This window comes from Marmota monax, unplaced genomic scaffold (assembly GCF_021218885.2).
Source record: "Marmota monax isolate L192 unplaced genomic scaffold, Marmota_monax_Labrador192_F-V1.1 WCK01_AAM20220418_F8-fsc00035, whole genome shotgun sequence".
In the NCBI taxonomy this organism is placed as follows: domain Eukaryota; kingdom Metazoa; phylum Chordata; class Mammalia; order Rodentia; family Sciuridae; genus Marmota; species Marmota monax.
The window spans coordinates 9,639,034-9,882,495 of NW_026691961.1; the positions used below are offsets into that span (position 1 = coordinate 9,639,034).

Here is a 243,462-nt window from a genome sequence, read left to right on the forward strand (position 1 = left end):
GGCGTTCCCAAAGCTGTGCGGCCATCCTGGCACCCTCTACCTCAGAACAGCTCCATCTCAGCAGGAGTCCCTGCCCTCCTTGATCATTCCTTCCGTGCCTGGTGGCCTGGGTCATTGCCCCTGGCAACCACCGCCTGCCCAAACCACCGCCTGCCCTCTGCCTGCATGGATTGCCTGCTCTGGACATTCCTTGCCAACGCAGCCACAGAGCGTGTGGCCTTTTGCATCTGCTTCTTGCACGGGCTGTCGTGTCTCCCAGGGTCGTCCCGTTTGCGTGTCCCTCAGTCCTGCATCCCTCTTTTTTTCCTTTCTTTTATTTATTTAAAAATATTTTTAGTTATCAATGGACTTTTATTTATTTATATGTGATGCTGAGGATCGAACCCATTGCCTCACACACGCTAAGCAAAGGCTCTATCACTGCACTACAACCCCAGGCCCCCCCCCCTCAATCTCTCTCTCTCTCTCTCTCTCTCCTTTTTTTTTTTTTTTTGATATCTAATTCACAGAACGTTAAGTTGGCTACTTAACATGTACAACTTGTATATTCTCTACCTGGGCAGCAGGGGTGGCATCTTTATTGTCTAATTAGGATATCAAATCTCAGGGTAGCTGCAACTGCCTGTCCTTCCGCCGGGTCCCCTCGGATCTTGATGACTGCCCTCAATGTGGAGTGGTCACCCTGGACCTCTCCACTGCTACAAGGTGTGGGCTGGGCACACACATCCTGCTCTGCTCTAGATGGCAGAGGAGAGGCTGAGTTTGCTTTCTGTCTCTGTCCTACCCCAGTACCTCTGCCACCCCCCTACCGCCTCCGGGAAGTGCAGGTCACCATCCTCAACAACAGCAGGTGCAGGGAGCTGTTCGCGTTGCCCTTTCAGCGCAGCTCCATCAGTTTTGACATGCTTTGTGCTGGTGCTGAGAATGGCAGCAGGGATGCCTGCCACGTGAGTGCCCACCCCATGAGGAAATCATACCCACCCTGCCCCAGGCCTGAGAGCAGGCTCCGAGCCCCCACCAGCCCACACCTGGAGTAAAGCAATGGCAGTCCTTACTCACCAGCCTACAAAACATACTGCTCATTCTCCACTGGTGGTGCCTCCTCCCACACCCGGTCAGCCCCTGGAGGTAGAGACTGAGGCCCCACTTTGCAGATGCAGAAACTGAGGCTCTTCTCTGCTGGGGAGCAGGGAATAGGACTCACACCCCTCCTGCCAGCTGCACTGCCACCCTGCTCCCCCAGCCTCTCTGCAGGCTCCACCCACCTGCCCTGGTTGGGCTCACCCAGGCTTCTCCCCAGGGTGACTCAGGAGGACCCTTAGTCTGTGACTTGGAAGGGCTGTGGTATCAGATTGGAATTGTGAGCTGGGGAGTGGGCTGTGGTCGACCCAACCGGCCTGGAGTCTACACCAACGTCAGTCTACACTTTGACTGGATCCGGATGCTGGTAGCCCGTAATGACATGCCCAGGCCTGACCCCTCCCCTGCACTGCTGTTCCTTACTCTGCCCTGGGCTCCCGGGCTCCTGGGGCCAGCCTGAGCATACCTGATCCCATGAAGGTACTGTGGGAACCATAGCTCTGCACCTTCCCCATCCCGTGGACACCCAGTATTGTGTGGTGACAGCTTCCCAGACCAGCCCCTTTCCCCTGCTGTCTTGTTTCCTAATAAACACTTATGCATACTCAAGTTGACAATCCAGAACATGATGGGCACCCTGTGCTTCCTGGACCATTGTCTGTATTACCCATGACCTGTGCAGCCCAGGACCTGTCCCTAACTCCTAATCTTGTCCAGCTGTTGGTCACAGACAGCTGAACCCTTTCCAGTCAGTTCACCCAGAAAGTTGATTTGTGGGAAGAGGGTCATAGCCCCAGGGTGTCTGGGAACTTGGAAGTCTGGGGAAGGGTGACAGGGAATAAATGTTCCTCATGGACAGCGCCCCCCGCCCCCAGTCTTGGTGTGCCCCACTACATGAGTCTCAGATGCTCCTGGTGTTACCAAGATCCTGTAATGGTAGTTTACTGGGGTCGTGAGCTAAGGAAGTACAGGCCAGGAGTGTGTTGGGTTTTCCCACAATAAAAAAGAAGCTGAACGGGAAGTGGACTTAGCCTGAGACCCTGCCTCAGTTTTTCAATATGGGACTGAGACAGGGGGTGGGTTTAGAGGCTCTTTCCTCCTTCCTAAAGTTCAGATGCACATTAATCAACCTGCTGCAGACTCCTCCCCTAAAAAGAGCCAGTTTCTCAGGAAGAACCCACACCGGCTGGGCTCTCTGGGTCCCCTCCATCCTCCGTCCCTGCCTTTCACCCCAATCACCGTTCCTAGCAACCTGCTGAACGGTGCCCAGCCCTACAGCCTACCCCCCTACCAAGGTCTGGCCCCACTCCCATTCAGCCCTCCAGCTTTCCAGCTGCTTCTGTCCCTGAACAACTGGCCCTATCTCCACCAGGCTGTCCACAGGTGGCCAATCCTGGGGAGGCCTGAAGAGGACGGGAGCTTACTGCTTTTATTCCTGTGGGCATTATGTTTGCCTTGTACCAAGCACTGATCCAGGCTCTGCCCATTCATCCAGTCACACTGGAGGAGAGAGCTATGGCCGCACAGAGCATGGGTGTTTTAGTTCTGGGGAATCAAACCCAGGTCTCATATACGCCAGGCAAGTGCTTTCCCAGCCCAGAGTGGTCTTGAGTGTGGGTCCAGGCTATGGGCAAGACTAGCCTTAAAACTTCCTGCCCCACCTCCACACCCAGAAGCTAGGTAGGTCCCCAGGGGGTTCCCTCATGCCCAGCCTCCTGCCACACTCAGCCCTGTTGACCCGCTCCCACATCCACAGTGCCTGCTCGGAATGGAGCGCTATTCTGCCCACTGGAGACTGTTGACTAAATGTTTGAGCCTCCAAAATTCCTATGTGGAAGCTCTATATCAGTCAGCTTCCTTTCACTACTATAAAAGTACCTGAGGCAAACTAACTTTATAGTGAAAAAAGGTTTATTTAGTTCAAAACTCACAGGCTCCAGGGCATAGCGCTGGCATGGCTCAGTTCTGGTGATGACCTTCTTGCTGGCAGAGCCCTGAGCTGTGGGGCGGGCGGGAACTCATTCGCCTGTATGGTCTCCCTCCCCCTTCTTACAAAGCCACAGGATCCCATCCTGGGGGCTCTATTTGAACAGCCTATTCTAATCTCATCACTTCCCAAAGGCTTCACCACAAAAAACATAGCAGTATCCAGTTCCCCTCCTCTTAATGCCATTAACATGAACCTTTGGAGATTAAAATGCTTCAAGACTTGAGGTTGGGGGCTGGGGATGTGGCTCAAGCGGTAGCGCGCTCGCCTGGCATGCGTGCGGCCTGGGTTCGATCCTCAGCACCACATACCAACAAAGATGTTGTGTCCGCCAAAAACTAAAATAAATAAATAAATAAATAAATATGAAAAATCACAATGTTTATGTTTAAAAAAAAAAAAAGACTTGAGGTTGGTGAGGGGGGGGCAACCATACTCAGACCATAATCCCCAGCGTGACTGTTTTTGCCTTTATGGAAGTAATTGAGATTACGTGAGGTCATAAGAATGGAGCTCTGATAAAATAAGATCAGTGTCCTTAGAAGAGAAGACAATCACTCTCTTCCCCTCTGCACCCAGAGGCCATGTCAGTACCCAGCAAGATGGAGGCCTCCTAGCAGGCCAAGGGGAGCAGTCTCAGAATGAGACCTGGTTGGTTTTGACCTTGTACCCCACCCCCACATCCCCCCTACCCCCACACCCTCAGAACCTTGAGAAGTACATTTCTTTTAAGCTGCCACACCTAGGATAACTGTCAGCAGCTTGGGTTGACTAGTTCAGGGCCATAAACCCAGACCCGGCCTCATGGAGAGGAGATGAACAATACAGATGAAACCTCCAGACCCATGTCAAAATCAGAATCTTGACATGGTGTGAGGGAGACATGGCTTCAGCAGTGAGGCCCCTGAGCAAGAGACAGAGGAGCAGAGGCTGAGGGGCCAGGAGTGCCGACAGAAAGGGAGAGGGGCTGCACAGCCTGTGGGTGAACCCAAGGGATGACTCACAGGTCTGGGCATTGTCCTGGATCCAGCCCTCCACTGGACCCCTTCCCTATCTCCTGGCCTCACCCTAGACCAACAGTCTTGCTATGTTCTGGCCACCCCAAGCCAGAGGGTGGACTGTTTCCTAAGGTCACACCTGCGTCTGGCTCTGATCAGCTATGCATTCCCACTCTGAGCTCAGGATCCAGGGGGTGTTGGCCTGGCTGGGGTCTCCATATGGAGTCAGCCAGCCAGGCCCAAGGTCTGGGGTCCAGAGTCTGCAGTTAGGGCCCCATGTGGGGCTGGCTGGCCCAGCCAAGCTGGGATTACTGGACAGAACAATAGAGCTCAGAAGCCCCAGTGACCATGCCCCACCAGGAGGCAGGATCAGGTTCAGAGATGAGCTGCCAAGGATTCTCTGGAGCTTCCCAGCCTGACCGCAAGCCCCAGGTCTCCGCACATGGTATCCTCTCCCTGCCACTTCCCAAGTGCTGCTCAAAGAATCTTTGTTTGAGGCTGGTCAGTGAAGCCACATCCCTGCCTGGGCCCTGGCCCAGCCTCCGCCCCTCTGCCCTTTAAGCCCCAGGCCCTCCCCTAGTCCCAGACAGTGGAGAGGGCACCAGGCTGTAAGGGTGAGAGCAGTGTCCAGGGCATGCCGGGGCAGGACAGTGCAGCTCCTGGGTAATGGGAGGGAAGGACGGTGTTGGTGATGAGGCTCTAGGACTCCTGTTGAGGTCCAGGAGACCCAGATCTGAAAGCTGGGGGGACTTCATACTGGGCTGGACTTCATACTGGGACTTCATACTGGACTTCAGGACCGGGGCTGAAGGAAGGGTATTAAGCCTGGGTGGAAGGGATAGCACAAACAGAAGGGCCACCGAGGGAGGGGCAGGTGGGGTTAGGGGTGTTCCTCTCTGCTCCCTGCCAGAGCCCAGCACTGGGCAGAGCTGCCTTACCCAGTCCAGTCCCGGAGACAGGATGATGGGGGCTTCCCAGCTCCAGATCCTGTGCCTGCTGGTATTCGGTGAGTGGAGCAAGGAGTAGGGGTGATAGCCACAAAGAACTTGGCTCCAGGTCATCCACGTCACCACCTCTGGGCCTGCTTCTGGCCCCCCCACCCCCCATGTCCTCATTTCCTGACCTTGGGCTCTCCAAGTCCCAACAGGTTACCTGTGTAAAGGGCCTGGGTCCCACCCCCACCCCAGTGTTCAGGAAGGTGACATCAGGTAACCAATCACATAGGAGCCTGGCACAAGCTCAGTGCCACACATATGCCCTGCCTCCCTCCTAATCTCTGACCACCCCCCAGTTATCTGACACCAAGTCCATAATCCAGCTCTCTCTCCACTTCCTCCTCCAGGAGCTACCGGGTCGTTGGCGTCCGCAGGTAAGAAGCCTCAGAGCTGCCCCTCCAGGCCCTAGGCCTTGTCTCTTCTACGCACACTTGTCTCCAGGCCCCAGTCCTCTGCCAACCCTGGCTGTCCCCTTGTTGTCTCACAGCCTGTGGGCAACCCCTCACGTCCAGCCGGATCGTGGGGGGCCGGGATGCTCGTGAGGGAGAGTGGCCCTGGCAGGCGAGCATCCAGCACCGGGGGACGCACGTATGCGGGGGGTCGCTCATCGCATCCCAGTGGGTGCTGACTGCAGCACACTGCATGGCCAGGTCAGTTCCCGGAGCCCCAGATGGATGCAGGTGGGGAGGAGGGCGTCTGAAGGTGTAGGCAGGGCCAGTTCCCCACGGGATGGTCTTCTGGGTGGGGTCTGCTTCAGTGATCCCCTTCCCTGTCGTGCAGACAGGCACTTCCATCTGAGTACCGTGTGTGCCTGGGGATGCTGCGCCTGGGCCCTGTGTCACCCCCGGCACTCTCCGTGCCAGTGTGGAGGGTACTGCTGCCTCCAGACCACTCTATGGATGCCACCCGCGGTGACCTGGCACTGCTGCAGCTACGCCACCCAGTACCAATGAGTGCCCACATCCAGCCCATCTGCCTGCCCATGCCTGGTAGTCACCCACCACCCAGCTCACCCTGCTGGGTCACCGGTTGGGGCACCCTCCGCCCAGGAGGTGAGGCATGGAAGGCTTGGCATGAGGTTATTGAGGGAACCCCCTTCTTTATCTAACTGGGCGTCCCAGACCCTCACAGTCCCAATTCAGGACGCAGAGCCACTTGTAAGAACCTGAAACTTCTCCCCAGAGCCAGATCCAGGGTGTCCCCTGCCTGACAAATCAGAATCTCGGGCTCCACTTCTTCCACGAGCCCTGCTCTACACTCTGCCCTCCTCTGGCTCTCAGAAGTCTCCCCTTTTCCCCAGTGCCACTTCCAGAGTGGCGTCCCCTGCAAGGAGTGAGGGTGCCACTGCTGAGCTCACGCGCCTGTGACCGCCTGTACCATGTGGGCACCAGCATCCCTGAGGCGGAGCGCATAGTGCTGCCGGGAAACCTCTGTGCTGGCTACCTCAGGGGCCACAAGGATGCCTGCCAGGTGTGTCCCCCACCTATAACCTCTGGAGTCCATGCCCCTGTGTCCAGCACCCTACCTCCCTAGAACTCAGGACCCAGCAGATCCCACCCCCAGGCTGCTTTCCAGCCCCCAATCCAGAGGTATCACCCCAGCGACCTGGGACAGCTGCCCTGAAGTCTTGGGAGGACTGGGACCTACAGTACCTTTCTGTTTGTTGCAGGGTGACTCCGGGGGACCTCTAAGCTGCTTGCAGTCTGGGCACTGGATCTTGGTGGGTGTGGTGAGCTGGGGCAAGGGCTGTGCCCTGCCCAATCGTCCTGGTGTCTATACCAGCGTGGCCAAGTATAGCCCCTGGATTCAGGCTCACCTCAGCCTCTAATGCTGGGTGGTTTTGGTGCTGCTGACCTGGAGCCTCAGCCTCGATCCATCCAGGACCTGCACACATCCTCCTCTCAGAGATCCTAATGGGCCATCCATGTACTCTCCATTCCCCTGCCTCTTCTCCTCCAGGGCACTCACTGAATGTGATTCCACAAGCCAGCAATCCAGGGACCTTCTGTGTGTCCTGGGGGCTCACTCTCCTCCTTCCCCTCCAGTCTCATCTTTACCCTCAGCTCTGGCCAGGGATGAGGGCAGGACAGCAGATATAGGCAAACCAGCTGCCCCTGTCTGGCCTGTGTCCCCCTTGTTTTCTTGAGGAAGATAGACATATGCAAAGCATAAGAGAGATTCAACACCAAGGAGCGTCTCCGTTGCTGGCTCTGAAGATGGAGGAGCCAGGAACTGAGAACATCCTACAGTGGCCTCTGGTTGACACCCAGCAGGGCACAAGAATCTGGGACCTCCAAATGCCAGTTCTGTGAGCCCCACCCTGATGACCCCTTGCCCTCAGCCTAGCGAGACCCTAAGCAGAGAACCCATCTGAGCCACTGGACTCTGACCTACAAAGTCATGATTAAATAAATTGGTGTTCTGTTAAGCTGCTACCTTTGTGGCAATTTGTTACACAGACATAACAACTAGTAAAGATTTTGCTCCACTGTCCTGGAGGTGTTCTAGGGGAAGATGGGCTGGTCCTCTGCACTTCAAGAGGCTCAGAAGCCTGTGTGCCTGGCTTGGAGAGTTTCTCGGCAGGGCTGCCCACAGTTGCTACTGCTCCTGAGGCTTCTGACCCTCACTCACTCCTCACACCCCTAATCTGGACACAGCCTCTCTCCAGTGTGGCTCTTTGCCCTCCCTCTGCTCCCCTTCCAGCCTGGGGCCTGATCTCTTCCTCTCAGACAGAGGTCAGTTTCTAGAGTAGCAGGGGAATAAGAAACAGAGCAAAATCTGGAAAATTCTTTCTTTTTAGAGGGGGGTGCTTACTGAGAATTGAACTCAGAGGCACTCAACCACTGAGCCACATCCCCAACCCTATTTTGCATTTTATTTAGAGACAGGGTCTCACTGAGTTGCTTAGCGCCTTCCTTTTGCTGAGGCTGGCTCTGAACTCGTGATCCTCCTGCGTCAGCCTCCCTAGCAGCTGGGATTACAGGTGTGCACCACAGCACCCAGATCAAAGCCTGTTCTTTGGAGCTAATCAACAGAGAAATGGGCAGAAAGGGGAGGGGGGTGCATCAAAGTCCCTGCAGGCCTACACAGGCCTGAGCCTCTCTCCCTACCAGTGGACTTACTTGATGGTCACTGCTGGGTCAGGCCAGGTTGATGGGGCAGTAGGCAGATGCCCAATTTTACTGCAGTCCATTCTGCAGTAAAATTGGGCTGCCTGTGATGGGGTCACTAGGGACTAGGGTGCTCAGGACAGGGTATGGCCAGCCTGCAGAAGTCCAGGGGCACATTTGCAATGAGACCCTGTTGGGTCATATCAGCTGCCCACTGCTTCAATCTGTGAGTGCACCTCATGCCTTTCTCCTCTCATCACTTCCCTGGCACAGGGCCAGCCAGAGATGGTCCCCAGGATGCTTCTCCAAAAGGGAGCACATGAGACATTGAGCAAGCCAAGGCCTGGGGCCTGCCTCTCCATCCAGAGAGCCTGTGTATCTGAGGAACACCCAGGCAGCCAAGGCTGAGGGAGGAGTGAGATGGACAGGGCCGGGGGTGGGGGGACCAGTTAGAAAAGATGACTGCTCCCAATGGTACCCTAACAACACCATGCAGGGACACAGTGGGGTACTGAATCTCATCAGTTACCTCAGACTCTGCTAGGTGGACTTTCCCATTTGTCAGGTGAGAAAACTGAGACAGAAAGTCCCAAAACTGGGGGCTGGGGATATAGCTCAGTTGGTAGAGGGCTTGCCTTGCAGGCACAAGGCTCTGAGTTCAATCCCAGCACCATACACACATAAATGAAATAAATAAAGTCACACAGCTGGCCAGTGATTTTTTTTTTTTTTTTTTTTTGGTACCAGGGACTGAATGAACCCAGGGGCACTTAACCACTGAGCCACATCCCCAGTCCCTTTTTATATTTTTTTTTAGGGACAGGGTCTCACTGAGTTACTCAGGTCCTCACTAGTTTACCACCATGCCTGGGCAGACTGGGATTCATACCCAGGCCCTCTGATCCAGGAACGGCAGAGGTGAGTTGGTATTTCCTTTGCTCTCTCCATCTTGCCCTAACAGCTGGTCTCCCCGGGCCTCCTCCACTCAGCCCATTCCTGAGGTGGCCGCCCATGGTGCTGGCAAGTTGAAGCACCTCTCAGTCCTTGCACAGCTGAGACCCGATGAGACCCAACTGCCAGGGTAGCTGAAAGCCTGGTCCTCATCCTCAACGCCAATCCAGTAACAAAGACAAAGTCTTGAGAAAAAGGAAAAGGAAGGTGTATTTCTTTGCTAGCAAAGGAGACACAGAGGACTCCTGTCCTAGAGGCTGTGATTCTGCCCATCAGCAGGAACAGGGGGGCTTTTATAGAGGTGATTCAGAGCAAATGAGATTAGGGAGGAGAGATCAGGGAGGAGAAGATCAGGGAGTTTAGGGAAAAGAATATCAGGAAAAAGGAAAAAAAAAAAAACAAGTAAGTTTCAAAGTATCAAGTGAATCCCTGTTACACCAGCACAAATGGCATGGGGGTGGGTGGTCCTGCCCGGCTGAAGCTGAGGCTCCTCAGACCACATCAGCTGTAGCCTGGACTGGATGGGGACTGTGCTGAGGCCCAGTGAGGGAAATCACAGCAGGGGAAGGGACTTTAGAAGGCTCCCAAAGAGCCAGAAGCTGCTGGTCAAAAGTAAGAATACCTAGTTGTGGCTAAGGAAGGAGCTACAGAGGCCTTCACATGATTTTCCTTTGGTCTTAAAGAGCAGAGAACAGAGCCTGAGGAGGTTGACTGCCAAAAGCTGCAGGGTCAGCAGCAAAGCCAGGATCAGAGCCAGAGCCCCCAAGGCAGCAGCACCTCCGTAGCTGAAGTGAGTCCGTCCCTTGGTGAATGCAAACAACTAGGCGACAAAGGAGTGAAGATTTATTAATCGCAGCAAAGAGAGTGCTGGGGATATTTCCCTAAGCAGAGACTCTCTGAACAAAGGGAACCGGGAATTTTACTGGGGAGACTCATGCATATTAATACCTGAGAGACTATCACATGTAGAAGGAATGTTCTTGCCCACACCCAGTTCAAGATCCAACTTCCCGGTACAGTGACTGCTTGAAAATGGTGGGTGGGACTGCCTCTGGGGTAGAGAATTTAGCTTTCCAATGAGATTATGAGCAAATCTCAATGACCTGGAAGAGTGTGATCTGGGTTGGATTACACAGGTCCCTGGTGGTCTTTTCTCAAGGGCCTTATCTAAAACCAAACAAAAACAAAAACCGGGAGGGGTTTGAAGAGGTGCGTGCTCGATCCCACCTCAAGCACTGTGCCTACCCCTACGACTTGCTCTCAGAGTTGACACTGTCACATGGCCCCTCCAGGACACTGAGACCAGAGCTCCAACAACTGCAGGGCTGCATGGTGTCCAGGACCACTGCCAGTGAGTCTCTGGGCTGGTGGCCTCATCTCTCACACTTGCCCAGCTTCACTGGCTGCCCAGGTAGCAGCTGTCCCCTCCTGGGGGCTGGCTGGGTTCCAGAGTAGCCTCCAAGGGTTGTTGGAGGCTCCACCAGCAGAGGAAATCAAGCTGCTGGAGGAGCCCAGACAGGGAGGAAGTGCTGCCACCAGGGCTGGAGCTGGAGCGGGGAGCTGTCCAGGAGGCCAACCAGAAGGGACAACCCTCCTACCCTGGACACCACGGGGCCACTGGGGCCTGGCCAGGGGATGCGAGGTGAAGGCCAAGGGCAGCCTAGCAAGGCCAGCTCAAGATACAGATGAAAAGGGTGGATGCAGCTGTGTGGTGCAGCTCCCCTGGGATCAAGCTCCAGAACCAACAAAATAAAAGTAAAAAAACCAAAAAGGCTGAATGGGTTACCGAAAGCTCAGTCCTGGCCCTCAAGGCCAAACTAGTAAGAAAGACATGGTTCCGAGGAAAAAGAAAATATTTCTTGCTTTGCTACAAAGGAGAAACACAGGGACTCCTGTCCCGGAGGCTGTGACTGCCCACGGGCAGGAACAGGGGCTTCTACAGAGGCAACTCCCAGGCACATGGCAACTAGCACCACTTGTCAATTTGAGGGTCAGTCATCCCAGAGACCTCCAGAGTCTCGGTTACTCGGTGCCCAGGGTGGGTGTGTGCTCAAGGACAGATAAATCCGCCTAAAACGGGAAAGAAAGGCAACCCTGTTTCCCCTGAGACTAGGGAGGGGACAGAGGAAGAGAAAATAGCTTGTCCTTTAAAAATAAGTCATAGTGGCCGAGTGGCAAGGAATGTCAGAGCATGAAGTGAACAAGGGCTACGGATGCGGCTCTGAGGTGATGCACCCGGGGTTCAATCCTCAGTGTCCACCTCCCCCCCCCAAAAAAAAAAAAAAGAGGCCAAGGTGTCCCTCAGTGGAGGGACGGGAGAGACGATCGTGCACTCAGGCTTGGTGCAGCCATAAAATGACATCGGGTCATCGGAGGGAAAATGCATGGAACTGGAGAACAGGAGGCTGAGCAGAATAAGCAGCCTCCGAAGGTCGGGGGTCGCAGTGTCCCCTCTCGCGCGGACGAGGTAGGGGAGGGTTCCCACGGAAATGAGGGAGAGCAACGGAAAGGGTCAGAGAGGGGTCCTGGGAGAGGCAGGGACACGCCGTGTCGTGTGCACTTGCGAATGTGTAACAGCGAATCCCTCCGCTGTGCACTGCTACTTCGCACCTAATAGAGACACGCGAAAATCGCCGAAAGCGGCGGCGCCTCCCTCCCGGCAGCGAGATGGCGGCCCGCGCAGAGCCTCTTCCGGCTCACTTAAAATGGCGGCGGGGGCGGGGCCGCGCGGGGCGGGGAGGGGCGGGGCCGCGCGGGGCACGCCGGGCCGCGCGCGGGCTGCCGGGAAGGGGCGGAGCGCGGCCGCGCCGGCGCGTCGAGCGAGAGGCAGCCGCCGCGATGGTGAGCGGGCGCGGGGGGAGGGGCGGCCGGGCCGGGCCGGGGGCGACGGGGGCGGCGGGCTCGCGGGGGCGGCGGCGGGGCGCTGACGCCGGCCCGCCGCCCGCAGGACGTGTTCCTCATGATCCGGCGCCACAAGACCACCATTTTCACGGACGCCAAGGAGTCGAGCACCGTGTTCGAGCTGAAGCGCATCGTCGAGGGCATCCTCAAGCGACCGCCCGACGAGCAGCGGCTCTACAAGGTGCGGCGGGCGGCGGTTGCGCGCGCGGGGTCCCGCGGCGTCTCCCTGCCGCCGGGCGGGCCGGGCTGGGGAGCGCGGACGGCGGCCCTATGCGCCCGACCGCCGACGGCTGGGTGGGGTCTTCGCCCGGCGCCCGGTGCAGGTCGCGGGCAGCGCGGTGCTCCTCCGCGCCGACGCGGGGCGAGCCGGAAACGGGCAGGGTCGGCGCCTCCGAGGCCTCCGCTCCCCTCCGCCGCGGGCGCTCCGGCTCAGGGACCCTGCGAGCGCCGCATGCAGGACTCCCCGCCCTCTTCCCTCTCCCGCTCGTCGAGCCCCGGCCGCCTGTGAGCCCGGAAAGCCGGGGGCCCCGAGTTATAGTTGAGGGCACTGGATGTAAGAAAGTTGAGCCCCTTGTTCAGGGGTCAGAGCTGTCAGTGATCTGCCTCGGCTTCCGTCCGCTGGCTCAGTGACTCCGAGGGCGATTCGCACGCAGGGTTTGGGAGAACCAGATTCCAGAGCCCTCCCCTGCAAAGTTCTTATTTGGACATCTTGGGGACGCGGCTCTGGAAGCTGTATCCAACGTGCTCTGTGGTAGTTATGGCCACACTTGATACTATCTCTTCCTCTGACTCCCAGTGTAGTTGCTGGCCAGAGATCTGTGGGTCTTGCCCCTTCTGGACCTCTCCCCAGACCCTTCTTCTCTCCTCAGGATGACCAGCTCCTCGATGACGGCAAAACTCTGGGAGAATGTGGCTTCACTAGCCAGACAGCACGGCCACAGGCCCCAGCCACAGTGGGGCTGGCCTTCAGGGCAGGTAAGGACTGGACTGGGTGGCAGCTGGGCAGGCTGGTAATGGCCACAGAAAAGGGTCTTCAAGGAGCTGAAGTTGATTTTATAAGCCTTTGCTTTCCAGTCCACAAAGGGTAGGAACTATCTGACAGTGTTTCTCCACTGTAAAACAAACAAGAGACACTTGTAGAAATAAAGCCCGTTTCACAAATGGTTTGAAGATCCCTCGTCCCAATACCCTCTCAGATTTGCAGAGGATTTATTGAGCACTTGGCTCTGCACTCTGAAAGTTACTTCCATTGTCCCATCTAATCCTCTCAGCCGGGAGATGCCAGCACTGCCATGCAAATAGGGATGACTAAATCTTGCCAACAGTCCCATGGGTAAGAGGCAGGCTTCTAGTGCCTTGCTAGAGTCAGATACCATACCAAGCTTGATTTGTGCTGCTTATCACCTGATTCCCCCAGTATCTCTGGTCAAGACTTGAATTTGCGTTAGTTTGAATGGTGGTTGTTTTGGTGCTGGGGATTGAACCCAGGGGCGAGCTACATTCCCAGCACTTTTTTTTTTTTTTTTTTTTTGAGACAGTGTCTTAGTAATTTGTCTACAGCCTCACTAAGTTGACAAGGCTAGCCTCAAACTCACAGTCGTCCTTCCTCAGGCTCATGGGTTGCTGGGATTATGGGCAAGCAAGCACCATGTGGATTGTGTTTTTTAAGGATGAGTAAATTGAGCTTGGGGAAATGGGGTTGTTTGCTGGGATGCCAACACCAGGCTTCAGATCCAGATCCTATATTCTTGTTAATCTTACCCCAAATCTCCCAGGATGTTGTACCATGAGGGGTGGGGAGAGTTTCACATTTCCTTCCATCTAAGAAAAGGGGAGGGCAGAATTTTTAGTTTTTACTCTTGGTCTCCTGGAATTTTAAACAGATCATAGAGCCATATTTTCGCAGATGTGGATCCAGGGGATGTGTGGGTAGAGGGAACATGGATAAAGGAATCATTTTCTGTTTTGTAAGAAAACAGCACAGGTTGAAAAAGAAGAGTATGGTCCTAGCTGTACTCTTTAGGTCCCATAAGGATAATGGGGTTAGGCTTCAGCTTCAGCAGATGTGTCCTCAGTCAGTACTTCTTCCCCTGCCCCACCCAGCACGGCAGCCTGAGTCTGGTCTGCTGTGAATGCTGCAGACATCATACAGGAGTGTCTTTCTGAGGGGGTAAGTGATGACTGAGTCACATCTGGTGGGCTTTCTGAGCAGAGGCAATAGAGCTGCATTCTCCCTGAAGTGATCCTTTTTCTACTTTTTGTTTTTGCTATACTGGAATTGAACCCAGGACCTTATATGCTAGGGAAGCACTATACCACTGAACTATACCCCTACCTCTTTTTATTGGTTTATTTTGAGACAGGGTCTCACTAAATTGCCTAGGCTGAACTTGAACTTGGGATCATCCTGCCTTAGCTTCTTGAGTAGCTGGGATTATAGGTATGTGGTAGCTTTTTTTTGTTTGTTTGAACAAAAGGCTTGAAGTGGCTTGGAAGACACTGATAGCATAAATGAGGGCGAAGAGACATGACTTGTTTTTGCCCACCATGGCATTGCACATTACCTTGAGGCAAGTAGTGTCTGTTGTGACAGGCACAGTGTGGGCTGGTTACTTTTTGTTTTCTCAGACTACTTGCAGAAAGACAACTCTTTGTGCAGCTGACCAATCAGTACTAGGTTCTTGGGCCTTGATTGGGTGCCACACACTCTGCCATTCAGTGTCCTTGCTAAAGGATGAGACAGATTTGTCTGCCAACCTCAAACTGCTCAATTAGGGAGATGACAGTGTCAGGTGTGAGACTGCACTGGCCAGATGAGTCACGGAATATGTGGGTAAAGGCAAGAATTGTCCCTGCAGGTTTGTGGCTTGGGTTTGTTACCTCAGCAGTATCGACACTTGGGGTGGATGATTCTGTGTGGGGCCATCCTATGTATTGCGAATGTATGGCAGCATCCCTGGCCTCTCCTGGCTGATAGAAGTGGTAACCCTTCACCTGCCCAGTTACAACAGCTCTTGAGACATGGCAGCTTTCCTTGGGGTGTGTGTTGGGGGACTTCCTCTGGAGAGCCTAATCAATTAAGAACTAAGTCAAGAGAACAGCCCCCTAGGTAGAGGAAAGCACAGGAGGAAAAGTATGAAGTGGAATACATGTGTTCCATGCTGGGATAACAGTAGAACTGGAGCCACTGTTCAAGTGGGAAAAGCAACCTATCAAATCTGACAATTTTTTCTGAGGTGACATCTGAGCCGAACTCTGCCCATAGCATGTCCCATGTGATAGGTGTTGGGACTGGCAAGTACAAAATCCTGAGGCAGGAAAGGGCTTGGTATGGGAGTGAGGCTGAGCATTGGAGACAGACAGTGTTGGTGAAACCAGATGGGAAACCATTGGAAAGTTCTAAGTGGGTCAGGACTGTACTTGGTTTCCCACCACTGGTTGGTTGATGGAAAAGGCAGAGAGCAAGGAGAATCTGGTGTGGTGGCAGGTGATGCTGGCTGTGGAGACAGAATTGTGGGGTGCCTGCAGGAAGTTACTGACAAATGTAGATTGGGAAAAGGCCTAGAATGGCCAGCAAAGAGGGATGGGTGGCTTGGGCCAATGGGGTCAGGAGTCATTCCAGTGCCACTAAGTGAAGCAGCTGGCAGTGGGTAGGTCAAAGCTGCAGGACAGTGACTTTAGGTGCCCCAGGGCTTCAGGTTATTGGGTGGAACAAGGCCCAGCTGGGGTATGAGTTGAGCACCTTTCCAGCTCTGTCTCCTCCCCTACAGATGATTCCTTTGAGGCCTTGCGCATCGAGCCCTTCTCTAGCCCACCCGAGCTTCCGGACGTGATGAAGCCTCAGGACTCCGGAGGCAGCGCCAATGAACAAGCTGTGCAGTGAGGGCCCCAGGCCCATCCCTGAGGCCCATTCCCCCCAATAAAAGATTTGGGTGTCTGCCTGGTTGCTGCCTCTTTCTCCACCCTCTCCCTCCCTATTCCAGGCATTGCCCTCCCTGGGATGGGTCTTGTTCCCCCACTTCTTTGGGCTCTTGACCAGCCTATCCTGGGCTGCCCTGAGAGCCAAATTACTCCCAGCTTTGGGGAGAAGAGGTCAGAATTCCTGAGCCCTAGGTCAGCCCAACGCAGGAGGGGCAAAAGAAATCCAGCCTTTAAGGTACACTTGCCACCCAATTTCCAGGTGTGTTTCCTTAGACTCTCTGAGGGGGACTCACTCAAGCTGTGGGCTGGAACCAGTGTTAAGAGTGGGTTCCTACTTCATCATTGCCCCCTCTCCCCAGGGCTTCAGGAGATCCAGGGCAAAGGCCTTGGGGACTTCCAGTCAGGGTCTAAGGTGAAGGTGGTTCTTCCATTTGCTCTCTCACCACTAATAAACAGTCTATAGACTCAATTCCTGCATTTCTCATTTTATTTGACAGAAAAAGTTGCTCTTGCTGTACAGATTTTTAAAAAACCAAAATGCCTTTTAAGAAACATGAAGAAAAATTGGGGGAGGGGGTCACAACCTCATGGGGGGCAGTAGGGGCCAGCTAATTTTTTAACTCCTGCCCCTTCCATCCAAGAACACCTCAACTTCTAAATTCTAAACCATCACCCCCAGGAACTTCAGACGGCTGCATCTCTCGGGGCCTCTGATTCTAGGCCTCAGTGTCTGAACTGTATCCTCTCCTCCCCCAACTCCCATCAGCATTCATTCCCTCCCACCCCCAAACCCCCCCAAACACATGAACCAGGAAAAACTCACAGAGATTAACATTTCACAGGAACAAAGAAAAAAAGGAGTGGGGGGAAGGGAGCCCTCCACCCAAGATGCTGCCAGGATTCAAAGGTGGGGGAAGACAAGGACCTCCCACAGCTCTGTTGGGGGACACTCCCTGTGGCTCCAGAGCATGGGGTGCGGTGATTTAAGGAGACCTGTAGCAGAAAAGACCAGAAATCAATGCCAAAAATCAAGTTCAGCTCCTGTCACCCACCAGAATGGGACACCCTTCAGAGGAGACACACCTGGAGGAGCGGTGTCGCATGGGACGGGGGCTAGGAGTTTCCCTCCTGCGCTTGTGGCCCGGAGAATGGCTGTCCCCACGCTGGCCTCTCCGGGAAACCCGCTCATTGCTGCTGCAACAAAAAAACACGTCAGACCACTGGGTGGCACCAGCCTCAGACATCCCTGAACCTTGAAACTGGCTTTTCCTTCAAGTCCTGTGCTGGTCATTCAAGACTGTGTTAACCTTTGGGGTGGGCCCTACCTCTGCTGGTCCCGTGGTGAGGGCTGAGGTGAGGGACGGCGTCGCTCCACAGGTGAGTAGCTGAGGGACCTCGAGTCCCGAAGGGAATCTATAGGCTTCCGGGGGCTGCGGGACCTGGGGAGCAGAGGAAGCTCCCATAGCACAACGCCCTTCCAAATCCACCAGCCAGCACTCAAAACCACCCACCCAGGTCCTGACCACCAAACCTCACACCACGCAGGGCCAGCCTCAGACCCACCTTTGTCCGCACTCACCCATCCGCCCGCACACCTTCCACTGAGTGCCCACAGTGGGCAGGGCACAGGGTGCAGCGGGGGATGCAAAGATAAAGACAGTCCCTGCCCTTGGAGGAGCTCAGTCTGGTAGTGAAGGAAGGCCAACAAGGGAGGCACGCAGGGCCCCATGTGTAGGAAGCAACCCCACAGGGATGGATGTGCATAGATCTGGGGACTTGGGGCAAGGATACATGGGCGGGGCAGGGGCGGGACAATCTTCTCGGAGGTGCTGTTTTGAGTGGAGTCTTGCAGAACGAGGAGTTCACCAGGCGGACAAGGAAATTCCAGGCAGAAGGAACAGCATGTCCAAAGGCATGGGCTCTCCTTGACTGCAAGGCGCTGGGTGTGGCTGGAGCACAGGGCATGTATGGGGGCGGGCAGGAGGAGCACAGGGTGGGCAAGGCCAGCTGGTGAAGAGCCTCACACGCCATTCCCGCAGAGGTGGGGCTTTATCCTGCAGGCCACAGGGCGTCCCGGAAGGATTTGTGGAGTGGAGGGAAGTAACCAGATGTGCGTTTTAGAAAGATCCCTCTGGCTACGTGTGGAAGAGAATGGCGTGGAGGCAGGGAGACAGGGAAGAGGCTGTGGACAGAGTCGGGAGAAGATGATGGTGGCCAGACCAGAGCCCTGTAGCAGCAATGGGGAGACTTAAAAGAGCTAGAATCCCTGGGACCAGGCTGCATGTTGGGGGAAAGAAAGAAACCTAGGACTTCCCAGTTCTGGCTTGAGAACCCACTTGGATGGTGCAGCCCTTTACCAGAACAGGGTGCAGAGAATAATGGGCAGAGGAGTGTGCCCGACTCCTCCCTTACAACCAGACACAGAAGTCCACAAGGGGCCCATTCTGGAGAAATCACCCTCCCCTCCACCTCGGGCAAGTCAGGACTCACCTCCGCTCGCCAGGGGGTGGCTTCTTGGGGCTTGCAGGTTTGGGCAAGGCCTGAGGGCCTGGCTTAGCAGGGGAAGGGGAAGAGGAAGAAGAGGAAGAGGAGGAGGAGGAAGAGGAGGAAGAGGAGGAAGAAGAGGAAGAGGAGGAGGAAGAGGAGGAAGAGGAGGAAGAGGAAGAGGAGGAGCTGGAACTAGAGCTGCTAGAGCGCCTCTTCCGTTTGGCTGGGGCTGGCTCCTGGGGACGTCCCTCTCGAACAGCCTCCTTTGGTGCTGGAGTGGGGCTGGGGACCCTGTGGGAGAAGAACAGTGTTACAAAGAGACAAGCTGCCCCAGCCCCAACCCTACCTTCCTTGGCCTGGAGGAATGGCAGTGGGGGAGGGGTGCCTGAGAAAGGCCCTGGGAGCTCTCGAAGCAACCTGAAGCGAGCCAGTGAGTGCTTCTCTGGAGATCATTGGCCCGAGCCGACCCAACCTCTGCTAACACAAGCAACAGGCTGGGGCCCGCAGCACAAGGGATCAAGGTTAAACCTCAAGAATGTCCCTGATGAAGGAATAAGGCCCCTGGGCTCAGATGTGGAAGCTGAAGCTGGGTGGTCTCCTTCCTCGGAGAGCCGCAGCTTGGGGAGGCCCCTGTGAGTGCAGGTTGGCTTGGGGAGGGGCCGTCCTGCCTGGAGGCAGGGAGAGGGATGGGATGACCTCTGAAGATCCTTCCAGCCCAGGGAGTTCCTCTTGAGGTCTAACTGCCATCCCTCCTGCTGTAAAATTAAGTCCATTTCCTCTAGTTCTGTCCTCTGTAGAGATGGAAAACTTATCATTATCCTCTAGAGAATTAATCTTCTGAGACTTTTTTCTGTCCCATCCCTCCCCACCCGTAGCCCCCACCCCAGCATTCTCTTCTACCCCCAGCTTGAGGGTCAAGGTTCCCCATACCTTCTCAAAGAACCAAGAACCTGAGATATGGTTGCTCCCACCCCACTCCCTCATCCATTCCCAATTCCTTTCCCCCTAGAAGATTCCTGAAAATAAAGTTCCCTCACCTCTTCAGTGCCACCTCAGGCTGAGCTGGAAGGCTAGAGCCTTCTGAGTCGCTAGAACTGGAGCCAGAGGAGGAAGATGATGAAGACGACGATGATGATGATGAAGAGGAGCTGGAGGAGCTGGAGGAGGAGGAGGAACTCCGCCGCTCCTTTGCTGGTTGCGGGGTGGCCAACGCAGAAGGCTGCTGGGCCCCAGTAGAGGCAGGTGGCTCCCCACCCTCCGGGTGAGGCACCCCAGGAGTAGGGCCAGAAAGCATGCCATTGTGGTCACCAGTGGAGGACATGGCCTTTGCCACCGTCCCAGAGGAAAGGGACTGAGACCCTGCTACAGAAGTGGTCTGGGCATTTGAACGGGATTGGTCTGAAAAAGCAGATGGCACAGGAGACCTAGGTCGATCCTGCGCTGGAGGGAGAAGAGACTGTGAAGGAGCCTGGATCACTCTGGAGGCAGGGGAGGGAGCCCGCTCAGAGGTCATTCTAGACTGGCTTGGGGCTGATGGTGGTGTTCTAGACCTGGCTCGGTCAAGAAGCGGGGGTGAAGCTCTGCCACTAACACGCTCATAAGCAGAAAGGGGCACCCTGGGGCTGGTAAGGTTTGCACCAGACAATGCTGGGGCCATCCTAGCACTGGTGAGACTTGCAGAGGCCAAGGCTGAAGGGGTTCTAGAACTGGCAATATTCACAGGAGCTGTGGCATGAGCAGATCGTGGACCCACGAGGTTTGCAGGGGCTGGAGCCTGGGGTGTTCTGGAACTAGAGGGATAATTTGCAGCAGTTGGAGGCGTGCCAGATCCTGAAAGACTCAAAGCTGCCAAGGCAGCAGGGGTTCTGGCTCCTGCTAGGTTCACAGCTGGAGCTGTGGGGGTCCGAGGGTCAGCAAGATTCACGGCTGAAGGTGCCACTGCAGTTCTGGGGCTGGCCAAGTTCATGGCTGCTGCTGCCGCTGGTGCTCGTGAGTCTGCCAGGTTCACTGCTGTTGGGATAGCAGGCGTCCGGGCACTGGCCAGGTTCATGGCTGCTGCAGAGGCTGCAGGAATCCTGCTAGCAAGATTGGCAGCTGGGGCCGTTCTGAGACTCATGAGAGGTACCGGAGCTGGCACCTGGGACATTCTTGCAGCAAGACCAGCAGCAGACATGGATGGAGGAGGCCGGGCAGTGCCAAGGCTGATAGCTGTCAAGGCAAGTGCAATTCTAGACTGAGCATGATTTTCTGGCACAGATGTTCTTGGATGATCAGGTATTCTGGGACCTGGGCCATCCATCATGGAGCCACCAGCTTGTTGCAGGACAGACATGGGTGTTCTAGCACTGCCAAGGGGTTCAAGCATTCCAGGTGATCTACATCGGTCAAGAGGAGTTGGTGACATGCTAGGACGACTGAAACAGCTCATTCTGGAGCTATTGAGTGCCACTGGAGGTGTTCGAGAACCAGAATGATTCCTTGTTGCTGGAGGAGTAGCAGAACGTGAACGATCAGAACTACTTCCAGATGCAGAACGCCTGCGAATAGCCGGAGGAGATCTTGTTAAAGACCGTTTACCCCGAGTTGCTCGGGGTGTACGGGACCTAGATCTGCGGCGAATAGCAAGTGGCGAGCGGCTTCGAGAACGTTTGCGTGGCAACAATGGTGTTCGAGACCTAGAGCGGCGTCGAATAGCTGGAGGCGTTCGGGACCTTGACCGGCGACGAGTGACTGGGGAGGTTCGAGATCGGGACCTCCTCCGAGTGACTGGAGATGTACGTGATCGAGATCGCCTTCGAGTGACTGGGGATGTTCTGGATCTTGACCTTCTGCGAGCAATAGGTGAAGTTCTGCTTCTAGATCGCCTCCTGGTTACTGGTGGGGTCCTAGACCTGGACCTTCTGCGAGTCACTGGTGGAGTTCTAGAACGGGAGCGCCGGCGTGTTGTTGGTGTTCTGGACCTTGAACGACGACGGGTTACAGGTGGTGTTCTGGACCTGGACCGTCTTCGACTCACTGGGGATGCCCTTGACCGAGATCTTCGTCGAGTCACTGATGTTCTGGACCTGGACCGTCTCCGACTCACAGGGGAGGTCCGAGACCTGGATCTACGTCGGCTGAGCAACGGTGTTCTAGACCTGGATCGCCGGTGAGTTGCTGGAGAGGCTCGAGATCTAGAACGTTTCCATGGGGCTGGTGATGTGCGTGAGCGAGAACGCTTGCGACTGGTTGGGGGTGTTCGAGAGCGGCCTCTTCGACGTCGAGAGGAAGTTCGGGAACTCTCCTGCCGGGCAGGTGATCTGGAATGGTAACCAGAGCCTCCCCTCCGCCTGCGAGTGACCCGAGACCTGGACCGGCTCCGCTGTCTTCTTCGCGAAGTTGACTGAGACGATCCAGACCTATCTCGACGTCGGGTTGTTCTGGTTTTCTCCCTACGTGAGCGGGAACGGGACCTCTGGAGTCCACGAGGCTTTGGTGAAGGGGAACGGCCTCTTCTTGAAGTTGCCTTAGTGCGTGGAGATGAAGCTGAACGCCGCCGACGTGAAGACCTTGACTTTTCAGCTGGCTCAGGGGAAGACACTGAGGGACTTCTTCTGCGTCTTGGAGGAGTTCTGGAACGAGTTTCTGGTGAAGAAGAGGCAGAGCGGCTCCTACGGGAGAGTCTGGCCTTCCTGGTTAGCTCAGGAGATGACCGAGAGCTGCGACGTCGAGGTGGTGTGCGAGACTTTGTCTTTGGCTCTGGTGAAGACCTGGAACCTCTTCGAGCAGTTCTGGACTTGGGTGGGTGTTCGGGTGAGGACTCAGAACTGCTGCTTCCTTCAGCAGAAGGTCCTCTGCCTTTGCTTGATGAGCCTGATCTGCTTCTTCTAGGAAGGACCCGAGGGGCAGGTACTTTGGGTTCAGGAGAAGAATCAGAACCACTCTGGGTCCGAGGTGCTGCTCTTGGCTTATCTTTCACTTCAGGAGATGAGCCAGACCTACTGCGCCGAGGAGAAGCTCGGGATTTGCTGTCAATCTCTGGAGAGGATCCAGAGTGACTCCTCTGCCTAAGTGGGGTTCGTGTCTTGGCTTTAGAATCTGGAGAAGAATCTGACTCACTTCTCTCCTGAGGAGATGCACTGGGTTTCCCGTCAAGCTCTTGAGAAGATCCAGATGGACTTCTCTGCCCAAGGGGGGTCCTAGCCACAGTTTTCTGCTCAACTGATGATTCTGATCCACTTCTTTCTCTCTGAGGGGTAAGACACTTGTTGTTGAGCTCTGGGGATGATGGAGAACGACTTCTTGGCCTAGGAGTCTGAGGCAATGCTTTTGGTTCTGGGGAAGAATCACATTCACTCCGCCCCCTAGATGGGGTTCTAGGTATATCTTTCATTCCAGGAGAGGACCCAGACAGGCTATGCCTAGAGGGAGTCCTGGAACCATCTCTAAGTCCTGGAGAAGACCCAGACCGACTTCTCCTTGATGGAGTTCTGGGTAAACCATCTTTCAGTTCAGGAGAAGATGCAGAACTACTTCTCTCTCTTGAGGGCGTTCTGGGTACAGCATCAAGTACAGGTGAAGATACACTCTGATTTGAAGACATTCCTGCCTTTTCCACCACATCTGGGGATAACTCAGAACTGCTACGTCTGGAGGATCTTGTTGACTGTTCTTTCATGTCTAGAGATGGGTCTGTCTCCAGCTGATTAAGGAAAGGTCCATTCAAATCTTCTTTAACCTCAGGAGAAAATCCAGTATTCATTTCTGTAGCAGTGCCTGAGTTTCTAAATTCTAAAGGTGATCCAAAGTTATTCTCCCTGGGAGGAGAGTGAGATAGTTCTTTATGCTCTGGAGAAAAACGTGGCACTCCCCAACAGGAGGCCACTGCAGAAACTTCTTCCAAAGCCATTTGTGACTGGCTTTGGTCAAGAGCTAGCCCTTCTTCTACTTCAGGAGATGATTCAAAATTACTTACAGCCATTTGTTTTTGTTCTGGAGACAAATGAGGCAGCACTTGGTTTGAAGGTTGTTCAAATTTCTCTATCACCTCCATTAATTCCTCATCTTGGTTTGACTTAGGTAATGTATTATTTTGGTCTTTTCTATCTGGAGATGATTCATTGACACTTCTTTCCCTTGATGGGGTTCTAGGTGCATCTTTTAGTACTGGTGAGGATTCAGTCCTATCCTGTACAGGTGTACTAAATTTGTCTCTTGGCCTAGGAGATAACGCAGCAACATCTTCCTGAAGGGGTAAGACCATTTTCTCTTTTGATTCAGAAGACTCCAATCTGCTCTGTCCCAGAAGAGATTTCGAGTCCAATGGAAGATATGGACAAGAGTCAGACTGGGGCCTGCTCTGCTCAGGAGACATTCCTGATTTCAGCCTAGGACTTGATAATTCACCTCCATCTTGTCTTGTTGGAGATGCCAGCTCAGTGACTGGAGATGAGGACCTGGACCCACCACTCTTTGGAAATGTTTGAGATTTGCTCTGCAGAGGTGAAGACTCCAAGTGACTCTGTCTCATTTCTGGACTTGAAGTATCAGATCTGGGGTCTGGTGAAGTTTGAGATTGTCCTTTATGTTGCAGAGATGAGGAGCCAAAGTAGCTTTCTCCGGGTGGTGTGTTAGACGGTACTCCTGGACAGAGTGAAAATGATCCAGAGCAACTCTGTGCTTGAATTTCTATAGACTTCTCTTGGGGACATGGTGATTTTGACCCAGACTGACTTTGCCCTGGTGGTGTTTGAGGCTTTACTTTAGGGTATGGTGACACAGACCCTGAGTGACTTTGTCTTGGTGGTGTTTCAGGTTTCACTTTGGTATCTGGTGAGGAGGATCTAGAATGGCTCTCTCTTGGCAACGATCTAGATTCCACCTTGGTGCAAGGAGACACTGATCTGCTTTGCCTTGGAGGTGTTCTAGAAGTCATCCTACTAGGACTTGGAGAAGAGGAGCCAGAATGGCTTCTTTGTCCTGGTGACATTGCCTTCACTTTGGGCTGTGGAGACAATGACCTAGATGGGGTCTGTCTTGGAGGTGTACTAGACTTCACTTGAGGAGGAGAGGACCTAGAACAGCTGTGCCTCGAAGGAGTCCTAGATTTTACCTCGGGATCAGGTGATGATTCAGAATGGCTCCGTCTTTGTGGTGTTGCAGATTGTTCGATGGTCTGGGGACTTGTGATGGAACCTTGTCTTGGTGGTGTTCCAGATTTCACTTTTGGGTGAGGAGATGAACTGGAATGGCTTTGTCTTGATGGTGTTTTAGATTTCTGTTTAGGTGGTGAAGAACCGGAACGACTCCGCCTTGGTGTTCTAGATTTTGCTTTAGGTTGTGATGATCCAGAGCGACTGCGCCTAGGTGGTGTCTGTGACTTTTGTTTAGGGCACGGAGAGGACCCAGAAAGACTGCGTCTCAAAGACAAGCGAGATTTTGCCTTAGATCTTGGTGAAGAGAGAGACCTGCTCCGCCTTGAGGAAATGTGAGATTTTTTCATTTCTGGACTTGAGTTAGACCTGCTCCTCCTCTGAGATGTTCTGGATTTGTTCTTCCGCTCTGATGACGAACCAGACCTGCCTCTTCTTTGTGGTGTCCTAGAGTGAGATCTTCCTCGCCTAACTATACTTCTACTGCGGGATCTTCGTCTTGCTGGGGTTCTAGACCGAGACCTCCCTCTCCTAGCTGGGGTTCTAGAGCGTGATCGGCCACTACGTCTAGCTGGGGTTCTAGAACGTGACCGGCCACTACGTCTAGCTGGGGTTCTAGAACGCGATCGGCCCCGTCTAGCTGGGGTTCTAGAACGTGACCGACCACTTCTCCTGGCTGGAGATCTACTGCGAGATCTCCTTCGTACTGGTGATCGGGTCCTAGACCTGCGTCTAGCAGGTGTTCTTGACCGAGACCTGCCCCTGCGGGCTGGTGTTCTTGACCTGGACCTGCGCCTGGCGGGTGTTCTAGATCGTGATCTCCGCCTGGCAGGTGTTCTAGAGCGGGACCTACCCCGCCGAGCTGGTGTTCTAGAACGTGATCTGCCCCTGGTGGCTGGGGATCTAGAGTGTGATCTGCCTCGCCTTGTTGACCTAGACCTGCCTCTTCGCTGAGTATTTCTGCTCCTGGACCAACCTGGTCGCTGAGGGGACCTAGAACGGCCACGCCGTTGGGGGCTTCTAGATCTTCCCCACCTCTGTGCAGACCGTGACCTACGCCACTGAGGGGACCGGGAACGAGAATGACCCCTTTTGGTAGGGGTTCGAGACCGTGATCTCCCCCTCTTAGCAGTGGCAGGGCTGCGTGATCTCCCCATCCTATGGGAAGGAGTATGAGAGTGTGATTTATCCCGCTTTGCTCGGCCATGTGACCGATTCTTGGATGTGGGGGAAGAAGAAATCTCTCGGCGGGCACCAGGAGCTGGTGTGGGTTTAGGACTTTCAGGGGAAGAGCTGGCATGCCGAGAAACTTTGGTAGGCTGTGGGGATGGTGGGCAGCTCTCTGAGGAAGAAGACTGAGGTGGTTTCTCAGGAGACTTAGGTGGTGAAGGGCCTCGGGTTGGGGAGGCCTCAGATGGGGGGTTCACTGGCTCCTGACTTAAGGAGGTTGTTGCAAGGGGCTGTGGGGAGCCGCCATGCTGCTCAGCAAGGAGCGGAGTGGGAACAGGTGGTTCAGGGCCTGTGCTGCTCCTTTCCGGAGAGGGGCTAGGTCGAACTGCAGGTTTCTGAGAGTGGAAGAGAAAGTAGGGATAGGGACACATAAGCACCCAAATTTCCCATCACCCGTAATCTCTCAACACCTTTTCAATTAAACTACTTTCACATGCCCCATCATACCCATTGGTCCTTTTCCTCACCACAGGCAGTCACATTCATTCAATAACAAAACTTCGTTAAACACAAAGCACAGTGTGAAAAATGTGAAGAAAAACCTGTAACTTGAAGTCTTAAAATCTAGAAAATTTGTAAATAACTACTGCATTGCAATTAACAATACTACTACAAAATAACAGAATGAGCAGTAGTTAGGGTGGGAAAATTTTTTTTTTTTTAATGGATGCTGAGAACTCAGAATGTTAAATACTCCCTGATCTCCAAAAGAGCAGTTTTAAATAGAGAAAGCAGTTTTCTCAAGCAGGTGGCACTTGACCTCACTGTCAAGAAACTTCGGTATTAAAAAAAATAGTAAAAACAAAAGCAAAGTACTGGGGCTGTAGCTCAGTGGTAAAGTGCTTGCCTCGCATGTGTAAGGCACTGGATTCAATCCTCAGCACCACATAAAAATAAAGATACTATATGTTCATCTACAACTAAAATAAATATTTTTTAAAAAAGCAAAGTACTGAGAATCCGATTTGTGTGAAGAAAAAAAGTGACAAGGGGCTAGGGATGTAGCTCAATGCAGAGTGTTTGCCTAGCAGGCATAAGGCCCAGGGTGGTGGTGAGGAGTGAAAAGCCTTTTAGATACCACTCAAATGTCATAGAAGAAAGATGATCACACTCATAATTTACAAAATTTGCTGAATGAGACATAAAATAGAGAAATTATATTACAATAATTGAAAAATGGGGGGAAAAAAAACCAAGAGAATACAAAACAACAGGAACTACAGGGACTACCATTCCTTTTAGTTTTCAACCTGCTGGCAAAACCTCAGTGGGTTGAAAATTTTCATGAAATAAAACATATTTTAGGGCTGGGGTTGTGGCTCAGTAGTAGAGCACGTGCTTAGCATGTGTGAGGCACTAGGTTCGATTCTCAGCACCACATATAAACAAATGAATAAAATAAAGGTTCATCAACAAAAAATATATATTTTTTTTTAAATAATAAATTTAAATGTGGCTTAAGGGGCTGGGGTTGTGGCTCAGTGGTAGAGCACTCACCCAGCACATGTGAAGCACTGGGTTCAATCCTCAGCACCACATAAAAATAAATAAAAAACAGAGGTATTGTGTCCATCTACTACTAAAAACAAATGAAATAAACGTGGCTTAAAGAGCTGAACGTAGTGGCACACGCTGGTATCCCAGCAGCTCGGCAGGCTATGGCAGGAGGATCTCAAGTTCAAAGCCAGCCTCAGCAAAAAGCAAGGTGCTAATAAGCAACTCAATGAAACCCTGTCTCTAAATAAACTACAAAATAGGGCTGGGATTCTGGCTCAGTGGTGCTGTACCCAAGTTTAATCCCCAGTTAAAAAAACAAACAAAAACAAAAACCAACAGAGGCTTAAAGAAACTTGTTAGAATTCTATCCACACACACACATAAACAGGACACTGCTACAAAATCCACTGCAAACATCCAGTGAATTTTGATTCTAAAGGCTTCAAGATTCAGTGCAGTGCATCACGACTATTAAAACAAGTGCAGATACACAAGAGAATATAAATAGAAGAACGCACACTGAAAAAAAAAAAAAAAAAAAACAACTAAATTCACTTCTCTTATTAAGTTATCATCGCTCCTGTTCACTCCACAGCCGTATCATAAAACTCATAACCTAGCAACCCAATGAACATCCACTACCCTCAGGGACATACCTCCTTCTTGTCTTTGTCCTCGTAAGGACTGCTAGGCTGCTTTGTAGAAGTCTCTGGGCTGCTAGGCCGTTGTATATTGGTGGTACCTGGTTCACTAGAAGGCGCATCTCCCTCCCCTCGACGCCCTGGAGCAGGGGAAGGACTTCGCCCAGTCAAAGCAGTTGTATGTATTTTAGCTGCAGCACTTCGAGACCTGTGGGAGTTAATGGAGGATGGGGGAGAGCAGGGAAATCAGCTCAAGGGAGAATAGAAAACCCCCTCCCAGCTCCCATCTACCTTTCCTAATTATACACAGCCCTCTTCCAAAAAGCCTTAGTCACATTTCAAATCATTCACAGAATGCAAATTCAGTCCACTTTGTTTCTTTGCTTCCCAACAAAATCCCAAAGAATGTTCTCCCTCTACCCCTTTATTCACCTCCCCCAAACATCCCCAAACCCTCCACCCAACCCATTCCCTACCCACTTCATTCAAAACTCACCTCTGAGCCCACCTCCTTCAGGAAGCCTTCCCCGATTAAGGAAGCCAGGGTAAGGATTCCTTCCTCCCCCAGACACCACGAACAAACCACCCCCCCTATTCTGGCAGTCCATATACATCATAACGAAACAAAAAAATAATAAAAAAAAAAAAAGAGAAGGGGAAATGTATATGTCTGTCCATCCTGTTGCTTTAGCCTGTCAGCTCCTAGAGGGCAGGGACCGTGTCTTCCGAATGGTCTGTGCAGCGCCTAGCACACCGTGGGCGCTCAATAAATATTAAATTGATTAACCCACCATTCCCTCTCCCTCCCTTCCTTCTGGACTACCCCTTACCGACTGCGAGAAGTGTCAGAGGAGGAAGCAGAATCAGCAGAGGTTGACCGATGGGCCCGGCGGCTCTTGGGAGCTGGTGTTGTACTACGAGACCTGAACGAATACCACCACATACAGCTCAGGAGGCTGTCATACCTACACTGGATTCTATTCACCCATACCTCAACCCTTAACCATTCAGGGACAAGATTAATTATGCCTTCTCCCCCTAAGGGAACCGAATCATCTACTTAGTAAGGAAATTCCCCTCAAATTCACCTACCGCTTCCGTTTCTTGTCTTTAGATTTACGTTTACTCTTTGGAGTGGGAGACCTGGGAAATTAAGTGAGAACGTTAAAAATGTATTTATTTATTTTGCGATATGAAGGATTAAAGAAAGGGCACTCTACTTCAGCTAGTTCCTGATAAACCACTCCCCCATCCCCCCACCGAGGCTAAGAGACCTGGTGTTGGATTTGTGATCCTCTCACCCAAGCCTCCCAAGCTTCTGGGATTACAGTATGCAAGGCCATACTTGATCCCTTAACCCTATTAAAATTTTGATACAGGGTCTTGCTAAATTGCTGAAGCTGGCTTTCAACTTGTCATTTTCCTGACTGAGCTTCCTGAGTTTCTAGGATTACAAGTATGTGCCACCATGCTTGGCAAAAAAAAAATACATAAATAAATAACTTTTTTGTGTCTGTGCACTGGGGATTGAATCCAGGGCCTTGTGCATGCAAGGCAAGCACTTTACCAACTGATCTATATTCCTCAGCCCAGAAATAACAAATTTTTAAGAAAGGAAAAAAAAAAAGCCTAAAAGTAAAATGGATGGTACTAGAAAACTTTATTAACAATTAGATCAAGGATTAAGTTTTACTCAGAGATAAAACCTCCCAAAGGCCAAAGAGAAAACAAAGCCATCAAGCAATGTCTCATAACTTCCATGTGCCACTGTGGGGAGCCACATTGAGTTACCAAGGCCATCAAGCAATAGCTCATAACTCCCATGTGCCACTAAGCCCCTATTTGCCAAAGGGCCCTTACCTGTGCTTTCGTTTCTTGGACTCAGATTCCGACCTGTTTTGGGGGGGGAGGGGGAGAAAAAAAAATCATACACCTATACTTAATGCCTGAACTCAATCAGTAATCCTTCTGCAATCACCCAATTACTTCAACTTCATACCTGTGCTTCTTCTTTTTTGAGCTCTTTTTTCTCTCCCGTCGAGGAGAGCTACTCTCTGACCTGCTGAAGATGAGATCAGAAGCAAGGTCATTTTGCTTGGCTTCTTTCCTGAATCTCCCACTTACAACACATTCTCATAAATGGTTTTCTAACACAACCAAATAACCCCATCAGCATCAACTCCCCAGACCTCAATCTAGGACTAATCTCTTTACTCTCCAAGAAATATAGGTAACTCCTTAAATCAACACATTCAAAAATGAAAACAGGGCTGGGGATGTGGCTCAAGCGGTAGCGCGCTCGCCTGGCATGCGTGCGGCCCGGGTTCGATCCTCAGCACCACATACAAAGATGTTGTGTCCGCCGAAAACTAAAAAAAACAAATATTAAAAAAAATTCTCTCTCTCTCTCTCTCTCTCACTCTATCTTTAAAAAAAAAAAAAAATGAAAACAATTCCAAAAATCCCAACTGACGCTGGCCAATTCTTAACTGTCAGGGCTACAGACTCAAAACTTCCCCACTAAGAAGCACTGTCAGCTAAGATCTGAAATGATAACTCCCTTCTCCTTGACTTTTTTGAAAACCACCTGCTGCTCCCAGAAAGCAGAATCCTTGACTTCTAGAGACAAAGTACACCACAGGATTGGCCCTCTGTATAACAGAATAACTTTCCAATCAACTTACCGTCCTCTGTCTTTCTTCTTTTTCTTCTTCTTTTGCTTTGGGGTCGGTGAACGAGAACTGCTGGACTCCCTAACAAGGCTAGTAAAAGATAAAAAAACACATCTTTAAGACGTTTCAACCTCAAGAATGAAACCTGAAGAGTTTGAGAAGAAGTTCACAAAAAAAAAATAGAACAGAGTGCTTAGAACCAGAAGGAAAAATTGATACTAGTTTCTTGGTCTTGAGTACCTGTAAGGTTTGGGAGGCTCGGGAGCTGGTTGTTTAGCTTCTCGAGCACGACGCTGAGGATCAAAAGAGCTGCCATCCACGTAGGAATCACTGATGCCAAAGGCAGCTCGGAGCCGCTCATTCTTCTTCTCATTCAATTCTGCCAACTGATGCGTCTCAGTTACCCTAGAGGAAAAAAGGTAGAAATGTAAAGGTTATAGGAAGCAAAGAACAGAGCTAAATTCAGAACAAAATTAAGCAGGAGACAAACAGCCATGGAATAAGGAACATGAAGGCAGAGAGAAGTTCCAAGTAAGGAGGGTGACAGCAGAGGCAGCAGCAGACAAAGTCCAGGAGGAACCAAGGGAACACTCACGCTGGCCTCTGCCCTGGGGTTTCCTCCTTGCCCCCAGGGTTCACATCCTTCTCCAGCAACATGAGTCGAAAGGTCGCCACTTTCTCTTGGATTTGCTGTTCCTCGTACCTGAAGGACAAATTCCTTCACGGTTAGAGCTTGACTGGACACTTCCCCAGTCCCAAATTCACATTTCCCTTATTCCCAATGGGGGTCCCACCTTCCCTCTCCATGCACACATAGAACTTTTCACTCACTGTCACCCTAAAATCCTTAAGTCCTGTTCTTTTCCTATCATCTTTCCTTCCTTAATTCCCTATGCCCTCTAGAACAGTGGATTTTAAACATACTACAATTCAGGAGCCAAGAGAGGAAAGTTAGCTGGCAGAGTTCCCAATGCGCCTCACCAACTTCAACAAGACCCAATCTCTTACTTCCTGGGCTTTCAAAATATAGTATATTGTATTAAAGAAAAATTGTGCCATTGATGAAGTTTGAAAACCACTGCTCTAAAAGGTGCCTTAATGTGCTCCTTCTTCAAAATTTCACTTTCCTACCCACCCATCACACTCTTAATACAGTATTCTACCAATCCTTATTACTCTGGCTTTGCTATTTTCCAAGGCCTCAATCCTTAAAATCCATTTACTTCCTCTTTCCTACCAATGACAACACCTGACAGCTTACCTAGCTCTCCTACCTAACTTCTGCTTTCCCGTCTCTCCCTTTCAGCACACTTTGTTCCTCAATCGTCCCCCTTCCCATGTGCATCCATCTAAATAAATAATTCAGACTCTCTGAGGCTCCCATTTAACACCAGACACAGTTTCCTCACCTCCCACTTTGCATTACCCCTTAACTCTTTTCAAATCTCTAGCTCATTTACCTCCTCCCCTACAACTCCACTCCAGAACTCTTTCAACCAGCCCTAAACTCCGTAAATCCCACCTAACACCCAGCTCTGCACTCACTCAGTGCTCGTCTCTCCCCCAGCCCTCCCCTCACCCCTGCTCTTCCATCATCTCCTCCAGCTCGAGGCATCGCAGCTCCACGCGCCGCTTGCGCTCGTGGTCCAGGATGTCAGGATTAGGCCGCTTCACCAGGGCAGCCTCCAGGCGCCGCAGTTCCTCCTCTCCCTTGTAGTCAGGCCGCTCACCCCGGCGGCCCCGCACCAGGGACAGGTTGCGCTGGACGTAGCCGTTGGTGCCGCTGCCCCGGGGCGTCGGCAGCCCGATCCCGTTGTACATGGCCCTGTGCCCGGGGGCACCACCGCTCCTGAAGGGGAGCGGGGGAGACACGGGTCAGGCCCCTGGCCCCAAACTATCCACTTTCCACCACCCACATCTCTGCTCTCCATCCTCACACTACATCTCCATGAGCTGCATGATACCACCTCATTCACTTAAACTAACAAGTCCCTTTCATCCTTTCAACCAAATTATAACCCAATGCTTACAGACTTTTTCTCCCAATATTCTTTCACATTAATCAAAATTGTTCCTCTTTGCACCTAGACTTCCTTCTTTTTCCACCCTAGGCCATCAAGGACTCTGCTTCTCTCAAATATCTCCATACTAGCATTTTATTCTTCGTTGGAGCCAATACACTTTAAGTAACATCCTCACCAACTACTCTTTAACATCTAACCTCTGGTAACCAACCATCCTCCAAAGTGGACATAATAAACAAAACACACACCTGTGCCTAAGGGCCTACAGTCCATATTGAAAGAAACTTCCCAAAATTTACCTAAGGACTTCAGACTATCCGTAAGAACATAAAATAAACTCAACAATCTCTAAGATATCTGAACAGGTAGGCTGCTGTTAACATAAATCAAGTGCCCTATAAAGACTCACATCTAGACTACAACCAGCATACACATCAGAACGCAAGAACCAGGATGTTACATTTCACCTCCAAAAGAAGAGCCATTTCTTTGACTCCAAATATTCACAACGCTTATCAACTATCCTAATTTTGCACTTTCAATTTCCTTCCCATCAGGATTCACGACTTGCACTCCTCCAAATCTCCGTTAATTATTACCCGTTTTCAATTCAATGTTCTAAACATATCAAATCAGCCTCCTGTTTCAACTGCTCCCATAATTTCTCTATGTTACCCTAAACTTATCTAGTAAACCTTCCTCATTTTCATCAATGTCCAGCTTTTGACTTTCCCTATCAATCCCTTGTTGCACACTTCCTGGGTTTTCTCTCTCAATCCTGCTTTATCCCTCTCACATGTTAACACTATGCCTCCTTTCAGATTCCATCCTCTTGTTTCAACCCAGCATGATTCTGAAAACCCCCAAACCCCAACTTTTCTGGCTAGACTTATTGGCTATTCACACCCTATTCCTTTCTCCTGCCATGTATGGTCCTATCTCTTCAAAATGAATCCTCTCCAAGATAGTTTCACAAAACACAAAGGTGAGGGGAAATTACCCCAGGAAAAAACCCCAAAACAGGCAAAACAGTTTAGTCAGAAAAGAGAATTGAACGAGGGGAAGACCCCATGTAGGAAATTCCAGAAAAGCCAAGTGCAATGGCATACACCTGTAATCCAAGGCACTCAAAAAGGCTCAAGCAGGAGTTGGGGGACGGCCTCAACAACTTAGCAAGTTGTTGTTAAAATTAAAAAAGAACTGGGTGATCCTATGTTCAATTCCCAGTCCCATAAATAAATAAGATCCCAGAATAAAAAAACATCATACAAATGCCAGGAAGTAAGATATCAAAATGTGTAAAAAGGAAAAAAATTAAAATATGTAGTGATGTTAATGGCAGGGAGCTGTCCAGTTTGTCTCTGTCCCATTCCCAAGCCTGACCAGTCCCTGCACGAACCCCACAGCAAAAGATTTGAAATAAAAGATAACTATCTCAGGGTAAAGGAATGACAGATAAGGCTAAATTTAGAAAAAGCAAATGGAAATTCAGGAGGAAATGAAAAACTTCTTTACAGCACAAGAAATCAGTTTCTCTACCTTCCAACTCAGTTTAGTTTTCTAAAACCAGTTCTTCCCCAATCTAATCCTAAACCTTGTATTGTCTCTCCATACCCCACATAATTTCTGCTTTGCAAAAAGCTTCTGACCTGCAATTAATTCTTCAGCCCAATCATTCACCCACACTTCCATACCACCGCACACAAAAATCCTCCCACTCCCTAAAAATGGAAAACCAGTAGCTGCTAAGGAAAGGGTATTAAGTTACAACATTTTGGAGAAATTTTATGGAATAACAAAAAAAAAAAAAAAAAGGAATTGGGGAGGGGGGGAACCACAGCATCGAAGGCGTTCACAAGGGAAATTACTTCAACACAAAACTACCAAACATTCTTAAAAACTGGAGTGCATAGACTGGATATGCTAAAGTCACTCCAAGAATCTGCATAAAGTAAAAGGAATCTCCAAAAACAAAACACTTTTTCCTGTTGGAAAGTTACCAGAATACCCTGAAATCCAACACTAGGACAATCAAGAAAGGAAATGGCACATAAAGGGGGAGAGGGTGTAGAGGACAAGGACCTAGGTAGTACAGTAAGCTCGGCGCTGGGGCACCGCGGGAGCCGAGCAGACATATGGAATCCAGAAAGCTAAAATATTAACTCAGGAATGAACCTAAGCCCACGTACTTAAGACGAAAGGCAACAGACTGCGTTTCTGGTTCAGAGACATCTTAGAGAACCTAAACGAGGTTCTCCGAGAGTTCCGAGCCAAATAACGCCTGACACAAGAGACCATAACCTTAAACTAAGTCGAGAATTTTCTTCCTGCTACGAAAACCTGCTACAGCCTCCCAAGCCCTAGCACAACTTTCGGGGAGGGTGGAAGAGGTGGGAGAGGGAGCGCGGGTCTACCTTACGTACACAGACCACACACGCTAACTCGGGGGCCCGGGGGCTTTTCTCCAAGGCCTGGCGGCCGACGCGCCGACCCCGCGCAGGCCAGGAGCCTCCCGCCCGCCGCGAGGCCTATTTTCGGCCCGAGGGTGGGGGAGGGGCGGAGCGGCGCCCCGCGGTCTAGAGGTTCGGGCGGCCCGCGGGCCCGGGAGCAGCGGGAAAGGCAGGGGCACGTGAACGCGGTCGGAGACAGGACCTTGCGGCCGGGCCCTCCCAGCCACTGAGAGGCCGACAAGGGCAGCAGCGGGGGCGAAGGCTGCCTCCGCCGCACGCGCCCGGCAAAAAGCCGAGCCTGGCGCGCTCCTCTCGCCGAGCACGCGCGCGAACCCGTGCGCAGGCGGCGGCGCGCGCCGTTGCCATGGGGGAGGGGCGGGAGTCGAAGACCGCGCGCGTCCGGGACCGCGGGGAGAAAGGGGGCGAGCGAGGGCGTCCGCGCGAGCTGAGGGCGGCGGGCGCGCGTGCGTGTGGCGGCAGGGCCGTTCTCCGCGCGCTGGGGCCCGGCGCCGGAGACGCCCCTCCCCCACCCGGCTCGCGCGCTCCCTCGCCCTCTCACCCGCCGCCGCCTCCGCCCGCCGCCTGTGAGGGGGAGAGGTCCTGCCGCTGCCGCTGCCGCTGCCCGGGCTCCCGAGTCACTCGGGGCCTGGAGCCGCCGCCTCGCCTCGCCGGTCCGCCCGCCTCAGCCGACGCCGACGCCTCCTCGCTTCCTCAGGGGCCGCAGCGGGTTCCGACTGCGCCACTCGCACCCCGCCTGGGCCACGCTGCACGTCAGCACGACTAAGTGCGTCAGCACGCAGTCCTTGCGCGCCGCAAGGCGCGCCGGGACTCGTAGTACGTCCCGTGACCTTGTGCGCAGGCGCGGGAGCCACACCGGGAAATAAAGTTCCTTAGGGTGCTGGGAGGTTCAACTCCTCAGCCGAAAAACTACGAGTCCCGTCAGCCTATGCAGGGATGAACAGCGGAGCGGGCCGAGACCACAGCGTCTGCAGGAGGCCTTTCGCTGGGGGAGGGGCTCAGGACCTAGCGCCACATTGAACGACCCCGAGCGCGTTTCAGACTCCTGCCTTCGACCCTGGGTATTCTGGGAATTGTAGTCCGGGCGCGGCGCGGAACCCGTATGTAGCCTTGGCGCGGGGCACGGCGGCCATTTTGTCTCCCCATGTTGGGCGGAGATGGCCCAATCTTGGGGACACTGCAGTTTCCCTGTGACCGTTGGCCCGCTTAGCACTCGATCTGTCGTACTGGGATGGAGTCGCCTGAGAACCCAATCCGCTCGCACTGCTGGCGGCGGGGAGCCCAGCCTCAAGCCCTGGGCCTGCAGGAAGGCCAGGCCCGCTGCCGGCCGGTACTGAGCGAGAGGAAGGCAGGCCCCGGCGAGTCGCGTCCTGTTGCCTTCAGGCGCAGGACTGCAAACGTGACTTCTTCGCAGAAGCAGCGCGCGCTGCAGGCGACGCCACCGATACTCGTGGAGGCCGCGCGGGCGCCCTAGCTGCTGGCGCCCTCGAGGCCCGCCAGCGGGCGACTGCAGGCCTTGTGCTGGGAAGCCTGCCTAGGGTGTTAGTAGATTGTTTATTTTTAACGTGCCCACAAAGGGCACTCAGGAGCCTGCGGTGGAGGCCCCCGGGCTGGTGTCAGCTTCTCCCTGAGCCTCTCCCTGCAGCGGAGCCAGGTGTCACAGACGTCCCTGAAACCAGACACCCCACACCCGTGACGTCTCCGTGTTGATGGGATATTTTGTGCTGAATTTTCTACCTGAATCATTCGTGCATTAAATGCTTATAACAACTCCATCACAAGAAATATCCACTTCCCATGATGTTAACAGTGAATTTCCTCCATGAATCCACAGTAATGATTTTTGAAATCAGCAGTGACATTGAAGCAATACCGCTTCCTCTTGCACGTGCTCCCACCATTGCCATAGGCCAGGAGGTGATGCAGTCAAAGGTAGGGGGCCCACAGCAGAGCCTGCACACTGGCTGGTCCAATTTTCAGCCTCCAAAGCTGCAACTAAGTAAACCCTCCTGTAACGAACATTACTATAAGTAAAATCACACGGGTGATTTTACTTATAGTAATGAAAAGCCAACTAATAGACCTTCTATAGTTGAAGTACCCAGTGGGAAATGTATCTTGAAGCCAAAAGCTGAATACTAGGTGAACTTACAGTTACTGGGGTATCATTATTTCTAGGCTTTCTTAAGGTGATGAAACAGAACTGAATGAAATACAGTCCTATATCCATGACACTGATGTCTAGTTGCACTTAATGCTACTGGGTTTGTTCTGTACTTCCCTTTTTGAATTTCCTTTTCCTCCTCTGAAAAAACTTGTCTTGCATTTCACCCCCACCACCTTTTGTTGTTATTGTTTTGTTTTGGTAGGGTCCAAACCAGGACCTCACACATGCTAGGCAAGCACTCTCCAATGTATTCACTAATGTGCTTCATCCTAAAATTGTAAAAAGTAGCTTCAAAATTGTTTGTACATACTTCCTGTAGGGACAAGGATGGTATACCTACAAATTAGAGCCCAATATTTGTTTGGAATTTGTTTTCTCTTTAGACTGAGGGCACACAATTAAAACACTGTATGCAAAAATTATTACAGCTGTACACACTTTTATTGTTTCACTTGAAATATTGAAATATCCACAGATCCCAAACCCGGAATGAACCACACGAGACACTGGCTGCAAAAAGCAGGAGGCGTTTATTCTCACACAGGCGCCTGCGGGTGCACAGCAAAACCTCAGCCGGAGCTTCGGTGAACTGGCACACCGGGCTTTGGGGTATAGATCTTTTATATGGAACAGGTGGGTTAGGTCTTAGCTTAGCACAGCAACAGCCTTCCTATTGGTCCCTCTGAATTCAGCAGTTGAGTCACCTAGGGGGGTAAACTTGTTTTCCCACTTTAGTTCTCAGAAAAACCATAAAATTGCATCCTGTCCTTTTAGTTCCTGTTTTTACCCTGTTTGCTCAAGTTTGGCCCTTCCGGGGTTATCTATATGGAACATCTTGCAGCTTCAGGGCACAGGGGTTAGTTTTCCTAATGTTGGGCCTGGGGCCTTGGGGTCCTTCATTCCCCCCTTTTTTTTATATCATGGATATAATCTTATATCCATTGACCCATCTGCTCGGATTCCAGCATTATTTCAGCTGACGGCTCAGCATACTGGTTGGGGGTTGGTATTTACTATTAATCTAATTTTGAATAGGACCCCAGGGTCATAGGCAGTTTTATGATATACTCTCAGGCCCCATTGTTTTTTTTTTTTTTTTTTTTTTTTTTTTTATCCAATCTTTTGATGCTTTGCCTGCCTGAGTAAAGGTAATGTTTAAGGGGTTGCAGGCAAATGCGGTACATGGCCCTGCCCCGTACCATTTTAGGCTCCTGCAAGAGTCGGCAGAAAGTGGGGGATCCTGTTTTGTTTTTTGTTTTTTTTTTAAATTATATTTCTTGTCCCCGATAATACTTGTCATGTCTGGCTCACAGATTGGTTGGGGTTAACTGATATGGGGAAGACACAGCACAAAGCAAGAAAAATCAACAGCGAGTGAGTCTTATCTTTAGCGGATTTTGGGTACGTTGCAACTTTCATTCTGGATCCGGAGAGGTGTCTGCGGACTCCTGTGGATGTGCAGTCTTCACGTGGGAAGCATGGATCTAAGCAGCGATGCCGTCCACTTTGAGTGCAGTAGGAGTGGTCAGCAGGATAGTGTAGGGTCCTTTCCACCGCGGTTCGAGGTTCCTGCTCTGGTGCCTGCGTACCCAGATGGTATCTCCGACCTTGAAGGGATGTGGCAGCAAGGGGGTTTTAAGTTCCTCTTTGTATGCTGCGGCTAGAGGCTTCCAGACCTCGTTCTGGACCAATTGCAAAGCATGCAAATGAGTCTGCATAGATGGGGTGAGGGAGGCATAGGTTTTAGTTTTATAAAAGTTAATAGCGGGAGGTGGGGCACCGTACAGGATTTTAAATGGGGTTAGTCCATGTGGGCCTGGGGTGTTTTGGGCCCCATACAAGGCTAAAGGTAGGAGTTGTACCCAGTCTCTAGTGCCAGTTTCAAGTGTCAATTTAGTTAAAGTCTCCTTAATGGTTCTATTTATCTTTTTTACCTGTCCTGAACTTTGGGGTCTATAACCATAATGTAATTTTTAATTAATTTTTAATGTATTGGCTACCGCCTGACTTACCTGGGAGACGAAGGCAGGCCCATTAAATGTTTTTTTTTTTGGTCCTCATTATCAGGATCAAAGGGAGTAAACCTCCGATAACCCTCTTTTAATTTTTCTAAGAAGGCTGTCGGAGTTTCCTCTGACCCCTGGATAGTCTGTCTTACCTGAGCCAAATTGGTGGGCCGTCGCCCTGCTCCATGGAGACCCCCCTGCTCCATGGAGACCCGCTATGAGTAACTGGCGATAGAGATGTAGGTGGTTCTCACCTGCTTTAGTCGCATAGTCCCAGTTTGGCCGGGTTAAAGGAAAAGCTTCGTTAATCAAATTTGTGAGTTGGGTGGGGCGCCCATCGTCCCCTGGCACATTTTTGCGAGCTTCCAAAAGAGCCTTTTGTTTCTCCTCTGTGTCTAATAGAGAAATCTTTAATTCTGCTACTTAGGGCTGGATAACCATATTAGCAAACATCAAGTCTACCTGTGTTGTCTAGAAATAAAAGCCTTAGACTAAAACTATTCTAGTAGTTCCTTTGACAGTTATCAGGCATTTCTGTCTAAGAATCTCTTTTGTAGCCTCCAGTCTATTTATTTATGGAAGTTACATTTAATTATTATTATTATTTAAGATGTCCAGGAACAGCTGTGCTTTGGCTTTGACTGTCTTTGCTAAGTGTTTAAGATGAAGCAAGTCAAACTGACTTTTGTTTCTACCTATTGTTTACAGTCAGCTGAGTTATCCTGGGAGTCCTCGGGAACTTCATAGCAGCTTTTCAGTTCTGCTAGTGCCATTTGCGCTAGGATGGGTCCAGGCCTTGTTTGACCATATGGCTTCCCTCAGAAGCATCAGGGATGTCTCCCTTTTTTAATGACCCTCCTCTTTACAGCAAATGCACCATTTGGCTTTCTGTCCTCCACTGGTCTCATTAATCTCCCTGCTCAGGAGGTTATGTGGCCTAGAGTTGCTGAGCCCTTTGGAGAAGTCCCCTATTCCCTGATTCAGACTGACTCAGAGGGCAAGAGCCAAATATTGGTTTTCTTGGCCCTTTTAATTTAACTAATTTTAAAAACTTGATCTTAAACATCCAGCAAATAAATTAACAGCCTTATATTAAGAGCACTGGGCTTTAATGTCTATCTCTCTACTCTGTAGGTGATAACTCTTTATCTTATGTTGACCCAGGTTGTGTTCTTAAAGCAATACCTCTTTAGAATATTAATAGGCAATCCTTAAACCATCTATAAGCAAACTACAAAACAAAACTAACTAGGGTAAAAACATATTTAGCTTATATAATAGCTACCTTGAATTCTGGCAGGGTTATACATCATAATTTCCTGTTTGAGATCCTAGTAATCTTGGCAAAAACCTACTTTTGGACACAACTTTAACTGTACTGAAATCTGGCTTACTTTTTTTATAGCCATTTTCACATGTAGTGAGATGGGACAGAGCCTTATCTCAAGTAAGGCAGGGCTCTTTATAAATCTCAAGTACTATAGTTCTGAAGCTGATCATTTTACAAAGTTTACATAAATTGTTGTTCAAGTTTACATGAACATTAGCTAACACAACATAATATCACACCTAAAATATGAATTAAAGGCTGAAAGCTTTTAACTTCTTGTAGAAAAGTAGTAATGTACTTTTGTGTTTTGCAATTAAATCTTCACACAGATTAGGCTCTTATTAACTTAAAAATACATAAATTGTATCTTAGAGTAGAAAGTAACATGGAACTGTACATATCTTATTGATAACAAGTTCAGTTATAGAACACAAATGATATAATCGAATTTTTAACATTTTTTTTTAAGCCTAAAATTACCATACAACTTTAGAACACCAGCTTGATATAATGTTTTTTTGAAGCTTTTACCTTACAGACTTGTATACCTGGAAGATATGAACACATTAATAACACCATAATTATATAAACTTCCTTTTGTTCACATTTTGAAACAATACTTGTAAACTTTTAAATTTAAGCAGAGTTAACATTTTATTAGGGTCTTTTTGAACACCTAGAGAAACTTATAAGCTTAATTTTGAGGACATCTTTACTTTTATCTGTTTACCCAATCTAAATTGAACCGTTTGAATCACGTGAATTAAAGATATTTGGATCTATTTTTAATTTTTTTTTTTTTCAGGCTACCCAGTTCAAAATTGAAACTTTTAAAATTTTTTATCCCAAGTATTTAAGTTTTCTAGCATGAACTATCTGAAATCAAACTAAACAATTGTTTAAACCCAACTTTTAACTGCAAGATAGTGCAATGCTTTAGAAACCCATTCAGATACCAGATTGTTACAATAAAAATTATTATTATTTATTTTTTAGACACATATTTAACCTAGATTATCCCTAAGAAACAATTAGACAACCAGATAAGAAAATATCTCTCCAGGTTTTGAACTTTCATTTAATTATGACTCTCATCAGTGGCACCATAGATTTTCCTATGAGTGGACCAGATGTTTTCACGTAGGGGCAACTATAGGTGTAAAATCAAGGGTCTCAGTGTGACTGGCTTTACTGCATTTAGTGTCCCTTTTTTTTAAGTAAACAGAGGTTAAGTAAACAGATCCTTAAGATGTAGATAAGGACCCAGGGAACTCCCCAGAGCTAAATGGCTCTGGCAGCTGCTGGGAGTCCCTTAATCCTATCTTTCACCCACAGGATCAGTTCCTCTAGTTTAGGTAATTTTTTTTTTTTTTTTAACTTGTTAGTAGCCAGCTCCCAAAAAGTCCATCCTCTGCTTGCAGTTGTTTCAAGTGCTAGGCTTCCCCAAGAAAGCAGAGTGGGAACTCCTTAAAAGTCCCCTTGAGAGTGTCAAAATTTGTGACTGAAAATTTGGTTCCCATCTCTAAAGTTAATTAACATTAATTTAATAATGAGGACAGGACTTTGAGAAAAGTCAAAGCGAGATGTCAAAGTTGTTAAATCCCCAGCAGGCATCTCTATTTGCACTCAAGCCGGTTATGGGGGGGAAGAAAACATTGCTTCCCTAGTCTCAGTATTCAGCCTTAGATAGAATTTATCATCCGCCTTGGGCTGCATTTCCAAGCAGCCCGACTCCAGGAAGACCCGTTCGCTTCCTGGGGTGGAGGGGCCGGGAGGAACAGGGACGGGACAGATCCGCCATACCGCCGGGTGGAATCCTCCCGGTGGACTGCGTGGATCCCACCCATGCAGGAGGGGATTCGCAGAGGTCCTGAAAGGTTAAAAGCCATGATCTGGATGGCCATGCGGCCCCGGCTGAAAGACAATCTCTGACTTTGCAAATTAGAGAGAGAGATGGAGGGACTCTCCTGGGGGCCATTTAACTTTGAGGGTGGGCCAATACTGGCCACTCCGTGGTACAGAGTGTTACCCATTTTTTCTTTTTGACTGCCACGGACAGGTTGTCTGCCCGATCTTGAACGTCTTGCCAATGATCTAGAGTTAGGCTCAAAGGGGTTGTTAGTGATTGTCCCCTGTTACTCTCAGAGAGGAAATAGAGAGACAGACACAATGACACAAAAACGAAACCAAACAGTGAGATCGCTGCGTGGCTTCGGTGGAAACCGAACAAATCAGATGGCCTGGGAGAAGTTTGTACTTCTTTGTCGCCTACAAAAATGGTGTAACCCTCGGAAACACCGGGGGCCCCAAAGAAATGGACCCTTCTGATCCCTGGGACGTCTCCCAGGGTGGCAGGGGAGAAGTCCGAGTTCGTCAACTCCTTCTCAAGCTGCCTCAGAATACTAAATGACAGAACTGCCTCAGAATACTCAGAATACTAAATGACTATGCCTAGGATCATATAGTCTTACAGACGCTGCGCGGAACAAAGAACAGATAACCAACAGGACAACAAGACAGTCAGTTTGAGCTGGCCAGCTTACCTCCCAGTGATGTCGGGTGTCCTCCGGATAGGGACCGGGATCGGAACCGGAACCGGGATCTTGGATCTCGCTGGGGCCTCCACAATGAAATATCCACAGATCCCAAACCCGGAATGAACCACACGAGACACTGGCTGCAAAAAGCAGGAGGCGTTTATTCTCACACAGGCGCCTGCGGGTGCACAGCAAAACCTCAGCCGGAGCTTCGGTGAACTGGCACACCGGGCTTTGGGGTATAGATCTTTTATATGGAACAGGTGGGTTAGGTCTTAGCTTAGCACAGCAACAGCCTTCCTATTGGTCCCTCTGAATTCAGCAGTTGAGTCACCTAGGGGGGTAAACTTGTTTTCCCACTTTAGTTCTCAGAAAAACCATAAAATTGCATCCTGTCCTTTTAGTTCCTGTTTTTACCCTGTTTGCTCAAGTTTGGCCCTTCCGGGGTTATCTATATGGAACATCTTGCAGCTTCAGGGCACAGGGGTTAGTTTTCCTAATGTTGGGCCTGGGGCCTTGGGGTCCTTCAATATAATTTGGTTCTGTTTGTATTAAATCTTAGGATTCCTCCCATCCTTATATATTTTACTTGGTTTACTGTTTTTCACATACTGTTATATGTGAAACAATAACATGGTTCTAAAAGTCAGGCATATACAAAAAGATACATTCAGAGAAGGGTCTTGTTTCTCATCCCTGTCCACTCCCTTTTGTTAAACAAGCTCAGTCATAATTTTACTTTGCTAGGTTTCTTTTTGCTCAAATGTCTGTTTTCTTACCACTACCATCACCACCACCCCCCCTTTTTTTTCCCCCTCAATACTGAGATCCAATCCAGAGCCTCACACATGCTAGGGAAGGGCTCTACCACTGAGCCACAAATTTAGGCCTTCCCTTTCTCACACAAAGAAAGGTAACATACTCTAGATATTCTTTCACACTTTGCTCTTTTCACTTAGCAACATATCCTGGCCATCATTCCATATCTCATAGAGATGTGTAGAGATACTGTTGTTTATTCAGCCACTATTTCATACCTGAACATCTAAGTTGTTTCCAGTATTTTCTAATTATAAACAGTGCTGCAATTGTTAACCAAGTGCACCTCATATTGTTGGAGGTGTAGCTTCTGAGAGAATTCCTAGGAATGAGAAAGCTAGAGCAAAAAGTAGAAATAAGCAATTTTGTTAGTGATTCCAAATTTCTCTTAAGTAAGGACTATTTGCATTCCCACTTGTGAATTGAGAGTGCCTGCATACCCACAATCTCGCCAATAGAGGGAGTTGCTACGCTTCTGAATTTTTGTAGTTCTGATAGGCAACAAAGTTGGTGTAGTTTTTCTGTGGTGAAATGTAGATAACAAAATTTATCATTTTTGCCTCTATTTTTTTTTTGTGTGTGTGTGTGTGTGTGCTGGGGATTAAACTCAGAGGGCTGGACCACTGAGCCACATTCCCAGCCCTATTTTATTTAAAGACAGGGTTTCACTGAGCTGCTTAGTGCCTTGCTAAATTGCTGAGGCTGGTTTTGAACTGGTAATCCTCCTGTCTCAGCCTCCCAAACCTCTGGGATTACAGGTGTGCACCGCTAGATCTGACAAATTTTGCCATTTTTAATTACACAACAGTGCCATTAAGTACCTTCACAATATTGTAACAGTGTTCACTTTATGCTTTCTTTTTTTTTTTTTTTTTTTTTTTGTGGTGCTGGGGATTGAACCCACTTTATGCTTTCAATATAGGCCTTTCTGCTCTGCCACTGCAACTTATTTTTTAAATGGACATGTTTCTTTTTCTTCCTCTCTCCCTGCTCCTCCCTAATCTCTCTCCATCCCAAATCTCTGGTGAAATGGGATTACCTTTCTCCTCATCCATCCTAGGCAGCTATCTCCCAAATTAACAAGTAGAGGGACTGGGGATGTGGCTCAAGCGGTAGCACGCTCGCCTGGCATGCGTGCGGCCCGGGTTCGATCCTCAGCACCACATACAAAGATGTTGTGTCTGCCGAGAACTTAAATAAATAAATATTTTTTAAAAAAATAAAAAAACAAGTAGATTACAACTCCAGACTTTTGAGTCACCTCTTTAAAAGCCCCTGTTCTGGCTGATCGGCAGAATTACACCCTCTAGAACAGGAGTCCCCTGTGTTTCTCCTTTGCTACCAAAGCAATAAACTCTCTTTTTTCCTTTTTCTCAAAACTGTGTTCTTATTTTTGGATTGGCATCAGGGACAAGGACTGAGCCAACAGCAAAAATATCATGCAAAGCTTCACCACCATCCACTTCTAGCACTTTTTAAGTATCTCAAATAAGAATTCTGTGCTCTTCTTCTTTTTTTTTTTTTCTTTGTGGTGCTGGGGATTGAACCCAGGGCCTTGTGCATTCGAGGCAAGAATTCTACCAACTAAACTATATCCCCAGCCCCAAGAAATCTGTGCTCTTAATTAAATAATTACCCATGTCTCCCCTATCCCCTACCTAGCCCTTATAAGTTCTCATTTACAGTCTGTCTCAATGAATTTGTCTGCTCTTGTGTTAGGTAGTAGCTAGCAATGAGCAGTGAAATGCAAGCAAGGTCACAAGTGTTCTTTAAATTTCTTTAGGGTTCTTCTTTAAATTACTTCCAAAGTAGATGAGAAAGCAAAGGGTGAAAGAAAGTAAAAAGTTTATGATGAACCCAGCCTAATTCCAACTTAAGATTGGGAGCCATCTTGTTACAAAATCATGAGAAGTTAATTTCTGTTTTACTATAAATTACTGCAATTTCTAAACTTGTTTGGAATTCCTGCCTGTGCCTTGAACTCACCCATGCCTGGCTTTCCCTGACCAGATAACAACCCTCTCTAAAACCTTAGTGATGCCTTATAAATTCTGATGTTGGGATCTAAATGTTTTCCCTACCTTGAAATGTTAAGCCATGTAGATCATTAACCTAGTATCTGCCTTTGTATTATGCTTGTCAAAATCCTGTTATCTGTAAGTTCTCAAGACACCCCCCTTTGCAACTTTTTGTGCTTTAAAACTATGTTCCTAGAGAGCTGGGGGGCTGGTCTCTAGCCCAAGGTTTTAGGAGAATCAGTCCTGGCCAGCTCCTGTGTACACAAATATAAGCTTACTTTAATTTTATTCAAATTGGAGTCCATGGTCTTTTCTTTGCATCATTGTAGTTTAACAGTTAATTTGTAAAAAGTAAAATAAGGGCTGGGGTTGTAGCTCAGCCTATGTTCGAGGCCCTGGGTTCGATCCTCAGCACCACATAAAAATAAGTAAATAAAATAAAGACATTGTGTCCAACTACACCTAAAACATAAATACTAAATAAATAAATAAAATAATCTAATTGGGAAGGATTAATGGGACTAACTCATGGATTCCCCTGATCAGGAGGTCATTGTAAAGCAGAAAAGGTGTGTGAGATCAGGAACCATAGAACAATAAGGCACCAAAAGAGGATTTATTGGGAGGTGCTCCCAGGCAAGATTCACTGGTCTGTGACAGGGTGAGGGCCAGTGAAGTCATGCAGAAAGGAGAGCACAATGCTTATAAGGAAAGTTGGAGGTAGGAGGGTTTAGGCCATCTAAACTGCCGCTACCAACAGCAGGTTGGCCAAGGTGAGTTTAAGGTTACGTCTGTCACTGGTTGGTCCAGGCTGAGGTGAGTTGACAGGGCAATTGCTTCAGCCAATTGGAACCCATGGTCTTTGGGGTCTGTTGCCGGGTCTCTTTAGCCTGGTGGAAAATCCCTACCACAGATGCCATGAGGAGGCGGTGGGGAGGCTGCTGACCCAATAGTCCATGTGGCCCAGAGTCTCAAAGCCTTTAGAGAAGTTCTCTGGGCTCAAGCTGACTCAGAAGTTAAGAGCCAAATATTGGCTTTTTCTTTCTTGGTGTTTTTACTTCCTTAACTTTAATCTCTAAGCTTTGGTCTTAAATATCCAGCAAGCCAGTTTCACCAGTATCACTGATGGGCAAAGGCGTGATTTCTGCAGTCGAGGGGAGGAATAAAGAATGTCCACATGCTATGCCCTTTTCAATGCTTTATTCACTCAAAATCACTAAAATCATTCAATACAATTTCACACTATAGGTTCTTTTTTTTTTTTTTTGGTGATACTGGGGATTGAACCCAGGGCCTTGTGCATGCAAGGCAAGCACTCTACCAACTGAGTTATATCCCCTGCTGTCACTCTATAGGTGAGTGATTATATTAAGATTATATTTCTTAATCAAGAAATAACAATTCTTAATGCTGGGCACTACAAACACTGCAAAAGACATAATTAATTCAAAGCAAACAAATTCTAAGTTAAATCTAAACACTGCAAACACATTTAATTAAGACAAACCTATTACAGACATTCCCTCTGCATGTTAGGCTTAAGTGCTAGATTTAAAGTCTTAAGTCTTAGGCCTCAAGTCCAGCAGATGCACACTCACTCAGACCACAGCGATTAGGTCAGGAACCAATGGAAGCTTCTCCTGGTGTGAAGATCTCCTGGTTGAGAAGACGGTCGTATGTGGATGTCACCATTCTCACCAGAGTCAAGAGGCTGCTGTAGAGTTTTACAGCAGTGAGGATGATGCAGAGAATCAGGCAGATGATGAGAAGAGTTGGGATGCCAGTACAGGTCCTCATCAGGCTCTCTAGCATGTGGGCATCAGTATCAGTATCACTGGTTTGAATATCTGTTCATTTGCTCCATTATTTATACTAAATTTGGGGGCTTCTGTGTACCGTTTTGGTCCTATCAACTGTTAGCAGGTTTCTTAGAGACATCTTACATCTTAGAGAGAACATATAGTCTGGTGGTTTCCGCCCTGATATTACCCTTCTGACTCTATCAGGGTTAAAACAAGTGACATGTTTATATCAAGTGTCTTTACTCTTGTGGAAAGTGACTTGTTTTATCAGGCTATGCCTGATGACATATTGGAGGGCTCTATAGGCTTGTGCCTGGTGAAACTGCAGGTTTATTCTAAAATGGAGTTGCTTAGGCTAAGGCCATCCTTATAACCAGTCTTAAAGTGAGAGTACTAGGTTTTAACTTTAATGTAATATATATATATATATATATATATATATATATATATATTTATATTTATATTTATATAGTCAATGTAGTTAAGCTTCCTATTCATTTCAAAGAGAAGAGAAGGTGTTACCAATTGGGCTCCTGGTAATAGCTGGCAGGAGGAGGGAAGAAAAGGGAGAAGCAGCTCTCCCCTTCTCCACGCTATCCTTGAAGGGTTAACTTGCCCAGAACAGTGAAAGAAACAGCTGCTTTCAAGTAAACTTCTGCAGATTGTGAACTTCTGAGTCCCTCTCCCTACACACTGGGTATAAAGTTCTGAAACTGCCTGAGCTGGGGGTTCAGGGGGATTGATTGATTACATCAAAAGTTTTGCCCTCTGAAAAATAAATTTATTTGGCTGCAGACAAATAACCATGTTTCTTGCTTTCTTTGCTGTCTTGCCTAGTCTGTCCCCACAACTCTATCTCAAATTAACTCAGGTTGTTATATTGAAAGTTGTACTTCTGTAAGACACTGACAGATAGCAGTTAAAGTTTACAAGAAAAATACAAAATGATATCAACAGTAGTAAAAATATATTGAGTTTGAATAAACTAAGCTATAAACTAAGAAACATAATTTTGATAATCCAAAACCTTTAAACATTAATTTGAAGAACACCAGCTTGGTAAAATGTTCTTCTAAATCTTATACTTCAAAGTCTTGTATACTTGGAAGATCACTGGCCTCTTAACATACAAAGAGGCCAATAATGGAACCACAATTACATTAATGTTTTTATATTGGCCAAGTTTAGCTTTTAAAGAAAAATTCAGAATCTGAAATGTAATGTAATACTCTAAAACAACAGTTGTTGTTTAACCAGAGTTGTACAAACCCTAATTCCTTTAAGACCAGTTAGCTGCTCTCAATAAAACTTAACCTTGTTTTCAGTAAAGACACAGGCAAAACAATCTTAAACATTTTTCCATTTACCCATTTATGAAAACACACGTAATGTTTAAATATGTTACCTTATATAATTTAAAAAGAGTACCTGATTTTATATTTAGCAGTTAGCACCTTAACTTTGTAAATTAATCAGATGTCTATAACAAACACATTTATGATTAATTTCAATTATATTAAATCTAATTTACTTATTTTAACTGTAAAATCCAAGCTATCAGACAATTATAGTTAACAGTACTAGCCATGTCTTCCTTGTTGAATAAAAATCCTAGAAGCAATGAATATTATGTTTTAGACATTTTATAGAAATTAACACTCTATTGTTTACCACCTAGAAAATCCTGTGAGTTAGTAATTTTAAAGACATCTTTACTCTCATTTGTTTACCTAATTTACATTGAGCTTTTTTTTTTTTTTTTTTTTTTTTTTTTTTTTGAGAATTTTTTAATATTTATTTTTTAGTTCTCAGCGGACACAACATCTTTGTATGTGGTGCTGAGGATCGAACCCGGGCCGCACGCATGCCAGGCGAGCGCGCTACCGCTTGAGCCACATCCCCAGCCCCAACATTGAGCTTCTTAAATCATGTGAACTAAAAGTTATTCTGATCCATTTTTCTTTTATATTTTAATTTATGAGCAATCATATATCTATATGCCAGTTTTGATGCCATGTACATGACATATGGACACAGGCACATATAGACATAACAACACAATACATGTGTTCGCACATACATAAGACAGACAAGGAGCAATATCTTCTAGCTTTTTGTAGGTAGAGCTCCACAGGTAGGAGGTAACACTATAGATATTTATTAAAGCTTCTATTAGATTTATTTCCAGCATCACCATGTCGAAGTCCTATTTAGGATCTTGTAAGAGGAAATTTTCCCAGTGCATTTGAGAGCTAACCCTTGAAAACTGATCCCTGAACAAAGACAGAGTGCAAAAACCTCTACAGTTAGATAAAATAAGGCTGATTGGAAAAATATATTGATTTAGTCATGTAGGATCAAATCATAAAATCATGATTTCAAAAAATATAGAATTAAAAAAAAAGAGTTCTTAAAAAATTACAAGGCTGTTATGAGATCAGAGTTTACTTTTTGACTCAGAGAGTTAGTTTAGATATTGAAAGAATGGTGATTACATGTCTGTAATACCATCAGCTAAGGAGGTTGAGGCAGGAGGATCACAAGTTCAAAGCCAGACTCAGCAAAAGTGAGGTGCTGGGGCTGGGCTTGTAGCTCAGTGGTAGAGCGCTTGCCTAGCATGTTGGAGGCCCTGGGTTCGATCCTCAACACCACATAAAAGTAAATACATTATGTTCAACACCTAAAAAAATATATATTAAAAAAAAGTGAGGTGCTAAGCAATTTAGTAAGACTCTGCTCTAAATAAAGTACAAAATAGGGCTGGGGGTGTGGCTTAGTGGTCAAGTGGCCCAGAGTTCAATCCCCATTACAAAAAAAAGATAAAGGAATGGTGAGCCCTGAAATTCTTAGGTAAAGATTCTCTAGGTAAAGAAGAATTGATCATTTCATTTTTTCCTCCCTGTCCTGTAGTGTTTAGGGAGAAACTTGTTAAGAAAGCAGCATGGGACTGGGGATGTGGCTCAAACGGTAGCGCGCTCGCCTGGCATGTATGTGGCCCGGGTTCGATCCTCAGCACCACATACAAACAAAGATGTTGTGCCTGTTAAAAGATAAATAAATAAATAAAATAAAAACTTTAAAAAATAAATAAATATTTAAAAATTATCTTAAAAAAAAAGCAGCATGGTAAGATAGCCAGCCATTTGGTCCCACAATATAAATAACAAATGATTGGGTCAGAAAGGTGGGGGCTGGCATTTAAAAGTGACATTTTTTTTTTTCCTGCAGACCTCTACAATTTACTTTTCAATGCAAGCCTTGGTGAGATAGAGATAGCAAAAACTAAGTGAAGCTGCTGAGTTTTGTTGTTTAAATATTTATTTTTTTAGTTGTCAGTGGACACAATATCTTTATTTCATTTTTATGTGGTGCTAAGTTTCGAACCCAGTGTCTCACATGTGCTAAGCCAGCACTCTACCACTGAGCCACAACCCCAGCCCCAAAGCTGCTGTTTTGAGCAACCTCTGCATAGGGCATTTTAATCTTTTTTGTTGTTGTTGTTTGTTTGTTTTTAGCAGTTGGTAGTTAGACCAGGTTGGATGCAGAAAATTATTAGGCATTTCCTTTATTGTCGGGGTTCGCCCGCACCCAGCTCTCCCGCGCAGGAAGATGATCAGAGGCATCAGGGAGACCAGTCAAGACTGGAGCTCATTTATTGAGGAAGCACGCACAGCTAATATAAGGCACAGAGCCATCAGGATAAAAGTCAGCAGGGTGGGGAGAGTTCACGTGTGCACCCATCCTACAGGCAGGAAGGGGAGGCAGGAGCTGTCCACGAGGACAAGGACAGAAGGGTTCTGAGCCTATCCTAGAAGTGGTCCGATTTTTTGTCACAACCCACAGTAACACCTTCTGGCTGATCGCCAGGCGCCATCTTAGCCATGTGCTGCCCCAAGACCAGGAAGTGAGCATCAGTCTGCAAGTTAGGTTTCCTTTTCTCCATCATAGGTTTCTATTTCTCTGATGTGACATGCCCTACACTTTATCTCAACTGTGATTATGCCATCCTCTACTATAACTTTTGAGGATGTGAATTCCCTCTGAAAAAAAAAGATTTTTTTTTTTAAAGAGACATAGGCACCAGTGCCAAGAAAACTGTCTCTTTGGCTAGGAGACAGCTCCCTAAACCCAGAGACTCTAGGGGTCAGTAGTTTCTGCCCTTTCTTCCATGACCTCTGGCTGGAGCCTCATTCAGAGTGATAACTATTTTAATTGAGGGAGGACATTTGTCAGCTAGTTGTGCCCTTAAAATTTCTTACATCTTCCCTTTGTCCTTTTGGGTCCTCATATTCACAGGACCATGATTTCATATTACGCTCCTCAATTTGAAGTGGGAAGCAAGCCTGCTGGAGTTTTGGGTGACATCTCCACGAGAGAAAAATAACAATTTGTGTTCCTGAACTACGACAGAAAGCTGAGGGGTAGTTTTACTCTAATTAAAGGCCAGATTTTCTGGTCTTTTTCCTGCCAGAGTGGGGAGTACAGAGAGACAATGTGTATTATGAGAGTCTAGAAAATAGTCTAATTTTAAAGCTAGGGAAGCTCTATCTTGAGAACCTCCTGGAATTTCAGGTCACAAAAGTCTCCTCCCTCAGGAAAACTTGAGTTCCTGTTATCAACATTATTTTGGGCCTGCATTCTCCTGTAGTGAACAGGTAGTTTGCTAAGGAATGTGACATATCCTGTCCTCAGAGGCCAGGCAAGGCTGCAGGTAAATTGCTTCTTGGAAAAGAAAGCATGTGGGGGTCATTACAGTGGAACCATTTGATAGAATTATTATATACAACATTTAGCAGGTTTTCTACTACCCCCATCCTACCTACAAGATTACTGACCAAAAGGTGGGCCAAAGGTGGGCAAGAAGCTTTCCAGGGGTGCCTCTGTGTCTGTCCAAATGGGTAGGAAAGGAGCTACCCAGGAGGTACTTCATTAAAATTTCCTACAGTTCCCTGAAGGGAAGAACAATTCCCTGGAGGCAGGTCACCTTGGCAATTGATGGAGGAGGAGAGGGAAGGACTGAGAGGCCCTGAGCTCAGGATTTGCAGCAGTTTTATATACTCAGAGTTCCACTAGAGAATGAGAGGGTGTCCCTTCCTGCAATCCCATTGGTAGAGGACACCCAGGGTCCAGATGAACCAAAAGGCAAGGGTCTCAGTCAGGGCATCTCAGCAAGAGACTGGAAGGGATCTTATCTCTCCAAAGAACTAGAAGGCCAGTGTTGCAGGCAGGAACAAAATGGCAGAAATCAGCCTCTGATCCGGAGGTCTGAATACATAAGGGAGGGAAGGAATTGGATTGGATAGGTTGGAGGAAGATGCTTATAATATCAATGAAAGACCCCATGTAGGTCCTTGCTCCATCCACACGGCAGTAAGGCAGCAAAAATCTAGCCCAGGATTCATGAAGGGATTCCTTCTTTGAGTATAAGGCAGAGAGAGAGGGAAATGTGGAAAAGTGGTAGAGGTTCTTTAGAACAGTGAAGGGTAAAGAGTCCTGAACTCCATTCTTGAGTTTAGTACCAAATGAAAGCACATGAAAGGGAATACAAAAAGAAAAAGAAGTGGAGGCAGATTTCAATGGATCAGTGATGCTTTATTAAGCAACAGAGGGTCACATTTTTGAGAGGGAAAATGACTATGGGCTCTAACAAGGTCTGGGTTTCATAGTGTTTAGCCGGACCAGATCATGGGAGGAGTTTGGGTGGCAGGCTCATTTAGGATGGGGCATGAGGGCAGGTAGGGGAAAGTTCATTGGGGCCTCTGGCCCATAGCCTTCACAGAGCCAATCTGTGTCACATGATTTCATCATCATTTTAATAATTCAGAAAAGAGGAAATAGGGTGGGGCCAGCCACTCAGCTCTGGTTTTGAGTTCCCAGTCTGAGACACAAAATATTTTGCAACTGAGCAGATTACCCTCTTCAACAAGGTGAGGACAAGGAAGGAGGAGGGAGACCCCCCCAGGGGTGGGAGTCCCTCAAGAAGCTCATTATCAGGTGTGGGAGTCCCTTCGGGTGGCTCATTTTTGGGTTTGGGAGTCCCTCCTTATTGGTAAGGGCAAGGGGTTAGTCTGGGAAGCCAAAAGGTCTCTGGGGAGGGGTGGTAAAGGCCAGAAAGGGTTCTCAGTTAACAGGAGGCCAGGTGGAGCAGGGGCCCTCTTTGCAGGTAAGAATCAGACCTTTCCTTCTAAAAGGACAACGGGGGCATGGGGTGTCAAGGCTGTGGAAGGTTAGAAATGGGGGGGCTGAGGCAGGGGTACTGGGGAGGAAGTGGCAGAGAGTAGGTTGAAGACCAGGGCTGCCTCTTTCTCCACACCTACCCCAGGGTGGCCCAGCTTCTGGCTGCACTGCCCCACCCAAGCACAGGCCCGCTCAGGCTTGTGCTACTGCAGGTTCCCAGGACCCACAGGTGACTCAGGGCTCTGTGGGAACAGTGAGGTGGGGGAGCCAGGACAGCAGAGTAAATGGGCTAGGAACAAGCACTGGGCTGCTGGGTGACCTCGAGTACCCAAGGAACAGAGGAAGAGGTGAGGAATCAATCCCTGGGTGCTCAGTGTTCAGGCAGAAGGGGGCGGGTATCAGAAGGGGGAGCAGTGAGGGGGCTCCTTCCCAGAGGAGGGAATGTTTTCCAAGGTGAGTCAAGATGAGAAGCCAGGAGGCCTCAGGGGCTGACACCAAGGGAAGCTGTCGCCATCCCAGCTTGCAGAGGGCTTGGGAGAATCCAGACAGGGTTGTAGCTTGAAGGAGAAATGGCAGCGGTTGGCCTCAACCTGCCCCACTGGCAACTTGAGGCTGGAGACAGCTGGGTTCCCTTCTGTGCGCCAACCTTCTGCAGCTTTTTCTCAGGTCCTATGCTGGAAACTACAGGGTGGGGCAGAGAGAAGGATGTAGGGAGGGGTAGGTGGAGAGTAGCTTCTATGACCACCCCAGTGCACTGAGGCTGGTGGAGGGGATCCTGGGCTGGGAAAGCACTGGGCTGGGCTGGGGAGTTCAGGAGGCAATGGCCCCCATGCTCAGCCCTGAAGGGCCCTTGAGCACTTTCCCCCAGGCCTGCAGAGGCCTTGATCCTTCACAGATCTGAGGCCCACGGAATGCTCCAGACACAAGGAGGCTTGGTTGGGACAGCCCAGGAGTCCTGGGCAGCCCACTCTGCCTCTTGTCCAAGTATGGTCCTGGTGAGTTTGGACCTGCCATGGTCTGGGGCTCCAGGGCTCCCAAGAAGATGGAGTGAGTGACAGAACATGACATGGGCTTTCTCCCAGATGGTTGAATTCTTTCAGGCTTACAAAGAAGATGGAACTCGGATCCTGGATATCCTTCTCTGTGGTAAGAGTCAAAGACTGGTCTCATGATGGCCAGCCACTCCTCCTGAGGACAGGAGCAGGACCTGGTCACTTCCTTAGTTACTTGGGCAGACCCAGGATGATTCAGACCCCAAGACTCCTGAGTTGAGGGTGTCCCAAGCCACAGCCCTGAAAGCTCTCAGGAGACCCAAAGGAGCCCTCAACCTTCATTCCCAGGCCTGGAGAGGCAGTGATGGGGCATCAGAGGGACCTTGGACACCCAAGCCTTGAACCCCTCTGTAGCATGTCAGCCCTCATTGTGAGATTTCTCACCAGCCAGGCCTGCTCTGAGTGCCTCCATGTGTCTCCCAGGTTCCTGCCAGCCCAGGGGTGAGGGTGGGATCTCCAGGACCTGTAGGAGATTGGGCTTAGAAAGGCTAAGTCACTTTCCTGAGGCTACCAGCTAGTCACTGCAGAGAAGGGGGTTGGGGTCTGGTGGGGCCCTATTCTTCCCATTGAACAAGGTGGAGTGGGGTCATCTCTACATCACTGTATTTTTCACTGGTCTTACCCTAGTGTCCTCCGGGACCTGAGCCCATAGTCCCCTCCATGTCCTGAATATGTAGGGTGGACACAGAGTCACTTAGGTCAGCTGACCCATTCTTCCCCTGTCCAGAACATGTTCGGTGTGTCTGCGAATCTGACGTGTGGTGGGCCCGTGGCGTGGCTCGTCGGGGCTGTGCTGGTGGTGGCTCTCGTTTTTGGCTTCACCTATTGTTCCATAAAGCAGGTCAGAATGAGCAGCCTCTTGCCTGATGGCACATGGGCCTGGGCTAGGGTGGCAATGGAGGCAGCAGAGCACGTGACCAAGGGGGAGGCCCAGGTAGGGTCTGGGAGAAGGATGTAGCCCCTCCATGGCCCTTGAGGTCTAGTCTTGCCAGCTGGCCTCCCTTGCCTACCTCATGGGGCTCTGCTGAGCTCTCTCTCTCTTCTAGGTGAAGACAAAGGAGCTGTTTAAAATAAATTGATAGAAATCCTGTCCAGGCACCGGTGGAAGGATAGCACCCCACCTCTGGAATGTCGTGTGATGACGTGCTATTTTACACTTTTCAAATTTTAAGAGTGAACAATGTAAACTTTAAATGATTAAACATGATTGAGCACCAACTGTGTGCCTGACTGTCTTCTAGAAGCAGGTTCTGAATTCCACAATTCTGGATCCTTTGAGACCCAGCTTCACACCACCACCATGGCACTCTCTGCCATCCACCAGTCCTCACCTGGCCCTTCACCAGAGCTGCCTGGCCGGGGCCATCAGATCAGGTAGACTGTCTTTGGGCCCCCCAATCCCCAAGCTTCACACCATGGGCCTCCTCAGGCTGGAAAATGGGCCACAGATCATAACCAGGTGGGGTCCCTGAGGTTTCTCTTTTCTGCTGCCCTTGGCCTGAAAGAGATCAGTGGGAGCTCTGCCCTGGGCCCCTGGGAAGCCCTGACTCTTCCTACAGGGCTCATAGGACAGTTCTATGGGTGGCCTTGGTTAATCAGTTGGGGAGCGGGGGGAGGTCTCTCCCTGTAGTCCTCAAGGGCACCTAGAATGTACTGGGAGTCAACATTCTGAGATAGGGAGGAACTACCCAAAATAGCCAGGCCTTATTTCTGCCTCTCCAGGGCAGGCAGCATCCTGAGTTGGGGAGGTGCTGACCAGGGCAGCCTGAGTTTGTTATGCCTTCTCTTACAAGCACAACAGGCTGTCCTTGGAAACTTTGGCCAGGAGTCTTCTGGCACCTGAGGTATAGAACCCAGGAGAGGCTGCCACTCAGGGTTCCACAGTGGTGGTGCAAGTGGGGCACAAGCCACTTTCCTGAGCCTTGAGGGACCATCTCTGTTGTCCCCTTTTCCATCTATATGTAAAAGCACACTTTAAGTACCTTGTGTGCAAGTGTGCTCTGACTGCAATGGCTGAAGCACCTGGACCCCCATCCCTGCTGGCTGGTGCAGTGATCATCTCCACTATCCTCTGCCCAGAGGAAGTCATTCCCTGGGATCCGGTATGAGTGACCCGTCTCCCAGACCTGTCTCCAGGAGACCTCAGCCCTTCTGCTGATCCCTCCCAGGATGGCGAGGTCTCATCACCTCCCTGTCCTGGAAGTCTCCCAGGCCTGATGGCTGCCCTGTGCCCCCCCCTTCCCCCGCCAAGAACTAAGTGTGGGCTCTGTTGGGGGGGGCGGGTAAGCTGGCAGCCTGGGGTAGCCAAGAGGGGCTATCCTGGCTGGCTGCATTGCAAGGTTCTTACAAATGCTCCTTATGGGTGGCTTGGCTTGGGGCAGGAGGAGAACTCTGGGAGTTTTGAACCCCTCCCACGTGTGTTTAGTGCCATCCCTGCAAGAGGAGGAAGGAAACAGCTTTCTTCCTGGAACAGGAAGTGCGACTGTGGACGGGGTGCTCACTCTGAAAACTGCCACAGCATGTAAACAGATGGGTTGTTTTCAAAATGTTGTGGGTTGTTCAAAATGGGCCACTGTTGTGTGTGTGTGTGGGGGGGCTGGGGATGGAACCTAGGCCCCCCCACATGCTGGGCAGGTGCTCTACCCCTCCCCTCCAGCCATGGGGGCTAATGTTTTGAGTTACATTTTTCAGTATTAAGCATTGACTCTTAGGAAAATCAGGGCGTTCCATCTTTTCCCATGTTAACTTGTTTTGAAAAATTATTTCTATATCAACCTTGTTTATAGCATTTACATTATGACCCATAGACACCATTTCCAAGTCGTCCACCTGAGTGGCACATGTCCAGGGACCCAGGCTCTACGGGGCCTCTTGCTGAGGGGTTGAAGTCATTTCCGACTGGATTCCTGTGTGTTTGGGTACTGGGGGCTGAACCTAAGGGCACTTAACCACGTTCCTATGTAAGGATTTTATTTTTTATTTTGAGACGGGGTCTCACTAAATTGCTCAGGGTCGGACTCGTGGCGCCATTCGTGTGGCAGGGCAATCCCGGCGGGTGGGAGGACGCCACGGGCGCCAGGCAGCTCGGACCCGGATCCCCTTCCCGCGGCTCGGCCTCCGCGTTTCCCCTTGACGCCCCGCCGGGGACCTTCCTTTGTGTTGCTGGCGGACTCGGGCCCCGCGCCGACCCGGAGGACCGAGGGCCGCCCCGCCCCGCGCCGTGCCCGCGCACCCGGGGACCGTGGCGCCCGCGCGGTGGCCAAGCTGCGGACGCCGGACACGGGCGCGCCGCTCCTCCGCCCGCTGGAGCAGGTCGGCTCGCAAGCCCTGGTGTGCCTGTTGGCGCAGCCGGCCGGCCCGTCGCGCGGTGCCGGAGACATCTTCTAGCGAGCTCCGGAGCCAGGCGACCGCCGAGTTGCACCGCCGCCTGGTCCAGTGGCCCTACACGCCACCGCCGCGCGCCTGACCACCGCCAAGTGAAAACCCACTGACCCACCAGCTCTTTCTGATTCAGAGGACCTTGACCTTGAGCTGAGACTCGGAATCCATTCTTTTTCATCTGGCCTCTTCAACCCTGAAAATCAAGGCTATGTCCTGACACAGTGAACTTCCTAAGCAGCTTAAGTGGCTCTGGTAACTGAAGCAACTGGGATTTTCTGCTGTCTCAAAGCAGAGAAAACTTCTGTGTGTTGTCTATGTGTTTTCTCTCTTTTAAGCCCTTGGACTTGGTCATAAATCCTGAGTGTAAAGTGGAAATGGTTATGGATTTCAGGGTGGGAGGAGAAACAGTGGTGTAACACACCTAGATTTCAGTATGTGTGGATGAAATATTGCCACATTCAGAAACACTTCATATGTTTGTGTGTGTGTGTGTGTGTGTGTGTATTGGGGATTGAACCCAAGGCCTGGTGCATCCAAGGCAAGCACTCTGCCAAGTGAGCTATATCCCCAGCCCTTCATATGCAATCCTGAATAGCTTGTTTTCCAGCTTGCTAGAAAAACTTACATATATTTTAACTACTTTACAGCCTAAGAGTTCAAACTGTGAACAAGTTAATTCCAATGAGATTATTTCATCCACATATAATATATTTTTCTCCAAGATGTCCAGTTATCTGATGATCTTATATTTTGTGCTGTCAACACAACTTTATAAATTGTGAACAGCTCCTAACGTAGGTAAGTGGAAGAGGATGAAAATGGGAATCAGTGATCTCATGAAGGCTGGATTTAATCAGAATATATCTATTTAATGTAAAAAATGACCTTGTACATAGGATGTATTTTCCTAGGGGAACCTCAGAGTCACCATGATGATCACTACTTGCTTCTATGTCTTTTCTGTGGGATGTGTGTACATGAGTGAATGAGAATTTCACCCTTGACCAACAATGTGGTGAATCAAATCTGGCTGCTGGATGAACTGATCTATTATGGGAATTAAAAACAAGAGGCTGGGCACAATAGGACACACCTGTAATCCCAGTGGCTTGGGAGGCTGAGACAGGAGGATGGTGAGTTCAAAGTCACCCTCAGCAACAGCGAGGTGCTAAGTAACTCAGTGAGGCCCTGTTTCTAATAAAATACAAAAAGGTCTGGGGATGTGTCTCAGTGGTTAAGTGCCCCTGGGTTCAATCCCCAGTACCAAAAAAAAAAAAAAAGAGGAAGCAAATAAATAAACAAATATTTTAGGGGTTTGCTAAATTGCTGAAGTTGGCCTCCAACTTTCAATCTTCCTGCCTCAGCCTCCCAAGTAGTTCAGATTATAAGCCTGTGCTACTATGACTGGCTGTTTGCCATGTTTCTTTGGTCTCTTTCAGTACATGACAACAAACTAGAAAAATTTTACAACCATTAGTAATTTAAAATGTATGTGAAATCTGGGGCTGGGGTTGTGGCTCAGTGATAGAGTGCTTACCTAGCACGTGTGGAGCCCTGGGTTTGATCCTCAGCACCACATAGAAATAAATAAAAAAGGTATTGTGTCCAACTACAACTAAAAAATAAATATTAAAAAATAAATAAATAAAATGTATGTGAAATCCAAATATTCATAAGTCTTACTTTGTTGAAGAGGGGTACTGGGATTGAACACAGGGGTATTTACCACTGAGCTAATATCCGCAGACATTTTTATTTTGTATTTGGAGTCAGGGTCTCACCTGAGATGCTGAGGCTTGCCTCAAACATTTGACCATCCTGCTTCAGGTCACTGGGATTACAGTATCTCATCATGGGCCCAAAACAATGGAGCCAACTGATCTTGGATTGAAATTTAGGGAGGCGCTCAGCAGAGTAGTGAGACTCTGTCTCAAAATAAAAAATAAAATGGGCTGGGGATGTTACTCAGCAGTGAAGTGCTCCTGGGTTCAATCCCTAGTACCAAAAAAAAAAAAAAAAACAAGCGAGGTATATTTATATTAGCATTAACACTGAATGCTATAGGAGTATATGTACCTGGTTTTAGGCACTTTGCAATTCAAATCTGACTAGATGTTCACTGCAACAAACTGTTTCCTCACCCTCAGAAAAGCCACCACTTGCTCTTGGCTTCCTGGCTGTCTTGAACTGAGCAAGCAGCTCTCTTCTGCCCTGGTATTCTGCTTCATGAGTCAGAACTGTGGAGTTGGCCAACCACAGACTGAACCTCTGAAACCAGCAATCAAAATTTAAAATAAATAAATAAATAAAGGCCTGACTTTAGACTTAAAACATGAATCTCATTGAAAAACATAATTATGGCACCAGAGAATGAAGTATCAATGCTTTTTTTTGAAGTTCTAAGTTTACCAATTAGCTTAACAAATGACAAGCACTTTAAATAATTAATGACTTTAGCATAAAAACTTTATGAAAATATACAGAAAATACATGTCTAGAATTAAAAAAACAAAGCATATTTTAGTTTTACTTTTTGGTTTTTAAAGTAAATGTGCTGAGCACAGTGGTGCACACCTGTGACCCCAGCTACTTGGAAAGCTGAGACAGGAGAATTGGGATTTCCAGGTCAACCCACATAATTTAGGGAGACCCAGCTCAAAAAATAACAATGTGAATGATGCAAACACTAGAAGTACAGGGTGTTCAAACTTGTTATACTAGAATTTGAGCCTAAGAGGTGCTCTTTCCTGAGCTACATCCCTGCCTTTTTAAAAAAACTTATTTTTAGATGTTGATGGACCTTTATTTTATTTATATGCGGTGCTGAGAATCCAACCCAGTGACTCACACATGCTAAGCAAGTGCCCCAGTCCCCTCTCTCCCCCACCCTCGCTTTTTTAATGTTAATTTGATACTAGTCATTGACCCCATGGGTGCTCTTAACCACTGAGCAACATCCCTAGCCCTTTTTATTTTGAGACAGGTCTTTGCTTAGAGCCTCACTAAATTGCTGAGGCTGGCCTTAAATTTATAATCCTCCTACTTCAGCCTCCTGAGCTGCTGGGATTACAAGTGTGCAACAGGCCCCAGTCTTTTTTTATTTTGAGTTAGGGTCTTGCTAAATTGCCCAGTCTGGCTTCAAATTTGTGATCTTTTTTTTTTTTTTTAATTTTTTATTGTGGGTTGTTCAAAACATTACAAATTTCTTGACATATCATATTCCACACTTTGACTCAAGTGGGTTATGAACTCCCACCTTCACCCCATACACAGATTGCAGAATCACATCAGTTACACATCCATTGATTTACATATTGCCATACTAGTGTCTGTTGTGCTCCGCTGCCTTTCCCATCCTCCACCCTCCCCCCTCCCCACCTCTCCCCTCCCCTCCCCTCCCCTCCTCTCTCTCTACCCCCTCCACTGTATAACCCTGAGGGTCTCCTTCCATTACCATGCAATTTCCCTTCTCTCTCCCTTTCCCTCCCACCTCTCATCCCTGTTAAATGTTAATCTTCTCCTGCTCTTCGTCCCTACTCTGATCTTAGTTACTCTCCTTATATCAAAGAATACATTTGGCATTTGTTTTTTAGGGATTGGCTAGCTTCACTTAGCATAATCTGCTCTAATGCCATCCATTTCCCTGTAAATTCTATGATTTTGTCATTTTTTAATGCAGAGTAATACTCCATTGTGTATAAATGCCACATTTTTTTATCCATTCGTCTATTGAAGGGCATCTAGGTTGGTTCCACAGTCTTGCTATTGTGAACTGTGCTGCTATGAACATCGATGTAGCAGTGTCCCTGTAGCATGCTCCAAATTTGTGATCTTCATGCCTTTGCCTGATGAGTGGCTGGGATTAGAGGTGAGCATCACTGAGCTCAGTTTGTTCAAAGCATTTTGTTTTAAATATATATTTTAGTTGTAGATGGACACAATACTTTTATTTGTTTATTTTTATGTGGTGCTGGGGATTGAACCCAGTGCCTCATGCAGGCAATTGTTCTACCATTGAGCCACAACCCCGGCTCTGTTCAAACCAACAGTTTTAATATTTTCCCATGTGTGTATAGTGTGTGTGTGTGTGTGTGTGTGTGTGTGACCTTGCGCAAGCTAGGCAAGCACTCTACCATTGAGTTCTACCCATGGTCCACTTTCTACCTCTTGTTTGAACATGTGTTTCTTCTTTTTAAATTAGGATCTAATGCTGGGCACCGTGGTGCAGGCCTGTAATCCCAGCAACTCAGGAGGCTGAGGCAGGAGGGTCACAAGCTCAAAGCCAGCCTTACCAACTTAGCAAGGCCCTAAGCAATTCAGCAAGACCCTGGACCCTGTCTCAAAAAAATAAAAAGGTCCAGGGATGTGGCTTAGTAGTTAAGTACCACCCCTGAGTTCAATCCCTGGTACAAAAAAAAAAAAAAGGGGGGGGGGAGAGATTCATATATCACTATTTTTGGAGGACATAATTCTGTGGCTTTTAGTATAGTCACAAGGCTATGCAATCATCACCTATTTCCAAAACTTCTTCAGCATCCCCAAGAGAGAACCCATTAGTCACTCCCCAACCTCCAGCAAGTCAGCAATTGTTCTGTTTGGGGTGAGGGACAGTGTTACATGGCAGAGAGCACAGCGTTTCATTAATCCATTCATCTTTTTTTTAATATCTTTTTTTTTGGTTGTAGTAGTTGGACACAATACCTTTATTTATTTATTCATATGTGGTGCTGAGGATTGAACCCAGGGCCTCACACGAGCTAGGCTAGCGCTCTACCGCTCTACCACTGAGCACTGAGCCCCAGCCCCAGCCCCTCATTCATCATTTGATGGGCATATGAGTCACTTCATATTTGTGTCACTGTATTCAAAACCTTTGTGGCTAAATCCGTGCCATGTCGGGATAATCCAACCGAATGAAACTACGATGGAACGACTAAGTCGGAGGGACAGACAGGAGTCGATCCACGGTGGGAACGCCCAGCAACCTGCGTCCTGTCCGGCACCGAGGGACCCAGCGAGAGCTCCGCCGCTCTCTCTGCTCTTTGGCCGCGGTCTCCCCCAGGTTCCCACCTTGGAGACCTGCGGCTGGCGCTCCGGGCGGCAGGGGGCGCGCGAACCTGGCGGCCTCCCGAGCTCGGCAGGACCCAGCGGCGCAGCGCAGCTAGGGGACCGTGGGCCGCGCGGCACCTATCCAGGCCCTTTGACGGTACAGAGCCAGCTCTAAAGGAGTGCTGTCTCCCCTTCCGTCATTTCTACAGTTGGGGACAATGTTCCTCCCCCGAGTAGGACACAGCGACAAGGCAGCATCTTGGAAGCAGAGAGCAGCCCTCATCTGACACACGTCCAGAAACTGAGCTTGGACATCCCAGCCACCAGACCTGTGAGAAACAAATTTCTGTCATTTATAAATTGTTCAGTCTGTGTTACTGTTAGAGCAGCATAGACAGGCTGAGACAAAGTAAGCATGATATTTCCACCACAGGAGGAAGCTAGGATTAATCGGAATCAAAATAAAAAAATAAACAAACGAAATGAAATAAAATATTTAAATGAGTAAAAAAAAAGATGAACCACCAATAGAAAAATGGAGGGGCCAGCAGTCCTCTATCCTTGGTCTGGTAGTTGCTGAAACCTCGCTCCAGTGCCGATCCAATAATGAAGACACGGTTTGAGAAAATGGAAAAAGAGAGTTTATTGCTTTGCTAGCAAAGGAGAAACACAGGGGATTCCTGTCTCAGAGGCTGTTGTGATTCTGCCCATCAGCAGGAACAGGGGGGCTTTTAAAGAGGTGACTCAAAGGCTACATTCCACGTGTTCTCTGTCTGGAGGTGTGATTCACTTGTTAATTTGGGAGGTAGTCATTTCTGAGGTCTTCTGGTGCCATCCCCAAAGTCTGGGTTACTTCGTTCCTATGGTGGGTGTGTGCTCAGGGACAGATAACTCTGCCTAGGATGGGGAAGAAAGGTGACCCTGTTTCTCCAGAGATTAGAGAGGGGGAGAGATTAGGGGAAGAGGAAGAGAAAGAAACATGTCCATTTAAAAAATAAGTTGCAAGGGGCCTGGAGTTGTGGCTCAGTGGTAGTGTGCTTGCCTAGCATTCATGAGGCACTGGATTCAATTCTCAGCACCACATACAAATAAATAAAATAAAGGCTCATCAACAACTAAAAAATATTTTTTACATATTTATTTTTTATTTGTACCCAATACATTTATTTTGTTTATTTGTTTTTATGTGGTGCTGAGGATCGAACCCAGGGCCTAGCACATGGTAGGCGATCTCTGTACAGCTGAGCCACAACCCCAGCCCGCCCCCGCCAAAAAAAAAGTTGCAGGGCTGGGGCTGTAGCTCAGTGGCAATGTGCTTGCCTAGCACATGTGAGGCACTGAGTTTGATCCTTAGCACCACATAAAAGTAAATAAATAAATGTATATTTTTTAAAAAGTTGCAGTAGCAGAGCAGCAAGGGTTATATTCAAAGCATAAAGTGGACCACTGTTACATGGTGACTCCTGGTGTTCTGTTTCATGGTGAGTTCTAGGGTGACTCCCAAGAACCTTTCAGGAGGTTCCAGAGTATTTTTTAAAAATATTCACGTTTTAGTTGTAGTTGGACACAATACCCTTATTACATTTATTTTTATGTGGTGCTGAGGATCGAAACCAGGGCATCAGACGTGCTAGGCAAGCCCTCTACTACTGAGCCACAACCCCAGCCCCCCCACCCCTTCCAGATTATCTTCATAGGAATACTGAGAAGTCTTTTGCCTGGTCCACTGTGTTGATATCTGTGCTGATGATGCAAAAACAATACAGGGTGATGATATCAAATTGCACGTGTTTTTCACCACACACTAGCGGCGGAAAAGCCACTCTGTTTAAGAGGATCTTTTTGAAGCTAGCAAGGTGGCACACACCTGTAATCCCAGAAGCCTAGGAAGCTGAGACAGGAGGATCACAAATTCAAAGCCAATCTCCTCAGCAAAAGCGAGGCACTAAGCAACTCAATGAGACCAATAAAATACAAAACTCAATAAAATACAAAATAGGGCTGGGGATGTGGCTCAGTGGTCAAGTGCCCCTGCATTCAATTCCTGATTTCCACCCCCCCCCCCGAAAAAAATAAATAAATAAAAAGGCCTTCTGGAGCTCAGTGGCCCACACCTGTAACCCCAGAGGCTCAGGAGGCTGATGCTGGAGAATCACAAGTTCAAAGCCAGCCTCAGCAATTTAGCGAGGCTCTAAGCACCTTAGTGAGACCCTATTTCAAAATAAGTAAATAAATAAAATAAAATAAAAATGGCCAGGCATAGTGGCACAGGCCTGTAGTCCTGGCTCATTGGGACATTGAAGCCGGGAGGATTTCTCAGGCCCACAAATTCAAGAGCAGCCTGGGCAACCATAGCAAAACTCCATCACATAAGGGGAAAAAGAAAAGTGTAAAACACTGATTTGCTGATTCTATTTGGTGAAGATAGTTGGGCAGAGGATTCTTACTGCAATTTAATTTTCAATTTAAAATTCATGTGATAAATTGTGACAGATGGAACTCACATAACCCAAATCTTTTGAGCTCTTCAATGATAAGAATGTAAAGGGCTGGGCTTAATAATCCTAGCAACTCCTCAAACTGAGAAAGGAGGGTCACATGTTCAAGGCCAGCCTAGGAAATTTAGGGAGACCCTGTCTCAAAATAAAAAATAAAAAGAATTTGGGGTGTAGCTTAGTGGTAAAGCACCCTCAGATTCAATCCCCAATATTGGGGGAAAAAGTGTAAAGGGATTCTGAGATGAATCATCTGGAATATTGTAAAACTAAGGAATAAAAGCCCAAGTAAGACTCCTATCAGCACACGTGGCAATACTTTGAATTCTCACAGTGACTCTATGAAATGAAATAAATGTAATTATCCCCATTAACCAGATGAAGAAACAAACGAAGCCCCAAAGAGGGAAAGTGATGGCTTAAGTCACATAGCTAGAAAATGCCAGAGCTGGGATTCAAACAGCAGGCATCTAACTTCAAACTTGTGCACCTCGCTGGGAAAAATTCAGCAACACATTTAAAAAGCCTTTAAAAATATTTGTCTCAATGGTGGCATTTGCAGCTAAATGGATGGAGTTAGAGAATATTGTGCTAAGTGAAGTAAACCAATCCCAAAAAACCAAAGGCCAAATGTTTTCTCTGATATGTGGATGCTGATCCATAATGGGGGTGGAGGGATCATGGGAGGAATGGAGGAACTTTGGAGGGCAAAGGGAAGGGAGAGGACATGGAATGAGATGGCCATCATTACCCTAAGTTCATGTATTAAGACAGCAATGGTGTCACTCTGTACAACCAGAGAAATGAAAAGTCGTGTTCTACATGTGTACTACCAATTGAAATGCATTCTGCTGTCATGTATTCAAATTAGAATAAATAAAATTTAAAAATATATTTATCTCACCAGGCATGGTGGATCACACCTGTTAGCTACTTTGTGGCAAAGGGCTGGGGATGCATCTCAGTGGTAAAGTGCCCCTGGGTACCTGAAAAAACATTTTTTTTCCCCTCCTACTGGGGGAAAAAGAATTACCTCTATTGACCCCTTTAGGAATTTCATACATATATTAGTTGTAGTTGGACACAGTGCCTTTATTTTATTTATTTTTCATGTGGTGGTGAGGATGGAACCCAGGGCCTCGCACATGCTAGGCGAACGCTCTACCACTGAGCCACAACCCCAGCCCCCCCCCCCCATTTAATAAAGGAAACGCCATTGGTCCAACCCTCGCCGTTAGCCTAGCCATCAGAGATTTAAGTGCAAGGGTACTTATAATCTAATAAATTAGATACAAACAGTAGTCTGTGATTGATTGATAGATAATGACGACTAAAAGCCTTTGAGTGCACTGCAGAATGCCCAGGAAATGACGCTACCCCGAGAAAGCACAGGAAGACTCTGATAGAAGCCAAAAGGAGGGTGAACTGAGGGATCTTCAAGGCCCAGGCCCGGAGGGTGCCTTTCTGAAGGTCCACGTCCGTAAGCAGGGGGCGAAGTCTAGACCAATGAGCGAAGACTAGGCTAAAAGCGAGGGTTGGACCAATGGCGACGTATCACCATAGTCAAGATGCTGGGCTGGACCGTCCAGCGGCTTGAATGAACTGAAAGAGTCCTTCCCTCCGCCTGTTCAGTAAAATGCCCGGGGCTTCCTCCACAGGGAGCCGAAGTCAAATACCGAGGAGTTCGGGGGGCCTCAGTTAAACCCACCCGCCTGCATTGTGAAGCCGGAACAGGGACCCGAAATCCGCTGCGAGGGCCCAGGACGTCCGCCGGAGTCGGATCCTGGACCCGCCCCGTCCCATTCACGCGTGGCGACCACGCCCCCGCACGCCGATTGGCTGAGTCTCGTCGGCCCGGCGCCGCGCGGGGAAGACCCGGAGAAGCGCGATCAGCCCAGGAATGGGTTCCCGCGACCTAGCTGCGCATGCTCGCCCCGTGACCCCTGCTTGAGGTGACTGCCAGAGCTGAGGCCGGAGACCCCCCAGCACCCGCGCGGAGGGACACGCCGCGGCTCTGTCGCCGGAGAGGGAGGGCACGTTGCGGTCGGTGAGGACGGGTCCCAGAGGCAGGGAGGGGAGGAGACCGCCCTGGAGCATCCCGCCCCACGGATGGACGGCTCTCCGGGGTCCCGGAGCTGCTGTGCTGGGGAAGGGGGGTCGCCGGCTCTGCCGGGTTTCCGGCTGCTCCTTGTCCGACACACACGATTCGCCTCCTTTTTCCTGGTTCTCCTTCCCCCAAACCTCCCGACCCGGGACTAAGCCCGGCGCCCCCAAATCGGGGAGCCCCACATCGCCCGCCTTACCCAGCACTGTCCACCCCGCCCGACTGCCCATCCTGCACCCACCCCTGTCCGGTCCCTTCTTCGCGTCTGGTGGTCTGTACAGCGACGGCAGCTAGTAGGAGGCGTGAGGTCTGTGGGCTTAGTCGGGAGGTGGTGGCGTTGGTGGGAGAGGAACGGGAACCTGTCTTTTGGGCCCAACCCAAAAGCATTTGACAGCGTTTGACGACACTCATAGGAATTTCATGAAATCTTTGCCATCAGAAATTTATCTGCATGGGTATTTATAATCTAATAAATTAGATACAACGGGGAAATAAAATTCTGAGCCAAGGGAATTAGGGGAAGGAGTTGCCCTGATTGAAATTCCCATTTTGGGGACGCTCTGCCCTGCATACTACCGTTTTTGACCTTTTGAGGGGAGTCGCTGCCCTTTTTTTTTTTTTGTATCAGGGATTGATCCCAGGGGTACTTAACCACTGAGCCACATACCCAGCCATTTTTATGTTTTATTTTGAGACAAGGACTCACTAAGTTGCTTAGGACCTCACTAAGTTTGAGCCTGGCTTTGAAATTGCTATTATTCTCCTGCCTCAGCCTCCTGGGTTGCTGAATCTCCCTGTGAGGATATGTCCTGTCCACCTAGGTTTACCAGCATCCCATCGCCATCCAATCACAGCCCTCTATGGTTGCATTGGACAGTGATTGAGGAGCAGCTGTTGGTATTACCCAGAACTTTTGCAAACATCGACTTTACCCTTCACCTATCCATATAAACAAACCCTACTAAATTCACCACTATTCTCATTACAGATGAAAACGGCCCAGAGAGGGGAAAGCATTTGTCCCTGAGGCTGCAGGTACTGGTAGACCTTGATATTTCTCTTTCATATATATGAAAGTAATTCTCTTGATCCACCTAAGATATCAAACAAAGTGCCAGGTTTCCAGAATCTCACTGGTAAGGTATTGGACCTTGTATTATTTTCCTATGACTTCCATAACAAATTTAGTGGCTTAAAACAACACATCTTTATTACCTTATAGTTGTAGAGACCAGAAATCTAACACAGGTGTCACTGAGTTAAAATCGGGCAGGGCTGTGACCCTTTCTGAGACTCTAAAGAGAATCTTTTCCTTGCCCTTTTCAGCTTCTAGAAGAAGCAACCTGTGTTCCTTGGCTTGTGACCCTCCTTCCTCTTCTTGAAAGGCACATTTCATCTAGTGGACTCTGCTTCTGTCATCACCTCCCTCTCACTTCTGCTGCCCTCTCCCACTTTTTTTGGGGGGGGAGTACAGGAGATTGAATCCAGGGGTGCTTAACTGAGCCACAACCCCAGCCATTTTTATTTTGTGTCTCACTAAGTTGCTTAGGGCCTGGCTGAGTTGCTGAAATTGGCTTTGAACTTGTGATCCTCCTGCTTCAGCCTCAGAGCTGCAATATTACAGGCATGAACCACCATGCTTGGCTCCCTCTCCCACTTTTAAGGACTCCAGTGATTACATTAGGCCCACAGAATAATCTCTTGCTGAGCAACTTTAACTCCCCTTTGACAAGTGAATTAATATATTCACAGGTTCCAGAGATTAGGATCTGGACACAGACCTGAGGGTGTATGACTCCTGCCAGTTTGTAATAGTGCAATCTTGGGTTTGGGTCTACACTGAGCCATCTTTATGCTTCTCGGTCTCCTTGCTCATCACTCCATGATCCACATCATGAGAGCTGTTTTAGTGTAAAGGGGTGCCTGAGTTTCATAGCAATGTCAAACCATCAGATTGCAGAATTGGGAGGGCATAAAATGAGTGAATTAAAGCAACTGCTAAGCCTTTTGATCCTTTTAATTTGTTTCTCCTTTTTTTTTTTTTTTTTGTTTGTTTTTTAAATACCAGTGATTGAACCCAGAGGTACTTAACCACTGAGCCACATCCCAGCCATTTTTATCTTTTATTTTGAGACAGGGTCTCACTAAGTTGCTGAGACTGGCTTTGAACTTGAGGTCTCCCTGCCTCATCCTCTCCAGCCATAGGCGTGTGCCACTGTGCCTGGTGAGATTCCAGTTTCTTCTCATCCCTGCCAACACTTATCTGCCTTTTCTTTTATTGTGTCCATTTAGGTAAATGTGAAATGCATTTCAGTATGGATTTTATTTGCATTTTATAATGCCTGATGATGAGCATCTTATGTATAGGTCATTTGTATATCTTCTTTGGAGAAAGGCCTGTTCGGAGCTTTTGCCCATTTTATAATTGGGTCATTTCTTTTTTAATTATTGACTTGTAGTGTTCTTTATAAATTTTAGGTTCAAGTTCTTTATCAAGTATATAAGCTGTAAAAATTTTTCTTCCATTCTGAGTTGTCTTTTAATTTTCTCAATGATTAAAACACAAAACTTGCCAGGTGTGGTGGTGCATGCCTGTAATCCCAGTGGCTCTGGAGGTTGAGGCAGGAGGATTGCGAGTTCAAACCAGCCTCAGTAAAAGCGAAGTGCTAAAGCAAATCAGTGAGACTCTGTCAAAATAAATAAATAAATAAATAAATAAATTTTTAAAAATTACATTGTGTGGTGGTACATGCCTTTAATCCCAGCAGCTCGAGAGGCTAAGTCAGGAGGATCACAAATTCAAAGCCAGCTTCAGCAATGTAATGAAACCCTGATCAACTAGGTGAGATCCTGTCTCAAAATAAAATATCCCCAAAGGGCTGGGGATGTGGTTCAGTGGTTAAATGCCCTTGGCTTCAATCCCCAGTATATTAAAAAAGTTATTTTTGATGTTCTAGGATTGAACCCAGGGCATAAGCACTCTGGGCAAGCTACTTTCCCAGCCCACAAATACTATGAAACTATACACTTTATTCAGATTTCATAAATGTCCACTAATGTCCTTTTTCTGTTCCAGGATCTTATCTGGTATCCCAAATTGCTTCTAGTCTGAACAACTTCTTAGTCTCCTTTCATCTGTGAAGGAATCAGTTTTCCCTTGATTTTGATGACCTTGACAGTTTTGAAGAATATCAGCTGGGCATCTTATAGAATATCCCTCAAGGTGGGGCTGTCTGGGATTTTCTCATGATTAATCAAGGATGATGCTTTTATTTATTTATTTGATGGTGCTGGGGGTTAAACCCAGGGCCTTGTGCATGTGAGGCAAGCCCTCTACCGAGTGCTGAGCTATATCCCCAGCCAAAGGGTGATGCTTTAGAGGGAAGGATCACACAGATGTAAGGTGCCCTTCTCCTTATATTGCACCGCCTGTCATCCACACGTCCTGTGACCAATGTCCTTCACCAGCTGGTTGAAGTGGTGTCTACCAGGTGTCTCCCTTGAAGAGTTAACGTTTTTTACTATTCTTTATCTTTGGAAATGAGTCACTAAGGCTAATGAGAATCAAGGGAGGGGACTTCAGCTCTACCTCCTAGAGGGGGGAGTATTAGCCTGTACTGTTTAAAAATCTTTTTTTTTTTTCTCTTTGCTTTTTGAGATGAGATCTCAAAAATGTGGCCTACTCTCACCAGCTGTGTGCTACTGGGCCATTCACATAATTGAATGAGGCCACTATCCTCCTGGGGCAGAGCAGGGGTGATAGTGACACTTGGAAGGAAGGTTACAGCAGCGGAGGTCAGGGCTGATGTCATAGCATCTCACTTCTGACTCAGGTCATTTTTGTTCTGGGTGAGTGGGCCCCAGGAGTGGAGTGCACTCTATCTCTTGTCTCTTACCTGCCACCAAGTCTCTGTCAATGTGTCTATAATTTTGAAACTTTTATTTTGATCTCTTTATTTTTTGTGATGCCAGGGATTGAACCCAGGGCCTCATGTGTGCTAAGCATGAGCTCTACCACTGAGCTACACCCCAAGCCAAATATTAATCTTTCTTTTCTTTTTTTGGTATTGGGGATTAAACCCAGGGGTACTTAACCACGAGCCACATTTCCAACCCTTTTTAGTAGTAGTAGTAGTAGTAGTAGTAGTAGTAGAAGAACTGGGGATTGAACCCAGGATCTTGTGCATGCAAGGCAAGCACTCTACCAACTGAGCTATATCCCCAGCCCGAGCCCTTTTTATATTTTAATTAGTGACAAGATCTTTGCTAAGTTGCTTAGGGCCTGGCCAAGTTGCTGAGGCTGACTTTGAACTTGCAATCCTTCTGCCTCGGGCTGGGGATATGGCTCAAGTGGTAGCGAGCTCGCCTGGCATGCTCGCCTGGCAAGCGTGCTGCCAGGTTCGATCCTCAGTACCGCATGCAAACAAAGATGTTGTGTCCGCTGAAAACTAAAAATAAATATTAAAAAATTCTCTCTTGCTCACTCTCTCTTTAAAAAAAATCAATTAAAAAAAAATCCTTCTGCCTCAGCCTTCTGAGCTGCTGGGATTACAGGTGTGCATCACCATACCTAGCCTTAATCTTTCTTTTCTTTTTTAAAAAAAAAATTTTTTTTGTAGTTGTAGATGGATACAATACCATTATTTTACTTATTTATCTTTATGTGGTGCTGAGGATTGAACCCAGGGCCTCACCCATGCTAGTTAAGCACTTTACCACTGAGTTACAACCCCAGCCCCAATCTTTATTTTCTTGTATGATATTATATTGTATAGGAACAGAGAACCTTTTCTCTGAGTAATGGACTAATGAAAAATTTAGTTTGTGAGTAAATGTGTCTTATCTTTTCAAATGTTAAATATGTTTCCATTGTAAAATTAGTTCATGCCAAAAAAAAGTGACCTCATGAAGATTATAACTTGAGAAAATAATGGATCAGTGAAAAATGAAGTTGGTGGTTCCTAGCTGCAGTTGGTTGCCCCCAGCTGCATCCCGGGTCTACTTTCTAGAGCCCTTAACCCCAAAGGCTACCTCCACTGACTGGACTTTTGCCTTCTCCCTTAGGAGAGAGTCCCTGGACTCCCAGGCTTCTGGACAGGGAAGAAGAGGAAAAGAAACCTATTTGCTGAACGCTGAGCGTGGGTGACCTGAGGGCTAGCCTGTTGGTTCCAGGATGTCGCTGCCCAAGTCCAGTGATCAGGAGGGCAAGAGTGTGAAGGCTGACCAGGAGCTGTCCCCGGAGGCGAGCACGGATGTCATTCCGGCAGCCCCCAGGAAACCCAGGAAATTCTCCAAACTGGTCCTGTTGACAGCCTCCAAAGACAGCGCCAAAGTGGCTGGGGCCAAGCGCAAAGGAGTGCACTGCATCATGTCTCTGGGGGTACCAGGCCCTGCCACCCTGGCCAAAGCCCTCCTTAAGACCCATCCAGAGGCTCAGCGGGCCATTGAGGCAGCCCCTCAGGAGCCTGAGCAAAAACGCAGCAAGCTGGACCCTGGTGAGGCTCTGGGAGCCAGGGATGGACCCTCCCAGAGACAACCCGTTCCCTCTCCTAGTTGCTCCCACACAGCTGGCTCCTTTTCTAAGAATCCCTGCTGCTCCCTCTGCCTTCCTAGCCTCCCTTCCCCTTCTTCCTCTAAGCAGGTGGCATGAGGTTATGGGTGCAGGCCCTGTATCCATGAGGGGCCTGGGACCCTGCCTTGGCCCCAGTGCTGTGAGGTAGTCTTGTCCCTCCAAGATCTGAACCTTGCTGTACCACAAGTGTCTGAGCTGGAGGTGGGCCTGACACCATGCTGCATGTGGGAGAAAGGGGGCTGCTGCTTGTTCTTAAGACCTTGAATGCAGGGTGAGCATCTCTAATGGCCTGGACTTCTTGGTCCATCCTCTACACATTCTAGAAAGTTCCTTCATTTCTTCAGTCAGCTGCTTCATTATTATTTCCTGAGCAGCAGCTGAGTGCCCACTGGGTGCTGGGACTTAGGGAGGCCAGCAGACCAGGCCAGGTGGTCTTGTGCCAGCCTCTCCAGCCTGCCTTCCCCTCTTTGCCTCTCTTGCTCCAGCCACCCGCTCCCTGGATCCTCTAGGAAGGACAGCTGAGGGCTTCCAGGGCCATGAGGCCAGGGAGGGGCCTTAGTGGCTGAAGCCTGGCTAAAGGGGAGCAGGGCTGACTGGGCAGTCTCACTGCCCTCTTGCTTTGGAGTGACAGGATGACAGGACAGAACAAGTCAGGCAACTTTGGCCCCATCCCCACCCACACCCACCTATGGCTCTCCTCCTGTGTGGGTTTTGGATAGAAATAGCAGGCAGGGTTATGTCTGGGTAGGGAGTGCAGTGAAGGGCAGGTGGCCTCTCTCTGCAGCCAGTTGAGACTTGTCACAGTGCAGGTTCCCAGCATCTATGAGTGCCTCAGGGCTGTAGGAGCAGCAAGGTTGGGGTCAAAAGCTCAGGCAACAGGAAATTGGCTAGGGTCAGTGGGTGCTGATGGGTGTCCTCTGAAGAAGGGTGAGAGGCTAATCCTGGGCACTCAGAATGTAGGGGCAAAGGAGGGGATATTGAGGTGGGCCAGAGGCCATGAGATGCACTTACAGAAATCGGTGCTGGGACAAGTTTTGGGCCAGGAGGACCCACCTGTCAGTCCACTTGTCTCCCAATGTCACTGGGGCTGGTGAAGGACCCCAGGCTAGCAATACATGGGATGCCCAGCAAGGGCCACCAGGTAAGACCCCCATGGAGCTGGAAATCCCCTGGCACCTGGGCAGATAGGCTGGTTAGGATGATTAGAGAGTGTGCCTTCATCCTGGCACATGCTGGTGCTTGGGCTGAGGCCATTTCTGTGCATATACTGTGTGTGAGTCACTACCTACGTGAACATCTCTGTTTGTCTATTTCTGTCTTTCTTTGTATTTGCCTAGGGGTGAGTCAGTGTGGGTCTATGTTTCTGTGTTAGTCTGTGAGGACTCCAGGCAGATCCACAGCCCCCACCAGGCTTAGTGCAAATATAAGGACCCAAAGTCATCTTTTGAGTACAAATTTTGAAGAGTACTCCAGGGGGAGTGCCCAGTGGATGTGTTTCTTCTCAGTTGGAAGTGGGGTCTGCCATGCCCTGAGAAGAAGAGGACAATAAAAGCCATAGTCCTGGGCCTTGGTTTGCTGCCTCTGAACAGGTGGCCTTGGGCTCTACTAGAGCACTCACCTGACAGTCAGGCTTAAGGAAAGGGAGGGGCCCTTGGATTTTCATCAGTTACCTGAACTGTTCAAGGAACCGTTCATTGATGGATATTTATGGGAAGTGACCTGAGGTCTGAGGCTATTGCTGCTGTCCCAGGCCACAGCCCTGGCGGGTATCCCAGCACTGAGGCAGTGCTGGAGAGAGGAATCCTGGGCCCCTGAGCTTCTAGCCCCTCTGCAGCATGCCAGCTCCCATCAGCCAGGCCTGCTCTGAGTGCTTCCATGTATCCACCATATTCCTGCCAGTCTAGGTAGAGGCTGGGCTCACAGGGGCTAAGTCATTGCCCTGAGACCACCTCTTGTCACTGCTGGTACTGGCCTCCAACAGTGAATCTGGAATGGAATCTGTTCTTCCCACTGAGCTGTGTAGGATGGAGCCATCTTGAGGGTCCTTCCAAACCATTTGAGACTGCTGTTTTACCATTCTCTCTTGTTGTCCAGGCTCTAGGGTCCTCTGTTTTGTGGGAATTGGAATGAAGTCCCATTTCTTCAGATGAAGGGCTGCACTCAGTGGCAGGGCTCCCTTAGGCAGGCATTCTCTTGGGGAATGACCCCTGGCTCCTGATACTCCTCCTTCCCTGCAGACTTCCCCATCTCTGCACAGCCCAGCCCAGGCAGTAGGGATGGCAGTGTCTTACTCCCACTCAGCCCAGTTTCCTGGAAATGATTTTAACAGTTTTTGTGTCCCTGGGCTAGTGACTTTTGGGAGCAGTGGCCCTGAGGTGACAATTATTTCCCTAAGTCAGCCAGCAGAGGCTTCTGGACAGAAATAACTTCTGGACAGAAATAGCCAGCAAGGCCAGGGGCCTCCAACATGGGTAGACCCCTGGACGCCCAGGTCCAGCCCTTCCCATCCCATCCCTTGTCCTTTGCCACCAGCCTGATCACCCACCTCTTTTCCAGACACAGGCAGCAAAGAAGACAGCGGATTTGCAGCCATGGATCCCGCTGGGCATGGGGAGCCAGCTGCCGCCTGCCCTGCTACACCCAGTGCGTCCTTGTAACCTTGGCAACGTGGCTACAGCTGCTGTGTCTTCACTGCCAAGGACTGGGTGGTTCTGCTAGTCCACAAGACTTCCCAGGCCAGGACGTCGGGGGATTTTCACTTTCAACATTGTGTAATTTTTTAAAAAATTTACATCAAGCCTAAGGTACTTTTGTAAGGAGAAAAAAAAAATCAAAAGGAGAATTTAAAACCTGTATACTATTACCCATCATGGACAGGTTTTAAACGTGCCAGGATTCGAGTCCTTGGAGACCAGCTCCAACCCCACCACCCTTGGGCCCGCTCTCCCCCATCAGCCTTCTCCTGGCCCTGCCCCATAGCTGCCTGGCCTGGGCCATCAGTCCAGGGACTCTACTGGGGTTTCCAACCCCCAGGCCTCACCTCGTTTCCTCAGGCTGGAAAACCAGCTACTGACCATAACCAGGTAGAGCCCCTGAGGTTTCCCCTTCCTGCTGCCTTGGTCTGAAGGGGTCAGTGGGAGCTCTGCCCCGTGTCTGATATCACCAGACCCTGGATGCTGCCTGACCCTTCCCCCAGGGAACCTCAGACTTCTGCCTGCTGAGTCTGCACAGGATTCCCCTCAGTCACTGCCCTCCCTCAGGAAGCCTCCCAGATGTGGCTCCCAGGCACTGAGCCCACCCTTCCAGGCCTGTACTGAGGAAGGGGTTAGCTTGCAGCTCCTGGGGTCTGGAAAGGATCCTGACAAAAGTGCAAAGTGGCCTCCTATGTTCTTTTCAGGTGATTGGGGGCTGAGGAGACTTCCTGGCACCTGAGCCCCTCCCCAAACTCATGGGGGCTGCCCTGCTGGAGGGGAGATGAAGGAAACACAGTTACCCTCCTCAAGGAAATATCAGACACAGGGCAGACCTCCCACTGTCCCCTTCAGAGGCTCCTAGAGTACAGTGAACAACATCTACCCCTGAGTTAGAGGCTCCTAGAGTCCCCAGGGCCAAAGCTTCAGCCTCCAGACCCTTCACCTCGTGGTCCTTATTTGAAAATTGCCTCTAGGCACAAGGAATAATTTTAAAAATGCAGGCTGTAGCAGCCTTGTGTTTGTAAACATTTATTCAAAATTAACTAGCATTCTAGGTGTAGTGGTGAAAGGCCTATAATCCCAGTGACTTGGTAGGCAGGAGGATCACAAGTTTAAGGCCAACCTCAGCCAATTTAGCAAGACTCTGTCTCAAACTAAAATCAAAAGGACTGAGGATGAGCTGAGCCTGATGGTACACTCCTGTAATCCTAGTGACCTGGGAGGCTGAGGCAGGAGGATCACAAATTCAAGGCCTGTCTCAGCAACTTAGCAAGACCTTGCTGCAAAAACGACTGGAGATGCAGTTCAGTGGTTAAGCACCCCTGGGTCCAATACTCAGCACACTCCCCTGCCCAAAAAAAAAAAAATTAAAGAGCATCAATTGCCTCTATCAGGAAACACAAGTTACTTTCCATTTTACTTTTATAACATTGTTTGTAACATTTTTATTCTGTTCTGTGACTATAATTTGGAAATTTCTTTTGTCTTCATTCTATACTCAAATAAGAGTCCACTATGGTTTCTCCTTTCCTGGGTGCTCATCATTGTCTGGTTTTGTCAGATGATAAGAATGCCTTTGGGGGCTGGGGCCAGAGCTCAGAGCACTTGCCTAGACTGTATGAGACCCTGGGTTCAGCCCCCAGTACTCGCCCCCCCAATAAAAAAAAAAAAAAGAAGAAGAAGAATGCCTGCAGAAGATCTGGGAGGTAATCCCAGAGAAGCAGGAGTGGGGAGGGGGAGGGGCCGAGGCACCTGACCTCATGGCCAGCCTCCTGTGGCCTCTTGAGAGTCAAGAGGCCACAGTCCAGGCAAGGGCCGGTTAGAGAGAGTGGATTCCCTCACTCTGCCTGCAGGACAATGATTGCACAAAAATCCCCTCCTTTGGACTTTGGGAGGCAACAGGGCAGTCTTAGGGGCTGTGTGGAGCACCAGAGCTGAGAGGCACTTTTGATGGTCCTGTGAGGTGCCATTGGGGGCAGCAAGGGCACACATGGGGCCAAAATAGGTAGGCAGAGCTGGTGATTAGGGAGTGACCCAGTACTGGGAGCTGAGAGGAACCAGAAGTACTGAGTCAGGCAAAGTAAAATTTTGTTTACTTATGTTTTTACTTTTAAAAAATTGAATATGTAAAAGCTGCAGGAAGAGTACAGTGAACAACATCTAGCCCTCACCTGGACTCCCTCCCCTCCCACTCCCCTTTTTCCAAACCATTTAAATACAGATTGCAAACAATGAATCCTTCAGTGTACACCTCTGAGCTCCACCTTCCCTGTCACTCTTAGGATCACAATAGATAGTGCATGTAAAGGAATCTCCATTGACTCAGTGACATCATCCATATCATCCAACCCCCAGCTCCTACTAAATTCCCCAGGAGGTCCAGGACAGGTCCTTACCTTACCTTTTGCTGCCCCGCCACTGGGCTGCCTCCCAGTCTTATTTATTTATCTATGAATCTATTTATTTACTTTGGGGTACTAGGGATTTAACTCAGGGGCACTTTACCACTGAGCTACATCCCCAGTACTTTTTATATTTTATTTTGAGACAGTGTCTCACTAAGTTGCTTAGGGCCTTGCAAAATTGCTGAGGCTGCCTTTGAACTTTCGATCCTCCTGCTTTAGCCTCCTGAGTTGCTGGAATTACAGGTGTGTGCCACTATGCCCAGCTCTTCATTTTTCTGCACTGACCTGCAGATGGCTGGCTGCTGGGAGAGACAGAGACCCCTACTCTTTGATGCCCACTAAGATAAACTCGGAAAAAGTTACAGCCCCACTTCCTGCTTTATTTTCTGCATAGCACATACCAGTTTCTAAAACCATGCATCTCATGGTTTGCTATGCCTATTGCTTCTTGGTACCCCCGGCCTCTCACCACAGCCCCCAGTAACATAAGCTTAACACCACCAGGGAAAGGATTTTTGTTGATTTTGGTCCCTGAAGTTCCCAATGTGGAGAGCAGGTAGAGAGGGAGCCAGCTGGGACCGAAGTGTGAAGGAGGTACCGAGCTTGCTGGATACTTGGGGTACAGATTCCGGGTCGTGGGGCGCGAGGAGGGGCTGCAGGTTCAATAGGTGTGTAGGTTGGAGAAGACACAGAGGGTGGCGAGGGGTGGGATGGGATGGGGTGGGATGGGATGAGGTGGGGTGGAGGAGGACTAGCCCTGAAAATACAGAGGATGTGAAAGGATGCCAAAAGGAAAGGACCCCACGGAGGACGCAGGATGCGGGAAGACTTGGGAAGTGCGATAGTCTTCCCATCCTGGGACCTGGGCCTCAGCCCTCTTGGAGTCCCAGGTCACTTCCAGCCTCAGCGTTGGAGCCGGGGAGGGGCGGGAAGGAGCGCCGCGGGGCCTGCAGCTGGGAGTCTTCCAGGGAGGAGTAGCGTCAGCGCCCCGCACTGCCGAGGACGCGCAGCTTGAAGCAGGAAGCTCTGAGCAATGAGGAGGGACTTGGATGTGGCGCCGCCAAGTGTCCCAGGAAAGCACCTCCGGGAGCCATCCCGGTACCCTGGGCACCCGGCGGCCGGGAGTTGCTGGAGGATGACGTGGGTCGGTGTCGGTACACGGCGGAGGCAGAGAGGACCGATGAGCGAGGGCTGGACCAATGGGTGAGGGCTGGATCGGTGAGCTAGGGCTGAAACCACGAACGAAGGCTGGCCCAGTGGGCGAGGGCTAGACCAGTGAGCCAGGGCTGGACCAATGGCGGGGGCTGGATCAAGGGCGAGGGCTGGACCAGTGGACAAGGGCTGGACCCAGGGCTGGACCTGTGGGCGAGGGCTGCACCCGTGGGGAAAGGCTTTTCGGCTACCAAAAGGCTGAAAGTCTAGCAAAGGTGATTTTTTTTTTCCTGACTTAATTTTGAACTGATTTTACACCTACCCAGAACATTCCCCAAATGTCAGGAATGACCTCGGACTTAGCAGCAATATTTCTTTCTTTCTTTTTTTAATGTCTTATTATTTATGTGGTGCTGAGGATCGAACCCAGTGCCTCACTCTTGCTAGGTAAGCGCTCTACCACTGAGCTACAACTCCGGCCCCTGTAGTGATATTGCTAATAGGAAAATAACTAAATTAGGTAGCCAGTCCTATATAAAATACGTTATACCGCGGGAGGAAGTTTACAATAGAGAGGTATAAAAAAGCAGGGACACATAAAAAATAATTTCAATGATCTCAACGATGCAAGATTAGATTCATTCTCAAAAAGATTGATCAGAAAGAGGAAATCTGGAAACTCAAGGTACCCAGAATAGGTAATCTAGAAATGAACAAGGGCTGGGGGGGTCGGGGATCAGTAGTAGAGTGCTTGCCTGGCACGTGTGTGGCCCTGGGCTCCCATCCCAACACCCCAAAATAAAACAAAATTTTAAAAGAATGACCAAGTGGGCTGGGGATGTGGCTCAAGCGGTGGCGCGCTCGCCTGGCATGCGTGCGGCCCAGGTTCGATCCTCGGCGCCACATGCAAGCAGAGATGTTGTGTCCGCCTAAAAAATAAATATTAAAAAAAAAAAAAGAATGACCAAGTTGTAGACTCACACTCCCCAGGATATTTACTTATTAATTGGTACTGGGAATTGAACCCAGGGGCACTTTATCACTAAGCTACATCTCCAGATTTTTGTATTTTTTATTTTGTGTCAGGGTCTCCCTAAGTGATTGAGGCTGGCTTCCAACTTGCAATCCTCCCGCCTCAGCCTACTAAATTTCTGAGATTATGTACCTAACACCTGTGAGGCAATGCTGGGACACTTACATGGGGGAAGGATTTTGAACAAATAGTACTAGGACTACTGGAATATCTATGGGAATGTTCTGGGTAGGTGTAAAATCAGTTCAAAATATAAGTCAGGAAAAAAAAAGAATGAAAACCTCCTTCATATAATATACAAAACAAAACAAAACAAAACCCTCAAAATAGGTCAAAGATCCAAATTAGTAAAAGCTAAATTATAAAACTCATAGAAGAGTTGCTGGAATTACAGGTGTGCGCCAATGAGCCCGGCCCTGCATTATTCTTCCTGCATTTTAAAATTGTTTTTCTGCCATAAGAAAAAAAAATATTCTCTCCCATTTATTCACCTAGAAAAGCAACCCGTGGATTATTTTATTTAAGGTTATAATCTGTTACTAACGGTTATTTATTTATTTTTTATTTTGGGATCTCCTCCTGCCTCAGCCTTCAGAGTTGCTGGGATTACAGGTTTGCGTCACTGAATTTGGCTGATTATTTATTTTGAAGATCAAATTGTCCTGGATTTGGGGTGGGGACCTTTTAGGCTTAAATGAGGTGCATAAGAAATTTCTTTCCACTGGCTCAGGAAAGCGGCAAGCCTAGGTATGTATTTACAAAAACGCCCCACTTTTATCAGCGCAAAGTCAAATTCTGGGAAGATCCAGAGCTTTCAATCAAACCCATTTGCCCCGCCCCTTTGCGTGGAGGGAGCCCTGCCCCTTGGTGCGATCTCCCAATCCCAGGATGGTCACGCCTCTTTCGTGACAAAGGGCTACGCCCCTACACGCCTACTGGCCAGGCCATCAGCTCAGCGGCGCGCAGGGAAGACCCGGAGAAGTGGAATTTGCCCACGAAACGACTCCGTGGCTTTACTGCGCATGATCGCTAGGAGCCTGTTTGGGCATTCGGAGAGGCAGGCTTCCCCGCGGGGTCGCGCGCGCGGGCACGGGGCTCGCTCCCGAAGGGGCAGATTGGGCGGGGAGCGGGCGCTGGGGTCGTGTTGGCCGGAGGGGACTGGGCCGCCAGGTCGACGCCTGCGGCTGCCGCGGCCGAGACCAAGGGACCCGCCGCGGCTCCGTCGCCGGAGAGGGAGGGCCCGCTGCCGTCGGTGAGGACGGGCCCCAGCGGGCAGGGAGGGTCCCGGAGGGTCCCGCCCCACGGTTGGATGCGCCCCACGGTTAGATGCGCTCCGGCCCGGCTCTCCTGGGTCCTGGGGCTGTTGTGCTGGGGAGGGGGGTGCCGGCTCTGCGTCCCGGGCTCCGGCCGCCTTGTCCGACACCCGCGATTCGCCTCCTTTCTCCTGGTTCTCCTTTCCCCAACCCATCCGACCCCTGGACTAAGCCTGGCGCCCCCAAATCGGGAATCCCCACATTTGCTCGCCTTCCCCAGCGGTGTCCGCCCAGTGGCTTCCCATCCCGCACCCACCCCTGCCCGGTCCCTTCTTTGCGTCCAAGGGTCCCAGTGACCTTGCACTTTTTGCTGATTCTTACCCACCTCTAACGGGTTCTGACTCTATAGATTGCCCATTATGGCTTTCAAACTTTTTGACTCAACCTACACTTAGAAACATGTTTTGTATATTCCCTGTGCTTGTAGATATAGATTACTCAAGCACAAGTTTAAAGGGAGCCGCTTACCCCAGCTCACATGACGCAGATCTATTCTAGCTCTATTCTAATTCATTCCATTCCGTTCCATTCCAAAAGACTGTTGCTAACCCATTGATGAGGGATCTAGTGGGTCTGACAGCTCGAAAGCCTACTTGTTTCTTGCTATTTATTTATTTATTTGGTACTAGGGATTGAATCCAGGGCTGCTTAACCACCTAACCACATCCCCAGCCTTTATCCCCTGTTTTGAAGCAGGGTCTCCCTAAGTTGCTTCGGGCCTTGCTATATTGCTGAGGCTGATTTTGAACTTGCAATACTCCTGCCTGAGCCTCCCAAGCCACTAGGATTACAGGCAGGCCACCACCATGCCCAGCTTGAAACCCTGCTTTAAACCCTCTACTTCTTGCATTCAGAGGATACTGAATTTCCACAATCAGCTAATCAAGTATAAACTTCAATTCCAAAGAAAGGGATATTTTTACAAATTTTTTACCAGGGCCAATATCATTTCCAGTGCTTGATTAAGACTCTATGGTATGATACCATCAGGTTTATCTTATTCTTTTCCCAAAAGCCATAAGTGAGATTTGTGGGAGGGAACAGTGTGTGAAATAGGTGCTACAGTGAAACCTGTGTACTGCCAAGCTCATGATGAGCTAAGCCATGATTTTTACTGGGAGATGCATGACATAAGTTAAGCTTTGGGAAGAATAACCTGTCGGCCCTGGAGTGGCTGCAAGCTAAAGAAGATGAACATTGCCTGGGTTTAGTGTGGGCTGAAGAGGAGGCAGTAAGGAAGAAAATTCTCAGGTGACAGGAGAGAAAATGAAATGGAAGATGTGTGTGATAACACATCAGGCTAGGTAAAGGAGATTCTGATCTAGGGTGATCAGGGAATATATTACCCAAGATTCTGATCTAGGGTGATCGGGAATAAATTAGTCAACTTTCTGTCATTATAACAAAATGCCTGGGATAATTATTAGGAGAAAAAGTTAATTTTGGCTCACATTTTTGTAGGCTCCAGGTCAAGATCGGGAAGATCCATTGCTTTGGGGCTCTGGTAGGGGTGCTGGGTGGCAATGGCAGGGAGAACATGACAGAACAAATTGTTCAACTCAAGTCCAGGAAGAAGAGTGAGAAGAAGGGTGGGGTCCCACTATCTCTTTGAAAGGCACCCCCCATCTCCTAAAGCTCCAACCACCTCCCAATAGGGCTGCCCTGGGAATAAGCCTTTTGTAGGTTTGTTTTGTTGTTGTATGTGGTACTGAGGGCTTCATACATTAGGCAAGTACCTTACCACTGAGCCCCAGCCCCAGGAGTATGTCTTTACTCTTGGGCCCCTAGGTAATATTCAAGGTCCCAACTTTAGCAAGGGATATGGAGCTGACATTATTAGTTCAGTTTCCCTTCCTGTATTCTCTGCGTTTCTAATTTGCTTTGGATCAGTGACTCTTAGGCATTTTTGCCCCCAGGGAGTATTTGGCAATGTTGGTTGTTACAACTTGTGGGGGAATGATAATAGCATCTATCTGGCAGGTAGAGGCCAGGGGTCCTGCTTAACATTCTATAATAAACAGGGCAGTTCTCCATAACAAGCAAGTGTCTGGTTCGGAAGACCCCATCATGCTGGCGGCAGGAACCCTTATTTTAGTAGCAGATCTTAGTCTTTGGGGTCCACCACCTTCAGTAGCTCCCAGGAGTAAGTGCACCCAGAGTGTGTGCTAATCACAGAGGGCCCATGCACTAGGCAGAGCACACCTCCAACCCTAATGGCTCTTTGGTGGGGAAGCACAGTGATCATCCAGGTGATGTTTTACCTGCAGGGCCTTTCCTCCTCCCTCTTCCACTGCCTAGGACCTACTGAGCCTAGACCAAGAATTTCTTGTCCTTGATGCTATACTGTTTATTGAAGAATTTCACTTAGAGTATTTCATTTGCTGCTTTTCCTACTTCACAGGTGAAGTAGCCAGAGAAGCAGCCAGAGAAGTCATGGGACTTGAGGTCTCCTCCCTCACAAGCTAGTGCCCCAGACTCAGGTGTAGGTGGATAGTGATGTAGTTTTCTCTCATGATTGAAAGTAACTGCTATCAGCTTCCAGGAGAGGCTCCTGGCTTTCAGGAACTTAGCAGTTAGAGTTTGGACTCAGGGTATCTGAGAGACACCTGATTATTCCTAATATTATGTGGCTCTGGGGCCTACACTGAGCCCCTTGAGACCACCAGCAGGAGGGCAATGTCAAAGAAGCAGTGTGAGTATTGCACTTGAGTTGTTGCTCTATACCCTCAATTTTGGGGGAGGGGAGAGAGGATAAGAGAGTGACAAACCATAAACATTGAGATGCTTGAATGTCCTATTTCCATCTGTCTGACCTGAAAAGTCTTTGTAGAATGAAAATTTAATATCACAAAGTATATACATTAGGGCCAGGCACAGTGACACATGCCTGTAATCCCAGTGGCTTGGGAGGCTGAGGCAGGAGGATTGCAAATTCAAAGCTAGCCTTAGCAATTCAGCAAGACCGTATCTTAAAACATAAAAATAAAGGGCTAGGGCTATGGCTCAGTGGTTAAGGGCCCCCAGGTGTTCAATCCCTAGTACCAAAAAACAAACAAACAAACAAAAAATCCTAAAATATAGGACCCAAAACAGTGATCAAAGTAAAAAAAAATGTATATTTAAATCAACCTGTAATAAATATATATGTATAATAAAAATTTTATAAAAAATAATACTTTTATTACAGTAATGCAAATTGATATTTCCTTTGCAATTTTAAAAATTGCTTTCTAGAACCTAATGACTTTAGGCCCAGTGACCAGAACATTTGAAAACAGTGCCTTAGACAAGGGGAAGGAAATAAAAACTCTTACACAGATGTTTGTGGTGGCGCATGCCTGTAACCCCAACAATTCCAGAGGCTGAAGCAGGAGGATCACAAGTACAAGGCCAGCCTCAGCAACTTAGTAAGACCCTGTATCAAAATAAGAAACAAAAGGGCTGGGGATACAGCTCAGTGGTAAAGTGCACCTGGCATCAGTTCCCAGTACAATACCAAAAAACAAAGAAAGAAAACTCAGATATTTATTAAAAAATCTTGATTTTTTTTTCAAATCTTGATTCTTGAATCCTTTAGATCCTCAACCAGAATTTTGATGTGGAATACAGGAATCTGTGTTTGTTTTGGCAGTGCTGGGATTGAACCCAGGGCCTAGTACATGCCAACCACTGAGCTATAGCCCCATCCCAGAATCTATGTTTGATCAAGTACCCAGAGAATTTTCATATAAACTATAATTATATATACTCAAATAATTGAAATAAAAGTTTCATGAAAACTACACTTAACCTCATTATGTGCAGGGCAGCTTTTCCCTTCTACCTCTTTTTTTTTTTTGGTTCTGGGAATTGAACTCAGGGGCACTCAACCACTGAGCCATGTCTCCAGCCCTATTTTGTATTTTATTTAGAGACAGGGTCTCACTGAGTTGCTTTAGCGTCTTGCCATTGCTGAGGCTGGCTTTGAACTCGCAATCCTCCTGCCTCAGCCTCCCCAGCCGCTGAGATTATAGGCATTTGCCACCGTGCCTGCTTCTACCTCGTTTTTTAAATGCTGGTCTTGAGGGGGTTTCTGAGCCTTGGCACTGTCCTTAGTTCACAGCAGACACTCCCTGTGGTGAGTGGTGTGGTTGCCATGGCTGCCCTGTTCTGCAACCTCAGCCTCCATGGACTAGACACTAGTCACACTGACCCCACCCCCACCCTAATATAACAACCAAAAATATCTCCAGACATTGTCAAGTGTCACCTGGGAGGCAAGATCACCCTAGCTGGGCAGTGGGAGCCTTGGCCTATTGACACCAATGGGTCAGAATTCAAGAGGTAGGAACGAAGACAGGCTGGGGAGGTTTGAATGGTGGCCACCCTTATCATCTTGGCTCTTGACCATGGGGACTGAGCTTGGGCCCTAACTTCCTCCTCAGTGATAGCACAGAGCCCCAGAATCTAAGTGATGGGTCATCTGGGAGATGAGTAAAGAGCTGCATGCTAGCTGCACCTGGCACATGGTTGGTCTTTGGTAACAGAAATCCTGAAAATCCTAAGTCTCAACCCTTTGGATTCTTGGAGGCAGTCTTGCTTATGGTCCAGCTGGGAAGACACATATTTCTGTGAGATTTCAACTGGGATTTAGTGCTGTTCCTCAGAGGTACAGCTTCTGATAAGCCAAACAAAAAAATGGCAAGATAACCCTGAGATAAGCAGTGGCTAGCAGCTGCCACCATAGCCAAGCTGGATGGGTCAAGGTCAGCAGGCTGGTGACCCCACAAAGATGGAGTTGTGCTGGCCAGAGGCTGGACCCTACAATAGAGATGCTGTCCAAGGTGGTAGCTGTGGTAACCCTGGCACTTCTTTCAGTCTCCTACAGTGTCCCCCTTGGCCAGATTCATCTTGAGCTCCTGTGGTGCAAAGCTGTAATGAATGATAAAGCATCTGGTTTGCAGGGTCACTGATACAGCTGACCACTTACTTCCAAGGCATGACCCAGCTCTCTAGAGCGGTTTTCTTCATGCCTGGCATTGTTTTACTTTAAGCACCCACTGCTCAGGCCAGAGGAAGGCACATTGGCTCTGGACCTCATCAGCTGTCCTAGACACTTACTTGCCTGAGGCCAACACTTCCCCAGTGGCAGAGCAGGGAAGAAGGTGGCATTTGGAAGGGAGGTTGTCGGGTTTCAGCAGTGGAGGATGGGCCCATGTCATAGCATCTCACTCTTGACAAAGATTCAAGTCAAGGACCAATGAGGTGAATCTGGGCAGGTCACTTTTGTGCCCACTGTGGGCAGGAGGACGTGTGCACTCTATTCTCTCATCACTTTACAGGAGGTCCCTAGGTTACTCCTTCTCTCTCTCAACTTGTTGCTTCCATAAATTTGAAACTTGGATTTTCAGAAGACTTTTATTTTGTATTAATTTTACATTTTTTAAAAAAATTGTAAAAATAGGGCTGGGGTATAGCTCAGGGGTACAGAGTATGTAAGTTCCTGGGTTAGATCTCCAGCACTGCAAAAACTAAAATAAAGAATTACAAAAATATACCCTTCACCCAGCTTCCCTGAATGCCAGCATCTTTTTCTCCACCAGCATGTGTAACAGTGGACAAGCAAAACCCAGAAATTGATCTTGGAGTACCGCCGCCGTTAACCCAAGCGGCTGACCTTGTTCAGCTTTCAGCAGTGCTTCCGGTGCGTGGCTTCTGTTCCGGGATGCAGTCGGATCCCACGTTGCCGCTGTGGACGCTCCTCTCCAGTCTTCCCTGATGGGGTCTTTCAAGTGTCCTGGCCAGTGGTTTGGTAGAACAGCCTCCAGAGGGGGCTGGTGTGATTCTTTCGAGGGTGCGTTTGGGGCGGGCATTTGAGTTCGCGGTGCTGATAGGTCCCCAAGCTGGCGAGGATGACCGTGGCCACTGGAGGGCGTCTGCTGGGCTTCTCCTTGCAGCTTCTTTTGGGAAGAAATCCAGCCTCTTCGGAGGTTGCACGGTAATGGGATCCACGTTTTTTTCTAAGTTAGAGTTAGAGAAGAAACTAGGAGGCACAGCTTATCTTTAAAGCGCTTAATATTTCCCGACTGTAAAAAGAGTTCATTTATGAGAAGATGAACAGAAGAAATTTGAGAAAATATAAAATCACCATTCTTAACACTTTCAACGTTTTGATTTATTATGCCCTATTTATTTAATTGTTTGAAAGGTCTCGACTTATAAAAGAAAAACAGTCAATAAATAACAAATGTGAGCAAAGTGGAGAAGAAATAGAAGGGAAGACAAGTGAGTTGAGAGATAGAGGCAGTGTCAGTGTCTTCATAACAGTCTGTTTTTTGTTTCTGTAGTACCAGGGTTTGAACTTGGGGTGCTTAACCACTGGGCCTCACTAAATTGCTGAGGCTGGCCTTGAACTCGCTATCCTCCTGCCTCAGCCTCCTGAGGCACTGGGATTACAGGCCTGCAGCACTGTGCCTGGCCTTCCCTGAATTTCTTAACCCACTGCCTCAAGTTTTCAATTCTATGTAAGATGATGGGGCATAATGGGTTCATTGGATCTTGCTTTCTAATTAACATTTTTCATAGACTTTTGGGGAGTATTTTTAAAGCCCATCCCCGTCCCAGGAAAAATTTCCAGATTCTTTATTTGAAAACATTGTCACCCATTTCATTTTATCAAGAAAGCAGTGGAAACATATTGTGGGAAACATCGCCATCGTGTGGCCATTTAGAATATTGCTGCTGGTGTGTTTTTGTAGCTGTTAAGGGCCCATATAATGCTTTGGTCCTTTACAAGGGCTCCATCTGGTCTTCAGGTGAGGTGTTCTGCTCTAAAGAGAAAAAAAGTAGTAAACCACGTGTTTGAACACTGTGTGCTACAGATAATAAAGTGGGCACTAAAGGCACTAATATGAGAATGGAAATTGTTGTGCATTTACCAGAATTATGGGTGATCTACCAGCATTATGTTCTTAACATTTGTAAATGGGTTCCATATAATTTTTAGCATATGATATTAAAACTTAGAAAACATCACACACAACAGCCTGGTGTGACTGTAATCCCAGCAAGTAGGGAGGTTGAGGCAGAAGGATGGCAAGTTTAAGGCCAGTCTTGGGAACTTAGCAAGGCTGTCTCAAAGTAAAAAATGGCTGGGGATGTAGCTCAGTGGTAAAGCACCCTTAGGTTTAATTCCCCCTCACCCCCAAAAAGAAAAAAATCATCACAACATATAACATATAATTCATGCCACCTGTCTACTGGGATGAGGAAACCAAGCCCGGGTAGGAGAACTCCAGTAGAGCAGTCTAAGGAGTAGAAAACCTTTTTCATCCAAGTGACCCCCAAAATGTGAGTCATACTTACAAGGATTGGTTTTTAACAGCTTCACTAAGCTACAGTTAAAATACCATATAATTCAATGTTTTTAGTGTATTCACATTGTTGTGCAAACCTCACCATTTTAGAACATTTGCATTACCCTAAATGGAAATCCCGTACCCTTAGCCATCACTCCCCACTCTCACGATTCCTCTCAGCCCAGGCAACTTGTTTGCTTTCAGTCTCCATAGACTGTCCTGTTCTAGACATCATACATGTATATGTATGTATATGTATATGTATGTGCGTGTGTGTGTGTGTTTGGGGGGTGAGGCTGGGCACTGAAGTCATAACTTTGTGCATGGTAGGCAAGCACTGTACCTCTGAGCTACATCTCCAGTCCCTAAGCATTTCATATTAATGGACTCCTACAATACTTGGTCTTTGGTGACTGACTTCTTTCACCAAGCATGTATTAGAACTTCATTCCTTTTTATTTGCTAAATAACATTGCACTGTATGGATGGGCCACCTTCTGTGGTTCATCCTCTCATGTGGGGGAATCTTGCCCTGAAGGTCAGGCATGTGTGTTTCAGAGGGAGTCCTGTGCTTCAGTGGTAAAATACCCCTGCATTCAATCCCCAGTACCACACACACCAAAAAAAAGTTATTTTATTTTCTATGCCAGGTACTTCGCAACTATTAGGATGATTCCATCTCAACCTCCTAGGTGCAGTCACTTGCTAAGTGTATCAATTATTGTGTAACAAATGACCCCAATCTTACTGACTCAAAATAACAATAGTTTATCATCGATCAGGGTTCTTTGGGTGCACATGGCTGGAGGGGCAGTGACCTGGCAGGAATGAGATGATCCCCTCCGTGCCTGGCAGTGGCTGGGTGCCCTGCACATGGCCTTCCACACAGCTTCCTCCTGTGGCTATGGCCCATGTAGAGGAGGGCTTGGGCACTCTCACTGTGGGGAAATCATTGAGGACAGTCTAGATTCAAGGATGGATACAAAACCCACTGCAAAGAGCCCTAAATACTTCAAAAGGAGGATCTGGGGTCGTTTAACAGTCTACCACTCCAAGTTCTTTAACAGGGAGAGTGGGAACAGTCCATCAAATCCAAACTCTGGTATGTTGCGGGGCCCAGCCCTTCCCCAAGGGGGAGGTCAACACAGTGCTGGGACTCTTGCTGCCTTGGCGCTTTTCCATATCTTTTGAGGTACCTGGATCTTGGATGCCTTTTAAATAGAATTTTAGTCGAAGGGATTGCGTAGTCCGATCTCAGACTCCGGGTGCAGGCCTAGGGGAACCTGGTGGTGGTTTCTTTTGTCACACCCACTTTGACTCGGGAGGCCCAGCTTGCCCAGAGGCTGCGGAGGGGTCCTCCTCTCGGTCCACGTGCTGGGTGGGCAGCAGCCACATGGCTACAGTGAGTGGGTGGCCTGAGCGGTCGGAAAGGCCTTCTGTGGGTGGGCACGGGAGCCAGTGGCTCGAGGCCCCAGTCAGGGAGGACTCGGGTCTCAGTCGCCACAGCCATCCCTTCAGTCCCTTCACTCCCGCACTGTGCGGGCCAGGGGAGCCGAGGGGCGGGTTGCCTGCAGAGGGACATCAGCACGGGGGCGGGCGTCATGTGAGCGGGGCTCCAGGCCGTGCCACTTTCTATCTTGGAGGCCACCTTGGGTCTCTGCCACAGACAGCCCCCAGGTCCCTGGTGTCCCCTGTTGCCCCATAGGTCGGGATGGGCAGGGGTGGAAAGGACGCACAGGAGGAGCAGGGGTTGGCTTGTCCAGGGGCTGGACTGAGGCTGGGGGGATGATGCAGAGGACAGGCTGGGGTGCGTCGGGCTCCCCATCAATTATCTGTTACTTGGAAGATTTCCTTCGAGCCCTGTCCCTTGGGTTGGGGGTCTTTACTGCTGCCCAGTGCAACGCCCGCTGATGCGGAAGGCTGTTGGGACTCAGCACCCTTCACACTCGGTTCTTGGAACTGACCAGGACTTAGAACTGACTTGGGGGCTCCAGACCAGGGAGCATGGGGGCAGAAGTGAGAGGCCAGTGGGAAATGGAATCCCAGAACTTTGGAGGTGAGGTTCCTCAGTAAAGAAGCTAAAAATGACAGGGGTGCTGCAGTTTTATTTAGGGGCTCTTACTGAGCAATGGGAACCACCCCATCAATGCACACTACCCAGCTGCCCCAGTAAGACAGACAGCCAGCCCAGGCTGATAACCCACCCCTAGTGGGTCTCCAGGCCAGCTGGTCTCTGCACTGGCTCCTGGTTATCCATCCTGTGTTTCTCCAGGCTGGAAGTCAGAGAGCCCCCCAGGGGCCTGGAAGGATTCTCCAACACCTGCCCTGCTCCAACTGCTGAGGCAGTGTCAGCAACAGTACAGGCACAAGGTCACTGCTCTGGAGGGACACTGGCATCTCTGGAGGACTGGAATGGCCTGGGACCTCCACATTAGACTAGGGGCTGGCTCTGTGACTCCAGAAAGTCCCACATCCCAGGGCTTCAGTGCTCAGGTCTGCAAAGTGCCACTGCTGTCCATGCCTTTGTTCCTTGACAGGTGCAGAGTCAGGGCGACGTAGATGGGGTCAGAGAAAGCCAGGAAGGTCCCTGGGCATCTAAGCAGAAACAGTTGGGTCTACCTTCCTGCCTCTTTGGCCTCGGGAATGTCAGGTTTTTGTGCCTCGGTGTCCTCATCTGAATACTGGGTCAGTAAGAATGGTTGACTCATAACACTGGGCTGGCAGCTTAAATGGAATAGCAGTGATGACACTGCATCTGGGCTGGGATGACGAGGCTCCGTAGGTAGAAACTTAATTACTAGTATGTGAGTCATCTGAGGGCCCTGGAGAGAGGCATCGCCATGTACAGTGTGTGGATGGGGAACGGGCAGCTTGGATGTGCCCAAGACTACCAGGAGCAGTGTCTGCAGAGCAGAAGTATAGGCCCAAGGCCCTTATTTCCATCAGGTCTGCCCAGCCTCTCAGCCCTATCACCAGGGCAGCCCCATCTGTCCCAGCTGCATCCCAGATCCATTTTCTAGAGCCCCAAGGCCAAAGGCTTCCTCTACTGACTGGGCTTTTGCCTCCTTCCTTAGGACAGAGCCCCTGGACTCCCAGGCTCCTGGTCAGGGAAGAGAAAGAGGAGACACCTATTTGCCAGGGGTGGGAGTACTGAGTGTGGCCTGAGGGCCAGGCCATTGGTCTCGAGATGCCCCTGCCTGAGCCCAGTGATCAGGAGGATGAGAGCGTGAAGGCTGGCCAGGAGCCTTCCCCCGATGTGGGCACAGATGTCATCCCAGCAGCCCCCGGGAAACCCCAGGAATTCTCCAATCTGGTCCTGCTGATGGCCTCTGACCAGGATGGGGATGGGGTGGACAAGCCCACAGAAGTGCACTGCATTGTGTCCTTGGAGATGTCTGGCCCTGAAACCCTAGCTAGCACCCTCCAGATCCTTCCAGCCGAGGAGGAACAGGCCCTGGTAGTCCAGCCCAGCCTGAGGGCTCCTGAGCAGAAACGCAGCAAGCTGGATACAGGTGAGGGTTCCTTTGTGAGCCTGCATGCTGAAATGTGTGCCTGTGAACCCACCCTTCCATCATGCTGACCTTGAATGTCCTGTCCCTGCTCTTGGCAGAGCCTCCCAATCTCTAATCACCACCCCATCCCAGGCTGAGGTGCAGACAACGTGATGTCACCCATGTGCAATATAGTGCCTTCTAGGCACCCCATCCTCCTTCCCTCATGGGAATTGCAGTGATGAGCAAAATTCCTTCAATTCATCAAAAACACCCCGCTCCACCACGATAAAACCAGCCTGGAAAGTCTGGGCTTTGGGGCTGGCAGTGGGGTTCTGAGAATATACCCTCTGCACACAGTGACCTTGCTCCACTCCAGAACCCCCTCCCCTCAGTGGCTCTCATCTAAGCCCCTGGATAGCTAATCCAGCCCTCCCCTTCCCCCAGCAGCTCCACAGCCCCTGGAGTTCCTGAGGACCCCATTTGGGGGCCGCCTCCTGGTGTATGAGTCGTTCCTGTACAAGCAGGAGAAAGCTGTGGGGGACAAAGTGTACTGGAAGTGCCGCCAGCATGCAGGTCTGGGCTGCCGAGGCCGGGCTGTCACCCGAGGCCTACGGGCCACAGTGATGCGAGACCACTGTCATCCACCTGACAAGGAAGCACTGGAGGCTCGGCGCCAGAGGGAGAAGCTGCCCAGCCCGGCCCTGCCAGAGGGCTTGGGGGACCCTCAGGGACCCCAGGGCCCTGTAGGCCAAGTGGAGGAGCCACTTGAGCGGGTGGGCCCATGGCTAAACCCCGAGGAGCTGGTGCCCACACCTGGGCAGGTACAGAACAAGCCAGCCCAAGAGGAGAACGTGGGGTACCGAGCCCTGTCACTGCTGAGCTTGCCACCCAAGAAGCGCCCAACGTTGGGGATGGGTGAGTACATATCACCTGCCCCTCTCTCACACCAAACATCAGGGTCCCGTGTGTTTTTTTGTTTGTTTTTTATAAATGTGCTTTTTTTTTTTAGAGAGAGAATTTTTTAATATTTATTTTTTTAGTTTTCAGTGGACACAACATCTTTATTTTATTTTTATGTGGTGCTGAGGATGGAACCCAGCGCCCCGCGCATGCCAGGCAAGCACGCTACCACTTGAGCCACATCCCCAGCCCTAAATGTGCTCTTTTATTGTTGTTGTTGTTCTTGTTAATGGTCCTTTATTTTTCATATGTGGTGCTGAGGATCGAACCCCGTGCCTCACACGTGCTAGGCAAGCGCTCCACCACTGAGCCACAACCCTAGCCCCCTTATGTTTTCAAAAGTATACTTACTCAAGAGGGGTTGGGGCTGTGGCTCAGCAGTAGAGCACTTGCCTGACATGTGCAAGGCCCTGGGTTCAATCATCAGCACCACATAAAAATAAATTAATAAATAAAATAAGGTATTGTGTTCATCTACAACTAAAAATATGCATTTTTTAAAAGTATACTCAAGATAAAAAAGATGTGCTCAAGGTCAAAGTGACTAAAAAAATATAAGCATGTCCCAATGATTAAGCCCATGGGACAGCATCTTTGCTCTTGGACCAGCTGTGATGTAGGGGTCCCAGCTTCTTCCAGAATTATCTGATGGGGGAGGGTCTCGTAAGTCAAAATTTTAACTGGTTCCAGTGATTCTGGCCTTGTAGTTTGAGCAAATGCCAGCCCCACCTGGTGATGGCCCTATAGCCTCAGAAAATAAGCTTAAGTTCTAGCATTTCCGAGATTTATCCTAAGGCAGGTGTGATAACCTGGATGTTATGGAGATTGTGGGCTCCATGCATGGGAAGTGCTCAGCACCAGCCTAGCAGGTGGGGCCCTGGCAAGAGATAGATGTGAATTTTCATGGTTTTGTTACTACTAATTAGGAAGTGGGCCTAGATTCCAGAAGGCTGAGGCCTCCTGACCCAGAAGGGATTGAAGGAGTAGAGGTGATGCTATGCTGCGTACCTGGGACAGGACAGGGCAAGGGGCTTCTTTTCCACTGTGTATCTTTCAGTATCATTTGAGTTTTATAGCACATGTGCATGTACTGTTCAAAATGTAGATAGATTAAAAAATATTCTTAGCCAGGTGTAGTGGTGCATGCCTGTAATCCCAGTGGCTTGGGAGGTTGAGGCAGGAGGATCTCAGGTTTGAAACCAGCCTCTAAATTTAGTGAGGCTGTAAGCAACCTAGTGAGACCCTTATCTCAAAAAAAAAAAAAAAAGGGTTGGGGATGTTGCTCAGTGATTAAGTGCTTGAGTTCAATCCCTGGTACAAAAAAAAAAAAATTAAACAAGCCCTAAACAATAACCTGAGTCTGGGAACATAGGCTGCTGAGTCACAGCCCAGCTCATCCCCTGCCAGAGTGATTTTGAGTTGGTGTTTTATACCCAGGAGCATGGGACACCTCATTGCCCGGGGAGAGGAACTCCAATTCATCCCTGGATGGCTACAGGGAGGGTCAGTGGGAACATACCCAGGCTCTGCACATGCCCAGCTCTGGGGAAGCCGTAGCACAAACCAGCCATACAGGAGAAAAACACCTTTCAGTCGCCAGTTGTGCTGCTAGCCATCTTTCCTGGGACCCCTGGCTCCTTCCCTTCTTGCTGTCTCTGTCTCATGACTGCCCTGGGTCCCTCCCGCAGGCCATTTCCGGCCCCTCGAGTTCCTGAGGACATGCTATGGGGGCAGCTTCCTGGTGCACCAGTCATTCCTGTACAAGCGGGAGAAGGCTGTGGGGGACAAGGTATACTGGACCTGCCGGGACCACACCCTACATGGCTGCCGCAGTCGTGCCATCACCCAGGGCCAACGGGTGACAGTGATGCGGGGCCACTGTCACCAGCCCGACATGGAGGGCTTACAGGCTCGGAGGCAGCAGGAGAAAGCCATGGAGAAACTTCAGGCCAGGCCAGATGGCCTTGAGGGCTGTGCCGACAAGCAGCTCCCAGGTGTGGACAGCCTGCTCTACCACAGGGGGCCGGGCACCCTGACTCTCACCAGGCCCCGGCCCAGAAAGAAAGCTAAAGTCAAAGATCCGGAGCTGCCTGCCCAACCCCAAGCCCTGCAGGGATCCCTTGATGAGGACCAGGATGCGGACCCTGGTGAGTCTTTGTCCTTGAGGATGTTGGCTCCCAGCTGGCTACACCTCGAGCCTTGCTTCCTGAATTCCAGCCTGCCCAGCCTGCCCCTGCATCTTCGGCCCTCTTACCTGCTCCCTGCCTCCTCCCTGACTGCCCCTCTGATTTTCCTCAGGAGGTCCTGAGTTCCTGAGGACCCCTCTCGGGGGCAGCTTCCTGGTGTATGAGTCCTTCCTCTACAGGCGGGAGAAGGCCGCTGGCGAGAAGGTGTACTGGACATGCCGGGACCAGGCGCGCATGGGCTGCCGCAGCCGGGCCATCACCCAGGGCTCTCGGGTGACCGTGATGCGAGGCCATTGCCACCCACCCGACCTGGTGGGATTGGAGACCCTGAGGCAGCGGGAGAATCGCCCCAGCCCCACCCAGCGGGGGAGCACAGGTGCCTGGAAGACTTCGCAGGCTTCCCTCCTGGCCTCGCATGTTGCTCCCTCCTCCTTCATTAGGTGAAGATGCTGGAGGAGCCACATCTGCCACCTCTGGCGCTCCCCTGGCCCCCGCCCCTCAGCCCACCTGCAAGTCCCACTCTCTTGAGTGTGAGCTCACCTCCTGCTCCACCCAGCCCGCCCCTCAGGCTTACAGTGCAAGCAGATAAACATACTTCCTGTGACAAGCCCCTCTTACAATGTGGGGCCAAAAGTTGGTATCAGACCTCCCCAGCTTGTCACAGATCTGTTGCATTTGTCCCTATCTGATCACCACAACCATGCATGGTGTTTTATTTGGTTTGAAGTTTTGTTGGTGCTGGGGATGGAACCCAGGGCCTCCCGCATGCTAAGCAAGGGCCCTGCCATGAAGCAGCACCCCAGCCTGTGCCTCACTCTCCTGTTCTTGGGGTCACCCCATGTGAGTCTGTGCCTGTCCTCATCCGTCCTGCCTGCCCAGGAGAGTGAGTTCAGCCCCATCTGCTCATCTTCCCGGCTCGCCCTTTGATGGTCGGTCAGGTGCTTCCTCGCTCCTGCCTCTTCCTATTCTATAGTTTTCGGCCCTAAAGCTCTCCCAAACCTGAGAGCCCTGGTTGAATTCTCTCCGACTCCCACTTTATTCCATTTCCATTCACTTTTGGTTCGGGGAGAGGAGACTGTGAGGCACATCCGCGCCCATCACCACCCCACAAACACCACTCCACGGGGATCCTGTTGTTTCTTAGGGCATCTGCGGCCTGATCTTGAACTTTCTACCACTATGAATTGGCTTTCCAGTTCCTTGTCACTGTTGACTTCTGGCCAGATAAAGCGAGCGTGTGGCCTCTCCAGGCCCATTTTGCCCATTTCTTTCCACTTTGCCATGGAGGCCTGTCCTAGCCGAGCCGGGGTGTCCTACTGCCCTTCCCTACGCAGCGCTCTGCCTTCTCTGTGGTCCAGTAGCTGCTTTGCCTGGTCCTCTGAGGACCTGCTGCAGCCTCCTTCCTCCTCCCTGCACCAACCCCCTGTACCAACCTCATCAATAGCTCTGTGTCCTTTGGTGATGGCCTCTAGGCCCTGCTGCTGCCTGGCCTGAGGGCTGGGACCTGGCTGGCCACCACCCCAGAGTGTCTTCTATAGCCCCCTGCCCCTGGGCCTGTCTCTTTTTCTTCATTTCGCTCTTGTTTTGAGGCTGGGGAAGTCCCTCCTCTGGTCACTCCTGAATGACTACTTGAGACTCTGCCTATCTGGAGCTGCTGGCAAGCTCCCCTCATCGTGCAACCGTGTGTGAGCACCAGGCTGTGAAGGATCCCTCTGTGGCGGCTGAACCTGTTGTGGACCAGCATAGAAGTTCCCCAGTGCCTGGCCCTGTGTGCAATGGCTCTGCTCAAGGACTTGGGGCTCTCTGCCCTTCCCTGCTGTGCCTGGCTGTGAGGGGTTACTGGGGGCCTTTCAGGCCTCAGCTTGTGCCCTTCAACGGAGAGCATCTTCCTGTGTTCCTCATCTGGTTTCTTTCTGTGCCTTCCATTACTGGGATGTCAAGCCTCCTGGGATGACTGACATTTTTGTGATATTGTCCAAGATTTTCAGTTTTTTTTTTTTTTTTGATTTTTAGTATTTATTTTTTAGTTTTCGGCGGACACAACATCTTTGTTTGTATGTGGTGCTGAGGATCGAACCCGGGCCGCACGCATGCCAGGCGAGCGCTCTACCGCTTGAGCCACATCCCCAGCCCCAGATTTTCTCAGTTTTGTTTTTTAATGCTGTATTTAAGTTTCTTCTCTTATTTCCTGCCCCCCCTCCTACTTCCACAGTACTGGGGATTTAACCCAGAAGTGCTCTACCACTGAACCACATCCCTAGCCCTTTTTATTTTTAGAGATAGGGTCTCACTAATGTTGCTTTGGCTGACCTTGAATTTGCAATCCTCCTGCCTCAGCATCCCAAGTACCTGGGGTTACAGATGTGCCCACTGCATGTAGCCAGTTTCTGTTCTGTAGTTGAACATGCCTTTCGTGTTCCACAGTCTCAGCAGAGTGATGGCCTCCATTTCTTTCCTGTGATGGCTGCAGCCTGGTTTCTCCAAGTGACCTTTCTCCAATTGTCTGCCATAGTCTTTCCAGAAGCAGCTCCTCTTGGATGTCCATTTACCCCCAGGGTCGGCTCATGATGAAGGCAGACTCTGGCTAGTTCTGATGCAAGTGCTGACCAGTCCGAACGTCTGCCACGGGACCGCAGGCCATGCCTCAGTGGGTCTTTGAGCAGGATAGACAGGACAGACCTGCCCAGGGCACACAAGCCTGGCTGCCAGTGTTCTGGTCTTGGGCAGGAAAGCGGGTAGAAGTGTGAGCTTTCCAGTGCAGACTTCGACTTCCTCCCTGCACACAGCTCAGCATCCCCCCGACTTCTTCCTGACGTGCTGCTGCATCTTGTTTCCATGCTCTTCCCCCAGCCTGCTGTGTGCAGCCCATGGTGGACCCCATCTTTGTGGACTTCAGGTCTCCAGTTCCCCTCCCTGGGCTCTGCCGAGGGTTCCTCTGGCTTCCTGGTCGCTTCCCTGCCAGGCCTGGTTGAGTTCTCAGTCGGCCATGTCCTTAACTACCCTCCTGCCCCCCAGTCCTAGTCTCTCATTCTGTCGGCTCCTCTGGCCTACTCTCCCCTCCTCCTCCCCAAGTCTTTGGCCTTCTGTTCTGTGCCTTTTTTATTCCTTGACATTTTAATGCAGTGAGGAAGGCAGTGAACCCATGGCCCACGGTCACATATGTATCTTATTTGCCTCAGGCAGGTGTCCCCACTCCTTCCTGGCTGGCTGCCTGTTCCTGGTCCAGGGCCTGTGCTACACTCTGCACCTGCAGCTGTTCCTCCTGGGCCTCTCCCCTTAGCATCCCACCTACTCTACTCCCTGGGCTCTCCAGGTGGTTCCACAGCCAGATGCCCCGCCCTGGCCCTCACCTTGCTCTCCTGGCTTCTCCTGCTATCTGAGGATTTGAGTACCTCCAGCCCCCTCTGTGTGGACCCTGTGCCTGGACTGAGGGAGGGTGTCCTCTGTGAGATGGGAAGTGCTGTCCTGCAGGTGATTCAGGCTGCTCCCACCCTCCTTCCCACGCCCTTGCTCAAATCTCCACTCAGCCTGGTTCCCAGGGGAGTGATCTTTCCGCAGCCCTGTCCCTCTAGGTCACAAATCCCTGTTTAGCTCCTGAGCTTCTTTGTTCCCCAAAGCCATTACTTTTTCCTCTAACTGAGCAGTACAACACACGCCCACCTGCTGGCCCCGTGGGTGCCCTCATAGATGAGCACATATAACAAAGCTGTAGCTACCTTCCGGTGGGCACTGTGGGGTGGGCGCTCCACCTGCAGGGTCCTTGTGGGTCAGTCTCCTTCCTCAGGAAAGGGAGGCCCTAGCAGCTAAAGGCCCAGCTGTTTTGGAGGGATGGTGGGTTCTGTGACCTGGGCTTCAGGGCCACCTAACAGTGAGTGGGTGATGCAGATAGGTGCGGGGTCCTCATTCAGGGGCCATGCCGTTCTTGGCTCTGAAAACAGGGGCACACCCCACTTCTTCCCTGCTGGGTCCTGGGCTCCAGGCTCCCGCTCTCTAACTGCCTCCCCAACTCTGCAGGAGGTCCTGAGTTCCTGAAGACACCTCTTGGGGGCACCTTCCTGGTGTACGACTCTTTCCTGTACAGACGCGAGAAGGCCGCTGGCGAGAAGGTGTACTGGACATGCCGGGACCAGGCGCGCATGGGCTGCCGCAGCCGGGCCATCACCCAGGGCCAGCGGGTGATGGTGATGCGCAGGCACTGCCACCCACCCGACCTGGCGGGTCTGGAGTCCCTGCGACAGCGGGAGCACTTCCCCAACCTGACCCACTGGGAAGGCCCAGGTGCGGACAGAGGGGAGCAGGATGGGCAAGCCTGGGCCCCGGTCTCCCTGCCTGGACGCTTTGTCCACTCCAGGTCTCTTGTCTCCTTCAAATCTGTCAAATTCTCCTGTTCTCCCTGTGCTGCCCCAGCTTTAGTTCCCACCTGGTTTTCTCTGGCCACCCCACCTCCAATATCATAAGACCTTCAGGTCAGCTTCTTAAATGTCTGAGAGTTCGCTGGCTGAGGGGCAGGGAACTGGGAGACCCTTGGTACCTGGACCGGATCAGCCTTAGGTCCCCCCAGAATGGCCCAGCTTCTGCCCTGGGGACCTGCCAGCAAGGGCATAGTTCTAGTGGTCAGGAGAGCTCTCCAGCAGAGCTCAGGGTTTGAGCAGCTTCAGGGTCAGCACCAGAGCCCTTGGAAAGGAAGCCAGTCTGCATTTGTGGGTGTCAGGGCTGGTAGGTCTGAGCTTTGGTCCCCGTGGCCCTAAAAGTCAGGCAGAGGGGTGAGGGAGAAGGGACCACAGTGGTTCCTTCTGGGGGGATTGCATTTCCTGGCTGGCTGCCTGGGATAGGGGACAGAGCACCCCTCCATTCTGACACAGAGGCACATCCCCTGCCAGCAGGCCTGGGCTCCAGGGCCCCACACCACTCTCTTTCCCCTCCAGAGCCCCTGGAGCCCCTGGAGTTCCTGAGGACTTCCCTGGGGGGCAGGTTCCTGGTGTACGAGTCGTTCCTGTACAGGAAGGAGAAGGCCGCTGGCGAGAAGGTGTACTGGATGTGCCGGGACCAGGCCCGGCTGGGCTGCCGCAGCCGGGCCATCACCCAGGGCCATCGGGTGATGGTGATGCGCAGCCACTGCCACCAGCCTGACCTGGTGGGCCTGGAGGCCCTGCGGCAGCGGGAGCGGCTCCCCAACCCAGCCCAGCAGGAGGACCCAGGTACACACAGGTGGGTGGGTGGGAGTCAGGGAAGGCAGAACAGTTGTGGATGTCACGGTCTCTGCCAGCCCAGGAGACAGGTGTCCCTCTGGAGCTTCATGTCTGGCCCTACTGCCTTTCCAGACCCTTCACGGCTCCGCCCCTTCGCCTGAAACCACCCCACACCCGTCCATCCCTGCAAACACAGCCTATCCCAACTACCAACTTTCTTTTTTCTTTAGTTCTAAGACAGATTTTTTTTTTTTACAGGTCATTGTCTTTTTTGAAAATCTGATAAAAAAATATAGCCTACTCTAGAAGGCTGTGCTGATGTGTGTGGAGTGTACACAGGCACATACACACAGAGTTTGTCTACAATTAATCATATTGAATTGAAAATGGGTTCCCCGCACTTAAACAAATGTAAAACCAGACCAGACGTTATTTATTTGGTCCTGGGGATTGAACTGAGAGGCACTTTACCACTGATTATTTTTTATTTTAAGACAGAGTCTCGCTAAGTTGCTGAGACTGGCCTTGAACTTGATATCCTCCTGCCTCAGTCTCCCACGTCACTGAGATTACAATTGTGCCCCTGCGCACCTGGTGAAAACCAGCCTTTAGAAGGCATCCTGTGGGGCTGGGGCTGGGGCTCAGTGGCAGAGCACCTGCCTGGCATGTGTGAGGCACTGGGTTCGATTCTCAGCACCACATACAAATAAAGGTATTGTGCCATCTACAACTAAAAAAAATGTAAAAAAAAAAAAAAAAAAGACATCATGTTTCTCACATTAATCCATGTGAACAGTAAGGACCAGCTGGTATAAGGTAGAAATGAATCCAAGTTGTAGAAAACAACCAAAAGATACTTCATTTATGCTTAAAGATATAAATTTCCATGAGAAACCCCAGGTTTGTCTTAAACAAGAAGTGGAAGTCTTCAGAGGCTTTGGCACATGACAGGTTGTTGGCTTCTAGTGAGCTTCCATTGATGACCAGGGCTGGAGGCCAACTCTCATGGTCTCAAGTAGCCATTTTACCTTGCACGGGAGGTTTTGGGTATTAGAAAACCAAAATTCCCAATGCATCCCCCAGTCAGAGTCACTCTGCCTGCTTTTCTTTAGCCCCAGGGCCTTGAGTTCATCGTTATCAAGGTGGGTCATTTGATCAGTGAGCTTCTACAAGAAAAGAATTCTTAATTCATCTTTTCAATTTTCTTTCTCAGAAAAGATAAAACTTCTGCCTGAAGTTCAACAGTGCTTCGAGACTTGTTCTTCTGAAAACCAGCAGATTTATGGGTAACTGCTTTGGTTATATGATGTCATGTTGCAAATCTCCCCAAAACCTGGAGGTCCTCACAGCTTCTGGTGGGTCCTCACAGGTTGTGGGTGTAATTGGGCTGGTAATTCTGACTCAGGGTGGGGAGGCACCTGAGGTTGAAGAAAGGATGTCACTGGGATGCACCAAAAGCAGTTCTTAGAGGACAATTTATAGCTACAAAGTTATAGTTTATTTTTTTATGGTGCCTTTTTTAAAAAAAAATTTTTATAAACTTATATTTTAAAAAGAGGAAAGATCTCAAGTCAACAACCTAAACCTCCATGTTTTTTTTTTTTTTTTGAGAGAGAGAGAGAGAAGAGAGAGAGAGAGAGAATTTTTTTAATATTTATTTTTTAGTTTTCGGCAGACACAACATCTTTGTTTGTATGTGGTGCTGAGGACCGAACCCGGGCCGCATGCATGCCAGGCGAGCGCGCTACCGCTTGAGCCACATCCCCAGCCCCCTAAACCTCCATGTTGATATACTAAAAAAAAAAAAAAAAAAAAAAAAAAAAGCCAAGAAGATGAAATTTAAAAAAAATTTTTTTAGTTACAGTTGGACACAATATCTTTATTTATTTATTTTTATGTGGTGCTGAGGATCGAGCCCAGTACCTCTCATGTGCAAGACAAGTGCTTCATCCCTGAGCCAAAACCCCAGCCCGAGAAGATGAAATCTAAAACAAGCAAAGGGGAGAAAATAAAGATTAGAAAAAAAGTAATGACATAAGGAATAGAAAAATAATAGGGCTGGGGTTGTGGCTCAGTGGTAGCTCACTTGCCTAGCAAGTGTGAGGCACTGGGTTCGATTCTCAGCACCACATATAAACAAAATAAATGAATAAAGGTCCATCAATAACTAATAAAAATTTTTTAAAAAAGAAAAATAATAGAGGAACATAATAAAACCAAAAATTGACTGTTTGAAAGGATCAACAACATTCACAAATATGTGATATGGTGGTCATGCCTGTGACCTCAGCTACTTGGGAGGCTGAGGCAGAACTGCAAGTTCAAGGCCAGCCTAGGCAACTTAGTAAAAGCCTATCTCAAAATAAAGAATAAAAAGGACTGGGGATGTAGCTTGGTGGTAGAGTGTTTACCTAGCATGTGCGATGGGGATGTAGCTTGGTGGTAGAGTGTTTACCTAGCATGTGCAATGCCCTGGGTTCAGTCCCCAGTACTGGGGGGGGGGGGAGGAGGAGGAGGAGGAGGAGGAGGAGGAGGAGGAGGAATTTTCATAATCTATTTCCAATAGAGGAGAGAGGAGGAGGAGGAGGAGGAGGAATTTTCATAATCTATTTCCAATAGAGGAGAGAACACTTCCTAACTCATTCTATAAGACCAGTATTACCCTGATACCAAAAGTAAGCAAAGATATCACAAGAAACTATAAACCAGTATCTCTTAGAAATATAGAAGCAAATCTTCAATAAAATACCAGCAAACAGAATCCTCAAAATAAAAAAAGGATTATACATTATGATCATGGGAGATTTATCTCAGAAATATAAACTTGGCTTAACATAAAAAAGCCAATTAATATAACACAGAAGGTGCAGAACATTCTTAAAGCTGTAGGTCCAAGACTCCTGCCTTTGGAACAGCTGCTCCAGAGGCAGATGCCTAGCTGGTAACCAGTTCCCTGTGCTAAGGCTGGCCTTGAACTTGTAATCCCCTTTCCTCAGCCTCCCAAGTAACTGGGATCATACTCATGTACCACCACGCCCAGCTGTACCTGGGATTTTTACTGAACACCTACTTCTGAGAGGGTGAGATTTCAGTGACAGCAGTTAGTCAACCAGGCAGAAAGTCCCTGTGTGAGCACCCCAATAAAAAACCTGGGACTGGGGCTGGGGATAAGTTCAGTGATAGAGCACTTGCCTTATGTGAGTGAGGCCCTGACTCCATCCCCCTAAAAGAACACTGCACCTCAAAAAGAAAAAAAAAATTGAACTCTGGGCTGGGATATTTCTTGATAGAACAACTCGTGTGTGCAATGCCCTGACCTATGTGTGGGTGGGTGTATAAAAACGAGCTAATGGTTCTCTCTAGGAAAAAAGGATTCCAAGACTCCTTAGCTTTCTTGTCTATTTACACCCTGCTCCAACCTTTGAAATGATGTGGGTTTCTTCATTATCAGGAACACTGAAGATTTAAAGCCGGACAGCAAGTCCCAGTGAGGTGGATCTCCACGGAGACAGAGCAGGAGCCCTGTCAGAGGCTGCTGGCACCCAGATGCTCCCTATCCATGCAGGCATTTCCCATCCACTCAGATTTGCTTGACAAAAACTTGTCTCCCTCTTCTGAAGCATGGAAGGCCTTCACACTTCCTCAGAGGCATCCTGGGAAGGGGCACTTGTGTCAGCAGACAAGTGTCCAGAGGTGGGGCACAGCAGGGCAGTGGCTGCGCCTGCCCCGGGGTTTAGGCTCCTCAGCTCTGGAGAAGCACCTCCAGAGGCCACGCCTGCCCTGCTGCTGCTCATCTTCAGAGCCTGTGACTGTGCCAAGGACTTTCCAGCAGGGTGTGGCCCCCATTTGAGTTCAAGAGAGTAAGGTGAAGTGGCCTTGAGCCAGAGCACGTGCGGGAAGTCCCATTCCCTCCAGCTGAGCCACCCACCCTCCAAAGACCCATGCAAGCCACACCAGGTCTTTCTGGAAGGCCTTCCTGGTCTTTGGCCATCCGCTTCCCACTGGGGCATGGCCCTCTATAACCACTGCAGAGCAGGCCCCGCCAGGGCTCGCTGGCCTTCCTTCCTGTGCTCTTTTCCAGCTTGAATTAAACCCATGCTCATGACTCCCGTGTCAGGTGTCGTTCCTGGTAGTGGGGGCCAGCCCAGATGTGGCAGGAAGCTGGAGCAGGCCAATGTGTCCGGGCCACAGCAGTGCTGCCCTGGGTTGCCCACGTTCACCTGAAGTTAGGTGATGAGAGTTAGGTGGTGGCAAGGTGTGTCCCCTCCTCCTGTTGGGGAGCTTAATAGCTGCCAGCCTTGCGGGACTGAGTGTCCTAGGAAGGCACACGGACACCCGCAGGGGAGTGAGAGCCCCCTGCGTGCTAGAGACCCTGCACAGCAGGTCCCTGCCCCCACCCCATAATAGGCTCCCCTGGCTGGCAAGCTGGCCAGAGAGGTGCTACCCACTGTTAGACAGTGACAGCTTGGTGCCCCCACTGGCCTTCTGCCCATCTGCTTCCCTCAATAAACCCTATTTTATGCTTCACTGTCCTCTTGTGACAACAGCTGGCCACCACAAAGCCACACACTCTGAGAGTCTAGGACTGCATGCTTGGGAAGTGATGGGTTTGGTAGGGAAGTTCCCCATGGGGAGACTCCCTGCCTGTGCAGTGGTGGTTAACTGGCCTGGATGTGTCTTGGACCAAAAGCAGATGGGGGGCCTGGAGTGGGACTCTCTGGAGGGGGCTGCTGAGGGGTCTCTTTCCAGCTCGCAGGGGACAGAGCAGCACCTATGGCCTTTCAGGCCCTGATAGAGTAAGCTACTGAAAGAGGCTTGATTCTCTGCCCCCGCCCCTCAGCCTGAGCTCCCCCACCCCCCCCCTGCACTCGTTTGCATAAACAAGGGCAAGATTGGAGTGGGAGTGGCACCTCACCCTGACTCCCTTCTGGTCAGGTGGCTACTCCTTTGTCACTCCAGCCCATTACCTAACCTCAACTGCCAGCACCTCTGGGTCCCCACTTTCCAGATCTGCTACCAGTCAAGAAGGCTGTCCAGTGACACTGTAGCCACCTCCCAGAATGTCACCATTGTCTGCCAGTCAGCTTTGAACACCCAGCCCAGTGGCTATATCTCGAGCACTCAAGGCTAAGTGAATTGCTAGCAGCTGGAGTTGGGCTCTGAGGAAATGGACGGAGCAGCTGGAGCCGGCTCCTCTGCATCCTGTACTCTGTGCACCCTGCGGGAGGCGCCACCACCACAGGAAGGCATGGACAGTTCTATTGCTGCTACACGAGCCACATCTCCAGTCAGTTCCACCAAAGAAGGTTAGTGCCACTCAGGCCTGCAGTGCCCCGCGAGAAGCACCAAGGGTCACAGCAGCTATGGCTTCCTGCAGAGCCTTGCCATCTGTCAGCTCTGCAGCCTCCACAGTGGAGTCTAGTTGCATGTCACATGCAGCCCTGTCATCTTGGCTGGGCTTTGGACACCCTATAAGTCAGCATGAGGCTTGAGCAAAGTTAGAGAAGGAACACCGGCTTCTCCCCACTTTCTAAACATCCACTTTGCTGGCGAGGGCTGGTTTGACCTTAAAGGCTAGGTAGACAGCCCAGGTGGCACAGATTGAGTACTCTCAGAAGGACATGGACTTGCATATGGCTGTGGCCCAGGGCAGCTTCATGAGCCACCCACCTCTGCCCAGAGGTCACTCATCTACAAGGGCTGTCACTCCTGATCTCCAGAACCTCCCCCCTTTTAAAATACCTTTATTATTTTTTATGTGGTGCTGAGGATCAAACCCAGTGCCTCACACATGCTAGGCTAGAGCTCTAACCTGGAGCTATGACCCCAGCCCAGAACCTTCCCTCTCTTAAGTTCACTTCCTCCATGGTTCCAGAGCCTCAGAGATGTCCCCTGCCACAGAGCAAAGCACACCGCAAATACTTCTCCTGGTTGTGGATCATGCAGCCTAGCCAGGCCTTGACAGACAGCAGCAGTTACCTGGCCACCTCCATACCCTGCCCTAGCTCTGTTGAGGGCTCCCTCAGCACCATGGGGCACCAGTGTCTCTGTGCCCATGGCATGACATGCCTCATGGATCAAAATTAAAAAGTGGGCCAGGGTTGTGGCTCAGTGGTATGGCGCTTGCCTAGCATATGTAAGGCACTGGGTTTGTTCCCTGGAACCACGTAAAAATTAAAAATAAAGGTATTATGTCCATCTACATCTAATAAATTTTTAAAAATTTAAAAAATAAAAGTAAAAAGTTAGCTGGGTTCAATGACACATGCCTCTAATCTCAGCTACTCAGGAGGCTGAGGCGGGAGGGTCATCTGAAACCCGGAGCTGGAGGCCAGTGTGGGCAACATAGTGAGGTGCTGCTGGAACTCAGCTGTTGTCAGCACGTCCACTCCCAGAGGTCACTGTCCATCTGCAGTCCCAGTCTGGCCCTCTTTTGCAAATTGCCTCTGGGCCTTGCCCCAGGATCTCCTGGGGGCAGCAGCAGCATGGGCAGCAAGAGGACTGTGTTTCTAGTCTCTTGATGTCATAAATACATCAGTGGGAACCTGGAGCGGTCCTTGACACTGCCCTGCCTGTCCCTACATCCCATCCATTGTCAGTGCCTGCCACCTGCCTTGCTCTTTTTCAACAACTTTATTGAGATATAATTCACATATCATGCTATTCACCCAAAGTGTGCGATTTCATGGCACCTATCACCTCTACCTACTACCAGAACGTTGTCATCACTCTGGGAAGCAGCTCCACGGGCTGGGAGTGTAGCTCAGTGGCAAAGCAATCATCTCACATAGTGTAAGGCCTGGGTTTCCATCCTCAGTGCTAGAAAAAAGAGGAAAAGCCGGGCGTGGTGGCACAGCCTGTCACCCCAGCAGCTCGGGAGGCTGAGGCAGTAGGACTGCGAGTTCAGAGCCAGCCTCAGCAACAGCAAGGTACTAAGCAACTCAGTGAGACTCTGTCTCCAAATAAAATACAAAATAGGGCTGAGGATGTGGCTCAGTGGTCCAATGCCCCTGAGTTCAATCCCCAGTACCCACCCCCCTGCAAAAAAAAAAAGAGAGAGAAGCAGCAGCCCACCCATTGGTCCTCCTCTTTCTCCCTGGTGTGTTCTTTGGCTGAAGAAGGCTCCTCTGTCCTGTGCAGGGCTACAAGGATTGAAGAACCCAGCGGGTCCCTCTATTAATCATGTCCATCTCTCAGCCTCCAACTCTCCCCGGGGCCCCAGCCCCACTACACACACCCTTGCCTCCAGCATCCCTCTCTATAAACTATCCCCACAGCAGGGACAGGGGCTTTCTAAATGCAAATCCCATCACACTACACCTGCCCCAGGGCTCCTCCCTGGTTCCCAATCAGATGTGACTACCTGGACCCAAAGCCAGATTTACCCAAGGGGATTTCTAGAGGCTGCCAAGGCCCCCGTGCCACAGATGCTGCCATGGACCTCAAGCCACTGCCCAATCAGACTGCCTTCCTCTCCCCCTGCTGGGCCTAACCCTTCCTTCAGTGCCACCTTGGCCTCCCCAGCCAATGGAAGACATCCACCTCCCCAAGGAGGAGGAGACAGACTCCTGTCGCATTCTGAAGTCCCATGTGAAGAGCTCCAATAGGCCCAGCTCCACCACCTACCAGCAGGGTGCAGTCTTGAGGGTGGCTGCTGATGAGCAGTACCTTTGGGCCCCTTGGGCTGAGCAGGCTCTCCTTGAGGCACTGCCCCTGCCGCCTCTGTCCTACTCAGCACACTCTGCTGCTGCAGAACAAATTACCACAAATTTAGCCGCTTGAAATGCCCTTTTAGCCAGGTTTGGTGGTACATGCCTGTAATCCCAGCAGCTTGGGAGGCTAAGGCAGGAGGATCGTAAGTTTGAGAACAGCCTCAGCAACTTAGTAAGGCCCTAAGCAACTAAATGAGACTGTCTCAGAATAAAAAATAAAAAGGGCTGGGGATGGGGCTTAGTGGGTAAGTGCCCCTTGGTTAAATCCCCAGAGCCAAAAAGAAAAACAAAAACAAAAACAAAAAAAACCCCTTCATGATTATTTCACAGTTTGGTAGACTGGGAGGGCTGAGCAGGGTCCTTGCTCAGAGCCTTACAAGGAGGCAGGAGGGCTGGGGGCTCATTTGAAGCCCAGAGTCCCCTCCCAAGCTCTCGTGACTGTATGCAGCCAGGACCTCAAGCCTAGCAGCTCCTCTAGCCACCAGAGGAACATCTCTGTTGCTCCAGACTCTCGAAGGCCCACTGATCAAGTCAAGCCCACCTTGGCCTATTTTTTTTATTTTTGAAATGAGGTCTCACTATGCTGCCCAGGCTGGCCTCAAACTTCTAGGCTCAAATGATACGCCTATCTCAGCCTCTGAAGTGGCTGGGACTATTGGTGTCACCACAGAAGCCACCCCCATCTCCCTTTTGATGAACTCAATGACAACTGATTAGAGACCTTAATTATATCTGCAAAAGTCCCTTCACCATTGCCATATAACATGACCCAATCACAGGAGAGACATCCCATGTTTTCACAGGTCCATGCACATTCCTGGTTGGGGGCTCATGGAACAATGTGGACACCCAGGAGCAGGAGTCTCCAGGGGTCAACTTAGAACTTTCTGCCTGTCAAGACCCCTAATCTCCTTCCCTTACTAATTTACCCTCTCTTCCTCTACCCCACCCTCTGTACCAGGGATTGAACCCAGAGATGCTTAACCACTGAGCCACATCCCCAGCTCTTTTTTTTTTTTTTAATTTTATTTCAAGACAGGGATTCCCTAAGTTGCTTAGGGCCTCATAAATTGCTGATGCTGGCTTTGAACTTGTGATCCTTCTGCCTCAGCCTCCTGAGCCACTGGGATTATTGGCATGTGCCACTGTGCCCAGCTTCAGTGCCTCTTTCTTCCTGGTAGCTGTGATGTGCCCTGCCATGAGGGCTGGCCTGAAAGGGAACACTATCCCCACTGCAAAGATAAAAAGTTGAAGGGACAAGTACCACTGAGTAGCCCTTGGGTAGAACCCAGGCACTCTGACTCCACACTGGAGTCCACTCTTTTGCTGACTGGCCCTCCAGGCGGAAAAGGGCTAAGCTCCAATGAGCCCTGGGGAGGGGGGGTCCCTTGAGAGGGTCAAAGCTGAGCCTGCCCCTCTCCTTCCTGGGGGCACCTAATGGGATAAAGTGACCTAATTCCTCCTCTTACACAATGTCCCCTACCTTTACACCATCTTCCTCATTGGACCTGGTGAACTTGGCATCACATGCCCCAGGGGAAGGGAGGGCAAGGCCCACCTGCATCTGGGACTCTCTCCACCCACCAACACTCAAGTACTAGGCTCCTTTCTCTCTGCTGCCCTCACATGGCAGATCTGTGCCTGGGAATCCACTCCTCAGGGAACTGACAAGCCAAGGCTGCACCCGCTTTATACCAAGAATTAGGATATCATGCCTTGGTGACTTTAGGCTGACCCCTGCCTCTCCCTGGTCTCACTCAGTCTCCCCTTCTGTGAAATGGGCTGCTGGAGATCCTGCTTCAGGACCTCAGCTTAAAACAGGGCTGCTGTAATGGCAGTGGAACTCCCAAGCAAAGACAAGAAGGAGCTGATGTCTCTCTGTACCCAGACTTCCCTGCAGAGTCAGGAACCCCCAAAGCAGTGTGGGATGGGGTCAGCACCAGCTCCCCGGGATTGGATCACATTGAAAAAAGTGTTTGATTCCCAGCTTCAACACTTTATAGTCGGAAACAGCCAAGTTCTCAAGGACTTCTGTGCCCCAGCAGTGGGCCCGCAGAGTGGGGACATGCAAACATCCAACACCCCCTCCCCAGGGCCTTGGGAGCACAGACAGGCCACTGCTTGCAGAGTGCTGAGTGCCCAAGGCTTGGAAAGGGATGGTATGCCGGGAGGAGGCTTCTCTTAGTTCTTGAAGGATCCACCACTGTGACCTGAAACTGGAACTTGTGGTGAGGGTACACCATCTCAGTGCCCTGCACCTCTGAACTGAGCACCACTTCCCTTTCCTAACTGTCCTCTTTGCAGGAGACAGGCACGGGGGACCCTTCTTTTAGGCTTAGGGTCCTGACTAGAGGGGTCTGTTCCCTGCCCCCAACCTTTCCATATTCCTTGTTCCACACGTGGGGTCCCATTGTCCCAGCCCCCCACATCACCTCTTCCTCCGCCTGGCCACTCACCCAACCTTCTCTGCAAAGGAGCGTTGGTTGTCCCGGGCTCTCAGGCAGGAGGGAAAAGGGAAACCCGGTTCTACTGGTGGCCCCTGGTTGCTCCCTCCTTAGTGGGGTCAAGGGGTTTCCAGCACCCAGCCAGCACGGGAGGGCGACGCTCAGCCCCGGCCAACCTGACCACTGAGAGAGCTCCCTGAGGAGGCACACCCGGCCCTGGCCTACAGTCTCAGCAAAGCCATTTCCTTCTTGAAACAGCCCCCGTCTTGATGTGCCCCCATCCCAAGAGCCTTCACGTGAGGCGCTAACTGTAAGATCTCCGCGTGTTGGACCACTGCCATCAGCACCTCGGCCTCGCAGAATCTTCCCAGCGCCCCCCATCCCCGCGTCCACTTGCTCGTCCAGCTGCGGGACTGGGGACTGCACGCGAGGCAAGGGCTAGCCAGGACCTGATGGGTCCATCTGGGCCCCTCGGCCTTTGAGGGCCTGACGAGGGGTAAGCAAGCTGGACTGATGGACAAGGGGCCTGGGCTAGGCGTGGCCGCTCTGGGTCCCCCGCCCCCCACCCTCCACCACCACCACCACCCCGCCTCCGCCCTCCCACGCACCTGCGCTGGCCTCCCCCCAAGCCCCGGGGGCAGCGGGCAGGCGGCTCTGGGAGATCAGAGGACTCGGAGGAGTCGGGCCTAGGGGGAGGGGGCGGGGAATTTCCCCCCACGCTTGCCCGGGCCTGCTACCCTCCCCCTCCCTCGCCAGGTGGGGGGCACCGCTGGGGGAATTCCACCGCACAGTGAAAGCACGGGAGAGCCTGGGCTGGGGTCCTAGGGAGGAGGGGGGGAGAGGAGGAAGAGAGGGGGCGGGCTGTGACCAGGGGCGCAGCTGCCTTCCTCCCCAGACACCAGCTGCCCCTGCCTGTCCGGGACCGATCGTCCACGATTCCAGTCTGCCTCGCGGGTGCGGGGGGGCCGGGAGTGGCACTTCCTCCTTGGAGCCAGTAGCGTCGGGATCTGGGGAGGGAGAAGGTGTGCGAGTGAGCGCGACAATGAATGGGTGACTGAATGAGAGCACGCGTGTACATTTGAATAAGGGTGCTTGGGACCCACGGACTCCGTGCGGCCGCGGTAGCGGGTCTTGTATCTCCCCCTTTAGGATCCTCTGCTAGCCCAGCCTGTCCCCCTCCACGTCCTCGCTTTAGAACCCGCACCCACCCTCGGAAGGAGAGGGGAGGGGCCGGGAGGCGTCTTCTGGGACGCTGGGGGTCCCGGGGGGCGGGCGTGGGAGGCGTCTGGACCTGCTGCCTGCGCTCCAGTCCCGGGCGGGGCTTCCCGTCCTCCCTCAGGGGGTAGGGAGGAACCCGAGGAGGGACGCGAAAGGGGCAGGAGCCGGCTCGTTAGAGACCTGGGCGAAGGAGAAGCGGAGAGCCAGGCACAGCGAGAAAGGTGGGTGTGGAGGCCGAGGCACCAGCCAGAGCAAAAAGAAGCAGAGACAGAGAACGCCTGCGGCCAGATATCCACGGAGAGACCCCCAGGGAGGGACGGGGCAGAGACACTTCCAAGGAGCAGAGACCTTGAGACACGAGGACCTCAGGGAGCCAGAGACCAAGTGCGCCGTCCAGAGCGAGACAAGGACTGACAGTTGGAGGACAACATCCCCCGGGTCGCCGGGAGACCCCGGAGTTCGTCCGGGGGTGGGCCAGGGTGATCTCTACCCGGTTGGGGGCCATGGGGACACAGGCCCTGCAGGGTCTCTTCCTCCTTTTGCTCCCGCTTCTGCCGCTGCGCCGGGCCTCGGCAGTAAGCCTGTACAGTCCAGGTGAGTCAGGCACGGCGGCCAAGACATGGTCACCGCTCCCTCCTCGGCCTCTTTGCCCAGGGCTGGGGCCCCGAAGCTGGGGAGGCGGCAGAGCAGGTGGCTGGAGCAATTGAGCAGCCCGAGGGCCCCCGCGGGGGCGGGCGCTGGGTGTGCTGCCTGGGGACCGAGGCGGGAGCAGGAGTCGGATGATGAGGATGTCCCGAGAAGGTCCAGACCGCCCCATGTCCCGCGGTTGCCTGGCAGGCTTGTCCGAGTGCTTCCAGGTGAATGGCGCCGACTACCGCGGTCACCAGAACCACACCGGTCCTCGAGGAGCTGGACGCCCGTGTCTTTTCTGGGACCAGACGCAGCAGCACAGCTACAGTAGCTCCAGCGACCCCCAGGGCCGCTGGGGGCTGGGCGCGCACAACTTCTGCCGGTGAGGGGCGTGGCCCGTGAGCAGTGGAGGCGGGACTCTCCTACGGGAGGTGGCTTGACGCGGGGCCTCAGCGTGGGCGGAGCTGAGGTCTGCGCGGACAACACAAGGTCTGCGCGGACAACACAAGGTCTGCGCGGACAAACTAGGGGCAGAGCCACCGCGAAGCGCATGGCCTCTCTTGTACTTGGGGAAGACTGGGCGCACAGTATTTTTTCACTAAAGGAGTCGGACTTAGGTGCCTTACTTCTGCAAAACTTCAGATCAGGAAGAGGACTCGAAGGGCTAGTGTGAGTGGGGTCTGGCCAGAGGAGGGCCCTGCGGTGATGGGTCAGGCTCTTGCCTCACCACCATCCACTCTTGGTGATGGGGAAATAGGAATTCAGAGCGACAGCTGCAGTCTGGAGCCACAGGGACAGAACAGGAGCCACTTCTCTGTTAATCCGCAAAGTTTAGGGCTCCACACTTCTACTTTTAAGATGGGTTCTGAGGAGAGGGAAATGGCCAAGACCCACAGCAAAGTTCTCACGTAGGAGGTTAAGTCCTGGCCGCAGCCAAAGACCTAAAAACAGCCCTCAAGGGTCCTTTAATGACACCCCACCGTCATCTCAGAAGTTGACGTCCAGAAGCCCGTTGAGAAAACAAGAATTTGTGTGATAACAGAAAGGAACATGGCCTCCAACATACACAGAGCCTTAGTGGGCACATTGCTCACAGGTGATGGGGCAGGGCCGTGGGATCCTGACCACTACCCCCCCCACACCTGCAGGAACCCCGATGGTGATGTGCAGCCGTGGTGCTATGTAGCTGAAACTGAGGAGGGCATCTACTGGCGCTATTGTGACATTCCCACATGTCACAGTGAGTGGGTCAGCTGGACAGAGGTGGGAGTTCTGAGGAACCTGGATGGAGGGTCGCTTTCAGGGAGGTATTCTGACTCTGCTTTCTCCTCAGTGCCTGGCTACCTGGGATGCTTTGTAGACTCCGGTGCACCCCCAGCTCTCAGTGGTCCCAGTGGCACCTCCACGAAGCTCACTGTCCAGGTGTGCCTTCGCTTCTGCCGCATGAAGGGCTACCAGGTACTGCTGACAAGCCCAGACCAGTAACCCTGACTTTGACCTCAGGACCCCACTCAACTCCCAACACTCTGACGCCAAATCCTAACACTGGTTCTGAACCGCCAGCCTGATTCCTACTTCTGACCCCAGCACTCCACTCCTACCCCATCCCTGCCTTTGGGTTACTCAGTCTATGCTCCCAGCTGGCCGGTGTGGAGGCTGGTTATGCCTGCTTCTGTGGCTCTGAAAGCGACCTGGCCCGGGGACGCCTTGCTCCCGCTACGGACTGTGACCAGATCTGTTTTGGCCACCCGGGCCAGCTGTGTGGCGGTGATGGACGGCTGGGCATCTATGAAGGTTAGGTGTGGATATGGCTTCGAGGGTGGGGGACTTGGATGAGGGGAAGAGACCAGGTGGGACCCGACGTGTCATGCCCTCATAGGGGCAGAATCTGGGAAGGGGGATCGCTAGGCTGGTGTCCCGGCCTGAGGAAGAACTGGGATTGAGGATTGGACCCCGAAAAGGGGACGGGACTGAACCTGGGAGTTGAGAGCCAGACCTGAAATGTATTGGTGGAAGGCGTGGACGGAAGGAGATTGCACAGGGCCTGGATTTGGGGCGGGGCCTCTCTAGGTAACTGGCCTGGGGTTAGGCCCAGCTGGGCTTTGCTACGAACTTTGGCGGGGAACTCCAAGCTGTAAAGGAAAAGCCACTGGCTTCAGGGTCCTGACAGTAATCCCTGCCTGCAGTGTCGGTGGGCTCCTGTCAGGGAAACTGGACTGCGCCTCAGGGTGTCATCTACTCCCCGGACTTTCCCGACGAGTATGGGCCAGATCGGAACTGCAGCTGGGTGCTGGGCCCGACCGGTGCCGCTTTGGAGCTCACCTTCCGCCTCTTTGAGCTGGCCGACCCGCGTGACCGGTTGGAGCTGCGCGACGCCGCCTCGGGCAGCCTGCTACGCACCTTTGACGGCTCCCGCCCTCCTCCGCCCGGACCTCTGCGCCTGCGTGCAGCTGTGCTGTTGCTCACTTTCAGCAGCGATGCGCGCGGCCATGCGCAGGGCTTCGCGCTCACCTACCGCGGTGAGCTGGGTCCCGGTCCCCCTACCCCCGCCCTCTACCCCCACCCCGCCTCACACTCCTCTCCGCAGGGCTGCAGGACGCTGCGGAGGACCGCACGCCCCCCAAGGGCTCGGCCCAGACGCCCGCAGAACCCCCCTTGGGGGCCAACGTGAGCTGCAGCCCTAGGCCTGGAGCCCCACAAGCTGCGATGGGGGGTGAGGCGGGCATGAGAGGCGGGAGGGAATCAGGGAGTGGCCTTTCTGGGCCCTGTCCTCACTGCACCCGTGTGCCCGCAGCCCGGGTCTTCTCAACGGTGACGGCCGTCTCTGTGCTGCTGCTGCTGCTCCTGTCTCTGTTGCGTCTGCTGCGCCGACGGTGCGGGCGCTGGGGCAGGGCCTGAGGGCGGACCCCCGCACCAGGCGCTTGACACCTTGGTGCACCAGGGCACGGGAGCCCCGGTGGGGAACTAGGGCCCCAGAGGGGAACTAGGAAGGGATTCCCAAGTTCTAGAGCGGGCAAGACCTTGGGTCCACACCTAGAGTTGAGCGTGGGATCGCAGGCAGAGCAGGATGCTGGAGGTGGGATTGGGTCGGGGTCCAGCTGATGTCTGCTCCCTCTCTAGGAGCTGTGTTCTGGCACGGGGAAAAGGGCCCCCGGCATTGGGACCTTCCCGGGGCGCCGGGAGAAGCTGGGCTGTGTGGTACCGCCGGCCCCAAGGGGTGGCCCTACCCTGTCCTCCTGGGGACCCCCAGGCAGAGGGTCCTGCCACCGGCTATCAGCCCCTGAGTGCCTCCAGCCAGAGCTCCTTACTCTCGCTCATCTCTGCTCTCTGACTTCGGACCCCCAAGGTCCATCGGACCTTCTGCCAGTGAGATGGATATCCGAGACGTTATGCCGCATTCTACCTCGGCCTTTTGCCACTTCAAAGGCAGCTTGGTCTCTGGTCATTCCAGGGAGACCAGAAATCGGACAGGAAGCATCTTTTTCTATTCTGGGTATTTGGCCTGAACCTCTAGGTCCAGCTCACCAACCCATAGATCTTGATGTGGGAGGTAGTCTCTGTTTTCAGGAGTCTCTGAGACCTTCCTGGGGTCATCTTGGATTGCTGCCCTCAGTGAGAGGTTAGAAGTCAAAAAAAGTAGTCAAAATGTCACTGGCATTTGGAGGCGTTCTGGAGAAGGGACATGGACTCAGGACAAATGGGGTCCTTGATGAACATGTTGTAGAAGAATTTCAGCAGGTGCCAGAAACACAAAAAGGTTTATTTAGGAAAGCAGAGACACATTCAGGGGAGAATGTGAGCCGTGTCCAGAGGAGTGACAACTTCTTGATGTTGGGGTTAGTATTTATATAGGAGCAATTGCTAGGGGTTGGACTAGAGATGGTTGCAGGGTGGAGTTACACAATTTCTAGTGTTTCTGAAACTTGCACTTCACCCTCCTGTAACTTTTTTGTAGTTAAAGGCATGGGTCGAGGGCATGGCCTGGGTTGGTCAGGAGTGGCAATGGTTCATGGGCATTTTCTACATGGGCCCTTCCTTTGATAATCATTATCTCCTCCATATGTACCCAAATTCCTGTCTCAAAGAGGTCCATCACTGACTTTAAATAAAGGTCCTATTTTGGTACAGGCCTCGGCAAGTTTTAAATGGTGGAAGGGACTATGTTAATGAGAGTTCAGAATCAGGATTGCATGGCGTTTCATGCCACGAGTTTGACAGAACCTTCTGGAAGGGAGAGGAGGAACCGAGGATGGATGGGCGGTGCCCTGCATAAGAGTGGGCGACAGAGACTGACCTTGGGCAAAGATATGCCTGACAAAGGGGCTCCTCCTGGTTCCCGCCCTGGGGGTGGTGGAGCGGGAGCCGACCTTTCTCCCATCGCCTCCTGCCTTGTTTTCTGCAGTTTCCTACCTGGCCTGGGCTGGGCCGAGGGTGCGCCTTGTGAGCGATAATAGCGAGTGAGTTGGGCCTCGCCCAAGCTCAGAGAATCCTGGCCGGAAGATCCGGGCCTTGCCGAGGGCTCCTGGTGCGTCACGCATCTCCTCCGAGGCTTGGGTATCTGGGGCCACTGGAGAGATCATCTCCAAAGTGGGGACGCGCCAGCGCTCGTCTGGAACCTCCCGAATGGGCCTGAGCCAGCAGCACCTTGGACAGAGCCCCGACCGCAGGGTGGGGCTGACTGGTGGGGCTGTGAACTTGAGGGTGGATACCCAAAGGTACGACATTTTGGGGGTCACGCGGAAAACCGGGTGCGCAGTGCTGGGAGACACGAGATGCCTGGTCACTCCAGCTTAGCTCGCGGGACCCAGAACATCAGGTCCTAAGCAAACATGCAAATGAGGCTGGTGCCCCATAGATTATGCTTAGAAGAGAGAGAAGGCCTGGGCGCTCTCGGGGCGGAGCCTCCCCGTTGGCCGCGCCCATTGGCCCTGGCAGCATCAACGTCAGGAATCCAGCGCGCGAAATACCAGCAGGGTTGACGGGGGCGAGGAACCGGGGCGGAGCCTGGTGTTCCCTCCCGCGTCCGGCCGCGCCCGTCCTTCGAGATGCGGCGAGGCCATCGGCCGCCGCCTCCAACTGGAGCTATTTCTGCGGAGCGCCTCCCCAGGCGGACCCGGCCGCACTGCGCTCGGGTGCCGGGTCTCCCAGCCTCCGCCCCGGTGCGGGGGCGTCAGGCTCGCGCGTGCGCATCGCTGGACGCGAGGGGGCGCGGACCCTCTGCTGGCGCGCTCGCTGACCCAGCACTGCGCGACCCGGCAGCCGGGAGGCGGGCAGGGATGAGCTCTCCGGCGCTGCAGCCCCAGTAAGGAGGATACCCAGGGACAGGAGGAGCACAAGCGGCCGGCGCTGCGCAGGGGCATGGCGTTCCTGTCCGGGCCGCGCCTGCTGGACTGGGCCAGCTCACCTCCGCACCTGCAGTTCAATAAGTTCGTGCTGACCGGCTACCGGCCGGCCAGCAGCGGCTCGGGCTGCCTGCGCAGCCTTTTCTACGTGCACAACGAGCTGGGCAACATCTACACACACGGTGAGCCGCACCCCACTTCGTGCATTCCGGCACCCGCTGCCGCCCTGCCGTTCACTGCCCGGGACCCGAAGGCCAAGGAGTGCCCCAGCGCCTAGGTCCTGGTCTGTCCCGTCCCTGGTTTGGCCTGGAACCGTGGTGACAAAGCTGCCATTGTCCCGAGCCGGGCTGCCAGCTTCCTCTTTCCCAGCGGGGGCCCCAGGGCTGGCGAGGAGGGGATCAGAATAGGGGGCTGGGACTGCTTAATCCCGCTCTGTCCCTGGGGTAAGAAGCCTAGTGTCAGACCCCTTCGTAATCCTAGTGCTCTGAGCACCCTCCCCCGCTATCACCCGTCCTGGAGATGGATGTTAACTGTGGAGAGGAACGGGCCTGGGAAAAGCTGGCCGCGGTCTCGGTCCCAGCCCTTCATGGCCTAGCAGCCCTTCTGCCCCAGCCCCAGAAGCCCTGTCTTGGGGCTCCGCCTGGTGGCAGCTCCTTCCTCCCCCGCCCCCCCCAGCAGGCACTTGGGCCCTCCTCCGCAGCCCTCTGAGCTCTGCTGACACAGCCCTGGCCGTCCTTGAGCAGCTCCTGGGGCTGAGGGGCCGGGAGCCTGCAGGGTTAGCCTTTGCCTAGTGGGGGGCTGTTGTGTAGCCTGGCCCAACCCAGAGTGGGCAGTCTGAGCTCTGGTTTGACCCAGTTGAGGGCAATGCCAACTTCTTTGGAGAGGGTTTGTAATCCCAGAGAAGGGCTTGGGCTGGCAAGAATGGAGATCCTGGGAAACACTTGGGAAGGAGATGGGACAAACTCCTTTCAGTCCCACCTGAGCATTCAGGACTTGCCTTGCCCTACCTGGCCTCACCCCTTTCTGGAAGACAAAAAGACCCAAAGCCTCTGTTTGTGTGGACACTTGGGAAGAGGCAAGCTTAGTAGCCCTGGGGGTGGTGGTGTCCACATATCCTGCTCAGAACTCCGGTGATACCTCCTGAGGCTTCTGTAGACTAGACAGGCCTCATGGGGTCCTCCTGCTCCAGCTTAAAGGGTGAGGGCAGCTTGAGAGCCATACAACTTGCTGGGCTCATCTGGGGTAGGTTACTTGACCTCCAAGCTTCAGTTTCCTCACCTGCAAAGTGGGCTCAGAGTCTCAACTTCCCAAAGTTATGAACCATGATAGTAGGTTTCCAAAAGCCTATAGCCTAAGGCCTGCCTCTGTGTGTATGGCAGCAGCACCCAGATCTGTTCTGCTGTTGCCCCTCTTGTGTCATCCCTAAACTGATCTCCTTAGGGATGTGATTCAACTTTTATGCCCAAACTGTATGATGGATAACTGTCTCTCTCTCCCAGGGCTGGCCTTGCTGGGTTTCCTGGTGCTGGTGCCAATGACTATGCCCTGGAGTCAGCTGGGAAAGGATAGCTGGCTGGGGGGCACACACTGTGTGGCCTGCCTGGTTCCCCCTGCCGCCTCTGTGCTGTATCACCTCTTCATGTGCCACCAAGGGGGCAGTTCTGTGTACGCCCGGCTTCTTGCTCTTGATATGTGTGGGGTCTGCCTCGTCAACACCCTCGGTGAGCCAGGGCCCTAGAGATGGGGAGGCAGGGGCATGAGCCCTGGGTAGGGAAGGGAAAGCAGACTCAGATTGATGTACCTCCTGTTCTCTCTCTGCAGGGGCCCTGCCCATCATCCACTGCACCCTGGTCTGTAGGCCCTGGCTGCGCCCGGCTGCCCTGGTGGGCTACACCCTGCTGTCTGCTATAGCCGGCTGGCGAGCCCTCACTGCCCCTTCCACCAGTGCCCGACTCCGAGCCTTTGGCTGGCAAGCTGGGGCCCGTCTGCTGGTGTTTGGGGCCCGTGCAGTAGGGCTGGGCTCAGGGGCTCCAGGTTCCCTGCGCTGCTATCTGCGCATGGATGCACTGGCACTGCTTGGAGGGCTGGTGAATGTGGCCCGCCTACCAGAGCGCTGGGGGCCTGGCCGCTTCGACTACTGGGGTAACTCCCACCAGATCATGCATCTGCTCAGCGTGGGCTCCATCCTACAGCTCCACGCTGGTGTTGTGCCTGACCTGCTCTGGGCCTCCCACCACGCCTGTCCCCCAGACTGAGCTGCCTCCTGCCTCCTGTGCCAGCTTGCCCACAGCCTCCTGGAACCAATAATGCCACCTTCCCTCCTTCTGGTCTGCAAGGGGCTGGCTCCCTTGATGCTTACAGCGCTTGAGACTTCCCAGCTGGGAGCCCTTGTCTGTTCATTCTTCCCTCTGAACTAACCTCTTCTTCCACCCAGGCCTTGGAACTCCAACTTCCCCTCCTTGCCTTCTTCCTCCTGGGTACTGTGTCAGCTGCAAGGAAACCTTTCCTTCTCTGGACCTGTTTACCCTCTGTTACCTGTGAAGGTTGGGCCAGAGAGACTCTAAGGTTATATCCTGTTCTGACAGCTGGAGTCCTGCAAACTTGCCATACCTGCCAACCCAGACCCATCATCCCCCGATCCTGCCCTCACAGGTCTCTGGACTAGCCCCTCTGGCCCCTGCTTCCTAACCTCCATCTCTGCCTTGCATGCCAGCCCTCCCAGCAGCCAGAAGCCCTGCCACCTTTCTCCATTTAAAGATTGGAGTAAGGGTCTGGGGCAGCAGGACCAGCCCCTTTTCCCAAGACCCAGTGGGTACTGGATCTTCTTGCACCAGCTGGACAAGGGACATGAGGACAGTGGCTGCTTTTCCCAGTTAACAGAAACAGACATGAAGTGAGTGACTCTGGACCCAGGCCCCACTGGGCTAAAGGTCTGCCCCCACCTTCAGTGCCATGATCTGATGGCTCCCTGCCTGCTGGGAACATGCCCACTCAGGAAATCTCTATCCCACACAGTGTGTGGTGCCAGTCTGCTGAGCCAAGGCCTGGGGCCCTGGGATCTACAGCAGGGCTCAGCCTCATAGCAGGATCCTCCCAGCAGCCCAAGACCCTGGGCTACATCAATAAAGGGACAGAAAATGCTCTATTGCCACTAGAGCAAGCTTGGGTGCTCCCAAGATTCAAATACTTTTTATTAGACACAGTAGATCCCAAAGGGACCCAGCTTTCCAGGGGAAGGGACAGGGAAGGAGTAAGAGGTTAAAAGTACAGAAGCTGGACCTACAGCTCAGGCTGGGTCCAGTGAGTCCTCAAATAGGCTGAGGAGGTTCCTAGGCTCAAAGGAAGGACAGGAACCCCGAGGAAGCTCTGAGTCCATGTTACTTAGGTCCAGGGCATCCCTGTAAGAAAAGAAGAATGACACTCAGGATCCCAAAACCAACCCTGCCCAGCCCCAGCTCTGGGGCCTGCTTACCTTGGTGTGTACCTGCCCCGGGGGGTGGAAGTACTCCTGGCAGCCCGGGTCAGGATGGCCTCTGGGGAGAGCGAAGGCCTATAGGAAGGTAGGTAAAACAAGCAAGGAGGTAAGAAGTGTAGGAGAGCAACCCTACTCAGGTTCTAGCCCTGACGGAGGGATAAGGGCCATAGTCAGGACCATAAAGATGTGGTACATTTGGACAACCTTCAAGCCCTCCCATCTGACTGTGCCCAAAAGCCATTTCTGTTCATTTTCAGAATATAGGCTTTAGCTGAGCTGGATCTCAGGTGAACTTTTGGTAAATGAAGCTGTGCTGGCACTTCCCTTGGGCTACAAAGTGCCCTCAGAGTGAGGGTGACATTATTATAAGGAAGGGATTCCTTCAAGAGCTGTGTATTTGGGGCATGTAGCTTTCTTGTGCAGGAGTTTCTTAATTACAGCCTCTCACTTGGCCACCTGAGACTAAGGGCATCCTCTCAGAGTGGAGACTTGCCAGGCTCTGAGATTTTTCTTCATCCAGGGAAAGAAAATGCCCTATCCCTGGGCACTTGCAGCCTCTACTGAGGTGTGTGTGTGTGGGGGGGTGTGCCCCTGCCTATTCTGGCAGGTACACTGGCCTTCCTACCACTTACCAGTGTGAAGCTGTGTTGTGGGTGGCAGTCACCCCACTCACTGAGTTGAATTCACATAGACCAAGCTGTGACTCCCATTCACCAGACCTCCATTTAGCTATACTATGGGCCCACACCAGGTGTAGGAGCTCTCACTCACCCTATGCTGTCATCATCCCAGCTGCTGGAGAGGCTGCTATCCAGGAGGCTGCAGGGTGGTGAGCCAGGTGGGGTGGCTGGTGGACCTGGGGGCTGCAGCCAGCTGGCAGGGTGAGCTAGGCTGTGCCAAAGCCAGCACAGCAGGGTGAGCAGAGCCTGTGGGGGAGAGGAAACCTCAAGAAGCCAGGCAGGCCCTGGGGTGGGCGTCAGGTAACATGGCTTGGCACTGTGGCAGCTTACTTGCCATAGAGCCCAGCCTCGACTTAGGGCTTCAGCAGCCATGCACCACAGGATGTTCCAGGGCCTTGGTTGCCTCAGCATGGGCAGGGCCAGCAGGGCCTCAGCCGTGGCCCGCAGCTGGGGGTCAGGCTCCAGCATCATGACGAGGACAGAACGCAGCTCAGCAGACAGACCTGCCCATTGGACAAAGCCATGTCAAAGATTCCAGGGCACTGACTGGGCCCTGAACCCAGCAGTACCCCTACCACCAGCTACTCCCTGCCATAGGAACTGGTGGCAGCCTGCCACTGGGCCCTCCACTCACCAGCAGTAAACTCAGGAGGCAGGTAGCCCTGGCGCAGCTGCTGCCAGCCCTCTCCACCATGGGGCAGTTCCATGTTGCAGGCCACTTCCAGGATGGTGAGACCCAGACTAGGGACAGAGTTGACTTTGGAACACAGACCCCAATCCCACTGGAGGGTGGGAAGGGCTGTTATCTTCCACCATAAGCCAGGGAAGTGATGAAAGAGGGGTGGGGACTTAGAGTCTGCAGCAGGGCCAATGAGCTCCAGGCTGGATGGGGACCTTGTTGTGAAGGGTTAATCCTACATCCAGTGCAGCCCACATGCTGCTGTGGTGGTCCTCCAATACCTCACTGATGGGCACCTGAGTTTCTAAGGTTACTAATGCCATCCTCATTCTGCTGAGATGGTCAGATACAAGTGCTGGAGGCAGGGCAGTGTTGCCAGCATGAAACTGGAACCCAGTGCCTGGGCCCAGTCCCGGCTGCTAACTGTGAATTCAGGGTAAGTCCCTTAACCTCACTGCACTGTTCCCTCCTGTACCAGAGTAATAGCCATTCTTCCCTTAGAAATGTAAGGATGTGGCGAGGCTAAGTAAAGCTACTCCAAAGGGCTTGCTGGTTTTAAGCAGCATGCCAAGGAGATCTCTTAGCTATAAGGCAGACACAGCATCTCTGAGGCCTGAGGCTAAATGTCTTCCTGACCTAGGGCCAGGATGGAGGTCTTCTTCTAGGGAGTCCCTTTCTCTGCTGACCACCCCCAGACAAGGGCCACACAACCCCTCCATGTCCTAGCCCTCACCTGAACACATCTGCCGCTGTCCCGTAGGAGCCCTGCAGCAGCTCGGGGGCCATGTAGCGGGGGTCTCCCTCCTGGGCCTCACTGGCTCCAGTGGCACCCAGCTCCACCAGCAGGCCAAAGTCACCTAGCTTACAGCGGCCCCGGGGCCCCAGGAAGATGTTGGCAGGCTTGACATCAAGGTGAACCAGGCCTTGGCCATGCAGGTGGGCCAGAGCAAGCAGAGTGTCTCGAAGGTAGCCCCAGACTTGGGTCTCAGGCAGGCTGGCGCCCCAGGCTTCACAGTGTTGCTGAAGGCTGGGCCCGCACAACTCCGTCTGCAGGTACAGGATGCCGCCCTCCTCCCAGGCTCTCTCCAACCGCACGCAGCGCGGATGCTGCCCCACCTTCTCGTGGCCGCCTACCTCAGCCAGCTTGCGGGCCCGGTCCTTGGGACCCCGGAATGGCGACATAGAACGTTTGACCGCATAGAGACGGCCATCTTCCTTGGAGCGCACCTGCAAGAGAAATGGTGCCTGCAGGTGGGGTGGGGGCACAACTGATAGATGCTATTAAGATATCACACATGTGGAGGGGCAACACATCTGTCTTAGAGAGCTGCCGGCACATGGTGATATGCTGGAGACCCAGCCATGGAGGAGGCAGGGCAGACCCATGGACTCTGGCCCAGGAGATTCTCTAGAGCACAGTGCTAAGTGGAAACCATGGCTCCAGAACAGGGGCAGCCTGCTCTGCTATGCACAGCTTTCCTCTGGGTAAGGTATCTGGCCCAGGGGACTATTTTCCTTGCATTTAATAAAGATAACAAAATTATCTTCAAATAGTGTTTGTGCAAGGGAAAGCTACCATTTTTTAATTTGCGGGGGGGTAGGGTACTAGGGATTGAACTCAGGGTTATCCAACCACTAAGCCACATCCGCAGCCCTATTTTGTATTTTATTTAGAGACAAGGTCTCACTGACTTGCTTAGTGCCTCGCTGTTGCTGAGGCTGGCTTTGAACTCATGATCTCCTGCCTCAGCCTCCCAAGCTGCTGGGATGACAGGCGTGTGCCCCTGTGCCCAGCTTCAGAAAGCTACCATTTTAGAGAAAATATAAATGATTAGAAAATATATTTTAAGGCAAAAAAAAAAGTGGCAGGCAGGAGGTAGCCTTCAAGCCTGCCAGAGGGCAGGGTGGCACTGTACTTGGGCTAGCCCTGGGAGCTGTGTAGTGCTTGCCAAGGAACTCAGCACAGCTGAATTCAGCAGAGATGGCAACCAGGGGCACTGCAGATTGTGCCAGACTCTGGACAAGGAACCAGTGTGCACAGGCAACCCTCAAAGGGCCCTGCATAGAGGTTATGAGAAAGCAGTCAAAACAAAAGCAGAGAAGAGGACAGTGGAGCAGGCTGCTCAGGAGAGGAGAGGGAAGCAAAGTGTCCCACAGATGGACTTAGAGAACTGTCCCGTCTCTTTCCTCACCTTGAAGACCTCTCCATAGGATCCATGGCCCAGGCGGCTGAGCCTCTGGAAGCTCTGCTGAAAAAAGGATTCTGGCCTGCTCGGGTCATACCCAGGGCTCTGCAGGGTTTCTGAAGCCTCATTCCGGAATGACACCCTCCGGGGGTGGGGCTGATGCCAACCCGGGGTCCGAGGAGGAAAGAGACGACTAATTGGGATGCTACCCTTGGCAGGGGGCCGGGGTGGGAGGCTTCGGCTGAGCCCCCCAGGCCTCTTGAGGGAGAAGCCAGGCTCTGCATGGCGGAAGTAGGCTGGGACTGGGACAGGGGTGCCACTTAGAGGTGGTGGGGTACCCTCAGCAGGCACAGGCATGGCCAGCACAGGAGGCCCTGGGGGCAGAGAGACGGAGGTCGAGCAGTGTGTCCACTCAAAAAACACCTGGTGCTGTGGCCCCCAAGAGAGCCCAGTCTACACTGCTCGCACGTTCTACTTTCCACATGAAGGCTGCGGGGACCACAAGCACCTGTAGGAAAAGGCAGAGGACAGGCCGTCAAACACCTGCATGACATGCTGTCGGCATCTCAGACATGACAGAAAGATGAAATGGAGACCAGAGGCCTATGTCCCTGAGGGTGTGAAGCCCAATGGGGATGTTAAAACCAAAGTGGTTCTGGAGTCAGAACCTATACAGCCACCACATTGGGGTGGGAGTGGGAGGTCCAGCCTTCCTTTCTTTTAAGATCTGAGACAGAAATATCAACACTATCCCTCCCCTCCTCTCCAGTTCTAATACCATCCTTCCTCTCTAACTCCAGGGTAAAAGGCAGAGTTCTTTGTTCCTTTCTTTCATTTTCATAGCTGTATTGCCAGAACTGCTCAGTGGAGCTCCACTTCCTAAACAGCAGCTTGAGGTGCTCTGGGAGCCTGTCCCCAGCAACACAGGTGGAGCTGGCAAACATTATTCACAAGCAAGTATTGCAAACCTCTGGACATGGTACTAAGTGCATATAGTAAATGAAGAAACATTTATATAAGACAATCCACCAAATCTTGGTAAGAACATCCAGAATGTATGGCACCTAGATGCCTATCAGCACTATGAGCAGGTGTCTCCAAGAAGTTGGAGCTCCTGCAATCCTATCAAAGTGAAGGTATCCACCCAGAGGGGGCAGGCTTTCATATTTATCAGATCCCAGCTCCACAGCATGACTCAAATATTTTGCCCAGGGGTAGAGGCAGGTTGTGAAATAGAAGCCCTAAGGGGACTGAGGGGGAAGTTGAGGGGAAGGGAGGAGGGAAGGGGAAGGGGAAGGGGAGGGAATGTGGAATGAAATTGACCAAATTATGCTATGCACATGTTACCACAGTGAATACTATAAATATATTTTTTAAATTGGTGATATATACATATATATCCCAGCAGTTTGGGATTTAATTAAAGTAAACAAAAACGAACAAAAAAATAACCAGCCCTGAAGTTGCTCCCCTAAAAAAACTGAAACACTGTTGTGAAGTTGATGCTATCAAAGTCCATAGAGGCTTTGGTGGTGAGTTATTAAGAGGAGGCTGGGGGAGGCAATGTAGCTCAATGGTGGAAGGTATACATAGTATGTGATGATGATGATGATGATGATGATGATGATGATGATGATGATGGTGGTGGTGGTGGTTCAAGAGCCAGAAGAGTGGGGGTGGGGGGTGGGATTAAGGTCTAAATAAATGGAAAGATGTCACATGTTCATAGATCCAAAGATTTGATAAAATGGCAATACTCTTCAAATTATGGGTTAGTGATATGACTCAGTGGTAGGGTGCTTGCCTAGCATAGGCAAGGCCCTGGGACTGGTCCCTAGCACAGAATCCGAAGTGATTTCCTTAGAGGAAATGACGAACTGATCCTAACATTCATATGAAAGTTCATCAAAATAATCAAAAAAAGAAAAATGTTGGAAGACTCACACCCCAATTCCAAAACCTACTACACAGCCATAGTAATCAAAACAGTGTGGTACTCACATAAGGACAAATAGATAAAGAGAGAGATGAGAATAGAATTGAGGCTTCAAAAATAAACCCTCCCAGGTACAGTGGCATACACCTACAATCCAGAGGCTCAGGAGGCGAGACTGGAGAATGGAAAGGTCAAAGCCAGCCTCAGCAACTTAGTGAGGCCCTAAACAACTCAGCAAGACCCTATCTCAAAATAAAAAAAACAAAAAGGGTTGGGGATATATCTCAGTGGTAAAGTGCCCCTGAATTAAATCCCTGGTATGGCAACAAATAAAGAAAACCAGCCTTAGCAACAGCGAGGTGCTAAGCAACTCAGTGAGACCCTGTCTCTAAATAAAAATACAAAATAGTGCTGGGGATGGGCTCAGTGGTTGAGTGCCCCTGAGTTCAATCCCAGGAAGGAAGGAAGGAAGGAAGGAAGGAAGGAAGGAAAGGGCTGAGGATGTTTCAGTGATATGGTACTTGCCTGGCACTTTCTAGGCCCTAGGTTCAATCTCCAGTTCCACAAAAATCATCATAGTCAGGATCATCATCATCATCATCATTATCATCATCATCTCTCAGTGAAAATATTCATATATTTCTTGGCAGAAATATTAATATGTTTGATCTTGGAATGATGTCCCATACCCATCAGTGGTGAATATGTACCCATAATAGCTTTCTAAATCTCAGTTTAATTACTGAAATGCCTCTAGCCTCAGGGATTTGTGGACTCATACTGTACTGAACTTATGGAGGGCTTAGCCCTAAGTCCAGCATAAAGGCAAACTACTATCAAGCAAATGATGCCATAAATGCTATCATAAACTCTGGGTAGTAACTGAAACAACACACAAAGTACAGTCATCCCACAAGTATCAGTGCCTTGTGTGTTGGGCAGAGGGCTGTTGTGTTCCTATAATGCTGTAATTGACACACACACACACAAAAAAAAAGAGAGGAAGAGTCAAATGTGAGAGAAAGCCACAATGGACCAATGGACCACAAGATGCCATACCTAGCAGAGAGTGTGCTGGTGACTGCTCAGGATCAGTCACCTAAAGAAGGGCCTACCACTGTGTGGGGAGGGATCTAGGGGCTTGGCTGAAAGCCTCACCCTATATTCTGTGGGGACCCTTCCTCTGCCTCTGTTTACCTCAAGAATCCCATCCCACCAATGGGCCGGGTGGTGCACACCTGTAATCCTAGCAGCTCAGGTGGCCGAGGCAGGAGGATCACAAGTTCGAGGCCGCTCAGAATTTGGCGAGGCCCTAAGCAACTTAGGGAGATCCTTTCTCAAAAAAAGTAAAACATAAAAAATAAAATCCCATCCCAGGAACATGAAGAAGTACGTGAACAAACAGCCTTAGGGGCGCGAAGGATTGACAGGGAAGCCGGCTCAGTGGGGATACAGCCAGGGTGGCCGGGAGCCACAGCCCCAGCCAGAGTGACCTCCACAATTTCCAGGGGCCTCGGGCCTCACCCTCTCACTGAGCCGGACACATCTGCTGACCACCGTCTACAGCTAGACTGTGAGTTCCTCCGGGGCAGGGCGGCGGCGGAATTCTCTCCGTGGGCGTGGGAATACCCTGGAGAACAACTGGGGAGACGGGCTGTCACCGGGAGGCCCGCGGAGAGACCCGCCTGAAAGCCCTGAGAGCAGAAGGGCTTCTCCCAGGAAAGGTCAAATAAAGGAGGGCAGCCGCTGGGGAAGGGACCCCCACAGGAAAGGGGACCAGCCGGCGGGGTGGCGAGAGGAGGGAAGGGCGGCCACCCCGGCGGGCCTAGCGGCGTGGGCGGGGCCGTCGGGGACCGCGCTGGCCGGGAGCTGGTCACCTGAGGGCAGGGCCAGCCTCCGCGGGACTGGAGAGGTGGGGCTGTCGCAGAGGGCGGGCTGGCCATTGAGGGAGGGGGCTGCAGGGTACGCGAGTGGAAGCTGGCCGGGAAGAGGTAGTCCGGGGACCAGAAGCCGCCCGGGAGCGCGGGGAAGCGGGCGGAAAGGCTGCGCTCCCGGGAGCCCTGGGCCGGGGGCTGGGCTTACCTGGGCGGCTGGGCGGGGCGCAGCAACGAGGTCCCAAATTCCAGGTCGGTAGAGGCGGCGGGAGGCCTCGGGGCGGTCAAGTGGGCCAGGGTCTGTGGTCGACGACTCCCGACGTCCCGGCGGAAGGCTCTCCCAGATGAGGAACGGCCCGTGAACGCGCGCGGAGCCGGCTCGCGCCAAAAATTCCAAACCGGTCTCGAGGCCCCGCCCCGGCCCGCCAGGCCCGGCCCGTCAGAGGCGCCGGCCCGCTGGCCCCGCCCCGCGGCCTGCGTGCGCGCCCCGCCTGGCTGCGCGCTCCCGTGGCGCAGGCGCACAGTGTGATTAGCGCTAGACGCGGCGTGGCCGCGGTGAGGTTCGATCCGAGGCCGAGCTCAATGTTGATCCCGCCCTCGGATCCTCCCTCCGGGTTTCCGGGACACCCAGTACCGCTGCTCCGGTTGCGGCCTCAGTAACTTGGGTAAAAGTGCTGGCCGGCTGGCGCACACTTGTAATCCCAGCCACTAGGTTGTCTGAGAAGGATCACAAGTTTGGGGCCAGCCTGGGCAATTAACAAAAAATAAATAAGGGAAAAATAAGAAGAGGATATAGCTCAGTGGTGTTGAGAAGAGTTCAGTCCCCAGTGCCAAAAAAAAAAACACGGGAGAGGTGGCCACGCAGCGCACCCTGGAGACAAATCTGCGGATCAGATGCCCTGGGCTGCTTTCCTCCGGCCAGGCCATGCTGCTCTGGGGTTGCAGTGAGGAGGACGCACTCACCACTCCACCAGTGAGTGACTTCAGAAGCCAGGAAATGCCACCTCTTTCAGGGAGCTCTTTAGACCTCGGCCTGTCTTGCCTGTTCTCAGCATTCCTGCCTGTTTCAGCCTCTTCTGAGGCATCTTTTTACTCATTCTTTGGGTTTGAACCTTGCTCTCAGCCGCTTCCCTGCTGAACGACCTTGGGAACATACTGGGCTTTTCTGAGCCTCTGATTAGTCTCTCCTATAAATTGGAACCCATGATGCTGGGATGATCCCCTTAAAGCGCTTAGCAGAGGGCCTGTGCAGATTGCTTCTTCTTTCACTTAGGGGGACCTTTATCCTTTTAATGGGGTGGGGGGTAGTCATGCTTAAGGACAAGCCTCCTTCAAAGGCCTATTGTCTCACCTGTTTTCTCTATTTCATTTATCTCTATTTGAAACTTTATTTCTACTTGTTATAGCAAATAATAAGTAGAAATAAAATTTGCTGGCCACCCATCTCTGCCGCAGTTTGGCTGGGCACAAATAACTGAGCCACCACAAAGCCTTGTAGGTTCAAACAGCAACTCTTTATTCCCCAACTCTCACTGGCACTGCACACACACTACACGGGAACACACACCTTCCACCTTCCACCGGGCTGTGCGGAGCAGCCCTATTCCCGGAGCAGCCCTATTCCCGGAGCAGGGTCCATATACAACTCAATCAATCCAGCATCACAGCAATTATATACAGCTTAACTCAAATCATCATCTCAATAGTTCGCTGGCATCACCTTTCAACCATTCCCTCTGGCAATATGCCAGGCGTCATTCTGACTTGGCTGTGGCTCTCAACACATCTCCTCTTAGTTCTTGGCACCAGAACCAGTCCTCCAACCTTCCCCTGCCCCAAGTCTGAAAAGTCATAAACTACAGGGCTGCCAGACTATTCAATGCTTGTGCTGTCATTGAACACTCCTGGGTATGAACAGCACTGGGAGAGGGCCTAGTACCTGGTGAGGCCCAACGCCCAGAGCTGGGGGCTGCAGCCCACTTCCATGCACCCATTCTTTGCCTTAGAATCTCTGGCAGCCATGGCTGTGATCAAACTGGAACTTTTGAGGTCCTTGGGTTGTCCCCAGGGGGCCTAGGAAGTAGGCCTTCAGCTGTGGAGGGCTATTTCTGCCAGCCCACTTTCAGGGCAGGCCCCCTTCCAACTTCCAGTTCCTCAAAGTTTGATTCACAATGATTTAAAAACAGAAAACAGCAGCCACGGTGATGCATGCCTGCAATCCCAATGACACTGGAAGCTGCCGCCAGAGGATGGCTTGAGCCCAGACACTGGGGGAGCTCAGGAACCTGGCAACATAGGGAGACTATCTTTAAAAATAAAATAAAATAATAAAAATAAGACTGAGTGTCCGTGGTGCACGCCTGTTATCCTAGCCACTAGGGATACTGAAACAGGAGGATTGCAAGTTTCAGACCAGCCTGAGTAACTTAATGGGGACCCTGTCCCAAATTTTAAAAAATAAAAATAAAAAAGTCTGGATGTAGCTCAGTGGTATAGCACTTGCCTACAGCATGAGCCAGGCCCTGGATTTGATCACTGGCACTTTAAAAAATAAACAAGAAATATTTTTAATTCAACAGCATGTTTCTAATGGACATTTTACTGTGTGGAGAAGGGCAATAATATAAATGCAAAATAATATAAATAAGCACAGTTAGCAGATAAACGGTCAGGCTGTGTTGTCAGGGAATTCAGGACTGCAATCCAATCCTACTCTGCCAGCCTCCACCAATGTAAAATGGGATAATAATAACAGCTTCTGTCTCCTTGGGGGAAATAAGCACTAGCTGAGAAAATGCACGTGAAGTGATTAGCCCGCGGCCTACTCATTTTTTCATAGCAGCAAAACACCACACACACACACACACACACACACACACACACGCACACACGCACACACGCACACGCGCGGGGCGGGGGGGGGGGGCTCGCTCCTGTGTGGTGTTTGGCATTTTTCAAGGCAGCTCTCTGGGACAAAAGGAAGCCTCTGGAGGAAAAGGGCCAATACTCCCCATTCAGCCAGGGCTCACAGAGACATAACAGCCCACCGAGCTCTGAGCCAAAGCGCTGGGAGGGGCCTCTGTCGCGGAGGAAAAATTCAGACTGGATTCCCGGGTCGCGTTCGCACTTCCAGGAGAGTGCCGCGCTCGCCCCCGTGCGTCCGGCAGCCGCAACAACACCCAGAAGCGGGCCCCGCCCATACTCTCCCAGAAAGGCGAGCTCACTCTCACAGGGACGCTAGAAAGGTGAGGAAACGACGACCTCAAATGGAAACGTGGAGAACTTAACGAGGAAGAGATGGCTGTGATGGCGCTTCTGGGGAACTGCCACTTTGTGGTTGCATGGTGTTCGCCATGTTGTGCATTTACGTCTTCTGTGCTCTTCTCTATGAATGCCGTGTTTTACCCTTGCATAAAGTTTTACCCTCTGCGTAAGGCAGGTGGGTGGGGAGAAGGGGTTAATGGGGGTCAGCTTTGCACAGTGTGAGTGCCTGGGGACTGCTCCAAGGGCGTCCGAGAAGCAACTGAAAAGCTGAAGCTCAGGTTTGGGCTAAAGAGCTACCCAGAGCAGAGGAGCTGGTGATCCAAGGGGCCAACAACACAGCTGTGGGCGCAGAAGTGTCTGCCCACAGGCGCCTGGCTGCCCCCACCCCCAGCTGTCCTCCCAGATTCACATCCTCACAGGTGCCGCTGAGGTCAAGCAGCTGATTGGGAGTCCCTTAACACTGGCTGTGCCATCTTAGGGAATGCACTTCCAGAACCTTGATCCCGCACTTCCTGCAGACCAGCTGTCTCTTTGCCCTTGGCTCCCACCCTAGCCCCTCAACATTGCTCCTCTGTTCAGAGGCTAGACTCTGTCCCCCTTAGGCCAGGGTACTGGGTCACCCAGGCCAGGGCTCTTTCAGGGATTCCCTGGCCCTCTAGTCCTTGTGTTCTCAAGCTAGCTCTGCCAGGGTGGAGCTGGGAGTGAGCCAGGGCATTGACTGCAGGGGGCCGGGGGCAGGAATTGTGGTATTGCAGGTCCTACGCAGCCCTCAGGCAGGCCCATGGAGCCATGAGGCATTTTCCACAGGCCCATGCCAGCACCCAGGCAGCCTGGCAGTGGCCAAGCAGGAACTCAATCTGCACCTCCTGCATGGCCCCTACCAGTTTTCCCACCTGCCTCCTCCTGGGCCAAGATTCCCTGCCACCCTGCGGGAGCCCTGGGTGTCTACATGTCTGGGTGTCTGGGTCTGCACAGGGGGTCCTTGGCTCTCCCAAGTTTGAAGCAGTCTGGCACACTGGACCTGTAGCCTGCCCAGAAGAGTGCGGAGTGAGGGGCTGGGATCGTGGCTCAGCACCACATAAAAATAAATAAATAAAATAAAGGTATTATGGGGCTGGGGATGTGGCTCAAGCGGTAGCACGCTCGCCTGGCATGTGTGTGGCCTGGGTTCGATCCTCAGCACCACATACAAACAAAGATGTTGTGTCCACCAAAAACTAAAAATAAATATTAAAATTCTCTCTCTCTCTCTCTTTAAATAAATAAATAAATAAAGGTATTATGTCCAACTACTTCTAAAAAATAAATGTTTTTCTTTTTTTTTTTTTTTAAGAGTGTGGAATGACAGAGAGCAGGGGAGCTGGACCTGGGGGCCCTTGGACTGCCCAGGTTCAGACTCCAGCCCCATCACTTAGGAGTTGTGCCGTCTGAGGCAGATACCGTTTTCCCCTCCCTACCTGTTTCCCCATGTGTAAAACGAGGATTGGTCCTAATAGCCCCCAATCCCTGGTGCTCCTGCTGTTTTCATATCAGAGGAGAGTGACAGCTTCAGAAAGGCCAGATTCCTACCCAAGGTCCCTGAACGGATCTCGTGGGTATTTGCACACCACCTGAACCCAGGGCCCAGCTTCTGCTAACCACCAGGCCATTCAGTTGCCTTTCATGGGGAGACTAGGGAACCAGTGCCTGTAGCCACAGCGCAGTGGCCTGGCAGGAAAGTCTCCCCAGGGAGTTCTAGTACATCATTCCAACTGCCCTGGGCTCTTATGCAGTGGTCCCTCCCCATAACTATGGAAAGTTCAGCCTCCTGGACAGCAAGCAGGACAGGAGGAGGGCATGTGGGGTACTGTGCTGAGGCTATGGCTGAGGTTGAACCCACAGGGGGCCTGGTACAAAGGTGGTCTGTGGGCTGGGCCTGTAGCTCAGTGGCAGAACGCTTGCCTAGCAGGTGTGAGGCACTGGGTTCAATCCTCAGCACCACATAAAAATTAACAAATAAAATAAAGGCATTCTGTCCATCTACAACTATAAAAAAATTTCTTTTTTAAAAGGTGGGTCTGTGAGGGGTATAAGCATGGCCACATGACCTCTCGTGGGTGTCAGCCCTGGGTGGGAGCCTCCTGGTCAGGGACAGAGCCACAGTCGGGTACAGCTCAGAGTGAGGGGCAGAGAGGAGGTGAAGGACCAGCTCAGTGCTGGGGCTGGTCTGTGGGTGAGGGGTGCCTGGCACTAGCCCTGCCATCTACCGGCAGCAGAATGAACCCTGTAGAGGAGGCAGGCTCAGGAGCCTCGTGCTTCAGGACTCCCCCGAGGCCTTTCCTCACTGTAGCCATTCTCCAGACATCCTCCTGCCTGGCTGCCAGGTTGGGCACATGTGCCTCCTCAGCCAGTGTGCCAGGCATGGCAGGCTGGCCCGGGGATGGGCTGAGCAGACAGGGTGTGGGGCCTCTGGACTTGGTCTATGGGCTGGGGGCTGAGCAATGCCATCCCCTGCCAGCTCAGTGGGGTCCACAGACTCCTTGGGGGCACCTCCACTCCACCCCAGCTCTTCCAGGGTTTGCCTCTGCTGTGTACTCTGTACTTCTCTCTCTGCCAGGCTCTCTATGTCAGCCTGGCTCTAGGCCCCTCTTTCCAACCTCCTCCAAGAATGAGGGCTGCAGCCAGTCCCCAGGCACTCTCTGCAGCCAGTGCTACACATTCTAAGTAGTGGACCCTGAGTTTGTTCCCCAAGGTTAAAGTCAGTGCTGACAGCTGAGGTAAGACAGGAGGGAGGCCCACCTAGGGATGGGCCTGGGCCTGAGGTCCAGAAACAGCAGGATTCACCCAGCATGGTGGTACACACCTACAATCCTAGCCACTGAGAAGGCTGAAGCAGGAGGATTGGAAAATTTTAGTGGGGGAAAAAATTAAAAAGGACTGAGTCTGCAACTCAGTGGTAGAGTACCCTGGGTTAAATCCCCAGAGTGAAAAAGAAAGAAAGAGAAGGAAGGCAGGGAAGGAAACAGCAGGACTCGGACAAGCTGAGCGTGGGGTAACCGGTGTCTGTGTGTCCTGGTCTCCTGAGGCCGTCTATGTAGTCTCAGGATCAGACCAGAGAGCAGCTGAACTCTTGTGGACATGGCTGCCCTTAGCTGGGCATCTGATACACTGTTGCCTCCCTGCAGAGTTTGAAACACTCTGTCACTGCCCCTTTCTCTGGGTAACACAGTAACTCTTTCGGCAGCTTCCCTGACAGACATGCCCACACTTCTGGTTCTGGCTCCCACCCTGCCCCCAGCTGTGTTTGGGTTGGGCCTAGGGTGTCACCCTGGCCCTTACCAGCTGCCAATGTGGGGCAGGTGGGGGAGACATCTGAGTCCTCCAGGCCTGGCGCCAGGACCCAAGTCACTGATAGGGTGGAGGAGCCTGGGGGGCCAGGTGGGAGGCCTCTCCTGTCAGCACCCATGATGGATGAGGGGTAGGGCCTGGAGGAGGGCCAGGGGGCTAGATGCTTGCTGAGGGGGAGAAGCAGGGGGGCTGGCCTCCTGGAGTCTTCAGAGTCTCTGCCTCTCACAACAAGGGTGTTTAAAGCTCCAAAGGGTGCCAAGCCTTCTCACTCCCTGGCATCATGGGCACCTGGGCCTTCCTCGCGGCCCTTTTCCTTCTCTGCCTGACTTCTGAGAGCCTACAAGGCGGTGAGAACTAGGTGGCTGGGAGGGGAGGGGAGGGTATGGGCAGCTGCAATTGGGGCTGGGGGTCAGGTCAAGTAGGGCATGGGCTAGTGCTGGGGTTCCAGAGCCAGCAAGGGTCAGAGTGTGAGAAGCCTGGGTGACAGGGAGTTTGGATGGGAGATTCAAGGACTGAGGGACCAAAGCCTTGGTCTTGCTCCCCCTCGGCCAGGGGCCAGCCCTGAGCAGCAGCCCCCTCCTCCCCTAGGGCTGCTCCTACTCCCTCCTGGCCCACAGAAAGCTAAGAAGCCAGTCTTAGTCAGGGGATAGGGCCCATCTCTCCCATTCCATGGGGTCTGGGAGGTCTCTGGGGATGGCCCCAGGTGCTACCCAGCTCTGGGACTCCAGATGTGGGGCCCAGGAAAGCATGGGGTCCCTCCCTGTCTTCCTGGCAGCAGTACTATCAACCGTCAGCTCAAGGGTAGAGAATACAGACACCTTGGGCTCTGAAGAGTTGGGATTTTTTTTTTTCCTCTAAGAACATGGCAAAGTTATTTGAAGCTGGTCTTGAGGGCAGGCTGTGACAGGAGAGGGGTGGCATGTCCCCAAGAGGCAATTGGGACAGGAGAGGGACTAGGTAAGCTTCAGAAGCTCAGGGGCTGGGGGAGTGGGGCTTAGTGTCATGGACAGGTCTTCACTTCTGGGGTGCTAAGGGTGGATGGGGGTGCTCCATGAGCCATGGTGCATTCAAGGTGCCAAGGGAGAGGTGGAGGGGCTTGGGACAGGAGGGGGTGGTGAGAGTTCCAGGAATGGAGGAGAGTCCAAAGACCCTCCAAAGAACTGCAATACACGGTGGCACATGCCTGTACTCCCAGCAACTCAGGAGGCTTATGGGGGAGGGTTTAAAATTCAAGGTCAGCCTCATCAACTTAGGCCCAACAACTTAGTGAAATCCTGTCCCAAAATAAAAAATAAAAAGTGCTGGGGATGTGGCTCAATGGCAAAGTACTTCTGGATTCAATCCATAGTACCCCCCCACCCCGCCAAAACAAAAAAAAAGAAAGAAAAGGAATGAGACCCTCAAAACTAAGATTGGAGGGGAGAAGTATACGAACTGATGAGGAAAAGGGCAAAATGGGCTGTCCCCAGCCCCTCAGAGATACGGCTTAAACACCTTCCTCCATATCCAGGGACCCCAGCTTCAGCTCATCTGCCATCAGACTGCCTACCTGGCTCTCTGTCCTTACCCCTCCTGTGACCAGCAGGCAACTGAGCCCCAGAGAGGGAGGGGTGGCGTGCACATTTGTCCCTCTTTGCCCCTTCCTAAGTTACCCACTTTCTCCCTGATCCCACAGGCTTTGGGAGCCCAAATGGCTACCGACAAGGTAACACAGACTGAGGGGTGGGCATGGCAGGCTACTCCCTGTCCTCCAGGAGGGTGCACTGCACCCCAGTTCCTGCCTCTCCTGCCAGGCTGGATTCAACCTCTCATTTCCTTCACAGGCTACGGCACCTCCAGTGGGCTGGGAGCAGGTGAGGACCAGGTCAAGAGATGGGGAGTCTGAGGAACAGGGGCAAGATGCTTCCTCCCTCCCAGCTGGGAAAGAGGAGACGGGCAGGCAATCATCTTAGAAACCTAAGGGGACAGAACTGACCTCCTCTTGTCCCCAAGCTGAGAAGAAGGAAGGAAGGAAGGAGGGAGGGTTTGCTTAGAGGCTTCTGGCAAGTGACACTCTACCTTTCTCTGATCTGAGCAGAGTCCCCAAGGCCTGTTGCTCAGAATGGCTATGGGCCCAGAGGTGGGGTTCTGGGGAGCCCCTGACTCAGGGGCTCCTGGGTTTCTCCCCCAGGCTTCAGAGGGGGCGCTAGCCGATAATCCCAGCAGTATGGGAGACTAAGGATCACAAGTTCAAGGCCAGCCTCAGCAATTTAGTGAGGCCCTAAGCAACTTAGTGAGACCTTGTCTCAAAAAAAAAAAAAAAAAAAAGGCTGGGTATGTGGCTCTATGGTAAAATGCCCCTGGATCCAATCCCTGGTATCAAAAATAAATTTAAAAAGAGGGGGTGCTAAATGTGAGGATGCAGTTGAGCCCTGCTCTGGCTCAGCTCTCTTTCTCCTCATCTTTCTCTCATACCCCACCTTAATCTGTCTCCTCAGGATTTGGGAAGGGGAATCAGCTAAGATCCCAGCCAGGTGAGAGTGGGGAGTCCAGGGGTCACCCCCAGGGGGTCCTCAGAAGAGAGGGACAGCACTGAATAGTTGTGGGGACAGGGAGACTTTCAGGTGTGCTGGTTTCTGGCTTGGTCCAACCTCAGCTGGGACCCCGCACATCTCCAGCTCATGTCCCCTTCTCCTCACAGGCCCTCCAGCTCAGAAGGGCTATGGAGCAGGTAGAGGTGGGACGGGGGGCAGCCTGGAGCCAGAACTAGAGGGATGTTCCTGGGAGGGGGGCTTCTGAGACCATCAGCTGATCCTCATCCCTCTCAGGCACTGGAGGGAGTGTGAAACCTCAGAGGCCAGGTGAGTCTGCCTCAGACACTGCCTGTCCCTCCACACCTCTGTGAACCTCCCACATTCTTCCTGACTCCCCCTTGCCCTGTCTCCCTAGGGTATGGAAACAGGTATAGGCTGGGAGCAGGACCCATTCCAGGTGCTGCAGCCCAGCCAGGTGAGGTGGTTCTGGGGGTGTGGCTGGTCCCAGGCCTCAAGGAAGGAAAAACTGGTGGTTCAGAGAAAGTGGGCAAGAGGGGACTCAGGGTTTCTGATGTCCAGTGGGGAGGGGAAAACAGGTCCCCCGCAGGGACCCAGATACCCCCACTTCCCCCAGGCTCTTAGCTCAGAATGGCTATGGAACGGGGACTCTGGGAAGGAGGCTGGGTCTCTGGCCTCCCTTCATCTCTCATTTCTCTCCCCAGGCTTTGGAGCGGGTATGAAGCCCCAGAAGCCAGGTAAGAGCCTGCTCCATGCCTGTCCTCTCTCAAGCTCTCGCCACCTTTGTCTCTCTCCTTTTGAAGCTCTAGTCCCTTCCTTATTCTTCCCTCTGGCTCTGCCTCCCAGGATATGGAACTAGGATGGCAGCTGGAGCCTTCCCAGGGGTGGGAGCCCTGCCTGGTAAGGACATCTGGGACCCGGAGGGGAGAGAGTTGGGTGGTGGAGGGAGGGCAGGAGCTCAGCCTCTCCATTTATCCCAAGCCTGGGAGCAGTTGGGAAACCTCCAAAGCCAGGTGCAGGGGAGCCCTGCCTTGCCCATGTCTTGACTCCATCCTGCTCATTTCTGTCTATGCCCCCCCTCGTCAGCACACCCCAAGCCTTACAGCCCTCACTTTCTCTCCAAGCTTTGAGGGCAATCATGCTTCTCCAGGAGCGGAAACCCTGCCAGATGAGGGTAGCTGAGGTAGGGCTCAGGAAGGCACAGGGGAGGAAGGTGCAGGATCCCACCCTCACCTGGTGTGGTGGCACAGGCCTAATCCTAGTGACTCAGAAGGCTGAGGCAGGAGGATTGCAAATTACAAACAGCCCCAGCAATTGTGCAAGGTCCTGTCTCGAAATAAAAATTTTAAAAGGTCCAGAGATGTGGCTCAGTGGTAGAGCATCCTACCAATGAATACTGGGGATTCATTCCCCAGTACTGAAAAAAAGAAAAAAGAAAGAAATTCTCCATTTTTATTTTTTGGGGAGGGGGCAGTTGGGGTCAATATCAATGTCAAACTCTTTCTGTCTCTCCCAGCCTGGGAGGGTGTGCAAGACCTCCGAAGGCAGGGGAGCAGAGGGCCCTGCCTTTGCTGTATTGTCTCTGTGCCCCCATCTCTCCTCGTCCCCATCTCTGCCACTGTGTTACAGGTCCCTTAATTGGCCTGCTGATGCCCTTCCAGAGTTTGGGATGTGGTCTTGGGACTAGGGAGGGGTTTCCAAGCTGCCTGGTAGTCATGCTCCCAGAGGCAAGAGCTGCTGGGGACATGGCACACAAAGGCCTGAGACAGGGACACCACAAGAACTATCTAAACCACCATGGGGGCTGGGGATGTGGCTCAAGCGGTAGCGCGCTCGCCTGGCATGTGTGTGGCCCAGGTTCGATCCTCAGCACCACATACAAACAAAGATGTTGTGTCCACCGAGAACTAAAATAAATAAATAAATATTAAAATTCTCTCTCTCTCTCTCTCTAAAATAAAAAAAAAAATAAAAAATAAAATAAACCACCATGGCCTGGCCCACACTGGCCTGGCTCCAGCCTCTGTCTCTCTCTCCTCACAGACCCTGCCTCAGAACAGCCATGCACTTGGTAGGGGAGGGTGGGGTGAAAGGGGGTCTGGGCTCAGGGCTCAGGGCTCCCTTACCTCAGGACTCCCTCTCTTAAGCATTGACGCAGGTGTGAAACCTCAAAAGTCAGGTGCTCCCTGCTCTGTCCCAACATACCTGTCTGCTGCCCCTCATGTACTTGGCCGGGCCTCCCCTGCCTCTTTCCTGCTCCATCTCCCAGGGTTTGGCAACGGCAATGGGCTTGGAGTCCAGCCAGTAAGGGAGGAGGGAAGAGGTGGACCTAGGGGAAGTCAGGACCTGAGAGATTAGAAACTTGATTTCTGGGGGAAGAATAGTGGGTTGGGTGGGATCTGCCAACCAACCAACATGGCTCAGCCCCTCTGCATCTTCCCCTAGGTCTGGGAGGAGGCGTGAAGTCTCAGAAATCAGGTGAGCAGAGACCTGATCTCCCTGCCTCCTCCTTGGCTCCATCTATGGCCTTGTCCCACCTCCACCAAGTCCTCCCTAATCCTCTCCTTACATACCACTTTCCTTCCAGGATTTGCCAATGGAAATGCCCTGGGGGCCCAGCCAGGTAAGAGCAGGAGGGAGAGGCAGGGCCTCCCAGCTAGGCTTCTAGAGATTCACCCAATCAATCCCAATCAATCTCCAGAGCACATCACTGACCAAGTTGGCTGAGGCCTGTGGATGGCATGCACATTGGATTTGGCCACTTGGAGGCCACCAGGGATGTGTAAGAAAAGGGTTGGATGGGTAGCAAAAGCAAGAAGGGCCTGGGGAGCCTACAAGCCATGTGTCTCCCCCACCTTCTCACACCTGTCCATGTCTGGACCCACTGGGCCCACCCCACAGGCCAAGAACCAAATATTCAATTGCAGACCATGGTCAGGATTGGGAGAAAATCCAGAGTGAGAGGCAGGTCCAGGGGGAAGGGCAGAGGAAGCCAGAGGCTGGCCAGTCCTAGCCATATTCCCACCTTGGTGCCACTCTGATTTCCTGTGTCTACCCTTCTTTGTAGGTTCTGCAGTTCTGAGTGGCTTTGGAGCAGGTAAATAAGGGATGGGATGGTGGAGGGGAGCCCAAGGCTGGGTTTCTGGCAGGAGTACCAGACACAAAAAACCCCTCACCTGCTCGTCTCTCCCCCAGGCTTTGGATGGGGTGGAAAACTCCAGAAGCCAGGTAAGGCCATCACTGGGCCTGTCTCTGTCTTACTTTATCTACCTGCACTGCACTCCTCAAGGTCCTGGATCTCCCTTTATGCTCCTTTGCTCTGTGTCCCCAGAATTTGGAGTCAGGAATGGACTGGGAGCTGTGGCCTTCCCAGGAGCTGGAGCCCAGCCAGGTGAGGCACTGTGGTTGTGGGAGCATGGGGTTTCCATAGTAGGGGTGCTGATGCAGAGGCATGACAGTCTCCTTTTCCCCAGACCTGTGGGAGGGTTAATACCCCAGAAGCCAGGCAAGGCCCAACCCCTCACCACCCAGCTTCTTCTCATGCAACAAGCATTCATTCAACAAACCAACCCATGGACCACACCTGTTCTGTGCCAGCCAGGGCTGGAACTGGTCCTCTCAGAACCCAGAGCCCACTGGGGAGGCAGACAGAATGACAATGTGGAATACAGTACAGGCCAAGGCTGCCCATGAGGGCTGCCTGGGAACTCTGTGTCCCCAGAATTTGGGAAAGAGGGAGCCACAGCCAAGTTGGAGAGAGGTGACCAAGGCACATTGAAAAATTGGTGAGGGCTTGACTGGGCACTGAAGAGAGGCCCATAGAAAAAGGATACAGGCTCTAGAAATAGCTCAGGTGCATGTGGCAGGAGCTAGTCATAATGAGGGGAGGCCACTTTTCTGGCTGGTCAATGGGTGGTAGTGACACTCAACGAACCAGGAAGTTGGATATGTCATCTGGGATACCAGAGGGGCTGTCAAGGGCCCACCACAGAAGGCTGGGGACCATCACCTTCCAGGGAATGAGCAGAATAAGGGACCTAGAAAGGGCCTAAGAAACAGGAGGGAAGACCAGAAAGTGAGGGGTGGCAGAGGTCCAGGAAGGATAATGGTGGGGAGCATCAGGGGCACATTGGATTTGGCCACTTGGAGGCCACCAGGGATGTGTGAGAAAAAGGTAGCAAAAACAAGAAGGGTGTGGGGACCCTATAAGCCATGTGTCTCCCCAACCTTCTCACACTACCCTGGACCACAGATGGCATGATGGGTGTTGGGGAGGGTCAGGAGTGGCAGCTGGAGTAGAGCTGGAGGGGCCAGGCATTGGGGTAGGACTTCAGAGACAGGCTGAGATCCTCAGAGCCCCTTTCTCTCCTTCCACCAGGACCTATAGTTCAAAATGGTTACGGACCAGGTAGGAGCAGTGCCAGGGTTCTAGGGAGGCCAGAGATGGGGACCGCCAGGGCCCTCACCTGCTACCTGTCTCCCCTCCAGGATATGGAGGGGGCATGAAGGCCCAAAAGTCAGGTGAGCCCTGCCCTAGCCAGTCTCTCTGCCTCCCCCATACCTCGACTTCCCTCCCCTCATTCACACAATCCTCCCTCTGTGGCCCAGGATTCAGGAACAGGCACAGGCTGGCAGCCCAGCCAGGTTCTGGGTGGGGTCTGGGGGTGGGGCCTGCACGTCCACAGCCTCTGCCCCCCAGGCCTCAGAGGTGCAGGGTTGGTGGTCTCCAGAATCCGTGGTTTCTGGTCTGACTCTGAAGAGGGCACCATAGGTCCTTTGCCCCCTGCTCATCCCTCCTATGTCCACAGGGCCCCTAGCTCAGAATGGCTACAGAGCAGGTACCAAGGGGCTGGGAGAAGCTGGAACCAGGATGCTAGGGTTCTGGGGTGGCTCTGAGATGGTCTCTCCTGGGTGCCTCACATTCCCCCTTCCCCTGACTCTTTGGAGAGGGTGTGAAACCTCAGATGGCTGGTGAGCTAACTCCTGCTTGTGTTTCTGCCAAAGTTCAGAGCTCTCTTCCCCCTCTCTTTCCACCCCCACCTGCCCCTCCCAGGGGTAATGGTGATGGGCTGGAGCCCAGCCAGGTGAGTGGTGAGGTCTGGCAGCCTACTTCTCCCATCCTGGACCTCAGGAGGGCAGTCAGTGAGAAATTTAGGGGTCTAGGAGGAAGGCTCAAGAACTCCAAGGCTCTAGCTTTGGCCAACAGGGGGACCTTCACCTCAACCTGACCCCAAGTTCCCCCTTCCTCTTTGCACAGGCCTGACAGTCCAGAACAGATTCACAACAGGTAGGGACAGGGATGAGTAGGGAATGGGGAAACTGATATGGGACCCCAGGACGCTTACCTGCAACTATGTCTCCACCAGGCTTTGGAGGGGTCATGAAGCCCCAGAAGCCAGGTGAGTCTTGCTGGGTCATCTCCGTCCATGCACCCCCAAAGCCATAAGTGCCCCACCACAGCTCCCTCCCTCTCTCTAGGGCATGGGAATGGGCTGGCAACCAGGGCCTTCCTTGCAAAAAGAGCCCAGTCAGGTGAAAAGACCTGGACAGAGCCCCCTAGAGGGTGAGGGCAGGGACCAGGAGGGCAGAGCCTGCTTGGATTGTAGCAGTTGGGGGTCTGGCCCTGAGCTCAGCCTCCATGTCTCCACAGGAAGGGCAGAAAGTAAGGGATCACCAGGGCCATGGGTGTGAGGGGATGACAGAGGCCTGGGGGGCCTGAAGTCTCAGAGCCAGATGAAGGTGCCCTCAATTAGCCCCTACCTGTCTCTGTGACTGCCTCCTGAATCCCCCACACCAACCCCAAGCCTGTTCCTGTTTCTCCCCCAGGTTACGGCAATAGAAACGGAATGGGAGCTGGCCTAGGTAAGGGCTGCTGGGCCTTGGCCCTGAGGTGGTGTTGGGAGGTGGGGCAGGCAGAGAGAAGAGCTGGGGACAGAGAAAGGGGCCAGTTAGGGGCTTGAGAAGAGGTGGCTAGACACATGTTAGCATCTCTCTCCTTCCCTACTTCTCAGAGTGGGGGTGAAACCTTAGAAGCCAGGTGGGAGAGCAGCCTTGTCCCTTTTCTCTCTGTCCCCATTGCCCTTGGCAATAAACAAACTAAGCTGGGTCTGTACCCTCACTCCTGCTTCATGAGTGGAAGGAAATTTGTGGGGGAAGCAAGGGTCACTGGGAGGGGAATTAGGGAGACACCAAGTGACCCTAGTCCTGGCCTCGTCACCCAGGCCCAGCTGTTGCATTTCCCTCTTCTGCACAGGCCCTGCAGCTCCAAATGGCCATGGACCAGGTAGGGGTGGAGCTGAGGCTGTGGGGAGGCCAGAGACGGGAACCTCATCTAGGGTCCTAACCTGGTCCCTGTCTCTCCTCCAGGCTGTGGAGGGGGTGCAAAGCCCCAGAAATCAGGTGAGCTCTGTTCTAGCCAGTCTCTCTGCCTCCCCCAAACCTTTTTTCCCTCTTTCACACCTACCTCCAACTCTGCCCTAGGATACAGGAATGGGAATGGGCTGGGGGCCCAACTGACCAGTGAGGGGGTTTCTGTCTGGGGTACCCTGTTACTGTCCCCTTCCAGACCTCCCAAGGGATGTCCAGGGGTTTCTCCAGGATTCTGGTTTGTGTACTGACCCTGAATGGGGGAACCACAAGCTATTCCTGCCCCAGCTTAGCTGGGGTATCAATGTCCTGCTTATCCCTCCCTCTCATAGGTCCCCCAGCTCAGAGTGTCTATGGAGCAGATACTGAGAGGCTGGGAGAGGCTGGGGCCGTGGCCAGGAGAAGGGAGGTGGGTCCCAGGCCCTGTCTGAGGGCCATTTTGCACCTTAGTCTTTCTCCCTCTACCCAGGCTCTTCAGTTCCCATAACTCTGGGCCAGGTGGGCATGGTTGGGCACAAGAAGGTTCCAGGGATATGGAGGAGAGGCCCATAGTGGGGGCATCCTGGGTCCCTCACCTCCTCTCCATCTCTTCTCTAGGTATTGGGGAAGGCACACAGCCCCAGAAGCCAGGTAAGCCCTTTCTCTCTACCTTCAGAAACTGCCCACTGCCCTTAAGGCCCTAGCCCTCCCCAGCCCACCTGACTCCACAGGTACAGGAATGGGCTGGGCGCAGGAGGCTTCCTGGGGAAAGGGGTCCAGTCAGGTGAGAGGGTAAAGAGAAGGGAAGGAGGGGCAAGGTAGTCCTGGGGAGGGACAAGATCTGCCTAGCTGCCATTCGAACCAGGTAAGTCCATTTCTGTTCCTCTTCCTGACTCTCCTATATCAGCCCCTTCCCTCATGGCCTGTTCTCCTCCCAGGGTACACACCAGGGAATGGCCAGGAGCTCCCACCAGGTGAGTGCAGGGGGCCTCAGCAGGGAAGAGAGAGAGAGGCAGAGGGTTCACTCCTAGGGAGGGGCTGTTGGTCTGAACAGGCCTCTGGCTTCTCCAGCCCTGGGTGTGGGCATGAAAGCTTGGAAGCCAGGCAAGTGAGGAAACTACCCATCTCCGTCCTATGCCTCTCCTGCCCCTGCTCCAGACCCCACCCCCATCCTGACCCTCACTTTCCTACTTTTCTTCTCCAGGATATGGCAATGGAAATGGGCTGTCGACCCAGCCAGGTGAGGCCACTGAATGGGCCCTTGGGGGATGACAGGTAGGGTGGGCAGACCGCAGGAGCTCTTGGCCTGTGTGACCCTTGGAACTAGGCTTTCCCCAGCCTGGCAGAGGTCTCCCCTTGGATGCTGTGTCTACCTAGCAGCCACCGCAAGTTGGTGGCTTGGTCTGGCCTGAGCCTCCTGGGCAGCCTATGGCACAGATGCCTCCAGCTCACTCCCCTCTCTCTTCCCTTCCCCCCACTAGGTCCTTGCAGTGGGGGAGTCATTCCACTGCTCCTCCCCAGGCCTCCCACTCCAGGAGTTCCTTCAGATAAAGGGGGTGGCTGGAGCCAGGAATCCCAGCCCTCTCCCCTAGTGCAGAATGGCAAGTTCCCAGGTCAGTGTAGAATATGACTGACGTGGGGGGCCACAGGGAGGTACTTGTCCTGGGAGGGCCTGGGCTTGGCTCTGTGTCCTGCTCTATCATGTCAGCTGACACCAAGGCAGTGACTTCTCACACACTGAATCAGCTGAGGAAAAACCTGGCTCTGGTCCTGGGCGTCTGCCTTTGTCCCTTGGCCCATGGCAGGCTGCAGCCTTCTCAAGCCCTGTGCTAGGCTCACTCCTGCTCCTGCCTCCCACCCCAACTTTCTTCCTAGCACCAACCCCAGCTATCCAGTGGGGCTTAAAACCTCAGAAAGCAGGTAGAAGTCTCTCTGCCCTCAGGCCCCACTTCTCAAAGGGACAAACCCTCCACTGGGCCTACAGCCCCTGTCTCCAAGCCAAATCAGGGTCCTCCTCCATCACTTTTTTTTTTTTTTTTTTAATGAGACAGGCTCTAAGTTGCTGAAGCTGGCCTCAAACTCCCAATCCTTCTGTTTAGGCACCTAAGGCTAGGGAGTCCCTCCTAGAATGGATCTTCCATCCCTCTTGCTATTTTCTAAGCTCTTTCCCCCTGGTTCTGTTGTCTCTGGATAGGGAGATTCCCTTCTTCCTTCTCAGAGTCCCTTAGGTTCATACTTGCTCCTCAAGGAGTTAGGGAAAGTCTCTGTCTTCCATCACTGACTTCCATTCCCCTCACAGGCTACCAGCCTCCCAGTGGCTCCGTACCAGGAGCAGAACAGGGTGAGGAGGCTCTTCAATGCACTCCTGCCTTGAGTCCCCCCTCACACTTCCACCTTCTCCCTACCTCTCCTGCCTTCTGTTTGCCCAGGAAGAGGGGAGGCAGAGGCTGGGCCATCCCTGACCCTTAGCTTCCTCTCCCCCAGGCTTTGGTGGTGGTGACCTCCAGCTGCAGGAAGTTGGTGAGCCCTCCTGGCCCGACCCTCAGGTGGAGCTGGCTTCTCCCTTATGGCGAGCCCCCTACTACTCCTCTCTCGTCTCTGCTGCTTTTTTAATTTTCCTTCACATATTTGCTACCTGCTGTGCCATAATGGTGGCTGGAACTGTGAGTGATCCTGTGTCAGGTGAGGGTCTGTCTGAAGTCATGGGAGAAGAAGGAGCAGCTTTAGAAGCTGCCCAGAGGGAAGTCAGAGGTTTCCAGAGGCAGCAGCCGGAATTTGAAGTTGCACTCTTGTTCCTGGACGAGGATGGTGGGAGAGACCAGGCAGTGGAGTAGCTGAGATGAGCCCTCTCCAAGTGGCCTCTGAGTTCTGAGTTAATCTGCCTACCTTTCCTATCACTAAAAGTTGGTCACCTGACTCCCCATGCCATCCCTGACTCCACCCTCCAATCTGTCTCCTGCAGGTTTGGGTTATGGGAATGATGCTCTGGGCACTGGGGTCTCCCTGGAGGCCTGCTGAAAGCAAGGTGTGGCAGGAGTCGGGGAACTGGGGTGGGGAATGGGTGTGCTGGGCCCAGGGCTTTTCTCTCTCTGAAGTTCTCTCTCCTCCTCCAGGGTTCCCTGAGGCCAACGACTTTAAGAATAGTGAGTCAACCCAAGGGTCAAGATGCAGCCCAGCAAGGGGAAGGGACAAGCCCAGTGGCTGGGCTGGAATAACTAGAATCTCCTCCAGGGCCTGCTGGGGAGGCTCTTGTGTACCCCAATGTGGGAGGCCATCCTGGCACGTGATTTGAGTTACCTCCCTGGCTGGGTGAGAGGTGCTTAAACACAGCTGTGTTAAAAGCATTTCCCACCCTTTCCCAGGTCCCAGGGCTTGTCCGTGCAGAGGCATGCCTGGCCACTGACCTGAAGACTCAATCATTGTCCTTGACCTTGGGATGCTGCCCCCCTTAACCTTCATTGGATGGGATTTTTCCCTGGAATTTTTTGTTCCGCAATAAAAGCTCACTCCCTGGCGTGCTCTCCCTCTCTCGCTAGTCTCTTCTGTAAACATTAGGTGGCTAGAGGCGGGAGCTAGGAGAAGCCATCTAGGAGCTGGTGTTAAAGATAATGACAGTCTGTCTCTTTAATTTAAAACTCCCTAGTAATTTCTTATGAACCTACCTTCTTTCATGAAGCCCGCGCTGGTCGTATGGCAGACCCCAAAGCAGCAGCTTCAGCCCCCTAAGCAGGCAGTGAGAAACAACTTGTGGGAGCCAAGGGTCTGGGAGTGGGTGGGCCTCCGAGGACATGGTGCGATGGGGTCTCCCAGGAGTCAAGCTCTGGTAGGCAGGGGTGCCTACACCATCTCTCCTCCTGCAGAGCTCCCACAGCACCCAAGATAGAGGGCACTCCCCCATCTGGGGGGGGGGCCCTCTAACCTGGGTGTCGGGGGTGGGGGGAAGCTCGGATACCAAGGCATCCAGGATAGCAGGCACTCCCCTCTCTACGGGGGAGGTCCCTCTAACCTGGGTGTGTGTGTGGGGAGCTCTGATACCTCGGCACCCAAGGTAGCGGGCACTCCACCAGCTAGGGGGGAGGCCCCTCTAACTTGGGTGGGGGGGCGGGGCTTGGATACCTGGGCACCCAGGGTAGAGGGCACTCCCCCCTCTAGGGGGAAGGCCCCCCTAACCTGGGTGTCCGGGGGGAGCTCGGATACCACTGCACCCAGGGTAGCGGGCACTCCCCTCTCTAGGGGGGAGGCCCCTCTAACCTGGGTGTGGGGGTTGGGGAGAAGCTTGGATCCCATGGCACCCATGGTAGCAGGCACTCCCCCCTCCAGTTGGAAGGCCCCTCTAACCTGGGGGGGGACCTCAGATACCATGGCACCCAGGCTAGTGGGCACTGCCCCCTCTAGGGGGGAGGCCCTCTAACCTGGGTGTTCTGGGGGGGACCTCGGATACCACGGCACCCAGGGTAGCGGGACTCCCCCCTCTATTGGGGAGGCCCCTCTAACCTGGGCATTCTGGCGGGGGAGCTCAGATACCAAGGTACCCAGGGTAGCGGGCACTCCCCTTTCTAGCCGGGAGGCCCCTCTAACCTGGGTGTTGGGGGGCGGAGCTTGGATACCTGGGCACCCAAGGTTGCGGGCACTCCCCCCTCTAGGAGGGAGGCCCCTCTAACCTGGGTGTGTGTGTGGGGAGCTCGGATATTATGGCTCACAGGGTAGCGGGCACTTCCCCCTCTAGGAGGGAGGCCCCTCTAACCTGGGTGTGTGTGTGGGAGCTCAGATACCATGACACCCAGGGTAGAGGGCACTCCCCTTCTCTAGGGTGGAGGCCCCTCCAACCTGGGTGTCGGGGGGAGCTGGGATACCATGGCATCCAGGGTGGAAGACACTCCCCCCTCTAGGAGAGAGGCCCTTCCAACCTGGGTGTGTGTGGGGGGGGAGCTCGGATACCAGGGCACCCAGGGTAGAGGTCACTTCCCCCCCTCTAGGGAGGATGCTAGGGGAGTGCTCTGCCACAACCCCAGCTGTGGGAGGCCAACCTTACGGGTGACTGAGTTACACTCCCCAGCTAGGTGCTGAGGCGCTCAGTCACAGAAATGGGTGTGTCTTGCTACAGCCCCATGGGTGAAGCTATGCTCACCTGTTGGCAACAGGTCCACCCTGGCCCCTGGAGCCCTACCTCCACTAGTTTGTTTTGCATGCCAGTGTGGCCAGCTCACAAGGCCATGGCGAACTTGCGGTTTTTCTGTTCCTGCTTATCCGTCTGAGACATATGTATCCCACGGGAATGCCTTGACCTTTTCTGGTCTGATGGACTTATTGTTAAGGGAGGTTTCGGTACCTGACAATAATAGATGTTAAAACTAAATTTCTCCCCCCTCCCTCCTGCTTTTGGGTAGTTTTCCACTTCTGCTGCTTGGGGTATAAAAAAAGGTGTGTTAGCAATAAAGATTATTGACTCCTGGATGAAGAACCTTGGTGTCCTGTGTGTCTTTTAACCTCGCCGTCCCTCGCCGGACTCGGCTCCCTTGGCCGGACGCGGCAATTGGAGGTTCTCACCGAGATGCGGAAAGCAGGGGTAAGCGGACGGGGCTCACCTTCTAAGAAAGAAGGGGGAGGATTGGTTTAAAGATAATTTAAAGAGACAGGGTACGTACCATGGGTAACTCAACAGCGAAGGTTCGTCTGGCCAACGAACTGAAAGAGCTGTTAAATACACAAGGAACAGGAATAAAAACTAAGACTGCAACCGAATTCGTTGAAATTATTGCCCAGGCTTGTCCTTGGTTTCTGACAGGAGGATTTCTTAATAATAGTGACTGGGACCTGGTGAGGCATGACCTTCAGAAATTATTGAGGGACCGGGGCTCGGACAGTGTCCCAGTTGCCACCTTTTCCTTATGGAGGTTGGTAAAGGATGCTTTATTAACAGATAAAGTAAAGATCAAGGATCAGCTTGCTGAATGTGAACAGGCCCTTAATCAGGTGCAGGAGGAGCAAATGGCAGAATCCTTAAAGGATGAGGGTCCCCTTGAGGACTCGGGCTCGGAGGGTAGGAAACACCTCCAGATTTCTAAGCCCAAAAAGGATCCTGAGGACCTCAGTTCTCTCTCTGAGGAAGAGGAGGGATTAGAAAGGGAGACAGAGGAACTAGAACATCGCCTTAAAAGGGCAAATGTGAGGGTGCCTAGGGCCCCCTCAGTTGCCGCACCTCCTCCCTATAATCCTGATTGGAATGAGGACGCCCCTACTAGACAGGCGGGGGTCCACTGGGGTTCTAGAGCGGCTCAAGTTTTTCCAATGATTGAAAACGCCGATGCTGATGGACAGCCGGCCAGAGCCCATGTCCCCCTAGCCTTCAAGGACATAAAACAGCTTAAGGAGGCGGTCATTAACTATGGACCTCATGCCCCTTTCACATTGACCCTCTTCGAGTCTTTCTCAGCCAGTCAACTGATACCTAATGATTGGCAGCAACTTTGCAGGGCTGTGTTATCTGGAGGGGATTTCTTATTGTGGAAAAGTAAATATCATAAAAGGTGCCGCGAGCTGGCTCAGATTAACCTGAATGCGGGCCATCAACGGCGAAATGCTGAAATGTTGACAGGAACTGGGCAGTATGCCACCATAGGCCAACAAATTAATTATGACCCAGGTGTTTATGCTCAAATAGCCTCAGCTGCAGTTCATGCCTGGAAAGCCCTGCCCATTTCTAAGACTGAAGCAAAAATTTCCAAGATCTCTCAAGGACCCTCTGAACCTTATTCGGACTTTATAGCCCGCCTAATGCAGGCTGCTGGAAAAATATTCCCTAATCTGGAACAGGCTATGCCACTTATTAGACAACTGGCATATGAAAACGCTAACACTTATTGCCAAAATGCTATTAAGTCCTCCCGGGCCAAAAGTATAGATGACATGATTCGAGCATGCAAAGATATAGATGGGCCTCATATTACTGGTCAGGTTTTGGCTGCTGCCCTTAAGACTGGAATGCAAAAATCTGATAACAGGGGAACCAGCTCTAAGGGGTGTTTTAAGTGTGGGAAAGAGGGACATATAAAGAGAAACTGCCCGGAAAGGAGCGAGGGTGCTGGCAGAGGGATGCCTAGAATTTGTCCTAGATGTCATAAAGGAAATCATTGGAGCAGTGAGTGCAGGTCAAAATTTGACATCCAGGGTAACCCAATACCGTCGGGAAACGGGAGCAGGGGCCCGCCCCGGGCCCCGGAAGCCAAAGTGTACGGGGCAATGCAGGAACGAAACAGTGCCCCAGGGAGTGGGCGTCTCCGCCGCCTCCCACTGACCAACCCCTTTCTATCTGGGAACTCCCCAGGGGAACACCAGGAAGCGCAGGACATGCAGATTATGCAGATAGATTATTCTCTGCCCTTGTCATTTATAGTTCTACCTTCTAAAATTACTCCCACAGGAGTGTTCTGGCAAACGGGTCCCATTTATTGGGTCCACTTGCCGGCTTCTAACCCCCGGGTATTGACTCCCTTTTATGAGCTAGTTATGAACTTAATTTGGAAGGCTAAATATTTGGGTGATGCATTGTTTGGAAAAACCTTTGACATACTTATTCAACCTTACACTCAAGATATGATACACAAGTTACAACAAGAACATGACCTTTGGTGTCTTTTCCTGTGCAGCTTCAAGGGTCAGATTGATAATCACTTCCCTAAACATAGACTTTTGGAGAGCTTTAAAAGGTGTCCCATTATCTTCCCAAAGATTATGAAAAGGGAACCTATTCCAAAGGCCCAAACTGTATATACAGATGGGGCCAAAAATGGATTTGCCGTCGTTTTTGATGGATCTCAAATTCTCCGACAACCTGTGTCAGGTCAGTCGGCCCAAAAGGCGGAAGTTGAAGCTTTAATTATAGCTCTCAAAGTCTATAGTTCTATTCCTCTTAATGTATATACTGACAGCTTGTATGTAGCCAATCTGGCTCTAGTCATGGAAACGGCATCATATATTGGAAAGCAATCCACCATCACAGAACAACTACAGGTAGTTCAGCTTCTCATTTGGGCTAGACGAGATCCTTTATACATTGGTCACATCCGAAGCCATTCAGGGCTCCCTGGACCTTTGTCAGAGGGCAAAGCAAAAGCAGACGCTGCTACTCATGCTGTCGGCCTTTCCTGTGTGACGACCAAATATGATAAGGCCTTACAATTCCATAACAAATTTCATTTAAATGCACAGTCTTTACGCTTCCACACAGGATGTTCACGAGACCAAGCTTTACAGATTGTCTCATTATGTCCAACCTGTGCACCATTTATTCATTCTCCTTCCCTTGGGGTTAATCCAAGAGGACTACAACCTAATGATGTCTGGCAAACTGATGTTACACACTTCCCTAGCTTTGGTAAGCTCTCCTTTATACATGTTTCCACTGACACATATTCTGGCTTCATTTTTGCCACCTTACATACTGGAGAGAAGGCTAAGGACGTAATCAGTCATCTTCTAAAAGCCTTTTCCTCCATGGGCACCCCACGATGCCTCAAAACCGATAATGGTCCCGCATATGTAAGCCAGGCGGTTCAACGGTTCTGCACCCAATGGGAAATTAATCATAAGACTGGAATCCCTTATAATCCACAGGGACAAGCTATCGTGGAACGAGCCCATCAACATTTAAAAACTTATTTACAAAAAACAAAAGAGGGGGAGATATACCGGAATTGTCAGGGACCACAAGCACTTCTAAGCATAACCCTATTTACTTTAAATTTTTTACTCACTGACACTGGAGGGCGCACGGCTGCACAACGCCGCTTCTCCCCTCCCACTGTACAAGATGCTCAAATAAGGTGGAAAGATTTATCCACCAGAAAGTGGCAACCCCCGGCTCCACTCTTAGCTAGAGTGAGGGGAGCTGTATGTGTTTTTCCCCCAGGAACTGAGAAGCCCATTTGGATCCAGGAGCGCTGCACCAGACCGGTGAATGAAAATTCAAGACAAAATGAAGTTCCCAAGATGGCTGATCCTGCCGCTGTTGTTCTCACCCCTTCAAGTGAGTGCCGAGACACACCTCATGAGCTGGACCCCTCTTGTGGCATTCCTTCTGGACAGGTTTGCTGAAGGAGGGCTTGACCCCCCACCTGGGAATATTCATGAATATCTTTTTGAAGCCCCTTGTGAGTGTAAGGGAGGGCCCCGGCACTCGGCCCCCTCTGGTTATATCCAGAGCATTGATTGTGGGACTAAAGTAGCCTATATGGCGGCTGAACTCAATGAAAACATCGGAGGATTTAAGCAACCAAAATGGGTATGTGTTAATAAGCCCGGACTTGTTGTCCCTAATCCGACTGAGACTCTTGGAAGCTGTCCCGCCACTTGTCATTACACCCCGGCAATGCACATCTCCTGTTATACATCGGCCTCAATTTGTGTTAATAATCAAGGAAAACAGTATTTTGAGGCCATCCTAACTAACACCCGTGGAGAATGGGGGACCACTTATAATTATATTCCTTTTCTTGGTGACCGGGGAAGGGAAGGCATCACGACTCGGTTAACGGAGGCGGGATGTGAGGGCGTCGTGGGTAAACCTTCCTGCTGGCCCATGCAGGCCCCTATCGAATCTCTGACGGAGGGGGACCCACTGATGCTATCAAACACCTTCAGGTGATTAAGCTTTTAAAGCCGGAGATCCCTAAGCCTACATACCACCCCTTGATAGTGCCCAAATCCCAGCTTCCTGATTTAGATGCCAATACATTAGATATCCTAGAAACTACCTTTTCTTTACTTAACAGTTCCAATCCTACATCATCCTAGATGATGTGCAAACCCTATCGGGAACCATTAAAGACTTACAAGACCAGATAGACTCCCTAGCAGAAGTAGTTCTTCAGAACAGGCGGGGTTTAGACTTGCTTACTGCCAATCAAGGGGGAATTTGTTTAGCCCTTGGGGAGAGGTGCTGTTTTTATGCTAACAAATCTGGCATAGTTCGCACAAAAATTAAACAACTCCAAGAAGACCTAGAAAAAAGGAGGAGGGAATTATTTGAGAACCCTCTCTGGACTGGACTTAATGGATTTTTGCCTTATCTTCTTCCCTTATTGGGACCATTGTTAGGCCTCCTTCTAGTAGTGGCAATAGGACCCTGCATTGTAAATAAGATAGTACAATTCATTAAGGATCAAATTAATATCTTAGCCTCTAAGCCAATACAGGTTCACTATCAACGCTTAAAGATGGATGATCGCCTCTCTGAGATATACTTCAGACCTATCCGAAGATGAGTGTCCTCCTTAAAAGAAGAACTCCTGCCATATCTTTTCTCTATGCATACCTCTCCCTCTTGCCTTCCTGCACTAGGATCTTTGCTGTCTAATCTCTCCGTCCAATCACATCTGCCATTCGGCGGTGACGGTCATGGGTCCCGTGGGTGGAGACGGTTAAGCGTTCACCGCAATAATGTCTTGATAGGTCATAACACCTTGAGCTGATCTTGTAGTACCCAGTGACGGGCAACTTTCACGCTTGCTGTGCGACCTAAGCCAGGGAATCGGGGCCTTCCCAGAGACGGGTAAGCATCGCAAGGGCTGTGAACGACCTAAGACAGGGGCTACTTGATTCCCACTGGCATACAAAAAACAAAAGAGGGGGACTTGTTGGCAACAGGTCCACCCTGGCCCCTGGAGCCCTACCTCCACTAGTTTGTTCTGCATGCCAGTGTGGCCAGCTCACAAGGCCATGGCGAACTTGCGGTTTTTCTGTTCCTGCTTATCCGTCTGAGACATATGTATCCCACGGGAATGCCTTGACCTTTTCTGGTCTGATGGACTTATTGTTAAGGGAGGTTTCGGTACCTGACAATAATAGATGTTAAAACTAAATTTCTCCCCCCTCCCTCCTGCTTTTGGGTAGTTTTCCACTTCTGCTGCTTGGGGTATAAAAAAAGGTGTGTTAACAATAAAGATTATTGACTCCTGGATGAAGAACCTTGGTGTCCTGTGTGTCTTTTAACCTCGCCGTCCCTCGCCGGACTCGGCTCCCTTGGCCGGACGCGGCACTCACCTGTTCCTTTGTAATATAACCCCTTGCCCTGTTTAGGATAGAATCTTCCATGGAAGTGCCTTGTGTGTGTCCCCTCCTCTTACTGTGCCCTTGGGTGTGGCCTACCCAGGTGTCAGTCAACCTGCTGACAGTGGACATCATGAAGATAGACTCAGCCCCTGAAACCTGACCCCTTGCCTCATTTGAATAGTTTCTCCTCAATAAAAGGGGTCAGCGCGAGCTCTCGCTCTCTCTTTCTGCGGACCCTTAAGGTCAAAGGAGCCCTCACAGCAACCCCAAATAAAAAGGTATTTGTGTCTCTTGTGTGGTTATTTCGTGCAGCCCAGTTAGCCCAGTTTAACTAGAGTGACCCCTGAGCCTTTTAGTCTCGAGAACAGAAACCCGGCACCCAGCCCCTCTCAGCTCATTTTTAATTGAATAATTTATAATAATAGGATTGAGGCATAGACCAAACCTCACTAAACTATCCAGGTTTTGGATAAACCAGCAGTTAGGAGCTTCTGTAAACATTTTTGGAATTCCAGTCTGATTTCTCTAAATCCAGCACATGCAATTTGCTCTAATTGAAATTCATAGGCTTTCAATTAGAAATTCATAGGCTGGAGCTCTGACTCAGTGATAGAGTGCTCATCTAGCACATGAGAGGCCCTGGGTTCGATCCTCAGCACCACATAAAAATAAATAAATAAAATAAAGGTATTCTGTGCAACTACAACTAAAAAATAAATATATTAAAAAAATTCATAGGCTTTTTTTTTTTACACCGAATTAATGATTGTTATGGTTTGGATATGCAGTATCTCCCAAAAGCTCCTGCGTTAGGAGGTGAAGTGATTAGAATATGAGATTCATATCTTATTCAGTGAATTATTCCATTTGATGGATTAATTATTTGAATGGATTACTGGGTTCTAACTGTAGGCAGGTGGGGTCTGCCTTGCATTATATATTTTGTCCCTAACTGCTCCCACTCCCTCTTTGCTCTCTGGCTATCTTGAGCTGAACAGCTCTCAGCTGCCATGCCCTTCGGCCATTATGATCTACCTCAGATCAGGCCCAGAGCAATGGAGTTGGTGACCATGGACTGAGACCTTGGAAACTGTAAACCCAAAACACTTTTTCTTCCTCTGAGTTGTTCTGGTTAGGTATTTTAGTCACTAACAGTGAATTTGTAAAATATTCAAATAATCTTGTCTTTTCCTGCCCCAAAATATAGAATGAACCACATTCCAAGGCTTGCAGTTCTGGGGAAGAGGTTGATACCACCTGCTCACAGTGCCACTAAGCAAACTGTTTCAGTGAGGGCAGTATGATAGCCACCCTCTCCTCAAGCCTTCTTTCTCAGGATCAAATCAAACCCAGGGCCTCATGCATATTAGGCAAGTACTACCACTGAGCTACATCTCCAGCTGGGTGATATAACTTTAAAACCTAGAAATCTTCTTCTAATAATAATAATAATTATATATATATATATATATATATATATATATATATATATATATATATATATATATATATATATATAAAAATCAAGAGATTGAACCTTGAACCCAGGGGCACTTAACCACTGATCCACATCCCCAGACATTTTTTTGTATTTTATTTAGAGACAGAGTCTCGCTGAGTTGCTTAAGACCTCACTAAGTTACTGATTCTGAACTCACTATTCTCCTGTCTCAGCCTCCAGAGCCATTGGGATTACAGGCGTGCACCACTGTGCCCGGTTATACATTCTAACTTTGAATAGATTGACCATGTTCTCCTTTATTCCTGGAGCTACCAGAGTCTCATCCATCTTAACATTAATTTTTAACTCAAATGCTAAGTCCTGTCACTGAACTCTGCATTTGAATCATGGTCTTTCTGTAAACTAACTGAATGAAAATCTACATAGACCTTGACCCACGCACCCACCCAGAAGTATCATTCTGGAGTCACTGTGAATAAAAAACAGAACCATACACTCTACAAATTGGCCACAGCTGATGAGCAGGGAATGCAACCTGTGGGTTGCAGTGGCTCAGCGAATCCTCAGGCCAGGTGGGGGCGCCCAATGAGCATATGCAGGGCCAGGTCTCAGGGATGGGGACGGAGACTGCGGCACCACGGGACACGATGATTGGATGGATTACGGGAAGGCGGGAAATAGAACTTGATGGAGTGCTCTGAGCCTCTGATTGGCTGCCAAGCACAGTTTGAGTCAGCTAGTGGAAGAGATGCTGGGCGCAGCTAGCGCACCGGCCTCTGATTGGATAGAGCGCGGCGGCCCCTCGGATTCCCTGGGCAGACCTCTGCGCGGCGCCGGGCCAGGGTCCCGGGGTTCGAGGCTACAGCGGGAGGGCCAGATCCTGGGCGACTGCAGCAGCCAAGCTGGCGGCGCGGCTGCCCCGCTCCCGCTCGCACCCGCGGCTCGTCCGCGGCCGCGTTCACTCCCGGCTGGGCAGTGCTCGCGCGTCGCTGCCACCTACACCGCCGCCTGCGCTATCCCTGCCGCACCCACCGCTACCGGGCCTGCCGCCCGGCTTCAGCTCCAGTGCCCCTCCGCCCTCGGCCCTCGCCCGGGCTGAGCTGCCACCGCTGCCCGCACTCCCGCTGCGACCCGAGCCTCTAGCGCCCTGGGGCCCCGGAGACCACTTGACGCTGCCGGAGCTGCCGCCGGAGGCCTGCGCGCCGGCGCTACCCGCCGCGGCGCTCGCCCTGCAAGACTTGCCGCGCCTGCCCGCGCCCGCGCCGCCGCCCGCGCACCTGCCGCTACCTCCGCTGCCCGAGGCCGCGATGGCCACCGCGCCGGGGCCGGTGGGCGCGCGCGGCCGTCCGCCCCTGTTAGACGAGCCGCAGCAGCAGCCACTACCGCCGCTGCCTGCTCGACCCTCGCCTTTCAACCTGCTGGCGCCGCCCACGCCCCGCGACCCCTGGCCGCTGCCAGTCTTCCCTCCGCCCCCACCACCGCACTTTTTCCTGTCACCGCCTTTCTGACTGACCCTCCCGAGGCCGCGGGCCGCAGGGCCAGCGGACAGGTGAGTGGACAGCCTTGCCTAGACAAGGGCAGATTCAGAAGGCGTGAGTCAGAGCCCGGACTGGGGACCAAAGAAGGGTATCAGGGCAGTAGCCTAGGTTTGGGGAAGAAAAGCGTTTAAGTCTGACCATAAAGTCCTTTTAAGTAAATTGGGGGCTTTCTTCCATCTTTCTCTCCAGCCCTGAAGCCTCTTGCAAGGTTATTTGAGAATGTAACTCATCCCAGTGCTGATAACTGGCTGGTGTTCAGGCAGCAAGCAGGACTGCTGCTCATGGGGAAGGAAATGGGGATGAAGGGATGAAGACAAGTTTGAATGCTTCAATCCATGTCCAAAATTAATCATTTTTTCCTGATAAGGGGTCAGGATGCCATGGCTGAGGCCCTCCTCTGTTTACCCTTGGAAATTCTGATCCTCCCAGGTCTTAGTCATACTTTTTCTGAAATAGATCCAGGGGTCCTGCTGACCTCTAGCCTTGATGATGGACAATCGATACTGGGCAGGAGGATCACATACAAGGGCTGTGAAGTCATCCTCAGGGGACTGGAGAGCTCCAGGCTGAGTCCTGAGAGGAAACTCCTGTAGTCTCTCCAGCCTTACTGGCCTTCCACCCCCATCTGGCCAGTTTCTGTACAGGCAGTGCAATTCAATGAAGTTCTTTGTTCCACAGGTGGCAGAGGCTCAGGTAACCACCCAGGCGGCTCATCTCCACTGGCTTCTTGACAGCAGCACAGCAGTGGTAACAGGAAGCTGATCTTGACTTTGAGGGACTTGTTAGAGCCCAGAACTCACCAGCAAGAAGGGTAGTGCATTAGGTTCCCGTGTCTGTGATAACACCACAAATTGAGTGGCCCAAGTCTGCAGAAATTTGCTTTCAGTTCTGGAGGCCAAAAATCCCAGATAAAGGCCTTGGCAGGGCCTCTCTCCCTCTGAAGGCACTAGGGAAGGATTCTTCTTGCTTTTCCCAGCTTCTGGTGGCTCTGGGCCCTCCTTGGCTTGGGCCTCTTCACTCCAGTCTCTGCTCCCTCACAAGCTTCTTTGTGCCTGTCTCACATCTCCCTGTTTTCCTCTTATAAGGACATCTTTCCTTGGAAGCTTGGATGCAGGGGCCCACACTCAATCCATTAATCTCATCTTGAGATCCTTCTTGTAATTGCATTTGCAAAGATCCTTTTATTAGAAAAGGTGGCATTCCCTGCTTCCTTTTTTTTGGTACTGGGGGTTGAACTCAGGGGCACTGGACCACTGAGCCACACCCCCAGACCTAGTTTGTATTTTATTTAGAGACAGGGTCTCACTGTGTTGCTTAATGCCTCACTTTTGCTGAGGCTGGCTTTGAACTGGGCATCCTCCTGTCTCAGCCTCCCAAGCCACTGGGATTACAGGTATGCGCCATGGCGCCCAGCTCAGGTTCCACATTTTGTTGTGGATCCACCATGCAGTCTATACTGGCAGTGTCCTCTCCCCTGTTGGGCTGGCCCACTTCCCTACCTGTCTTCCCATAACTTCAAGGTCTTGTCACTTACTGGCCAGGGCACTGGGTGCCTCTGGAGCCCTTGGGCAGGAGCCAGTGGTGCTCTGGATAAAGCTCTTACTGGCAACAGAAAAAAACAAAGTGACTGTCTTTCTCCTCTGAATTATGGCCAAGTTCCCATTCTGTTAACTTGCTGCGTCTCCACTTTATATTGTGTAGCCCTCCCCTCAACTAAGAAATGGACATCAGAGACAGTGAATACCTTCCTTTAAAGACAGCACTGTGGGGACCCCACCCTCAAAGCTTGGGAGTCATACCTACTGCTGGTTGAAGGAAAACAATCACCACTGATAATAAAGTTAATTGTTACCCATTCAACTGTGTCTGTTCAGGTTTACAAGTGAAACTGCCCTTATGTGCCTGACAAAAGTCTTGTCCAGGTCAGTCCCTATATCCAAAATGTAGGGGTGCTCACTCAGAAAATGCCTGAGGTGGCCCTGGAGGTAGGCAGAGCCGCACTTCTGTTCCTTTAAGCCTTGAGTTATCTAAGGTCGGGCAGTTGTGACTGCCCAGTGAGGTCCTGGGGCAGACTAGAGCAATGGTGGTTCCCACACTAGGGGCTAAGGCCAGGAGAGAGTGAACCAGAGGCTGGGGGTAGGGTGCTTTCCAGGTAATTGATAGTGGAGAAGGGAACTTTCCACAGTGCCAGTAAAAGCAGGTACTTGAGTCCAGTGAACATGAATATACAAGGCAAAGCTTTTATCTTTGTTTTTGTTTGTTTTGTTTTGTTTTGTTATGGGTACTGGGGATTGAACCCAGGGATGCTTTATCTTGAGCCACATCCCCAGCCCTTTTTATTTTGAGATACAGTCTCACTAAGTTGCTTAGGGCCTCACTAACTTGCTGAGGCTGGCCTGCAACTTGTGATCCTCCTAAATTTCTGGGATTAACCATCCCTTGGTGCCAGGCTTGGTATTTTCTTTTTTGGGGGTGGGAGAGAAACCAGGGATTGAACTCAGGGGCACTCAACCACTGAGCCACAAACCAATTTTGTATTTTATTAGAGACAAGGTCTCACTGAGTTGCTTAGCACCTCCCTGTTGCTGAGGCTGGCTTTGAACTTGCGGTCTTCCTGTCTCAGCCTCCTGAGCCGCTGGGATTACAGTAATTTCTTTAAGGAGTTAAGTGGTGCTGGGGATGGAACTGGGATCTAGCACATTCTAGGCAAGCATGCATCACTGAGTTACAGTTCCAGCACCCCCATCCCTTTTTGTTATATTGGGGATTGAACTCAGAGGGGTTCTACCACTGAGTTATATCCTATCCTTTTAATATTTTTTATTTTGAGGTAGGGTTTTACTAAATGGCTGAGGCTGGCCTCTAACTTTTCATTCTGCCTCAGCCTCCCAAGTCTCTGGAATTATAGGTGTGGCCACCAGGTGTGGCTCACGTGATGTGTGTGTGTGTGTGTGTGTGTGTGTGTATTTTTTTTTAAGTGCCCAGGACTGAACCCAGGGCCCTTTAACCAGTGGGCCACACATCCATCTGTTTTTTATTTTGAGATAGGTGACACTAACTTCCTTAGGGCCTCACTAAGTTTCTGAGGCTGGCCTTGAACTTGTGATCCTTTTGCTCAGCCTCCCTAGTGGTTGGGATTGCAGGTGTGTGCCACTGTGCCTGGCTCTTGTAATATTTTCTGGCATCATCCTACTGATTATAGTTGATTTGATTAAGAATAGCCAACCTGGGCTGGGGTTGTGGCTCAGTTGTAGAGCACTTACCTAGCATGGGTGAGGCCCTGGGTTGGATTCCTAGCACCGCATATAAATAATTAAAATAAAGGTCAATTGACAACTAAAAATAAAAAATGAAAATAAATAAATAAATAAATAAAAGAATAGCCAATCTCTGAGGATGAGGGGGAAAAGGCACTTATACATTGCTGGTGGGACTGCAAATTGGTGCAACCAATATGGAAAGCAGCATGGAGATTCCTTGGAAAACTTGGAATGGAAAAGTCATTTGACCCAGTTATCCCACTCCTGGGTTTATACTCAAAGGACTTAAAAACAGCATACAACAGTGATGCAGCCACACGGATGCAGCACATTCACAATAGCTAAATTGTGGAACCAACCTAGATGTCCTTCAGTAGATGAATGGATAAAGAAAATGTGATATATATATATATAATGGAATTCAGCATTGAAAGAGAATAAAATCATGGCATTTGCAGGTAAATTGATGGAGTTGGAGAATATTATGCTAAGTGAGGGAAGCCAATCCCCAAAAAAACAAATGCTGAATGTTTTCTCTGATATGAGGATGCATATATCCCCAATATGCTTCCATATTGGGGATGGGCTTAGGCAGGGGTGGGTGGGAGCATGGGAGGAATGGAGGAACTTTAGATAGGGCAAAGGGGAGGAAGGGGAAATGGGAGTAAGAAAGACAGTGGAATGAAATGGACCTCATTACCTTAAGTATGTGCATGAAGACATGAATGGCATGACTCTACTTTTGTGTACAACCAGAGATGAATAAAGATGTGCTTTATATGTGTACTATGAATTGAAATGCATTCTGCTGTCATGTATAACAAATTAGAATTACCAAAAAAAAAAAAATAGCCAATTTCACAATTTCAGCAAAAGTGAGGCACCAAGCAACTCTGTGAGACCCTGCCTCTAAACAAAATACAAAATAGGGCTGGACATGTGGCTCAGTGGTGGAGTAACCCTGAGTTTGATCCCTGGTACACCCCGCCCCCCAAAAAAAAGCAGGGAGTAGGAAACTTCAGTATAACAATAACAGATCGTTAATCAAGGCCCGAGGGCTCATATACCACTTGTCCCTGTTCTGATCCCGTCTATGGCATAATCAGGTCTAGCTGCAGTTCCTTTCTGGAAGGAGGGAATGGCAGGCTCTAGAGGAATGGGTGTTGGGGAGGCTCACTGGGAAGAGCCCCTGCCCACTGTGGTCAGGAGGGGCACCCTGAGCCCTGCCCCTCCCCTGAGGGAGCTGGCTCTGAAGTCGACCTGGGCTGCTTCAAGCTTGTCCTCGTTCCTGAGTGTAAGCTTGGCCAAGGTTCCCCAGCACTCTGGGCTGGTTCTTCCTCTGAGCTGCTGAGAATTACCAGGCCTTCAGGCTTCCTCTGCACTTACAGGTTAGGGACTGGCTTCTCCACCAAGAAATCAGTTCCTCAAACTGGCAGGGGGTGGAGCTGCCCTGGGGACTCTTATTGTGCCACACAAGGCTACTTATTACTTACACAGTCCCCTTCCCCAGCTTTGGCCCCCTTTTGCCCTACCAAAGCTGAGCTTGAGCTGCTTCTGTCCACCTGATCCTCTCTGTCGCTCCCAGAGGGAACCAAGACAAAGTCATTTTATCACTGCAGTACAGGGCTGGGCTGAAGGAGGGAGGCTGAGGCCCCAGCCTTGGTTTCTTCCCGGAGCAGTACATTATAAGTTTCCCTCCCCCTTCTCTTTCCTGCTTGGGTGAGGCAGGGCAGGGATTCCTGTGGATATGTTAAAGTGCCTTTTTAGATGGTAACTTTGCTGAGCAGGCCCAAGCTCTCCATATCAATGACATTCCAGCCCCTGTCAGTCCCTGAGTAGACTCCCAATTTAACCCTTCGGTTCCCAGGATCCAACTCCATCCACATGGAGGGGGGGGGCGGCGGGGAGACATGTGAGATGTGAGACTTGGGTGGAAGGTGACTGAGCTAACTGGGCCACCAGTGGGCAAGCCTGGCAGGCACTGATCACTGGGGAGGTACCTAAGTCCTACAGTGTGTATCCCTCTGGGGCTGGCTGGTTCCTGGCAGTGTAGCACTCTGCTTGGCTTCCTGTACAGACATTGAGCCAAAGAAGGCAGGGGGCCTTCCTGGGGGTGTCCAGGCTCAGCTTACTGGGTATGTGCAGCCCCCCAGCCAGTTATGATGTTATAGGCTTAGAGTTACCCAGGAACTCCTGGGCCACTGAGTCAAGGCTAATTGTAGTGTAAACAACTATCCTAATTTTTTTGGAAAGCTGGGCTAAATACTCAAACTGCCCAGGGGGTAAAAAGCCTGTTGGGGAGGGGGCACACAACTGCCTAGGACAAGAAAGAAAGGGGGGCAACCCAAGGCAGGTGTACAGCCCAGGACCCGGCTCTCCCAATCAAACTGGGGATACTCAAACTGGAATGTCCCAGGTCAACTGGGTGAGTTGGGCACCTGAGACCTAAGGCAAGAGGGTTTTTTTTTTTTTTCTGGGCCTGGGGAAGAGGAAACCCCCTATTTGGAGCTGCCTAGGGTAGGGTCCTGTCCGTGGGCCCTCTGGATACCCAAGCTTGCTGCTGCCACCTGACAACTGCCCAAACCTGTGTGGCTGGATTCCTGGCAGCCCCTGAAGGCCACAGAGGGAGCTCACAGTCAGGCTTGTCTCTATTTGTCATTCTTTCCACCAGCCCCTCATCCTTGAGATATACAAGCCCCAGGGGCTGGATGACCTGGAAGAACCCAACACCATCACTGGAGGGCTAGAGACCAGCCATGGTCTAATCCACTGTTGTGGGTTCCCACCCCACCCCTGCCACTGTGAAAAAGGCACCTCCTACCTCCTCTGGTCTAGAGCTCTAGACCAGCCCCTCATCCCAGAGGGCCTGCCTCCTGTGGGGAGGCACAGACACTGGTCTCTGTCTCCTTTTTTATTTTTTTTCGTATGGGGAGGTTCTCAAGCTTTTGGAGATCACAAACCCCTTTGTCAATCTGATGTAAACATAAACCTCTCCTCCAAAAAGTGCTAAAATTCATACCCAGAAGGAAGGTTCCTGCTCCTGGGTTCTAGTCCCAAACAACCTGGAAGCTAGAACCCTCTATAAATAAAGTCTCTTCAAATTCAAAGCACTGAAGGCCCAACCTCCCTGACACCAGGTGTGCAGAAGGGGCACCTCCCAGTACTGCCCTTACCAGTTTCTGGTGTCTGTGGCTAGGTCAGTTCCAGCCTCACCCCCAGTCCTCTCTTTCTTGGGAGGAGAAATGGAGGTGAGAGACTGTCCAGGATGAGGGCCCACTCTGCATTTTTCAGAATCCACACACATCTTTGGAAATCCTATGAATGCTCCCTTTTCAGATAATTATAGATGGTGGCTGACACCTGTAATTCCAGTGATCCAGAAACTGATGGGAGGCTGGAGCAAGAGGATCACATGTTCAAGACCAGTCTCAGCAACTTAGCAAGACTCTCAGCAATCTAGTGTGAGCCTATCTCAAAAAATAGTCCAGGTTGTAGCTCAGAGGTAAAGTGCTCCTGGGTTCAGTCTCCAATACCAATAAGTAAAAATAATAATAGTCCTCAGGGATTCTTTGTCCCCAGAGAAGGGCTTGAGGGAATTCCTGAACTTCCCACAATGGGGTCTTTGATGCAAGGAGGTTAAGGAGTTGACTCTCCATGACGCATTCCTGGTAGGGGTCAGAATTTGAGCAGAGGTCTGTGCGACTCTCAGGCTGCCCCCAATGAGGAGGCTCCCAGGGCTCTTTCCTGCCGACTGGAAGGTGTGGCTCAGGGATACCAGAATCCTCCAGGTGTCTCCCCCAGGGAGGCCTGACTGGCTGCACCCTGTCCTGGGCTGCCTGCCCTTTCTTGCTCGGCCTGTGCGCCCCACCTCACCCCTGCTCGCCTCCCCAGCAGGCTCCTCTTTGTCCCCTGGTCTCTGGAGGCTTTCAGCAGCTCAGCTCAGCCCCCCAGATTCGGCAGTGGGGGTGGGGCAGGCACACCTGAGCTGAGATAGAAGGCGAGTAGTTTTCTAGGCCGTTGTCAGGGCAATGCCACCTGAGCTGGGCGCCAGGCACCTGTTGCCCAGGGAACCGCGCAGGCGGGGCCCCTCCCCCGGGAGCCACCAGGGCCACTGGGCTGAGACGGAAGGCAGATCAGATTCCGGAGAATCTTGGGCGGGTAGGGGGACCGAGAGGGGGTTCGATACTCGGGGAGGAGGGGCACATTTGCATCATGAAATGAGGCAGGGGGATGACAAAGGTGGCATGGGAGTGGGCAGGCTCAGAGGGCAGGCTGAGACTCCCTTTGCCTATTCCTCTGTCCCTAGCCAGTTACCTTGGCACCCCATCTCCCCTATTCTTCAACTTGCCCCACCCAGTCTTCTCATTCCTGGTCCCTGAGCTCCAAAGCAGAGTTGTTCTTCCTCCCCAGGCCGCCAGGTCTAGGTAGACCCCCTCCCACTGGCCCTGAGGCTCCCCTACCGCCCCTCCCATGCACCTCCAGCTCTCCTCCTCCTCAACCCTCAGGTCCCACGGCCCAATCAAGGCCTCCCAGCCCTTGGCTCTGCTCCTCCCCTGCTCGGTCCTTAAAACCCCGCCTGCAGCCAAGACCGGCAGAGGCCCCAGGTGGCACCTTGGCTGGTGCTACTCTGAAGGAACCTGCGCCAGCTGGGAGAGGAAGCATCGAGCTGGGTGAGCTTGGCCTCACCAGACTGCAGGAGTCTGAGGGGCGATAGGCCACCAAGGGGACAAAAACCCCTCAGCTAAGTGGGACAGAGACTGGCTTTTGTTCCGTGAGGATCTGACACCTGCAAGAGGCCTACAGATGTGAGGACTGTCCTGACCTAGAGGCTTCGATTCATTCTCCCCTCTCCCTGGGCACTGAGACCCACCCACCTGACTCGTCTGGTCCTCTCTGTGAGTCAACCAGACTGCTTGGGGCTGGGGAGACCTGACTGAGGGGCAGATGGCTTCAACTGGTCTTGAACTCCTGGGCATGACCCTGGCTGTGCTGGGATGGTTGGGGACCCTGGTTTCCTGCGCCCTGCCCCTGTGGAAGGTGACCGCTTTCATCGGCAACAGCATCGTGGTGGCCCAGGTGGTGTGGGAGGGGCTGTGGATGTCCTGCGTGGTGCAGAGCACTGGCCAGATGCAGTGCAAGGTGTATGACTCGCTGCTGGCACTGCCCCAGGACCTGCAGGCCGCGCGTGCCCTCTGTGTCGTAGCCCTCCTGCTGGCCCTGCTTGGCCTGCTGGTGGCCATCACTGGCGCCCAGTGTACTACGTGTGTGGAGGACGAAGGTGCCAAGGCCCGCATTGTGCTCACTGCTGGAGTCCTCCTGCTCCTCGCAGGCATCCTGGTGCTCATCCCGGTCTGCTGGACGGCCCACGCCATCATCCAGGATTTCTACAACCCCCTGGTGGCTGAGGCCCTCAAGCGGGAGCTGGGGGCTTCTCTCTACCTGGGCTGGGCTGCAGCTGCACTGCTCATGCTGGGTGGGGGGCTCCTCTGCTGCACATGCCCCCCACCCCAGTTTGAGCGGCCCCGTGGACCTAGGCTGGGCTACTCCATCCCTTCCCGCTCAGGCGTGTCGGGGCTGGACAAGAGGGACTACGTGTGAGGAAAAGGCTTCCTTCAGGCGTCTGCACCTTCAGACTGATTGCACCCTTGCTTCTAACCACCCCTTCCCTTGTGGGAGCCTATTTCTGCACAGCTGGAGCCAGACCTGGCGTTACAGATGTTCTCGGCTGGTCTGGCTGAAATGACCCTTAGTGGGGTCGAAATGGGGCCAAAGGTGTTGGTGCGCCAGACCACCTTGTCTCCCTTGTTTTCTTCTGTTGTCCAGGACATAGACTGACCTTTCTTCCTCTGAGCCCTGCCCCCTGCCCCAGGAACAAAGGACAGCATCTCCTTGTCTCCAAAATAAAGGAGATTGTGCTCTCCCTGCTTGGTTCATTTTGGCCCAAACTTCACCTGCATAAATAGGCCCTTTGGGACCAGCCAGCCTGTCAGTTCCCCAGCTCTGCCCTCAAGTCTGGAATCTGGAATAAAAAGAGATCTTGTAATCAGGTTTCCTTTGCTTTGTACACTTGACTCCCCTGAGGTGTCAGGCCAAGGTCTGCTTCAGGTCCTGCCCAGTGAAGAACCTTTTTTACACCATGGGGTCAAAGCCAGGAAAGGATCTGGGACAAGAGATCATCATTGACTTGCATCCACCGGTCTCCTCCTCTAGCCAGGCAGGGAACTCCATCCCCAGCAAAAGCAAAGGCACAGAAACAAAACATACTTTATTTAGTAAAATCTTGTGTGGGCCAGACATGGGCAGATGTGTGCAGGGTTAGAGGTGTGGGTGGTGGGGTCTACAGCACAGCTGGGACCAGACTTGGGGAGAGGATGTGGTAATAATGGAGGAGGTAGAGGTCAGAAGACAAAGTGGTGGGCAGTCCTTTGGTAACTCATCAGGAGTCCTTCCTGGCCTGATGAGGAGGGGTGTGGCTGTCCATCAAAGTCTAGAGAAGCCCAGTCCCCAGAAACAGTGAGAGCTCTCCTCCGGATAGGCCATCTTGTGGTCCCAAAAGCCACAGCAGCAAGGAGCCTTCACTTTGGTCCCACAGCTCCAGCTTGGCTTCCAAGATGGTGTTGCTCAAAGTGAAGAAGAATCCAGAAACAAATTTATCCAAAGGTGAAATATGCCAACAGCAGAGCCCAAGTGGGAGTTTGGGTCATCTTAAAGAGATACCTTTCCCTCCCCCATGAAAAAAAAAAAAAAAAAGCAAAAAACAAGAACCAAACCCAAAGCTGTCAGGCATCACCACTTCTCAATGGCTCCAGCTCAGGGGCCAAGGCTCCCTGGTTAATGGAGCCTCATTCCCCTGCTAGCATCAAACGTAATTCTTGGTGGGGTACTCAGAGGGTCCCCGAGAGGGGGAATGCGGGGCAGATGCTGAATATCGGGCCATGTAATGGCTGGAGCTCCGGGCCTCTCCAGAGGGGCAGGTGCAGCACAGCAGTCCCCCACCCAGCATCAGAAGGCCACAGGCTGCCCAGCCCAAATACAGGGAAGCCCCCAGCTCTCTCTTCTGGGCCTCAGCCACCAGGGGGTTGTAGAAGTCCTGGATGATGGTGTGGGCTGTCCAGCAGACTGGGATCAAGGTTAGAACCCCTGAGATGACAAAGATGATCCCAGAAGTGAGCACCAGGCGAGCCTTGGAATCCTGGTCCTCCACACAGGTGGTGCACTTGGCCCCAGCAAGGTAGACCAGCAGGCCGACCAGAGCCAAAAGGAGGGTGATGACACAGAGGGCACGTGCAGCCTGCAGGTCCTGGGGCAGTGCCAGCAGCGAGTCATACACCTTGCACTGCATCTGGCCAGTGCTCTGCACCACGCAGGACATCCACAGCCCCTCCCACACCACCTGGGCCACCACGATGCTGTTGCCGATGAAAGCGGTCACCTTCCACAGGGGCAGGGTGCAGGAAATCAGAGCCTTTACCCAGCCCAGCAAAGCTAGGACAATTCCCAGGATCTGCAGACCAGCAGAGGCCATGGCAAGGTTGAAGGGGCTACATTACATGGGAGAACAAAAGCAGAAGAATGTTAAAGGGTGGCTGGCCCAGACCTTATGTCACAGCTGTGACCCCACACAGGATGCCAACAGCAGGAACCCCGGGAGTTGTCCACAGGTCCTGATATCGGAGCAAGCTGTACTCTGTGAGCCTCAATTACTCACGGTCAAAATTAGCATTTAATGCCTCCCTAGTTAATCACTTCTTTCCCAATAATGAAGGTTGCCCAGGTTTCTCCCACCAGGTGCGGCTGTCCAGCCTGGCTCAGCCCTGGAGGGGCAGGCAAGGTGCGGGGGACACAAGGAGTTCCTTCTGGAAGGCCACCCCAATGACTGCCTGGGTTCACCCTCAATCTCCTTTGAGGGGCCAAGGAGTGAGCCCTCAAAGTTGGGGAACTTTTTGTGTGTATTTAGACCAAAAGGCCATGTTAGGGTCCCAAGAGGAGATAAAATCCAAGGGTCTGTTCAGCTGTTCCTCCACCACTAAGCTGGCTGCACCTGTGTTGGTCAGGCCCAAGATGTCGGGCTCACCAACCGAGGGGGATCTGCCGGATCTAGCTACCCGAAGTTTCGCCTCCGAATGCGTCCCTACCCTTCTCTCCTTCCCTTTCCACATACTGTGGCTTGACTCTGTGCGAGGGCGCGAGGGCGGGTTCCACCACCGACCCCCTGGGCCACAGCTACAAGGCACTGAGCGCCGGGAGGGGCTCAATGGCCGCGGGCCGCAGGATTCCCTCCCGCAGGTGAGGGGGAGGGGAGTCCCGCCCTGGAGAGGAAGGCAGGTGGGGGAGGGGCTCGCGGAGTTTCGGTGCCTTTGTCCCTGGGGAGGGGGAGGGGCGTTTAACCCTTCTGGAACTGCGGAAGGACTGGATCCCCTCAATACAGCCTCATGCCCAGGGACTCGCCCACCCAGGTGGCCCCGCATGCGTCCCCAAGCCCCCTGCACTAGGCTCCGCAAGGTGTGTCTCCCAAGCCCAATACACACACTTGCCCCGGGCTCACCTGCGTGAAGGACCTGAAAGATCCGTAGGCCGAGTGTGGGGACGGGGGCGGAGACGGGGGGTCTTAAAGAGGCAATGACGTCACTCGGCCACCTCCCCCGGGGAGGGGCAGAGACCCCGACCCGATCGGCAGTGGGCGCGAACGCTTCCCAAGCTAGTCAAAGAGGGGCGCTAGAGACCCAGACTGCTGCACCTGCAACCGGTTGGGATTCGGGGACCCGGGTTGGCTGACACCTCAGCCACCACTTATTAGCACTATGACCTCGGGAATTCATTCAACTTTCCCAAGCCTCAGTTTTCTACTCTGAAAAATGAAGACAGCAAGCATGCATTTTAGTATGTATGTCCTAAGGTATAAATTAAAGAGAACATTATTACACTACTGGAGTGACTCTGAATCATGTACAGCCAGAGGAATGAGAAGTTGTGCTCCATTTGTGTACCATATGTCAAATTACATTCTACTGTAAAATTAATTTCAAAAAGGAACATAATTTTTGCTATTGTTGCAGCCCCGGGGGGGCCCTTAAAAAAGCAGCAGTTAGCCTCACGCAGTGGCGCACGCCTGTAATCCCAGCGGCTCCGGGAGGCTGAAGCAGGAAGATCAGGAGTTCAAAGCAGCCTCCGCAACTTAGAGAGGCCCTAAGCAACTCAGTGAGACCCTGTCTCTAAATAAAATATATAAAAAGGGCTGGGGATGTGGCTTAGTGACTAAGCGCACCTGGGTTGAAACCCCAGCACCAAAAATTAAATTAAATTAAATTTTAAAAACCAGCAGTTACCCCCTGGTTTAAAGAACCTTTGGTCATGTATAATTAATTGGAACAATTTTTTTTTTTTTGGTAAAGAATCTTTGAGAGGACTGGGATGTAACTCAGTGGTAGAGTGCTAGTGCAGGAGGTCCTGGGTTTGATCCTCAGCTTTGCAAAACAAAATAAAATTTTTTGAAAGATCTCACAGAGTTAAAAATTGTATAAGAAATCAATAATTATTTTTATGGGTTGTTTCATATCTGATTCGCCCTATCCCACAAGTTCCGGATTTGAGCGCCGAATGGGCAGAACCGGGTCCGCATGCTTGCAGAGTACTGGAGTGCCCCAGCGCTGGGACTGTTTGTTGAAAGAATGACTGAAGGTAGCGGGCCGCACGGGGAGGGGCATCCCGGAGCGGATGGCCGGGCGGGAGGAGGCCAGGGCCCCGCCCCGGAAGGCGGGGGCGGGGGCGGGGCGGCGATCCCCTGTCTCCGCCGCCCGGCGGCCGGTGCAGACGGCGGTGGCCTCCAGGCGCTTACTATGGCTCTTGGCTCGATGCGCCCGATGCTGCGGCTCCTCGTGCTGGGGCTCGGGCTGGGGCTGCTACGCGCCGCAACCGGGGAGCAGGCACCAGGTATGCGGGGCACAGGGGCTGGGAGCCAAGATTGGGTGCCTGGAGGACCATCCGGAACTGGGAAACCGGACGGACGTAGAGATCCGGGGTCAGGTGGTCTTCAGACTCCGTGTGTTCTAATGGGGAAGGTCCATCACACTCCCAAGTTTCATTCCTACTCTGGGCTCTCAGTTTCTCTGCATGTCCAATTGGGGTGTGGGGTCTTCTGCCCCAAAAGTCCTTGCCAGAAGTGGAGAGGAAGTTTAAGGGCGGGAGGTTTCTTCGGTAAGAGGGCACACCCCCCAGCCTGGTCTTTAAGGGTCTGCCCAGCCCCAGTGATTGAAGAGTGGGGGGGGGAGGGTGTTGGGAATTCTGGGGGTCTGTGCCTTCTATACCATGTGGGGTGCCCCCTTCCATCCGGTGACTTCAGTGCCCAGCTATGCGGGAGGAGGGACCGGGGTCGGGCCGGGTGCCCAGGAGTGAGTCACCCACTGGCGGCGGGGGGGTTGTGGGGACCTGACCCCTCTCCCCAAAGTTCCACGCTACTACCCCCACCCGCACTGCCATCTCCGGGTCATGCCGTTCGGTCACCTGTGAGGAATGCGGGGGGGAGGGCGCCGGTGACTCACGTTATTCGAGCCGACTGACCCTGACCTCAGCCCCCAGAATAGCCGCGTCCCGCCCCCATGCTAACCCGCTGCCCCCTCCCCAGGCACCGCCCCCTGCTCTAGCGGCAGTTCCTGGAGCGCGGACCTGGACAAGTGCATGGACTGTGCGTCGTGTCCCGCGCGACCGCACAGTGACTTCTGCCTGGGCTGTAAGTGGGGTGCGGGTCCGGCGGCAAGTGGACCTCAGTGGAGCCGAGAGGGTAGCTGGGGGGGCTAGAGGGCTTCGGATCTGGGAAATTAATCCCCAGAAGGCGCAAGTGGGGTGCAAGCTTGAGGCTCAGTTCTAGGGGGCTGGGCTGGTCCGGAGAGGGTCGAAGTCTGACTTGAATCTTGGTCCCCAGGCGCTGCGGCACCTCCCGCCCCCTTCCGGCTGCTTTGGCCCATCCTGGGGGGTGCCCTGAGCCTGGCCCTGGTGCTGGCACTGCTTTCTGCCTTCCTGGTCTGGAGACGGTGCCGCAGGAGAGAGAAGTTTACCAGTAAGTGTGCCCCGCCAAGCCGCCTACCCCATCGATCTTCCACATTTCAGCTGCTCATGACCCACGTCTTATCTTGCAGCCCCCATAGAGGAGACTGGTGGAGAGGGCTGTCCAGGTGTGGCGCTGATCCAGTGACTGAGCACCCCCACGGCCTGTGCGGCACTCACTCAATCCGTTCATTCATTTGTTCATTCATTCTGGAGCCAGCTCCTGCCTCCCAGACACAGGCCTAGCCAGGTTCCTCCAACCACAGGCGGGGCAGGCAGTGAATCACCCCTGAGACCTGGGCCCAGGGTTCAGGAGAGCCTTCCAAGGAGTCTGATTGCCCTATGTCTGTCTGGTTCCAGGACAGAAAGGGAGCCTCAAGCTGGCTCACACTAAGAAACTGCAGCATTTGCACAAGGGGGGTCTCTCCCTTCCCCTGATGCCCTGGATACCAGGCTGACTTCAGGGGCAGACACAACACTAGGCCCGACCCACACAGATGGACTGAAACTCCTCTAGGGGTCCTCATCTTGGGGGATTAGGGCCCTGTTCTTATAGGGGGCTGGCCCTCTAGGAGGGCTGGCCCTAAAATACAGACCCCTGCAACCCAAAGGGGGGAGGAGATATTTATTTTGGGGAGAACTTTAGAGTGGAGGGAGAATTTATTAATAAAATAATCTTTAACTTTAAATGGTTTGGAGTGTGGCATGATCCTGGGCTTGACTCCCCAGAGCTGGAGGGAGGGAGTGAGTCAGGCTGCCACGGGGGCGGAGGCGGGGGGGGGGGGGGGGGAGGCTCTGACTCACACATTCTCAATGCCTGGAGCCCAGCCTGCCAGGACCTGGCCAGCCGTTTTCCAGGGAAGATCTTGAGGAGAAACACCAGCATCCAGCACCCCACCCTTCCCAAAGGCCTCAGGTTTCAGACTGAAGACTTCAATTGTTCAGCAATTTTTTATTCCCTTTTTCAGGGCATACCTCCCCTTCCCCTGCTGCTGCCCTCCCATCCCAAGGTTCCATTGAGTTCAGTGTCCTCTTCTCTTGAGGAAAGGTCCTGTTGCCCAAACACCAATTTGGAGGAAGATACACAAGCAAGCACCTTGTCCCTTCCTGAGGGTTGCAGTCTCCCCTGGGGAAAGACATGGGGAATGATGTTGCCCACTATTGCTCAGAGGTCCATTATGTCCCCAGCTGGGGTTGCAGGATAGTGGGGACTAGGAGTATCCCCCAGCCTCAGCAGCCGGAGAGCCTCAGGGATTAAATTCCCAGGATAGCGCCAGAGAAGTAGTTCTGAGCAAGGACTCCTGGAAGAAGAAGAAATGACAGTCAAGACACTGGGCTGAAAACAGGCCTGGACCTGGTGGGTCCAGGTTTCTCACTCGGAGTCAAGATGTGAATCAGCACAGAAGTTGGCTACAAGTTAAAAATAGCATGATGAGGCAGGATATGATGAGTGGCAGTTCTGAGGACCCGTTATGATCCTCTGGAAGACTTAGTGGAGATGCCTACCTCAGTGAGGGCAGGGCGGGTGGAAAAGCCATGGGGGGGCTGCAGTAAGGGTGGTCATTATGTAGGCTCAGGCGAGAGAAGTGGGTGGCCATGTTCTCCTCAGACAGAAACTGCTTTCGTAACGGCTCCCTGGGAAGAGATGGGGAGGAAGGCAGGCAGGGATATTAAGAGGGGAGGTAGATTGGTGGGCATCAGAGGAGACTGATATTGGAAGTCCTCCCTGCCCTCAAACTCACTGCTCCTCCTCCAGGCGCCGCTTGGTGCTCATGGGCATAGCTCCTCGGAGAGGGGAGCTGGGAAAAAGAGAGAGCCAGGAGCACCCCACCTTCGGCCCCTTCCCAAAGATCTATCCACCTGAGCTTGCAGCATCAGCACCTGAGCACCCAGCCCATTCCTGTGATGGTGGCACCTAAGCCACCCATTCTGGTCATCAGAATACCTGGAAGGTCTAAATCCCAAGCTCCCAGACTCAGCCGGACCTCAGCTTAAGTCCCACAGTTTGCTCCACCCGGTATCAACCCTTAGGCCAGCCATGAGTCCCCAGCCAAAGCTGCGCTCCTCAGTCGTACCAACCCAGGGATCCCATACGTACCTGGCGTCCTGGCCTCGAGTCGCCCCTGAGGCGGTCCGCGGATCGTGCAGGGCCCGACGTGGGGGGCCCCGCTCCAGGGGCTGCTGAAGGATCATTGGGGTTCAGGGTATTAAGGCAGGAGGGGTAGGATCCGGGTGATAGGGGCGGAGCCTTCGGGGGCGTGACCCACTGCGAGGGGCGTGGCTTCTGGCGCGCGCAGTGGCGAGGCCTGCGCAGGCGCGGAAGACGAACGGCGCGTGGCTGGAAGGCGCGTAGGTTCGGCGGGGTGGGGGAGGGGTCCCGACGTAACAGGGCAGCGGCGCCACTTAGTGTCGAGGGGCTTCGCGGCGCTCTCCTCTGTTTTTGGGGTGCGTGAAGCACGTGGTAGCCACTTTTCGCGCTCGGCCGGCCGGTAGTGTCGAGACACGGTGCCGCGGAGGGTAGCCGCTTGCGCGTACGTCCGGAGTCAGAAGGCTACGTTCCGCGCGGAGCACTCTGGGAGTAGTAGTTCCTGCGATGGAGCGCGCTGCCCCGCTAGCGGTGCCTCTGGGTCAGGTGAGTGGGTTTTGTGCGCGGTGCCTTCTGGGGTTTGTAGTCCATGCTTTGCTTGAATGGGATGGACAAGGAAAGATGAGGCAGCCCTGGTGTGCGTGGGCCGTTTGTGGGATTTGGACTCTAATGGGGGGAGGAACAGGAGAGTAACCCAGAAGGGCCTAACTTGGATAGGAATTAGATGTTGGTACCGGTTTTTTTGTGCAGGAAAAATAGAGCCACTTAAAAAACAAAATAGTTGAGGCCTGAAACGGAGACACGCCTGGGAACTCGAGGCTCAGGCAGGAGCATCACAAGTTCGAGGCCAGCCCTAGCTACATAGCGAGACCCTGGCTCAAAATAAAAAGAACTGGGAACCTCTCGAGGTGGCTCACGCGTGTATTCCCAGCTCCTTGGGAGACTGAGGCAGGAGGATTGCAAGTTCAAGGCCAGCCTAACCAACTGATTGAGGTCATATGCAACTTAGTGAGACCCCATCTAGAAATTTAAAAAATAAAAAGGGACAGGAATTTAGCTCAGTGGTAAAGCACCCCGATTCAATCCCCAGTGCCAATAAATAACAACAACAACAATAATAATAATAATAAAAAGAACTGGGGATGTAGCTCAGTTGTAAAGGGCCCCTGGGTTCAATACCTAGTACCCACCACCCCCAAATTAACAGAATAACTGTAGAAGAGACACTGTTTTGTGATGCTGGAGATCAGTCCCAAGACCTTATCCACGCCAAGTATGCGCTGCACTGCCAGCCCCAAAGAACCAGTTTTTAAGCACTTTCTATGTGACAGCCCCATGTGAAACTCTTTATATACATTAGCTCACCTAATTGTGATAGACTCTCCTGTGACCTCCATCTCACCACGGGAGAAACTGATAAGAGAGGTTTTGGTGTTTGCTCAGAGGTCCACTAGACATCATTTCTGCTCCTCTTTCCTCACCCTCTTCTTGGAGCCACTCTTAGTTATGCATGGGCAAAGTGCCTTTGTGGTGGGCCACCTCAAAAGAGGGCTGAGAAGTCTTGGCAGTGGGAAGCCAGGCCTGTGGCAGGGAAGGCATGAAGAAGTCTGTAATTGGGGGCCTCATCCAGCTTCTCCCCACAGACAGAGGTGTTTCAGGCCCTGCAGCGGCTGCACATGACCATCTTCTCCCAGAGTGTTTCACCCTGTGGGAAGTTCCTGGCGGCAGGCAACAATTATGGGCAGATCGCTGTCTTCAGGTACTCTTGTCCCTTGCTCCCTACCATGTGTGAATCCTGGTATTTGGCCCTCCTGCTTCTGACCTGGCCTTGCCTCCCCCCTGCAGCCTGTCTGCTGCTTTGAGTTCAGAGGCCAAAGAGGAAAGCAAGAAACCCGTGGTGACCTTCCAAGGTGGGTATAGCCATCAAGTCTGGCTTAGAGGACCCTGGAGTGGAAGAGGGGACAGGGTGGGCTAAGGTTCTTCATTTCTTTTCAGCCCATGATGGGCCCGTCTACAGCATGGTCTCCACTGATCGACATCTGCTCAGTGCTGGCGATGGGGAGGTGAAGGCCTGGCTTTGGGCAGAGATCCTCAAGAAGGTAAGGAGTCTAGAGGCTGGGGAAGGGTTGGCCTGCCCTATGCCAGGGAGAGCCTTTGAGGTCACCTGGTGTTTTCCCTTACAAAGGGCTGTAAGGAACTGTGGCGTCGTCAGCCCCCATACAGGTGAGCCAGGGCCACTTGGGTGGAAGGCAGGTAGGGTGAGGGCACTAGCCTCACTGATGCTGACCCTGCTTTTTATCCCCCAGGACCAGCCTGGAAGTGCCTGAGATCAATGCCTTGCTGCTTGTCCCCAAGGTCTGATCCCTTTGTGACAGTCTGATCCTTCATCCTCTCCCTGTCTTGATTTGACACTGACTTCTAGCTCTGCCCTGCCTTCCTTTGCAGGAGAATTCCCTCATCCTGGCTGGGGGAGACTGTCAGTTGCACACTATGGACCTTGAAACTGGGACTTTCACGGTGGGTGAGCAGGGCCCTGGAATTGGGGCAGATCAGAGCCAGGGGGAAGCACTCTTCCTGGGTCCCCCTTTACCCTGGCTCTCTCCTGCAGCGGGCCCTCCGGGGCCACACAGACTACATCCACTGCCTGGCACTGCGGGAACGCAGCCCTGAGGTGCTGTCAGGTGGCGAGGATGGGGCTGTGCGACTCTGGGGTAAGTAGGTACAATTGGATGGTAAAATAGTGGTAAGGGAGGCTGGGAACGGTAGGGCTCATAGGGAGCTCTCATGATTCTTTCCCCACAGATCTCCGAACGGTCAGAGAGGTCCAGACGATTGAGGTCTATAAGCACGAGGTGAGGACAGGACTCATACCTCTGTTCTGTATGCCCCCCAACTCCCCAAAGTTGTCTTTACCTTTTCCCTCCCCCGTCAGGAGTGCTCAAGGCCACACAACGGGCGCTGGATTGGATGCTTGGCCACTGACTCAGACTGGATGGTGAGCCTGCAAATTGTGTGGTCAGATGGGGTGGCAGCTCTGGGCCCTGTCAGCTGAGGGCCCATGGCTCTCAGTGGCTAGGGACTCCTACCTTTCTTCCCAGGTCTGTGGAGGGGGCCCAGCCCTCACCCTCTGGCACCTCCGGTCCTCCACACCCACCACCATCTTTCCAATGCGGGCGCCACAGAAGCATGTCACCTTCTACCAGGACCTGGTAAGTCCCTCTGTTTCACTTCTGCCACCCCTGCCTGGCTCCCCTCTCTAGTCCTGACCCCACTCCCTGTCCTCCACAGATTCTGTCAGCTGGCCAGGGTCGCTGTGTAAACCAGTGGCAGCTGAGCGGAGAGCTTAAGGCCCAGGTGCCTGGATCTTCCCCAGGACTGCTCAGCCTCAGCCTCAACCAGCAGCCAGCAGCCCCTGAGTGCAAGGTGGGTGAAGCAAGGGGCTCTGGAGAGTCACTGGAGCCTTGGGGGGTGTCGGCAGGTCGGTCATGCCCTTCTTGTCCCTAGGTCCTGACAGTCGCTGGCAGCAGCTGCCGGGTGGATGTTTTCACCAACCTGGGGTACCGAGCCTTCTCCCTGTCCTTCTGACATCGGACAACATACCCCCACCTTAGGGATTTGGAGTGTTTATCTTTTTTTTTTTTCTACAATAAAGTTTCAGGCTTTTCTTCTATGTGCTTCCTTCCCAAGAATGGAGGCCAAGTCCATATAGTGGTTTATATATTACTCTGTCTGTTCTTGATACATAAATACCCACACCCACCCCTGCCCTGGAGCAGCCAGAGACTCAGGGAGCCTAGCGCTTAGAAATGATAGACCTATACAGACTGCGAAAATAGAAGCTCTGTTGCACTGCCCCCGCCACCCACCTGGGGTCTCTAGCCCCGAAGCTGCCCCTACTCCCAAAGAGCCCCTGTCTAGCCTCCTGGGGTGAAGAGGGCACCAACCCCACTTGGAAGACATCCAGGCCCTGTCGCTCCATTGGCCCTGAGAGGAAAGTATGCCCCAGAGTGAGTCAAGGGTGGTCGCCTCTGCCCAGCCCTCAGGTCCTTCGGAAAAGGTTGCTGAGGAAGCCGCCGGCAGGCCCGGGGCCCAGGCGCAGTGAGAAGCGTGCTGTGGAGCGGCGTGGGGTCGATGCTGCCGCGCTCAACTCGTTCTGGCGCTGTGACCGCAGCTGCTGCCCGATCACCACCTGCATGTCGTCCTGCGGGAGGCGGGACGGGAGGAGGGTCAGTGCTCAGGTCCCACCTGCCCCAGGCCCCAGGCCGCCGGGGCCTGGGCCCCGCCCCCGCCGCTCACCTGCCAGGCCTCCAGCTCCTGCGTCAGCGCCACCTTCTGGCGGATGGTGCGCAGCAGCTCCCGGGACAGGGAGTCCCTCTCCAGCGAAACGCGGCTGAGCTCCAGGGACAGTTCCACGGCCCTGCCGGCGGAAAACAAGTCCGAGGGCGCCGGGGACTCCAGGAGCCAGGATGGTAGTGGGCTCCTGGGCCACGACGGGAGGGGGGTCGCTAACAGCAAGACCACAGAGGGCAGAGGGCCCCTGGGCCGGGGTGGGGATAATAACCCATAAGGCGGAGAGCAATTAAGAGCACAGAAGGACCAGAGTACCGAGGGGTCCTGTCGCCCCGCTGGGGCGGTGGTGAAGGGTGGCAATGGCTCACTTGTTCACAGCCTCGTCACGGTCCAAGAGGGCGCAGCTTAGGGCCTCCGCGGGATTGTCCTCTGCCCGCAGCTCCTTCTGCCTTTGCAACTCCTCCCTCAAGGTCTGCAGCTCTTCCCGCTGCAGTGTGATCTGCACAGGGGAGCAGCAGAAAGTTGGGTCCCGGGCAGCCTAGGCTCCAGTTCTCCCTGGCTCCCCCGCCTGCTCCACTGTGCAGAAGGCTCATGGATTCAGAGGCCCTCAGGCTGGTGCACGGTGGGGTGGGGCAAGCCTGGTGGGGTGGTATATGCAGGAAGGAAGCTGGAAGAGGCAGTGGGTGTATGGGAGGGGCAATGCGCCTGTAGGGGCCGTATACATTAGTTCTTTTTGAGACAGGGTCTTCCTAAGTTGCCGAAGGTCTCCTTAAGTTGATGAGGCTGGTCTCAAACTAGCCATCCACCTGCCTCAGCCTCCCAGTTGCTGGAATTACAGGCATGTGCCATTACAAATTCATGTATAGGAGGCTGAGTGAGCACAGGCTGGGAAGTGGAGGTGGGAATGAACTGAGGAGCTTATGGGACTCTACATCCAGCACTCAGCCCTTCCCCCACCTCATCTTGCAGCCTAGCCACTTCCTCTTCCTTCTCTTCTAGTATCTCCACTGGGCTTAGAGGTGCTCGCTTCTTAGGGGGCTCCAAGCTCTCTTCCTGGGGTGAAGATGGGGGTCTGGATGCCTCTTGGGTCTCCAGGGATGGGGTGATCTGTGGGCCAAAGGAATCAGTCAGTGCCCTAGCTGAATCAGGAATCAGGAATCAGCACCCCTAGCTGATGATACTGGTTGGGGGCTGGTGGGCTGCGAGCTTACCTGGGTGTCTCCACATACACTGGTGTCCTGGTCCTCGTACTGGTCGCCTTCGAGGCTGTGGGCCAACTCCGATTGCAGTGAGGCACTGGAGACGTTGGCGTCCTGAAGGCGTGACTCCTCTTCCAGCTCCAAGACGCGCCGCTGCAGCCTCCGCAGGGCGCTCAGCACTTCCCCAGCCTCAAAGCGAGCACGTTCCAGCTGCAGAGGGCCAGAGGGCAGTCAGCCTGAATGCCAGCGCCTGCATCTGGTGGTGGCCCACAGAGGGCGCCCGAGCACCGGCAGCCTTGAGCCTCAGCAGCCCAGTGCTGCAGTTTCTGGAGCGCAGAACTACTTTCCCTGAACGGATGCCAATTTCCTCCCCTATAAAATAGGGCGCGCCGGGCATCATCCTTGCCTGTTCCACCTATCAGGTCACTTCACAGCGCAGTCCCCTCCCCTGTCCAGTCTAACTTCTAATTCTCACTAATTGCTTTGATCCAACATGTATTTCTCCTAAGCCTCATGCCTCACCACAGCCCAGAGGTGGGTGCCATTAGCATTCCGTATCACAAAGGGGAAAACAGGCTGGGTTCTCCACAATGGTAACAAGAGACAGTGGGATAAAAAGCCAGGCAATCCAGAGCACATATCTCTGAGGTCTCAAATATCAGAGGTCCTTCCCTTTTTTGTTCCTTTTCTCCATCACTACCACTCCAGATGTGGATAGTCTAGACCAGGCATTTCTGGCCTGAATCCTGGTCTTAGCCCTCTCCCAAGTCTCCCAGCCACCAGGCTCTGATGCATTGAGAGCACACCACCCCCCCCTGCTCAACAGCCCACTGTGGCTCCCACTTGCCCCAGGCTCATGCCCACGTTTTTGTGACCCAGGTGCTGGGTTTCCAATGATCGAGGGCCACATCTCCCAGAAAGCCCTGAGGCTATTGCTAAGGACCCAGCTTTCCCCCTCCCCCATAGTTCACCTCGAGGCTGTGCTCCTTCTTCTCCCGCCTTAGCAGCAGCAACTCCTCATGAGTAGTCTGCAGTCTGCCCTGGCCCTTGTCCACCTCCTCACGCAGGCTTCGGATCTGTGCCTCCAGGTCCTGCCGGCGGCTCTGCAGCATCTGGTTCTGGGGGAAGGTCTCAGGGTGGGGTGGGAAGAGTGGGCCAGCCCCATGGAGCCCCCAGCCCAGTCTTTCTGGTTCAAGCTGACCCCCAACCCTTAACCCCCAGCCCCAGCAGGCACTCACCTCCCCCTGCAGACTCTCTAGCCGTGTTCTTAGCTCTGCCCCAGCCAGGGCCTGAGCCTGGCACTGACCCCGAAGGGCGTCTAGTTCTCTCTGGAGCTCCTGCTCAGTCTGGGAGGCCTGGGTGGGGGAGAGGGCAGGGGAGCCCTCAGTGGGCTCAAGCTGATTCCCGCTGGCCCCACACCACCCATGCCCAGGGATCAAGGCAGTCCCACCTGGGCCAGCTGCTGGCTGAGCCGGAGGTTCTGCTCACTGAGCTCACTGAGCGCCTGTGCGCGCTGGCGGCCGCTGTCCTGTTGCTCTGAGCGCTGCTCTCCCAGCTGGGCCCTCAGCGCCTCCACGTCCCCCTCCAGCTCCACAGCCCTGGCCTCCCACTCAGCGCCCCGGGCTGCCAGGCCCCTGCGGAGCTCATGGTTCTCTTGCTGCAGCCGCTGTGGGACCAGGCAGAGGGTCAGACACAGAAGGAGACATAGGATTGGAGCAGACCCAGAGATGGGGATGGAGGGACAGACAACCAGAGACCAGCTGGCCAGGAGGGGGATGCTCTTGGCACACTGAGTGAGACCTGAAAGCTAGAGAGGAGAGTCAGGGAGAAAGCACGACACAGCACAGCCCAGAGAATCAGAAGGCAGCAGAGGAAAGCAAGAGAGAGAAGGGGCCAGGCCAGGCAGGATGGTGATGCTGGCTGGGGGCGTGGAGCTCCCCAATGGCCACTCACCTCTGGCTGCTGCCTGAGCTTCCCGACCCGAGGTCGCAAGCGCCGTTTTTGGCGCCTGATTCTGGCTGAATTTAAGCCCCGGCCCATGGCCTCACACAGCTGCAGTGTCCTGGGGGCTTTGCAGGCCCAGTCTCTGCCCAGCCCCTCTCCCCCAGTTCCCTCTAATTAACTCTGGTCAGCCCCGCCCTGGCCCCATGCCTCTGCCTGCCCTCCCCAAAACCTGTTGGACCAGCGGGGGGACGCGCTTGGCACACCCAGGTGCCCAGCATGAGGAGACAGACAAGTTGGAGGGCTACTCTCTCTAGGTCCTCAAGGCACAAAAGCCTGGGCCAGGTGACAGTAACCATGGTTGTTACAACTATTAGCAAGTATTCCTGCCAGCTGCCTGTCAGAGCTTACCAGGTATTCAATCCACTAGAGAATGCTTAACAGACTCAGGGGGGCTGAATGCCTCGCCCAAGGACACAGTTAGTGGAGCAGGGGTGCCAACAGGCAGCAATGTCTTAACCAAATACTGTGGGGGCAGCCCTCCTGAAGGATGAAGCTGGCAGGTTAGGATCCCATTGTCCTGGCCCTGCTGCTGCCACCATGTGGTCGGGACAAGTCTCTTTAATGTGTCCATGTTTCATCCCTCCCTCCCTCCATCATCCACCATCCATTCTCCATCTCTCCATCCAATATTTCCTGAGTTCCTGTTCTGGGGTCTCTAAGTCGATAGACCACCAAGTCCACTGCCTCAAGCAGCTTAGTGTCCAGAGGGTCACAGGCAAATGGATACAGACTTGAGCCAGGTAATCTGAGAGACAGTAAGGGCTGTGAAGAAACCTGCAAAGTGATGAAGAACAACGGGGGTGGGGGTGGTGGGGGGGGAAGCTGTCAAGGAGACATTGATTGGGTTGACTCCTGCAGTCAACCAGGAGGAGGGCTGTGAAACAGCAACACAAGGGCCCTGAAGGGGCAAGCTGCAGTCACTCTGAGAATTGAAAAAGAGAAGTGGGTGGGAAGGATGGCAAAGCCAACAGGTCAGGGAGGCCAGTGGACTTGAGGGACTCTTAGGCTGTGGCAAGAGTTTCAGTTTCATCTTAAGTGTGATGGGGAGCTATGGGGAGATTCTGAGCCAGGAGAGAAATGATCTGATTTGCAGTGTTTGAAGTTCACTGGCTGCTCCTTGGGAATGGGTTCCAGGAGGCAAGAGGAGTCAGTGATAGGGCACTGAAGTGCCTTGAGCAGAAGCAATGCCCGGGGCTGCCATCAATGTAGAGGCTGCAGAAGTGAAAAGTGGGACAGATTTGGAAGCTAGTGTATAGGATTCAATGGGGTTTGCAGATGCGGGAGACAGTGCATGCCTATGGGGAACCAAGTGTCACGTTGAGATGTTATTAGGTTAGCTTGGTGGGAGAGGTGCAGGGCAAATGACTGCCCAGGTCCGCTCAGAGTGGGGATTGGGCCAACAATGCAAGTACACAAGGAAGCTTAGGGGTCCAGATGTGAGCCTCAGCCTGGGCAGAGGGAAGAACTGTTCCCACTTCATGAGGCTGGGCAAAAATTAACTGAGATGATGCTTGGAGGGGACTTGGCCAGGTGAAGGCAGGGAGTGGCTCTCAGCACCTGTTAGGTGAGAAGCCAGAGGGCCACAGGGGTCTGTGGCCTAGATCTTGACTTGTCCTCAAAAGTCTTTTATTTATTTAGTTAGTTTTTTGATGCTTGGGATCCAAACCAGGGTCTCACGCATACTAAGCAAATGCTCTACTCCAACCTAGAATTTTTGTTCTTAACCACTGGGCAACATTGCCAGAACAACAGGCCATCCCTGAACTGTTCAGAGGCATCCTCCTGCGCACCTGTTCTCCCCCTGCCACCCACCTGCCCCATGCTCTTCTCTCCTCTCCTTGTGTGGTCTCCTTCTCTGGTCCACCCCAGGCCTGCCTGTTTTCCACCTGCCCTTCGCCCAGGCCCTGCAGCCAGCTCACTTCCTCCTGCTCAGCGTGTTGGGCACTCAGCGTCTCCAGCTGCCTCCGTAGCTCCTCGTTGCGCTCCAGAAGCATCTTTCCCAGTTCTGCCGCCAGCAACAGGTCTTTCTCCTTCTGCTGCAGCTGCAAGGCCAGGTCCTCAGGCTCCTCAGGCCCTGGGCCCCCTCCCAGGAATGAGTCTCTTCGCTCCAGCACAAAAGGGAAGAAGCCATCCTCGCCACTGGGGGAGGCAGCCCCGGAGAGCAGCCCTGACCGGAAGCGTGGCCCATCTGGGGAGCTCATGACATCTGCAGCATCTGTGGGGACAGATGGCTGCATGACATACCACCTCGCAGCCCTTCAGGCTTGCCCCCTGCTGGCCAATACCTGGCCATCCCAGTCCTGCAACCTCACCCTCCCTGGGCCACCAAGGGTTAATGATCTGTGTTTTGGCCACCCAGCTCCGTTAATGTCCCCAGGGTAGAGTGGGTAGACTGAGGCAGAAAGCAGAAATGAACTTCCTTGCCTTTGGCTTTTGTCCCAGGAAGCCTCTTCTCAGTACTCTGGAACCACAGACCACCCCCTGACAGTCCCTGCTTCCTTCTCACAACCTGCTGTGGCTCCCAGCCCCTCACTATGGGGCAAAATTTCCCAAACCCAGCTTCCTAAGGACTCTGAGGGTTGAATCCAACTTCTCTCAAGGATGCAGGACCCTCCCCTCCCCTTTGAGGACTTCGGTGTCCTGACACCTTTGCCCTAGGAATCCAGTACCCTCCCCTGGCAGAAGCCCAGCTCCCCCCTCACTGCCCTCCCTAGGCCTTCTTCTATTATCTCAGGACCCAGGGGTCTGTTCTGGACCCCTGCAGACCTGGAGTCCCCACCCTTAGCGTCCACTCTCCTGGATTCCCAACACAGTCCTCCGATTTTTGCAAGACCAAGCAGGTCCTGCCCCCACCACTCTGGATTCAAGAACGCTCACGTCCAGACCCCCGGGTTCCCAGGGCCCTGGCGTCAGGCCCAGGGCAGGGCGAGGTAACAGGTTGTGCCGGCCAGCGCGCAGCCGCCGCCACTCCGGGTTTCTGTTTACTTCCCGGCCCGCCCCTGGGGACCCGAGCCCTGCGATCCCCGATGGCCTCCCGGGGCCCAGGGTCCAGGGGCTCAGGTCACACGGGTTACCTGCTCAAGCTCTCTCGAGGGTCCCGCCCCCTAGACACACCTGAGCGCGCGTACACGCGCACCTGTCCTCCCTTCCCTTGCAGGTGTCCCAGCTCAGCCCTGCCCGCGGAGCCCAGGTGTCGCGGTAGTCCCAGTCCAGCTGCACCAGGATCGCATAGAGGATCTCCCTGACCCCAGCCCCAGGCGTTCGAAACCCGGCCACCACCTTCCTTCCTGCCAGTGTCCCCACTTCCCGGAGGAGCCAGGCGACCGCCCGGCTGCCCCGGTACCCCTCCCAGCGACCTGGTCCTGCCCACTCCTGCCCGAAGCCCGGAGGGCCCTGCCCTCGGCGCCCCCTAGGCTCTCACCAGTCGCCGCCCGGGCTATCTCCGAGGTCTCCGCGTCCGCTCTTCCGGAGGCGGCGCCAGGTGCACAACCTGCACAGGTGAGGGGGCGGTTCCGCGGGAGGGGCAGGGGCGCCCCCTGGTGGCCGGAAGGGACAGGAAGAGTCAAAGGAAAATCGCCTCCACTCAGAGACACTGGTCCATCTTACTGTTGTGGGAAATGACCACTGGGAACATTAAATGAGCATCTACTGTTATGCAGATCCTATGCTGAGCATAGAGGTCCCTGTGGGACAGGAAATGATTAACAAAGAACATGGTAAGTCCTCTGCAAAGGAAGCCTTTTATGGGCATAACTTGTTTACCCTCATGACACCCTAATGAGGTGAGACCCACTATTACCTCCACCTCAAGCAATCTGAGGCACAGGGACGTCGCCTACCTTGCTCGGGTCCCATGCACAGATCTTAACTCTGGTGTTGCTCTCTACTAATTGTCATGCTGCAGATCAGGACACTGAAGCCAGCACAGTAAGGTGACTTGCCCATGGCCACCCCTGAGCTCACATGGCTCCAAACTTGGGACTCTCAGTTCCTGTGATGTGCAGGGACTCCTGTTCCAGACAAGGACAGAGGCCTTGGTATGAGGGAGAATCCAAGGCAGGAAACGGGGCCAGCCGTGGTGCAGCTTGGGCATGCACTAGTGTCCCAGCCATGGTCTTGTGCCTTGTCATGATTTTCTTCAGACCCCAGGTCTCCCTGAGCTGGATGGGGGTCACTGGCCTGGAGAGCAGGACATCTGAAGGGCTGGGTGGAGCCTCATAAATGTTAACAACAAGTTCTCTGGGGAAAACAATAGCCCTGATTTGCATTTGCCGATTTCCATAGTGTAAATACTCCTTTCTGGACAATTTCAAGTTTGCCACGACTTAACTGAGTATGAAGAACAGTTGATGTGTATAATTGGCCTTATTTTATTTTATTTTTTATAGAGCTGGGGATTAATCTAGGGCCTCATGCGTGCTGTGCAGATGCTGTACACTGAGCTACTCGCCAGCCCCATAATTAGTTTTTGCCAGCCAGTATCAGCAGGGTCCACACACCTCTAGCTGGGAGTCAGGACCCCTGAATCTTGGTACCTAGGAGCCTAGTTATTTGGGATCTAGAAAAATAGGAGGGCAATAGGAGCTGGGACTCTTGGAGAGGTGGTTGGGGAACTAGAATTCTGGATCCTAGGGCTGGGACAAGGCTTCCTGTCAGTCAGCAGAGAAGAGAGGGCACCAGTTCTTTCTTTCAAGGAGAGCCAAAGACTGTCATACAGCTTCATTGCCTGACTGGCCGTAGTGGCCATACCTATCATCCCAGCAACCCCAGAGGCTGAAGCAGGAGGAGTGCAAGTTAGAGGCCAGCCTCGGCAAACTAGCGTGGTCCTAAGCAGTTTAGTGAGACCCTGTTTTTTTGTTTTTTTTTTTTTTTAAAAAAGCAGAGCTAGGGCTAGGGTATAGCTCAGCAGAGCTGAAAAACTCCCAGTCTCCCCTTGGTATTGCTGCCTGATTCCTTGGGAAATATAAGCTCAGTGTCTCCTCCAGGTGTCAGAGTCATGGCGCTGGCCCCACCACACCACACCACACTCAGCACACCTTTGTTGAGCCCTCTTGCCAGGCAGGGGCTGAGCTCCTCTGGAACTGAAATGGCCAAGGACCTCCTCCCAGGAGCTCACAGTCCACCCACGATGTGGGAGTGGGTGTAGACCTATAAACCAGAAATGAATCAATAAAACAACAGAGCAACAAGACTTGGCTCATGGGCACTGGCGTCACATGGCTTCAGAGCAAATCCCAGTTTGGTCACCCACCAGATGTGTGTGCCTGTGCCGTTCAGCCAAGGAACCTCTGAAGCCCTCAGTTTCCTCATCTGGCAAATGGGGGTGATGATAACTCCCAGCTTATATAAGCGAAGGCTGAAACACAGGCGAAGTGCCACACTTAGCTGGTGATCCTCTGCAGGGTCACAGAGGTGATTCACCCACATGCTACATTGTTTTCCTCCTCAGGGGAACCTATGAAGTCATACCATTCACAGGTGGAAGCCAGCTCACAGGTAGGGAAGCCAGCTCCAAGGGTTTTGTGTGTGGGCACATGAAGACCCCTCATTCTGGCTTGCCTGGCTCCCAGCCCTACTTATCCTTTGGACATTTGAATCCTATCCCCAGCCACTTCTGGACCCAGGAGTCCTGGCCCCACCTCCCTGCTGGACCTTAGTTCTGACCACCAATGTGATCAGAGCCTCCCAGCACTATCCCCTTTCCTCTACTTCAGGCTCCCTGCTGATAAGGAGGTAGAGGAATTGGAGGGCCTGGGAAGCCCCAGGGAAGCCCTGGAGAGGTTGGGAATAGTTCAGGAAAGAAGCCAGGGCAGGAGCCCCACCCTCATCTGTTCTCCAGCTTAGCTCAGTGAGCAAGATAGCTTCCTGGAAACTCCAGGCCCAAGTCCAGTCTAAACACCTTTCCCCACCTTCCTTGCCACCAGGTGAGCCCCTAGCAATCCACAGGGGTGGAGAAAATGGTCTACCCTGGGGATGCCTTCCAAGATCTCACAATGTCTTGGCCAGTCTACACAGGACATCCAGAGGCTAGCAGAACCCCACAGCCCTGCCTGAACTTCCACAAAGGCAACCCAGCAAGAATGGCTTGGTTCCAGGCCGTGGTGCCTCCAGGCTTTTATGATGCATACAATCTATGAACAATAAGTAGTATTGTTTGGATTTGTTTGAAAAAATTTTATATAAAACATTTCACACTGAATGCATTGTTTAGTTACTTGCTTTTTAAAAAATTTAACATTATTTTTCCAAGTATTTTTCACAACTTAGAAAAAAATCAACTCTATTGAGGTAGGTATTAGTTTCCTAAGGCCAATATAACAAAATGTCACAAACTGAGTGGCTTGAACAACGGTGTTTATTTCTGCCAATTCTGGAGGCCAGAAGCCTGCGGCCAGGCTGGTTCCTGCTGGAGGTTCTGAGGGTGGATCTGGTCCTTGCCTCTGCTGGCAGAGGGTCCCTGGTGCTCCTGGGCTTGGCAGCAACACTCCACTATTGGGTTCCACCTGACCCCGGCCCTCTGGGTCTCTGTGACTCAAATGTCCCTCTACTTTCATTGATAAAGACACCAATCATCTGATTTAGGACCCACCCTGAATCCAGGATGATCCATCTTGAGATCCTTAATTTATTTGTACAAAGATCCTATTTCCAAATAAGGTCATATTTTTAGGTACTGTATGTGTCTTTGGAGGCACAATTTTAACACTACAAGAAATAATTTACATATAATTAAACTCACTAATTTTAAAGGTTTCTGTTTCTTTTTTTTTGGGGGGGGGTGTTGCTGTGGATAGAACCCAGGACCTTGCATATGTTATACAAGTACTGTGCACTGAGGGACATCCCTAGTCCCTAAAATGTTTCTCAGATTTACTCAGAATGATGCATTTGAATATATTTTGTGCTTATTACCAGTTGTGTAATATTGCATTCAATGTTTAAGTCACAGTCCTCTCTGTCTTTGAACCTAGTGGTATGTACAATATAACTCAGCTATATCCCTAATCCTTTATATTTTATTTTTATTTTTTTGGTACAGGGGATTGAACCCAAGGGTGCCCAACCACTGAGCTACATCCCCAGCCTTTTTTTATAATATTTATTTTTCAGTTGTAGGTGGACACAATACCTTTATTTTATTTTTATGTGGTACTGAGGATCAAACCCAGTGCCTCATGAATACTAGGCAAGTGCTCTTCCTCTGAGCCACAACCCCAGCTCTCCAGCCCTTTTATTTTTATTTGAGATAGGGTCTCTCTAATTTGCTCAGCGCCTTGCTAAGTTGCTGAGGCTGGCCTCAAACTTGCAATTCTCCTGCCTCAGCCTCCTGAGTTGCTGGGGTTTCAGGTGTCAGGTAACACCCAGCTCTCCATTTTCCTATCAATAAACACTTCGGCTTTCTTTTTTTTTTTTTAATATTTATTTTTCAGTTTTCGGTGGACACAACATCTTTATTTTATGTGGTGCTGAGGATCGAACTCAGTGCCCCACGCATGCCAGGCAAGCGCGTTACCGCTTGAGCCACATCTCCAGCCCAACACTTCGGTTTTCAGCACTTTTCTCCAACGATATAGACAATAACTTACTGAGCACCTCTAAGGACATGTGGGGGGTGTTCCACTCTGTCGTACACCTTTGGATGGAACTAGTAGGTGGAGGGGTTCTGGTGACCTCTCATTGTGTATTAACCACCATACAAGTTCGAGGCTTAAAACAACAGTTTTTGTTTGTTTGAGGTACTGGGGCTGGAACCCAGGGCCTCCTGCATTCTAGGTAGGCACTATACAACTGAGCTACTTCCCAGCCCACAGTGTTTTTCTCCCTCACAGTTCTGAGGTTTGGCTGGGGTCTGCTGGGTGGTTCTTGCTGCTGGGCTTTCGGGAACCTGTAGGTGGATGGTGGCTGGGGCTGATGTCAACAGAAGGTGTCTTCACCTAGGTATCTGGTGGCTGGGTTGGCTGCCAGAAGCCTTGGGATACAGACAGGATTAGATGCCACATCTCACTGAGAGGAAGGGCAAAGAGTTTGAAGCCATCTTTGTCCCCCACAGAGGCTAGGCTCCTTGGCCTTGTTTAATATCATCAAACTGGTTTCCCAAGTGCTCAGGTTTTCTCTTCTCTTTCTTTCTTTCTCTCTTTCTTTCTTTCCTTCCTTCCTTCCTTCCTTCCTTCCTTCCTTCCTTCCTTCCTTCCTTCCTTCCTTTCTTTCTTTCTCTGAGGCTGGAACCCAGTGCCTCACATGTGCTGGTTGAGCATTGAACTACTGAGCCACAACCCCAGCCCCAAGCTCAGTGTTGTTTTTTTTTTTTGTTTGTTTGTTTTGTTTTTTTGTTTTTAGTTACAGAAGGATACAATATCTTTATTTTTTAATATGTTTATTTATTTTTTAAAACAATTTTTGTATCAATTTTATTGAAGTACAATTAACATACAGTAAGATTTGCCAGTTTTCTTTTTGTGTGTGTGTGCATGGGTGCTGGGGATTGAACCCAGAGGCCTTGTGCATTCGAGGCAAGCACTCTACCAACTAAGCTATATCCCCAGCCCTATATTTATTTTTTAATTGTAGTTGGACATAATATCTTTATTCTTATTTAAATTTTTTTTAGTTGTAGATAGTCACAATATCTTTATTTATATATTTTTCTGTGGTGGCTTAGGATTGAACCCAGGGCCTCACACGTGCAAGGCAGGTGCTGTACCACTGAGCTACAGCCCCAGCCCCATAAAACCTTTATTTTATTTATTTATTTTTATGAGGTGCTGAGGATCAAACTCAGGGCCTCACAAGAGTGAGGCAAGCACTCGACCACTGAGCTACAACCCTAGCCCTCCTCGCTCAGGTTTTCATTTGACACTGTAATAAAGAGTTCGACTCCATTTTTTTTTTCTTCCTGGTACCATGTATTGATCTCAGGGGCATTCAACCACTGAGCCACATCCCCAGCCCTATTTTGTATTTTATTTAGAGATAGGGTCTCACAGAGTTGCTTAGTGCCTCGCTGTTGCTGAGGCTGGCTTTCAACTTGCAATCCTCCAGTCTCAGCCTCCCCAGCCGCTGGAATTACAGGCTTGTGCCACCCCTGCCCGGCGGACTCCATTTTTGATGTGGGACTGCTAATTACTTCAAAGCCCCTTCCTCCCTCTTCCCCTTTGCTCACATCCCGGCAAACTGAGGAGGCCTTAAGCCTTCTCTTCCAAAGTCTGGAGGGAATTTTAAACCTGGAAAGTCCTGGCCAATTCCAGGGAACCTTTGCCCCAGCCTCAGCCATCATCCCAATGAAAGCCCCTCTCAAACCATTTCCAGACCTGTGGAAGAGCTTGCCTGTGGCCCGGAAGGCCTCAGCACAGGTAAGCAAACTCTGCATGTGCCTCACCAGTCTCCAATCTGAACCAAATTCGGGGTGAAGGGTTGGTCCCATCCTAAAGCAACCACAAAACATTCCCATCATTGAGCGCTGATTTCACCTTTGCCACACCTAGCTAACACCTGTCACCAGCAGGTTTTTTAAATTTTGCCAATCATCTGATGGCAAACACAGGATCTTTATGAACTATATCCTGTTCCCTCAGAATTCTTGCACTGAAGCTCTAACCCCAGTGACTGACAACAGGACTGTATTGGGAGCCAGGGCCTATAAAGGGTGATCAAGTTAAAACAAGGCCTTTCGTGTGGCTCAATGACTGGTGGCTTTGCAAGAGGAAGAGCCATCAGGGAGTGTGCTGGCACAGAGAGATGACCATATAAAGAGACAGCAGGGTGGCCCTCTGCAAGCCCAGGAGGGAGGTCTCAGAAAAAACCAACCCTGCTGGCCCCTTGGTCTTGGACTTCCAGCTTCCAGAAGCATGAGAAAATAAATTTCTGTGTAAGCCACACAGTCTGTAGTATGTTATCATGGCAGCCCTGCTGGCTATTTTGCCTAAAATGCAGGTGGGAGCAAGCTGTGGTGGCACACACCTATAATCCCAGGGACTCCGGAAGCTGAGGCAGGAGGATCGAAAGTTTGAGGCTAGCCTCAGCAATTTAGCAAGGCCCTCAGCAATTCCGGGAGACCCTGTCTAAAAATAAAACAAAAAGGGTTGGGGATGTGGCTCAGTGGTCAACCACCCCCTGGGTTCAATCTCCGGTGCCGAAATAAATAAATAAAGGTAGGTGGGGCTGAGGATGTAACTCAGTGGAAGGGCCCTTGCCTAGCAAGTGTGAGGCCCTGGGTTCAGATGGATCCCAGTACTGCAAACACAAAGAAATAAGATGCGGATGGAGCCCCTTGGGGCGCCCCCCTCCTGGCCACTCCCGGAACTGCGCGGTCAAACTCACTCGGGACTCCGCTCCTGGCCCGGAAGCCCTCGGCCTCCAGAAGTCTCTGGGTTCTGCAACAGCCGGCCCGAGCCCTGGACGTTCGGGACGCTTGGGGAGGCTCTGCTGGTGCCCAGGTCTTACCATCAGTTGCCTCCCATCCAGCTCCTCCTTCGTCCGCTGCTGCGGGCACCCGGCAGGGACCCGAGCTTCTGCGTGGAGGTTTTGGATTTAAATGCCTAGTGCCCGGGAAAGGGACCGCGGTCCCAGAGCACCGCCGGCGTCTTGGGTGCCAACACCGCGGTGCATCAAGGCAGAGATGAGCGCAGCCACGAGGGCGGGTGGAAGGATTCGGGACCGGCAGCCGCTTGGCGCACAGCGGGGAAGGACACCTGTCTTCCCAGCCTCCTGCTGCCCGGAAACCCCCCGGCACTCCATTGCCCACCGCGGGTCCCGGGAATGCTGCGGGCGGAGGAGGGTGGCCGGGTCGCCCCTCCCGGGCCTTGCGGTCCTGAGAAAGCAGAAGCTAGCTCCTCCAGGGAATCCCACTGGCTTAGGCTTTTGGGAAGAGAAACTTCAGCCCGGGCAGAGGGAGGAGAAGCCTGGGGGCGCAGAGTGCCCCACCCGCGCATCCTGCCTTCCTTTGGCGCTTTGAAGAGCTGGGAGGAGAGTCCCTGGGTCCCGGCGAGGGGCGGGGGGCCACCGCCTGGTCCGCCCCTTCTCGCTGGACGCCCGAAGATTGGGCAGTTTCCCGCACCGCTCCTGGGGGCGATCCCGCCCCGCCCGGCCACACCCCGCCCTCGGACCGCGAGGGTAGAAGAGGGCGGCCGCTCAGTACCCGGGCCGGACGCGACGCCGAGCGGCAGCCCGGCTGACCTAGTCACTGGACATTCACCTCCTCCGGGCCCTTTCAATCCTCTCGAGATCCTCCGCCCAACCCGGACCCCGCGTGCGACCCTGTTCCCCTGCTCCTCTGCTGTCGCCGCCCTGCATCCTCTCCCATCCTTCTCAGGACCTTTAACCCCTCCTGTCCATCCTATCCACCCGGCGAAATCCTCTCTGGGCCCCTGACCTCCTTCCCCAGGTCCCCGAGCGACCTGGGTCAGGCCTCCTTCGGGCCCCCTGGTTGCCCTGGCTGAAGCGCGCCATGCGGCCGCTGGCACTCGGACTCCGATTCCTGACGCCGCTGCTTCTGCTCGCGCGGTCAGCACCTGCCTCTGAGCCCTCGGCGCAGGACGTGAGCCTGGGCGTGGTGAGCCGGGGTCCCCGGTCCTCTGGGATCCTCAGGGAGGCTGGGAGAGGAAAGCCGAGGTCCTGGACTTTTGGGTTTGGAGGATGGAGGGGCCAGATTAAAATGTCCGAAGAGTGACTGGGGATGGAGCCTGGGGACCCGGATTATTGAATCTGTCAGTTTTGGAGCCCGGAATTGGAGGTCAGGAAAGGAGCTGGAATGGGATTCGGGCCTCAATTCCTGGGTCTAAATGAAGACTGGCAAACCTGGAGCTGGAAGGTGGGGACCTTGGGGAGGTGGAACAGGCCTGCATCCCAGAACTGAGGGCTCTGGCTCTGGAAGGGAGGGGCTTCCAGGATGGTGGTGAGCTTCTGACTTCATCCGTCCCCGCTGATCCTAGGACTGGCTGAGACTCTATGGCTACTTACCACCACCAGATCCTGCCCAGGCCCAGCTGCAGAGCCCTGAGAAGCTGCGTGATGCCATCAAAGTCATGCAGAGGTTCGCTGGGCTGCCTGAGACAGGACACTTGGGTAAGTGCTGCAGCCCTGCCTCTGCCCTTAACCTGACCATCATCATCCTGCAGTCCTTAAACTTCAGCGCTCTTGAATCACAGGAGCTTATGAGGATGCTGAGTTCAAATTCCAGCCACAAGCCCCTGTGGTTCTCAGGCATTTATCTCCCCCATCCCCCAAACACCCTGAGGGATTGAACCCGGGACATTTTACCACTGGACTACATCCCCAGACCTTCCTATTTTTTTATTTTAAGACAGGGTCTTGATAAGTTGCCCAGTCTGGACTGGAACTTGAAATCCTCCTGCCTCAGCCTCCTGAGTAGCCTGGATTACTGATGAGTGGCACTGTGCAGGGCATTCAACTTTCAGTACACCTTTACTGAGAATCTCTTTATGTTTTCGTCTATTTTAGGCTCCACTGTTAAAGTACTGTTGGAAATAGGCCCCTGCATTCCTGGAGCTAACATTCTGGAGGGAGAAAGAAAGGCAGATCAGGAACATAAATGTGCAAGATGGTTTCAAATAATCGTGTTTTGAAGAAAATAAAATGCTAATAATATCCAGAGCTGGGTACTCCCCCCACCCCCCACCCCCCGCTTTTTTTTTTCTTTTTCTTTTCTTTCTTTTTTTTTTTTTTTTTGTACTAAGGATTGAACTCAGAGGCACTTGACCCCTGAGCCACATCCCCAGCCCTTTTGTATATTTTATTTAGGGACAGAGTCTCACTGAATTGCTTAAAGCCTTGCTTTTGCTGAGCTGGCTTTGAACTTGAGATCCTCCTGTCTCAGCCTCCTAAACCACTGGGATTACAGGTGCTGAGATTATAGGCGTGTGCCACCACGCCTGCCTGGCACTTTTTCCCCTCTGTGATGTTGAGCTTTAAGCATTCTAGGCAAACGCTCTACCACTAAACCACATGCCCAGCACCTTTTTTTAATTCTGAGACAAGGTCTCCTAAATTGCTCAGGCTGGCCTTGAGCTTTCAGTCCTCAGCATCTCAAGTAGCTAGGCCACACCCAGCTAGGCCTCTGAAAGATGTCACATGATGCAAGACCACAAAAGGGAAGAGTAGTCAAGGGAAGATGTAAGAGAAAATGTCTCAGCAAGTGAAAAGACCCCGGGGCAGGCACAACTTTATGTGCCTGGAGTAAAAGAAACCTGAAGGGCTTAGGTAGGGGTCTAATTGGAAACCTTGGTGCATGACTGTAATCCCATAGATTTAGCCAGACCAGCCTCAGCAGTTTAGCAAGACTCTCAGCAACTTGTTGAGACCCTGTCTCAAAAAATAAATAAAATAGAGCTTTGTGGTAAGGCACCCCCAGGTTCAATCCCCAGTATCAAAAAAAGAACTTGAATAAAGGGACTCAAAAATGTTTGGGTTTTGATTCTGAGTGATAATAACCAGAAAAGGATTTGAAGAAGAAAAACAACTCAGTCTGACTTGCAGTTTTAAACTTGGTTGCTGAGGGTGGAGGTGGGGCTCCTGGAGAACAGGAAGAAGGCAGTTGTAGCCCCAGATGGCCTGGAGTGGGGGGTGTAGCCAGAAGCAGTTGAATTGAGGGCATGCATTTTAGAGGTAGGTGCTAAGGATTGAACCTAGGGGCGCTTAACCACTGAGCCACATCCCCAGCCCTTTTTATTTTGAGACAGGGTCTCACTAAGTTGCTTAGGGCCTCAATAAATTGCTGAGGCTGCCCTTGAACTCACAATCCTCCTGCCTCAGCCTCCCAAGTCAGTGGGATTACAAGCATTTGCCACCATGTCTGACCTCTGTGGAGTTAAATGGGGTGGAAAAGGAGCTTAAGAATGTTAACTAGGGGAAGATTCTGCCTCATTCACTCTTGGAACAGCCTAGAACAGGGTCTGGCATCTGTATGTTCTCAAGTTTTATTTATCACCTCAACCAATAATATGTGGTTTGACCTTAATTTGAAAATGAGGAATTTGATCCCCAGCACAGAAAAAACAAAACAAAACAAAACAAAAAACTAAAAATGAGGTGGTAGCTGGGAATGGAGCTGAACTAGAAAAGGGGGTTCCCAGGAGACCTAACCTGGGACAGTGGCTTGGCACAGGGGTCGGAGATCTCTCCTAGTCTGGGGACTTGGTACTTGATCAGCATCCCATGATGACTTTACCTCTCAGAGCCTCCCTTTCCCCATGAATAAGGATAACTGGTACATGGTTAGGGTAGGCTTTCCTGCTGCTGACCCTGTCCCTCATGGTCTCCCACAGACAAAAGGACTTTAGAAACCATGCGCAAGCCCCGTTGCTCCCTGCCTGACGTGCTGGGGCCTGCGGGGCTGGTTAGACGGCGCCGCCGCTATGCTCTGAGTGGCAGTGTGTGGAGGAAGCGAATCCTGACCTGGAGGTAGGTCCTGGGGCCTGCCCTCCCCTGGGCCTGCCTGCTGGGTCCCAGGCTTGCATGTCTGCCCTTGCCTCTATCGCCACCTGCTCCCCTCCTCTCTCCTCAGGGTACAGTCCTTCCCCCAGAGCTCCCTGCTGAACCCTCAGATAGTGCGGACCCTCATGAGCTATGCCCTGACCGTCTGGGGTGTTGAGTCAGGCCTCACGTTCCAGGAGGTGAATTCCCAGCACCAGGAGGCTGACATCCTCATCGACTTTGCCCGGGCCTACCACCAGGACAGTTACCCCTTCGACGGGCTGGGCGGCACCCTTGCCCATGCCTTCTTCCCTGGGGAGCACCCAGTCTCCGGGGACACTCACTTTGATGATGAGGAGATCTGGACTTTTGGGTCGCAAGGTAAAACCTCCCATCTTTGGAGAGGTCCTCTCCCCAGTTCCTGGGCTGCTGGTGGGAACCTAAGAAGGGAAGGGGCAGCTGGGGCTGGTGACCAGGCTCTGTCAGGAATGACAGCTAGTCAGACCCTGTGTTGATGACTGTGTCCCGCAGCATGAAGCAGGGGGCTTTTTATAAAAAATTTTTATTTTTGTGGTTCTGAGTTTGGAACCCAAGTTAAAGATATGTCTGAGGTTTAAATGAATTGATCAGTTGAGGTTGTATAAGTTGGGGGTCTCCAGAGAAATTACCAAGAAGATGTGTGTGTGCGATGTGTGTGTGTAGAGATTTATTGTAAGGAATTGGCTCCCAGGGATTGTAGGGTGAACGAGGCCAATCTGTAGGGCAGGATGGAAACTTAGTTGGGTTTCTGTCACAGTCTTGAGGCAGAACTCTTTCCCCAAAGCCCTCAGTCTGCTCATGGGGAGTGACCTGTTTGGACACAGACCACCCCAATTGGAGTGACTTGCTTTACTGATAGTAGATGTTAGTCGTATCTTCAAATTACTTTCACAACATCTGAACTCGTTTTGACCAAACCCCTGGGCACCATGGCATGGCCAAATTGACACATAAAATTAACCACTGCAGAGGACTACCAGGTGCCTAGCTCTCAGCTGGACTGACTTACAGAGCCTAAGCCACCTTTCTGTCAGCAGCTGAGGCAAAAGAATAATAGGCAGTTACTACACACAGTGACCCAATGGCCCGCAGTCACAGCTGAGGAAGTCCTAGAGCCTAGGGCTGCTCAGAGGTGGCCTCCTAGAAGGGGTGACTCCATTCATTCAATATATATAAACATGCACTGAGCACCAAGAAGCACGGCTGCATGGGTGGGTGGGTGGGGTGGGGGCAGACAGGACTCTCTCAATGAGAAAGCGAAGCCAGTGAGCGAGCAGAGTGCCAGGTACTCAGGAAGGGGGGGGGAGACACAGCCTGAGGCAAGAAGGCAAAAATCTGGCTTTGGAAAGGAGATGGCATAGGATGAATGGTGGGTCATAGATCATAACGGGCCTTCAAGAACAAGTGGAAGAATTCGGACAGTGGGGCTCTGGAGGCTTTGGGGAGTTATCAAAGGATTTTTGTTAAATTTTTTTTTGGTAGTTGTAAATGGACAGAATGCCTTTATTTGTTTATTTTTATGTGGTGCTGAGGATCAAACACAGTGTCTCACACATGCTAGGCAAGCGCTCTACCACTGAGCCACAACCCCAGCCCCATCAAAGGATTTTGCATTCTAGAAATATTGCTGGATGTATGAGGGGGTGGAGAGAGACAGGGAGGCAAAGCTGCTGCAGGGTCCAGGTAAGAGATGGAGGTGGGCCATGGGGTGGGGGTTTGGATCTGAGGGAAGCCAGGAGGGATGGGATGGGCAAAGATCTGGCTGGATCCTGGGGACCAGGAGACAAGGAGGGTGGAATGACATCCAGGATCCAGCACAGGTCCTGGAGGATGGCTGCTGTTTGTGCACATGGGGGAGGGCAGCAGGCTGGCCCAAGGTGGGAGGAGTGCAGGTGTGGAGCCTGTTTGCCGTGCACCAGTGTTCCATGTGCATGCTACAAGCACTGAGAATCATGCTCTAGACTTGGGCTCCTCTGTCCTAGGTCAGGTTCCCTGGAAGTGAAGGCCTAGATGGAAATTGTTATGCAAGCAGTTTCTCAGGGGCATGCACTTGGGAAAGGGAAGGAAGAGAGAGTGAGAAGCTGAGCAAGGATGTGGTCTCAGCTGGAGAGGAGACTGCTCCCCTGGAGCTCTCTAGTGGGAACAGCCTGGGGCAGGGCTGACTCTTCCCAGATTTATATTGCCAATCGTTGTCTGTGAGCTGCTGGGGGAGCCTGAGTGGGGCAGGGGCAGCTGGAGTTGGTGCTCAGGCTCTGTCAGGGCTTGACAGCTCATCAGAGACTGCATCCATGACAGTGAGGCAATGTCCTGCAGAATTAAACAGGTGGGCTTTTAAATTTTTTTATTTATATATTTTTGTGGTTCTGGATATGGAACCTATGGCCTCTCAGATGCTAGGCAAGTGCTGTATCACTGGGCTGCACCCATAACCCAAGCAGGTGGGCTTTGAAGCTGAATCAAGTCAGGGTTCCTCCACTTGTAATGTGTACAAGTTACTTAACCACGTTGCACTCAGTTTCCTCAGCTGAGAAATGGGGGATGGGAACAGTACCTGCTGGCAGTGTGGTCTGTAGATTAGATGAGTAATCCACCTCCAGCCCTTTACTTGCTCAGAGCCTGGTGCAGAACAGTGCTTTAAGCACTGCCAACCCTTATTAGAGCTGGACCTGGGGGCAGAGTTAGTGTCCTTGGGGTTTGTAAGCTTACCAGGAAGAAAATGTAGCATGTAAAGAAAGGTTAAGGACAGAGCTGTGGAGAGCCCCAGGACTAAGAGGTGGGTGGCTGGGGAAGAGGAATTAACAGAGATGGAGAAAGAACAGGCCAAAAGGTGATGAAGAACAAGAATCAAGGAGGAAGTGGTCAGCAATGGCTACAGCAAACAAACCCAGTAAATTACGGGCATTAGATTTGGTCATCCAGGAAACAAGTGACATTCTTAGTGTCTGCAGACTCCATCAGTGCAATGGGTTCAGGTATGAAAGGAGCTAAAGAACTAGACTGAGTTTAGATTATTGACTAAGGAACATGGCTGAGGAGGGACTGCAGAAAGCAGTGTGACTGGGTATCTGCCCCAGGTATACTACAAGTCACAGATTCCATTGGACTTGATGAAACAGGATGTGTGCTTGTTAGCATCTGTCATCTGAAGGTGGGACTTATGACTGGGTTGCAGCTTTGGGGCCTTGTGGACATGGAAAGGAGGCTGAGGGGAGAGAGTAGAGGAGTTGCTTGCTGGGACAAGGGCAGGAATGATAGGAGGTGTCAGGTCCCTTGCACACTACCCATCAGGACTCTGGTGGGGCTAGGCCTGCACGGTTGTGTAATTTCCCCAGCTGCATAGTGTGAGAAGGGTGCAGGAAGGGGTGCCTGGCTCAGAAAACCCCATGTCACCAAAGTAGAGATGAAGCAAGGGAAGAAGGTGAGAGAACAAAGCTCTCGTCGTATTGAGTCTCCAAACTTCCTCCAATTTCTCAGAAAAAGGATTTGGAGCAATAATAAGACCTGCAGTCAATGTGGAAATTGATCAGACATTTGCAGTTTTGAGGGTGCACAGGCAGGGCATTTGGCCTCAATCCCCCCTCTGTAAAATCAGGATAGGAAGTAGAGGTTTGAGAGGTAAATGAGGCCTCTTAGGATTTACCGCTTCCATACTTAGGTATCAGCCCTCAGGGGCTTAGAGAAACTTGCTTTTCAATTCACCAGGCCATTTCCAATAATGCTGTTTTCAATGTTGCTAGCCCTAGTTAGAGATTCCCACAAACTAGATCAACATCTGCAGAAATATATGCCCACTGATGTGTTGCCTGGCTCTGTCACTGCCTCTTCTGGGTGGGGCCTTTGACCGGAGCAGGAGCCAGGCAGATCGATGAGGAACTAGGCCCTCAGTCGCTGGAGCTGGATCTCCAGGGAAGAAGCTTCTGTGGTGGGAAGAGGCTGAGAGAGAGGCTGTGGTCTGAGAGTGCATGCTGGAGGGAGCTCCATGTTCCTGTGGAGATGGAACAAGACCAGAGAGTGGAGGGGCAGGGACCCCAGGGAGGGGGAGGGGGGAGGGGAGAGGGGAGCTGTGGGCAGGGGAGATGGCAGAGGAGGGGGACAGAGGATGTGGGAATGTAGGCCAAGGAATAGGGGCAGAGGAAATGAAAGGTGAGTGGGAGGGACCTGGGTTGGGGATGGGGAACAGGGACCTCTGCTCATGGACTAGATCTTAGAGGAGGGAATGCTCCAAAGCACCGGTTTCCTGGAGAGAACTACAGGCACCCAGGGTTCTTGCTGCTCTGAGCTTCTATATGCAGTCTTCCCTTCAAGAGAGGGGCTGCACTTGTGTAAGGTCACTCTTCCTCTATCCATTCTTGGGTCTCTTCATCCCTGTACCCAGTATCAGCACCACCAACTAGGGCAATTCAAAAATATTTGCTGAAAGAATTCAGTAATGATAACATGGTTCAATGAGGGGTCAGGGCAGAGGAGGCTGGAGTCCCCTCCCAAGGGTCTTTCAGTGCTTCCTGCAGACCAGCAGGTCCCACTTCCCATGCATTCTTTCCAAGTGTGGGGTGCCCTCAGCTCCAACCTTCCTTTCCCCTCCCCAGATGGTGAGGGTACTGACCTGTTTGCTGTAGCTGTTCACGAGTTTGGCCACGCCCTGGGTCTGGGCCATTCCTCCGCACCCAACTCCATTATGAGGCCCTTCTACCAGGGCCCAGTGGGTGACCCTGACAAGTACCGCCTGTCCCAGGATGACCGTGATGGCCTGCAGCAGCTGTATGGTATGGCAATGAGGGACCTACCCTGAGTTGCTCTGCTGTGGCTCTCCCATGGCCTCTGAGCAGGCCCAGGGAGCCCACACCTGTCTGACTCTTCTTGCAGGGAAAGTGCCTCAAACCCCAAATGACCAGCCCACAAGGAAACCCCTGATTCCTCCAAGGCCCTCCGTCCTGCCCCCTGACAGGTGAGTTCCCCATCAGCTGTGTGACCTTGGATGACCAGTTCCCTAGTCCCAGTGTCCTAGGTGAGATGGAACAGTGAGCCCTGCCTTTCAGGACTGTGGTGGAGGGTAAGGGATGAAGAAGCCCGCCTTCTGCTCACTCACCTTTCCTACCCAGCCCCTCCGCACCTGTCCCTGATCGATGTGAGGGCAGTTTTGATGCCATTGCCAACATCCGCGGTGAAACCTTCTTTTTCAAAGGTAAGTCCCTTTGGTTGGTCCCTGACTTCCTGGGCACCATGGTTGGCTTCCTGTACACTTCAGGTGACCCCCACCACAGGCTTCAACGTTTCCTGGGAAGAGTGACTTTTAGTGCTAAAAAATGGGAACTCCTGGGCAAGCCAAAAGGAGTCCGTCGCCCTAGATTGAGTCGCCCTTGATTTCCAGATGGACACCCCAGATGGACAGATGGGTAGTGTGCAAGGGACCTTGTGGGGTGGGAAGACCCAGCCCTCCCTCGGCCACACACTCTAGGCGGGGGCGGGGCGTCCTCCTATCATGTCATGACCCCATGCCCTCCCCTTCTTACCCCTAAGGCCCCTGGTTCTGGCGCCTCCAGCCCTCAGGACAGCTGGTGTCGCCCCGGCCTGCCCGGGTGCACCGCTTCTGGGAGGGGCTGCCCTCGCACGTGAGGGTCATCCAGGCCGCCTATGCTCGGCGCGGAGACGGCCGAATCCTCCTTTTCAGCGGTGAGTGGGACCCCAGGTGGCCGGGTCCGAACCGGCTCCGGAACCGTGCTGGTGACCAGGCTGCCTCCCTCCAGGCCCGCAGTTCTGGGTGTTCCGGGAGCGGCAGCTAGAGGGCGCAGCGCGCCCGCTCGAGGAGTTAGGGCTGCCGCCGGGCGAGGAGGTGGACGCCGTGTTCTCGTGGCCATTCAACGGGAAGACCTACCTGATCCGGGGACAGCAGTACTGGCGGTACGACGAGGCGGCCGCGCGCCCGGACCCGGGCTACCCGCGCGACCTGAGCCTCTGGGAAGGGGCGCCTCCCGCCCCCGACGATGTCACTGTCGGCAACACAGGTCCGGGGACGCAGGGGAGGGGGCTGGCGGTCGCCGGCGCCAGGGGGACTCCGGGTGAAGCAGGAGGGGCGCGCCTTGGGGCAGGCCTGGACCAACGCCTGAAAGGTCTCCTCCGCCACAGGTGACACCTACTTCTTCAAGGGCACCCACTACTGGCGCTTTCCCAAAGGCAGCGTCAAGACCGCGCCGGACTCCCCGCAGTCCATGGGGCCCAAGTGGCTGGACTGCCCGGCCCCCGACTTTGGCCCTCGCACTCCTGAGCCCCCCAAACCGACCCCCAAGCCCGGAACCTGTGATTGTCGGTGCGAGCTCAACCAGGCCTCCGAGAGGCCGCCCGCGCTGCTCCTGCTGTCCCTCCTGCCCCTGCTGGCGGGCGTCCTCTTCTGCTGAGGGCAGGGACGTCCTGAGCGGAACAGCGCCCTACACCGAGCAGGGCCGGAGTCTCTGCTGGACCTTGCGTGGGGCTGTGAGTCTGTCCCCTCCGCGTAGCTCCCTCCAGCACAGAACTGGACAGATTCCCTGGGGAGGTCCGGCTGCCGCCTGGACTTTACCTCCAGTGCTCTCTGGGTGGCACCCGCCGCCAATGGGCACCAGCGCGCGGTGACCTCCGTGCTCCGTGGGCACCTGCAAGAGCAGCCGCCTGCGACGGTGCAGACTCTACTCCTGAGCCTGGGGAAGGGGCGGGATGCCGAGGCAATGGGGGCGAGGAGGGGGCGAGAGGCAGAGCTAAGCGCGGGGACTGTACACTTACACCATGACGTACTCTGTGGCCCCCCTTGCGGTCATAGGGAGGGGACAGCTTGGCCGACAGCTTGGCCTCCATCTCGGCCACACGCTGCCCCAGTAGGACTTTCCTTTCCCCAGAACAGCCTGGCTTTCTTGGAACTCAGTCCTTGGACTCTCTGTCCCCCACCACGCAGGCAGCAGTGTCTGGCCTCCCACACACAGCTGCCCAGTTTCCTTGAATCTTCTCACCTGACCTGGTGCCACATTGTCCCACTGCAATCATGATGGGGGGCCCAGACCAAGCCTGGAGATCTCCTTGCAGATCCGTGCCTCACATCCTGGATGCCATCAGTGGCCACATGGATGGTACTCCCCACCTCTGTCCCCATTAACCTCCTTTCTAGTTGTCCTGACCCCAGGCCACACAGCCTGGACACCACCCTAACCCCAGGACTTCCCCCATTCAAATAGACACCCTCCTATCCTGAACATCCTCTCCTGGCCTGCAGGAGTGACTGGAGCTTCATCTAGCACAATTTGGCTCCAGGTGGCCCCTGCTGCTGGGAAGACATGGACAGATCCCTCTTTCAATCCCCTCAATACCTCCTCAGCACTCCTGGAGGCCCTAGTCCTAGGCTAAAGAGTAGATGAAATCCAGGATTCCTCTTTCATCCCAATTCCCCAAAGACTCAAGACCTTCATCATTGTCTCTGGAACTAGGCTCCTGGAATAGTCCATATCAGAATCACCGGATGGGAATTTAGATATGTGGATCCCATTCCCTCACTCTGAATCCTCATTCTAGGAGTGAGGTCAGGCATCTGTATTTTAACAAGCTTGTGGGTGATTGCACCCTGATGGTCAAGGAGGCTAGCTCTCATGGCATGGCTATGTCCCTTCCAAGTCCTCCCTCCCAGGGACCACTCTCTATATTGCCTATAGAGCCAGGCTAGTTGACAGGTGTCCACTCCCCATAGGTAGAGTCACTTAGTGGGTCACTTTGTGATGGCATTTAGCTTTAATGGGAAATTGTCCCCAGTTGTTCCTGACACCCGGACTAGCATGAGGACAAGAACCAGCCAAGTAGGAGAGGGAAACAGGGATCCACATTCAGGAGGAGAATAAAAATAATAAGGAGAGCTGGGCGCAGTGGTGCACGCCTGGAATCACAGCAGCTTGGAAGGCTGAAGCAGGAGGATCCCAAGTTCAAAGCCAGCCTCAGTGATTTAGCAAGGCTCTAAGCAACTCAGGGATACCCTGTCTCTAAATAAAATATAAAAAGGACTGGGGATGTGACTCAGTGGTTGAGTGCCCCTGGGTTTAATCCTCAGTACCAAAAAAAAAAAGAGAGAGAGAGAGAGAGAAAGCCCTTCATTTCTTCTGAGCACTGATGGACCTGAGGTGCAGTTGGTGGCAGAAACTAGGCAGATTTGAATCAATCACTGTTTTATAGAAGAAGTTGGGATCAATGGTTGATGGGAACAGGGCGTTATTGAAGTAGGAAATGTGGGAGGAGGAAGCTCAGATGGATGCCTGAAAGTTGGTTGAGGAGGAGCCAGAGGAAAGAAGGCCCCTGTGCAACTGAAATGTTTTCAAGACTACATGCAAACTTCTTCAGCTGCAAATACTCAAGTCCACTACATAAAAAATGTCATATCAAAATGATTACTTGTATTTTCAAAATGGTACAGTCCTATAACCAAAATTAAAACCTTTCATGCTTCAAAGGACACCATAAAGAACTTAGAAAGACAACCCATAGCATAGAAGAGAAATTCATATATCTGATAAGGGACTTATATCAAGAAATATAAAGAACCCAATTAAAAATGGGCAACGGAAACATGATGGCACATACCTGTAATCCCAGTGGCTCAAGAGGCTGAGGCAGGAAATCACAAATTCAAAGCCAGTCTCAGCAATTTAGCGAGGCTCTAAGCAACTTAGCAAGACCCTGTCTCAAAATAATAATTAAAAAAAGAAAAATAGGGCTGTGGTTCAGTGGCAGAGCTCTTGCCACACTTGAGGCACTGGGTTCAATTTTTAGCACCGCATACAAAAATAAGCAAAATAAAAGCAGGCTGTCCATCTACAACTACCAAAAAAAAAAAAAAAAAACTATGGATGTGCCTCAGTGGTTAAATACCCCTGGGTACAAAAAAAAAGTGGGGAGGGCAAAGGAACCAGGAGCCAGGAGCAGTGGTACATGTCTGTAATCCCAGCAATTGGGGAATCTGAGGCAGGAAGATCACAAGTTCCAGGCCAGCCAACTTAGTGAGACTCTGTCTCAAAAATAAAAAGGGCTGGGGGATTTAGTTCAGTGGTAGAGCACCCCTGGGTTTACTCCTCATAGAATGGAATGTCATTCAGCAGTAAAAATGAGTGAAGCATTGATTCAGGCTACAATATAGAAAAGACCTTGAAAATCTGATGCTTGGTTAAAGCAGCCAGACACAAAAGGCTACATATTGTATGATTCTATGCATATGAATGTCTAGAACAGGCAAATCTATAGACAGAAAATAAATAATTGATTGATAGAGATATTGGGGGATGGGGAGATAGCTATTTGGAAGTGATGGTTCAGGGGACAGATTTCTTTCTTTTTTCCTTTTTGTGGTACGAGGGGTGAAACCCAGGGTCTCATGAATGCTAGGCAAGTGCTGTATCACTGAGCTACACCTCTAGTGGAAAACAAATTTTTTTTTGTACCTGGGGTTTAACACAGGGGCGCTAGAGCACTGAGCCACTTCCCCAGCCCTTTTTATTTTTTATTTTGAGACAGGGCTTTGCTAAATTGCTGAGGCTGGCTTTGAACTTGCAATCTTCCTGCCTCAGCCTCTGGAGTCCTTGGGATTACAGGTGTGTGCCACAGCGCCTGGCAGAATTTCTTTCTTCTTCTTCTTCTTTTTTTTTTTTCCTTGTACCAGGGATTGAACTCAGGGGCACTAGACCACTGAGCCACATTTCCAGCCCTATTTTTTTTTTTTAATTTAGAGACAGGGTCTCACTGAGTTGCTTAGTGCTTTGCCATTGCTGAGGCTGACTTTGAACTTGCTATCCTCCTGCCTCAGCCTCTCACACAGGCATGCACCACCATACCCAGCCAGAATTTCTTTTTAAGATAATAGAAATATTCTAAAATACATTGTAATGATTTCCCAGTTCTGTGTATTGACTTGTATATTTTAATGGATTAACTGTATTGCATGTGAATTCTATCTCAATAAAGTTTTAAAAACAGAGCGTCTGGGCTGGGATTGCAGCTCGGTGGTAGAGCTCTTGCTCGCATGTGTAGGGCCCTGGGTTCAATCCTCAGCACCACATAAAAATAAATAAATAAAATAAAGGTATTGTGTCCATCTACAAAAAAAAATATATTAAAAAACAAAACACAAAACCAGAGAGTCTGCTGTGGATGGGGGCCCTAGGGGCAGCCATGGAGGCATTCATGGTATGGGGCAGACCATCTTCTGGAGGTGACACCCAGAGGAGAGGCTTCAGCTAAAGTAGGAGCAGCTCCCTTCTCCCTCTCCCTCTAGAACTCAAAGAAGGCTCAGGGGAGGTTTTGGCCTTCCTGGGCATGCAAAGCGGGTTCCAGACAGTGCTGTGGGCTCCTCAGCAGCAGCAGGTGACAGACAACTAGTCTAGTGAGCACAGGGGAACCTCTCACACATCCTCTGTGAGCTACAGAGGTTGTCTCAAGTTCCCTTCAAGGGTATTTTGGGATCCATTGAATCCCCCTCAAATTCATATATTGGAGTCCTAAACCCCAGGACTTTAGAATGTACTCTCATGTGGAGAGAGTCTTTGTAAAGGTTACCAATTAATAAAGTTACCAAGTAATAAGACCATTAGTGTGAGCCCTAATCCATTAGGACTGGTGTCCTTATAAAAATTGGAAATTTAGCCGGACACAGTGGCACACGCCTGTAATCCCAGTGACTCAGGAGGCTGAGACAGGAGGATTGCAAGTTCAAAGCTAGCCTCAGCAACAGCGAGGTGCTTAGCAACTCAGTGAGACCCTGTCTCTAAATAAAATACAAAAAGGGTGGTCGAGTGCCCCTGAGTTCAATCCCCAGTACCAAAAAATAATAAATAAAAAAAATTAAAATTGGAAATTTGGGCACAAATCCCTGATGCCAAGTGAACCGGAAGGTGGCCCTCTAAAAACCGGGAGAGAGGCCTGGAACAAAATTTCCTCCCAGTCCCTCAGAAGGATCCCACTTTGGACACACCAAATCTGAGACTGCAGCCTCCACTCTGTGAGACGATTGAGGCCGGTGGCTAAGCCCCTGTGTTGTGGCGCATTGACCCACTGGCCTGGAAAACCCCACCAAGGGCAGGGTAGAGCTGTGCTGAACTGGCCAGGAGAGAGTAACCAGGGCAGCTAGCTGAAGTCTGACAGAAAACTGTAGAGGAACCTCGTGCTGAGAGGCCATGACGCAGGAGGGGTCAGGAGGGGCTGGCCAGCCAGGCAGAGAGTCACTGGCAGAGAGTCCTGAGGACTGGTCCTATCCCCTGAGGGAACAGCACTGCTGCAGCGCCCATACCATCTACAAGGCCCCTGGCCTCACGGGCCCACCCCAGCTCCTGGCAGGTCCTATCTTCCTGTGACTCAGCAGCTGCACCAGAAGCTTCTCTGGAGTCTAGCCAGGTGCAGATCCCTGCAGGCACCTGGTCAGCATTCTACACGGAACACTACCTCACTGGGCTGCCTGCCCTCACCTGAACTCTGGAGCTTCCCACCTGCATCCCAAGTCCATACTGTTATCTTTGTGTTTATTTTGCATGCTGGGGATCGAACCCTGGGCCTGGCTAAGCACATCTCTGTGCTGAGCCACACCCTCAGTTCCTCTGCTCCTCTCTCTCAGGTTGGGGGCTGGTGAATAGACCTGTCCTGACTCAGACAGCCCATCCTAGCTCTGAGAGTGCCGAAAGCGGAGGTCGGGGGATCAACAAGGGACAAACCCCTACTCCCTGCCCCAGGAGACTCAGGCTCTTCTGCTTCTCCTTCTCCTTCTATCTCTTTGAATCTGAACTACTGACCCTTCTTCTTGTCCTAGGGGAGGCTCCACCCTCCAACCGCCTCCCTCTTCTGCTCTTAAAGCATCTAGGGCCTCCCTCCTGGGGCGGCCCTCAGCTGATCTTTGAGCTAGAAGAACTGGGAAGAGAAGGTGACTGCTTCACTGGGGGTCAGACCCCTGGGGACAAGGCCAGACCAGATGGTGGGGTCATCCTGGGGAGACATCTGGGGTCTAAGGCCAAGGACTCTCTGGGGAGGTGGCAAGGAAGCTTTCTGAGTTTTCCCCTAATCTGTTCCTCTCTAGCAGGCCAAACCCTGGAACCCTGAGTCACAATGTGCTACTCTAGGGTGAGTAGGAGCAGGCAATGGGCTGGGCTTAAGGCCTGTCTCCCAGGCCATGACCCTTCCCTGCCTGCTCAGTCCTCCATGTTCACCCTGCTCTGCCCTGTTCTCCCTGGGCCTTGGTGGAGGAGGATTGCAGGGAGCAGGGCTCATGGGAAGAACAGGCCCCAACTCAGGATGGCTCAGCTCAGCTAAGAAATTACTGTCCAGTAGACCCACAGCTTCCTTGGGCTCCCAGTCCTTTAAATGATATTAGCAGGCCAGGCAGGAGGCACATACCTGTAATCCCAGCGGCTCAGGAGGGTGAGGCAGGAAGACTGAGAGTTCAAATCCAACCTCAGCAACTTAGCGAGGCCCTAAGCAACTCAGGGAGACCCTGTCTCTAAATAAGATATTTTTAAAAAGGGCTGGGCATGTGGCTCACTGGCAAAGTGCCCTTGGGTTCAAATGCTGGTGCCCTCCCCCCTAAAAAAATGACATTAGTAAGTCCTGGTTATGGGGGCCTGGGAGGTAAGTTGTGGGCACCACTCTCTGGGAGTGTGAAAAAAGGTAATCAGGGCCCCCAGGGGCGAAAAAATAGAGTTAAGTGATGGACAAATAGGTCAACCTGCCCTCAGGTCCAGCCAGGTCCCTGTCCTATATGCTGTGTGGCTATAGAAGCAGTGGCTGGAGGAGCTGTTTCTGACCTCTGCCTAGCCCTAGCAAAGTTCTTCCCTTGCCAGCTCTTACCCAGTGTTGTAGTTTGTGTGGATCCACAGTCTGGGGTTGTCAGGGAAGGATGGACGCAGCATATACTTCCTGGTCCAGGACAATGTCCAGACGTCGCTCAGTGGCCCATCTGGGGTTAAAAACCCCACCTAAATCTCTGGTCAATTAGGTTTGTTTATGGTGCCTTGTCTGTGTGTGTCTCACTATTGGTCTCAGTCTCATTATGGGTCAGAGTCAGCCCACTTCATGTTCATTTTGTACACCCCTTAAATGTTCTTTTCGTCTTACTTTAAAGAGTTTTCAAAGAGAACAACTAATGATAAAACATCATGTAATGCTTCCTCTCTCAGAAAACTTTGTGAATTAGACTGGCCAGGCTTTAAAGTTGGATGGCCCTCAGAAGGGACCACCAACCTCTCTACCTCCTATCAAGTTCACAGAGTCATTTCCGGGCAGCCTGGCCATCCAGATCAGTTACCCTGTATATAGGTTTGGATTAAAATCCTCCTAGAAGAGCCAAGATGGTTAAGATTTTGCCTTATAGGAACAGCTAGAAAACAAACCTGAAACTCTCTTGCTAACAAAACCTTCCGAGAATGTGGATCTTCCTCCTCTGGATCCCTCTGCCCTTTAGGAGCCAAGTTCCCCCTCGATGCCTAAGCCTTCCCATTTTTAATATATACATGTATTATATATATATTCCTTTTTCTACTGGTAATTTCTCTGTTAAAATCAGAAGAAGGGGCTGGGGATGTGGCTCAAGTGGTAGCGCGCTCGCCTGGCATGCGTGCGGCCCGGGTTCGATCCTCAGCACCACACACAAAGATGTTGTGTCTCTCTCTCTTAAAAAAAAAAAACTATTTATAAAATCAGAAGAAAAGCCACAAAAACTACTCTCAGTGTTGATGGCCAACTCTCTGAAGGTCCAACTCAAGGGGAACTCATTTTCCCTTCAGTTTGTCCCGATTGAACAAACACGGGTAAGAAGGTGACTAAGCGGTGTGCCAGGCTCCACCTAGAGAAAGCAAAGCAGCTGCTACAATACCCACCAATTTGGTAAAGGTAAGCAAGACAATTCAAGGACCAGATGAGCACCCGGCTGCTTTCCTGGAGTGAGGCTTAATGTGTGTAACCGATAGACCCAGAGGCTCCAGAGAATAGAAGTGCTCTTAATATTGCTTTTGTGACTTAATCAGCCCCAGATATTAGGAGAAAGTTACAGAGACAGGAAGGATTTAAGGGAAAAATGCTGTCAGAATTGGTAAAAATAGCCCAGAGGGTCTACAATAATAGAGACTCCCCCAGGGGCTGGGGATGTGGCTCAAGCGGTAGCGGGGCTCGCCTGGCATTCGTGCGGCCTGGGGTTCGATCCTCAGCACCACATACAAACAAAGATGTTGTGTCCACCGAAAACTGAAAAATAAATATTAAAAATTCTCTCTCTCTCTCTCTCTCTCTCTCTCTCTCTCTCTCTCTCTCTCTCTTTAAAAAAAAAGAGACTTCCCCAAAGAGAAGCAGGCTAAAAGGTTAACAAGAGTTGGGGTAGTGGCTATGTCAGAATCTCAAGGCGCCTTAAGGCCTCAAGCTCCTAGACAACAATGCCCAAGGGCTTCACTCCCTAAATACCAATAGCCCCCGGGAAGAAAAACTAAAAGGCCAATTTCTAATGAGAACAGACTTTAAAAAGGGGACAATAACTTGTTCCTTGTGAGGCACAGCCAACCTGTCATTTAAAGGGCCAGAAGCTATTATATATACTTGTCCAATTGGAGAAGAATACCTACTCTCTCTCTCTCTCTCCTTTTTTTTTTAAGGTGTAGATGGACACAACACATTGCCTTTATTTTTATGTGGTGCTGAGGATTGAACCCAGGTCCCGCCTGTGCTAGGCAAGCACTCTACCGCTGAGCCACAATCCCAGCTCCAGAATACCTGCTCTTAACAAAAGACACCCCACCTTCCGATCCCCTCACAAAATTCCAAAAAGAAATCCCAGGGGTCTGGACAAAACCAATTCTCCTAGCGGTGCACCAGTCACCTCTTACAGTGCAGCTCACCAGCACTGGAAGGCTTAGGCATTGAGGGGGAAACCCGGTGTCTGAGGGGCAGAGGGATCCGGAGGAGGACAGTATCCTATCAGACAGTATCCTATCAGACTGAAAGATAAAAAAGGCTTAGTCATTCACATCCACAGGTTATAGAAGACTGATATCCTGATCCCCTTCCAGGAACACACCTGGAATATACCTGGAACACAGCCTGGAACACACGGTTGCTGCCTGTCCAGAAACCTGAGACAAAGGACTACCGACAGGTGCAGGACCTAAAAGAAGTCTGTCACAGAACAAAATTAAAACAATCATGCAGATTCCTTGCCCTAAGACTAAGCATCAGGTGTGATAGTTCCTCGGAGCCATTGGGTATTGCTGCTTTGGGATTCTCGGTTTTGTTGAATTAGCTCAACCCCTGTATGTTACTACAGGGGAAAAGGAGGACTTGAATTGGGAAAGAACAAGAGGCATTTGTCAAACTGAAACAAGCCCTAGTCTCTGCACCTGCATTGGCCTTCTAATGTTCTAAAGCCATTCCAACTGTTTGTACATGAAGTCAAGGGAATAACAAAAGGGGTGCTTACTTAGACTTTGGGGCCATGAAAACATCCGATGGCATATTATCCAAAAGATTGGCCTATATTATAGCTGGATGGCCAAACCATCTCCGAGCCATCACTGCCACAGCAATCCTGGTTAAGGAAGCAAATAAGTTTATGTTGGGGCAAGATTTACAAGTGGTAGCCCACATACTGTGGAAATCTTGCTCCAAAGCCCTCTGGAGTGCTGGCTCTCCAAAGCTCGTATCACCCAATACCAGGCTCTTCTTCTAAACCAGCCCAGGATAAATTCTTAAAAACCTCAGCTTTAAACCCAGCCACCCGGGCTGGGGATGTGGCTCAAGTGGTAGCGCGCTCGCCTGGCATGCGTGCGGCCCGGGTTCGATCCTCAGCACCACATACAAAACAGAGATGTTGTGTCCGCTGATAACTAAAAAATAAATATTAAAAAAAAAATTAAAAAAAAAAGAAAAGTAGTCTTTAAAAAATAAAAATAAAAAAAAAAAAATAAACCCAGCCACCCTTCTACTTGATGATGATCCCTCCAAGCCACTGCACAACTGCCAGGAAATCTTGGAGCTGCTCCAGAATGTCTGGCCGGACCTAATGGACACATCTTGGCCAGATCCAGACGAGATACTCTACACTGGTGGCAGCAGCTACATCCAAAATGGAATCAGGTATGCGGGGGCAACTCTAGTCACTTTAAATAAAATTATCTGGGCTCAAGTTCTGGGCATAAAACTTCCTCACAAAAGGCAGAAACTAATTGCACTTACCGAGGCTCTCAGACATGACAAAGGAAAGACTGTTAGTATCTATACTGATAGTAGATATGCCTTTGCTACTGTTCATGTACATGGAGCTCTCTATAAGGAGAGAGGACTGTTAACTTCAGGAGGCAAAAATATCAAACATACAAAAAAATTTTGGCTTTACTAGAAGCCCTCTGGTTACCGAGAAAAAGTGGCTGTTTGACATTGCAGAGGCCACCAAAACACAGAGACATCAGAGGCATGAGGAAACTCCTTTGCTGACAAAATAGCCAAAAAAGGTGATTTCAAAACCTGTAGAGACTTTACAAATTTTGCCTGTGTTGCCTAACCGTGTTCTACCCACTTCCCCCATGTATACGGAATTAAAAAACAACAACAACAACAAAAAAAAACTAGGAAAAACCTTAAAGACAACTAAGGACAAAAACAGATGAAAGATTCTACTGGACAAAAGAATCCTGATGCCAGAGACAATAAAAAACTGTTCATTAAGTAATTACATCAAGAAACACATATGGCAAGTACAAAAATGACTAAGTTGTTACTAAAAGACTTTTACATTCCTAAGTTAACTCAATTAACAAAGCAAGTCTCTTCCAGGTGCCAGACCTATGCTCAAGTAAATCCTAATCCAAAGGTGAGCCATTTACAGACTGCAAGGAGAAACACAAGGAGAAAGATGGGAAACGGACTTCACTGAAGTAAAGCCTGGACAGTGTGGTTATAGATACTAGTTGGTTTTTGTGGACACGTATTCAGGCTGGGTGAAAGCTTTCCCCACCAAGCGGAGACCGCAACTGTTAAAAAACTTATCCAGGGGCTGGGGATGTGGCTCGAGCGGTAGCGCGCTCGCCTGGCATGTGTGTGGCCCGGGTTCGATCCTCAGCACCACATACAAAGATGTTGTGTCCGCCGAAAACTAGAAAATAAATATTAAAAAATTCTCTCTCTCTCTAACTCTCTCTTTAAAAAAATAAAATAAAATTAGCTGCAGATGGTGGGACATACCTGTAACCCCAGTTACTTGGGAGGCTGAGGCAGGAGGAGTACAAAATTAAAAAAAAAAAAAAACTTATCCAGGGAGCTGGGGTTGTGGCTCAGTGGTAGAGCGCTTGCCTAGCACATGCAAGGCCCTGGGTTTATATAAAATATATAAAATAAATAAACAAAATATATAATTATAAATAATAATAAATAAAATAAACAAATATAAAAATAAATAAACAAAAACAAAGGTATTGTGTCCAACTACAACTAAAAGATAAATATTAAAAAAAAAAAAAAACTTATCCAGGAGATAGTTCCCCAATTTGGCCTCCCAATAGCCATGGGGTCTGATGGCCCAGCTTTCACAGCTAAGGTAACTCAAAATTTATCTAAAGTCTTTAAAATTAAATGGGACTTATATTATATATAGGCCTTCAAGTTTAAGACAATAAAAAAAGATAAATAAAACTGTAAAAGACACCCTTACTAATTATACTTGGAGACTGGCATAAACTGGACGGGCCTCCTTTTGCCCTTTATTCTAAGACCACCGCCACTGGTTCCCAGACTAAAAGATTAAAAAATAAATAAATAAATAAATAAATAAAAACTAGCAGAAATAGGTAACCCCTCACTTCTTAAGTCCTTACAGGCTCTCCAGCAAGCCTCCCAACAGACTCAGGCTTTAACTAAGGCAGTCCGGCAGCTGGTAACGGGAGAAACTTTTGCCCACTCCTTCCAGCCCGGAAAGCTGATATGGGTAAAATGCCATCACCTGTCTACCTTGAAGTCTTGCTGGCACGGACCCTTTCCAGTCATCTTGACCACCCCAACTGCTATGAAAGTCGCCAGAAAACAACATTGGATTCATCACTCCAGATCAAAAAGGCAGCTTCAACAGAAGGCACATCCCAGGACAACTAACGATGGACAGTACAACCCATGGACAGTATCTTAAAGCTAAGATTTATAAGGTCGTCTTTGGAGGACTCTTGACTTTTACTTTCTGTTCTGTTTCACTTTCAGACATGCACACTGCACACAGCTCTCCTCGGAAACTCTTGAGGCCAGAAAAAGACAGGAAGCCTGCTTCTAAAGATTAAACTGCTGGTCCTTCAAAGCATATGATTATGGCTTGGTAAACTTAGTTCAAACTAAAACTTAGATAAATCAACGATTTGATTTAGTCCCATAAAACCAATGGGGAATGTTGTGGTGTGAACTGATAAATACAATCAATAAGAGTGTAGGTTATAGGTTATAGATTATAGATACAAGATTTTTGTGAGGGGGCTGGGGATGTGGCTCAAGCTGTAGTGCGCTTGCCTGGCATGCGTGCGGACCAGGTTCGATCCTCAGCACCACATACAGACAAAGATGTTGTGTCCGCCGAAAATTAAAAAGTAAATATTAAAATTCTCTCTCTCTCTTTAAAAAAAAAAAGATTTTGTGAGATAAGACAATTATAAAGCAAAAACTGTCATAGACAGGCCTAAGACTCCATTTTGCTGCCTTTTATAAAAATACTATTACAAGAGCTGTTTCTGGGCCGTGGTTGTGGCTCAAGCGATAGTGCGCTCGCCTGGCATGCGTGCGGCCCGGGTTCGATCCTCAGCACCACATACAAACAAAGATGTTGTGTCCGCCGAAAACTAAAAAATAAATATTAAAAACTTCTCTCTCTCTCAAAAAAAAATTCAGAGTTGCTGTTTAAAAAAAAAAAGGTGTTTCTGAGAAACTGAAATGAAAGCTGTTTTCTTATAAAAATTGTCTTTCTGTACTTTTTACCCCACAAATTGTACCCTACTCAGGATGCAGTCGTGGTCATGATGGGCTACATCCTGGGTGTGAGTGCCCTCGTGGGTCTACATGACTGTGAAGTAGATTCTCACCCCACTGACCCCCTGCCCAAATTCAGGATACGACTGTCACCTGCTTGAACCCAGGACCGTGGTCAACTGAACTGCAAAGCTAATGCTTTTGTTTTGTTTTGTTTTGCTTCTGTTTATTGATTGCTTGCTGCCTGGAAAATTTCAGTCCTGCCTAGAGCCCACAGATCCCACTTATTAATGTTTTAATTTCTATGATTGGCTAGCTTACATAATGATAAGCAAGTCACTGAGGTGTGGTTTTTGTGCTTATATTCTCTTTGGATGGACCGGGAAGCTGCTGTCTTCCCACAGAGCTTGAGTCTCTGCGGTGGGTGACAGTCCCTGGCCAGGTAAATTAAGCTCTCTTTTGATTTGAAATTCAGACTTAGAGTGCTTTCTGAGGCATCTCCCCATAACACTAGGACCAGGGGAACCAAACCCAGGCAAGGGAAGCAGAAAGGAGTCACGTCAGGAAAAGGCCGAGGAGAGCTTTTGGTAAAAGGTGAAAAAAATTTTTAAAGATATCCTGCAAAGTGTGCAGAAGTGGTGTCAAGAAAAGCTGGCCTCTGGCAGCTCCATGGAGTTCCTGTGGAAGGCTCTCCGAGGACGTCTGCAGCTATCTGACTGTGAAGCTGTGATTCTAAGGAGGCCAGATCTACCCAGTAGCACAGGCTAGACACCCTTACTTGCTTTACTGGCCCTTGATTCAGTCCCTCAGCCACCTTGTGCCCTGCTGTGTAATAAAAGTTGCTTTAACAGAACCAAGTCCATCTTGGTCCATCTTGAACCTGAGACATTGTATTCATCTTTCCTCCCTCCCTCCCTCCCTCAAGCAATCCTCCTGCCTCAGCCTGCAAGAGTGCTGGGACCCCAGCCTTGGCCTATCTGTTCTTTACTTCCATGGAAACTAATGAACCGTAACCCAAGATCAAAGTGTCTGGGGGTGGGCAGTGCGGGACACCTACTTGATCCAGGATGGAGCAGAGGATGGAGGGGGCAGTGGCAAGATTTCCAAGCTGAGAGGGATAGCCTTTCTTTCCATTTCTGAGAGACCCTGCTTGCCCCCACCCCTGCTCAGCATCTCCTGCAGGTGTGTGGGAAGTGGCCAGGGTCTTCCTTGACCATGTTGGCACTGCCCATTCCTTCCTGGGAAGAAGGCAGCCTAATCACTGGGCCTCCCCGCAGAGGTGATCCAATCCTTAACCTCTTGGATTTTCATCTTATGTTCCTTTAATCTGAAGGGCCTTGCCTCACCTGAGTCCCACTCTTCCCGGACCCCCCAGCTCCAAGGTGCTACCCACCACCAGCCTTTCCTTATTTGTGGCCCTGACCTTGAGTCTCCTGGCTGCCCTGTTCAAGGTCTTCTTTAATACCCTTGCCTGCACTTCTCAAGTGACCCCTTGCCAAAACCCTACTTACCACTCCTTCACATACCCCACTTGGCTTCTTAACTACAAAATTCTCCCACAGGTCACAGGGTCTTTTGTGGGTCCCATTACCACACTGAGGGCACACTCCCAGATAAGTATAATGGCCCCTGAGCTGGTCTCTCTAACTTTGTCTCTTCCAAACCATTTCCAGTGGTTAACACCCAAATTATTTTATTGGTAGAAATGAAATCACCCCATCTATAAACTTCATCATTACAGTGGTGCACACCTGTAATGCCAGCTACTCAGATTGCAAATTCGAGGCCAGTGTGAGCAACTTAGTGAGAACCTGTCGCAGAATGAAAAGGGTTGGGGAAATACATTGTCCAGTGTCCTGGCATGCAGGAAGCCCTGGATCTACCTCCAGTACCACAAAAACAAGGTGACTCATCCTGTTTTCCCATCACCTTACTCTGGCCTGTCAATGTCAGACCCCTTCCCATCTCTTATCTTGAACAAATATGGTCTAGCCAAGTGCTCCCTACCCAGGGCCTTTGCACATGCTGCCCCCGCTGCCTGGAACATTGACATCCTTGTCCTTTTGAAACTGCCTCCCATCATATCTCAGCACATTGCCTGACTTATGGATGGTGCTCAATAATTAAAGTTTTAAATCCTGTGGGCTTCTCTAATTCCTAACCCTCAGTCTCTTAGCTGACGAAATGAATTTGTTCTGTGACATCTTCCTCCCAACCCCCAAAGGGCTGGTCTGTCCCTTGGCTCAGAGCTCTTCTGCCAACTGTACCCAAAATCATCTTAGCTCTTGGGGTACAGCTTAGTGGTACACTGTGTGCCTAGCATGTGCAAGGCCCCGGGTTTGACCTCCAGCACCACAAAAAATTAAAATAAAAATCATCTGTATTTTCCCCCAGATTTGGTTCCTTGAGCCACTAGTGAAAGCAGTTCCTCTCAGTTACCCAGAAGAAGTTCTGTGAGATGGGGGCTACAGGGCAAAAATAACTAGGTTATGATATCGATATCACTGCTGTCCTTGAAAAGCAGCCAACTAGAGAAACAGGAAGGGCGTGTGCTCTGAGACTGGAGGGGTTCCACTGGCATTTTTAACAGAAATCAGCTGACTTCCTAGTAGCAGGCTGCCTAATGGGCAGCACCAGGGCACAGGGCCAGTGTGCTGGATTAAAAGGATTGTGGGCGGCTAGTGGGCCCCCAATGGACAGCCTGCTTAGCCCGCAGGCAAATTTAGTTCACCTGCTTGCATTTTCAGTGTGTAGTATTATCAAGGTTACAGAACAATAATCCAGAAACTGGGATTTAACACTTTATTCTATTATGATGAATTTAGAGATGCCACACATGGCTTGGGACTGCTGTATTGGACAGCACTGGTTTGGGGGTAAACTCTGGAAGAGAATCAAGTTCCAGGGTGAGATTCCTGGACCTTCCAACAAGCTGCCTGTCACAGATGGCAGTTTGGTGGATGTAAATAGAAGGATTGGACCTAGTGGGGCAGCGATGGGGTTAGAAAAAAGAAATAAAAGAGAACCACTTTCAAGAAGGCCGCTTTACTTTGTGTATATGAAATACACTTTTGAGGCCAGGAAAAGAAGCCACAGGAGGGACCAGGTGTGGTGGGCCATGCTGTAATCCTGTTGGCTGGGGAGACTGAGGTGGAGGCTGGCCTCAGCAACTTAGATCCTGATGGGGGTGTAGCTCAGTGGTAAAGCACCTCTGGGTTCAATCCCCAGGTCAACAACAACAAAAAAGCCACAGGCGGGGAGAACAAACACTAAGGAGTCGGAGGAAGTGGGCGTCATGGGGACGTAGAGGAAGGCCTCGGGTGCTATCCATCCACAGGTGCCCGAGTAGTGCTGCTGGAACCTTGGTGATGCTAGTACAGCGTCTCCCGGGCGTGGGTTCGCAGGTGGCGCAGCAGGTGGGAGTTGCGGCTGAAGCCACGACCACACTGCACGCAGGAGTAAGGCCTGGCACCCGTGTGCACCAGCAGGTGTCGCAGCAGGTTGCAGCTGCGGCTGAAGCTCTTACCACACTCCGGGCACTCCTGCGGGGTTTCCACCTCCTGCACCACTCCCGTGTGTGTGACCAGGTGGCGCTGCAGATGGGCATTGCGCCGGAAGCTGCGGCCACAGGTCGGGCAGCTGTAGGGCCGCTCCCCAGTGTGGCTGCGGCGGTGACGGGCCAGATTGGAGCTATTACGGAAGCGGTGGCCGCACGTGTCGCAGGCATGGGGCTTCTCCCCAGTGTGGATGCGCTGGTGGCGCGCCAGGTGGGCATTCTGGCTAAAGCCCTCGCCACACTCGCTGCAGCGGCAGGGCTTCTCGCCCGTGTGGCTGCGCAGATGGCGGGCCAGATCCTGAGTCTGGCTGAAGCTCTTGCCACACTGGGCACAGCGGTGGGGCCGTGGGCCACCGTGTGTCAACAGGTGGCGGGCAAGGCCGGCACGTCGGACAAAGCGCTTCCCGCACTGTGGGCAGGCGTGGGGCTTCTCACCTGTGTGCACTTGCTGGTGGCTGACCAGCTGGGAACTTTGGGTGAAACTGCGACCGCAGACCTGGCATGAGAAAGGCTTCTCACCAGTGTGCACGCGCCGGTGGGTCACCAGGTGCTCACTGCGCCTGAAGGCCTTGCCGCAGTCGCTGCAAACGTAGGGCCTCTTCTCGCGGCTCTGGCTCTGACTACCTGAGTCTTCAGAGCCCTTGTGGTCCTTGCCCTTGGCATGGATCCGCAGGTGACGCTTTAGGCTGGAGCGGCGCTGAAAGGTCTGCACACAGTGGGGGCACTGGAAGACGGTCGCCTCTCGCCCTTCTGTCTTGGCCTCTGGGACACACGTGGGCTTTTGGTCCTGGGTGTGCGCCAGCAGGTGCTGCACGAGGTTGGAACGACGCTGGAAACCCTGGCCACACTCAGCACACAGGAAGGCAGGCTCAGAAGAGTGCGTGAGCAGGTGCTTGGCCAGGTGGGAGCTCTGGCGGAAGCGGTGGTTGCAGAGGTGGCAGGCATGCGGCCGTTCGTCAGTGTGCGTGCGCATGTGCAGCTTGAGGATGGAGCTGCGGCCAAAGCTCTTTCCGCAGCAGAGGCACTGGAAGGAACGCGAAACCGGGTGAGAACGCACCTGGTGTGCCTTCAGGCGGGACAACTGCCGGAAGCTCGCGCCACACTGGGCGCATATGAAGTGCAGTTCTTCCTCTGATCTAGGGTTGTCCTCGCCCACTGCGACCTCCAAAACTTCAGTGCTGCCAGGAGGGGACCCTCCTCCACCAGTACTGCTGGTCTCAGGGCCTGGCCCCAGCGTCTGGGTAAGAGGTTCTCCAGCCACCCCCAAGCTGTCTGCTTGTGACTCTGCTGAGATGGTAGAGGACCAGGCAGCCCCATTGGGCTCTTCTGGTTTAAATTCCTCCTTGTCCGGGGTTCTGCTTCCAAATCCTGGGGAAGAAGCAAACAGGAATATCAGACCTCTTCGGAGGGGCTCCTGGGCATCACCAGAACCTGATGGGCCTAGAAGAGAGAAGAAACCCAGGATCCTGCAAAGCTGGTGGGTAGGTGAGGCTGGGGGACAAATGAGAAATGTGCATTTTCTCTACCACCTGTTTTTAAAATTTTCAGTAAAATATAGATGACATAAAATTTGCCACAATAGCCTTTAAAAGTGTACATTTTGTGTGTATCAAATACATTCATAATGTTGATCAACCATCATTACTATCTCCAAATAGAAACCTCATACCTATTAGCAATCATTCCCTTGGCCACCTATTTTATCTTTCTCATCTAAACTGTTCATTTTTTTCCCTAATGGTGCATTATACTTATACCTGATAGTGGGATTCATTGTTTTTTTTTTTTTTTCTCATTGTTACCTATATTTGTACATGCCCATAACATAATTTGATCAATTTTTTAAAAATATTTTTTTAGTTGTAGTAGACACAATACCTTTATTTTATTTTTTTTACTTATATGTGGTGCTGAGGATCGAACCCAGGGCCTCACACGTGGTAGGCGAGAGCACTCTACTGCTGAGCCACCACCTCAGCCCTTGATCAATTTTTTTGACCACCTATTTTATTTTTTATATTGACTACCCATTTTAAAAGCTCAAAATTAATGGGTTAGTGGTTAGACCAGACAAGAAGCTGTTTAAAAAAGACCAGGCTTGGTGGCACACACCTATAATCCCAGATCTTGGGAGGTTGAAGCAGGGGGGGTCACAAGTTTGAGACCCATAACTTAGGACCTGCCTCCATTTTTTGAAAAAGGAGGGGGAAAAAAAGATATCACCAAAAAAAAAAAAAAAAAGACAAAAATTCAGGCAGGGTCTGGAACTGCAAACAAAAAGACTGTGGTGGTCATGACATTGGAGAAGGGCTGCTTACCCACAAGATGCTTGGGCAAGGCCTTCTTCACTGGGACATCCTCGAAGGTCAGGGATTCCTATAACAAGAGTAGATAATCCTGTGATTGAGGAACAGGATTCTGGGACCTAAATGGAAGGAAGCACCTTCTAGAATTAAGCTAAGGAAGACCTAGGGCAGAGGGGACCAGCTCAGCTCACCAGCACAGCTGCCAGCTCCTGATCTTGGGTATTCTCCTCCTGACACAAGGCACCCTGTGGGACTGACAGCATCAGGACAGGAAGAAAGAGCTGTCAGGAGGCAGCACTGTACCTCAGGTCTCTCAGGGCATGCCCCCCCATTGCCCACACCCCATGAAGCCATTCCAGCTCTCTCCCACCAGGGCCCTCCCATCCCCACCCACACATCCAGTCCACTTTCCAGGGCACCGGCTCCTCACTGTTATCTTGCAGGGGCTGGAGTGTCCTCTGGGGCCCCGGGCTCAGTGACTGGCTTGAATCTAGAGCAGGTTTCCACTCTCCAGGCTCAGCTGGACCAGGAGGCTCTGGCTGGAATGGGGGCAATTCATTTGATGGACACAGAGCTGGAGGTTCTTCTGAGGGCAGTTCCTTTTTGGGGCTGTGGCTGGGGACCTGAGAAGGGCCCCCCTGTTCCTCCAAGTTGATGGCTGCACGGGATCCATTCTTGCCAGTATTGAAACTAAAATCCTGTTGGAAATATGTCCATGTTAGGAGGCAAACAGGAGCAGTCTACTGCTTCTACAGGGATGGGATGGAGGAAGAGATGGGATGGGGAGTCTCACAGATAGGAGACTCACAGATAGGAGGGTAAGAGTTGGTGGAAAGTGAAGATTCCTGTTTCTTCCAGGGGCCATCAGTCCCTGTCCACACCCCTGCTGCACAACCTGCTGCTTCCCACCCCATCTCACCAGTGGCCCCACGTGGCTGACATCCCTGGGCACGCCCTCCAGCAGTAGCACCACCTCCTCTCCATCCCTGAGCTGCTGACCCTGCAGGCGGCCCAGCAGGTGTGGGGGCAGCACACTCAGGAACTGCTCCAACACCAACAGCTCAAGGATCTGTTTCTTGGTGTGAAGAGATGGCTGCAGCCAATGGTGGCAGAGTTCCCGTAGCCGGCTCAGGGACCCACGTGGCCCCATGTCTTCCTGATACTGGAAGCATCTGAAGAGCTGGTGGGCCACCTCAGGCCGAGGCCTGGCCACTGGCCTCCTTGTAGCCTCCTGGCCAGTGGCCTCTTCCTCCTCCAGCTTGACAGCTCCGAGCTGCTCTTGCTCCTGTGGAGTCGGGACTGGCTCCGCAAGCATCCTTCACTGTGGGGGATGCCTCTTGCAGCTGGGCCCACTCCAGGTCCCTTTCCTCAGTTCCTCCCACACCTGTGGAGCTGAAGACCCTGGGTTAGGATCTGCTGCAGGGAAGCTGACTCCACCTGGTCATTAGTGTTAAGAGATGCTGGGGTGTGGCCTCCTCAGAGAAATCCTTTTTCCTAATGGTCTGGGTCTCTGCTTAAGCAATGCAGAAAGGACAGAAAAATTGGACAGGTCATCCTACAGCATCTAAGACCTCCTATCACTCTGCCCCAGCGATTAAAGTGAACATCTCCCAGAGAGGAACAACCTGACCTTCCCTCCTCCTGATGCAACCCCTGAGTACACAAAGCACTATGGAGGACAGACCCTGGCTACAAATGTTTCATTCAATCCAGTCTGGTGTGGAGAGCCAACTTCCAGTTCACAGAGCATTGCCAAGAATAAAGAACAAGTCAACCATCACTCGAAGGAATAATTCAACAAATCAGAATATGAAAAATAACTGCTATGGGGGGGTTGTTCTACAGGAGACTAAATGGTGGTTAAAATCAAGTGGGCAGACCTTGACTGGATCCTGATTAATTCACTTTTCAAAGGCTCTCAAGGACAGTTTGGGATCAGTTGAGGGAATCTGAATATGGATGGGATACTAGATTAATGACTCCATTATAGCCTTTTGAATGTAGGCAATGTCTACCAGTAAGAGGATGCTATTGAGTTTTATAGGGTTTGGACTTGAAGAGGACTAAGGGATCACCCCTGTTCATGGTTGGTAAGATATGTAGAAGAGGTTCACTGACCTGCTCTTTCAACTTCTCTGAATGTTTGAGAACTTTCAAAGTAAAAAGCTGAAGGGAAAGTTCATGCCTGCACTATCTCCTAGACCAGGCACGCGGGCCCTCACTTTATGTCTCTGGAGATATCTCATAGGGGTCAAGGACAATGGCACTCAGCTGACCAGTGCTGGGCTGACCAGGGTGGAGCTCTCACCTTGTTTTCCAGTCTCTCTCCTCCCACAGTTCCAGTCCCAGAGGTTGAGGCCAACATGAGCTGGAGGAGGGTGGAGCAGAGGGGGAGTACCCAGGGCAGCGCAAAGCATAACTGGAGTCCAGCAGGGGCCAGTTGTAAGTGCATGTCACAGCAAAGAGACTGGGGACAGATCAGGGCAGCCAGCGGATGTGGGCTCCAGATGGGAGTGTAATTTGGAGAGTTTTGTGACAGGTGAGTCCTCAAGGCAGAAAGATAATGTTACCTGGTCTGAGAGCCCCTGGTGGATGTACTTTGGGAGTCAGGGCATGGGTATGTGAGGCAATGATTTTACTTTCTTTTCTCCCCTCCCCAATTCTGGATTTTCCTTGATTCATTCCATCACCCCTTTTGGGGTTCCCACTCTAACCCAGAGGCTGGCTAGCCATGGAAAGTATTTCTAGTTGGCCACCAGGGGGCACTGGTTCTGCAGAACCAACCACCTCTCTTGTCTTCCTAGCCCAACCCACGGGGTGGCTACCCCTTTTTTTGGGTAGCCCAAAACTATCATGGGGAACTGCCCCAAATTCAGCCCCAAGCACTAGGGACTCAATTTGGTCTTGTTCAATTTGTTCTTCAGTATTCCAGGAGGCTTAAACTTTTCTGAACCCATTGTACTCTTCTATCCTCCCACTCCTCAGGGGGCATCCCAAGCAGGGAAAAGGTAAGAGCACCTTGAGCATTACTTCCCCAAAAGCACAGAGCAGTGTCCCACATGGGGTAGTGGCACATGGCAGGCACACTTCAGTGCTAGCTGTTATGTTCTCTTGTTACTGGTTATAGCACCAATGATCATGGCCATCAGTGTCGGACAGTAGCATCTTTGCCCTTTTTACAGCAAAAGACACTAAAACATTTGCCCTAGTGGGTAACCCAGTTTTGGTAATGTTAGCCTAATTTTGAGTTTGGACAGTTTGTTGAGTCTCCTTATAGGAGACAGGGTTTTCTAAATCTCCTTCTTAAGTGGGGTGACTAGAGTGGGGGGTGGGATGGTAAAGAATACAGGAAACCTGTGCTTCAAGCCTGGCGTTAGGGAAACTGATTCAGGCCTTGTTTCTTACTTCTGCTCCTGATCTGCAGCCCCCCTTTTCTCCCTCCCACAACCTGGGCTCTTTCCTAGACTTCTGTGTTTTAATCTCTGGAGGCTTTTCCTGTTGCAGCCACTCTTTATCCCCCATTGGTGCCTCCCTTCTGGGATCCCACAACACAGTCCCTGTGGGTCACTGTGCTGCAAACCATCATGGTTGAGTGTATTTTGTCCCCTGGCTTACAAATAGGCACTGTATCTAGTTCAGTCTGTATTCATCCAGCATTAAAAATGCTGATGACTTCAAATGACTGTTAGTAGTTGTAACAAAATGGAAATCTTACCTTGATGTCCTAAGAATTGGTCAGGGGCAGTGGTGCACACCTGTAATCCCAACAACTCCGGAGGCTGAGGCACAAAGAACACAACTTCAAGGCCAGTCCCAGCAACTTAGTGTGGCTCTCAGCAAATTAGTAAGGCCCTGTTTCAAAATAAAAAAAAAAATAAAAAGAAATGGGAATGTAGCTCAGTGGTTAAGTGCTCCTGGGTTCAATCCCCAGTACCCTCCCACCCCCCCAAAAATTAATAATTGAGGAATACATGTAACAATTTTTCTGGGGCAGAAAAGGTCTGATAAATGTTCAAGAAAAAAAAAATTTTTTTTTGTAGTTGAACAGAATACCTTTATTTTATTTATTTATTTTTATGTGGTGCTGAGGATTGAACCCAGTGTGCCTAAGCACGTGCTAGGCGAGTGCTCTACCACTGAGCCACAATCCCAGCCCACGTTTTGTTTTAGAAGCAGCATTTGCAAACTAACTAGAGAACTAGTGACTCACTAGTGGCCCTACAGTAGCAGCTGGCAGGTGATGAGCACTTATCTGCCTGGACGCCATACCCAGAACTCACTTCATCCCTCTGCATTCATGTGCTAAATCATTTCTTGATCTGACAAGAGTGACTTGCTCACAGTCACACCAGGCACAGCTAAGAAAGTGAGAATGTGGCTCTAGGCCCCACAAATACCTGGAAAAGAGAGGTTAGTTTTGTCTGGGACCCAGTGTGATTTTCCTTGAATTGGCCAAGATATCACAACATGAACCAGAAATAAGAGGATTTCAAAGCCCTCAGGCCTAGCCACACAGAGTGGCCAGAATCTCCAGGTGAACCCCCACCAAAAGGTTTCAAGGAAGTGGAATTCAGGCAAGTTGGCCTTGCAAAGTCTGTCCCTTCCCCCAGGTCTCTCTAGGACAAAAGCTCTATTAAAATGCACATCTGCAGGGGGTTGGCTAGGTGGGGGTGGGGACACAGAAGCAGAGCCACGAGGGTGGGGCAAACCCAAGTTGAGGTGCTGCCCAGAGACCTCCAGACCTCCTGAAAGCCCAGAGTCTGGGAGGGGCAGAAGATGGGATCCTCTGCTGGGATCATCCCTCTCCCCGCACACGGTGGCAGGTGTCTCATTTGCTGGTCTTTGTTGGTCGGGCTTTCCTCCCATTGGGCTTCCCTCTGGGTGCTGGGCTGAGTGAATGAGGCTGATCAGTCCACCAGGGCACACATGGAGGCTGCCTTCTTCAGGTCACAGGACGACCCGGACTCTCCCTCAAGCCCCCCATTGCCACAAGTCCATCAAGCTGGCTGGCCGGGGCTGCACAGACCACCCACATTCTCCCAAGATTTCCAGTCCCTCGCCCACCACCAAGACATGGAGCCCCCCACCCCCCATTGTCTCTCCAAGCTGCTGTGAACCTCACCCTAGGACTCCCAACTCACCACTCAGGATCCTCAGTACAGAGGAGAGATGCTTGGGGTTTTCTCAGTGTTCCAGGGCCAAAGCCACCTTCTGCTAGCCTGGGGAAAGACTCCAGCAAAATGGGACAGGAAGTGAGTTCCCTCCCCAATCCTACTCAGGTGCTGAAGGGGCATCCTCGAGTTAACCCTTAACCTCCCAGTCTGGGAACAAGGTGGGGGGAGGGTGGGGCCAGAGAAACAAAAGTGATGAATCCAGATTCCAAGCCTGCCCTACCCGAGAGACTAACTACTCTCTGAACCGGAACTACCCCTCCAGCCCACTCTAAATCAGGACAGGCCCATACTCCTGGGGGTCTGCCAGTATGCACCTTTCTTTTGGGACAAGAGCAGCAGCTTAAAGTGCCTGCTGTGTGCCGTATTTCTTGCTAGTATTTTCATGCATGTGATAAAACTGCTATGGGTGTGCTGTGTTCCAAGCACCGAGGACTTAGAACTAAACTTGAGGAAGGAGTCCCTACCCTCGGATATTGCAGTCCAGGGCACAGGGTGGCAGTGATGGTGCCAAAATGGAACAGGAGATGTGTTGGAAAAGAGAGAGAGCTCTCGGTCCACTTATACCCCTAAAATCCTGCCTAGAAACCAGAGGTCCCCGGAGGGAAGTGACCTCCTCAACCGCGTTGGAGCCAGCTCCAAAGTCAAGCCCTTTCCGTTGCACTGAAATGTTTTTTGGGGTCCTGTCCTTGGCCGCATCCCGGAGGGTGCTCCTAGCAGGGAATCGGTGTTGCCTCCCGGGCCCCTGGGCATGCCCCACCGCACCGCCTGCCATGGGGAGCGGGAACACCCTCGGTGACCGGGGCTGCTGTTGGTAGGATCAGACCCCCACGGTCAGTCGGGACCAGAAATTGCCTCCCTCGACCTCGTCTATCTGGTCTTAAGTTTTCCTGCACGCACCAGCAACGAGCTTATCTTTAACTCTAGCGTCGGCCTCACTGGACCATGCGCTATTGTGGACACTATCTCCTTGCGGCTCTGCGTCCCTCGCGCGCAATCCAGAGCCTACGCACTGGCATTCGCCGGTAATCCTGGAGACTCCGGGGGCTGTGGCAGGAGGATCGGAAGTTTGAGGCCAGCTTCAGAAATTTCTCGAGGCCCTCAGTTATTAACTGGTAATGTAGATCACAGGCAAAGCGTCCCTACTTTCAGTACCCGCCCTCAAAAAGAAAGAAGGAAAGAAAGGTTGAGCAGCCCCGTGACGCCGCCCAGCCCCCAGCTCTCCCACAAACAGCCCCAGGTGTCCAGTGCGCCCCCTGCGGAGCGCCCAGGCAGCAGGCCCCTCCTTCCGCAGCCTCGGTTCGCACTCCGCCCCTGAGGCCCGCCCTGGGTGGGGCCAGGAAACCCCGCCTTGTTGGGGCGTGTCTGTAGGCTGGGGCGGGGCCGGGAGCGGGAGCCGGAGCGGTTTCTCCGCAGGTCTGCAGAGCTATGGCGCAGGACCTCTCTGTCCCTCTGTACGCAGAAGGGGAGACGCCGTGCGTCAGTGAGACGGGAGGGAGCTGGAGTTTTTGCGGGGCGGGTGGAATGGGCCTCCCCTCGCTCGTGCTGCTCCCCAATCCGCCCCAGGCTGAACTCGCACAGGCGCTCCCCTGGCTTGACCCGCCCCTCCCCCAAGGCTTTTTGGCATCCTCCCCCATGTGGCCTTGGCCTTTGGGACAGGGCCTTATACCTGGACCCTTGGGGGCTTAGTGAGTTGGCCCAACCGCGGACGCTGCACCAGGACATGATGCCGGCCAACTGAGGCAATCAGGAACCCCCTCTCCCATGAAAAAAACAGGGCCCCTTATGAGTAAGGGAGTAAAATTTTTCAGGGAGACATGAAACAGTTAAAATAGTTCCCAGTCTTATGAGGTTTTACAGACATACCAGAAAATTAGGAGTTCAAAAGTAGACCAGTCTTCAAGGCTACAAAATTAACACACCAGGAGAGGGAGATTGGAAAGTTAGAAATACCCAGAAGCCAGATCCAAGAAAAACCAGATCATTAAACTTAAACCTACTGAGGCACGGTGGTGATTTCTCCTGCTCCAAAACCTAACTAGGAACTTTCCCAGACATTAAGGAGCAAATTCCAGATGTTGAGGGGGAAAACGCATGTGTAGAATATTCCCTAAAGAATCCTGGTCTTTGAAAAGACATCCCCTATCCCAACAAAGTTACCTTTAATTTATTAACATAATAAAATTCCCACCTGGGCTGGGGTTGTAGCTCAGTGCTAGAGTGCTTGCCTTGCATGTGTGAGGCACTGGATTCGATCCTCAGCACCACATAAAAATAATTAAATAAAAATAAATATCCCACCCTAAGATGGAGACTAAGATGGTAATGAGACCTGGTCTCCTGAAGAGGAGTGCAGGGGCAGCTGAAGCTCCACTTCTACATAGGGTGACTTCAAGAGACCAGGATCCTGCCCACTGGATGCCATAAAATCTGTGCACCTTTGTCCTCTTTTTGTGTCAGCCTGTGATTTCTGTCTCCAACTGACTGCCTCCCCTTGAAGAGACTTGTTCCTCTGCCAATGTCGTCTTCTTCTTCTTCTTCTTCTTCTTCTTCTTCCTCCTCCTCCTCCTCCTCCTCCTCCTTTCTTCTTCTTCTTCTTCGTGTGGTGTGGGGGTTACTAGGGATTGAAACCAGGGGCACTCCACCACTCAGCCACTTCCCCAGCCTTATTTTGTATTGTATTTAGAGACAGAGTCTCACTTTTGCTGAGGCTGGTTTTGACTTCACATCCTCCTGCCTCAGCTTCCCGTGCTGCTGGGATTGCACATGTTTGCCACAGTGCCTGGCTATCTGATTCTTCTGATAGCATGAGAACTCCACCAAGTCAGTGATACAAATACTGTAAGATGGTCTCTGGGTAAGGGACTGATCTGGCATCTGGAGTTTACAGCCTGGAAGAGCTGACTGGGAATGCAACCAGAGGGATTAATGTTAGTTGTAAACATGGATTTCCAAGGTCTCTAAATCTGGAATGTCACCTTTCCAGGGAATCTTTCAGAAAAGCCAAAACCAGTTTGGCTCAAAAATAGCCTTAGGCAGAAAGCAAAAGCTCTGCAAGCTTTTGACCTTCTTCCTTCCTAAACCTCCTTGCCCCCAAGGGCTCAGCTGACAGGCTGTTTCTGGCTCTGTGTGCAGGTGCCACTCATTCTTTCAGAAAATATTTGCCTCCTATTACTCGTCCTTTTGAAAGACCAGGGGTGCTATACTAGTGTGTGCTGCCCCTTGAGGTTCACACATCTGGACAAGACCACTACCCAAGTATTCTTTTTTTTTTTTTTTAAGAGAGAGTGAGAGAGAGAGAGAGAGAGAGAGAGAGAGAGAGAGAGAGAGAGAGAGAGAGAATTTTTTAAATATTTATTTTTTTTTAGTTTTTGGCAGACACAACATCTTTGTTTGTATGTGGTGCTGAGAATCGAACCCAGTGCCTCACATGAACCAGGCAAGTGCGCTACCGTTGAGCCCCAGCCTTTTTTTCCCCCCCAGTACTGGGGATTGAACCCAGGGCCTCTGCATGTGCTCTACCACTGAGCCACATCCCCATCCTTTGTTCTTCTTCTTCTTCTCCTTCTTCTTCTCCCTTTACCTCTCCCTCTCTCTCTCCTTCTTTGATACTGGGGATAGAATCAAGGGGTGCTCTTCCACTGAGCTACATCCCAAGCCCTTTTTATTTTTTATTTTGAGACAGGATCTCCCTAAATTGCCCAGGCTGGCTGGAACCTGCAGTCTCTTCCTCAGCCTCCTCAGTAGTGGGCATTACAGATGTATGCCAATGCACCTACCCGAAGGAGAAACTTTTAATGTAAATCTACATATTTGAGATATATTTCAATGTCTGTCTCCTAAGATTATCTTGAAAATACAAATTGTTCTAGTTATTACCATAGATATTTGGGGAAGAGGGACCAACACTTGTAATTCCAGCTACTCAGGAGGCTAAGGCAGGAGGATCAAAAGTTCAAGACCAGGATCTGGGATTGTGACTCAGTGGTAGAGCACTTGCCTCACATGTGTAAAGCCTTGGGTTCATCCTCAGCACCATATAAAAATAAATTTAAAAATAAATGAATAAATAAATAAATAAATGAAATTATTGTATACAACTACAAAAAATATTTTAAAAAACTAAAGCTATTATGTCCATCTACAACAACAACAACAACAACAACAAAGGTTCAAGACCAATTAGCAAAACTCTAAGCAACTTAGCAAGACCCTGTCTCAAAAGGGAATATAGCTTAGTGGTAAGATGCCCCTGGGTTCAATTCTGATTGACATTGGGGGGGAAGCAAGGGGTGGGGGGAAAGATGAGACATTCTAAGAAAACTATAATTTAGGGACTTTCAAGCACTATGTACTGATCAGATGATGAAGACCTCATCAGCCTGAGGATCCTAAGACTGACCAGACCACCACAAACTTTTTTTTTTTTTTTTTTTTTTTTTTTATATTTATTTATTTATTTTAATTATCGGCGGGCACAACATCTTTGTTTGTATGTGGTTCTGAGGATCGAACCCGGGCCGCACGCATGCCAGGCGAGCGCGCTACCGCTTGAGCCACATCCCCAGCCCCACCACAAACTTTCTTGAGATCACTGAAGGATATGGAAGAACAAGCCCCAGGGAGAAAAGGAGAATAGGCCCCAGGGAGAGAAGGAAAACAATGTGCTCTGGACTTTCACCATTTCCCAGCAACAACAGGCTTTGAACTTTCACAGCTGCCCCCCCACCCCCCCCACTGCCCCACTGATACATTCTGCTATGATTCAAGTCTAACTGAACCCTATAAAGCTCAGACCCCCTGTTGTAACCAGTTGTCATTTTCCTCCTGAAAATGTGCCCCTCTGCTGCTTAACAAAGTTTTGCTGATCTGTGGAGATCTGTCCCTTTTTTGTTTACTTTTGCTTTCAATTGCCAGAGTTATGTGGTGCCTACATACCTTTCCATGTCCACCCTTCACAAGTTTCCTTTAAAAGAAGAGCCTAGAACCCCCTAAATGCTCTCTCACTCTGGAGATGACCCACATTTTCCCTTGAATATGCATTCTTTGCTTTATCCCTTAAGGGCCCACCTTCTCATAATAGCCCTTATGGGGAGGGGGTTGTGGCTCAGTGGTAGCACCACATATAATATATATTTTTTTAAAGAGCATTAATGAGAAACTGACCAAATTCGAATATCTGTAGATTAAGTAATATTAATATTAGTGTTAATTACAATGCTCAGACTGTGGTTACTAAGAAAACCTTTCTTAAAAAAATAAATAAATACAAGTTCTCCTTCTCCAGTCATGTATCTTCTTTCCTAAATAAACCTCTGTCTATGCCTCTGAATTGTCTGTGCTGAAATTTTTTTCCATCGCATAAGCCAGGGACACCACTGATCCTAAGTCGAGTTGCCCCTTCTTTCCAGGAACTCCTGGGACCCTTCTTTGGGGACACCTCTTCTCCTGGGACAAAGAGAGAACCCCTCCAGCTCTGGGAAGAATTACTGTTAAACCCCTATGACTTGCATTAGTCATAATACAGGAGGGAAGAGAGAATCTGGGCACTACGGCAGGTTTGGGCTGAGACAGGCTGAACCCCAGCTCCAGACTGTGTTGGCCAACCTGCATGTGACTGGTCATTTTTCATTTGGAAGCTACAGTGCCTTCCATGGTGAGGACTGCAGATTATGTTTGTGAAAGCATCAAGCCCAAAACCATAATAAAAATGTTTGCATCTGCACCTGAAGCAAGGGGAAGCCAAACAGAGTGAGGTACCCAGGGGTGGAAGAGGGGAGAGGGCACCTTTGGAACAGCATTCTCCAAGAGAAATATAATGTGACCCACACTTATAATTTTAAATTTTCTGGTAGCCACCATGAAAGCTGTAAAAGGAAACAGGTGAAATTAATTTTAATAATAAAGTTTATTTAACTCATTAGATTCAAAATGTCATCATTTCAAAATATGATCCATACAAAAAAATTATTACTGACATGTTTCACATTCTTTTTTTTCATGCAAAGTCTTTGAAATCCAGGTTGCATCTTACACTTGGGGCACATATTAGTTTGGACAGAGCACTTCCAAGGGAGCACTCAGTAGCCAAGAATCCTTGTTTTTTTTTTTTTTTAACATCACAACTTTGGCACTTCCTGCAGGAAGAGCCCCATCCTGGCTGCTGGAGGGTGAGGAAGAATAACAAGAAGAATCAAGGAGAGTTGAGGTCACTTAGGAAGGCCAGGGGTCTCTCCTGAAAAGGACTTCACTGCTTCCCAATTAGGAGCCTAGAGTTGCTGCAGGGATGAAGGAGAGACAGGAAGTGAGGAAGGAAGGGAGACCCAGAAACTGGATTTGCAGCTAGCTTGAGGAGGCTCTCTCCAAAGTTAGGCCTCTCCCCTTAAGTACCTGCCTGCCCAGGAAGACTTGGAGGTCTGTGAGGGCCAGCAATTAGAACCATGTTGTGGCTGTAAGTGGGCTGAGGAAAAACAAAACGGAAGGAAGGAAGGAAAGAAGGAAGGAAGGAAGGAAGGAAGGGGGAGGGAGGGGAGAGAAAGAAAGAAGGAAGAAAAGAAAAAAGAGAGGAAAGAGAGGGACCTTTAAACCCAGGCCCAAGCACACTATTTGACCATTTGTCCCATGGGTGTTCCCAGAGTGGTTTGCTCTGAACCATATTGGCCTTACCTCAAAACTCCCTGTAAGGAGTTAAGGCTCTTCTCATAAGGCAAACATCTGGGTTAAATACCTTAGTTTTCTTATTGCAAAGGGGCTTATGATTCTTATTTATCACGCAGCATAAAATATTTGCATGCATTTCTTATCAAATGATCTTGAACTTTCTGATTTCCCATTCCTTCCAAAAGTTGTGTTGCAAGAAATTATATTCATGGCAGCTCACATAGAACTGAGATTTGATTTGTATGATTCCAGTGAGACCCGCAGCGAGCTCCATGCTTGGGCCACTGCTCTTCTGCAGATGTTGAATCTAAAAGACCCAGGTGCTGGGCTGGGGTTGTGGCTCAGTGGTAGTGCGCTCGCCTAGCATGCGTGAGGCACTGAGTTCGATTCTCAGCACCACATACAAATAAATGAAATGGAGGTCCATCAACAAATAAAAAATATTAAAAAAAATAATAAATAAAAATAAAAGACCCAGGTGCTGACAGCCTTGTGAGGCAGTTTTAGGTGAAATCTATAGAGCCAACTGCGTAAAGGATGTTTATTTGGGTAATTCTGCTAATGCTTAGGAATCTGCTTAATAAAAAAATGAAGTAGGTTTAGTGACTGTGGCCACATGTCATCACACATTTGTTCAAACCTATAGAATGTACAATGCTAAGGGGAAACCCTAAAGTATAGATTTTTCTATTGTGTCTGCAAACTTATCTGGAAACAACACAGAAGTGTTTAGCAATTTATGTTCAAGAGTCAGTGCCCTCTCTATGAGGTGAAGAGCTGTTATTGTGGAATCCTGGGAGCCCTCCTCCTTCTGGGCCAGGTCCTCCTGCAAAAGACCATCAAGGCTGCAGTGTCCTGATATTCCTAGCCTGGGCAAGGGACTCCAGGAAGCACTGGGCTGGGTCCTTGAAGTTCACCCAGCTCTGGGCAATTTCCCTTGGGCTCTGGGTCCCAAGGAGATGTAAGCATAATACCAGGGTCAGGTGCTTGCCCAGGTGGCTGTAGCAGGACCCCTTTTCAGGCTGTAAAGCCAGGTCAGAGCTTGACATGCACCTCCCCAGTCTGTGGCCCCAAATCCTCAATTTAGTGTCTGCGCCAGCTTCAAACCCTCACTCCAAGGACCAAGCTGTGCTTGTAACCCACTTGGGGGAGCAGAGGTAGCCAGGCCCCAACAGAGGGTCCTTCACCAGAGGGCAAGCAAGAGAAGTAAGGAGCAGATGAGCGAGGATCCCATCAGGCCCCTGTGCATGGCTTTCTTGGGACAGCAGAAGCCCCTCCTTATAGGCCTGCTGCTTAGGCCCTGGAGGGCAGGCAGGCAGCCACTGAGAACATAATAAGGTGTTATGAGGACAGGGTCTCACTGCATTTGCCCATGTTGATCTCCAAGGTGTGTAGGGCTTAAGATGCAGAGCCATGACTTCTTGGGGATCCTCTTGACTGTGGCAGTTTCTTAGACATTTCTTATTTCTGATGACCTGGACTTTTTTGGTGGGGTACTGAGGATTGAACCCACGGGTGCTTTAGCATTGAGTTGCATTCCCGCTTTTTTTTTTTTTTTTTTTGAGAGGAGGTCTTGCCAAGTTTCTGAGGATGACCTTGATCTTTCAATCCTCCTGCCTCAGACTTCTAAGTTACAGGTGCACACAGCGCACCTAGCTGACTTGGATGATTTTGAGGAGAACTGTTAACGTATTGTAGGGTGCTCCTCAGCCAGACTTTAATGTTTTCTCATGATTAGACAGGGGTTGTTGTTTAGGGGGGAAGACCACAGAGGTGAAGTGCCATTTTCATCACTTCCTATAAAGGACATGAACTGTCAACCTGTGATATCAATGTTGGTGGTGACTCTGATCACCTGGCAGAGGTCTTGTTTGTCATATTTCTCTACTGTGAAGTTACTCTCATCTGTACTTCATACCTGTTCTTTGGAAGGAAGCCACTACACGCAGCTCACACCTAAGGAGCAAGGAGCTTTGTTCCACTTCTTGAGGAAGGATCTGCATCACTTCAGTTTTCTTCCTTCCTTTTGTACTTCCACTCTACCAACTGAGCTATATCCCCAGCTCCCCCTGCCCTTTTAAAAAAATATTTTTTAGTTTTTTTTTTTAATTTTTTTTTAGAAGTTGATGGATAATTATTTTATTCATTTATTTATATGTGGTGCTGGGACTTGAACCCAGTGCCTCACACATGCTAGGCAAGCGCTCTACCACTGAGCCACAACCCCAGCCCCACTTTTTTTTTTTTTTTTGAGACAGGGTCTCACTGTATTGCCCACGTTGGTCTCCAACTTCTGGGCTCAAGCAATCAGTGCTCCTTTCTCAGTCTCCCAAGAAGGGCAGGAGAAACTATGGGTGGGCACCACTATACTTGGCTCCCTGTGTCTCTTTGAAATCATGTCCTGTAGTTTTGTTTGTTTTTTAGCATTTTCTTACTTTCTGGTCTACTAGATACTTCAGGCTCGCTTTGTGCATTTCGTGCTTACCCTAGAATCAGCCATTTTTCTAAGGAACCCTAGTCTTTTCATTAGCTGATGTTTTCTTATATTATAAACATCCACAAAAATACAATTTTTTAAAAGATGAGAGAGCTGGGTGTGGTGGCACACACCTGCAGTCCCAGTGGTTTGGGAGGGAGGCAGGAGGATCTTAAATTCAAAGCTAGTCTCAGCAACTTAGTGAGGCCCTAAGCAACTTAGGGAGAACTGTCTCCAAATAAAATATTTTAAAAAGGGCTGGGAGGGCTGGGGATGTGGCTCAAGCGGTAGCGCGCTCGCCTGGCATGCTCGAGGCGCTGGGTTCGATCCTCAGCACCACATAAAAATAAAATAAAGATGCTGTGTCCACCGAAAACTAAAATATTAAAAAAAAAAAGGGCTGGGAATGTAGCTTAGTGATTTAGCACCTGGGGTTCAATCCCTAGTACTAAAATAAGAAGAAGAAGAAAAAAAAAAAGAGAGAGAAGAGAGAGATAAAATAAAAATAAAAACTAATGGAGCAGGGCTTTGTGGTACACACCTGTTAATTCCAGCAATTCAAGAGCCTGAGGCAGGAGGAACAAAAGGCCAGCTTCTGTAACTTAGTGAAGGCTTCAGCAACCTAGTGAGACCCTGTCTCAAAACAAAAATAAAAAGGGCTGGAGATGTGGCTCAGTGGTAAAGCACTAAAGCACCTGTGGGTTCAACCTCCAGTACAAAGAAAGCAAAAAAACAAACAACAACAACAACAAAAAAAACTCTACATTTTTTTTCACAGCCATTTAATTAAAAAAAACAGAAAAGAAATTTGTATTAAAGAAAGACACCAGGGCATGCAGAGGAGGGCTTCTTAAGGCTGGGGTGGGGAGAGGGCACACAGAGTTGAAAGGCTGAGGACATCAGCTGAAAAGGACATCAGGGTAGGTGCGTGTGCACCCCTGCCATTTACTCCCAGGAGGCACCTTCTATGAAGTTCCTCTAGTGCTGAGCCCGTCAGAATGTCCTCCATCCCCTCCTATTTCAGTATCTTGGCTGATGTGTGAGGAAGTACAGCCTGAAACTTTACAGCAGCAAAGTGTATTTTGGGATGATGACATGTCCTGGTTTCCTAGAAATGCACCCACCTCTAATGGAAAGTAACTTAATTTATCCTAACTTCCACCCCAAAGGACCAGCATCCAAACCGGAGTGAGACTTTTTTTTTTTTTTTGCAGTGCTCGGAATCAAATCTAGAACTTTGTGTATACTAGAAAAGCCCTCTAACACTGAGATACACCTCTATACCTTTTTTAAATTTTTATTTTGAGATAGGGTCTCGAAAAGTTGCCCAGGCTGGCCTTGAACTTGTGATCTTCCTGCCCCAGTCTCCCAAGTAACTGGGGATCACAGGTGTGCTATGATCTTTCTATGTTCTTTTATACTGAAAGATCTTTAACATGTATGTCACACAGACAAACACACACACTTAACATGCAGGGACCCAGGTCATACCTCCTATGCATTGTGCTGGGACTGAAACCCAGATCTCATGCATGCTTGGCAAACATGTAACAGTCACTTTACCTTTTGATATAGCCCTCCTTGCTTTGGGGCTGCTGCTGCTTCTTCTTCTTGTGCTGGGAATTGAACTCAGGGGCATTCCACCATTAAGCCATATCCTCAGGCCTACTTTGTATTTTTTTATTTATCGACAGGGTCTCACTGAGCTGAGAAGTGCCTCACTGTTACAGAGTGCTGGCTTTGAACTCGCGATTCTCCTGCCTCTACCTCGAGAGCCACTGGGATTACAGGCGTTCGCCACCTCGCCAGGCTTGAGGCTTATTTGTTTATTTTTAAAAAATTTTTGTTAGGGGTTGAGGTTGTGGCTCAGTGGTAGAGCATTTGCCTAGCATGTGTGAGGCACTGGGTTTGATTCTCGGCACCACATAAAAATAAACAAAATAAAGGCACTGTGTTCAACTATAACTGAAAAAAAATTAAAAAAAATTTGTTAGATGTTGATGAATCTTTATTCATTTATTTATTGTGCTGAGATTCGATCCAGTGCCTTGCACATGCTAGGCAAGCGCTCTATCACTGAGCCCCAGCCCCAGCTCCTTGAGACTTATTTTTAAAAGTTCATGTTTTTCCCTTCCTCTTCTCCCTCTCTCCCACCTAACCTGGGGGCGGGGAAACAAGATCACCTGGAGTTATCCAGGCTCCACAGGAAGGAGATGTCTGCCTGAGGATCTAGGAAGTGACTATCTCCCAAATTAACAAATGAATCCTAACATACCCTCAGGGCGCCCTGGGAACCCCCTTCAGGGCACACCTGGACTGTAGCCTTTGAATAGCTTTTTAAAAGCCCTGCTTTCCCTAATGGGCAGAATCACAGGGACAGGAGTCCCCTGTTTCTCCTTTGCCAGCAAAACAATTTAAAAAAAAGTCCTTCAACTTAGAACCGTGTCCTTATTATTAAGTTATTAAGTTGGCATGAACTGGCATTGGGGACAAGGATCGAGCTTTCGGTTACAAGGGCTCCACCACTGAGCTATAACCTCAGCACCCTTACTTCCATTTTTTAAAACAAAACGGCATCCAAAACAGGTGAGCGAGGGAGATGCTGGATCCGGAGGCGGGACTGAGCGCCGAGGTCGTAAGGCTTTATGCATCTTGATCGTGTCCTCACGGCTCGGCTCTCTTTAATAAGACCCCTGAGCCCCAGGCCCCGCGGCGGCCGCGGGGCTTTCCAGCGGGCCGTCTTAGTTTCCCGGCGGGTGGAAATCCAGTCCAGGACCGGCGTGTCCTCGCCCAGCGTCCTCACCGCCCGGGCAGGCCAGGTAGATCGCCGGGAGATATCTGGGCAAACCGGAAATTGCCGTGGGGCAGCGGGACAGGAAACGTGGGGACACCAGCCAGGCCAGGCGCGCACAGGGTGACCCTTCCCCCCGCGAGTAGGACTGTTCTCGGGAGCGCGCAGGTGAGGGCCTCAAGACGGTGGCTCAGTGAGGCAGGACGGGCGGGGGGGCGGGACCATCTTGTCTACAGCCAATCACTGGCGTCTTCCGAGGCGCGTGGGGGGGCGAGGTGGCGTCGTTGCCTGGGAGACAGCTCCGGGCGTCAAGTTCCTGCGGGCTGAGGAGCGCGCGGGGCCGGAAGGTGCGCTGGGGACTCCCGGGCTTCTGCGGCCGCCTGGTGCTCGGAATTTGCATTCCTGCTGCGGTGTCAGCTTCACTGGAGCGGGTCGCGGGGTCGCCTTCTTGCCTCCGGAGGTCTCCCTGGCCTGGGCATCCTTAGTTATTTTTCTTCTTTTAAAAATTTTAAACCCTATGAGCACTTCTGCTGATTACCTTTTCTTCTTTGTTAACGTTTAGAATTTTCTCTGCTATTTATTATTTTTACTTCCCTTCTCTCGTGTTCCTTTATTTCCCTTATTGGTTGTCTCTTTCCTTCACCAGACCGCATATCCGCATCGTCCTGTCTCTAGTTAGCTGCTTTAGTAAGTGTATTATTTTGTTCTTGCTTTAGACGATGTTGTTTCTAGTTTTCATTATTTTTTAAGACTTAAGTTAACTGTCAGGCTGATCTCTGCGAGTAGATGGGGATTTATTTATCAAAGGTGGTGTCCTCTCCTTACTCAAGTTCAGGGCAGCCACCAGGAGTTGACGTTTGTTGAGGGTTTCCCAAACCTGAAGCTCCGCTAAGCGCCTTTCTCCATGGTAGTTAATACTTGTGACAGGCTCTGAGGTAAGTAGGTAAGTACAGCCCTGAACTGGTGACCTGTGAGCTGAATGCAGAGAGGCTGGACGTGTACTGAGTTTGTTTTTTTTTTTTTTTTCCTTTGTGATACTGGGGCAATTCTAACATTGAACTATATGCCCAGCCCTTTTTATTTTTTCTTTTAGGACAGCGTGTCTGGCTAAGTTGCCCAGGTTGGCTTTGAACTTGTGGTTCTTCTGCCTCAGTCTCCTAAGTATCTGGGATTGTGGGTGTGCAGATTTAAACGTTTTGTCCTAAATTTAAAACTCAGGAGATTTCACATAGAAATCAAATTATTTCGAGGTGTGGTGGTACAAGCCTATAATACCAGTTATTTGGGAGGCTGGTAAGTTCCAGGCTAACCTGGGCAATTTACCAAGACCCTATATTTTTTTTTTAAGAGAGAGAGAGAGAGAATTTTAATATTTATTTTTTAGTTTTCGGCGGACACAACATCTTTGTTTGTATGTGATGCTGAGGATTGAACCCCGGCCGCATGCGTGCCAGGCGAGCGTGCTACTGCTTGAGCCACATCCCCAGCCCCACCAAGACCCTATCTTAATACAAAATTTAAAAAGGACTGGGAATGTATCTAACTGGTAGAATGCTTGTCCTAACATACGCTAGGCCCTGGTTTCAATCAAGGAGAATGAGAAGGAGACGGAAGGAAGAAGAAGAAATTGAATTTTTTTTTTCTCTTGAAAAATATTTGAACTTTGGCAATACTGGCCCCCAACTACTCCCTCTAAACAAATATGGTTTTGGATATCCCTGAAGTCCCTTATACTCTCTTCTTATGTCCAGCCATTGGTCATTTGTGGTTGTTGAAGGCATTACATTTTTGATGTCTGCTTTACGCCTTTCTGAACTCTTTCAGAGGCTGCAATTTCCACACAGAAACTGTGGTAACCCGCTCCCCCAGACCTGCTCCGATCCTAAAACCAGCTGTGGTATGCATTTCTCTCCTTTCCAAGAAAGGGTTAAATGGTTAATATCAAGCATATAGTAGGTGCTCAAGGAATTTTCTATGAACAACCAAATGAATGCTCAAACTTCATTTAGTCTGTCTAGGAGATCTTATGGCAGGATTCAAGCCTCTAGACACCCTTTACCCCTGCAGTATTCCTAAACCAGTACCTTTTGCTGGTAAAGAAATTTTGCCCTGGGGCTTGGGGTTGTGGCTCAGCAGTAGAGCAATAGCCTTGCATGAGGCACTGGGTTCCATCCTCAGCACCATATAAAAATAAATAAACAAAATAAAGGCATTGTGTCCATCTACAACCAAAAATACATTAAAAGTGTGTGGGGGGGAGAATTTTATTTGATTTTTTCCCTGAAATTGGGACACATGCACTGATTTTGAACTTTGTGCTGTCTTGGGATTGCATGGGGTGACATGGTCCTCTCCAGCGGTAGTCCTTGTATACTGGAGACTCAGTTCTGCTCCTCATGGACACACTGAATGCAGTTGTGTCATCTTTTCAGGACCCTCTTTGACTTTGTTTCAGTTCATAGCTACCTGGATTGAAAACAGTATTGACTTTGATTACAACTTTGTATGTCCCTCTTCACCCTGGGTTTAGAATGACTGGAAACACTAACTAGAGGCAAATCCCAGGGGTAAATTTTCTTCAAGTTGACAGTAGAATCAAGCCAAATCCAAGGACTCCTAAAATATTTGACTCCAAGAGTGGAGTTGCAAACAGATGCTATAAGGGACCAAGTGTCGACCATGACCACCTGGGAGTCAGGTTGTGGGTAAAAAGAATATAGGTCCAGTATTGCCAAATGTTCTGATTTTTTAAAAAAATCAATTATATGAGAACTCTGCTGATTTTTAAGTGTTAGAAATTAAGTTTTTAAAAAATTAAATCCTGTGAACCCACAGAGTACATCTGTGAACTAGTACAGGGCTGTAATACTGATCTTGCTGTGTGAAGCAGGGGATCTCAGAGATAAGTCAAAGGAGGCAAGCACAGGATCATCTCTGGGAGGAACATTCCCGGTAGGCAGACTCCAGGATTGGGACCCCACCTCTTTCCTGACACTCCCATGCTCTGCCTAGAAGACATGGTTCTTTACCCCAGAAAGTGAAGTACAATCACTCTCCTACCCATTTGGGGCTTTAGTACCCAGGGTCAGAAGGCAAAGGGGACCCAAGGGGTGGCATCTGGAACTCCTGGACAGTTGGGTCAGGCCTCTTTACCACTGTTTCCGAGCTGGAGTAGGTTTGGAAAAACCAAATTTATCCCACATATTGCCGGGTGTAGGCATCAGGATGGGCTACAGGTGGTCCCAGCCTATTTCCTTAGTTCACTCCTAGGGAGAGAACTCTGTGCCAGTCTTGGAGGGACCCAGAGGACCCCCTGATCTGGGGAGGCTTAATTGAATCCAGGGGCCTCAAAGAAGTGCTGTGTACTGAAAAAGAACGTCTTCCCTCCATTCAGCAAAGCGCCACTTCTTCAAGGATGACTGCAACGCTGTCTTTGAAACGTTATCAAAATCTTTCTAAAAACGCATCGCCCTATTTTTTCGTTTCGGTGCCCCTGCTTGGCGGGCATCACAAATACGTGCTTGGTAAAAGAATCGTCTTTAGCAGGAATTGCTGATCTGGGAATTGCCTTCCTGCCAAGAGCAGGTGCAGCCAAGGCCTGGGATCCCAGACACGGAACCCTCGAAGCTGGGAACCCTGTAGGGCTGCCGCTGCGTGGGGAACGGGATCTGGAAGGGACTTCCTGTTGTCCCTAATCCTGGTCTCCGCCCGATTCCCCCGCCCGCCCAACGCTGGCTGCAGAACCTCCCTTCCCTGGGGAGGGGCCCGGCTGCCCCTGGTGCCCCCTCTACCATCCTGCACCTCGGTGAGAAGGGAATGCTGGGGAGGGCGCCTGGATCCCGGGACTGGTACAGGTGGCCAAGATTGCAGGAGGGGACAGGGTCAAAGGTGGAAGGCTTCGGGCTGGCAGGAGAGAAGGGGGCCTGGATCCGGGATTGGGAAGGAGAAGGACATAGTCCGCCGGAACTATGAGCAGGATGGGCATCCCAAGGCCGGAGGTTGCATCGCAGGGGAACTGCTAAGTGGCAGGTTGATTTCTGGTTTCTAGCCGGGCTTTAAAGCAGACGCGGGGCACAGAGTGCATGCCCTGGGGTCAGCGGGGCCTGAATTCTATGAGAAGTGGGACCTCACCAGCACTTGTTTT

The 243,462-nt window shown here is 51.2% G+C and overlaps 18 protein-coding genes, 3 long non-coding RNA genes and 2 other non-coding genes across 54 annotated transcripts in view; 12 read left to right on the forward strand and 11 right to left on the reverse strand.

Moving 5' to 3' along the window:
* Positions 1–1,704, forward strand: part of LOC124093599 (serine protease 41-like) — a 10,111-nt gene extending 8,407 nt beyond the window's left edge. The window contains exons 6-7 of the mRNA XM_058580040.1: positions 790–947; positions 1,301–1,704. Coding sequence (XP_058436023.1) covers positions 790–947; positions 1,301–1,540 — 398 coding nt within the window. The 3' untranslated portion in view covers positions 1,541–1,704. The remainder of the gene's footprint in view (positions 1–789; positions 948–1,300) is intronic.
* Positions 1,705–4,682: 2,978 nt separating this feature from the next.
* Positions 4,683–7,444, forward strand: Prss33 (serine protease 33). The gene is made up of 6 exons (XM_046424264.2): positions 4,683–5,071; positions 5,408–5,434; positions 5,548–5,710; positions 5,841–6,112; positions 6,361–6,530; positions 6,730–7,444. The coding sequence occupies exons 1-6, from the start codon at positions 4,732–4,734 to the stop codon at positions 6,886–6,888; spliced, it is 1,131 nt and encodes a 376-aa protein (XP_046280220.2). The 5' UTR covers positions 4,683–4,731; the 3' UTR covers positions 6,889–7,444.
* Positions 7,445–11,887: 4,443 nt separating this feature from the next.
* On the forward strand, positions 11,888–15,965 carry Elob (elongin B). Its single transcript, XM_046443271.1, has 4 exons — positions 11,888–11,962; positions 12,069–12,203; positions 12,892–12,997; positions 15,793–15,965. Exons 1-4 carry the CDS (start codon positions 11,960–11,962, stop codon positions 15,903–15,905), a joined length of 357 nt encoding a protein of 118 aa, XP_046299227.1. The 5' UTR covers positions 11,888–11,959; the 3' UTR covers positions 15,906–15,965.
* A 447-nt stretch (positions 15,966–16,412) lies between these two features.
* Srrm2 (serine/arginine repetitive matrix 2) lies at positions 16,413–35,813 on the reverse strand. Of its 10 annotated transcripts, none has more exons than XM_046443218.2 (15): positions 35,635–35,812; positions 32,181–32,450; positions 31,197–31,304; positions 30,842–31,006; positions 30,614–30,691; positions 29,929–29,988; positions 29,790–29,822; positions 29,022–29,072; positions 28,760–28,852; positions 27,945–28,137; positions 19,468–26,126; positions 18,434–18,721; positions 17,269–17,382; positions 17,027–17,137; positions 16,413–16,936 (listed from the first exon to the last, which is right to left on the reverse strand). In XM_046443218.2, the coding sequence occupies exons 2-15, from the start codon at positions 32,420–32,422 to the stop codon at positions 16,927–16,929; spliced, it is 8,205 nt and encodes a 2,734-aa protein (XP_046299174.1). In that variant the 5' UTR covers positions 32,423–32,450; positions 35,635–35,812; the 3' UTR covers positions 16,413–16,926. The 10 variants fall into 10 exon arrangements, 6 of the variants coding, with proteins under 6 accessions (XP_046299174.1, XP_046299162.1, XP_046299154.1 ...); XM_046443206.2 differs by having other exon boundaries at positions 17,027–17,134; positions 29,929–29,991; XM_046443198.2 differs by having other exon boundaries at positions 29,929–29,991.
* A 1,958-nt stretch (positions 35,814–37,771) lies between these two features.
* LOC124091985 (uncharacterized) lies at positions 37,772–43,659 on the reverse strand. Its single transcript, XR_006851479.2, has 2 exons — positions 43,140–43,659; positions 37,772–38,972 (listed from the first exon to the last, which is right to left on the reverse strand). It is a non-coding gene; the product is annotated as an uncharacterized LOC124091985 (long non-coding RNA).
* A 3,577-nt stretch (positions 43,660–47,236) lies between these two features.
* On the reverse strand, positions 47,237–47,309 carry Trnaa-ugc (transfer RNA alanine (anticodon UGC)). The gene has a single exon. It is a non-coding gene; the product is annotated as a tRNA-Ala (tRNA).
* Positions 47,310–63,629: 16,320 nt separating this feature from the next.
* On the forward strand, positions 63,630–77,825 carry Flywch2 (FLYWCH family member 2). 4 transcript variants are annotated; one of them, XM_046443297.2, is made up of 6 exons: positions 63,630–63,762; positions 67,585–67,973; positions 69,019–69,065; positions 71,107–71,253; positions 73,095–73,525; positions 76,159–77,825. In XM_046443297.2, exons 5-6 carry the CDS (start codon positions 73,204–73,206, stop codon positions 76,257–76,259), a joined length of 423 nt encoding a protein of 140 aa, XP_046299253.1. In that variant the 5' UTR covers positions 63,630–63,762; positions 67,585–67,973; positions 69,019–69,065; positions 71,107–71,253; positions 73,095–73,203; the 3' UTR covers positions 76,260–77,825. The 4 variants fall into 4 exon arrangements, with proteins under 4 accessions (XP_046299253.1, XP_046299260.1, XP_046299268.1 ...); XM_046443304.2 differs by lacking the exon at positions 71,107–71,253; XM_046443312.2 differs by lacking the exon at positions 69,019–69,065.
* Positions 71,991–72,062, reverse strand: Trnaa-agc (transfer RNA alanine (anticodon AGC)). The gene has a single exon. It is a non-coding gene; the product is annotated as a tRNA-Ala (tRNA).
* Positions 77,826–79,719: 1,894 nt separating the features above from the next.
* On the forward strand, positions 79,720–105,469 carry Flywch1 (FLYWCH-type zinc finger 1). Of its 5 annotated transcripts, none has more exons than XM_046443328.2 (10): positions 82,002–82,137; positions 87,781–88,175; positions 92,610–93,047; positions 93,474–93,944; positions 95,678–96,136; positions 96,288–96,551; positions 100,190–100,453; positions 101,101–101,373; positions 102,578–102,650; positions 104,816–105,469. In XM_046443328.2, exons 3-10 carry the CDS (start codon positions 92,723–92,725, stop codon positions 104,853–104,855), a joined length of 2,169 nt encoding a protein of 722 aa, XP_046299284.1. In that variant the 5' UTR covers positions 82,002–82,137; positions 87,781–88,175; positions 92,610–92,722; the 3' UTR covers positions 104,856–105,469. The 5 variants fall into 5 exon arrangements, with proteins under 5 accessions (XP_046299297.1, XP_046299274.1, XP_046299299.1 ...); XM_046443334.2 differs by having other exon boundaries at positions 87,781–87,881; XM_046443341.2 differs by lacking the exons at positions 82,002–82,137; positions 87,781–88,175 and adding an exon at positions 79,720–79,903.
* A 7,256-nt stretch (positions 105,470–112,725) lies between these two features.
* On the forward strand, positions 112,726–117,498 carry Kremen2 (kringle containing transmembrane protein 2). Of its 2 annotated transcripts, XM_046424464.2 has the most exons (9): positions 112,726–113,332; positions 113,576–113,750; positions 114,517–114,608; positions 114,702–114,826; positions 115,009–115,162; positions 115,555–115,887; positions 115,956–116,081; positions 116,163–116,241; positions 116,489–117,498. In XM_046424464.2, the coding sequence occupies exons 1-9, from the start codon at positions 113,242–113,244 to the stop codon at positions 116,697–116,699; spliced, it is 1,386 nt and encodes a 461-aa protein (XP_046280420.1). In that variant the 5' UTR covers positions 112,726–113,241; the 3' UTR covers positions 116,700–117,498. The 2 variants fall into 2 exon arrangements, with proteins under 2 accessions (XP_046280420.1, XP_058435212.1); XM_058579229.1 differs by lacking the exons at positions 112,726–113,332; positions 113,576–113,750 and adding an exon at positions 113,790–114,037 and having other exon boundaries at positions 115,956–117,498.
* Positions 117,499–118,389: 891 nt separating this feature from the next.
* Paqr4 (progestin and adipoQ receptor family member 4) lies at positions 118,390–121,886 on the forward strand. Its single transcript, XM_046443393.2, has 3 exons — positions 118,390–118,892; positions 120,210–120,431; positions 120,532–121,886. Exons 1-3 carry the CDS (start codon positions 118,727–118,729, stop codon positions 120,963–120,965), a joined length of 822 nt encoding a protein of 273 aa, XP_046299349.1. The 5' UTR covers positions 118,390–118,726; the 3' UTR covers positions 120,966–121,886.
* Positions 121,856–129,965, reverse strand: Pkmyt1 (protein kinase, membrane associated tyrosine/threonine 1). 4 transcript variants are annotated; one of them, XM_046443383.2, is made up of 9 exons: positions 129,749–129,965; positions 129,191–129,307; positions 125,737–126,238; positions 124,278–124,771; positions 123,500–123,606; positions 123,196–123,368; positions 122,957–123,111; positions 122,183–122,260; positions 121,856–122,108 (listed from the first exon to the last, which is right to left on the reverse strand). In XM_046443383.2, exons 3-9 carry the CDS (start codon positions 126,085–126,087, stop codon positions 121,997–121,999), a joined length of 1,470 nt encoding a protein of 489 aa, XP_046299339.1. In that variant the 5' UTR covers positions 126,088–126,238; positions 129,191–129,307; positions 129,749–129,965; the 3' UTR covers positions 121,856–121,996. The 4 variants fall into 4 exon arrangements, with proteins under 4 accessions (XP_046299339.1, XP_058435206.1, XP_046299311.1 ...); XM_058579223.1 differs by adding an exon at positions 128,905–128,998 and having other exon boundaries at positions 122,957–123,368; XM_046443355.2 differs by having other exon boundaries at positions 122,957–123,368.
* Positions 129,966–136,363: 6,398 nt separating this feature from the next.
* Positions 136,364–148,528, forward strand: Grep1 (glycine rich extracellular protein 1). 10 transcript variants are annotated; one of them, XM_058572942.1, is made up of 29 exons: positions 136,364–136,478; positions 137,807–137,836; positions 137,955–137,984; positions 138,609–138,644; positions 138,812–138,841; positions 138,939–138,971; positions 139,060–139,119; positions 139,367–139,399; positions 139,509–139,562; positions 141,108–141,140; positions 141,250–141,285; positions 141,730–141,759; positions 141,858–141,890; positions 141,994–142,053; positions 143,041–143,070; positions 143,151–143,183; positions 143,920–143,949; positions 144,029–144,061; positions 144,489–144,524; positions 144,916–144,945; positions 145,029–145,061; positions 145,626–145,658; positions 145,946–145,981; positions 146,212–146,247; positions 146,489–146,620; positions 147,492–147,553; positions 147,970–148,032; positions 148,121–148,150; positions 148,370–148,528. In XM_058572942.1, exons 1-29 carry the CDS (start codon positions 136,412–136,414, stop codon positions 148,457–148,459), a joined length of 1,272 nt encoding a protein of 423 aa, XP_058428925.1. In that variant the 5' UTR covers positions 136,364–136,411; the 3' UTR covers positions 148,460–148,528. The 10 variants fall into 10 exon arrangements, 3 of the variants coding, with proteins under 3 accessions (XP_058428925.1, XP_058428948.1, XP_046281348.1); XM_058572965.1 differs by having other exon boundaries at positions 147,492–147,527; XR_006847426.2 differs by lacking the exons at positions 148,121–148,150; positions 148,370–148,528 and adding an exon at positions 145,361–145,437 and having other exon boundaries at positions 147,492–147,527; positions 147,970–148,028.
* An 18,026-nt stretch (positions 148,529–166,554) lies between these two features.
* Cldn9 (claudin 9) lies at positions 166,555–168,359 on the forward strand. The gene has a single exon (XM_046425668.1). It carries the CDS (start codon positions 167,261–167,263, stop codon positions 167,912–167,914), a length of 654 nt encoding a protein of 217 aa, XP_046281624.1. The 5' UTR covers positions 166,555–167,260; the 3' UTR covers positions 167,915–168,359.
* A 699-nt stretch (positions 168,360–169,058) lies between these two features.
* Positions 169,059–170,906, reverse strand: Cldn6 (claudin 6). The gene is made up of 2 exons (XM_046425758.1): positions 170,862–170,906; positions 169,059–169,857 (listed from the first exon to the last, which is right to left on the reverse strand). The coding sequence occupies exon 2, from the start codon at positions 169,839–169,841 to the stop codon at positions 169,176–169,178; it is 666 nt and encodes a 221-aa protein (XP_046281714.1). The 5' UTR covers positions 169,842–169,857; positions 170,862–170,906; the 3' UTR covers positions 169,059–169,175.
* A 1,180-nt stretch (positions 170,907–172,086) lies between these two features.
* Positions 172,087–174,045, forward strand: Tnfrsf12a (TNF receptor superfamily member 12A). Its single transcript, XM_046425849.1, has 4 exons — positions 172,087–172,246; positions 172,938–173,042; positions 173,235–173,369; positions 173,449–174,045. Exons 1-4 carry the CDS (start codon positions 172,153–172,155, stop codon positions 173,502–173,504), a joined length of 390 nt encoding a protein of 129 aa, XP_046281805.1. The 5' UTR covers positions 172,087–172,152; the 3' UTR covers positions 173,505–174,045.
* A 243-nt stretch (positions 174,046–174,288) lies between these two features.
* On the reverse strand, positions 174,289–175,659 carry Hcfc1r1 (host cell factor C1 regulator 1). Of its 2 annotated transcripts, XM_046443443.2 has the most exons (4): positions 175,455–175,659; positions 175,099–175,155; positions 174,863–174,991; positions 174,289–174,657 (listed from the first exon to the last, which is right to left on the reverse strand). In XM_046443443.2, the coding sequence occupies exons 1-4, from the start codon at positions 175,547–175,549 to the stop codon at positions 174,522–174,524; spliced, it is 417 nt and encodes a 138-aa protein (XP_046299399.1). In that variant the 5' UTR covers positions 175,550–175,659; the 3' UTR covers positions 174,289–174,521. The 2 variants fall into 2 exon arrangements, with proteins under 2 accessions (XP_046299399.1, XP_046299417.1); XM_046443461.2 differs by lacking the exon at positions 175,099–175,155.
* A 189-nt stretch (positions 175,660–175,848) lies between these two features.
* On the forward strand, positions 175,849–179,146 carry Thoc6 (THO complex subunit 6). The gene is made up of 13 exons (XM_046443420.2): positions 175,849–175,988; positions 177,086–177,201; positions 177,288–177,352; positions 177,438–177,541; positions 177,628–177,665; positions 177,749–177,797; positions 177,888–177,959; positions 178,051–178,153; positions 178,245–178,294; positions 178,375–178,437; positions 178,541–178,651; positions 178,731–178,865; positions 178,947–179,146. The coding sequence occupies exons 1-13, from the start codon at positions 175,950–175,952 to the stop codon at positions 179,025–179,027; spliced, it is 1,026 nt and encodes a 341-aa protein (XP_046299376.1). The 5' UTR covers positions 175,849–175,949; the 3' UTR covers positions 179,028–179,146.
* On the reverse strand, positions 179,143–186,488 carry Bicdl2 (BICD family like cargo adaptor 2). Its single transcript, XM_046443407.2, has 10 exons — positions 186,357–186,488; positions 184,855–185,150; positions 182,382–182,597; positions 182,170–182,286; positions 181,903–182,049; positions 180,944–181,141; positions 180,690–180,839; positions 180,101–180,231; positions 179,739–179,859; positions 179,143–179,643 (listed from the first exon to the last, which is right to left on the reverse strand). Exons 2-10 carry the CDS (start codon positions 185,134–185,136, stop codon positions 179,482–179,484), a joined length of 1,524 nt encoding a protein of 507 aa, XP_046299363.1. The 5' UTR covers positions 185,137–185,150; positions 186,357–186,488; the 3' UTR covers positions 179,143–179,481.
* Positions 186,489–193,799: 7,311 nt separating this feature from the next.
* Positions 193,800–207,374, forward strand: Mmp25 (matrix metallopeptidase 25). The gene is made up of 10 exons (XM_046443473.2): positions 193,800–194,483; positions 194,863–194,995; positions 197,215–197,350; positions 197,454–197,743; positions 201,988–202,164; positions 202,265–202,346; positions 202,501–202,583; positions 202,919–203,071; positions 203,146–203,403; positions 203,525–207,374. Exons 1-10 carry the CDS (start codon positions 194,379–194,381, stop codon positions 203,791–203,793), a joined length of 1,686 nt encoding a protein of 561 aa, XP_046299429.1. The 5' UTR covers positions 193,800–194,378; the 3' UTR covers positions 203,794–207,374.
* On the reverse strand, positions 199,729–203,049 carry LOC124092122 (uncharacterized). 2 transcript variants are annotated; one of them, XR_009226776.1, is made up of 5 exons: positions 202,912–203,049; positions 202,488–202,675; positions 202,005–202,157; positions 201,586–201,791; positions 199,729–201,386 (listed from the first exon to the last, which is right to left on the reverse strand). It is a non-coding gene; the product is annotated as an uncharacterized LOC124092122 (long non-coding RNA). The 2 variants fall into 2 exon arrangements; XR_006851528.2 differs by lacking the exon at positions 199,729–201,386 and having other exon boundaries at positions 201,420–201,791.
* An 11,772-nt stretch (positions 207,375–219,146) lies between the features above and the next one.
* On the reverse strand, positions 219,147–228,632 carry Zscan10 (zinc finger and SCAN domain containing 10). The gene is made up of 7 exons (XM_046443487.2): positions 227,362–228,632; positions 225,936–226,072; positions 223,140–223,612; positions 222,651–222,918; positions 222,412–222,473; positions 222,233–222,290; positions 219,147–221,282 (listed from the first exon to the last, which is right to left on the reverse strand). Exons 3-7 carry the CDS (start codon positions 223,533–223,535, stop codon positions 219,730–219,732), a joined length of 2,337 nt encoding a protein of 778 aa, XP_046299443.1. The 5' UTR covers positions 223,536–223,612; positions 225,936–226,072; positions 227,362–228,632; the 3' UTR covers positions 219,147–219,729.
* A 4,648-nt stretch (positions 228,633–233,280) lies between these two features.
* On the reverse strand, positions 233,281–239,479 carry LOC131424168 (uncharacterized). The gene is made up of 2 exons (XR_009226778.1): positions 237,069–239,479; positions 233,281–233,669 (listed from the first exon to the last, which is right to left on the reverse strand). It is a non-coding gene; the product is annotated as an uncharacterized LOC131424168 (long non-coding RNA).
* Between the last annotated feature and the right edge of the window lie 3,983 nt (positions 239,480–243,462).

Bases quoted from the DNA above. Each gene is read 5' to 3' on its own strand.
- Prss33 (XM_046424264.2), top strand. From the start codon at position 4,732: ATGGGAGGGAAGGACGGTGTTGGTGATGAGGCTCTAGGACTCCTGTTG. The intron at 5,072-5,407 runs GTGAGTGGAGCA...TTCCTCCTCCAG, and splicing joins CCTGTGCCTGCTGGTATTCG to GAGCTACCGGGTCGTTGGCG. The intron at 6,113-6,360 runs GTGAGGCATGGA...CCTTTTCCCCAG, and splicing joins GGGCACCCTCCGCCCAGGAG to TGCCACTTCCAGAGTGGCGT.
- Grep1 (XM_058572942.1), top strand. From the start codon at position 136,412: ATGGGCACCTGGGCCTTCCTCGCGGCCCTTTTCCTTCTCTGCCTGACT. The intron at 139,563-141,107 runs GTAAGGACATCT...ATCTTCCCCTAG, and splicing joins AGGGGTGGGAGCCCTGCCTG to GTCTGGGAGGAGGCGTGAAG. The intron at 141,141-141,249 runs GTGAGCAGAGAC...CTTTCCTTCCAG, and splicing joins CGTGAAGTCTCAGAAATCAG to GATTTGCCAATGGAAATGCC.
- Thoc6 (XM_046443420.2), top strand. From the start codon at position 175,950: ATGGAGCGCGCTGCCCCGCTAGCGGTGCCTCTGGGTCAG. The intron at 177,202-177,287 runs GTACTCTTGTCC...TCCCCCCTGCAG, and splicing joins GGGCAGATCGCTGTCTTCAG to CCTGTCTGCTGCTTTGAGTT. The intron at 178,652-178,730 runs GTAAGTCCCTCT...TGTCCTCCACAG, and splicing joins TCACCTTCTACCAGGACCTG to ATTCTGTCAGCTGGCCAGGG.
- Cldn6 (XM_046425758.1), bottom strand. From the start codon at position 169,841: ATGGCCTCTGCTGGTCTGCAGATCCTGGGAATTGTCCTAGCTTTGCTG.
- Cldn9 (XM_046425668.1), top strand. From the start codon at position 167,261: ATGGCTTCAACTGGTCTTGAACTCCTGGGCATGACCCTGGCTGTGCTG.
- Elob (XM_046443271.1), top strand. The intron at 12,204-12,891 runs GTGCGGCGGGCG...TTCTCTCCTCAG, and splicing joins ACGAGCAGCGGCTCTACAAG to GATGACCAGCTCCTCGATGA. The intron at 12,998-15,792 runs GTAAGGACTGGA...CCTCCCCTACAG, and splicing joins GGGGCTGGCCTTCAGGGCAG to ATGATTCCTTTGAGGCCTTG.
- Mmp25 (XM_046443473.2), top strand. From the start codon at position 194,379: ATGCGGCCGCTGGCACTCGGACTCCGATTCCTGACGCCGCTGCTTCTG. The intron at 202,165-202,264 runs GTATGGCAATGA...CTCTTCTTGCAG, and splicing joins TGGCCTGCAGCAGCTGTATG to GGAAAGTGCCTCAAACCCCA. The intron at 203,404-203,524 runs GTCCGGGGACGC...CCTCCGCCACAG, and splicing joins TGTCACTGTCGGCAACACAG to GTGACACCTACTTCTTCAAG.
- Flywch2 (XM_046443297.2), top strand. From the start codon at position 73,204: ATGTCGCTGCCCAAGTCCAGTGATCAGGAGGGCAAGAGTGTGAAGGCT. The intron at 73,526-76,158 runs GTGAGGCTCTGG...CCTCTTTTCCAG, and splicing joins ACGCAGCAAGCTGGACCCTG to ACACAGGCAGCAAAGAAGAC.
- Bicdl2 (XM_046443407.2), bottom strand. From the start codon at position 185,136: ATGAGCTCCCCAGATGGGCCACGCTTCCGGTCAGGGCTGCTCTCCGGG. The intron at 181,142-181,902 runs GTGAACTATGGG...GGCCCTCTGCAG, and splicing joins AGAAGGAGCACAGCCTCGAG to CTGGAACGTGCTCGCTTTGA. The intron at 179,644-179,738 runs GTGAGCGGCGGG...CGCCTCCCGCAG, and splicing joins AGGAGCTGGAGGCCTGGCAG to GACGACATGCAGGTGGTGAT.
- Zscan10 (XM_046443487.2), bottom strand. From the start codon at position 223,535: ATGCTTGCGGAGCCAGTCCCGACTCCACAGGAGCAAGAGCAGCTCGGA. The intron at 222,919-223,139 runs GTGAGATGGGGT...TATTTCCAACAG, and splicing joins TCAGCCACGTGGGGCCACTG to GATTTTAGTTTCAATACTGG. The intron at 222,291-222,411 runs GTGAGCTGAGCT...CTCTTGTTATAG, and splicing joins AGGAGCTGGCAGCTGTGCTG to GAATCCCTGACCTTCGAGGA.
- Flywch1 (XM_046443341.2), top strand. From the start codon at position 92,723: ATGCCCCTGCCTGAGCCCAGTGATCAGGAGGATGAGAGCGTGAAGGCT. The intron at 93,945-95,677 runs GTGAGTACATAT...TCCCTCCCGCAG, and splicing joins GCGCCCAACGTTGGGGATGG to GCCATTTCCGGCCCCTCGAG. The intron at 102,651-104,815 runs GTAACTGCTTTG...CTTCATTATCAG, and splicing joins GAAAACCAGCAGATTTATGG to GAACACTGAAGATTTAAAGC.
- Srrm2 (XM_046443198.2), bottom strand. From the start codon at position 32,422: ATGTACAACGGGATCGGGCTGCCGACGCCCCGGGGCAGCGGCACCAAC. The intron at 28,138-28,759 runs GTAAGGGGTAGT...TAACTCCCACAG, and splicing joins TCTGACACTTCTCGCAGTCG to GTCTCGAAGTGCTGCAGCTA. The intron at 26,127-27,944 runs GTATGTCCCTGA...TTCCACTCTCAG, and splicing joins AGGACAAAGACAAGAAGGAG to AAACCTGCAGTTCGACCTAG.
- Paqr4 (XM_046443393.2), top strand. From the start codon at position 118,727: ATGGCGTTCCTGTCCGGGCCGCGCCTGCTGGACTGGGCCAGCTCACCT. The intron at 118,893-120,209 runs GTGAGCCGCACC...TCTCTCTCCCAG, and splicing joins GGGCAACATCTACACACACG to GGCTGGCCTTGCTGGGTTTC. The intron at 120,432-120,531 runs GTGAGCCAGGGC...CTCTCTCTGCAG, and splicing joins CTGCCTCGTCAACACCCTCG to GGGCCCTGCCCATCATCCAC.
- Tnfrsf12a (XM_046425849.1), top strand. From the start codon at position 172,153: ATGGCTCTTGGCTCGATGCGCCCGATGCTGCGGCTCCTCGTGCTGGGG. The intron at 172,247-172,937 runs GTATGCGGGGCA...CCCCCTCCCCAG, and splicing joins AACCGGGGAGCAGGCACCAG to GCACCGCCCCCTGCTCTAGC. The intron at 173,370-173,448 runs GTAAGTGTGCCC...CTTATCTTGCAG, and splicing joins CAGGAGAGAGAAGTTTACCA to CCCCCATAGAGGAGACTGGT.
- Kremen2 (XM_046424464.2), top strand. From the start codon at position 113,242: ATGGGGACACAGGCCCTGCAGGGTCTCTTCCTCCTTTTGCTCCCGCTT. The intron at 115,888-115,955 runs GTGAGCTGGGTC...TCCTCTCCGCAG, and splicing joins CTTCGCGCTCACCTACCGCG to GGCTGCAGGACGCTGCGGAG. The intron at 116,082-116,162 runs GTGAGGCGGGCA...GTGTGCCCGCAG, and splicing joins CCCACAAGCTGCGATGGGGG to CCCGGGTCTTCTCAACGGTG.
- Hcfc1r1 (XM_046443443.2), bottom strand. From the start codon at position 175,549: ATGATCCTTCAGCAGCCCCTGGAGCGGGGCCCCCCACGTCGGGCCCTG. The intron at 175,156-175,454 runs GTACGTATGGGA...TCTTTTTCCCAG, and splicing joins ACTCGAGGCCAGGACGCCAG to CTCCCCTCTCCGAGGAGCTA. The intron at 174,992-175,098 runs GTGAGTTTGAGG...ATCTCTTCCCAG, and splicing joins CGGCGCCTGGAGGAGGAGCA to GGAGCCGTTACGAAAGCAGT.
- Pkmyt1 (XM_046443364.2), bottom strand. From the start codon at position 126,087: ATGCCTGTGCCTGCTGAGGGTACCCCACCACCTCTAAGTGGCACCCCT. The intron at 123,607-124,277 runs GTGAGGGCTAGG...CTCTGTCCCTAG, and splicing joins ACAGCGGCAGATGTGTTCAG to TCTGGGTCTCACCATCCTGG. The intron at 123,369-123,499 runs GTGAGTGGAGGG...TCCAATGGGCAG, and splicing joins GCCTCCTGAGTTTACTGCTG to GTCTGTCTGCTGAGCTGCGT.